This window comes from Amblyomma maculatum, chromosome 1 (assembly GCF_055883805.1).
Source record: "Amblyomma maculatum isolate TAMU_Amacu chromosome 1, ASM5588380v1, whole genome shotgun sequence".
NCBI classification, from domain to species: domain Eukaryota; kingdom Metazoa; phylum Arthropoda; class Arachnida; order Ixodida; family Ixodidae; genus Amblyomma; species Amblyomma maculatum.
The window spans coordinates 50121975-50364614 of record NC_139344.1 but is presented as its reverse complement, the minus strand read 5'-3'; the positions used below and the strand labels follow the sequence as shown (position 1 = coordinate 50364614).

Here is a 242640-nt window from a genome sequence, read left to right as displayed (position 1 = left end):
CGCATGCTAGCAAGCAGTAGTTGCTTTCACATTCTTTTTTTTTTTTCGAGCAAGAAAGCGCTCAGGATTGCGAGTATGTGTGTAAAAACGTTAACCAGCTGAACCTTCTAGCGCAAGAGCGTGCTGAACAAGAAATCGGGCCGACGCTCCATAGCCCGCCGTGTCTACGCTTGCCCCAACATGGCGCCGTCGACGGCGGTGTCTCCACCCTGTACGGCGGCGCGCTACATCGAGGCACCCTAGACCCTACCGTTGAGGGAACGAAATCACGCAGCTAGCACACCCAGGCCTAAAGTTCGTTTTTCCCTGCAACATCCTCGAGGACACGAGCTGCTTCTTCGTCGCCCGATGCACCCAACGAAAGCGCGAGCAAGAGCATTCGCGCCATAGTTAACGCTTTAGTTTAGTGCAATTTTGTTAGTCGCCCTCGGTTTCATGTCTTCTACTGCAAATGTAGCGGATACCATGGCGAATATATTCACTCAGTTTAGAAATTACTCGTCCGGCCGAGCGCAGCGTGCTTTGTTTAAAGGAGATAAATCCGTGTTCTTCCGGTGATCCAAAATTCCAATGGTCTGTTTTGGTTGCGGTATTTTTTTAATTTATATAAATTTTGCTGTCGTTGAGCACAAATTTAGTTTATATGGGACGTCTACTTAGAAATGGGCAAATCTGCTCACTTTAGTGAGCGGCTCAGAACGGCTCAAGTCACTGAAGTCAGCCGGCTCATTTGAACGGCTCACTGACTCACTTAAATAGACAGAACACTGAAATTTAGGTCTCAATTTTTTTACCGCAATAGAAAGATTGATGTCTAAATTTTCAATTCCATAGCGGCTTTGGTACAAACGCTGTAGAAAAGTTTTACTGAGAATTTTTCTATCAGTGCATGCGCCCGTTTTTATGTAGTCCGATGCTGGAAACCATGAGCAGCGACCACGATGGCGATTGGTGCAAAGTGAGCTAGAATGGTAGTTGACAAAAAAGACGTGGCAGTGCATGAAGGAAGGAAACAACTTTGGAGAGGTCCTTGCCATTCCCAATGCATTGGAGAAAGTGTGGCGGAAGTGACATCAAAATTTAGGGTTAGCCAAGTCGGGCCATTAGCAACGGCTACGCTGTTGCTATGAAAACTCGGGCCACTACCAACAGCGTTGCTAAGGGCCCGAGATACGTGAACGTCGCGGATATAGAAAATGCCGAGGGTGAAGGAGGAGGAGAGGCATTGCAGCGTCCGGTCGCGGCGCGGCCGCGCGGCCATGCCGGTTGGTTGGTTATTTGCACAACTTTTAATTCCGCCGGAAATGGGCATCCTCTTCTCCGCCCCCGACACGCGTGCCGGGGAAGACGGGGAGTCGTGCGCCCACGGATTAGACACTGGCAGGTAGCCCTTGGCTGTTGCGGCCTCTTCCGCCAGATGGAGGGTGCGGTGCTGGATCGCAGGGTCCGCGCTTCGCAGCAGGGTATCCCAGGCTACTCTACTTGTAATATTTTGTCCTACCCCTGGAGATTGTGGGTACTCCCAAATTATGTAGTCGAGCGTCCCTCTCGCCCCCCAGTGTTTGTACAGATCATTGTCCCTAAGGTCTGGTAGCACGTGGAATGCCCAGACCGGTTTCATGAACGTATTGTTTGTAGCCGCCTCCACGCGACAGCTTTTCTATTATTTAGTCTAACATCTGGCGGGGGTAACAGTCTACGTCCCAATTTTTAATGGTCAATAATGGCAGCGTTTGGGCGAGTTGGTTAGACATGTTAAAACTGGAAAGCGCATAAAAAACAACGGACAACTGCTGTTGTCCGTTGTTTTTTATGCGCTTTCCAGTTTTAACATTTTAATGGTCGATGATTTCCCAGTAATTTTGCAGACGCTCGTCGTATGCCCAGTGTTCGGGGGGCTCGACGTCTACCCGGAAGTATAGCTCCAGCTAGCTCGTGAGCCGCCTCGTTACCAGGGATGGCAGCGTGAGCGGGTGTCCAAATTAACTGAATTTTTTTATTCAGCGTTCTTTGGGTGAGAATTTTGGCCGCCTCCGGTGATATCCTCCCCTTTCCAAAATTTTGATTGGCAGTTTTGCATTCGCTAATTATGAACTTGGCTTCCATTCCTACGCAAGCTATCGCTATCGCAGCTTCCTCCGCAGTATCTATGTTGCGGCCTCTGATGGCTGCCGCCGATACCGGCGCCCCTCGGCCATCGACTACCGAAGCTACCGCCGCACCTGTTCTGCCACTTCCCGCATCAACATAGACTACTTCCTTCACTCCCATGTTTTTGAACCGTCGCTCTAGAGCTTCGGCTCGTTTTGCTCTTCTTTCGACACTAAATTCTGGATGCATATTTCAAGGGAAGGGGGGGGGGGGGGGGGGCTACCAAGGCGTTCCTGCTTTCTCTATTAATTGTGACTTTTTTTTTAACTCCTCTGTCTGAGTTGAGGCCCACTTTTGCAAGGATTACCCTGCCCGTCTCGGTCGTGCTTAGTCTCTCTAATTGGGAGACTCGCACTGCCTCCGCCAATTCTGCCCACGTGTTATGCACCCCGAGTTCGAGCAGTCGTTCGCTCGAGGTACCCATGGGCAGTCCTAGCGCCTTCTTAACGCATCTTCGAATTAGGCAGTCTAACTTCTCTTTCTCGCCAGCCTTGATGTCCAGGTAGGGCGTGGCGTAACTGATTCTACTTATTAGGTATGCCTGGATTAGTTTTAGTGAATTGCTCTCCTTGAAGCTTCTTCCTTTAGTGGCGACCCTCCTCAAGAGCCCGAGGGTTTGCATCACGTACCTTTCTAATTTTTTCAGGGCCTCTCCGTTATGGCCGTGGGATTGGATGACCATCCCCAAAATCCTGATCTGATGCACTTTTGGCACCGGTTTGCCCTCAACCTGAATATGAAACTCCCCGCTATTCTTGCAGCGGAGGTACTTTGGGTTATAAACGAACACCTCAGATTTAAACGGGGAGCACGAAAGTCCCCTTTTAGCCGCGTAATCGCCAATGATGTCGGTCGCTGCCTGCAGGCATTCCTCCGTACTCGCATCGCTCCCATGGTTAATCCTGAGGTTGATATCATTAGCATAGATGCTAAAATTTTTCCCCTTGATTTGGTTGTTTGCCCGGGAGGCCTCTCATCACCACATTGAATAGGAAAGGCGATAGCACTGAGCCCTGCGGCGTGCCTTTGCTTCCTAGTAGGAGATTCTAAATTTTGAAATATCATGCAGGCTGTCTGCCCGATAAGAAGTCTTCTATGTAGCTGTACGTTCTCTCCCCTACTCCGAGCACTTCGAGCCCTTCGAGGATAGCCTCGTGCCTGACATTGTCGAAGGCCTTGGTGAGGTTTAGGCCCAGAATCACTTTGGCGTCTCTCGATCGCGAGTCTATGATATCATGCTTTAGTCAGAGCATTACGTCCTGCGTGCACAAGTGTGGTCGGAAACCGACCATTTCGTGCGGCCACAGGTTGTTTTGCTTCATGAAGCACGTTAATCTCCTCTGTATTACGTGCTCCAGAAACTTCCCTACGCAGGAGGTTAGGGAAATTGGTCTCAAATTTTCCAATCGCGGAGATTTTCCCGGTTTGGGTATTAGTATTATGTTCGCCGTTTTCCATTGATCTGGCAACTGGCTCGTTTCCCAAACTTTTCTAATGAATTCCGTTAGAAGACTAATAATAGAGTCATCGTCGAGATTCCTCAGCATTATATTGGTGGTTCCATCGGGGCCCGGGGCTGATTCAGTTTTCAGTCTTACAATTTCAGCCTTTACCTCAGTCTCCGTGATGGGGGCGTCAAGCGCCTCGTTCAGCGTGCCACCGCAGCTCGGAAGGGGGGAACGCTGGTTGTCTACAACGTACGTTTTACTAACTTATTCATAAATGCCGCATCGTCTCCTTCAAAGGCGTGTCTGACTTTTGCCAATCTTATTCCCGATTGAGTTTTTGAATTTGTTGGGTCCAGCAGTAGCCGCAGCATGCCCCACGTTTTGGAGAGATTCATGCCTCCCTCCATTTCGTCACATCTGCTGAGCCAGTTTTGCTAGCACAATTTTATCGCGTAGCTTTCAATTTCCTCATTGTTATGCCTCGCGATTCGTCCTAAGATTCATGTTCCACTTTTGCTTTTTCAGCCTGTGTTCCATGCTGTTTAGCGTCCCACATGTGGGGCAGTCGGCTAGCTGCTATGCCAGGAGCATCGTCTCCTACCAGCGTCTTTGTCGCCTCACCAACGTGGCGTTTGAGTGCCTCCGTCCATTCCTCAATGTTCTCAATCCATTCTAACTGCGCGTTTGCCCTGATTTCAGTAAATTGATCCCATTCCGTAACGGCCGGTTGGCACGCCCTGTGCGTATTGACGCCCTCTTTGAGGACCGAAACGACAATGAAATGGTCACTGCCAAAATTTTGCTCCGAATTTTGCCAGTCTAAACCCTGTAAGTTTGTTGAAAATGTCAGGTCTGGTGATGTGTCTGCGCATACGCTGTTACCCGTCCTCGTTGGATGATCGGGATCCGTATGGAGGGTGAGGCCTAGCTCGTGCGTGTCCTCCTATAGCTGTCTACCTTTGGTGTCCCGTATAGCATAGCCCCATTCTTGATGTCAGGCGTTAAAGTCACCAACGATCAGCAAGGGATTATTTCCGGCCGTCTTGGTGGCTCTGCGCATAAGGGCCCTAAATCTAATTTTCTTTTGCTTGAGTTAACTATAAATGTTAAGAAGAAATAGACTGGGATCTTTCTTTCGTCCCGTTAGTATCTCGACAAATGCGTTCTCGATATCTCTCGAATTCAAATCGTGTTCTATCACCGCTACGTTGGGCTTGACAAAGGTCGCCACTGTCGATGTCGCGTCTCTATCGCTGTTGAACACCTGGTATCCCATTAGTTTTGCTCCCTTCCCTGTTTCCTGAAGGGCGATTGCGAGGGAGGTCTCAGTTATGAGTGGAAGGTATTGCTGAAGCAGCGCTCTCTTGCGCTGGAAGCCGCGACAGTTCCACTGCCAAATTTGGTTTTCATTTACACGCCTGGCCATTTTGCAGCTGGGCTAGGGTTTGCTCGACATTCTGCTGCCACGTGTTGACGGCTATGAGCTCGGTTCGAACTCTTTGCACTTCCCCTGCCAGTGCCTGTACCTGGCTCTGAATTTGGTTCATGAATTGGGTCATTTGGCTCATGAATGAATTCAATTTTTTGTCAAGCCTATTTTCGAGTGCTTGGAACGGGTCTGTTCCATTAATTTTGAGCTTCACCGGGGGCGGGCGAGACGCCTCAGTCACCATTTGCTCATCCCCTTTCGCCGGTGGCGCCGCTTGTGGCGGGGCAACCGGCTGAGCAGGTGGCAGCTGCTTCGCGGGAAAGGGAGGCCCTTGCTTTTCCGTCTGCTGTTTCGAATTTGATGTTGCGTTAGTTTTTTAATCACCACCTTAAGTTCATCAATTTCTTTTTTATGAATTTTCGACTTCCTCGTCTTTCTTGTCTTTCCTAGGTTTAGCCTCGGATGCCCCGAATTTGAAGCTTACATTTTTCCGGTCTCAGCTGGCGTTCCGCTTGGTCCATGGGATGGCCGCGTCCCTCGAACTCGAGCGTCTCCTGTACCCAGATCTTGAGCGTCCCGTGGTGCGAGAACTGGAACGCCCTCGCTGCTGCGATGGTGTCTCGTTGGCGGTAGATTCCAGCCTTAGGAAGGAGTCTTCTCTAACGCGGAAGTCTCCTCCTCCTTCTTGCTTGACTTTCGGTCGCCCTCTGTTGTCGTCGTGCGCTGGCTTCTTGACTTTTCGCTCCCATTGCTTCTTCTTCACCTCGTACGGAGTCCTGTATATTTCCTTACATTTTCGGTCACCAAGCAGGTGGCCCTTGCCGCTTAGCTGGCATTTTGCCTCGCACTGGTGACATTGCGGTGGCCTCTCCATTCCGCCGCTCCTGCACTTGAGGTTGCTCGGGTCCGCACAGATGTCCTCCCTGTGACCGTCTTCCGCAGGCATTGCATACTTCATATTTTTTGCGGTAAAGTTGACACCGCTGCGCAATCGGAGTCAGGCAAACCCATCGTGGTACTTCTCTCTTCAAAGAGAATTAGTACAGTTCTGGAATTTTTGCCGAGTCTCCGTACACCCAAAACTGGCGGGTTGCCGTGGATTCTCAGTATCTCCATGATGATCTCGTCGGTATAAGTAAGCGGCACGTCATGTACCACGCCCTTGCCGCGATCTTCAATTCAAACAGTCAATTCAATCTTCTCCCCCCCCCCCCCCGAACACGAGGTGGGTTAGGCTCGCGTAGCGTCTCTTCTTTTCGGGGGTTGTAGTTGCCACGAGGATCGAGTACTGCTTAATATTCGTCGAGATGACGTCTTCCCCGGCCTCGCCCGGGTGGATACCAGCTGCCACGATTATTGCTTCAGTCAAGATTGCGTTGCCAAACTTGAGCAGACGCACGAGGCCGCCACGTGGCCTCACAATGATCTTCTCGGCGCCATCGGGTAGGCGAGCATGCTGCTTTTCCACCAATTTCGCAGCCATTTTTCTTGCAGCATGATTTTTAGCAGCTCGCTGCTTCTCAACTTGGGGCACGGTCTTTTCGAGCGGCACATATCTCTTCTTCTTGCTAGTATACCATTGGCCAGGCACTTGAAATTCCTCCGGATCTACTGGCGTTCCTTCGACAATTTCCATTTTTTTTAAGCTTTAGTCGACTTCGCGAGGCCAGGGGTGGGTCCCCAACGGGGCGCCGCGATCCCAGGCTGCCACTAGATGCTAGGCCACGTTAGGCCTAGCTTCACCTCATAGTCCACCGAACCAAAGTCCGAAAAAAAAACGGAAACAAGAGCCCCACCTTGGAAAAACTGGTATTCCTGCGGTCTTCTTGATGCGTTCCGTCGATTCGACACAAAATTCAAAAACGCCGAGCCGATGAATTGCCCAAAGTAACCGAAATTTGCGGAGCCCATGGAAGGCACGTCCGCTCGATTCCCTGGTCTAGCGATAACTCTCGCGGCCATGCCGGCTTCAAAAAAGTGATGGCAGGGCCTCTCCCAAGTTCTTTCCATGCCCCATGTGGCAGTGGCTATTTCCACACACGGAGGGAGTAACGTCATAACCGGACGTGACGTCATAAAGCAGAAGTGATGTTTACACTAGAATGACGTCGTTGGTTTAATGGCGGTTTGTTGAAAATTTTTGTGCTCTGTCTATCTCCGTCTGTGCTCCGTTGTGCTGTGCTGCTTGGTTGGCCTGGTGCTGATGAGACCATCGACGCGATCGTGTTGCATCTTCTCTGTCTAGGCGTGTTCTCGTCTTCAGAGCGCATTTTACAGTTTTTAGCATTGTTTATAGTCACTGCAGCGCTTTATTTCAATCCCACTTGGCGGGTTTGTGATAGCGCCCTTTGTATTTATGGTGCCGTGGTGGGGCGTATGTCATCTAGTGAACTGTAGTAATAAGCATTGTCAAAGTTTTGCTTCTGTAGTGAACGATCCTTTGGATTTGTTTGTTACGCTCCCTAGTCATGATCAAGGCCCTCGTTCACGGGCCCATGCCTCTGCGGCCTCACTGGGCCTTTGTTGCGGCAGTTCCTAGCTCGATCGGGGCCGTCGCTGAGAGCAGACCTACTGGAGATGATACCCAAGTGCAGCTTCTCAGTTACGGTAGTACATTCTGTGTTCGACCCGCGCAGAAGGAGTGCAACGTACATACGGTTCGCCGCTCGGTTTGCTTCCATTGCAGTGTGAACTGTTCGCGACTGCAAGGACGTAGCCTGCGGGTCCAATCGCCGTTGGAAAGCTGATCATGTTTCTCCTTCCACCGTGCGTGACTCCCCTGCTGCGACGGAGTGCTGAGGATTGTGCGTGAGGAACTAACTTCAAAATGGGGATATCACGACAACAGGACAAACATAGACAAGCAAAGGGCGAATACCTTCATATTGGTCCGACGGCAGTCAGCTTCGGCCGTGTCACAATTATATATCTGGCAGTGCCCATGTCATTTGGCTGTATTTACGACGCTTGTTTATTACTCGGTAGGTTCTGAGTTTCAGCGACGTGCCATTTCCACATGTAAAATTAAGTTCCTCTGTCTTGCTGAATTGAGGTGCAGGCAAGTGAATGTTGCTTTTCTGTATTTCATTTATGACAGAGACCGTCAATGGGAGTACTGAAGCAGTCTGGTGCTTCAATACTCCCATTGCCAAGTTCTACTGCCTGGATCGTCATGTAATACACGATCCAGATGCCTTTGCAGGAAAAGGTATAATCTGAGCTGTCTAGCAATGAATTGCTGCCCAGAAGAAGGCTTCAGCTGGGCAACATAGTGGATGCGTATGTAGCAGCCAAACGTTTTTGTTGTTAAAATAAGCGAAAATAAATATACAAAGAGAAGGCTCATTCATCCAACCTTTCTTGACATGTTTGCTGCTGATGACAGTATCTTATTGTGATACTATACTATTTATTCCCTCACAAAAAATAAATTTGCATTTTAAATATTGGTTACTGAATTCATTTGTGTTGCACTCCCAGTCAGTGTGCTAACTGGTGCTTCCTAAAGAAGTTATCTCTTGCAGCAGAGGCACCTTGAGTCTCGAGAATAATAGTACTCGGCACCACCACTGACCCTAAGCCCAGATCAAGCTGAGTGGGAGTTGTTCCATAAGCCAGTTGCATCAGTTATGATTTTCACCCGGGGTGTAGGCTCCCCACCAAGTGGCCAGTGGCTGCACCAATCTTCAACATCCTAGAAGTCAACTCATAGGCCTCTGGTTCTAAAAAGAGAACCTGTGGGGACTCCGACTCCTTGTGACAAATCCATATTGGCCTCTTTCACAAAATGTCTCCACTGAAGGTGCTAGAGGTTACCACGGGCTCCACGTAGGTGATAACCAGGGACAAACCTAAAGTAGGTGTTGCCTTCTGGACTGCCACAAGCCTAAAAAGCAGCCTCCAGTAAAGCTGTTGCATAAAAGACAATGTCTAAAATAGAGCCGCTCATTCCCTCTTCCCCACTTACTATCATGCCTACTGCGAGTATCGTCCACTGGAACCACAAAGCGGATGAACATCATGGTTGATGTATAGGAAAATGTATATAGAGCACCAGCTCAATATACTTTGCCTACAAGAATCGCATAAATTTTATGATATTGTATTCCACAAGGATTAGCAAAGCAAAGTTCACCAAATAGGTGATGTAGTCATCGTAATCCAGAAATCCTTTTCATGTTGAAATTTGTATCTGAATGGAAGGAAAAAACAGCTCGAAACGGACCGGACGTGTAGAAAGGCAAGACATACTCATGAGCTGCTCATGTGTCTGGCTCGACTTTCTAGTCCCCTACGTTTGAGCTGTTTCTTCCTTCCGTTCGACATGAACCAACCAGACCGACAAAGCCCTTTTCCTAAATTTGTATCTAGATAGCAATCTGCAGAGGTGGTGGTAGTATGAGCCTTTTTTTTTGTTATAACAGTCTGTTGATTATATATAGGCTGTGCAGCAAAGAGTTTTAAAAAGTAATGTGCCAGCTCCCATAGCCATCCTTGTTAGTCGCAAGCTTCAATACACACTACATAATGTGGGGATGTCCAAAAACCGACTTGCGAGATGTACTAATAGAAAACCTGTTGTCCTCCGGATCTTGGTTATCAAGCAAGAGACAGCATACTACAACATATACCACTATATGTACACAGGTAATAAACCTTCTCATTGGCTGTCCACCGCTCTTTAATACCACTGATTGGACTATTATTAATTTCTACGGAAGTGGTCACTTTCCCATTTCGCTAAAACAAAAAACGTGAATCCAAGCATAAATAATCTTAGTAAGTTTCAAGAGCATACTGTTAACTAGAAATTTTGAAGCTCTTGGCATTGTCCTCTTCATAAACCAATCAAGTGCACATCATGACAACCCTTGTTTGCACTGCATGACAAAATGCGCACAGAAATACATTACACAGACATCAGGTAAAGTACAAAACAAATAATGATGTGCACTCAGGGTTTTGGTCTTAAATGGCTTCCACAAAAAGTGCAACTGCTTGGAAATGCACTGTTGTAACATATTCCTTGAGGTAAGAAAGTATGAGCAATCAATTGCTGTATGATATCACTTCAAATCCTTGCTAGCAGAATACAGGTGCTGTGAGTTTTACACAGATACCTCTCCAAATTTTCTGATCCTGTGTGCAGCATATGGGCCCTTGTTCTTGAAAAAAAAAACAATGAGCAGACAGACACGCATGTACTGCCAAATGCAGTGCCATCCTATTACTGCATGCAAGATGCATCATAGAAAAAAAAAATGCGCATATCTGTCATTTGCACAGAAGTTTGGCAACTGCCTTTATTCTCTGTGACATGCCATAAGAATTCGTAAACAAATTTTCTTTTAAATAACCTCATGTCATGCTTGCAAATCCAAGTCTGAAATAAGCTGGGTGTTGCATTACCATAACCATAAATGAGACAGCCATTACCATAAATGAGACAGCCAACAGACTGCCTGTGTCAGCCACTATCTGTAGTACTATGAACACTGAGAAAAAGTATCACACAGGCCTCAACCTATTTGCCCAGGCAAGGGCTGCCACTCATGTCACCTTAGAAATTTTACAGATCTCGTTATACACTGCAAATTAATATTTTAGGGCTATTGATACTTAATCACTTTCTAAAAGCCTCACACCCAGCACATTTTACTGACTTGAGTTAACCACTTTTCTTGTGCTTGGCGCTCTTTGGCTTCAGGTCTCCTGCACCGTAAAAATCCACCGCCGCAAGGAGTTGCCTGCTTTTGGTGGCTAATGGCAGCAGTTAAGCTAAGCCGCAAACACTGTCTCAGCTACCAGTTTCACCATGTTACTGCTGCAATCTAAACTACACGTGGTTTATTTGTTATTTCAGGATTATTTGTGCTCTATGCAGTGCATATTACAATATGAAATAAGACATTAATGTCAGGTGCAGTTTAAGTGAATGCATCAATCTGCACTGACCTGTACAGAATGGATGCTGTTTTACTGAGTGACCAATTTATGCAAAGCAGTCAGTTGTATCTCTGGACCAGGAGGATTATTAAATGCTGCAACAGTAGGCTCAGGTATGCACACCACATCAATATGATCCGATTTACTCTATCTTATCCTTTTAACATTGAGAATTGTTGTTCACACCACCACTTGTGGTACCATTTTGTGAATGGGCTGTTACAATAGTTTCACCAATAAAATTGTTGTCTTTGCTTTGGCCCTTAGAGCACTATATATAGATGCTGCCTCCTTTCGGTCACTTTTTCTGCACACTGCACATCGTCGTGCTCAGAATGACTTTCAAGGTGTTGTTGCAGCTTGACGCAGAAATGACGCAAACATTATGGTGATGGTTAATATATCTGCAAGTTCTAAGAAATTTATCTTATTTCTCAAAAAAGAAAAAAGGCAGCTGAGTAGTCGAATAAATGCACAGTGGTCAAACCAAAATGGTATTTTCATACCCAAAAACAAATCTATACAGCACTATACAGCACTATACAGTGTAGCAGTGGTGGAATATACGTCTTCTGCAAATTTTATTGCCCCAGTAGACAGGAGGAGAAAATGGTATAGGCATATATGTAGTGCACAAATATTCTGGAAGAAAGCGGCATTGTGCAGAGGTGCAAAGGGTAGGGAGCTCTTCTCAAAGGTACCTGGCAGAGGGATGTTGGGAGCTTGTTGGCATATTGGAAATGTAGTTGAAGTGGGCAATTTTAGAGAACGGGCCAGAAAAATATGAATTGCTAATCTAGTTAGTCTTAATTAGGATGCCAGTGTCCTGCTGGACGCACATCTCCCCCATCCCCACACATCCCGTATTTCTAGCAGGAGGTGCTTCTACACCCTACACCCTACTAATGCTTCTCAAATGCATGCCCCCCCCCCCCCCCCTTATTTAGACAGCTAATCCTAATTTAGGGTCCTAAAAAAAAGGGACGTAGAAGACAGATAGAATTGGTGAAAGGTGGAGTGATGCTTGGGACGCAAGCAGTTGCATTTTCACTAAACACTGCTTGCATACAATACAGATTTCTGGCAGTGATTCCGCGCGTCGCACTTCGCTCTGTGGCCGTTGGACAGCGTTTAGCACGCAGTACATTGACAGCATGCCGTCCTAATCGATATACTCTCCATCGGCGCATGGATGACGTGAAATAGAGCGCTTCAGTTCAATGCATGCTCTGTCTGTTTCACACATTACGTCCCGCACGCTCAGACGACGTGAATTTTGCTTCTGCTCACGAAGCAGCTTGATAACCGCTGCACTTAATGCCAGCGTGAACAGTCAAAATCTCACACACACGCGCGCGCGAAAGAAAGAAAGAAACGAAACTATGCCGTTGCAGATGGAGCATAATCAAGGTTTATGGTTTCATTTTTGGCATGGTTTTTTCTTCACCTGTGCAGCTTAAACGACGTAGGTTGTATACATCACCATCATCATCATCATCATCATCATCCTGACTATACCCACTGCAGAGCGAAGGCCTCTCCCATATTTCTCCACTTAACCCGGTTCTGTGCTAGTTGCATCCACTTGACCCCTGCGAACTTCTTAATTTCATCCGCCCACCTAACTTTCTGCCGCCCCCTGCTACGCAGTCCCTCCCTTGGAATCCAGTTTGTTACCCTCAGCGACCATCGGTTATCGTCTCTTCGCACCACATGTCCTGCCCATATCCATTTCTTCTTTTTGATTTCCACTAGAATGTCGGTAACTTGAGTTATTTCTGTGACCCACTGTGCACGCTTTCTATCTCTTAATGTTACCCCTACCATTTTTCGTTCCATAGCCCTCTGGGTTGTCCTCAACTTAAGCAGAACTCTCTTGGTTAACCTCCATGTTTCAGCCCCATATTTGAGTACAGGCAAGATGCAACTGTTGTATACTTTCCTCTTAAGCGATACCGGTAAGCTGCTAGTCATAACCTGCGAGTGCTTGCCAAATGCGCTCCATCCCAATCTTATTCTTCTTGTTATTTCCTTTTCATGGTCCGGATCTGCGGTTACTACCTGTCCTAAGCAGACATATTCGCCTACTACTTCCAGTACTTCGCTACCTAATGTAAACTGCTGTTCCTTCCCGAGGCTGTTGAACATTACCTTAGTCTTCTGCATATTGATTTTCAAGCCTACCTTTCTACTTTTCCTGTCTAGGTCATCAATCATTACTTGCAGTTCATCCCCCGAGTTGCTTAGCAAGGCAATGTCACCAGCAAATCGCAGATTACTGAGGTATTCTCCGTCTACCTTTATCCCTAACTGCTCCCAGTCCAAGTCTGTGAATCCTTCCTCTAAGCAAGCTGTGAATAGTACTGGGGAGATTGTGTCTCCTTGCCTAACACATTTCTTTATCGGAATTTTGTTACTTTCTTTATGCAGAACTATGGTTGCTGTGCAGCCACTATATATATATATATCTTCCAGCACTTTCACGTACGGTTCGTCTACCCCCTGATTACGCAATGCCTCCATCATCGCCGAGGTTTCAACTGAGTCAAATGCTTTTTCGTAATCAATGAATGCTATGTATAAGGGCTGGTTATATTCCGAGCATTTTTCTATCACCTGATTGATGGTATGGATATGATCGATAGTAAAGTACCGTTTCCGAAACCCTGCTTGATCCTTTGCTTGATTGCAGTATAAGGTTGTCCTGATTCTATTAGCGATTACCTTAGTAAATACCTTATACGTAAGAGACAGTAAGCCGATTGGTCTCCCCTTTCTTATGAATGAGGATGTTTGCATTCTTCCATGGTTCCGGTACCGTCGATGACACCAGGAACTGCCTATACAGGATGGCCAGTTTTTCTAGCACGATATCCCCCGTCCTTCAGCAAACCTGTAGTTATCTGATCCTCTCCAGCTAATTTCCCCCTTTTCATAGTTTCGAGTGCTTTCTTGACCTCGTCCTTCGTCACTGATGGAACGTCTGACTTCTTTCCCTACCGCCAATCTCATTACGGTCCTGACTACTTTGGCTACTGTAGAGATCTGTATAGAACTCCTCGGCTACTTTGACTATCTTGTCCATATTCGTGATGACGTTGCCCGCCTTGTCCCTTATCGCATACATCTGGTTTTTGCCTATGCCCAGTTTCTTCTTTACCGCTTTAAGGCTTCCCGCGTTCTTTACAGCATGCTCAATTTTCTCCAGGTTATACTTCCTTATATCGGCCACCTTGCGCTTATTGATTAGCTTTGATATCTCGGCCAATTCGATCTGGTCTATTGGATTGGAAACTTTCATACTCTGGCGTTTCTTAATCAAATCGTTCGTCACCGGTATCCTCTCTAACTATCCTACCGCCTACTTCTACCGCGCACCCAGTAATGATATCTCTGAAATTATTGTTCCTTGCTTCTAGGGTAATGTCGCCATCCTCGGTTAGAGCTGAATACCTATTCTGTAACGAGATCCTGAACTCTTCTGCCCTCCCCCTCACCGCTAATTCGTTGATGGGTTTCTTTCTTACTAATCTGTTGCGTTCCTTCTTCAGATTTAGGCTAATTCGGGACCTCACCATCCTGTGGTCATTGCATCGCACTTTCCCGATTACCTCTACATCTTGCATAATTGCGGGGGTTGAACGCATTATGAAGTCGATTTCATTTTTAGTCTCCCCGTTCGGACCTTTCCATGTCCATTTCCGGTCCTTCCGTTTGCTGAAGAAGGTATTCATGATTCGTAAGTTGTTGCGCTCTGCAAACTCAACTAGTAACTCCCCCCTGCTATTCCTAGAACCAATTCCATAGTCACCTACTGCCTTGTCTCCTGCCTGCTTTTTCCCTACCTTGGCATTGAAGTCGCCCTTTAGTACAGTATACTGCGTCTTTAGTTTTCGCATTGCCGATTCTACATCTTCGTAGAAGCTTTCAATTGCCTGGTCATCATAACTACATGTAGGTGTATAGGCCTGTACAACGTTCAGTTTATACCGCTTATTAAGCCTAATTACGATGCCGCCACCCTCTCATTAATACTATAGAATTCATCTATATTACCCGCTATATACTTATTGACAAGGAAACCTACTCCTAGTTGTCGCCTCTCTGGTAAACCTCGATAACACAGTATACATGCCCATCCTTCAGTACAGCATATACCTCATTCGGCCTTCTAACCTCACTAAGCCCTACATCCAATTTCATACCCTCTAGTTCCTGTAAGAGCACTGCTAAGCTAGATTCACTAGCTAGGGTTCTAGCATTAAACGTTGCCAAGGTCAATTTTCGCCCATTAGTACAGTATACTGCGTCTTTACTTTTCACATTACACAGATTAATTAAGAGTGCGCTAACTTGACAAAACCGTCAAACAAGATGCAAAAAATACAAGACATCAGAGACAAAGCGCAGACACTGTGCTTTGTGTCTCGTGTCGTGTTTTTTTTTTTTCATCCCGTTTGTCTGTTTTGTCAAGTTAATTAGCGCGCTCCTTTAATATATGAACAACCAACTAGCCCCCTTTAAAGCATTATTACACAGATGAGCGTTATGGCTTGCAGCCGCTACAGATATATATATATATATATATATATATATATATATATATATATATATATATATATATATATATATATATATATATATATAACGCAAATCGAGTGCACGCCCGCTCAAAGCGATCGACAGTGCTCGAGCTCGGAGCTAAGGCACGACTAGTGAGTTTAGGACGTTCTGGACATGCAGCACAGTGATGGTGCCAAGTCTTGCATACTTGCAGAGATTCATACATATGTATGATGGTACATTGCGCTTGTAGCAAAAAACAAAAAAGGGACAAGACAGATATTAGAGGTGTAGTAAAAATAATAAAAATTAGAAGGTCTCTTAGATGTCTCCTAAGAGGAGAATGGCGAAAGCCTACTCTTTCTATCCTATAATTTGCCTTCCATGGTTAGCCTCTTGCTGGCATTCGTTGCAGTGCTACTTTTAATTTAATTGGTTTACAGGAAAGGGAAGGCGCAGTATCTATCACACTTTCTCCTGCAAGTCTGAGTTTGGACAGTACACCATCGCTCCTGTTGCGTGGCGTTCCTTAGCGCGCGTTCAAGTGTGGCGCTGCAGATGGCAGGGACGCGTCTCACCTCGGACAATCAGAACGCTGCAAAAGCGGGGCACACTCTGTCCACCACAGCATGAGCCATTAAAGGCTTTCGCCTTAAAAGTAGTCGGTATCTGGCCCGTACGTGATTGTCTTAGCAGTCTGCAGAGCTCGTCACTCATGCGGGCGTGTGTACTGCATGGCTGCTTATAGTGCACACAATATAAGTTCGGGTATGCAGGCAGAAAGAAGTCCCCTCCCCCATTCTCCTTCCTGCTGAACAGACGGGACGCGTCCTGCCCTATAGCAGCAAATAGAAGAGGAAAGCATGCAGTGCTTACATGCTGTGGGAACTCACACAGGTCCATATGGGGGAATTCGCTTACTGCGCGCACTGCCTTGCATGCGGCCGATGAAACCAGCGCTGTTAGTTGATCGTTAGTGTCTTCCGACGCGGTTCGATCGGCGGAAACGGCACAGTGTATGCGAGAAAATAAGTCACCTCGCGTGTATTATACATATGTCCCTTGTTGATATAGTCCGTTACTTGTGCTCCCGTCGTTCTGAGCTACTCAGCAATTATACATATGCTTCTCCACCATCTATTTTTTGCCCTCCATCTAACCATGCAATGCGATATATACCGGGCGCTAGACTACTGTGCACCAAGGATGCGAGATCGAATTCCGGCCGCGGTGGTTGTTTTTCAATGGAGACGAAATGAAAGCGCCCTAATGTGCCCTGTTGTGCTGCTCATTATCAGTGCACGTAACCCCGAATGGTAGAAATTTCCGGAGACCTCCTTTACGGCGCGCTATCTTTCTAATCAATTCGTGTGGTGTATATATTTGAGAAGCAGTGCATTTATTCTGACAGTGCTACCTTCAAAATACGTATTCGTAATAAACCAACGTTCGTTGTAGCTGTGCAGCCTGTGTAAGTGGGCTCGACTAGCTGTATATATTGTCACGTGGGGGTGACAAGGTCGACGACACAAATGAAGGTCGATGATTGCACTGAAGAAACTCTTTATTGGGCTGACTTGCGCCCGCAAAAGAACTAAGCAACTCGGCGGCGGCGATAGCAACAAACGTGCTCGTCGGTCGTCGTACAAAGAATGCCCGTCACACTCGTCAACCCTCAATTTAACGGCTGCACAGAACAATTATAGATAACGCCGCAAACAGCTACCAGCACGGGCTGGAACATTGTGGAAAGACACCCGAGTGGCCGGAACCTTTGAGACAGATCTCGGTGCATCTTGCGCTACAACAAAACTGATAAAGGTGTGACTCACGACATCGAGCATTAACAAACAAAGATTACGGAACTGATACGCGGTCCAGAATCAGAGTGATAAGCCTGTATGCCGGCGGCTGTTAAAAAACAACAAATACTGTTTTGAAGGTTTCGCGGCATTACTCCCCCCTTAAAAAAACATCGCCTCGATGTTCCAAAACAAAGAAACTTAAACACTGCAAAGTTTAAACACCACAGATTCTTTAACGCGCGGAATATGGCTTCAGTCGTACAACATGTACAATTTCTGGGCGTGCGCGTCGCCGTTGTGATGCTGACGTTCCGTCGGGAATGACTTCATAGTCCAGTGGTCCGACGTGACGAAGGATTTTGTATGGTCCAAAGTATCGACGCAACAACTTTTCACTTAATCCGCGACGGCGAATTGGTGTCCAAACCCACACTTGGTCTCCTGGATTGTACTCTGCGTGGCGTCGTCGTAAATTGTATCGTCGACTGTCGGTGCGCTGTTGATCTTTAATACGCAGCCGTGAGAGTCGTCAGGCTTCCTCTGCACGCTGCAGGTAGGCGGCGACGTCAAGGCTGTCTTCGTTGGTTACGTGCGGCAGCATTGCGTCGAGCGTCGTCGTGGGCTCCCTGCCGTACACAAGCTTAAACGGGGTCGCTCTGGTCGTCTCCTGGACAGCCGTGTTATACGCGAAGATCACGTACGGCAAGATGCCGTCCCAGGTCTTGTGTTCAGCGTCGACGTACATAGCGAACATGTCCGCGATCGTTGTGTTCAGGCGCTCCATAAGGCTATTGGTCTGGGGATGGTACGCAGTTGTTCGTCGATGGCTTGTGTGACTGTATTCCAGGATGGCTTGCGTCAACTCTGCCGTAAACGCCGTTGCCCTGTCCGTGATGAGCACTTCTGGGGCGCCGTGTCGCAAGAGAATTTGTTTCGACAAAAAATTTGGCGACTTCTGCCGCGGTACCATTTGGTAGTGCTCTTGCTTCGGCGTAACGGGTAAGGTAGTCAGTGGCCACGATGATCCACTTGTTACCCATAGACGAAGATGGAAAGTGGCCGATGAGATCCATCCCAATTTGTTTAAAGGGCAGGATAGGGGGCGGAATCGGGTTTAGTAGTCCATGCTGGTATGATCGGCGGCGTCTTGCGTCGTTGGCACTGACGACACGTCTTCACGTAGTGGGCAATAACTTCGGCAGGCAGTCGCGGCCAGTAATACTTCTCCTGGATTCGACTCAACGTGCGCGCAAATCCGAGGTGGCCTGCTGTGGGCTCATCGTGCAACGCCTGCAGAATTTCTTGCCTAAGGGTTTTAGGCACTACGAGAAGCTTCGCGGTCTTGTTGGGTGCGAAGTTCTTCTTCACGAGGAGGCCATTGCTTAACGTAAAGGATGATAAATGTCGCCTGAACACACCCGGAGGGGAAGTGGTCTTTCCTTCCAAGTAATCGGCTAGCGCTTTCAGCTCAGGGTCTGATCGCTGTTGTTCTGCGAAACTGCTGGCGCTTACCGGTCCCAAAAAGGCGTCGTCGTCATCGTCCTTCGGGGGAGCATCGACGGGAGCGCGGGATAAGCAGTCTGCGTCGGAATGCTTCCGGCCCGACTTATATACTGCAGTCATGTAAAATTCTTGAAGTCGTAGGCTCCATCTGGCAAGGCGGCCGAAAGGATATTTTAGATTAGCCAGCCAGCAGAGCGCGTGATGGTCGCTTACCACCTTGAATGGTCGGCCGTATAGGTATGGACGAAACTTAGAAGTGGTCCAGATGATTGCAAGGCACTCCTTCTCGGTCGTCGAGTAATTGACTTCGGCTTTTGTGAGGGACCTGCTAGCGTAGGCGATTACTTTCTCCTGTCCGGCACTCTTCTGGACGAGAACGGCTCCTAGGCCCACACTGCTCGCGTCGGTGTGAATTTCGGACTCGGCGTTTTCATCAAAGTGGCCAAGTACAGGAGGGCATTGGAGGCGGCGCTTAAGTTCGTCGAAGGCATCTCCTTGCGGCGCTTCCCATTTAAAAGTTACATCAGCCTTTGTAAGCTGCGTCAATGGTTCGGCGATCCGCGAAAAGTTTCTGACAAATTGTCGATAATAAGCGCACAGCCCAAGGAATCGGCGCACAGCTTTCTTGTCGGCAGGCGGTGGGAATTGTGCGATTGCAGCTGTTTTCTCCGGGTCTGGGCGAATACCGTCCTTGCTAACGATGTGACCTAGGAACCGGAGGTCTTCGTAGGCGAAGTGGCACTTCTCTGCTTTTAGCGTAAGTCCCGATGACTTGATGGCTTCCAGCACTGTCTGTAGTCGTTTTAGGTGGTCTTTAAAGTTTGACGAGAAGACAACAACGTCGTCCAAATATACCAAACAAATTTGCCACTTCAAGCCTGCCAGGACTGTGTCCATTACTCGTTGAAACGTGGCTGGTGCGGAGCAGAGGCCAAGTGGCATCACCTTGAACTCATAAAGGCCGTCCGGTGTGATGAATGCGGTCTTCTCGCGATCTCTTTCGTCGGCCTCAATTTGCCAATATCCGCTCTTCAGGTCCATCGATGAGAAGTACCTTGCATTGCAGAGCCGGTCGAGAGTGTCGTCGATGCGGGTAGACATCCTTCTTCGTTATGCTATTCAAGCGGCGGTAATCAACGCAGAAGCGAAGTGTGCTGTCTTTCTTCTTTACCAAAACGACTGGTGCCGCCGAGGGGCTGTTCGATGGCTGGATTACGTCATCACGCAGCATTTCCTCAACTTGATCGCGAATGGCCTGCCGTTCTCGCGGTGATACACGATAAGGGCTTTGGCGCAGAGGTCGGTCGTGTTCGTCCGTTATAATGTGGTGCTTGGCCAGTGGTGTTCGTCGTACCTTCGATGATGACGAGAAGCACTCCCTGTAGTTTCGAAGAAGACTGCGAATCTGGTTTTTCCTGCTGTGGTACAATACTGGGTTGATGTCAAATGTGGGCTGACGGAATTGGTCCGGTGCGTCTTCCAGTGGTTGGTCGTGGAGGTCGAATACGTCTTTGAGGTCCGCTAATTCGTCGAGAAAAGCGATGGTCATGCCCTTGTTGAGATGCCGGTATTCTTCAGTGAAGTTTGTTACCAGCACCTGAGCTTGTCCTCTCCGGAATTTCGCGATGCCTCTTGCGATGCCGATACCTCGTTCCAAGAGCAATTGGATATTTCCTTCGACGATGCCTTCAGCGGTTTCGATGTCTGTGCTACCGACGCTTACGGCGACGCTTGATCGGGGCGGCACGGTCAATTCTCCGTCGAGGACGTTTAAAGCGACGTGTTGCGTCGAAGTCGTTGTAGCAGGTATGGCTTTGTCTGCAGAGAGCTTGATGAGCTTGGATCGGAGGCCGATGATAGCCCTATTTTCATTTAGGAAGTCCATGCCTAAAATCACGTCGCGGGAACACGGCTGCAAGACGACAATGCTGGTGGGGTAAGTACGCCCATTTACGGTTATTCTTGCAGTACATCGTCCCGATGGAGTAATCAGGTTGCCACCTGCGGTACGAATCAGCGGGCCATCCCAAGCGGTTGTAACTTTCCTGAGATTGGAGGCTAATGGTCCCCTGATGACTGAAGAGTCAGCTCCGGTGTCTACAAGGGCAGTGACTCTGCGACCTTCGATATCAACTTCAAGGTCACTTGTTCGCGTCCTCGCATTGCACGTGGGCCTTGGTGTCCGATCTCGGCTGCGTCGTTTCTTCAGGTCATGGCCGGGGAATACCGTTGTTACTTCGCTGGGCGGCGGTGTCGGCTTGCACTCTGGTCGTGTTGTCGTCGATGTCGTCGTGTGGAGCGGCGATGAAATGGTTGCGTCGTCGTTAGTGGTCGTCGGCGGCGGAGGATCTTCGTCTTTTCGCTGTTGAGCAACCTCACCTCCAAGGGTTGCTGCCTTTAGTTTCCCCTACAGGGGCTAGGAGACCCTCCTTGCACGTAACCGCGGCCCGGCGACGCAAATCGGGCATTGTACGGTGATGGGGAGCGTGACAGACGCCTTGGAGACGAGTGCTCTCCGCTGCGCAGGAAGTCGTTGATTTCCTGTGGTCGCTCGCCAGGACGGAGTCGTGGGGCGTCGACAGCGAAACCCCGGAGGCCGATCCGCCTGTACGGGCACTGACGGAGGATGTGTCCTGCCTCACCACAATGGAAGCAGAGCGGTCGGTTGTTTGTTGTCCTCCAGGTGTCGCACTTTCTGGGGCTTGGGGGTCGTTGGTAGGCTTGGCGGGCGGGGACCAAGGGGCGGCTTTCGGAAGCAGGATGGTAGCGACGAGGGCTTGGGAGGTCGCGTCGGGGTGCAGGATGACATAATGCAGCTGCATAGTCCATCGCTGCTGATTCATGTTCTGGAGCCGTCGGAGTCGTCGCTTTAGGAACGCCCAGCGCCTGCTGAACTTCTTCACGGACGACGTCCGCGAGCGTCGCCACCTGGGGTTGTTGCGATGATGGTAGCATTCGGCGGAGCTCCTCTCGCACGATCTCCCGGATGAGGTCCCGAAGGTTCTCTCCGCTTGCAGATGCGTTGGGGTAGTGGGGTGAGCAGTCCGGCTGAAGTGGTCGCTCGTAGTGGCGCATCCGGGTGGCCAACGTCTTCTCGATAGTAGACGCCTCCGTTTCAAATTCCGCCACGGTTTTTGGCGGATTTCGGACAAGACTTGCAAAAAGCGATTATTTGACGCCTCGCATTAAAAATTTGACGCTCTCACCTTCGGTCATGTTAGGGTCGGCGCGGCATAAGAGGCGCTTCATCTCCTCAACGTATGCCAGGACAGGCTCGTCAGTAAGTTGAAGTCTTGACTGAAGGAGGGCCTGGGCTCTTTCCTTTCGGACAATGCTTGAAAAGGCAGTCAAAAACGCTTCCTTGAAAATCTCCCAATCCTTCATAGCTGCCTCATGATTTTCGAACCAAACTCGGGCATGTCCATGAAGAGCAAAGTAGACCTGCCTGAGTTTCGCAGCGTCGTTCCAGCTGTTGAATTCTGCCACGCGATCGAAAAGGTCCATCCAGTCTCCAGCATCTTCATCCGGTCGTCCGTAGAAGCAGGGGGGCTCACGGGGTTGGACGAAAACAACCGGTACTGTAGGCTGGGCCATTGTCAGCGTCGATGCCTTCCGAGATCGAATGGGGTCAGGCAGCAGACCGTGTTCGGGTTGTAGGCCTTGAAGTCGGCGGCTGGCTCGGTGACCTGTAGGCTGGTCTTCCAGGGCGACAGAAACACGGCTTGGGTCTTCGCTTGAAGGATCAAAGGCAGCACCTCCGCCAGATGTCACGTAGGGGTGACAAGGTCGACGACACAAATGAAGGGTCGATGATTGCACTGAAGAAACTCTTTATTGGGCTGACTTGCGCCCGCAAAAGAACTAAGCAACTCGGCGGCGGCGATAGCAACAAACGTGCTCGTCGGTCGTCGGACAAAGAATGCCCGTCACACTCGTCAACGCTCAATTTAAAGGCTGCACAGAACAATTTAGATAACGTCGCAAACAGCTACCAGCACGGGCTGGAACATTGTGGAAAGACACCCGAGTGGCCGGAACCTCCGAGACAGATCTCGGTGCATCTTGCGCTACAACAAAACTGATAAAGGTGTGACTCGCGACATCATCATCATCATCATCATCATCATCATCAGCCTGATTATACCCACTGCAGGGCGAAGGCCTCTCCCATATTTCTCCACTTAACCCGGTTCTGTGCTAGCTGCATCCACTTGACCCCTGCGAACTTCTTAATCTCATCCGCCCACCTAACTTTCTGCCGCCCCCTGCTACGCTTTCCTTCCCTTGGAATCCAGTTTGTTACCCTCAGCGACCATCGGTTATCCTCTCTTCGCACTACATGTCCTGCCCATGTCCATTTCTTCGAGCATTAACAAACAAAGATTACGGAACTGATACGCGGTCCAGAATCAGAGTGATAAGCCTGTATGCCGGCGGCTGTTAAAAAACAACAAATACTGTTTTGAAGGTTTCGCGGCAATAGAAACTCCCTCGCCAAGGGTACCCCATAAAGGAAAGAAGCCAACAGTCGGCGAGGCCAAGGAAAGCGTTGGAGATGGTACTTTATGTCTTTTTTTTAATGTTTACTTGGATAATAACAAAAATTAGTAATGTAATCTGTTTAGGGGAACCGCACCGGACGCGTTATTCGGAGGTCGTGGGTTCGGATCCCACCATCGGCACGTTGTTCTTTCTTCTACTTTGTGTCTAATTATCTTTCCCCTGAACAGATTACATTACTAATTTCTGTTATTATCCAAGTAAACATTAAAAAAAAAAAGACATAAAGTACCATCCCCAACGCTTTCCTTGGCCTCGCCGACTGTTGGCTTCTTTCCTTCATGTATTATAACGAGCACCCTCATTTCCCCTTCATTTATCTGCTTGAAGGGTACCCCATAGCTATATACCGCGCGCATAGGTAATGAGCAAATTTTTCTCATCAAGTTTTTGGTACTTTTGTTATGCACGTTATAGTTGGCAGAATTATAAACATGTTTAGGCGAAATATTTTGTTGCTTAGTTGAAGAACATCGTTATGACACAAATTGCAGACGCTCGCCTAAGCATATGCAGCGAAAGCGTCCTCGGCTGGAATCAGTAGATCGCAGTTCACAGCCACAGGCCAGCAGATTCCTACCAAAAAGAAATTTGCTTCCCTACCGGGACCATACAACGCCAGATCCCGGCAGCCACAGCACAAAACCAGCTGGTGCTCCCTATATAGCTACCTAAACCAGAAGGCTTCCTTTCTTATTGAGACAATTCAACCCGCAGCAAACAAATTCCTAACCAACAGATATTTTCATAACGAAATGTTCGCATTGGCGTCCAAAGAAGCACTCCGTGACGCTTGTGTTCGGCGGCTGTCAGCGCACATGCCTCACACCGATTCTGTCTACGACAATTAAGCTAATAGAGATGTGAACTTTTTTGACGCTTTCGGTGCAGTTCCATAACCAATGTAACGCGATCGAGCGACCGAACGAGCTAAAACGGAACTATATATAAGCCTTAAAAAGCATGTTTAGCTTGTGGTGACTTAATTTCTTGATCTTTAATTTGCAGCATAGATTGTTAAATTCTAACCGATGATAACTAGTGTTGGATTAAATTTGCCGCGGAGAAACGAATGCACAATTTAAGCGCTTGCGTGTCCCCAACTTTGTCTGATCCGAGCTCGTTAAAATGCATGAACGTGTGATGGGAACTTGTAGCTTATCAAAGCAAAGTGGTAGGGCCCTCAGCGTTCCCCTCGTTCGTAAAAAAAAAATCGCGCGATGCTGTGCGCGTAATTACGTTCGAGAAGGAAGGACATGTGGACTGAGATTAAAGTGTGTCGTACGTGAACTCAAGGGCTCAAAGCCTTTGTGTAGACTGTGGTAACACCGTGGCGGCGGGTCTTCTTTCTGCCCGCGCACCCGAACTGACTGACTGACTGACTGATAATATGCAGCCATGCAGTACACACGCCCGCCTGTAGTGACGAGCTCTGCAGACTGCTAAGACAATCACGTACGGGCCAGATACCGACTGCTTAAATTTATTATTATTTTTACTACACCTCTAATATCTGTCCTGTCTCTCTACCGTTCGATCTCCTCACTTATTGCAGCTCTCCGCCTACACCACTCCAATACTAGCGAATGCCACGGCGCATATGCGCTGCCCCCGAGTCAGAACTGCCGGCACTAGCAGCCTGTCCTTGCCCTGTCGCCGAGTGTGACCCATGGGGCTGCGGACAGAGCGATCATAGGTGTGGGCATCTCCTAGCTGGCCTAGCCACCTAGCGGCGGTGGGATGGGCATGCACGCATGAATAAAGTTGCTTTTCTGTTATACAAGAAGCTAACGTTAAGAATATTATTTTAATTTACATGGTAGTTCTTCTCTTATTATTAATATGTACAAACGCATGCTAAAGAAAAACTTTTTTATAGCCATTGCCACTCCCAAACGCTGCGTTGCTGACACCTGTCGTTAGACACGACTATAGTGCTAATAGTGCCTAGAATAGACTGGCTAGTGTGACGAGCGCATAGGCTCCGCTATGGGAGAGGATGGCTGCATATCTGATGAAAGCCAATTGCGGACGACAGCGGGCGCTGCTTCGCCGGAGGGTGTTGCCACAGCAGACGACGCGGCTCTCTCGCATCGTAAAGCCACATGTTTGAAAGCTGTTGCTGCTGTGCGCCCGTTATTGCTTGCCTTGTGTCCGTATCCGCTCTTCACCGAGGCACAGCGTTGATGTTTGGTGCCACTTAGTGAAGTGCTATCGACACAACATGTCCAAACCAAAGAGACAGTGCAAGGAAAGAACGTGTTTTGTCCCGTTGTGTACAAGTGGGTATCGTTCGAATAAGGAGCATGTTTCTTTGTTTACTGCGCCCACCGACGCTGCGCGACTGCTTGAGTGGGAGAGACTGATAAAACGAGAGGACAGGCGGTTGACATCAGCATCCGCGGTGTGCGAGAAGCATTTTGAAGAGCAATACATTGAACGTTCTTCAAGGTGACTGTGAACAGCGTGGTGAACGAGATCGCCCGAGACAAACCCCGCCTAACGCCTGATGCCGTGACAACATTGTTTGAACAATATCCCAAGCATCTAGTGCCCAAAAAAGCACTGAAGAGAAAGGTGAGGAACCTTTGCTTGCAGGAGCCTACTACAAAAAGGCGGCGAAACAAATCCGAGCCGTTCGATGTTACCGATAGCAGTGCAACAGGTGACTTTGAATGTTCTGCCTGTTCTGACGATGCCGCTGCCGGTATGAACCCCGCCGAAAGAGTCAATTCAGAAAAAGAGTCACCGTCGCAAAGTGACAGCCAAGCTGTACAGCTGCCATCAGCCGAGAGTGGCCACCCATTTAGTAATATATTCATCTCGATTGCATGGATGAAAGTCCCGAGTGCGTCCGGTGCAAATTTTTCCTATGCTTTGTGCGAAGCCGAAGCAAACAATTTCGGAACTTTGTTCATTGAAAGAATGGTTACGTTTAACAAGGCCTTGCCTGAAGGGGGGACTGTTTTAGCCACTGTGTACTTACGAGGAAGGGAGCACAGCAAGGAGGTGCTTACATTGTGCAGCGAGGCAGAACTGCTGGTTCAGAAAGTTTCTGCGATAGTACTGTGCTGCGGGAGTGGAATAAAGCCAGTGTTAAGCAAATATGTCCAGTACAGGAAGATGTACTTTGCGGCAAGGTGCTTGTTAACACCGGAAGCTGAAGGAAGTTCTTGTGCTCAATGCAAATGCCAGCGAGTGCTTGCCCAAAACAAAATGCGCAGGTTGAAAAAGCAGGAAAGGACCAGCAGCGAGAAAAATAAACGCCAGAACGCCTCCCGCAAAATGAGAAGGACAAAAAAGAAACTGGCCAGCGTGCAGGAGCAAATGGCGCGAATGAAAGATGAAAATAAATCAATCACCGAAGAGGCTCTAGAAGCTAGTATTCGGGCTCTCCCTCAGAAACAACAACTTGCAGTGAAGAACTGCTTCGCTGCTGCTCAACGAAAATCACTCAGGGGAATGACTTACCCTGACGAATGGATTGTTGAGTGCATAATGATGCGGATGCGAAGTCCCCAGACTTTATGAACATTTACGGAAAGAAAAAGTCATGATGCTTCCAAGCCGAGCCTGCCTGAAGAAGTATCTGCAACGCTTCAAGGGTTGCTTTGGACTGAATCCTAAAGTGTATGCTGCACTGGGGGAAAAAACGAAGGACATGGACGCCTTCAGTCGTCGTGGTGGTCCCGTAATAGACGAACTGAAGTTGTCAGAGCACCTTGATGTGAAACCTAACGGTGAGTTTTACCCCCATGTCCAGAATGCATGAAATCGTTGGTTTAATTTTTCGACGTGTAGTTCCACAGGTACATTTGAATTTAGAAAATCAGTGCTCAGCCTGGATTGATGCATAGGCAAAAAATTGGAAATACTGTAAGGAAGAATAAAGGGCTCAGTATTATTCCACTTTTGCAATTCAGGTGGCTTTGAGGGATTCGTTGACCTTGGTGACCAATCATCAAGTGACCAAAAAGGCATTCTGGCAGACCATGGTATGATTGTACTGTTCCAACCGTTCACAGGTGAGCTGCTTGAAATTGCATTTTCTAGATGTACAATTTTAGGATTTGCCAGCAACATATCGATATTATTCCCACTTGTCCTTGTTTTAGAAGATTGGACACAGATACTTGGAATTTTCGCTTCGAGAGGGAATGTGAGGGCGCCAACTCTCGCAAAGATCATTGTAGAAACCACTATTCTTTCTGAAAAAGCTGGCTTATTTGTGGATACTATAACATGTGACGGCGCCAGCTGGAACCGGAGCATGTGGCGGAGCTTCGGTGTACAAGGTGAGATTGCCATGCAGATTTTTGTCACGTTAAGAAAACAATAGCCAGGATAGAACAATATACGAAATTTCTACTGTGCTCAATATATTAGGCCTTTGCTTGATAAGCTGATCCTGTAGCTTGTATCTTGAAGTATATTGGGCGAAACAATCTTCGCCCCACGGATAACTGAATGACTTAGGTAAAATTTAGGAGCGCAAAGCTATCACAGTACCTCTTCTTTAATAGACAGCTGTATGTTTTTTGTTCTGTCGGAGTTCAGGTGGTTGTTTTATTTCTGCAAGTATTTCCTATGTAGATTTCCTTGGGTACCTTGCCTATCCCCGATTTATTACTGTCGTTGCTTTATTAGTATTTCCTTGTTATATTTTTAGAGGTCACGTGAAAAACGTTCAGTTACTTTAGTGAAAGAAATCCAATTACCATGATTTTTTTAGTCTGTGCAGATGGTCGCATCCAGAACAGCACACGACATCCTGTGGACCCTACTAGGCGGCTCTTCTTCATTTCTGATTTTCCTCATTTAATTAAGAATATTAGAAATGGATTTGTTCATAAGGGCTATTTACCACAATCTGGCCCAGTTCACAGTGGAATAATACAGGCAGCCTGGGATGTGGATCGTGACAGCGTAACTCTACACTTGCACATATCAAGCCCAACTGCTTCGAGAAAATGCGAGTCAACCTCGCTTTTCGGGGATGAGGTTATCAAGGGGCTCTCTGTGCACAGAAAACATGCCGCCTCGCAGTTCAAAGTAGTGCAGCCAACTGAGGATTTCATTGAAGTGTTGAACAAACTCATCCGTATTATGACAGCAAGAGTGAGTACGAGAGCATTAAAGCCTGACAGTCCAAATGTAATGTTCATGCAGAAATTTTTAGACTACTTAGACCAGTGGGAGGCCCATGCTAAGCCAGCTGGAGGAGGCTTTTTGACAGGAAGTACAGCTTCAGGGCTGAGGGTAACAATTAAAAGTACTCTAGAGCTGTTATCCCACCTGACCACTGTTGCAGGCTTCAATACCTCTTAACTGCTCGATTGAGCCAAGACAAACTTGAAGATCTCTTTGGGATAATCAGACAGTCTTCAGGGTGCAACGACCACCCTACTGTATCACAGTTTCTGGTTTCTGTCAACCTTTTGTCTTTTTATAACCTTGCAAGGTCACCAAGAGGAGGCAGTTGCTCTCCTTCTGTTGTTAAATCGCTCTTAACTACTGCTGATGTGCCTGAGGTGAAAGACAAGTCCTTTTCGGAAACACTGGACAGCCTTCTCGACAGTGGAAACATTGATGAAGCAGAGAATGTTTTCCAGTCCGTTCAGCTTGAAGATGACCATGACGGATATTCTCAAAAAAAGAGCAACTCAGCTTTAATTTACTATGCTGCGGGCTATGTTGCTAGAAAAGCTGTTGCTAGAAATGCGTGTACCACCTGTGCAGCCCTGTTGTGTACCACCCGAAAAGATGCGCTGAACGATGCTGACTCCTGGTTTACAGCTCATTTTGATAATGGCGGGCTAATTTATCCCTCTGTTGACCTAGCAAAGGCTGTAAGGGTCATGGAGGATGCATTCACTGCGTTTTTCAGTAAAAATAAGCTGCACGAAGACAGCATGCAGGAGTTTGCGCAGTGTCTGCACTCTTTGACATTTCCTCAGCTAGGGTGTCCCGAACACGGAAAAAATACTTTAGCAACAGTGCTTAGGTTCTACATTCTTTTACAATTTCGATTCCTTGTGAAAGGTTTGAACAGAGAGCGTGAAGGACAAAGGCAGCGGCAGAAGTATTTGCCAATAGTTCAAGGTAAAGCTCAAAAGTCGAATGCAGGTTTGCATAACTTGTATTGAGCATGTGTATTTTGTATCGTGTATTTGTACTGTCTTGTATTGAGAAGCCGAAAAAAAGCTATTTCTCGGATGAAATAAAAGCTGAAATTGTCCCGAGTACCATTCTTTATTTCCAGATTATTGATATGTAAACACATTCGCATACTAAACTGTATGGCCTGTGATAACTGCTATCGGCAGGTGTGCCGTCTGCTTTTTCGCAGAAATGCGAAAGCAAAGAACAAAATACAGAACACAAATCGGAACATGGCACGCGCACAATGTTGCGTTTTCTCTTCTGTAAATATAAAAACAAAAGACCTACAACGTCTTCACTCAGCAGTGCTGGCAGAAAATGTTGATATTGCCTGCGAAGAACCGGCGGGGTAGATATCAGATATATTCTCCGCAACCTGTTAGCTCCCGGCGACGCTCATCGCACTGGCGTGCGGAAGCAGCACCCTCTTGCATAGCAGCGCCTCGGCACGGCCGCCGGCGGCTTTCATTGCTATCCGAGCCATCCCAGCCGGCGCGCTCGACACACTAGTCAGTATATTCTAGGCACTATAACTGCTATAACACGACATGCACTAGCCGCGTCGAGAGCGAAGCGCACATGGGCGCACACGCTACACATGAACGCCCATACACATACACAAACACGCTCACTGCCGGCTAGGAGTACACAGGGCACGGACATGTATGAACACGCATACACACGTATGCACATGCTAACGAATACATAGCCACTTCACGTACATGCACATCAGACCTCACAGCACATCACATACAGTTCGCCAATTCCAACCAACATTCCTTATTCCTCTGATTCCTGATTCCGCGTGATTCTAAAGACACTGGAACTCTGAAAGTACCGCAATCAGCGGGCGGCGCGCAGGCAACATTGGGTTGTTTACAGTGGCTAGAATACTGAAGTGTGAATACCGCCATGCGGCGCCTATGGTACCTATGGGGAGCGTTGAAGTAGGGTGCCTCGATACCAGCGTTGAAGCCGTCTGGTGATGCTTCTGCTAGATGGCGCGCCTTCTCGCTTACACGTAGGGTGCCTAAAAATGCGAGAGGAGGAGCTGCGCCGCCGGAGGAGGAGAGAAGAGATGGCGCTACTTTTAGTCTATTGAGGGGTTTTAGGTATAATCCCTTGATAACTTGAAAGTAGCGACTTTCTGTGAACTATGCCGCCGCGCATCCTCGCCGATCCTTCTCTCTCACCTCTCCCATCGGACGGTGATTGGCTCCGCGGACGGTCTTCGGGAAAAGCGCGCGTTAAGTTCGCTCTTTTTGTGTTTTCATTTTTCGTCGGCGACATTTTTTGGGCAGCCGCCGCTGCTACGACCAAGCTCCCTGACATTGCGCGCTTGCACTTCGCGTTATTGCGCTCCTTTAGTGCAGCACTATGGCTAGTTGCTGCGCATTTCAGTGCACAAGCCGGCATGAAAAAGGCTTTGTTCTTTTCGCGATTCCGAGCGGCAAGAAAGACACCGTTATAAGAAAAAAGTGGCTGCACAACATCGGCCGCAAGAACTTTATGCCGACGAAGACTGCCCATCTCTGCGAGGTACAAGCGACTGTTTATACTGAAACTGCATGCAAGCGCATCACTAATCTGGCAATCTCACCTAATTCACTGATCATTTTGTGTCGTTATGCGTGTTATTGTTTTCACTTCATGGTTCCGCTCAACGTGCTATAATAGCGATGGCTGATGCATACAATGCGCATACATTCGCATACAATGCTCGCTTTAATTTCTGAACCTAGGTCTCGTTTTTCAACGATAGCGCGTGCAATGAGGGAGATTATTAAGCATTAATAGGCTTATTTCGCAGGAAAGCGTGTAGAGAACTCGTCCACAGAACGTGTCCGCAAAACTATATATCCGCACATCAAAAATTTCTCTTTAAACTCTTAAAATTTGACCTTGTCCGAATCTGGCGAAAATTGGTGTCTAACCTAACTTTGGATATGGCGAATTCAGTAGTTACGTCAAATTTCGGGACCTCCCGCAAAATGCAACCCCAGGAACCCTCTGAATTTGACCTCATCCGAATGTGGTCAAAATTGATGTCTAACCTATAATTTGGGTATGGCGAATTCAGTGAAGTCGAATCCAAATTTCGGTGGTCGAGAGGGCCAAAGTTTGGGGTGCGGACACTTTCCTTGGATGACGGGAAATCGGTGCGCGGATCTTTGGCTCTCGATTTCGGCTCGACATCACCTCAAGGTCGCCGACAGCGGGACCTAAAGGTGTTTCATGCTTAATAGAAAAAAGTTCATATTCGTTTTCAAGCCGCCGCGAAAATTCTCAACTACAAAAACGATTAAGCCGTTGCATGTGCACTGCGCGGTGCCAAACTCAGACTGAACCTTAATGAAAAATTTTAGGACGGCCAAAGCAAATGTCCCAGCTTGTTTCCAGCAAACATCCCACTACTAAAACTCCACTCGTGAGAAACTTCATAAACTGTACTTCCGCGAAAATTAGTTCGATGTGAATCTAAATTTAACTAACAATTGGTGTGATGAAAATATTCTGGAATGCTCAAATATATTGTAAATATTAAGCTTCATATGCTATGCCTTGTTGAGACAGACGGTATGGAAAAGTCAAAAGGAATGTGAGATATGCAGCAAGTGGTTTTGTTCGTGCCGCAAGCGCTCTTAATTGGCACTTTCATTGCGCGTACGAGACGCTAATTTATGTGGCTCGTGGTAGTCAAGCATGTCGTATATCTTACTCGTGATTTTATTCAATAACAGAGTGGGGAAGAAGCACGAACTTAAGAGCGCGCGCATGTGCCAGCCAACTGCCCTGATGGCGAGCGAGCGATGCCCAAAAAAGCGTGCCGTGTGCAGCGCGCGCAGCCGGCGGGCGAGGATATTCGAGGAGGAAAACGCCGGAGTGGAGGAGAGTGTCGCTACTTTCAAATTATTGAGGGGTTTTAGCTAAAGCCCCTTGATGTTTTGAAAGTAGCGACACTCTCCTCCTTCGCGGCGCATTCCTCCTCGTTTCTCCTCGCCCGCCAGCCGCCCGCTCTGCACACGGCACTCTTTTTCACCCAAGCGCCCGCCGGCCAGCCGCGCCTTTGAACGCTGGCGTGCTTTTTAAGCACCGTTTACAGCTTCGGCAGTGAAAGTAATTCTCATAAACGGTTACCCAAGCGATTAGAATGCTGAGAAAAAAATTCTGTGGATTTTTTTCTTTTTTTAAGGCACTTAATTTCTAAATATTTCCCAGAAGAAAACATTCTTCTGCGGGTGTCATTTACGAAAACCGTCTCTGAAAGGAGATGTGATGTTTTGCGGCGTGTAATCAACTAAGTAGTGCTCCAGGCATAAGTTAATGCGTATTAAGCTTATCAGTGCAAGACATCTAACGGTTTGCTAGTGTTTATGGCGGCGTACAATAAATTAGTTGTAAGTGCTGTGCAAGACGATGTGTTTAGTTTCCTGATGTGAAAGCAGGTGCATGCAGTGAGATGTGCGGCGCAGAAGTGATGGACTTAAAAAAAACTTACAAAACTGACAGTTCAAAACATAACACAAAAAGCAAGCACAATTGTACAAAAGCAATATCACGCTATGAATGAATCGGTTTTAGTGCGGCTGAAAAATGACCAACACGGTACCAAGCATCAACTGCTTACGATTTCCAGACATGTAATGAAGCCGATGCTACGTGGTGCAAGTGCCAGCACATTATTTGGAGCCGAAACTCTCCAGGAAAAGGAAATTCAACGCACGGAACGCAGTTTTCTTTAACGTTTAGTGTCTCTCCTTCACCCTTTGTCGACGTTCTGAAGTTTTTTTTTTCTTGGTGCACTTTACCATTGAGCCCCTTCAGTTTTATGTTACAGTAAATTGAAAGCGGATTGAAATAAAAAAAAAAGTCTTTTCTGTTGTGAACAAAATTTATTTCGACATGAAAAGCGAAATCCTCACGTTAGATATTAACTACACAGTGGCTGTAAAATTTTAAAATTTATCCCAGGCAGTGGCTTGCTGCTTATGAAAGATATTTGTTTTAAAAGTATCACATAAAGGTCCTTTGCTTCGCAAGCAATGAAGCGTCTACACATCATTTAATGCTTGAAACAGCAACGCGCATGCCAATGCTTTTACTGGCACATTTGGAACTCTCAATAGAAGATATTTTAGCCGCTTCACATTTCACTAAAATTTCCATGCGCAGTTTGCCGAATATTTTAACAATGTCTTCAAGTAAGTTATGGCAAGAAGGAAAGCATGTCTGCGAAGTTAGGCTTTGGGTAATGGCTTTTTGCACCTCCGACTCATGTACAGAATTACGGATTAGCTTTTTCTTATTAGTGCGGAAGTAGTTCTCTGCTATTTTTATAACTTCAATCACCCCTTGCGATGGAGTGGTCAAAGACTGCAGGTGCTTTGAAAAGTTTTTGAGCTCTATCAGCGTCGTAGAGCTGTCTCGTTCAATCAGAGAATTATAGCAATTCTCACACTGTACTCGCTTAAGTTTTGAAGCAACGTAGCCTGCTAGGTACGTTAATGACTGCTCTATTTCAGGGCTCAGGTCAAGAATATCATCGGGCGCTTGAATAGCATCTGTGTCGCTTCTTGCTTCACTTGTGTCGCGTAAATGTAATAGTAAATAACCTTCCTCCTCGGAGTAGCTTCCTGATTTGCTAGGCTTCAAAAATTGACCTAGTGTTGCGTTCCTTAAGCTACATTTAAACACATATAGTCTCGGGATGGGGTTTTTGGCGCGTAATGTAGAGAAAGAAAGACAAGACGTAAAGAAAGACAACGGGCCGATGGCGGGATGGCGCCATCGGCCCGTTGTTTTTTCTTCCGCTTTACTTTTTTTTCTTTCTCATTCAAATCATTACAAGACTGATTCAGCTCAATGTAAACTACTATAAAAATTACAAACAAAACATCCCCATGCGTCCACCTTGGAATCGTAGACTGCTCCCTCCTTTCGTTGTACCTAATTAAGGTGATTATACAATACCCGAACGTAGTTCACTGTCTACTTCAGCTCATATCTCGTGATTCCAGATTAAGGAACACTCCTTCCGTAAATTTACTAAAAGAATATTTCTGCATGGATTACAACTCGTCTAGTAAACCTGGGAAAAGCGGGAAAGTGAGAGAGGTGCCTTACCTCGCACGCAACGCTGCTTCTTGTCGGCACGAAGTTTTTTCTCCCGAAATAATGAAGCCATTGCTTCGTCTTCAAGCGATCCCGCTTTCCTTGAGGTACCATGAAGACTGCATAGCCATCCTCAGGCCGGTTTGAACAGTTATATGCGCAACACTGTGGCATTTGGCGAGCGCGCCGCAAAGGAAAAACAACGTGCGCAAGGTCTCCTTTGCTTGAGTGGGTGAAAAATGGCGCGCGAAGAACGAAAAGCGTCACAAAGAATGCAAAAAGCGCGCGTGTAACCATGGCGACCCCGGGGACAGCCAGAGTGACCAATTAGCGCGAAGCGGAACGCGCCGCTGCGCGCGGCGTCGCGCAGAGGTGCCCGTCGCGCGGAGATCTGAATCCGAGTAGGTGGCGAGGAGGTGAGGAGAGGAGGTGATGCGGCGGCGGCAAAGTACAAAGCGTGGCGGTACTTTCTCTTTATCAAGGGACTTTAGTTTTAGCTTTATGTAAGGCTCCTTCATTTGTTTAAAGGTAGCGACAACTACACAGCGCCCTCTCGAGGGGTGCACGGGACAGCGCTAGCAGACGACGCGCCGCACTCTTTCGTGCATACCGCGTATTCATGAAGCCGTGCTCGGTGCACACATAAACTGTTTAATTCAACAGATTTGTGTCCTATCCTGCTCAAAAAGCTTCAAAGGACAGGAATAATAACTTAAACATGCGTGTGCAGCATAAACGCAAAAAAAAATTCGTGCGTTAAACGAGCCAGCTCATTCTTCTGAACCGTTCGCCTCAGTACAGCGGTTAGGAAACTGTTCATTAATTATGCTTTGAAATTAGTAGCGAACTTAAAGTAGAAACAATATTTCACTAAACGTATTGAGCTCGGTTCCTTACTAAAAAAATAAGTAGACTGCGAGTTTTCTGCAACTTTTGGGAACGTAGTTGCGCATAGAGCTCTAATGCAATATGGCCGTCATTGCGTTTGTAACCGTTCGGGTATACTCCATTTTACACACTTTTTTGGCTCGAGTTTATTTCATTTACACAGTATTTCAATAGCTTTATTTTGGAGAAAAAGTCAGTTTCTCTGCAGCTGTGCATTGCCAACGCATGTGTATCTTCAAACTACAACAAAAAACTCGGGTACGATGCGTTAAAAAGCTCACGGATGTTTTCTCACTTTTCTATTTTTTTATTTGCTTTATATTGGTTTCCTTATAGCCTACCGGGCAATAATGTAACCAGTAATCTTGGATGCCGCCTCTTGAAACTTGGAGTCCCTGTGCGCGTTCAGCGTTTGCATTCCGTGCAACGCCGCGAGACTCCTCCGTTAAAAGAATAGCTCAGTAGCGTTTCACACACACACGGGTGTTTTTACACTTTTTATTGTACACATTTTTTTTTTGTTGTTGTTTTTTTACTTTTATACACCGATATTTAGCATAAGCAAATATTAACTTTCCATTTCGAACAATTTGACACATTCGCACCCTCCTCTTTTTCCAATGTTTCATTTTCCATTTATATCAATTAACTGATCAATTGTTCGGAATACATTTTCATAATAAGAATTATCAAGCATTTCCTTTTCATTCTGAGCATTTTGACACCACTAATTCCGCGCGTTATATTGCAGTTCTGATCTGTTCGGAGAAAGTAAGGGGGCGCGAAACGGCAGTGAGTTTTCACTAGACATCCAGAATACAAGTAATGTCTGCATAGTCATAGCGTCCTTGATATTTTGCCAATAAAATAGCATACGCCCAAACAAAGGCCATCCCGGGCAAGCGAACGGCTTTTTAAGCAGACAGAAATCATTTCTCATAGTCGGGTGTTTTCTGTGGCCATGAAAATCTTACGCCCGATCTCATGAGGTCATAGCTTCCTTCTGTTGCTATTATCGTCACCGCGAGGAATGGAAAATGACTTTTTCGCGTCTTCTGCACGGTTCCGGCAGCCGAAAACACAGCAGCCCGGTGCAGCCGCATGTCACGCGTGCGCTTCAAGATTTGAGATCAGAGATGTAATTCTTGCGTTAGCTTAAGCATTAAGTACTGCATATACACTTCTAAAAATGCAATAGAGGTCTGTGAAGTACTTTTTGCTTAACTAATCGGCCAATATCACGCTGACAAGCGCAGATCGCAGTGCATTTCAGCGGCGCAGCGAGCACCGCTGGACTCTTTGGGCGGAGCTTGGTGGCGAAGAGGTCACGTGCAGCCAACCGGCCTATCGGAGGGAGGGGTGGCTGGATCAAGACCTATCTACCTTTAAAAAATAGAGGAGCCTTTGCTTTAGGTGTTAAAAAGCGCCCCCTAGGCGTCTGCTAGATAGTACAAATCCCCGGCGTCTGCATCCGAATGCATGGAGTCAGTATGGATCCACCGCTTTAATTTGTATTATGTATGAATTACAACGAGTTTAAGGCGCTTAAAATTCTTTTAGGGCTGTCACGACGTGAAATGGCAATAAATAACCCAACTTCAGCAGTTATACGACATGCAGCAATCGGAGGCGAAGTCTCGGCGCGCTGCCAGCCGATATAGCCAGGCGAGTGTCGTGCGAATTGGTGGAGCTCTACGAAAGTTTTACACTCAACTGAGCTGAAGCAAGTGAATACACGAAACCGCAGCACAGATAGGCGGCGTAAGCAACCCCTCTTAGGCACAAACAGGCCTTCCAATGGACACCGTGAGCCGGCCGTGCATGGGCCGCTGGGGCACATTTAAATGTATGCATGTGAGCTAAGTTGATCCTAAGCTGGTTTTTGCTTTTTACGCACCGTTTAACTGGAAAGTCACGCTCGTAATGTTTGGAAATACAAAGTCCACGTACTGTAGTCACACAGAAAGCTGAAGCTGGGACTGCAGAAACTTTCGAATTACACCACGGCAGGCGCTTCGGTGTTCGTCGTTATAGGTGCAGATATCAGTGAAGGCACGCTGACTTCGTTCCACTACTGCTCAACTGTCAGTTGCCTTTAACTTATATGCTTATCCAGCTCCAGATTCAAAGCGTTTGCCTGTTGCCTCAGTGGGGACTTAGCATATATTAGAAGCGCACTGTCAGATCAAGAACGCGCGGTGCATGCCCGAAATGCTATTGTCGGCTAGCTAGTTAGTAATTATAAATATGCGTCAAATGACGTCTATTGGTGTTTTCTCTTGAAAGTGAATGGCTATTTTCATTGCAGACGTTTTAAGTAAACTCTAGTTTGTCATCGTCCTCACCTTTCTTTGCTTGACGTACGCAGTTCTTATTTACGCAGCTGCCGAAAACAGTGTCATAACGGGCGGTTTCTCTCGCGATCACATATAAACGCGTGTACATAGCATGGTTGTACTTTACATATTCCAGCTCTGAGTCGGCGGAGCGGCCAGCTTATAGCGAATGGCGTCTCTCTTGAACCATGCATGCACCTGACCCCCCGCACCAATCGCACCGTAGCCCAGTTTCGTGCGGCTTGAAATAAAGCAGTAGAATTTAACAAGGAAATCGTTAACTTGTATATACGTGGCACCCTACGACGCAAGCGGAAACAGCGGCAATGACGATGTTTGGAGACGGATGGTACACGGCAAGATCAATGCCGCATGCTTTGAACATTTCGCCGGAAGACAGCCGCAGCACTTTTTTTTTATAATATACTACTATATATACACAATGATGTCCATGATATATGAAGACTCTTTGCACGCTCACGAAGGGGCAGAAAAAAGAACGAATTGACGCAGAAAGCCTGCGATATACGTGCTGCAGCAAAGTATCTAGTAACGTTGTGCTGCAGCATAGGCAGAGCCGCCGTTGTACTACCCAGTCAGGCTTTTCTTGGCCGCCACGAGGCGGCGCCACCCTACTCAAAACTCCAGCGCAAGGTCCCTATAAATAATTATTCTACTCGCAAAGCTTTAGCGCCTAGCGCGCAGCGCATATTACAAAAAACGCGATAGAAATCGGAATCGGGAAGCTCTTCTAACCGAGAGCGACCGCCATTTTGAAATACTCGTCTGATGCCACAGAGGGTACGCGGCGGAGCGTCGTCTGCAAGGCAGGCTGCAATATCAAATGATACGTCTTTTTTTTTTTTTTTTCGGTTCGACGATTGACGTAGAGGTCATCCCTCATGCAAAAGTGCTTGATGAAGATGTTACCGCACGAAAGGGATATAGAGTAAGGCATGTTTTTTTTTTGTTTTTTTTTTTTTCAGCATAAGGCACGGTCAAAGTCAGTGGGCTGCACAGTTACAGTTTCCTTAGCTTATCGACGCACTGACCTTTCGCATTACACCGGCGACGACGCCAGCACGGCCAACGGTCGCCTATCACCGTAGTCTGAAGTTTCCGGCCCCGCAACGCCGACGGAACTGATCAGCGAACGGTCATCGGATCTGTTTTGCTCGGATCGTAGGCAGAGCGAGAACTTTACAACTTGACACCCGATGAGTGAACGGCCATGGACAGCTGCGCTTGTCTGTAGCTTGTGTAAAAAAAAAATGAAAACAAAAAGCTACACATTATATATGTTCCTCCTTGCCATCAGCAATGACCTTGCCCAGAAATTTTAGTCGGCGCCGAACTGCCGGCTCAACTGCCGGCTCGCTCAGCGACGAGAGGCTAGCGCAAGTACCCGATTTTCGGGTCAAGTTTCGGCGATTACACAGCGCGCATTCACAAGCTTTAGCGGTTGCATGTGGCCATCGAGTGTAGTTCTGGCAGTATTGACCCCAAATCGACGATTGCTTACATCACAGAAACGAGTGATACAATTGCTTACATGCAAACGGGAAGCGTCAATATGTGACCCCGGTCTAGCGATTTTCTCGGCGCCATCGGGTAGGCGAGCATGCTGCTTTTCCACCGATTTCGCAGCCATTTTTCTTCCAGCATTCTTCTCAGCAGCTCGCTGCTTCTCAACTTGTTGCACGGTCTTCTCGAGCGGCACATATTTCTTCTTCTTGGTGGTATACCATTGGCCAGGCACTTGAAATTCCTCCGGATCTACCGGCGTTCCTTCGACAATTTCCATTTTTTTAAGCTTTAGTCAGCTTCACGAGGCTAGGGGTGGGTCCCCGACGGGGCCGCCGCGATCCCAGGGCGCCGCGAGACGCTAGGCCACGTTAGGCCTAGCTTCAGCACGTAGTCCACCGAACAAAGTCCTAAAAAATCGGAAACAAAGTCCCACCTCGGATAAACTGGTATTCCTGTGGTCCTCTTGATGCGTTCCGTCGATTCGACACAAAATTCAAAAACGCCGAGCCGATGAATTGCCCAAAATAACCGAAAATCATTTTGAGGCCACGTGGCGGCCTCGTGCGTCTGCTCAAGTTTGGTAACGCAATCTTGGCTGACGCAATAATCGTGGCAGCTGGTATCCACCCAGGCGAGGCCGGGGAGGACGTCATCTCGACGAATATTAAGCAGCACTCGATCCTCGTGGCAACTACAAGCGCCGAAAGGAAGAGACGCTACGCGAGCCTAACCCACCTCGTGTTCGAGGGGGAGAAGATTGAATTGACTGCCTACGTGGCGACGCCGGAAGATTGCGGCAAGGGCGTGGTACATGACGTGCCACTTACTTATACTGACGAGATCATCATGGAGAGGCTGAGAATCCACGGCAACCCGCCAGTTTTGGGTGTGCGGAGACTCGGCAAAAATTCCAGAACTGTACTAATTCTCTTTGAAGAGAGAGAAGTACCACGATGGGTTCGCCTGACTCCGATGGCGCAGCGGTGTCAACTTTACCGCAAAAAATATGAGGTTTGCAATGCCTGCGGAAGACTCGGTCACAGGGAGGACGTCTGTCCGGACCCGAGCAACCTCAAGTGCAGAAGCTGCGGAATGGAGAGGCCACCGCAAGGTCACCAATGCGAGACAAAATGCCAGCTATGCGGCAAGGGCCACCTGCTTGGTGACCGAAAATGTAAGGAAATGTTCAGGACTCCGTACGAGGTGAAGAAGAAGCAATGGGAGCGAAAAGTCAAGGATAAGCCAGCACACGACGACAACAGAGGGCGACCGAAAGCCAAGCAAGAAGGAGGAGGAGACTTCCGCGTTAGAGAAGACTCCTTCCCAAGGTTGGAATCCACCGCTAACGAGACGCCACCGCAGCAGCGAGGGCGTTCCAGTTCTCGCTCCATGGGACGCTCCAGGTCTGGGTCCAGGAGACGGTCGAGTTCGAGGGACGCGGCCAACCCATGGACCAAGCGGAACGCCAGCGGAGACCAGAAAAATGTAAGCTTCAACAGCGGGGCCTCCCAGGCTAAACCTAGGAAAGATAAGAAAGGCGAGGAAGTCGAAATTCTTAAAAAAGAAATTGAGGAGCTTAAGGGGGTGATTAAAAAGCTAACGCAAAATCAAAATTCGAAACAGCATGCGGAAAAGCAAGGGCCTCCCACTCCCGCGAAGCAGCTGCCACCTGCTCAGCCAGTCGCCCCGCCACAAGCGGCGCCACCGGCGAAAGGGGATGAGCAAATGGCGACTGAGGCGTCTCGCCCGCCCCCGGTGAAGCGCAAAATTAATGAAACCGACCCGTTCCAAGCCCTCGAAAATAGGCTTGACGAAAAATTGAATTCATTCATGAGCCAAATGACCCAATTCATGAACCAAATACAGAGCCAGGTACAGGCACTTGCAGGGGAAGTGCAAAGAGTTCGAACTGAACTCGTAGCCGTCAACACGTGGCAGCAGAATGTCGAGCAAACGCTAACCCAGCTACAAAATGGCCAGGCGCGTAAATGAAAACCAAATTTGGCAGTGGAACTGTCGCGGCTTCCAGCGCAAGAGAGCGCTACTGCAGCAATACCTTCCACTCATAACTGAGACCCCCCTCGCAATCGCCCTTCAGGAAACAGGGAAGGGAGCCAAACTAATGGGATACCAGGTGTTCAACAGCGATAGAGGCGTGAAATCGACGGTGGCGACCTTTGTCAAGCGCAATATAGCGGTGATAGAACACGATTTGAATTCGAGAGATATCGAGAACGTATTTCTCGAGATATTAACGGGACGAAAGAAGGATCCCAGTCTATTCCTTCTTAACCTTTATAGCTCACCCAAGCAAAAGAAAATTAGATTTAGGGCCCTTATGCGCAAAGCCATCAAGGCGGCCGGGAATAATCCCTTGCTGATTGTTGGTGACTTTAACGCCAGACATCAAGAATGGGGCTATGCTTTACAGGACACCAAAGGTAGGCAGCTATGGGAGGACACGCACGAGCTAGGTCTCACCCTCCATACGGATCCCGATCATCCAACGAGGACGGGTAACAGCGTATGTGCGGACACATCCCCAGACCTGACATTTTCAAAAAACTTACAGGGTTTAGACTGGCAAAATTCTGAGCAAAATTTTGGCAGTGACCATTTCATTATCGTTTCGGTCCTCAAAGAGGGTGTCAAGACGCACAGGGCGTGCCAACCGGCCGTTACAGAATGGGATCAATTTAGAGAAATCAGGGCAACCGCGCAATTAGAACGAATTGAGAACATTGAGGAATGGACGGAGGCACTCAAACGCCACGTTGGTGAGGCGACAAAGACGCTGGTAGGAGACGACGCTCCTGGTATAGCAGATAGCCGACTGCTCCACATGTGGGACGCTAAACAAAGCATGGAACGCAGGCTGAAGAAACAAAAGTGGAACAAGAATCTTAGAAGACGAATCGCGAGGCATAACAAGGAAATTGAAAGCTACGCGATCAAATTGTGCGAACAAAACTGGCTCAGCAGATGCGACGAAATGGAGGGAGGCATGAATCTCTCCAAAACGTGGGGCATGCTCCGGCATCTGCTGGACCCAACAAATTCAAAAACTCAATCGGGAATAAGATTGACAAAAGTCAGGCACACCTTTGAAGGTGACGATGCGGCGTTTATGAATAAGTTAGTAAAAACGTACGTTGCAGACAACCAGCGTTCCCCACTCCCGAGCTACGGTGGCACGCCCAATGAGGCTCTTGACGCCCCCATCACGGAGGCAGAGGTAAGGGCGGAAATTGTAAGACTAAAAACTAAATCAGCCCCGGGCCCCGATGGGATCACCAATAAAATGCTAAGGAATCTAGACGATGACTCTATTAGTCTACTAACGGAATTCATTGGAAAAGTTTGGGAAACGAGCCAGTTGCCAGATCAGTGGAAAACGGCAAACATAATACTAATACCCAAACCGGGAAAACCCCCGCAATTGGAAAATTTGAGACCAATTTCCCTAACCTCATGCGTAGGGAAGTTGCTGGAGCACGTAATACAGACGAGATTAACGTGCTTCATGGAGCAAAACAACCTGTGGCCGCATGAAATGGTCGGTTTCCGACCACACTTGTGCACGCAGGACGTAATGCTCCGACTAAAGCATGATATCATAGACTCGCGATCGAGAGACGCCAAAGTGATCCTGGGCCTAGACCTCACCAAGGCCTTCGACAATGTCACGCACGAGGCTATTCTCGAAGGGCTCGAAGTGCTCGGAGTAGGGGAGAGAACGTACAACTACATAAAAGACTTCTTATCGGGCAGAAAAGCCTGCATGATATTTCAAAATTTAGAATCTCCTACGATAGAGTTAGGAAGCAAAGGCACACCGCAGGGCTCAGTGCTATCGCCTTTTCTATTCAACGTGGCAATGAGAGGCCTCCCGGGTAAACTTAACCAAATCAAGGGGCTAAATTTTAGCATGTATGCGGACGATATTAACCTCTGGATTAACCAGGGGAGCGATGCGAGTACGGAGGAGCGCCTGCAAGCAGCGACCGACATCATTGTCGATTACGCGGCTAAAAGGGGACTTTCGTGCTCCCCGCATAAATCTGAGTTGTTCGTTTATAACCCAAAGTACCTCCGCTGCAAGAATAGCGGGGAGTTTCATATTCAGGTGGAGGGCAAACCGGTGCCAAAAGTAGATCAGATCAGGATTTTGGGGATGGTCATTCAATCCCACGGTCACAACGGAGAGGTCCTGAAAAAATTAGAAAGTTACGCGATGCAAACCCTCGGGCTCTTGAGGAGGGTCGCCACTAAAGGAAGAGGCCTCAAGGAGAGAAATTTACTAAAACTAATCCAGGCATACGTAATAAGCAGAATCAGTTACGCCACGCCCTACCTGGACATCAAGGCCGGCGAAAAAGAGAAGTTAGACTGCCTGATTCGAAGATGCGTTAAGAAGGCGCTAGGACTGCCCATGGGTACCTCGAGCGAACGACTGCTCGAACTCGGGGTGCATAACACGTGGGCAGAATTGGCGGAGGCAGTGCGAGTCTCCCAATTAGAGAGACTAAGCACGACCGAGACGGGCAGGGTAATCCTTGCAAAAGTAAGCCTCAACCCAGACAGGGGAGTTCAAAAAAAGTCACAATTAATAGTGAAATCAGGAATGCCTTGGTAGTCCCGCCCTTCCCTAGGAATATGCATCCAGAATTTAATGTCGAAAGAAGGGCCAAACGAGCTGAAGCTCTAGAGCGACGGTTCAAGAACATGGGAACAAAGGATGTAGTCTATGTTGATGCGGCAAGTGGCAGAACAGGTGCGGCGGTAGCTTCGGTAGTCGATGGCCGAGGGGCACCGGTATCCGCGGCAGCCATCAGAGGCCGCAACATAGAGACTGCGGAGGAAGTTGCGATAGCGCTAGCTTGCGTAGGAACAGAAGCCAAGTTCATAATTAGCGACAGCAAAACTGCCATTCAAAATTTTGGGAAGGGGAGGATATCGCCGGAGGCGGCCAAAATCCTCACCCAAAGAACAATAAATAGGAAAATTCAGTTAATTTGGACACCCGCTCACGCTGCCGTCCCTGGTAACGAGGCGGCTCACGAGCTAGCCCGAGCTCTCTACTTCCGGGTAGCCGTCGAGCCCCCCGAACACTGGGCATACGACGAGCGTCTGCAAAATTATGGGGAAATCATCGACCATTATAAATTGGGACGTAGACTGGTACCCCCGCCAGATGTTAGGCTAAATAATAGAGAAGCTGTCGCGTGGAGGCGGCTACAAACTAATACGTTCATGAACCCGGTCTGGGCGTTTCACGCGCTACCAGACTTTAGGGACAATGATGTCTGCAAACACTGTGGGGCGAGAGGGACCCTCGACCACATAATTTGGGAGTGCCCACAATCTCCAGGGATAGGGCAAAATATTACAAGTAGAGAAGCCTGGGATACCCTGCTGCGAAGCGCGGACCCTGCGATCCAGCACCGCACCGTCCATCTGGCGGAAGAGGCCGCAAGAAGCCAAGGGCTACCTGCCAGCCTCTAATCCGCGGGCGCACGACTCCCCGTTTCCGATGGAAATAAAAGTTGTACAACCAACCAACCGGTCTAGCGAGCGCAGCCGGCAGCTGTCGGCGCCGCATACCCAGCGCAGGAAGAGGACGTAGCATCCACGCGGTTCTTGCAACGCAGTTGTAGTTCGTGAACAAATAAAGGTGCAAACGGTGCGAAAAGAAGTGGATAGTTTTGGTATTGCTAGCTCAGCTTGCATTTTATGCCGTGCGAAGCATACATCCATTCATTGCAGATTAAGCTATGTAAACAACATAAAGCTAAACACGCTGGGGTCGCAGTCGTAATCCGCGAATCGGCGCATTCCTGTAGGAGTTTAGGGTTCACAAACTAAATATTAAATGGTTTATGCTTACGTTAAAGCACTCACGAGTCATTTGCTGGAGAAGCACTAGAAAAACGAAATGTGAGGCTCGTCGCAGTCGCGCGCGCGGCTGCGGGAGAGGCGAGACCCTGCGAGGCTCTTGTTCGGTGCGGGCATGCATTGACGCGCAGTCGAATCACGTTGGGTTTTCCGATGACGGTACTGAAGCGGCGGCGGCATATGCTTTCGTGTGCTGGCCGCGGCCAGACTGAACATAGTTTTGCAAAAGTGCTTTACCAGCCGAGAATAATTAAGTCTGACTAATGACTAACACGCGCATATCACAGCAGGTCAAGAGGTATCATTTCGTTCAAAAGTTTTGTCTGCTCCCCAGATGTCGCAAGGTATGCTCTCGCGTCAAGGTCTGCTTGTCTGAGATTTATTTACTCTTAGTTCTTAGACCAAAAGAGCGACGGCAATAGCTCAGCAATCAAGAACATAACGCTAACCCCTCCGTACTTTCGCGGCGCATGTACACGGCGGAAGGAAATGTTGGAAAAGTGGTTTTTTTATATGCGGGAGCACTTGTTGCTAAAACAAGCTAACTCTCATAACGTAAGAATAATATGCATCTGATTATATTCCTTTTATACAGCATGAGCCCGTCGATATCGGCCTCCTTGGCAATCTCTAGAAGAAACCTAAAACAAGTCCGAAGATCACTAAGGTCGCATATTATAGTGAAGGCTTCTAAAAGAAAAGAGAATAAGTGAATAAAATATTTTTGCTGAAGAAAAAAAAAAACTCAGTGACTACCATTCACGGCGTGCATGCAAGATTGCAGCCGACAGTGCGAATAGCAGATGACTTGGAGGTGATGTGATGTGATAACTTTATTTTTCCACCAGGTAAGGAGGCTCCCAATCCCCGCCCCCGGTACGCAGGCCTAAGGGACGGGAGCCGAGACCTCCACTAGGGTCCCTAGAAATATTGCTAGTCTCTCGTCCGCCGGTCGCGGCGGGGGCTGCCGCTGAATGATCGCCGCGGTGGCACTGCGGTGAACCGGAGTGCGCCACTGCTGACGGAGCAGACGACGCGCGCGCCCGTGCGCCTGCGTGCGCTTCGAAATGCATTCGCTGCATGCTCATTGTCAGGTGCCTTGTACATGCGATGCCGCTCTTTAGTCTTTGATTTCAGTTTAGTCGTAATATTGAATTCGGGAAGCGGCCAACCGGTTCCATAGGGAACCCCGCTCGGACGGCAGACTAGCAAATACTTCTAGGGACTCTATCCCTACGGAACCGGTTGGCCGCTTCCCGGATGAAAGCGCAGGGGGCGCTGCACGCATTCGGAGCGTGGTCGCGTTGTGTACGTCGTGCTGTGGCGGTTGTGCCGTACTGCGAGCCAGCGCCGCGCTGATCCGTTGGTGCTGTGGCAAGGCTCGTGCACCACGTGCACTTCTTTTCGCTCGCAAGCCAGAATGCGCGCAAATTAGCTAGCATGTGTGCAAGTGTGCCTTTTTTTATAGACGTGTGATCGCGTCATGTCCAGAAAACGGGGTAAGCGTGATAGCATGTGTTTCTTGCCCGGGTGCAAGAGCGGGTAGCGCTCGTGCAAGGTGAAATGCTCTCTCCTCAGGACACTGAAAGACGCAGAGAAGAGGCAAGAGTGGGAGCGCAACATCCAGCGCGGCGGCAAAGGCAATAACATTGTTTATTGTCTCAGCTAGGGCATAAAGGAATATGTAAAACGAAAATTAAAAGGCGTAATAAATGAAAGAAAATAGGTGGATGTGTTCTAATAAAATTCAAGAGAGAACGATGATAAGGCCCTTGCGTGCAAGCAATGTACGAAGATGGGTTGCTCGGCGAAAGGCCCACTGCCGTCAGGTGCCGATATTGTCGGCTTCAGTGGCGGGCAAACCCACAAGTGGTGCATATCTTCCTCATTATTTTGTGAATTGCAGACAGGAAATCCTGGGCGTTGATATAAATATAGGTATATATAAATATCGGAGGATCCGGAACGGGGTTGCCCTCACATTACGGTAACACGAACAAGCTAGTGTCGACGTTTGTGAGCGGCACTTCAAACCGCGCTTTATTGAGCAAAGTTTTAAGGCAGGTAAAGGTAATTGAGATTCCCCGGGATGTTACGCAGCTCACGAGGAATACCATCTCAACGCTGTTTCCTGACACTCCAAAATACTTGTCGAAACCCCTGCCCCTCAAGAGAAAGGAGCGCAACTTGTGCGAGCAAAAACAGTCAGCAGGAAGACCTGCAGAGGAAAAAAAGCGCCCTGATCCTGAAGCATCAGTGGAGCCTGTTGAAGATCTACAGCGGCGGTGGATCGTGTGACGTGAGCCTGCTCCAGGAATGCAGAAAGCTGCATGCCACTGGAGTCACAAATGTCGATCTTTCTGATGTTGAGCAATTAACATTTGCATAGTGCCACTCAAGCGAGGACGGATCTCCGGAGGCAATCTACGCAAATCGGCGAGTTCTGTTCCATCGCAGTGATACAGGTGAAGCTGCCATGAATGCTGCTGTGTGCATTCGCGAAAAGAAAGTCAAGGAGATAGCTGTAAAGCCGACAGAAGAGGTAACTAATCTTCTTCAAGACATTGCGAAACTCAGCTTGTGTCCAGGCAGCGGATTGAAGCCTATCACCAAGACCTTTCCCTCCTACAATGGGCCTACGAACTGTGCCATTATTTCTGATATAGCCTGCAAATACTTGCGAAAGTTAACTCAGAACACCCTGTCAAGAAGAAGAAGGAATCAAGAAACAGACTTCTAAGTCTCGAGCAGTTTGTCGTACGAAGGAAGGTGGCAAAGATGGTAAAAGCTCTAGGTGAAATGAAAATGAACACCTTTCAAGTACACAGTTTGAAAGAAGTCTTAGTGCCCTTCCTCTCAACTAACAGCTCATGGCTGTTAAAATATGTTTTAGAGGTTGCAAAACGCAAGTCAACAAAAGTGATAGCATACTCTTATGAGTGCCTACTAGGCTTCCTAAGCACCAAAGAATGCATATCAGCAGTTTGCCTGAAGCACGGTGCGATTTGAAGGGCTCGGGTTCCCATCTTGCGCGCTTTAATTGTGCATGCATCCGAAAGTTTCTAGTTCTACATACCTGTTATAACTTAGCTAAACGTCCGAAGGAGTTAAGATGACACTATAGCGTGAATGAAAACGCCGGCGACAGCGCTTTGTTGCTCGCACAATGGTCCTCGGAGCCTAGAATGTGCGTCTAGTATGGTCCTCCATGCAAGCGCAATTGTTTACACAAAATCCTCAGAAGTCTTCATTACAATACGGCACCGTGGTAGCTTCAGCAGGATAATAGGGTATAAAAAGCAGCTTCGTTTCTCCATCGGCTCAGGGGCATGCGCGCAAAACTTCGGTCACGAAAAAAAAATCGTATCCGTGGTTATGCCAACTCGGCTGCGAATTCAATATTACGACTAAACTGAAATCAAAGACTAAAGAGCGGCATCGCATGTACAAGGCACCTGACAATGAGCATGCAGCAAATGCATTTCGAAGTGCACGGGCGCGCGCGTCGTCTGCTCCGTTGGCAAGTGGCACGGACGGACGGACGGACGGACGGACGGATGGATGGATGGATGGATGGATGGATGGATGGATGGATGGATGGGTGGATGGATGGATGGATGGATGGATGGATGGATGGATGGATGGATGGATGGATGGATGGATGGATGGATGGATGGAGGGACAGACGGATGGATGGATGGAATATAGGAGCGTCCCCTTTGAAACGGGGTGGTAGCAGTAGCTATCATGCTCATTTTTCTCCATATATCTGAATTATTGATTTAGAATGGTTAACTAAACCATCATTCTATTTATTAAATTTTGCTCCTACATTACTAACATTATGTCACTTCTCTGCTTTTAAGCCACCAATCTTCCAGCCGTTTTTTGCTAGTTTCCACCGCCGGTTTATTCATCCAGCCATTGTTATCTCTAAACCCCAGAGCTTCAGGAACAGTCATTGCGCCTGCATCAACTTCCGGATGGATACCATTGCATTCGAGTATAATATGGTCAATTGTTTCACTGGAGTTTCCACATACAGCACATGCGTCATCTCCACTGTTAAATTTCTTTTTGTAGCTGCGTGTTCTAAGGCACCCTGATCTAGCTTCAAAAAGTAGGGCACTGCCTCTTGAGTTATAAAAAAAAATCTTCCTTCCTGATCTGCATTTTCCACTTTCGGTATAATTCCACACTGTTTTTCGAATTTATCCAATTTTTACCTTCTGTGTTTTTCACCTGTTGCTTAATGCTGTTTATATCTCTGTCCTTGTTACTAGCATACTTACTAGTTAGTTTCCTAGTTCTTTTCCTCCATTGTGAGTCAACGCTTTTTAGGTGCAGGTATTTAAATACCTTAGCTGCCCATCTGTTACTGTCCAATTTCCTCAGGTGTTCCTCATATAATATTTTACTCTGAGCTTCCCGTACTTCGAAAGATGCCCAGCCCATATCTCCCTGTACCGCCCATTTGTAGTTTTGCCGTGGGCACGTAGTGCTAATTGTCCAACGGATCTCCGATTTGTTTCTAATGTCGAGCATACCTCTGGTTTTAGGCACAAAACCGCATTTCCGAAAGTAAGTCCTGGTACCATAATTCCTTTCCAAATACCCCTCAATACCTCATACCTTTTGTATCCCCACAATGCCTTATGCTTCATTATCCCGGCATTCCTTCGCCCTTTGGCCTTAAGTGATTGCTCATGCTTTCCAATGTATGCCAATCCTTCGTTTACCCATACCCTCAAATATTTATATTCTGCTACTCTAGGTATTTCAAGGCCTTGTATTTTAAGACCCTGATCAGTTGAGCCGTTGAAAATCATCAAACCTGACTTAACTGCGCTGAAACTGAAGCCTAGAGCGCCCCCTTCGTCTCCGCAATACTTAACTAGAGTTTGCAATTCTTCCCAGTTCTAAGGTGCTTTGTATTCTGCTACCTTGTGTTGCTTCCTGATTTGCGGAGATTACCCTATCGTCGTTCTTAAATGACTCGGCTATAACTGATGTAATGTAGTTCACTGCGTTGTCTCCCTTTAAACAATTTCCCTCGTTATCTTGAATCCGATCTTGCTTTCTTTGATTCTTCTTCCCTAGCCAGCTTATATGGTTCCAGAATTTTCTTGCTCCGCCCCTACAGGCATCGTGTATATCAGCCATCCAGCGATCGGTGGACTGTCTTTTTACTTTGGACGAGGGCCTGCACTTGAAGTTTCTTTTGTCGATATGATTCCTATTTTTGGTTGATTTCCTCCCGAGATACCTAGCTTTCTTTGCCATTTGGTGTTCCCTTGAAGCAGCCCGTCGTTGTTCAATAGCTTCCCTGATTTCCTTATTCCACCAGCTCCGTGGCTTCCTCTTTCCATTCCAGCGGTTTGCTACTTTAACATCCTGAATTTTCCTCCTTACGAGTAGTTCTACCTGTTCATAATCCCAGTCTTCCATGGGGCTTTTCTCTATTGCTTCCTCTATGTCTGCTGCTATCTGCGCTATTTGATCGTCGTTTAATTTTGCGTTTACGTTTTGTCTAAGTTCCATTTCTCTTTTCATCAAGGGCCCCATCTGCAGACTAATACGTTTATGATCACTTCCCAGACTACACTCCCCGGAAAATTGCATTGCTGCGCCACCTGCCGCTATTGCTCCAGACGAGACTACCGCAAACTGCGTCTGAAGCACACTTTGCGCACGCCTGTCCTTCCTTCGCTATCAAGCATGCCTCGTCGCTTGCTTCCTTTAAATTTAATAAATGGGATTTGCAAAGCTGGGGAGGACCTTCTGAAACCCCCATTTCATTTATTCCCGATAAAGAAAACCTCGCGTGCATCGTTTTTCCCACCTCTATAGAAAGCCCGCGAAAAAAAAAAAATATCACGTGACTGATGCATGATGCAGTTCGAGCCGGCGCTTCGGCAACCGGAGCCTCGCAGTAAGAGGGGGGGGGGTACACTCAGCTGCGAACGATGGGGGCAGGAGTGCGCGCAGCAACCGGAGAACACGAGGAGAGGAGGGGGTCGTCGGAAGCAGAGCTAGCAGCGACTGACTAATGCCGCTGGCGATCATCATCATCAAAACGTTTTATTTCCACCGAAATGAGACTCCTTTTTGAACCCCCGGCACGCACGCAGGCCTAAGGGAGCCCTGCGAGTCAAGACAACGTGCTACATAGAACGCCATCGCCGCCATGTGCTGCTCCGGCACAGTAGTCGGGATTCTTAATCACTGTGGCGGGGCGCTGTCTCCGTTTATGTTAGATTTTGGGGAAGGCGCAGTATACTTTTGGGTGGGCACTACAGAATCATAGGCACTCACACTTAATTAGGTCAAGGTCACTTGCTGAAATTTAATGCCACACGAAAGCCGGCTCTATTAAGCGTAGTGAAGCTTTCGCTTCAAATCTAAATTTGTCTATAAGAAAGGAAAGGCACAATATCTGTCAAGGTCTCTTGAAGGTCAAATTATCAGACATGCAAAGCGCGGGTCTAGCTACTTACCGTAGTGAAGCTTTCGCTTCGAAATGCAGTTGAGCTGTGGTATGTGCGTTGTCAGCAGTCTGTAATTACTGCAATTTGCACCAAGTGTGGAAACCGGGCTAATAGCTTTATGGCACACAAATTATACTTCCTCTTCGGAATTCTCGATTCATAAAATCACTTTTGTGGTACCTATGAATATGCACCAGCCGCTGCTGGACATTTGATGTCCGTCGGTTGTTTACTGAATACCAGGGGGCAGGGGGGGCGGCCGCCCTGTCTAACGCTCTCAGGGGGGTGCAAAGTCTGCTCAACACCTTTACTCTATCGAAGTCAGTTGTAAAGGTGTCAGTTTATTTCCATGAAGGGTTTTTTTTCTGACGATAACGGCGGCTGAGGACTCATGATGCTACATTACAAGAACTGCTCATTCGCTATCTCTACCTGTGGGAAAACAGATCGAGGACTCAGGAACTGTTGTGACAGTGTATCATCATGTACTTTTTCATTGTGTCCAATTTTAAGCGCACACTACTCTTTTTAAGCTTCAATTACATCACGTCAAAAGAACATAACAAATCCTCATCTTTGCACTGCATTGTGGCCATAGAGACTTTGGAAGAAGGTTACATGTCGCTCCCTCTTAATGCAGAACCTCTGTGCATGCCTGATTCATTTTGAAAGCTCAGCCCCTCATGTATTTCTAGTTCTCTACAAGGTACTACTGTTGTTCCGTTCACAGGCAAGACATGTCAAGCTTCATTGACATTGATAGAACAATGCAGCTTCATGTATCACCTTGTCAGCCATGTGGCAGCAAATAACCCATTTCAACAAATGCAGTTACCGACTGTGTGCTCAATTTTGCAGTATTTACAGGGACAACAGGGACGGTTGTAGCTAGCCATAAGCAAACCAAAGGCTGCTAGCAACAGCCTGTCAGTTTAACGCCGCAGCATTCGATAATGGTGCAATGTAGCGCATGAAGTGCAGCCATAATACTGTAATACTCATTTTGATGTTTAAAAGCACACGCATTTCAAACGTACTAATACTGGTGCCAACACTGCTATGTGCATGATGTGAAAACAGCAGCAGTAAGAATGCGCACTGCTGATCAGAACTCATTTTGCTGTAAGCACAGCATGAAATCAGATGGCATAAAAACTTTCTCCACAAAAACTAGAAGGCTATAGTATAAGCATCTTCGTTCCTTTTATTCCTCACAACTGCAGCCATGTAAACAGTGTGCATTAGCAGAACAAGAAAAATGATAAAAATGGTCTACTGTAAAAAAAATAGCATCATTCTACTGGGTCACATATAGTAGTTCTTGTGAAAAGAAGCAAAAAGGCCCCGAACAAATGTTTTCACAGGGAAGGAACCATCACTTTGCATAATACTAACATGCATTCAATCACACATCGTGCTCAGGGCACAATGACATTTCATGAACACGGATATAGTGACTCGCAATATTACTTTAGAAAAAAGAATGAAAGCAGCTCACCCATGTCCATTATAGATATTTTCCCTTTTTGGACATATAACTGCTGATAATATGTGCCCAAAGAATGCATAGATATAAACAATTTATTCACAACAGATTGCTGCTCCTCATGACCTAGATGTTCCATCAACAATAACAAAGGTGATGTTTTTTCTGTGTAGAAGCACTCAATAAGTTGTTGCAACATGCGCACACCGGAGTAACAGTTTCTGACACTCACCCACTTTCTTGAAGTCATATATACGCCCGAACTTGGACGACCAATAGGCACGCAGAGAGCCCACTGAAGTACTAACAAATCAGAGTTGTTTTCTTGAAAGGTTGCCCCATAACACTCACACATTCATAAAAACATCCTTCAACTTTAGGCATGACGGGTCCTACGTTTTAGTGCATCTGCCCATTAAAGATAACTGCAGAAACAGATCAGCTCATCAGAGGAAAAGCGATGAACAGAGTCAGTCATGCATTGGTTCATTCTGCAAATCACTTCAATTAAATGAGCAAACCTTAACGAGTACTGAGCGTTTCTACAATTTGGTCCGCTAAATGCCACTATTGTGCCAAGAGCGTCGCAGATTACTGAGATATCATGAAAATTCAACGAAGGGCAGTCAATCTTGGTAAATATGCGAGTTCTGACTTCTGAATTAAAGTTATACCTTTGCACTATAACTACCTGAGCAAACCAAACATTTAAGAAGCCAGCACTATTTGCACAATATAAAACAAACCATAACTATTCAGCTCTCAGGATGTAACTACAGGAATTAAAAATAGCACAAGAAACAGCTATAGAAAATTCTTAAAAACATGGACATGATTGTTGCGCATGGCACACTTCCGAGTTCTGTAGAAGGAAGGTAATATAGTGGTACCAAACTGCCATTAAAGCCAGCATCCTTTAATAGTAAAAAGTGGGCTCTTTTGGTTTGTCATAAGCCAGGTAAGAATGAAAGAAAAACAAACAGAGTGGTAGAGCAAGGCATCAAACACATCAAACACGGTCAGGAACAAATAGGAATGGGCTACTGCAGGAAGACACCAAGCTGCTGGGCCACTTGAAGCAAAGCCTTCAGTCCCGGTAAAAAGCTGCTAGTTTCGGAGAAGTTGGACGAGGATACCAGATAGCTGTGGATGCTCAGGGCAGTGTTGTAGTCGTTCTGCTGGATGGCCTGTACAATCTGGTGGAGGCCGTGTGTTGTCGTCGATGCAACCTGCACAGATGTTTTATTTATTCATTTTACTAAATAATTTACTCATTAACTGGAAGATGTTTTACATTCTACAAGAACAGTGTCGACTATGAGGCATGCCGTAGTGAAGGGCTGCAGACTTATTTTGGCCGCCTGAAGTTCTTAATATGCACCAATATTTCAGTATTCAGTCATTTTTGCTATTACCGAAATGCAGATACTGGAGACCCTCATTGATCTGGCTACCACAAACCACTGAGCCATCATAGAATGCCTATCATTCAAGCAGAAAATTGCAACTTCTGAAAGGTGGCAAATTTCAGCTCATCAAGTCATCACGGAACAGTGCAACAACCAGATGATTATGCTGGCTGCTTATTTAAAAAATGGCCATTTAAGGGCAAGACACTCAGTGCAAAAGTGACACAGTCGTGAAACTGTTTCCTTAAAGCACATCGCACCACAGACTGCTAATTAAGCACCACAACCTAGCGACCAAAAAAAAAAAAAGAATGGCATTTTTTTAGAATAGTTAGAAGCTTACAAGTCAAACTTTGTTACAAAGAAAAAGAAATCCATGAGAAATGTTAGAAAGACTGTTCAGCAGAACCTTTCCCATTGCAAGGTCAGCCCAGAACAGTAATAGGTTAGACTGTATATTTTTGATGACCTCTGTTTATTCCCATTAAACAGTTGCTTTAGACACCTTTCAGCATGACAATATTAATGCTGGATGCAATTTTCACGACACACAGTTACTCAGTTGCAATGCAGTCCCCGCTCACAAATATCACTGATTTCTCTGAGCCTACCAGGATTTTTAAACTGCCTAAAAATAACCAAATATTTTAACATTTTTTTTTTATTGTCACATGGTTGGAAGATGCAGTCAATAGTTCTCTGTGCATTTTTTGACCTCCTTGAAGTCAGATCACTACATATACCAGCCAACGTCATGCCATCTCTGTGCATGACAAGTGCATATAGTCGAGCCAATCCCATACAGCCAAGCGAACATATCTGGGTGGAATGCAAGCAGAATTCACTATAATGAGGGCCCAAAATAGGAAGGTACAACTAGCAAAAATGACAAGAAGGCAGAGCAGCCAACATACCTACAGCAAGTACTTCAACTGATTTCATTTTTTTTTCAGGCTTTGGATTGCTGAGCTAGTAGTTAGCATCAGCAAATAGTGAGAAGAATGAATCATTTTGCTTCACGTGGGCAGCCTTCACTTCAAACAGCCACACCATATTTATTCGTTAATGGTATCAACATACCATCCCGCTTCCTTCTCTGCATGTTAGGAAGAATAACTTTGCTCAAACAAGACCCTTGAATCATAACTACTACGCAAGTTTACGCGGCACAGAATGTGTGACAGCATTCTGAGCATGCATTCACATGTGGTGCACATCATAGTGATCACTAATGTCTCAACCTGTGAGGCATTTATGCCACGCTTGAAGTGCATAGTACTGACGTTAGCAGCCGGTTTTAGTGAAATTAGCTAACTAGGTTATTGACTGCATTGTTAAAAAAGCATCAATGAAGGCAAACTGACAAAGAATTACAAGGACCAGCACTAGCTCGCAATTGAAATTTTTTTCGAGGCAGGAACATATATAAATAGAAAGCAACCCACACAAAACTAAGCAGCAGCCCTCGCAGGAATCATCAGGTGAACTGGTATCAAATTTCGGTAGGGTTGACTAATACAAAATTCGAATTTCTAGCCTCTTCTTTCAGGATTCAACAGTAAGTTCTTTTCTAACATCCAATGGTTGGTGGTTAATTTTAGTGACGACAGCAGATTTATTTTACTTAGGCTGTTTTCCCATTTATGCATGTTCGTCTCAAAGTTTCAGTTGCAGATTAGCACTGGTCCTAGCAATTCATCGTCCGTTTCTTTTCTAATACCCTTTTTCAACCATGCAGCACAACCAAAAAGCCCAACTTTCAGCTGTCCTTCGGCTATTACCCTCCGTCAGCAACTTCATAAAAACAAACGAAGTGATGGACTTATGCTTCCTGAATTACAAAAGAAAAAAAAAATTCACACTACTTCTTGACCTTCATAAGATCTTTGTTCAAGTTGCATTCTGTTTAAAAAAAAAAATTCTCTGTGGGTGGGTGGGGGGAATTCATCGCAATAATTCATATGGTTTGCTAATGGTAAATGAGAAGTATCTAATCAATAATTGCAGCAAAAATATTGTTGCACCAGAGTTTGTTGTGCGAACGACAAACAGTACACAACTAAATCATATGCATATCTATGCCTCCGTGACACAGTCTATAAGGACTGTGCTTTTTGACTTGCATTGAGTTTTCTTTTTTTTATGAAGTGAAAATAAACTACCGTATTTACTCGCATAATGCTAGCACTTTTTTCGCGGAAAATTGATGCCAAGCTGCTGGGTGCGATAATCATGCGGGGAAAATTTTGGAGCAAATGTTTTGGAGCGCTAAAAGCAAAGTTAAATAGGTGCGAATTGGGATTCTTAGGTCAGCTATTGTAAATATAACCAAAGCATTACTTTCAAGCAGAACTTACCCTTGTTATAAAAGTACAGGGTCACCAAAAGCACGAATTGCTAAAGCACTTTATTTACCGCACGCAGCCTCATCATTACTCCCCGCGTTCCGTGGTATTATGCTCACAGCAGACCATACAGTTCCACTCTTGATCAGAGACTTGATCTGAGTCCAGTAGCACACTACGCAGAACTCGTTGACGTCGAAGTGCATGCTGGCAGCACGGTTGCTATGCTGTAGCCTGTACTCGAAAGCTTTCAGCTTAAAAGCAGCTGTATAAATTGCTTACTGCCCAACCGCGATGCCGCACCAAGAACACGGTATATGGTGGAATAAAGCAAGCAGCACGGAAGGAACGAAGGAACAATGACGAGACGCGGAGATACCTTGCTAAAAGACGACGACTACGAGCATCATGGAGGTAAAAAAAAAAAGAGCATAACCGATGATGATGATCATCATATACCTGAGCACGCTATCACCGTCTGGCAGCGCGTGCACACAATAAGGCCAGCTAGGTTCAGTAGCGCTCCAAAGATGGTACTTGTTACTACTACCAGACAAGAGTCACTGGAAATCCCATCGATTGCGGACTAAAGTGATAAAGTTAGTGACCACATAATCACTGGTGGTACTATTCTGAATAAACATACCAAATGTTTCAGTTTTGCTATCTTCAAAACATGTTAGAAGTCTACGAATGCAGTCACTCGCCGTTCAGACGGCAGCTGTGTCCGGCGGTCTGGAAGGAAGATGGCGCCCACGGACACCTTTGCGGTACTCTGAAAATTTTCCAGTGACTCTACTAACAGACGACTCTCGCGGTGGTAATATCGGTGGTGCGATGATTATGCGGGGGAAAAAAAAAATTCCGATTTTTGACGCCCAATGTTGGGGGTGCAAGCATTATGCGAGTAAATACGGTATGTAAAAATTATTTACACTGTCCCTAGGATGTGCATTACATTTTAGGTGAGATAGTGAGAAGCCTTCAAGCAAAAATTACAGCTACGTGAGCTGTGAGGCATTGCTAGAAGCAGAGTATATAATTATGCCTTAAAGATGACTCATTAATTTTGTAAGCAGAATGTTCATTTGGCCTAGTTAACATATATAATTATAAAACAGCGCGAACAACGATGGACAAGATCCTGTGTCTTTCTTGTTCTTGTCCACCTTTGTTCGCGCTGTTTTACGATTATGACTAATTAATTTACTTCAAATTAACATCCATGTGCAATTTACGTCATTAAAATTCAACTGTACACACTGTGTAAGATATCACTACTCTTACCGCTGTTTAGCACTCCTCTATTCAAACCTGATCCGAGATGAAATTTTGCTATTCCCAAAACAAAACCCAAAGATCTTTATTTATATAGATATGCATTAAAGGGTGCCTTGCTTACCGCATTGTCTCGTAACCTGTCGTACAGGTTTTCAAGCTTCCGTGCAACATCGTCCAGCTTCCGCTTGATTTGCTGACAAGAGAAGCAGTATTTAGAATAAAAGTGTCACTGCTTTTGCACCTGTATAGTACTGGATTTTCTGATGTACAACTCACTTTTCCTGGACCTCTTTCTGGCACATCTTATACAACGGTGCAACTACTGAGGGTAACCCTAGAAGTAAGGCTTCCAAAAAATTGAGGCCGCAGGGAACCTATTCGCATGACTGTGTCTGCTGCTTCCTCCTTTCCCAAACAAGCCTTAATGCAACAAAGTTAAACTTTTTCCATGGTGCAATCACAATTCGAGCCATGGACTGACTCCATCCCATTGTGAAATCTTAAACTTACCACAGGCATAATGAAAAAGCACTTCATCTATGGAGTAGCCCGACAATGTATAGTGACAACTTGAGCATTGTAGCACTCATCTACTTGCTCATGCTTGCTGACCACGCTGCGTCGAAATTCCGTCTCTCAAAGTGTCACAAGCAGCAAAACGTAGTAAAACTTCTTTTAAATCACTCTCAGGTGAGTGCAGGCAACTTAAAATATGGTCACGTACCGTGACACCTAGTGAAAAGTTTTAAAGAGCATGCACTATGAGTACAGGTTGGATTCTGTATTTATTTTCTCAAAATTTGGTGTATTTGTTTTGGTGTCTGAAAACAAGTTGCATTTTTTTTTTCTTCACCAATTATTATTTTTGACAAATAAATTACAGACTCTTTTTGGTAATTTATTGTGGAAGTCTTGTGTTACCACAAGTCACTGTATCTTGGCATTTTGTCAACATGATTAAACTGCGCGAAAAAAACACGGACAGAGACAGAAAACATGTACACACACAGAGCGCAGATGCTGTGTGTGTACGTGTTTTCTGTCTCTGTCCGTGTTTTTTTCACGCAGTTTAACCATGAACGACAAGCACCAACTAGCCCACCAGAAAACCCTTTTTGTCAGCATGAACACCATTTACGAACAATTAGCAAGCAGGTGATAGCAGTTGGAGCTGTGCTTGCGGGACGAACTGCTGTCGTCCTTAAAGAAGTTAAGCAAGTGGAAGTTTACTACTAAGAGTGAAGTTAACATTGGGTTGCTGCAATGGGCTTAACAAGAGGACAACTGTTCTGTACGTCAATAGCAGTGATGGAACTGCCACTCAATCATCGCAATAACAGGAACGTGATACTTTTTCATGACACCTGTGCAAATTTTTGTGTGAGTGCCCTACATGCCGTTGGTAAACCCGCATAATCAACTAACCGCTCTAAGCAGGTGCCCATAGTGGGAAAACAATGTTTAGCTAGCAGGCGGCAAGGATCTGATGCTTCCAGGCCAGCAGAGGCTTTTAATTAAGCTAGCAACACAATACACAGCTTATCAAGCCACACTATCCTCTCATCATGCCCCTGGCTTCTCTACTCACCAAATTTTCAACTCTAAGGGCAACTCGTAACTCAACAACGAGCTCCTTGCCTTTCTTGGTTAAAACCGAATTTAGAACACCGAGTTCAAAATATTTTTATCTTCTTTCTTTTGTTTTCGGCTTAAACTGAAAAGTCCAACCTTTACACCTGCAAACAATACTTAACAAGTATGACGTGCCAAACTCACAGGGTTCGTTGCAGTTTGGGCACAGTTCAATCGCAGCTCCTCAAAAACTTCCTGCAAGACCTGGTTCTCCTTAGGGATGGGGCCCTTTTCCTTTGGTGGTGGCGGTAGTGGAGCTGGAGATGGAGACGCCGCCGCCTGATCCACCGGGGGAGAAAGTCATGGTGGGTCATTTCACCACAGTACGAGTAAAAACTACCACCAGAGAGCAAAAAAACATTTTTTAGAGACCTTTGGCTAAACTTGTAAGCTCCAGAGAGAACTATTTCTTTTCGTTGTAACAGGCACTTATGCAGAGTAGCACACAGAATTTCTCCAACATTTATTCGTATCTATGGCAGCTAATTTTTAAACATGAATTAGTATTCTTTCTTGTAGTTTGCATTCTATTTTACCCTTCTCTCTCTTCTTTTTCGTGTTATCATTTACCAGTGTATTTTTTATTTCTTTTTACGAAACTTAACTCACAGAAAAGGGCTGCAGAATGCATCTAAACAGAACAGCCCACATTAACAATTACTGCAGCAAGAGTAGCAACAGCAGAGACGTTGATTAGCGTAAGGCAGTATGAAAGCTTTGTACAAAAGACATTCAGCTTGAAAAGGTAACCTCTTAGCAGTTTTGGACAGGTCTATCTTATGCAGCCTGAACTGACACACACAAAATCCTTATTGACAAGGGTTTCTAATTGAATAACTTTTTTTTTGGCTCTCAAAGGCACTTCAGACAGGAAAGGCTTATGAACAGCTGGTTTTCAGGTTTTCTCAACCAACAGTAGCATTAGCTAAGATAATGGCAGAAAAATTAAGCCCGTATACAAACTATGGATGGGCAGATACAAAAGTGCCTAACCATAATAAATTTTCACAATGACGTTATTTACGATATAAGTATTGACAAGTAAAACTTTTGTGTATTGCTATGAAGAGAACTCAAAGGAACTGCTATTAACGATATCCAAGCACGGTTTCAGTTGCTAAAAATGGCATCTCACTGGTGACAGTTGTGTGCTTGACCCATCAGCAAGGGAAAGGTACACTTGTATCGGTAATTCAAAAACCAGCTAATAGCTTTGGTGACCCTTCAGAAGATGAAAGCAAGAATGAAATGGTGACAACTAGCGCTCTTAACACTTATGAAGGTGAAAATTAAGGATGCGCTGTTGCACAAACACATCAGAGATCCAGGATTACCATAAGAAGCATTCTATTACAGCAACTCAAGTAATGTAGCAATTCAAAATTAGCTCCCTTTACAGTTACATGCCTTGAAGTCTACAATAAAACCATGGTTCTTCTAAGTGCTCTACAATAATGTAGAATAAATTAAATATTCTTTTTTTCTTTTCTAATCAATCCCCTTCAAGGCAACACACAAAACCTTGAACGTGTTTTTAAATTAACCTGAGGAACAATACTAGGCAAAAGTTTATAATGTAAATAATAGAAGAATGAATGGCTAAAAACTTAACTTCTGCTGCCACATAAAAATTCCATCTGCAATCATACAAAAACTCTACAATGCCACTGTGTTCAGTTTCACAAGAAAGAAAATGTCAATGCAGCCTATGCACATAGTCCCGGTAACATGCTTACGCAATTTTAATAGATGTCATGCCTTCTCACATGTACTAACCAAACAACATCAAATGTGATTGAACACAGCAAGAAATGCTACTTATGTTAGTATGCATCTGATATATGAAAATGCCTAGATGCCTATAGTATTCATGCAGCATTTAAGTATCATCTCAATTTGGAGAATGCTGAACTGTTGCTAAGTGGACAACTAAATATTGCCCAACATTCCCATCTGGTTAGTACTAGTTTCAATTTCTTCTCACAGTACACAACAGCCTTTAGCTATGGGAGTACTACCGCTGTAGCAGCAGAAATGCAAGCACAACTGAGAAACATGGTCAGGACACGACGAGTGTTAGTACCAGCCATGCACATGCACACCAGGCAGAAAGTCCTTAACATGGCAGGTGTTTCAAGCCACTATGCATCACTGCAATCACGGCAGTTGCAAAAGGGAGTTTGGGCGGAGTAAGTGACCAGTCCAGAGCTTGACGGTTCTCAGTGACATCTTGACGGTTCTCAGTGACATAACAAAGAAGAACAAAACAATTTATTTTTTGCACTGACTTCGATCTAAAGCAGGCTATTCTTCAGGAAGAAGAGTAAAAATTAGGGGTGTGAGATTATTAGACACTTAAAAATAGTTTGCAATTAGTATTCGAACCTCCTAAACATAAAGAAATTGAGAATATTTCATTTCCTTAAAATTGTGGCAAAGTATCAAAACATTTTCACACGGTAGAAGCTGGCACTTGTCCCATGCATTAACTTCTCTACTTTGCACAACTACGCAGAAAAGCTCGCTCGTAATGCTAGGCCTCGTACGAAATCAATGCACTGACAGCCACCGTGAGGCTTGCTGCGTGCAAGTAGGCCGGAAAACTAAGTGAAGCACCACATGGCACGTCATCACGTCATGCCAGGATAGAACACCTGAGATTCTGTAGCGTACACTAACATCGCATATTTAACGAGTGCCTGACGTTTTAACTTCGTTAAAACGTGGCCAAGATTTGATACCGTGTCTTTGGGTTTCAGTAGTCAAGCACCCTATCATGGCACAGTCAAGCACATATCACGGCACACATTATGGGAGAAGAAATCCCATTGGTTGCACAAGCAAATGACGAAGTACTTCTATTCCACCGACCACCTATACTCCCATTCAGTTGGAGCTGAGTAACATTTTCAAGTCTGGACTTGTCACGCACTTTTGCAAACACCCTGTTGCAGCCACTAGCATTACACTCCTCAGTTATTGATGACGTTTACTTACAGTGGCGAGTGGATTGAGGATTGAAAGGTGAGGAGGAACATCCTTCACCGACAGAGAAACCCAGCAAACAAAAAAGAAAAACATAAGTAAGCCAGCCAACAAGCGATAAAAAAACCCACCAGAAAAGCAAAAGCACAACGCTTTCCCGCCAATGGTCTTCTACAGTCAACAAAACAGACAAAAAGAGACACCCACAAAAAGCAACACACACCCAGAAAAACAGAAAAAGGAATTGCTTGATTATTTTACCAGCTGAAACACTTAATATTTCTTTGACTCCACACCATGTAGCTGTTATGTGGCTTGAAAGAAAAGAATTTGAAAAAAGTGTTACAAATGTCAACAACGTATGTGCACTTGCATGTACGCACACACACACACACACACACACACACACACACACACACACACACACACACACACACACACACACACACACACACACACACACACACACACACACACACACACACAACACACACACGAAAAAAACAAAGCAGCTTCAATCTTTTTAAAGACTACTGTTTAACGAACTCCTCAAAAAAAAATAAAAAACTGAATTCTGGTTATTTTATTTAGCTCTGCTTGTGTTATTCCAACATAGTAACGCAACTATGTACTTCAGGTAGCTTTGCACGTGATAACTAAAGCGCATTTAGTCTTTCCAACAATATGATAATGTAGTCAAATATCGTTACAACGATCACCACATTAACAAATTTTTTAAATTAACGAATTTTGAACAAATCCCGAACAGATTTCCTATGTTTTCAATGCAGAACTATTTCAAAATTACGAATTTCAAAATAACTATATTTCAGAATAACGTATGTATCTTATTTTTGCTTCAATAATCTGGGAACATCAGTATTATGAATTCAGCAAAAATTAACAGCACCGCAGCTCGCAACTCTTGCATGAAACAGAAATCGCCATTTCTGTGTGTATGGTCCGTGAGCAGTAACTAACCACTGTCTATCATCATCTACATCTGCAGCTATCGTCATCAGCATATCTAGTGCCAGCTCCTAGCCCCATCATGAAGCTATGGATTGATATGCATTAGCCAGGAGGCCTAGCCTTTTTTCTTTGTGCTATGTGTCGTTACCCAGTCGGTCATTCGTGCCATTCGCGTGTGCAGGAAGGTATTTTTTCTTGTTGCGAAGTTTGCGAGAGATCACACGATTATTGCGATGATTATTGCTCAACACCGATGGGATGTTGCCTGTATATATATTCTGCTGTGGAAGAGGCGTTGCTTTGCTGAAGTCCGTAGACAACCAGCCAGGGCCATGTACCCAGCGCTGCAGCGACTGCGTCTTCTATTGTGGAAGTATCTCTCTGATCAACTGGACAGAGATGGAGAGGCGCGGTTTCGGCAGCGCTGGCACACCCGTTTCTTCGTCGTCCGGGACGGCAGGCTTGTTATGCCAGCTTTTCCATACTTCTCGTAAGCAGACTTAACACTAAGTGTATGATTAGAGTAACATATTCTACATATTCTCGTAAAGAGACTTGCGGAATTGGGTGAGAGCCCCTTTACTGCTGCGGAGTAAAATGCACGATCAGGTTTCAATAGGAGCTGCTTTGGCTACAGAGACCTATGACAAAACATGGGTGATTTTGAAAAATATCAGAGGGCCCAAGTACTCAACCGCAGCAGCTACGCTGGAGCTGTGGCGCTCGCTCTGTCTAGATAGCCTCCGCTGCTTTTGAATATAAAGATGAAGCGCCTCCTTGGCCAAAGCTATTGCGCGCTCGCGCATGGGCTCGGGCAGGTGCTTTAAGGCCGCTGTACGGTTGCTTTTTTGACCCGCTCCGCACGCATGCGGCCGCACCGAGACGACCGGTTCGGCGGGGCAGAGATCACACGATTATTGCGATGATTATTGCGCGACACCGATGAGATGTTGTACAATGTGTAAGGTGTATGTGCTGTGGTCGTGTGTGCTGCATGTTGCAGAAGAAAATAACTTATTTTTTCAAATAAATCAGTTTTGAAGTTAGTGCAACATTTTTATTTGAGATTTTGCTTACACATGCCTCCTGCCAAGGTATGTCATTTTATTACTTAGGATTGACCGCTGGCTAGTAACTGCCAGGAGATCAAATCAGTCGATATTGTCGACCATAAACCCTGACTGCTCATTGGAGGGTCAAATTCTGAAGTTAAAGCTCAGCTACTTTGGTCATCTGATGAGAAGAGAGGAGTCGTTGGAGAAAGATTTGATGTTGGGAAAGGTTGAGGGTCGCCGGAGAAGGGGTAGGCAGCGAACACGATGGTTAGATGGCATCCTCGAGGCGCTGCAGATGAAGTTATGTGATGTTAGGAAGATAGAGACCGGAAAGTGTGGCGTGACAAGGTCCATAGGGTCAAGAAGAGTCGAACACGACTAAACGACTGAACTGACTGACTGAGTAAACGCAGAATTTTCATTATGATAGTATTTCAAAATAACAAACGATGCCTTACGGCCTAGTGTGATTAGTTATATGACTGTAGTCAGTATTTAGGAAACACCGTGCAGATATCTTGTTACACGGTTGGCTAAATCTCACAACAGAATCGATGACTGAGTTTATTCTGTGGAATTTATGAAAAAGTTACTCCATATGCACAATTTGGCAAGTCAGCATAAGGTGACGAGCCAATAAATACCATTAATGTGGATGGCCTGGCCCCGGATCACGGTGCCAAAGGTTTGGTCTTTGGTCATACGAGGTTTAGTATCCCAAACTGACTCAGCCTATAATGCATGCCGTAGTGGAGGGCTCCGGATAATCCCTCCCTCCCCTCCCCCCAAATGGTCCCTAACACGCACAGGTGTCGCACATTACATGGGCGCCTTGTGTTTTACCTCTATCAAAACCTGGCTGCCATGGCTAGAATTGTCCTCCCAGCTCAGTAATAGAGCACCTTAACACCTTAACACGCACAAGTCCTCATCAGTCTTAAAAGGAATCCATATAATAACAATAATCATATCTAAAGAAAAAACACAATTGCCCACCAATTGAACAAATGAAAGCTAAACAATGTAATTATATTACAAACCAGATAACACTGCAGCTGCCCAGAGATCATGAGGTGTGTCCTAATGTACCTTTACAATCTCTCTTGGTTTCATAGGAGTCCTTAGCAGTGATATGATCAATGAAGAACTTATTTCCATAATGTTATGATATTAGTTTTAACAAGTAATAAGTAATTCTTTAACGTTTTAATAAGTATCCACTTTTATGTACCGCAGGCTTGATTGGGCTGCTGCAAGATTAAGGAACAGAAAGTGCACACCAGCACAGAACCTCTCTTCGCTTTAGCTCAATATCTTGGAGTTGTTTCCAGATTTCCGTTGGTACAAAATCTCAACATCCTAATTTTTACTTGTTTTAATACACTGCACCCTTTGCTAGGGTTGTTGCTGAAGCAGGACACATAACAAACAGATGGGACACAAAATAACTAACACGGCACATGCATAACAAAACAAAATGGACACATATAGACAACTTTACAGTTGGTGATGCAAAAAAAGTTCTGACCACTGCAAACCTAAGTCCCGCCCACTTACATACAAACACTTACTTGATACAAAAGCACAGATCTCAGCTACAGAAAACACGCAGCAGCTATACACCTGTTTGTATAAAGCCACAGCCACACACATTGCCTATGCCTATGGCCTTTGCTACAGAAGTAAATGACCTTCAGAAGTTCAGTAGCTTTCACTTCCAGTGTAAAAGGTGTGCAAAGGACATGAAAGGGATGTGGGTTGCATGGATCCAAGCAAAACACTGAAAATGTGTCCGTCCCTTGCTCCTGGAACATTTAACATTATACATGCAAACGACAACAGTAAAAGCAGCATTCTTTTTACCACTAGAAGGCTTCCTTGCATGCTAAAAAGGAGCCTGTGAAAGCTTCAATACTCTGTCCGCAATCTTGTTTATGGGCTCACTACTTATGAAGTGACAGCTGCAATGCATCATGGCCTGCTGCCAGGCTTTATTACGAATTTCTGTTTTGTCAAGAAATGAAAAAGATTCAATCATATTCTAAGACTTGGTTCTGTGTAAGAGTTTTTTTTTAATACAAGAATGCTACACCATTAATATGTACCCCAACTACAATAGTATGAATACTAAAAGAATACTATCCTTTTCAGTTACAACAGCATACATAGAAACTCCATGCAGTAAACTTAGGCAATAGATTTGCAAGAGGTGTTCAACGCAATTGCTGCAATATTTCTAGCTAACATTACTAACAACCATTACAGCCTTTTGAATGTAAGTTTCCAACAATTAATCTGTTTTAGGAACACAACATGAACCTGGACAACTTCACTGCATTATTGCATACAGTAACACACATGAGCGAATGGTATTGCATGCTCTCAAGATTAACTCTGGTGCTAGCCAGTACCATGACCTCTAGTGGTCTGTTGTTTCTGCGCTACTTAGTAGCTCCTTCACTGTCACTCCCATCTCTTGCCTTTGCCCATGAACCTGCCAATTTATGTTCAAAGGTTTACTTATTGATGTCTCACTTTGCCAGAGCCTCCGTAAGTCAGTCAGTTTGCTAGAACTGAAGGAGCAAGGGCAGTGCAAGGAGAATAAGAGTGGCAAGTCTCAGCAACACTGCAAAACCTAACAGCAAAGTCTGGCGTGCACTCGTGCATTGTAGGTCACAACAAGAATAACAGTGTAGAAACTTAAAAACTACAAATTGCCATCAACACTCAATGATGCCATCAACCAGCTAATAATGCACAATGAGGCAGAGCAATGAACACCATAGTGTATACCAGAACACAATGAACAAAAAACACTAAAAAATGCAGATTCAATCCCATCATCCATTTCAGGTTGGCAAGATTCCTGCCGTTAATCTGAAATGTTTCACCCCACACAACCAGCAATATATCCATAGGATCTTCACAAAAGGTCTCAATATCAAACGTCATTTTTGTACACCTATAAGATGTCCATGCGTCCATTATTAAAAGATCAACTTTTGGTGGATATCCTCATGACCTTACCTTTGTGTGGTCGTGAAGATATCACACTAGTGTACACAACTTCGATGTTATAATATGACTTTCAGTGGACATGCATAGTTCAGCAGATTATTGCTTTAAATTTTGATTTGGACTAAGTGGAAAGGCAGACAACGTCTTCAAGTAAAACCCCTCAATTTCATCTTCAAGACCCTGTTGTCCCTTCTCTGCCTCCTCTGCACAGCCGCCCCCCCCCCCCCCCCCCATACCCCCTCGAGCGAGAAGACGCGGTCCGCAGATGACTCATGCCGTAGTGCATGATAAAAATGTGGGCAGCTCGTTGCTCGTACCGGAGAGGTTGAGGAGGACTTGGAGAGACTCGCTGCCTACAATCGCGATCAAGAAATAGTGCATTCTTTGTGGCGAGCGAAAAATATTAAATGCTTTGCCTGCAGGCTTGTTGTATGATACATTTGTTATGAACATGAATAATGCGTTTATTGGGCGACGCGCTGTACTTTCATGAGATCTTCGGCAACTCTACCACAAAGTTAGCGCGGAGTAGCACGGCTTTTTTTTTTCTTTCATGGCATCCGCGGCGTTCGCCTCGTTCCCTTCCCTGCCTCCGCTGCGCAGCCACCATAACACAATAACGCAATGCACGTGCTGTCCCTGCGAGCGATAAGACGCGGTCAATTTAAGTGCAACGCGGACGTGTGTCCACAGATGACTCATGCTGTAGTACATGCCTATTTCAATACACTCAGCAGTCGAGTGGCGTCGTATTTTGGGAACGTCTGCTAATCTTGGCGCTTCCCAGTATTGCAGCTCGCGCTTGGTGTAATAGTTCTGCACCCTACCAGTACATTCCTGTACAACCGGAAGCGATCCCCGGAAGCTGGAAGTGTCATTGTGCTTGGCATGCATATGTTGCATAGCTGACACAAGCTCACATCGCCTCAACCACTCTCCGAGTTGCTGGCAGCCGCATATCGTCGCACGCGCGTCACATGGCCACATCTTCGCTGACGAAGTTGACAGCAGCAGTCATTTCAAGTTGTTAATCGCCCTGTGAATTGCCTTGTTTGTGGAGTATGTTTCTTCAAAGCTACGTACGTTTCAGCATCACCTAAGAGCATGACTTTATCTGCTATGCCTAAAGCAAGAGCGAAGACATGGGCAGCACGCGCAGCTGCGAGGAATACTCGTGCCACGTTTTCTGCTCTTGGTGAACCCGACGAGTGTGCAGAAGTGCATAAACCAGAAATGGTAGTTGGAGAGCTAGCCCGCAATAACAGCCGGGAGCCCACCTCTGTCATGTTTGACCTAGAGTTTATTCCCGCCGCGCAAGGATCACCTGCGTCGTCGGAACCTCTAGCTTTTTCTTTAAGCGGCGAGCCATTTTGCGCGCTTCCAACGCCTAGCAAATGTGCGAGCAACATTGCAGATATTGACATAAAGTGCATTTTGCGGGAGTGGATACTAGAAGAGAACATTACGCAGAAGGCCGCGATCTCCCTGCTATATAATTTTTTTTAACATCACTTTTTGCATGCCTTCATCGCAGAATGGGTTGCTGCTTTGCCATTTTTTTGTTCCAAGTTTGTGAAAAGCTAGGCTGGCTCTTATTAGCTCACTTCAGAGAATAAGATAGCTGTCTTGCCATGCGTGCGGTGCTAGCTAGCTTGTTCACACTGTACATTTTTCTGGATATTATGAAGAGTGTATGAAACTCTTTTCCTGTCTTGCTGTCATTACGCTCTACTTGCCCTTGTTTTCCTCTCCCTGTTCCTTTATTTCCGCTGGCTGCAGCTCAGTACTCAGGTGCTTAATTTATTAAATAGCAATTGCAGCGGCTGGCAACAATTTTTCCTTCTTTTTGGTATTTTAATAATGAACCACAGCTACTATACTGCTGTATTTGTTTCAGTGGCTGCAAAGCCAAGCATGCGGTATGTTGCAACAGTGGATGATGTGCAAGCAGTTATAAAGAAATGGCTCCAACATGGTCCATGTTATCTTAAACAGCAACAGGAAAGGCTTGCAAAACAAGGTATGAAAATTTAGCCACTATTTTGTACAAAACTGTGTGTGTACATACTCGTTAGATGCCTGTTTAAGCATGGCTTGAACAAATTTAAATGAGCGAAAGCTCAAGCGTGATTTTGCATGGTCTACCAAGGCTGTATACGGTCTGAATTAGGGGGGTGCTCAAGCTTCTCATTAAAAGTAGATGCGAGAATGCCTTAACACCACCTTTTCATTTCGCTATTGTTAAAAAACATTTTAGTTGGTTTTTGGGGAAAGGAAGGCACAGTATGTCTCACATTTTAGTCGACACCTATGCTTAATAAATATTAGGTTGAAGTCATTCAGTCCCAGAGAGGTGAAATCTGAAGTTGCAGCCTGAATAGTGCAGCTTACACTATGAAACAACTTCCAACCTTAACTGAAAAAGAAGTGAACACAAATTGCCAACTATCCTTGTTACAGAGACAACAGGTTGCGAAATGTTTACATTCCTCTAACTACGGGCATGTTAATAGGCTTTTCTTCGCACGTAAAAGTTTTACATCCATTTTTTTTTTTCACTTTTATATAGCTGTAAGTTCTGTTCCCAGCTTTCAGACAAGTTTGTTTTGTGCATGCAGCCTTTTTTTGTGACTATTTTCTGTTACCTGTCAATTTCTTAATGCCTCACTTTATTGTTCACTTCATCTTTCATATTTTCCAGGAGGCACAAGCACGGACGCAAACTGAAACCCATGAAGAGGGGAAGGTGTTTGAAAGCTTGCAGTCTTTTTGTGAATAAAACTATTATTCACGCTATGCGTTTTGCTCAACAGCTATCCCTAGCTCTGCTAAAAGTGCATGCTTGTACATCTTGGCAATGTCCATGCAATGTCCAGAGACTTGATTTGGCAACGTCCTCTAGACATCATAATGAATGTCCATGTGGACGTCCGCTGTGAGACAATAGGGACATCTCTGGAATATCCACTGGACCAATTGTGGGTATTTATGGAGATCCTCTGAATATTAAATATTTTGAGGGATGCATTTTATGGACATCTCCTGGATCTGATATGGTTGTCTGGGACCAGCCTCTACGTGCAGTAAATCCAACACTAACCTGCTGCGGCAGCACTTGAGTCCCTGAAGGCAGTGGCTGGGAGGCAAACTGTGGCACTGGGAGCGGAACATAGCCTCCCTGAAATGTCGATGCTGTTTCGGGCACAGCTGGCGCTGGAGCTCCCACGAGGGGTGTCGTAATTGGTGAAGCCAGGTCAAATGTCTGCACGGTCGTGCCTTGTGAATGCTGTCAATGAAAAGGCACTTTTGACAGCTTATCCCAAAAATGCCAGCAAGTTTCACACCAAAAAAAAAAAAAAAAACCACAAACTTAGTGCACAGAGGTTAACATACATCATTACTCAAATGACTTTACAGCTCCTTAGGAAGCTGAAGAGGTTTCAGGATTTGGCAAGACTAAATGGGTGAAATGTATAAAACTTGCGGTAAAAGAACGCGAAGCCTTCTTGTGCTAGCATTGGAATTGCCAATGTAATCATTGAATAAAGTGATGTGGGTGTTTGCACTTCTCCACACTGCACAGCACCAGGCTAAGGTAGCAACGATTACGTCATGTATAGTGGCGTTACGCTTAAAGCGATTAGAAAAGCTGCTGGAAGGGAGCAAACCACTACCTCCGAATATATAGCTCATCAGAAGTTGTTGACCATCATTGGACGACTCATGACAGCATGAGGGCAAAGTGAGCGGAAATCTGAATATTCGGCAACAATGACGTCATTAAGAGTTTCTCTGCACCACTCTGATGTACTGAGCAAAAGTGCAAACTTTTAGTATGGGATTACGTCATCCTTTTAAATGCTAGCGTTAAATTACGTTGCACACTTTCCCTGCATACTTCATATATTAGAATCACAGAATGACGTCCAAATGTCTGAAAACTACGAAACCTTCTCTTCAAAACATTCGTGGTAGAATGTGACATACGTTAAACCTTAAACTCCCAGTTTTTAAAATTTGCAATGCGTCTTTTGCATGCCATGTATGCCCATTTCTACATGAAGTTTGCATAAAAAGTATGATGCCAACATGTCCTCAGTAGCCAACACTTTTTGCCAGGAAGCTGTGTGAACAAAACTAGTCTGCAAATTTCCATCTTCCAGCCAGCATTTAAGAGCTCATTGAGTCTAAATTTCTGAGCCACTGCGGGAATAATAGGAGGACATTTTCGTTCAATAAAAAATTGCCTACTGTTTCTAGGCCTTTGAGTAGGTTCAAGGCCTTCAAACTGGTCTTTCACACAGCCCAGAATAATGGCACAAAATGCATATAATGCCCACTCTCTCCCCCCCCCCCCCCCCCAAAAAATAATATAGCGATTCGAAAATCTATTTCATTCCCTCGGCGATGATATTAAAATTGCGTATGAGATGACGACTATGTGAACTTACTTGTGACGTCCCGCAACGCAACCTTATTATGCACAGATTCAAATTTTAACCAGCCAATGGCAAAGAAGATGGAATGGAATAGTTTTCGGATGGAATAGAATCGTATGTATTATTCCAGACTTCTCAAATTGCAGTGGCGCTCAATTTTTATACTGGCTTTTGAGTGTGTATATATTACCTAGCATAATACTTTTTTGTTACCCTCAAAATTTGTGCACCAGGAGCAGGCCACACCTAATCATATATCTGTTGCAATTATATAAACTTTCTATCAGTCAAATCAAATTACAACCAAATATTTCAGAATGCATGTTTTAAAAAGCCCATTCATTTCACTTTACTTTGAAGTGCTGCATATTTGTGTAACTAAGGCAATATTTTTCAATAAAAAGTAAAGGCACCAACAAAAAAAATTTTCTCTTAGTTGACATCTACTATGCAGCAAAAGATGTACAGCACTGATGAGAAAACGAGTTAAAACTGGAATGGTTTTTCATGTCTTTGCAATCCGCCTTTTGCGCGAGTTTTCTGCGCATGCGCGAAGTCGTAGCGGCGACCGATGGAAACACATTGAGGTGCCGCCAGTGCACGGGGGCTGGCGACACCGGGCGGCACGGTGGCCGTCACAGGCTTGGCAAAGCGATGCCAACCACATCTGCCGCGTACAGTTGCCACTCTCTAAGCGCGCCAAGATGCAAGACGCGGTTTTTCAGGTTTCCTTCGCCGAGCCGCGGCCAAGAACGACGTGAAGCTACAATTAGGGCCACCAAGCGTCAAGATGTGAATGGCCGACCTTAGCTACCTACTGCGTACTCTCGACTGTGCGAAAAACACTTCGTTACAGGTATGTATGCATCTAAAGGAAATGTGCATAATGAAAAGTATCTACTGGAGTTTGCACCAAGCTTGTAACCCACCAGTGATAGCCGCAATGAGCATTTGTTCGGCGTGTCTGATGGCGATGTATTTTGTCATTTGTTTTCTTTATGTGCGAAGGGGCCGGGTAGCGCAGATATCACAGGTGGCTGTGTGCACTAGACCGTAATATTTAGCATGTTTTATCGCGACTGCCGCCTGACTAAAAAGAAAAGAAAAATTGGGCGTTTATTGTGATGCACCGCCGTTCGCGAGCCGAGTGGTTGAGCTGGTCATGAGGCTCGCGAACGGCAGTGCATTAAAACGCCGTATTTTTTTTCTTGTCAGGCAGTCACGATAAAACATGCTAACATTACGGCCTAGCGCACAGAGCCGCCTGTGATATCTAAGCTACCTAGCCCTTTCGCACATAAAGAAAAGAAAGGACAAAATACATTGCCTTCAGGCCCCGGCGCAACTAAAGCAATCACGCACCGAAAAAATCCTCATTGCAGCTATCCGTGGTGCGCTACAGCCTGGGTGAAAACTCCAGTAGGTACTTTTCATCATGCATATTTCGTTTAGATGCATACATACCTGTAGTATCTGTGTTTTTGCCGCTCGGAGCATATGACGCACTTGACACTTGCACAACGCACAGTATTTTTTTTAAATTAAAGGCTCGCCTTCGTGCACGGCAAAATATCCGGATTTTGTTTCTTTGGTGTACGCAATCAGATGCACTTCGTTAGGAAGCTTGATAATCGTCGTCTACGTCCAACCGTTTGCAATGGCAAGGAAACCGCCCGGCACAATAAATGAGTCTCCTGGAGGGTTCATGCTCGTTCACTTGCAGAGTGGATCGCTCTGGACGTAGAACAGGGTTGGTTCCTGACCGAGATGCGCATCCGATATGTAGGAGATTCACATGTGTCACCAAGTTGTTGATTCCGCAGAAATCGCGGCGGAGGCAGAAATGAACGTTGGAGATCCTTTCACAACAGAATGACCATTCTCTGCGCACCGAGAACCTTTTCACCACTGCGACCACATCCGTTCTGACTCCTAAGGCCAGAAACCGGCTACAGCTCTGAATCATCCATTGCCAGAAAAATGCAGTGCGTTTCCTGCAGCTGTGCATTCCGGCCGGGACAATGCCCTTTTCACGGGGTGTGTATATGTGCCTCTCTGCCGATCTTCGTGGATGAAATCCTATAGCTGCACGGTTGTAGATGACGCGAGGAGGAAGCGACGCCCATTGCACCATGCCGGCGCCGCGGTGACTGCATTGTGCTCGGTAACTCAAGACACCCCGCGCATATGCGCCGCTCAAAGTCACAGGGAGACGATTCCACCTAGCTCTGCAGCATCAACAAACCCCTGGCTGCTTTGCCCTTTGAGATCCCTCTCTCTCTGCCCCCACGCTCTCCTGTCTGCCGAAAACCTGCACGCTGAGAGCGTCTCATTCTGTCACGTCGAACACGGCCCGCGCTACAAGCTCTTACAATACGAAGATAGTATATGCGTACGTGCGTTATGAGTGGATTGTGAAAACGCTCTACCTTCCCCCATACTGCGTGAACATGATATGCTGCAATCACTGTCACTACTTTCCGCTCCGAGGCCAAAAAAGGGGGGAAGCTGTCGCTTTCTACCAGTGTTGGCGTGGCCATTTCGTATGGTGCGCTTTCGCATCGTCTGCTACACTGCCGCTCAATGTGTTTCCCGCCCGCTCCCGCATGATGGCGCCACATCCTCGCGCAAAAGGCAGATTCAAGCTTATAATGCAGATAATCAGTGTGATGGATTTAACTGAATTTGTACCTTCAGCTTGTTTTTTTAATGCGTAGCACTACTAGCCGCAATCACAGATTTTGCCAATGTCTGCCCGAAGCCGCTCACTCTCTCTCCAAAACGTGAACTTGAAGTGGAGGAAAAGAAATTGGCGACGCGTGCGTCGTATGGCTCGGTATTGAGGAGGCGGAGCGTCCGTGCAGCTGCAGAAGAATTCGCTCTCTCTATCTCTCTTTGTCCATGTCGCCGTAAATTTGAGAGGAAAGAGAAGGTGGCGACAGCCGCATTACGAGACTTAACTATGAGGGGGCGGAGCGGCTGCACAGATTCAACCGGTGAGAGAGTGGGGTGTGTCCCAGTTGGAGACGTTGCGGCCTTCACCAAGCAATGTTGTACAAGCGTGTGTTACTCCGAACTGAGCAGTCGTGTGTCACTCGCGCGTCCTCAACTTCGGCATTTCTCCTCTTGCATCAGTCTCTCCTCAGCCTTCATGGACAGCAGACGCGCACGCGCGGTGCTGCCTGGACCTCGGCTCCGAGACGTTCGCCGCTTCGTAAAGCAGTTTGTGCTTAACTCTTCGCCTTAAATGGCGCTCGCCTTCAAGCGAATTTCCCTACTCTTGGATTACCTTTCTTCATCCTGGAGACTTTCTTTCATGCTCGGAATGTGTTGATGAAGAAACTCTGGAGCATTTGTTTTGCTCATTCCCTACATTCTCCTCAAATCTCTCTTTCTCTCACTCTAATCCATTCCAAACAGGGATGCAATACATCATGGCTATTTTAGCTCATTTATACAGTCGAACCCGGATATATAGAACTCGAAGGGGATCGACATCGCACAGCACATGGGCGCCTTTGCTTTTCGCCTCCACCGTAAGCGGGATCACAAAATAGTTCGATATATAGATAATTCGATATACAGAAATCAGGTTGAGACGCGAGTTGCGATCATGAAAAATTATACTGTATTTGTCGTGTAATCAACCCACTCGCATAATGAACCCACACCCCCACTTTTGCCCCCGAGAATTTGAAATCCCTCCGTTTATTGGCATTTATTGGCAGCGCGCCAAAATGCTACGCAACGGTAACATCACGGCGTGTTTATCTTTTGACTATACAGTCAACGACCGATTTTTCGGACTCTCAACGGACCACGAAAATGTCCGAAAAATCAGGCAGTCCGAAAAAACAAATGTGCACCAAAAAAACTCCATTTATTGCCTATTCTTCACTTTGAGGCCGGAAAAAGTCATGAATGCCTTTCTGCACCACGCTCCGCTTCCGTGCTAAGAGGTCCGCCTGAATTACGCTTGCATCAGCACAGCTTGCGTCGGCTGCGCTGCTGCAGGTGAGTCATCGTCGTCGTCACTCTCAGACTCCACAAGCACTTGGCGAATAATTTCTGCATCTGTGAGCCCAGCGCACAGTTCCAACTCGTGGTCCAAGTCTGTGAACTCCGAAAACAAGAGGGCCGATGAAATTTCGACACCAGCAGTGCGAAGGTAGTGAATGAGCTGCTCGCTGCCTGACAGCTGCTCGACGACGCTCTCCTCATCCAAGGCAGCAGACTCGTCATTCAGCACAAATCCCGCATGACGGAAGCAATCGTGCAGCGTTGTGGGTGCCACCGACTTCCACACATCAGCGAGCATACTAAGTGCTCCAAGCAAATCGACAGAGTAGGTTTTCCCACTGTCGAGGCACACCACCACCGCTACCAACCACTGGATCACAACACCGACTGCGTTGAGTGCCTTCTCGCCGCCGCGTTGCAGGAAAAAAAAAAAAAAAAAAAAGAAAACTTTTTATAAAATCCAGAAAAAGCTTCTTGAAGATCTGAAGCCGATTCGATTAAATGCGGGCCACAGTAGCGACAGAACGTAGTTCTCGTATCAGCCTGACCGCGGCTAGGCCTACTCGCTACGCTCAGCAAACACAGAGAAACAGACCAGTCGAGGCGATCACGCTAAAAGAAAAAAAAAAACACTCCGGTGGCGAGCAGCAACGTCCCAAAAACGGAAGCTGCTAGGCAAATAATATAGCCTGGATCCAGCGTCAGTTTAGCTGAGGAGCGGCGCGCAAGAACGGCACCGGTTTCAAGGCTATCGAAGGAAAAAGTAAACAAACAAGATGGCGGCAACACCGCTCAAAATGTGTGGCAGTTGGCCCAGCTGATGCTTGGAATGTACGAAAAATCGAACAGCCCCTCCTTACAGTATCCGAAATTTTCAGCAGCGTAATACATTGACTTTATAAGGTATGTCCTGGGGCCGGGAAAATGTCTGAATAATCAAGCATGTCTGAAAAATTGGGTGTCTGAAAACTCAGTCGTCAACTATACTTCTGATAGATCCTACGATGGCAGGGAGCAAACTTGGCAGAGTGCCCGTGATGGCTTGAATGCACAAGCCTAGTTTGATTTATCACGCCGGGCTTGGGGCGGGCATAGTCCACTGCCATAAAATCATTGGAAGCGTGATAGCTGCAATTGCCGTTTGAAGCGAACAATGCTAAAAGTCGGTGTCATGATCGCTGCTGACCACGTGCTTTCATTGAATAATAGAGTAAGAATGGACGACTCTCGCGAAAAAGAAAAAAAATGCCTGCCGCTTCTTAACGTCCACAGCCGCCATGGCTTACGCTGCGTCGCACGTTCAGCACGACAAGTAAGGACGACTCTCGCAAAAGAAAAAAAAAAAAAGATTGCAGCTCCTTAACGTCCGCAGCCTTCACAGTGTACGCTACGCCGCCCGTTCAGCAGGACGGCAAGGATGAAAGACTAAAAAAAAAAAAAAAAAAAGGGAAAGGAAAGGAAAGGAAAAAAAAACAACTGCCGGTTCTTAGCGTCCGCAGCTGCCGTAGCTTACGCACGTGCAGCACTACGACATGAGATGTGCATCGCACATCAGCCGCCACGCGCAGAGCATTCACAACACACACTCAGGGTTGCCACTGAGGTTTGGGTCAATGTCACCAGATGGCGGGAAAAATGTCGCCATAAGTAGCCACTTTTCACTTAAATTTTGCCAAAAATATTGCCACACTATGAACACTATAAATGTAAGGTTATAGCAGTTGCTAACTATGGGAATTACTCTGCTGAACAGAAAATGCAATCATTTTTTGATATTTGACTATATACCGAACAAGCCAGATATATGAAATCTTGAACTTATATTTTGATCTGGTGCACAACTTGGTATTTAAGTAGCCAGAAAATGTTTTCTAGCGTCCTCCGCCGCGCCTCTGCCTCGGCTGAGGTGCCACTGCGGTTCCTTCCGCTGCCTCCAGGATTTACCCAAGAGACAGTGTCCCGTGGGCTCCCCGCTCACAGTCCTCGGTGTGCCATCTCCTCAGATGGCCCCTAAGCCCTAACCGCCACGCCGCTGCCAAGGCAGCGGTTTCCTAGCGGTCATCCCCAGCTGCCGCCCGGTCTCACTGACGTGACAGCGTACTGCGGTTTCCCCCCCGCAGTCCTCCCGGCGTTCTGGCTTTTTCACCGGACCAGGACACTTGTCGAGCAGCATGCTGCTCGCATCTAAGCCGACCCTGCAATGGGCTCGGACTTGCCGGACGTGGTTGCTCTTGTGATGTGTTATCCACGGGCACCCAGGATAGCAAATGTTTAACAGCGAACTATTTTTTGCCACGGGGAATTGTGTGTGGCGACTGCTACAGATTTTTCTTTTTTTATTCGAAGCCTTCCCATGTGGCATAGAATGAAGCTGTCTTTTAACTTAAAGGAAGTCATTCAGTCTATTTTCTTCAATGAACCAGAGCTTAATATTGTCCATTAGCCACAAGTGTTAATGCAGGCTTGATTTGTTTGTATCCGACTGTCGTAAGAACTATAGTGATAAAATCCAAATTGCGTACAAGGCCGTTCCTCATAATAACCTATTTCCTGAACCCACTACAGCGGCACCGCGTTAACCCTGTAACGCCGCCACCGAGACCGTTTTTGTCAAGTGATTTCTTCTGAATGTCAAGTTAATCCGCCTTTTGCGCGAGTTTTCTGCGCATGCGCGAAGTCGTAGCGGTGACCGATGGAAACACATTAGAAGGCGTTTCTCGGCGCCGCCAGTGCACGGGGGCTGGCGGCACCGGGCGGAACGGTGACCGTCACAGGCTTGGCAAAGCGATGCCAACCACATCTGCCGCGTACGGTTGCCACTCTCTAGGAATGCCGGGATGAAAGATGCAATTTTTCAGGTTTCCTTCACCGAGCCACAACCAACAACGATGTGAAGCTTGAATTAGGGCCACCAAGCGTCAAGATGTGAATGGCCGACCTCAGCAACCGACCTGCGTACTCTCGACTGTGCGAAAAAACACTTCGTTACAGGTATGTATGCATCTAAAGGAAATGTGCATGATGAAAAGTATCTACTGGAGTTTGCATCAAGCCTGTAACCCACCAGTGAAAACCGCAATGAGCATTTGTTCGGCACGTTTGCTTTATGTGCGACGGAGCCTGATGGCGATGTATTTTGTCGTTTGTTTTCTTTATGTGTGAAGGGGCCGGGTAGCGCAGATATCTCAGGTGGCTGTGTGCGCTAGACCGTAATATTTAGCATGTTTTATCGCGACTGCCGCCTGACTAAAAAGAAAAGAAAAATTAGGTGTTTGCTGTGATGCACCGCCGTTCGCAAGCAGAGTGGTTGAGCTGGTGATGAGTCTCGCGAACGGCAGTGCAATACAACAAACGCCATATTTTTTTTCTTGTTAGCCAGGTGGCAGCCACTATAAAACATGCTTAATATTATCAGGCCCTGGCACAACTAAAACAAACACGCACCGAAGAAATTCTCATTGCAGCTATCACTGGTGCGTTACAGGCTGGGTGCAAACTCCAGTAGGTACTTTTCATCATATGCATATTTCCTTTAGATGTATACACACCTGTAGTATCTGTGTTTTTGCCACTCGGAGCATATGACGCACTACACTCTTGCACGACGCACAGTATTTTTTTTTTACCTTACAGGCTCGCCTTCGCGCTCGCCAAAGCATTCGAATTTGGTTCCTTCGGTGTACGCAATAGATGCACTTCGTTAGGGAGCTTGATAATCATAGTCTTCGTCCAACCGTTTGAAACAACAAGGAAACCGCCCGGCGCAAATGAGTCTCCTGGAGGGTTCACACTACAGTCGAACCCGGTTATATCGAACCCGAATATATCGAATTTTGGTTATATCGAACTCACGGAATATCCCCTTGAAAATCCCATGTAAAAGTATAGGAAAGCAGCGTCATATATCTAACTTAATTTCACCGGTCGTTCGATATATCGAACTCCGCACCACGCACTGAAAGGTGTGCTTTTCCCAAAGGCGATCGCATCACCCTTGGCCGTTTGCCGCGTGCTGTTTTCAAGCCACCCGCGGAAGGAATGAGAGGAGCCAGTTCGGCGACGGCTGGTCTGGGCAGCGCTGCGCCCAATCCCCAAAGGCGCGCACATCTGCAGTTATCGTTTTTCGCGCGCCAACACATGACGTTTGCAAGCCATGTGCGTGGGTGTGCCCATCCTTTTGCCAAGCTCTCTCCTTCAGCACGCGCTACGCATGCGCCAAGCCAGCTCAGCCCGTTTTCAGACAGGCGTCAACGCTTTCTCCAGCGTGTGTTGCGAACCCTCTGCGCACGCGGCAGCTGAGGTGGCTATGGTGCCAGTGGACGTTAAAAATCGGCAGCTCTCTCTCTCTATTTTTTTTTTTTTTGCGAGTCATTCTTTTTTATCGTTGTGCTGTTCGGACGTTAAAAGCGGCAGTTATTTTTTTTTCTTTTTGCGGGAGTCGTTTATCCTTGCATGTATGAATCAACGAAAGCACGCGGTCAGCTGCTGCGATCATGACGCCCGCCCCAAGTGCGGCGTGATAAATCGAACCAGGCTTGTGCAATCAAGCCATCACGGGCACTCTGCCAGGTTCACTCCCCGCCTCCGCAGGAGCTATCAAAAGATAAACGCGACGTTATCGCTGCGCAGCATCTTGGCACGCTGCCAAGAAATGAGCTGTGGATGAGACGACCGAAACGGAGTGACGCGCGCCATCGATATGCAAGCAAAAACGCTCGCGATTGCGATTTCTGCCGCGGCAACTCAGAAACCTAGTTTAGAGCTGCCGCGGTGGCTCGAGCAGCGAGAGGGACGCAGTACGCAGTTCCAACAAGTTTGAAATTTTTCGCTCTGTCGCTGCCGCTCGTCCCTGAGATCGCTCAATCGCTTGCATGTGAGCGAGCTGGCCTTAACGCTTTTTTTTTTTTCCAAATTCTCCGTGCAAAAGAGCAGGGTGGGTTCATTATGCAAGTGGGTTGCTGACGCGACAAATACGGTATCGTTTTTTGGCATCGTAAGTGCCGTCACAAGCCGATTTTTGTATATCGAATTATCGATATATCGAACTATTTCGCGATCCCCTTTGAGTTCGATATATCTGGGTTCGACTGTAGTTCACTTGCAGAGTGGATCGCTCTGGACGTAGAACAGCATTGGTTCCTGACCGAGATGCACATCCGATATGTAGGAGATGTGCATGTGTCACCAAATCGATTGTTGATTCCACAGAAATCGCGGCGGAGGCAGAAAGGTTGTGGATCCTTTCACAACAGAATGATCATTCTCTGTGCACCGAGAACCTTTTCACCACTGCAACCACATCCGTTCTGAGGGCAAAAACCGGCTACAGCACTGAATCATCCGTTGCCAGAAAAATCCGTTGCCTGCAGGTGTGCATTCCGGCCGAAACAATGCCCTTTTCAGGGGGTATGTATAAGTGCCTCTCTGCCAAGCTTTGTAGATGAAATCCTATAGCTGCACGCATTTAGATGACGGCATGAGGAAGCGATGCCCATTGCACCATGCCGGTGGCGCGGTGACCGCATTGAGCTTGTAAACTCAAGACACCCAGCGCATATGCGCAGCTCGTAAGTCACAGAAGACGATTCCACCTAGCTCTGCAGCATCAACAAACACCTGGCTGCTTTGCCCTTTGAGATCCCCCTCTCTTTATCTCTCTGCCTCCACGCTCTCCTGTCTGTCGAGAACCTGCACACTGAGAGCGTCTCATTCTGTCCCGTCGAACACGGCCCGCGCTACATGCTCTTACAATACGAAGACAGCATGTACGTGCGTTACGAGTGGATTGTGAAAACGCTGTAACATTCCCCCATACTGCGTGAACATGACATACTGTCACTACTTTCCGCCCCGTACCAAAAAAGGGGGGAGCTTTCGCTTTCTACCTGCGTTGGCGTGGCCATTTCGTATGGTATGCTTTCGCGTCGTCTGCTACACTACCGTCCAATGTGTTTCTCGCCCGCTCCCACATGAAGGCGTCACATCCTTCCGCAAAAGGCGGAGTGTCATGTCCTGCATTTGTTTCCCTTTGTAGCCTTATTCTTGTCATCCAAGGCGATACTCTTTAATGTTTTAATGTATGTAAGCTGCAAACAGTCTTATGACAGCAACAGATTAAATGCAAAGAGAGCATTTGCTATGTCTTCAGCTGAGGAGTAATAAACACTAGCTGAGGCACAAGGCTCTGAGGCGCACTGTCCCACGTAGGTGCGCAGGAAGTAGTGTACGTGAGTTAGTCGAATGCGAGAAAAGAGTGCCGTTAATATTTCTGCTTTCTATCTCCGGAGCCTAGGAGAAGATATCTTTCCTACCTTCGTACAAATGGTGGATAACGAAGGACAACAGCGCATGCATGCTCGCGAAATGTTATGGTTATGGTGGTTCAGATTTGTCTGGCACCACACTCACCACATCACGGTTCTATGCTTGCCAGTTTCGATGTATAGACAAGCGTCATGTTTGTAAACAAAGGTGGCGCTGCGATCAGCAGGGTGTAGGCAAAAACGCAGCGTGCCTACACTGCGCCAAGCAACGCTGCCTTCGAAATCAGTTTGCGCGTGCGAATATTCTGAAGCGCAAGCTTCGCTTCTGCTTAGAAATAGTTTGGTGTATGCCTGGAGAGTATTTCAGCACGTTATCAGCCGATTACTGCTGGAATTACCTGACGAAGAGCGCTGCATTGGTTTCCTTATCCGTGGCCTCAACAGCGCGCGGCTACGGTGCGTAGACGACTACAGTGTTGATTAAGTTAAATTAAAACGAGAAAGCGCAATGTACAAGAAAGACTAATCGTCAACATTGCTCAACTCCCGGGCCTATAGCGCATGCAAGGAGTACGACGATGTGAATGACGAAGTGTGTTTTCAAATGCCGACTCTTGACTGCGCGCCTTTCTAGCTGCTTCAAGCACTTTCACTTAAGGAACAATATTATCGGCAACTATATATAGTGAACTAGAAATTACATTTCTAGCTCACTTTACCGAAAACTTAAGTTATAGAATTTCATATTTTAATAAGAACTCAATCTTTTAGTAATTGTAACATGTTCGCACGCATAGTGCGCTGGTAACCTATTTTCGCCTGCTCGATAAAAAAGACATTTGACGTCTGTCTCATCTTGCATGCGTAGCCAAGGTCATTCACAGTTTAATATATACATGAAGGGCTGCGAGAATGCTCTCATTTTTTTTTTCCTCTTTGCTCTCTAGGAGAGAAGCACGAGTGCAGATGCAAACTAACGTTCTTCACGATCGCTTGCAGCGAAATTTGCGCAACCTGCTGATGTTCTTGAATATACTTGGAAATTTTTTATTCGGACTCGCGTCATCTATTATGCTTATTTTACACCCCTTATAGTCGATTTCACTTTGGGACATTAAACTCCATGTACCATATATATACTTAAATATCCTGCTTGACCAGAGCTAGGTTGTACGTGGATATTTAATTCGTACGTTCGTCAGGATCATAATGACCTTCAAAAAGAAAATTTAAGACTATGAGAAATAATGCTGCGGGACTGCCTGGATCATAACGATGCTACTATAGAACCGGTGATGAAGAGTCACTCGAAACTCGCGAAAGTAAAAAAAAAAAAAAAGCGATTTTAGAATTAAGTCCGCGGGCCTGTAATATCGGCAGTATCGCCCTGGAGTGACCGCTCAAGGTAATTGCAGTTACCAATTCGCAGCAGGATTTGTGTCTTTTTCTGTGTGAATATATGCACCGGCAATACTGCAGGTGAATGGAACTAGTGCAGCTTCCCTGCGGGATCATACGCACACGGAATATCGCGTCTAAACTTTTTATGACTTGATAGTATATCAAAACGGGCACGAGCTGCAGGCGTTTACTGTTATTGCGCTCTTCGTCGTGCCGCCGAAATGTGATCATGACAATTAAGGGTTGCAAACGAACTCATCTAGTTGCAGTGCAGAAGTGCAACGCACGTTAGCCGCGAAGGTAATCCGTCACCGAAGTCTACTTGTCGCGCTCAAAGCGGCTGCCCTTCGCTCTCATCTTTATCCGACCGCAAGAAACATGTTCAAGCAAGTGCCATTTTGTTTTTTGTGCCTCTTGGCGCAATCAACCGCACCACAGCTTGCAGAAATATCGAGAATTATGCCCGAAAACGCAGCAAGCGCCGCGCATTCAATGCAGACGATTCGGGCTTTTGCCTACACCACGAAAGTCACTGCTGTCGCCAGCGCCGCCGCATCTCCACTGACGTCACGGGCTGACGCTTGTCTATACATTATAGAGAGTCAGCCAGATGCACGCGATGGCGGTCGGTGGCCGCACAATTACAGCACAAAAAATTTGAACTGCGATTGCTATCACATTTAACATTTCATTCAAATGTGGCAACTGACATGCTTCGAGTCAAAATACAGCTGAATTGACAGGTGCGTCTGTTAGGATGCGCTGCAAGACGGGATTTTGCCACGCTCGACTCTGCGGCAACCACGGTGGCACTCGTGTTGAACACGTCCCAGCCGAATTTGCGGCGTTGCAAGAGTGGCGGCGAGCCAAACACTTGGCAGCGCATAAGTGCACAGAAACTGCACCAGTGCCGCTGAGTCGGCTAAGTGCATGGGGCCGAAGCATTCATGAGACATATGTGGCCCCACAAGCGCATCCTACTGCCCTAGAAATGCGAAGAGAACGTTGTTTGTCTGTTGGGAAGTCACTGGGTTTAGAACCTACAACGCGAGACCTTATTCAGAAATTGCCAAAAATTCGCCATGTTGCCAATAATAATATTCGGTCGTCAAGGGCCTCTGAAATTCGCCAATTTGGCGAAAAGTAGCCACCAGTGGCGACACTGCACACACTGGAGAAAGCGTCTGCCACAGGCTGAACTGGCTTGTCTGTACATGCGTAGTGCATGCTGCTGCGAACGAAGATTGGGAAAGAGAGAGGAAGGGGAGAGATAAAGCTCGGCAGAAGAGTGGGCACACCCTAGCGCTTCGCTCTATCGCGTTTTTCCCCTCCCCCGAACACCATGGCTGCATTGGTTCCCTCTCGTTCCTTCACACACATGACTTGCAAACGTCACGTGACAGCGATCACCGCAGATGCGGGCCGGGCCGCCTTTGGGGAAAGGGCACGGCGGTGCCCTAGACCAGTCGTCGCCCAACTGCACCCTCTCATTCCTTATGCGCATGGCTTGAAAACGTCACGCGGCAAACGGTCGAGGGTGATACGATCGTCTTTGAGGAAGGCGCACCGTCCAATGCGTGGTGCAGAGTTCGATATATCGAACAACCGGTGAAATTGAGTTCGATATACGACGCAGCTTTTACATGGCATTTTCAAGGGGATATTCCGTGAATTCGATATAACCAAAATTTGAAATATCTGGGTTCGATTTATCCAGGTTTGACTGTAATAAGAACCAGCGAACATGGTGTAAGGAAAACTGAGGACGCGGCTGCGCCGCGCGTTTGCTTCGTGTCGCAATGGATGAAGCCAGGCCTTCTGGCACTGCGGCGCAGGTTTGCCGTGCTCAACATGCTGAAGTACAATGGCTACGAAGACAGCAGGAAAGCGACTCTGCTGATTCTGATATTGCAGCTAAACGGTGCAAGAACCTAAAAGCCCAAAGAATGGGGAAACATACCAAGAGTGTTCATGTAAAACGAATCATAACAAAGTGTAAAATGCATAAAAAATATAGCAGGGATAAGCTGTTGGGTGTTGTGTTTTATGGCGCATAAGCATCTAAGGCTAGTGCCAAACACATGATGAGATCTGCTGTCAATGCAGCAGATGGTAATATGGTAATTAAAACTCATAATTTGTTAAGAAGGTTGGCATCTTTTAAGAACATAAAAACGCATGATATATTAACAAGAGCATTTTCTCCTATGAGTAAGCTAGGGTGAAGAGGAATATATTCTGAATAAAATATTGGAAAATGCTTCTTTCTTAGTTCTTCTAGCTTTGTACAGGAATATAAAATGTGATTAATTGTGATAGTTTCTCCGCAAAGGTCGCATGTTGGTATTTCCTCTTTTCTAAGAATATAACCATGTGTAAGGTGTGTATGTCCAATACGGAGGCGACATAAAATGACTTCAGTGAATCGTTCTTGGTGTGTGCACGACTTCCATTCAGATATGACAGGTTTTACTAGGTGTAGCTTATTATTTTCTTCATTATTCCATTTAGACTGCCATCTATCTCTTAGCTTAGACTGCATCAACTTGACTGCTTCTTTGTAGGGAACGTGCACTTTCTTCATTTCTATATGTCGGGCTTGTGCAGCGCATATATCAGCGCTTTCATTTCCATCAATTCCTATGTGACTCGGAACCCAACAAAGCTTTACAGTATGTCCCTGGGTTGTGGCTGTTTTTATGCTGTGTATGATGTCACCAATAAGCGGTTTGCCTGCATTTTTATGATTGTATGCTGTTAGTATGCTCAAAGAATCAGTGTAAATGACACTATTCTCTATGTTTTCAATTTTAATTTTTTCTAGGGCCATGAGGACTGCATAACACTCGGCAGTGAAAATGGATGCACACTGTGGTAGCTGTACTGTTCTATTCCAATTGTTTTGGACCACTGCGCTTCCGATGTATTGTGCAGATTTTGAACCATCTGTATAGAATGCCACATATTCTCTGTACTTTTCACTTAGGGCTAAAAATTCCTGCAATATGTGTTTATGTGGTGTTTGGTTTTTCTGGAATTGGTTTAATGTGAAGTCACATACAGACGGCAGGCAGTACCATGGTGGAAGTGGATCAGGTTTTCGGGTAATATTAGGTAATGAGTTTATTAAGTCTAAAACTTGACATTTCTCTTCAAAGCGGAGCAGAAGTGGTTTTATTTTTTGAGGTTTGTTTATGAACAGTGTTCGAGACTGGCACTTTGTAACTATTGGGTAACAGATATGGTTTGGCAGTGAACGGATCTTTAAAATGTATGAGCATGTGAGCATGTTTCTTCGGCTTGTAAGAGATGGTTCATTGGTTTCTACATATAAGCTGTTTATGGGGGATGTCCTGTATGCACCAGTTGAAATACGCAAGCATGAATTGTGTACAGAGTCCAGTCGTTTTAAATATGACGGCCTTGCAGATCCATATATTATGCAGCCATAATCTAAACATGAGCGAACCACAGAGCGGTAAATTTTTAAAAGACATGTTCTGTCAGATCCCCAGTGTTTATGTGAAAGGACTTTCAATATATTGAGAGATTTCGAAGCTTTCTTTTTTAGGTTGTTTATGTGGGGAAGGAATGAAAGCTTTCTGTCAAAAGTTAGCCCTAGAAATTTATGTTCGTGCTTTACAGGTAGCTTAACATCATTAAGGTGGATGGTGGGATCAATGTGCAGTCCTCTTCTGAGAGAGAACAAAACAACTACCGACTTTTGAGTAGAAAACCTGAAGCCATTCCTATCTGCCCACGTTGCCAGTCTATTTACTGTGAGCTGTATTTGCCTCTCACATGTTGACACATTGGAGGATGTACATGCAATCTGAAGGTCGTCTACGTAGACAGAGTACATAACGGATTTTGGGATTATTTTTGCTATACTGTTAATTTTTACTATAAACAGTAGTACTTAAAATACATCCTTGAGGCACACCATTTTCTTGTATGAAGGTTTTAGAAAAGGTAGAACCGAGACGTACTTTAAATGAGCGTTGAGAGAGAAAGTCGCTTATACATTTTAGCATCCTGCCGCGAATGCCAAGCTCTCCCAAATCACGCAGGATCCCAAACCTCCACGTGGTGTCATAGGCTTTTTCGAGGTCAAAAAATACGGCAAGGCAATGCTGTTTATGGATAAAGGCTTCTCGGATAGTATTTTCCAGTCGGACAAGGTGATCAATAGTTGAACATGTTTTTTTGTAGCCGCACTGATGGGTGTCAAGAAGTTTCCGGGATTCAAGAACAAACAGGAGCCTTGTATTTACAATGCTTTCAAAAGCTTTTGCAAGGCAGCTCGTCAGGGCTATTGGCCTATAACTGCCTGGGGAGTCCGGGGGCTTCCCAGGCTTTAAGAGAGGTACTATAACGGCTGTCTTCCAGGCTTCTGGTATTGTTCCAGATATCCATATTTTATTAAAAAATTTCAATAATGCATCTACTGACAATGGAGTCAAATGAGCAAGCATTTCATAATGTATTTCATCTGGTCCTGGTGCAGTTTGTTTGCCGGCATTTAATACTCGTTATTTCTTCAAGTGTAATTAAACAGTTAAACGGTTCATTTGTGCCTCCAGCTATTGGGAGTCTTTGTTTTTCAGCTGCTGTTTTATACTTTATAAAGGAATGTGTATAGTGTGCCGAACTAGAGATTGTAGCGAAATGTTCCCCCAATATGTTTGCTTGTTCTTCTAGACTCGTTTGTGTACCAGGAGTTGTTAAAAGTGGAATCGTGAAAGGATAGTATTTGCCGTCTAGTTTATTAACCTGCTCCCACATTCTTTTAGATGTGGTTGAGCTATTTATTGATGACACATAATTTTGCCATGAGGCTTTTTCAGCTTCGCGGCGAATGCACCGTGCTTTAGCCCTGGCCTTTTTAAAAGTTATAAGGTGCTCATCTGTAGGATATCTCCGGAATATTCCCCAAGCTTTATTCTGTTTTCTTTTTGCCACTTTGCATTCTTGTGTATACCACACTTTATGGTTTTGCTGTACAGTTCCCGAGGACTGTGGAATAGCTAGGTGTGCTGCAGCAATAATACAAGCTGTAATCTCTTCATTCAGCTCATCTATGCTGAGATTTTCTGAAAATAATTTTATGAGGTCAGCTTTGGACTGGAAAAGTGTCCAATCTGCCAGGTGAAGTTTCCATCGCCGTGGTTTGGTTAGAGTGATGGATGGTGAGGATGTTAGACTTATTATGACAGGTAAATGATCACTTCCATATGGGTTGTCGAGAACGTCCCATTTAAAATCGGTGAAAATTGATGGTGAACAAAATGATAGATCTAAGCAGCTCATTTTTCCTGAGCTTGGGGAGCAATATGTTTGTTTACCTGTATTTAGGAGGCAGACGTTGTTGCACAGCAAAAAAGCTTCTAAAATACGTCCTCTACTGTCTGTTTGCTCATTCCCCCAAAAGGAGGAGTGTGCATTAAAATCTCCAACTAAAATATATGGTTCAGGTAACTGTTGTAAAAGTTCCTCTAAATCGTGAAGGGTAACAATGACATGAGGTTGAAGGTAGACAGAACATACTGTGATTGTTTTATAATGAACAACAGTAACTGTAACAGCTTCTAAATTAGTTTTGAGATGGACTTCTCGCGTTGCAGTACTGCTCTGCACAACAATAGCAACGCCTCCGGAGAGGCGACCTGCTTGTTCTCTGTCACATCGCAACACTTTGTGCTTTTTTAAAAAATTTTTTTGTTGAGGTCCCAGATTGGTCTCTTGTAGGCATAGGACCACAGGGGATAGTGAATTTAAAAGGTCTGTTATATCATTGTAGTTTCTTAAAAGTCCTCTACAGTTCCAATGGACTAAGAACGCCATTTTATATGAGGAAGGTAGAGAGACTAAGTTTTTTCTGGCCTGGTGATTCGGGCCTTTTCTTTTCTGGTTCGCTCCAAGGAGCTCCGTCGCCTGTCAGATGTTGACGGCCCCGGACGGTCGTCGTTTGTTGTGTCCATTGCGTCCTCGGACGTGCTGGACGATTGTGCAGACTGCACAGACACATTTGTGGTAGATCTCGCCGTTACTGGAGAGACCTTGGGGCCAGCTGACCTAGAGGCCCGTGCAGCCTGCTTTGGGGGTGGTGGAGCAGCCCCAGCTACTTCCACCGGGGACGTAGAGGTCCCTGCCTTAGGTGCGCCGTGTGTCACCTGGGCAGGTTCCAAGGACTGCTGTGACGCCGCCCCCTTTTGCGTCACAACAGAGTAAGTTGGGGTGTGAGTGGACGTGAGTTTCTTACGTGCTTCCCTGTAAGTGAGGTTTTCTTTGACTTTTAGTGTGATGATATCTTTCTCTTGTTTCCATGTTGGACAGGTTCGTGAGTAAGCAGCGTGGCTGCCCTCACAGTTGATGCAAAGATGCGTTTCGGATTCACAGTTCTCAGCGGGATGCTCGTGGGAGGCACACTTCGCACATGTAAGTTGGCCTCGGCAAGTCTGTGAGCCGTGGCCATACCTTTGGCATTTGAAACAGCGGCGCGGGTTAGGTATGTATGGTTTCAGTTTTATCTTCATGTACCCTACCTCCACAGCCTCGGGCAGTGTGCTCGATTCGAAGGTAAGGACTAAGTGCCTAGTCGGTATCTCTTTGTTATCCCGTCTGATTTTAATTCTGAACACATTGATGACATTTTGTTCTCTTAGTCCTTCAAGGAGTTCTTCTTCACTTAGGTACTTTAGGTCGTCATCTGAAATGACTCCCCTCACCATGTTTAGAGAGCGGTGTTTGGTGACATTAACTGGGCATTCTCCAAAGCTGGTTACTGTTGGGAGTTTTTCATTCTGATGATGGTACATAATTTCCAAGAGAAGGTCGCCATTTGGAAGTTTTTTGACATTGTATCCTTGGCCTATTGCTTCAGTCAATGTCTTGGTCACGACAAAAGGAGATATTTGCCTAGCTGTTTTTTGAGGGTCTTCACTGTGCACCACGTGGAAGCGTGGGAATCTGTTTGCATTCTTTAGAAAGAAGTTTGCAGTTTCATCGGTCCGTCCCCTTTTTCGGGAACGATCATTGGAGAGCAAAGAAGAAGCCATACAGTAAGTTTTTGTTCAGCCGGGGTGGCGGCCACCCACCATGGAGCCCAACGAGGGGACGGGACAGGAACTCGCAAAGCAGTCCATAGCAGGGATAAGCAGTGCTACGCACCTACTATGCAAATCGGCAGTAATTTTTTTTTCTTTTTGTGTGACATAAGTGCACTGGAGGCAGCAATACAACAGGCATGTTACAGTCGACGACAGATTTTTCGGACACCCAATTTTTCGGACATGCTTGATTCTTCGGACTTTTTCCCGGCCTCAGGACATACCTTATAAAGTCAATGTATTACGCTGCTCAATATTTCGGACACTCTAAGGAGGGCTATTCAATTTTTCAGACATTCCAAGCGTCAGCCAGGCCAACTGCCACACATTTTAAGCGGTGTTGCCGCCATCTTGTTTGTTTACTTTTTCCTTCGATAGCCTCGAAACTGGTGCCGGCCTTGTGTGACGCTCCTTAGCTAAGCACGCTGGATCGAGGCTATAATATTTGCCTAGCAGCTTCCGTTTCCGGGACGTCGCTGCCGGAGTGCTTTTTTTCTTTTAGCGTGATCGCTTCTACTGCCTGTTCCTCTGTGTGTTTGCCGTGTAGGCCCAGCCGTGGTCATGCTGATGCGAATAGTACAACGTTCTGTCGCTACTGTGGCTCGCATTTTATTGAATCGGCTTCAGTTCTGTTTCCGGATTTCATAAGATTTTTTTTTTTTTTTCTCGTGCACCACGACAGCGAGAAGGCACTCAACGGAGTCGGTGTTGTGATTCAGTGTTTGGTGGTTGTGGTGTGCCTCGACAGTGGGAAAACCTACTCTGTAGATTTGCTTGGAGCACTTAGTACACTCGCCGATGTGTGGAAGTCTGTAGCACCCACAACGCTGCACAATTGCTTCCGTGACGCGGGATTTGTGCTGAATGACGAGTCGGCTGCCTTGGACGAGGAGTGCGTCGTAGAGCAGTTGTCAGGCAGTGAGCAGTTCATTCACGACCTTCGCACTGCTGGTGTCGAAATTCCATCGGCCGTCTCGTTTTCAAAGTTTACAGAAGTGGACCCCCAGTTGGAACTGTGCTCTGGGCTCATAGATACAGGAATTATTCGCCAAGTGCTTGTGGAGTCTGAGAGCGAGGACGATGATGACTCACCTGCAGCAGCGCAGCCGACGCAAGCTGAGCTGATGCAAGCGAAATTCAGGTGGACCTGTTAGCACGGAAGCAGAGCGTGGTGGAGAAAAGCATTCATGACTTTTTCCGGCCTCAAAGTGAATAATAGGCAACAATTTGAGCTTTTTTGGTGCACATTTGTTTTTTCGGACTGTCCGATTTTTCGGACATTTTCGTGGTCCGTTGAGAGTCCGAAAAATCGGTCGTCGACTGTAATATATTCAGGTGCATGCTTCATTTCCTGTTCTACTTAGTCTCATTTGGTTTATAGGGTTTATGCCCCAAAGGAGCTCAGGCTATATAACCACAGGGAAGAGCTCTGGAAGTTCTGATCCCTTTGGGCTCTTTAACAAGCACTGGCATCACACAGCACAAGGGTGGCATACTTTCAACCTCAAACGAAAAGCAGCTTCCACGGCTGGGATCAAACACTCATCCTTGGTTTAGGCAGTTGAGCGCCCTAACCACCAAGTCACTGCAGTGAGACTTCCCCTTTAGTAAAAGCTAAGTGAAAGAGATAGGTACTTTTTGGAATCTCTCATCACTTACCAATGAAAGGCTAGGCGCAATACTCCTACCTTGGTCGATGGCTTCACAGGAGGTGGGTCATTCCAGCCTGGTGGTGGCGCATTGCCAAGTGAATTGGAAGTCGGCAGAGGAGCTATACTAGAGGCTGCAGGTAGCGGTGGAACTGGCTGAGCGGTCTGAATTGTTGAGTTAGATGAGACTGCACCGGTAAGGAAGTGGACAAAGAAACACAAGAACATAACGGCATTCCACTTTCACCAACTAATTGCACCTACATCCAATAATTTTGCCCATCTCAGGTTAAAGAACCCCAGAAAGCAGGAATTTATCTAATTCCTGATCAAGGGTGGAAGTAGGCTTCAGCATTTTGGAGAAGCTAAGGAAGCAGAAAAGCGTTTTGGAGCATGTTTTTAGGGCCAAATTCTTTTTGATAATTCTAATTCTCAATTCCCGGCATAAAATATTTGAGTTGATTCCTTTTAATTAACAATGTTCAATGCTTTGCTGACTACGCTCACATTATTGACAAGATAAGAAAAGCAGCCAAAACATATAGAGATGCTTAAAATAACACACCTGACCAAAGCAACCATCTGGCAGCTATTTGAACACTAGCTTCTACATTTCATTACTGAATGTAAAGTTTGAATAAAAGCTTTCAACTATTCTGACTTCATAGATTCAGACATGGATCTACCACTTCGATGAGCTCAAGCACTGCCACTAGATGAGAGTTCACATCAATGAGCAGTATAGTATTTGTGCTCTTTGTCACATACAAATCCTTTTTTTTTTTCTTTCAAAAATGGACGTAGCGCTAACAACACATTCACATGAAAGGAGACACGGACAAGCACTCTGTCCGTGTCTCGGATGAGCGTTTGTCTGTGTCTCCTTTCATGTGAATGTGTTGTTAGCGCTACGTCCATTTTTTAAAATGCTGCCCCAACTGGACCAGCAATAAGTCCTCCTTAAATCCTTTTTGATTCTGCACCTATGCTGATAAATTCCTGGGCACTGGCCAGTACTGCCTTCAGGGAGGATAAACAACACTGAAGGGTAGTGTTTCCCCCTCCAGATTCTTCTCTTCAAAGCCTCCTGCCAGTGACTCCTACTTCCACTTGAACGACCCTGGGTCTTCCTAATTTCAGCACACTGACGATAGGCCCTGTATGGCTTTCCAACACTTTTCGACGCCGGGGGTTCCTTAACTTCAGTACACTGGCCCTCTATGGCTTTCCAACACTTTTCGACGCTGGGGCTTCCTTAGCCCATTGGCTTCCAAGGCTGGTGATTCGCTGGCCGCACCGGCTGAGGCCAAAGTCGCTTTGGCCGGCGAAGCGCTGGCTGCTCAGAGTACGGTTACTTTTGCCGTTATTCAGTGTTTTCCACCAGATGGACATAATTGTCCACTTTCTGAGGTAAGTTTTGTTGTTTTCTATCGAAACAAAGTTTGCATTTAACTCTCTTCCAAATATAGCGTCGTGGAAGAAGTGCTGTTTGACGGCAGAAGAAATTCTGAATCTTGTATTCGAGAGTGATGCAGACAGTGACAGCTGCGATGCAGATGATTATGTGTTAGATGACAAGAGTGACCGGATTACGGACAGTGACAGCGACAATAAAGACAACTTGTGTTCTGCGCAAGAGCCGTGCGACTCTCCGCCACCATCTCCGAAGGCGCGAAAACTGGAAGACAGGCAGTGGGAAACGGACGACGCAGCGGAAAAGGTTGTTAAGCACACCCTTTTGTGGCCAACCAGGCATCAAACAGGCCATCCAGCTCCAAATAGGTGCAAATCTCAGTGCTCTGGCAATGTTCAATGCTCTCCTCGGAGAAGAGATTTGGAGCACCATCGCATTACACATAAATGTCTTTGCATGTGAATAACAGCGTTTGCATCCCGATCCCAATTGGCATGAAACAACACCGGATGAAATAAAACTCCAGCGGGCTAAAGCAGACGACGAAGAGTCGGCAACGCGGTTGCGGGAGGCGAGGCATGCGTCACGGCCAATCAGAGGGCTGCGCCTCGGAGAGCGCTCGCTTTACCCAATCAGTGGCTGTCTCGCGACGATTCACCCCTTGCGGACGGATGCTGAAAGCTCCGCTGTGCGAAAACCTACAGCGTGTTGAGAGACGCCAGGAGAGAGAGCGGGAAACGAGCTTTCAAACGAGACAAAGATGGCGCCTATCGGTTCGCGCCGCGCGGAGCTACGGCGCGTTTGGCGTTCGATTTCGGCTCACCGACGCTTCTAAATTGCCGTTTTTTTAATGTAGGAATTGAGCTAACTATTTTGTAGAGGCATAGTCGGGACATTGACGACTTCAAAACAGTAATTTTTGAAAATTGCCATTTTTGACCATCTTTCGCAATTTTAAGACCCGCGTCCCCCCTTAAGTTCTGCAAACTGTATGAGTCTTCAAGCGGCTACTGCCTAAAGTTCTCCATTTACACAGGAAAAAGTGAGAAGACTCCCATTATTGCTGGGTTGTTGTGCAGTGAGGTGGTTGTAATCAACCTTTAGAAAAAACGTCTGCCCGATGGCCACACAGTGTTTATGGACAACTGGTATTATTCGCAATTACTATTTCACCACCTAAAGGAAGCTGGTTCGAATGCCGTGGGGACAGTCCGTCTTCACTGAGAGAACATGCCGAAGGATATCAAGGTGAAGATACAAAAAGGCGAATGCAAGTCTCTCTTTTCGCGAGGCATCATGGCCCTCACTTGGTAAGACAAAAAGCAGGTCACAATGCTGTCAACCTGCCACAGTTCAACCGACCTTACTGATACCGGAAAAAAAGTTTGCCAGAATGGTTCGCCAGAATGGTTTGCCAGTTCTGAAGCCCCAAGTTGTAATCGATTACAACCGAGGCATGGGCGGAGTGGATCGCCATGGTCAACAATTGGCTTCCTTTCCAGTTATGAAAAGATATACGCGAAAGGCTACAAGAAAATCTTGTTTTACATTATGGACATCGCTATTTATAACACTATACATCTTACCGGCCAAAGCAACCGGCAAGCGGCTCCACTACACAGACTGGCAAGTCAACCTTGCAGAGGAGATTTTCAAAGCAGCCGTTTTGCCCCAGTAGCATGGTCAACAAAACCCGCCTGTCGTAGCTACATCAATGCGGCTGCAGGCCTCCGAGTGGGCTCATTTTCCTCGTCAGATCCCACTAAACAAAATAAAGCAGAATCCATCAAGGCTATGCTTAGTTTGCAAGACACAGGGGAAAAAGTCAGAGAGCCGGTGGGAGTATAAAAAAATATGAAGTTGCACTTCACATGCCTGTATGTTTCAAAGCTTTCCACACACGCAAGTCATATTAGACGCTGGGACGCAGAGAGCCCTTCCGAACAGAATAAAGCAAATTTTGTCCTTCTACAATAAGTGTAGTGGGATTTATCGCATTTTTTGTTGAGCGGCTCGTGCGCGTAGCGATTTCGGCGCGAAATACCAGGCAGGAAAAGTCGCGGAGGGCGAAGAAGCCAATGGGTTAATTTCAGTACACTGGCAATAGGCCCTGTATGGCTTTCCAACAGTTTTCTACACTGGGGCTTCCTTTATTTCAGTACACTGGCAATAGGCTCTGCACGCTTTTCGCTGCTGGGGCTTCCTTAATTTCAGTACACTGGCAATAGGCCTACAGTCGAGTCCACTTACAACGATACCGGTTTTAACAATTTATCTGTTACAACAATGAAAACCTGCTGTACTGTCCGCTTTTGTATGTTTTTTATGGTAAAACCAACCGCTTACCCCAATGCCCCCTTGCCACATTATCGGTTATAACAATGAAGTCTGGCTCCTGAGTTCTGGTGCCAAAAGGTAGTGGAATGCGAAAACCTTGAAAAGAAAAAAAAGAAAGAAAAATTCCAGCTGCTGCACCCTCCCCGCCGCGCGCTCATACAATAGAACCTGTTTGCTGGCATTCTCCGCATGGTAAGCCAAGCGTGCTTTTCTCCCACTGCCCTTCCACAAAAATAGACTGCGCCTATAGCTCTGCGCTGTGCCACCCTCCGAAACGCAAATTGACTTCGCCAACGCAACAACAGCGCTGATCCGCTGATCTGCTCACTCACCCGCTCGCCCCTCATTTTGCACAGTTCTGCAAATGCATTTGGTTGTTTGTGCAAGTTGATTGCGTCGAAGTCGTTCCTGGCCACGCGGTTTCTTCGTCCCGTTTGAATCGCCGCCGAAACGGAAGATGGCTGATCCATCCGCTGATTATCGGACGACGTTGCCAGTGAAAAAGCGCACGGCTATCGATTTGGAGACGAAGTGCAGTATCATGAAGGAGTACACACTATTGCAACCGACAGTGTCGACGATCATCCGCTCCACAGAGAAGTTCGACAAAGAAAAGTCCACGCTTGACAGTGGGCGCAAACGTGTTCGACAAGGCGCCTGACGACGACAGTGACGGCGACGACAGCAACGATGATGCAGTAGGGCAGGCTGCCTCAACGTTGTTCTTGCAATAGGCCCTGCAGTTGATTCAGTCCCTCTGGGGCTTTGTTTTCGCGAGGGGCCTTCCACTGCACTACGTGGTGTACCTAGATGTTATGCAGAAGGATGTCGACACGCTTCGCGTGAGGCAAGCAAGGTTAACGGACATCGGGTTCTCTCGTGCAAGCCAGTGAGATGCACGTGGAGAGATGCTTGTGGCGATTTCACCCCAGGAGCCTGCGTGCCCCAATCTCCACTGCTTTTAAATAAATGTTTCATCTCTTTCTCTTCACCCCAGCGTTACTTCGGGATTTCTCAAGCTGAGGAGCAGCTGCGGCAACCTTCTCGTATTCGGCATTTTTTCGTGCAAACCGTTTATAACAATTATCGGTTATAACAATGGAAATTTTATGGCACTTGAACATTGTTATAAGTGGATTCAACTGTATATGGCTTTCCAACACTTTTGAGAACACTTCTAATGATCCAGAGCCCTCCACTGCGGCGTCTCTCATAGCCAGAGTCGCTTTGGGACGTTAAGGGGACACACGGGTCTTTCAGACCAAAAAAATCGCGAAAAAAATCACTTTTTAGAAAATGGGATTTGCGAAATCAGTAGCTCTTTATCTACCTATCTGCTAAGTTTTTCATCTCCAGGATCGGTATTTGAGTAACAATGCCAATTCATATAATCGATGTAGCCCGAATTTGGGCCGAAAACGGCCCCCGAAACAATTATTTTCCACGAGGCGTAGCTCCCATTTTGTGCGCGGCACCGTAGCCATCTTGGTCTCATTCGAAAGAGCCGCCTTTCGTCTTCAAATTTCCGCCTCTGCTGTTTACATTCGCCCATTGGTCGCATAGTAAAAGAAAAAACGTGGCATTTGCAATCCCATTGGTTTTCGGGGTGCACGTGACGATAAGGCGTCACCGCATTGGTGGAGCTGGCTGACGGCGTCTGCTCGGCGTGCCCGAGCCGCAGGGAAACGGCGGAGACGTGATGCCGGCCGCGGTTGGTTCCAAACCGCGAGGTGTGTTCACGGCAAGAATTTGTGAAAAAAGTGAAAAAAAATAGTTGATTAATCATCTCAAGTGATGCCCTGCCCCGGCTGTGCGCGCTCAGGCCGACGAAAGTCGTGTGCAGAATGATCGTGTGTACGAGCCTGAAGTAGGCCTAGCATGTTCCCCAGCACGGGAGACTGCTATTGCCAGCGGTCGCACCCGCCGCGACAGTGATATCGCAGGCCACAGATGAGCAGAAAGATAAGCTCAAAACAGAAAAAGGTTGAACTCGCGCCAACTCCAGCAACGAAGCGGTAGTCAGATTGTTATCGTGACGACGACGGCAGCACGGCAGGCAGTCAGCCTGGCGAGGCGCAGTTCACGATCATCAGATCTAAACAGTTTGCCGAGATTGGCGAAGTGTAAAACATACGGCGGCGATATTGGCATTTAAAAAAGTGAACACGGATAAGAAATCGCCGTCAAACTTATTCTCCAATGCGTAAACTGCAGGACACGTCTTCGTAGGGCTCGCCGCGCGTTTGCGCCAATCGGACCTCGTTCATAGTCCTTAGTGAATGCACTTGCTTCCCGTGCAATGCAGAGCACTGGAAAGCAGCAAACAGCTCCAAATTACATTTCTTTTCCGTTACTATATCGCAGATATTTTCACTTCTCAGACACATTAACTTCTAAATACAGTAAAAGCTCGTTAATTCAAACTCGAAGGGGCCGAGAAAATTGTTCGAATTAAGCGGAGTTCGAATTAACAGTCGGGCACTGGAATGAGCGCCATCGTGGCCCACCGTACTGGCCGAACCCACATGTTGACTCTTACCATGAGTAAAGAGGGCTAGGCGCTACTGCACGTTTACGGAGAGCGATTCCGATAATTTTTGCAATCGAGCCGCAACGGTGAATCAACGGGACTAATCGGTCAGTCATGCGCTGCAAACAAGAACCGGAATGCATTCGTGTGAGTAGCGAGCTTCAAAACATGTTTATTTACACGGAAAAATAATCGGCAATGTGCACTTGCTTGCGTTTCTTGTGCCGCGACTCCACAAGCATCGACTGCAGCTTGCCCAAGAGTTCCAGCGCAGGATCCGAATTCACATCGGCGGAGAAGTGTCGTGCAGCGAGATCGAGCGCCAACACTACTTCACATGCACTAGGGGTGGCACCGGATCGGCGCCTTCGTCGGACTCATCGCTTTCAGCCGGGTTCGCCACCCGTAAGCCCTGTGGAGCACATGCAGCCGCGATTATATCCTCATCACTCAAGGGCCCAGACGTCTCCACACCGTTGTCCCCATCAACGTAGGCTTCAAAGGCGACACCCCCCGACAAAGCCGCGTAGCCACGGTTGAGCACGACGGAGTCATCATCAGACGAAGCCTCCGCTACATCCGCGCTGCTTGCTTCTGGGGCGTCACCGAAGCCACACTTGCGGAAACAATTTTTGATGGTTTCCGGCTTGACGGTATTCCACGATGATGCCAGCATGTGGACAGCTCCAAGCAAATCGATGTCGTACGACTTGCCACTGTCCAAACAAAGAAGAAGTCTCTCTAGGAGGTGGCGCCTGTAAAGCGTTTTTAAGTTCTGAATAACTCCAAGATCCATAGGCTGGAGCACAGAAGTCGTGCTTTTAGGCAAAAATGCCAAGCGGATTGCTGTCAGTCCACTCACGTCACAATGAGCTGTACAGTTGTCCACGAACATGAGAACATTCCTGTTCTGTGCAGCGAATTTCCTGTCTAGCTTGCGCAGCCAGTCGGTGAAAATTTCCCGTGTCATCCACGACTTTTTGTTTGCGGTGTAATCAACAGGAAGCGTCTTGATGCCTTTAAAACAGCGAGGCTTCTCTGCCTTGCCGATCACCAGCAAGCGGCACCGTTCCGTGCCCGCTGCATTTGCGCACATCATGACGGTGATTCTTTCTTTGCTTCTCTTTCCGCCAGCACACGTGTCGCCTTTGTAAGTGACGGTCTTGTTGGGGAGCAATTTGAAATACAGCGCCGTCTCGTCAGCATTAAATACATCGCTGAGAGCATAATCGGCGAGGAGTTCCTTCAGTTCACTGGAGACCCACTTTTCACACGTTTCCTTGTTGACTTCAGCTGACTCCCCACAAACATTTCTAAATGTCAGCCCGTGACGTGCCTTGAAACGCGACAGCCAGCCTTCCAAGGCGCCGAACTCGCTGATGCTCATTTGGCTGGCAATGACTGCAGCCTTCGCAGCAATTATGGGCCTGCTTAAAGGGCCACTGTCCAGGGAAGGCCCTTTTAAGAAAAGAAGCCCAGTGTTTCGATCAGGTACCGGAGATAGTCTGTGCAAAATTCTACAGCGACACGCACGCCGCAAAGTATCGAAAATACAATTCAAAGCTCCCTCATGCTCTCCTTTGAGAAGCCAGCTTCACCGCTTCCTGCGCTGGCCCGACGGGCCCCGATAATGACGTACGTACCGGGAACGACGTCCATTGGTCCGTCTCGCTGACTGACGGGAGAAGGATGGGTGTCTACCGCTCGCAGCACGCTTTTCCCTCGCCACGGCCAGACTGAATCCAGCGGCGCGCACTCCCTCGACCGTTTTTTTTTTTTTTTTCGCGCTCGCGGAGAGCCACGCCCCACCTCCCGCCAAACGCGGAGGAGAAAGGGGAATTTGTATTGCGGAGGCTAGACGACCTCGGGCAGGAGAGTGAAAAACCTTTGCGAGGGAACGGAAGGAGAGAGGCAGGATAGAATCGGGTGATTGCGGTGGCTGCAACTGCGTTATTAGTTACTCTTTTCAAAAACATTTTGCGGCCTTGCGTTCCAGGGGCAAAGTCTCACAGTCACCGGGGAAGAAAATATTTTCGACCGGAGGGTGGACAGTGGGCCTTTAACGGAATGTTCCGGCTGCGAACTTCTTTTATCCATGCCATTACAGCACTCTTCACCTCGGGATGGGCCGACGTCCGTAGCCTTCTGCGAAAGGGCTCCATAACGTCTTTACGAAAGGCAGCACTGATCGATTGCTTGTTCCTGAGATACGTTGACAGCATGCTCTTCTTGATGTCGTACTTTTTGGCTATATCGGTCTTGGATAGGGCACCATGTTCCACCTCACTCAAAATCTCCATTTCGTCTTGAGGTCCTTTGCCGTGTATTTACCGCGGTTTGCCATGGCTGTCACAATCGATGAGTCGTCGCTGGCAAAGCGGTGAGGCAACGAAAACGGTAAAACTTGGACCACCGCGGCACGAACAAATGCACGACACCGACAACTGCGTTGTGCACACAACGTGACCGCAGGACAAAAAAGAAAAAAGGCTTGTCAAAAGCGCACCCAGCAACCGCAGTGCAGCCAAAACCTGCAACAGCTTGCGCCGGACCGTTGGTGTGATGGAGCCTGGCGGCACCCAGCAGCGAAAACCTGCTACGGCATGCACCGGAATGCTCGCTGTGGCGGCTGTCAAGGGCGCATCGCGTCTCGTGCGCGCGCGGGGGCAGATTTGAAAGATTTTGTTTTTTGCATCTTTAGTAATCTTTCTGCGCACTGTACACGGTATGGGCCGACTTCTGTCTGCAAGGAGCTGTGTGAGTCACGGGCTCCTAGTTCGAATTAACCGTTGTGGATACTGGCATGTTCGAATTATTGGGCGTTTTCTCCTATTGAAATACATAGGGCCATGCCGGGACCCGAGCGTCAGTTCGAATTAACGAGGTTTTACTGTACTAGCAATCCCAATTTGAACTGCTTAATTAAGCTCTTACAGGTTGGTGTTTTAGTGCTAGCGTTAGTTATTCCGTTCGTTTGTTTTTTGTTCTTTGACACTGATATGTACTTTGTTTGTTAGCAAGATCTTTTACCCTTTTATAATCTCACCACGTCTCGTTTAGAGACCTACGCTCAGGTCATTTTGTTATCACGAGGATTTCATGAAGACCGTGACGAATAAGCGGTGGTCGCTTTCCTACACTTCAAGATTTGCATTGTCGTGAAGTGTCTATGTAAGTAATCGTGAATTAATAAAGCCCTGCTTTCTATGCAGTACAGCTTCACTCATTTATGCCCTTAGTGAAATCCCTCAAGCCATGCGATTCTGTCCACGTGCTTGCCGAATTCACTTGAAGACCCTTGTTCACAAACGTGCCCGAAGAAATAAGCCCCAGAATGCGTTTACATGACGCGTGACAAAAGACTAGGCTAACGACGACGGAGGTAGAGCGATGCTATGATAAGGTGGTTAAAGATGCCGTAACATTTCAGTTAACATAAAACTTGACAGTAGAAATCCATGTCAAGTAAAGTTGGCTAAACAGTTACGGTGTCCATTTTTCTGCCTTATCCGAGCATTGTTCTGCCTCCGTCGTTGTTGGCCTTGTTTTTCGTTCATAAGTAAAATGACAATCAAATTCCCCGCCAAAAGTACGTCACTGTGACGTCACAAGCAACGTCACGTGTTTGTTTTGCCTCACAGTTCGCAGGGGCGCCGGGAAACTAAAGCCTCGCTCAGAGTTGACACGCAGGCTTCTGTGGGAGTTACGCTACCATACTAATTCTACCATGGTAGAGACCTGAAAACTGAACATACTACCTAAATAGTAGTGTTTCTCAAAAAATTATGGTCCTGGAGGCATACAATGACAATGATTCTGACGTAGAAATGTTCAAATTAAAAGCGTGTCTGAATTTTTGGTGTACACACACAAGAAAAATCTACTGGCAACTGTATACACTATGTTATTACGCGATTCAAATTCAAAGCTTGGATACCTATATGCACAGGCCTGCTAAGCACAGACAGCTACTCAGAGTGCGTAAGTTGGAGCAGCACTTCATATTGCTTTTAGCATAAACAAGCAACCTTGTGATCCAATTCAACATGCAAGACAAGAAACTGCTTAAAGCACTCTGCGCAGTGCTTACTCTTACCTGCTGATGCTCCATAGACATTTGTATACTGCGGTGCGGTTGAGTTTGCTAATGTGTACGTGGAACCTTGGTCTCCATAACTGAAAAAACAGAGGGAAAAGAAAGCGATATATATATATGAAAAACAATAAGCATGTTGAACCCCATTATAAGAGACTTGGATGTAAGAGACAATTGGGAATAAGAAATATTTTCCACTCAGTTGACCACCCTGTCTCTCCCATCATGTGTACCACTCTTGTAAAAGACATGAAGTATAGAAGAATTTCTACAGGTAGTGAAGGTCAAATTATCCTAGATACAAAATACACTAAACTGCACTGCGGGGTTTCTTCCCCTCCATTCCGCAGATGTGGCGCCATCACTTGCAAACCGCAGTCACATCCGTGAGCCAGAGAGAAGGCAAGAATTGATCGCTCACGTCACTTTGGTTTGCGAGGTTTAACATACCAACGCAATTCAGGCTTAGAGACGCCGTAATGAAGGGCAAAGTGAAAGTATAACAATCTAAAGACTTCTCATATAGAAAAGAAAAACTCCTCTCCAGAGGCAATCTACAGACCTCTCATATAGCAAACAAAAACTCCTCTCCAGAGCACAAATCCACTTCGAAAACCGCTGCCTTTTGCTTGATCATGGCGGTCACGTGATTCAGAGGCCACAACAGCAGCACACTATAGGTGTTGCAGGCAGCCTTCTTTGAAAGGCAGTTATTTTTTGCAAAAAAAAAAAAAAAAAAGAGAGAACAAATTGGAACTTGGATTCGAGGAAAAATGAGTGCATGAGGGAGCAGATGACGCTGCTTTGCATGCGGCAACATATCGTCATGAGCCGATAAAATAGCATTGCAGTTGTTAACTGCAAGTTCTCACCCATATTACAGTTATTATCCACTCCTTTGCGTTACTGCATAATTGTTAGGTTTAGTTTGTACCAAACACCACTTGTACACACGTATATGGGCCCCGAAAAAACCACATGTTCACGTACACATCTGTTATTTGGCCGCTGACTGGTTGCTGTATTTGCCATATACCTCCCGAGGTTTCAACTGTACTAGCACTGATATCAAATTGATGTCCCCACAAAGAGAGCAATTCCCGAAAAGAACTACTGCTCGATCTGGCTCCAGTAATTATCTTTTATAAAGCGGTTAGCTTGACAAAATATCTGGGGGAGAGTTAAGCTCTGTCAATACTCACTGATTCCTAAGCTGCCACATTAGAGAAAAACTGCCTGTTACAGATCTAAAATCCCGCTTTAGCCAAGCCGCGTGAACCGTGGTTGCGTAGCCCAGGGGTAGCATATCTGACTTGGGATCTAAGCGTCGTGGGTTCAATTCTCATCTCAAGGGAGCTGCCCAATTGGCAGCTCCTGCCATGTCATCTGGTCTCGTGGCGTCACACAACCGACTGAGCAGCCAGCGCCTGGCCACATCACCTCACAAATACCACCTGCCAGATCCACGCTCGCAATTTTTCACTCGCAACGCCAATGCCGACATCCGATTTTCTACAGAACAGGGCCTTTGATGTTTTCGCATTAAAAAAAAACATCGGGTCAGGGTCATTCCAACTGGCTCCAACGAAAAACAAATACAGTCGAACCCGGATAATTCGAATTTAGGTTATATCAAACTCACGGGATATCCCCTTGAAAGTCCCATGTAAAAGTATAGGAAAGCTGCGTCGTATATCGAACTCAATTTCACCGGTCGTTCAATATATCGAACTCTGTGCCACGCATTGTACTGTGCACCTTCCCCAAAGACGATCGCATCACCTTAGGCCGTTTGCCGCGTGGCTTGGAAACGCCACGCGCGGAAGGAATGAGAGGGCACAGTTCGGCGACGACCAATCTAGGGCAGCACAGCGTCCTTTTCCCGAAAGCACGCGCATATACGGTGATCGTTTGCCTCGCGCTAGTACTTGGCGTTTGCAAGCCATGTGCGTGAAGGAACGAGAGGGAACCAATGCAGCCGTGGTGTTCGAGAGAGGGAGAAAACGCAACACAGCGAAGCACAAGGATGTACCCATTCTTCTGCCAAGCTTTATCTCTCCTTCCTCTCTCTTTCCCGCTCTTCGTTTGCAGCAGCACGCACTACGCAAGCGTGGACAAGCCAGCTCAGCCCATGGCAGACGCTTTCTCCAGTGTATGTTGTGAAAGCTCTGCACGCGGCGGCTGACATGTGATGCAAGTCTTGTGTGGTCCTGCTGATTATGCGTAAGCTATGATGGCAGCTGCAGACGCCAAGAAGCGGCAGATTTTTAATTTTTTCTTTTTTTTGCGACAGTCGTTCATCCTTGCCGTAGTGCTGAACGTGCGGCGTAGCGTATGCTATGGCGCCTGCAGACATTAAGCAGTGGCATTTTTTTTTTTCCGCGGGAGTCGTCTATTCTTACATCAATGAATAAACGAAAGCACGCGGTCAGCTGCGATCATGACAATGGCTTTTAGTATTGTCCGATTCAAATGGCATTTGCAGCTATCACGTCTTCCAATGATTTTGTGGCAGTGGACTACGCCCAGCCCAAACGCGCCATGATAAACGGAGCCAGGCTTGTGCAATCAAGCCATCACGGGCACTCTGCCAAGTTCGCACCCTGCCACCGCACTTTTCCTGCACCGCACTTTTCCTGTGGTTCAAGCATGCTCGAAGTTACAATCTTCCAGTGACCGGGTCTATTTTGGAGGAGAAGGCGAGAGACATTGCATTACAGATCAAAATTGAAGACTTTAAATTCAGCCATGGCTGGTTAAGCCGTTTCAAAAAGCACCACGGCCTTGTTTTTCGCACAATAGCAGGTGAAAGTGCCATGGTAGATAATGATGTTAGCTCTGACTGGCAGCAGCAGAAACTTCAAGACGTCCTTGCAAATTACGAGCCGAGCTACGTCTTCAACATGGACGAAATGGCGCTTTTTAACAAGCTTTCAAGGGTCATAACTCTTAAACAAAACTGCCAATAAACGAAACAGATTTCCTTGTCCCTGCCGAGTTTTGATTAAAGGGAGTCAAGTCCACTGTATAGTCAAAAGATAAACATGCAGTGACGTTATCGCTGCGCAGCATCTTGGCGCGTAGACAATAAATGAGCTGTGGATGCGGCGCCCGAAACAAAGGGACATGCCACCGACCACTTTTTTTCTTTTTTCTTTTTCAAATTCTTGGGGCAAACGTGGCCGGGCGTTGGGTTTATTATGCGAGCGGGTTGATTACGCAACAGATACAGTATCATTTTTTACAATCGCAAGTGGCGTCTCAAGCCGATTTCTATATATCAAATTATCAATACAGTCGAACCCGGATATATCAAACTCGAAGGGGATCGCGAAATAGTTAGATTTATCGATAATTTGATATACAGAAATCGGCTTGGGACGGCACTTAAGACGCGAAAAAACGATACCGTATTTGTCGCGTAATCAACTCACTCGCATAATGAACCCACCTTCCACTTTTGCACTCGAGAATTTGGAAAAAAATAAAAGCGTCAAGGCCAGCTCGCTCACATGAAAGCGATTAAGCGACCTCAGCGACGAGCGGCAGCGACAGAGCAAAAAATTTCCAACTTGTTGGAACTGCGTCCCTCTGCCGTTCCAGCCACCCCGGCAGCTCAAAACAAGGTTTCTGTATCGCCGCAGCAGGGCAGAAATCGCCAGCGTTACGGCTTGCATGTCGCACTCTGTTTGGGTCGTCCCATCTGCAGCTCATTTCTTGGAAGCGTGCCAAGATGCTGCGCAGTAATAATGTGGCTGCGTGTTTATCTTTTGATAGCTCCTGCGGCGGTGGGGAGCGAACTTGGCAGACTGCCCGTGATGGCTTGACTGCACAAGCCTGGTTCGATTTATCACGCTGCGCTTGGGGCGGGTGTGGTCCACTGCCATAAAATCACTGAAAAGCGTGGTACAGTAGCTGCAAATGCTGTTTGAAGCGAAAAATGCTAAAAGCCGGTGTCATGATTGCAGCTGACCGCGTGCTTTTGTTGATTCATACATGCAAGGATAAACGACTCCCGAAAAAAAAAAAAAAAAAAAAAAAAAAGAAAGAAAGAAGACGAAAAAGAAAAACGCTTCGTAACACCATATCTTACGCTACGCCGCGCGTACAGCACAACGATAAGAATAGACGACTCGGAAAAAAAAAAGAACATATATATATATATATATATATATATATATATATATATATATATATATATATATAGATCTGCCGCGCTTCTTAACTTCCGCAGGCGCCATAGCCACGTCAGCCGCCGCCGCGCGCAGAGGGTTCGCAACACATGCTGGAGAAAGCGTCCGACGTTCTGTCTGAAAACGGGCCGAGTTAGCTTGGCGCATGCGTAGCGCGTGCTACTGCGAGCGAAGGCTGGGAAAGACGAAGGAGAGAGATAGCTCGGCAAAAGAATGGGCACAACCTTGTGCTTCGCTCCATCGCGTTTTCCCCCCTCTCCTTCCCACCGGTTCTCTCTGGTTCATTCACGCATCTGGCTTGCAAACGTCATGTGCTGGCGCGCGGGAAACGATAACCGCAGATGTGCGAGCCTTTGGGGAATGGGCGGGGGCGCTGCCCTAGCCGAACTGTCCCCTCTCATTCCTTCCGCGCGTGGCTTGAAAACGTCACGCGGCAAACGGCCGAGGGTGATGCGATCATCTTTGGGAAAGGCACACTTTCTAGTGCGTGGTGCGGAGTTCGATATATCGAACGACCGGTGAAATTGAGTTCGATATATGACGCGGCTTTCCTATACTTTTATATGGGATTTTCAAGGGGATATTCCGCGAGTTCGATATAACCAAAATTCTATATATCCGGGTTCAATATATCCGGGTTCGACTGTATATCTAATTATTTCGAGATCCCCTTCAAGTTCGATATATCCGGGTTCGACTGTATATTCAATGGGTCAGCTAATTAGACTCGCGAATCAAACAGGACAGCCCAATGATTTCCTTACTTCTGATTGGGCAGTCCAAATGGCTCTATAGTTCCAATGGACCATCCGATTGGGAGGCCCAATCAGATATATAGCTTCTAATTTTTTCCGCAGTTCAAATTTTGAGGCACTGTCCTTTCTGTTGACCACTGCCATATAAAGCCTTCCTTGCGCCATGTTCATAAATCAAAGGACACCTCAGTGTCTCCTATGTCGCAGGGTAGGGAAGCTGCAACTCTCTAGGCCTTAACTGACAACAAGCATCATGCCCAAAGCATCACAATTAGGGTGTGCTGCGAAATGAATATGTTTTCAGGTACTTTTATATAGCACATCGGAAACAAGATAACACTCACCACCCTACACAAAAATCGATACATAAGGCCCATAAAGGTTCAAGATGCAATTTTTTTTATTCAGGCTCTAATACCCTGGCTTAAGGTGTCAAAGAATTATGCAATGTGCTTAGACACACACATCTGGCCCCACAAAAACAAAAAAGTCTGCTTACCCGTGGTCCTGTGCGTAGTAGCCTGGTGGTGACTGCGAGTACGGCTGGGGCATGTAGCTCTGTGTCTGGGAGGAAGGGTAGGACAGCTGTGACTGTGGCTGGTAGTATGCCTGTCCATAGCCCTGTTGCTGTTGCTCATTGTACACGCACGGGTCATGCACACTAGGGTATCGAGACCGGGGACCTGCAGAACAGACACCAGTTCAGATGCTGGCCATACAAGAGCCCTGGAACCACCCTGTTAGTCATGTGTGCCACAGCTTGTTTCTCCCTACAAAGTGGGCTGTGAAAATACAGGGATGGGAATGTCATTTAGCTTTGCCAGGGGGGAGAAAATTTCAGTTAGTTTTGGCTTCAATTACTTCAGTGCAGTTGGTGACTAGAGAACAGATGTTAAAAAAATTTAAATCCTGCAAGTGCACACTGAATTGTCTAGGGCTCAGGAAAGCAAAGCTGCATTCTTTTTGCCAGCTGTAGTTCAAATCCCACTCTAAGGTGTGGATTCATTTCGCTGTATACCGTCGCCAAAAATATGACACTCCAGTTGAGCCCATTGTCGAAGTATCGGATGCCATTGCTTGGTGACTGTTAATGAATAGTTTGCCATAACTATGTAGTGATGCTACCATAGCTCTAAAGAATATACTCGGGAACAGCTTCTTGTGGCTATGCAGCTAAAGCTATGAAGGTGGTACACATTGGGACAGTGCAAAGGACACGAACATAGAAAACTGTCCCTCTTCATTCCTGTGCTAGGGTCCTTCATGCTGTTCCAATGTACAGCATCAACTAACTAGCCCTACAGCAAGTACTTCTATATATGGCAGTGGGGCTTTCCCCACTGTGTTACTAGGTAGTTCAGGCATATCTGGCCTCAATTATGGTTCTCAGTTTCACTTTTGCCTTGATGTTGAGAAGACAAAACTTTCTACGAGATATGCCACAAAGGGGGACATTTGCGTCCACTATCTGCCCAGTGACACATTCTTTTCTCAGCATGGCATTGCCTGGCAACTATTTCATGCCTACCAATTTTTTCGTTTAATATCTCAAAACAAAAATGCCTGCTCTTGGGTGAGGTGTCATCCTGGCCCACAACATACCGTATTTACTCGCATAATGATGGCACTTTTTTTTTTAAATACTGACGCAAATTTCGGGGTGCGATCATTACGCGAGGTAAATTTTCTACAAAAAATTTTTGAGTACCGAAAACGCAAACAAGTTGCAGGTCAGACGTCTTAGAACATATATCTCGATTACAACCAAAAATAAAAGCTGAGTAAGGCTTACCTTCGCAATAAACACGCACATTAAGCATCACATGGAGTGCACAATGCCCATTTATTTTTTTTCGTCAGTACTCTAATCAAAGTCTGAATCCTCGCCATCCTCGCTTTCACTGCTGCACGACTCATCGGAAACGGCAGTGTCGTCGCTGGGAGCATCTTCACAATCCCACAGGAAGTCATCTTCCGTTCCACAGGGTTCGTACAGGTGGCAAAGAAAAAAATTCAAAGATATTCAAGGAATTTCAAGCCCCCATAAGAGGATTTTCAAGGCCCCCTTCGAGGGCTTAATTTTTTTTTCCATGTCAAAGATCTTCAAACAGTGCTCTCAAAACGTCTGAAATATTTATTCCACAAAGAAAAAAACATCACTACGCAGATTTGCTTCTATTGCACAGAAAAAAATTAAATATAGCTTCATAAAATATCACAGTGAAAGTTTGGTCATATCCCGCAGAAAAGTAAAAAAGTAGTTTTATAAAATTGTTGGTTATTTCCTATACCCTCACAAAATATTGTCCACTGCTTCAACTGCACAAAACAAAAAAATCCTGAGGAAGCAGCTCCTCAGGGCTACTTCAGGGGAGCTCCAGCAGCTTTTGTTGAATTTGGAGTTTGATGGCGTGTAGCTCCTCACTCGTGTCTTTGGCCGTCTTTCTGAGGCTATTGGATTTTACAATGTGTGTCACATTGTTTTCTGCCTCTGCTTTATCAGCATAGGCATTTGCAGATGCCATGAGATCATCAATAGTCAATTCCAGCTTCTTTTTCTTTCTTTTCATTGCATCAAGCTCTTCCTCAATGCAGTGCTTTTTTCTCTGCTTTGAAGCTTCAAGGTCCTGCTTTTTCTGGGCTTCCAAGTATGCTCCATACTTTTGCCTTGCAGCTGACACAGCGATCCTCAGTTCCTTGGTGATTGGAATGTTTAGAACACCAACTGCTTTCTCAATCGCATCACACATGATCCATTGTGAAACATATGAAAGGTCCATCAGATTCTCAACGCACACCTGTCGGTTTACACTGAATCCACGCTCGACAGTTGCCTGGCCATGACTGAGGACAAGCAGAAGTTTCACAATGCTCCACAACTTCGAGTAGGTTGAACTGAACTTCCAACAGATCAGGGTAAAATTCATCCAGTCTGTCAGTGCACTTGTCAAATTGTCTAAGCTGATGTTTCTGCTCGTGCATGTACTCGGCCAGCACCGTGTCTCGAAGGTGATCAGCCATTCTACCTGCAGTGATGAGGGTGTCCAACACTTTTCTGAAACCTGCAAGGCATTCCTCTGGCTTCGAGCACATCTGTCGTGGGTCTAGTGAAGAAAGGCCCCTAACAAATGCAAACTTCAAGGGGCTTCTGTCTAGAACTTTCTTTGTGGCACTGATCAAAAACTGTTTACATTCCATTCGGAATTGAAACACGTCCTTTGAGCTCACTTTAGAATTCTTGAGAACTTGCTCTGCTTTGTAGCCTATATCCACCTTTTCAAGTGGAACATGGTTCTCGGCATTATCAATGTCGATCTTCAGCAGACCCACTATCCCTTTGGCAGACAGGATCAAACATTTCAAAAACTTCGTCAGCAGCTTTCCGAGAACAGTTTCTAAATCCCTTGCAAGGAAAAAAACCATTGGTTTGTCTGTCTGGCACTCTACCAGAAAAGGGTTCAGCGCCATCGCCACACATAAGGCAAAATTCAACTTTGCTGGCAGCAAAGCATCACAGCAGAATTCCCACAAGTTATTGAACGATGCACATTTTGGCAGGTTGACTTCTTTTTTTCTAGCAGCCTCAATGTACCTTTTCATGTCACACCACAACAGCAACGCTCTCTCAATTACAGGAACATTCTCCATTCTCCACCCACCGGTGGGCGACAAACTTAAGAGGAAAGGTATCTTGGCCTGTAACTGCCGAAAGGTCCTGTCTCCATGCTGGAGCACCTTCAAAAATTGCACTCAGACTAGACAACAAGCAGTCAAGTCCCCATTTAGTCGCTGAAACTCCAGTCCTATAAGCATTGTGCACTGTGTGTAGCCCACAAGTGCCTAAGTCCACACACAGAACTTGGTGGTTTTGTTGCAAGTGCTCTTGAAGACCTCTGAAGAACTTCAGATTGACATTGGGCCCATCCATCGATATCTGAAGAATCTTGGCAAGAGGCAAAGGCTCGAGGGCGCTTAGCAACTTTTCTTGAATGTCATCGGCTGTGGAATGCCCCATAAAAACGGAGGTGTAATACCTGGTCGTCACTTGGTGAGCAGAGTCCCAACACCTCACGTGCACATCCATTTGCTTACTTTGCAGAAAGTTATTTGCCGACTCGTCAAACAGTACGACATAGAATTCACACTGTTCTATTTCTCGCTGCAATGCTGAAAGAAAGAAAGGCCTGAGACCGTGACACGTCATATAGGCGCATTTCTTCTCACCACAAGAAAACGCCTTTGCCACTTCACTGTCCGGAAACATGCGCTGAAATAGCTCCCCTGCTTGGGATGACGACCGGTACGAATAGTGGGATGTCACAACTTACAGAGTCCAAAGAATTTCAGCGTCAGTGACAAGCTCGTGCGCTTTGCAAGCATCGTTTAGGCTTGGCGACTGCGAGGAACACGCTCTAGTAGACTACTCTACTGCGACCGGCGTCAGGTACCTTTTCAACGCGCTCCCTTGCGCTACCTTCATTGCGCCAATATGCTTGCCGCTTTTCATGTGACTTTTTAAAGCGGATTCACCCATGGCAGTCACATCGACAGTTTTACCGCAAAGCCTGCACTTAGCCCGATGCGGACTCGTTGTATCAGGCGCAATCCACTGCTTGTATTCGTCATGATGGAGCCACGTAGCCTGAAACTTGCTCTTTCCGGGCATTGTGTCACATATGAAAATATCACGTGCGCTGACAGGCAGAAGCCACGCTCATTCCAAAAATGCAAGCACTAGGGCAACGCCAGCGTAGACACGGCTCGGTAAACCTATCTAAAAACGTTGGATGGATGGATGGATGGATGGATGGATGGATGGATGGATGGATGGATGATAGTGGCTCTGCCCTTTGTATCGGACGGCAGCTTGCGCCGCCTAGCCAAAAAAATTAAAAGAAATATATTTATCTCTTCCCCCTTTTTAGCTTCTAATCCGCCCGTATCCGCCCCCCTCCCTTTTTTTCCTCTCTTTATTCTCTTGACTTTTTCCACCAATCCTCTAACCTCTCTTTTGTTATCAGAACGCGTTCCTCATCCATTCGTCCATCTTCCCCAGCAAATCCCAGCGCTCTCTCCAGATCTGCCGCTTTTTCCGCGGGAAGGGCAGGACGAAGTTTTTGGCACCTTAGAACAACATGTTCCGTTGTTTCCTCCTCAGTTCCGCACGCCGCGCATAATATATCTACTTCCTGAAATTTTTTCCTGTACGTTTTTGTTCTGAGGGCCCCTGTCCTAGCCTCAAACAGCAATGAGCTCCCTCGTGAGTTGTCGAATAAACTTTCTTTCTTTATATCCTGTTTTCGAGTTCTATACATAACCAATGCTGATTTTCCTTGCATTCTTTCCTCCCACATTTTCCTTTCTGCCTCCTTTACCTGCTTTTCAATGCTGCTGTTTTGCTGCGGTGTATCTCCAAACTCTAGGTACTTAAATCTGAGCTTTCGGGTTCTGTTAGTCCATTTCGTATTCAGGCTTTTCATGAAGAGGTGCTTGTACATTTTTCGTGCCCACCTTGATTCCTCCATTTCGGTTAGTCTCTGATCATATTTTAGTTTGCTAATTGCCTCTCTAACCTCAAATGATGCCCAGCCCATATCTCCCTGGACTCCTTCATTAGGTGTGTTGCCATGTGCTCCCAATGCCAATCTACCTACCTTTCTCTGTCTGATTTCAAGGCCTGACTGTACTTCTGATTTCATGCACAGGACTGCATTTCCAAAAGTGAGTCCTGGTACCATAACACCCTTCCATACCCCTCTAACAACCTCATAGCTGTTATAATTCCAGAGGGCCCTGTGTTTCATAATATCCGAACTCCTTTTCCCTTTGTCTATCGTAATTCTTTCATGCTTTTCTAGGTAATTTTTTCCTTCATTGATCCATATGCCCAGGTATTTATAGCTCTCCACATGTTCAACCTTGGTGCCTTGTATTTCAAGCACGTCCCCCCTTTCATCATTAAATACCATTATTCCTGATTTTTCGCTGCTAAATTGCAGTCCCAGCTTTTCGCCCTCTTCTCCACAGATCTTAAGCAGCTCCTGCAACCCATCCCTCTTATCTGCCAGCAGTACAATGTCATCCACGTACATCAATCCTGGTAGAACTTGTGTTACTTTCTGTCCTCCCTGCATATAGCTTGCATCGAATCCCATATTACTTTCCTCCAGGCGCCTTTCCATTTGGCTCATGTATATCATGAAAAGCAGCGGTGAGAGTGGGCACCCTTGCCTAAGCCCCCTTTTTATTTTTGCTGGTTTTGTTGTTTCCGTCTCCCATACTATCACTGCCTCATTATCTGCATACACTTCTTGTATGAACTGAATCAGGCTTTTATTCAGGCCATATTCCTTCAACTGGTCCCACAGTTTTTTCTGATCTACACTGTCGTATGCCCCTTTAATATCTAAAAACGCTATCCATAATGGTCTCTGACTTGCAGCTGCTGTTTCTATACACTGGGTAACCACAAATAAATTATCCTCTAGTCTTCTGTCCTTGCGGAAACCATTTTGTAGTTCTCCGAGGATATTCCCTCCTTCTGCCCATTCCTCCATCATTACTTTTACTAACTGCATTGCTACCCTGTATATAACTGATGTAACTGTGATTGGCCGATAGGACCTTATGTTATCTCTGCTTCCCCTGCCTTTGTATATTAGTTTCATCCTGCTCATTTTCCAATCTTTTGGTACTTGACCGCCCTTTATTGTTTGTTCAATCAACTGTCGCAATTTTACTTTGCTTTTTTGTCCTAATCTGGTAATTAATCCCATGGGTATGCTATCTGGTCCTATCGCTGTTCCCAAGGGGACCTTCCGTTCTATTCTTTCCCATTCTCTTGCTGTCATCTCCTTGTATTCTTGCTCCTCGTCCCTGTGGTCCTCATTATTCTCCATTTCTTCTGCGGCATTCACTTCCAGACTGGCAAAGGCTGTTTCTATTGTGCGCCTAACATATTCCTGTGCTTCCTCTCCCTCCACTCTTTTTCCTTCCTGTGTGGTCAGTGAGTGTTGGACCCCTTCCGTCTTTTTTGCTTGTAGCCTTATGTGGTTCCAAAACCTCTTTGCAGCATTTTTATCTTTTTTACTTATGTCCATCATCCACTGGACCCCAGCTTTTCCTATTTTGATTTGGATTAAGGTTGACGCCTCCCTTTTTCTCTCAAGGTACTCCTCCCATTTGGCTTCTACTTCCCTTGGTGTGGCTCCCCTCTTCTTTGCTAATCTGTGCTCTCTGGATGCCTCTTGACGCCTCGTTATGGCTGCTTTAACTTCAGCATCCCACCAGCTTTTTGGTTTATATTTTCTCTTTCCTCTTCTAATCTTGCCCTTTTTTAGCTCTCTTTTAAATACTTCTACTAGGTCACCGTATGTCCATTCTCTATTTGGTTGTTGGTTTACTATGTCCTCAATGCGCTTTGACCCTTTTTCCAACTGCATATCATTGAGTTTCTGGTTGCTTTCACATACCTGCATTTTTGCTGCGGCCGCTGTCCCGCCAAATTGGAGTTTAATTCTTTTGTGATCGCTTCCTAAGCTCTTCGCCCCTTCTTCATCAATTTCCATACCTACTAACCTGTCATACAGCTTGTGGGACATCCGACAATAGTCGATTGTGGAATGAGAGTTATTTCTTTCCCATGTTATTTTTCCCTCACACTTTATCTCTGAATTAACTATTGTGAGATCCTGGGTTTCACAAAATGTTCCTAACATTTTGCCTGTCGTATCGGTAGCTCCATCAAAAAATTCCATATGGGCATTCATATCCCCTAAGATTATCACTTCCTTATTCTGGCCAAATTCCTCTATGTCTTTAGCTAAACATCTGAAATGTTCTGAATTTTCCTCATTCGAGTCATTTCCTGTTTTTAGGTAAACAAACCCTAGTACTGTATCTAGGTTTCCCACTCTACCCTGGAGCCATATATGTTCTCTGCAGCTTTCTGTTATCCTTTTCCAATCTTGGCCTTTGATTAGCGCCCCCAGGCCACCTCCTTTTCGGTCCTTCCCTTTTCTATTGCACCCCAGCCATGAGTATCCTTCAATGTGTGGAGGTTCTTCACTGTCTCTAAGGTGGGTTTCTGCTACACCATATACTACAAAATTTCCAGTTTGCAGCTGCTCCTGAATTTCATCCCATTTAATTCTACTTCTACCCCCTTGCATATTAATGAAGGCCAAATTTACGGGTTGTTTCTTTTTCCTCCTCCGTGCCTTCGTCCTGCCCTTCCTCCCTCCATCTTTGTCTCCTACTTCTCGGTATGCAGGGGCAATCTGCTCGCCTGTAAAAAAGCTAGCGCCCTTCGCCCCATCCGCAGCCCAAGCTGCCATCCCGCTGGTGCGGTGTAATGGATGCCATCAGGCGTGAAGGGGAGGTAGTTCCTATCCCCATGTATCACCCTGTTCACATCCATGACATCGCACCTGAGGGCCTTCCCTACCTCCCAGATCATCTCATTAGCCCTCAGTACTTGGTGTGCTACATACGGGCCCTGTCCCTTGACTGCCGGCACTGTGCACAGCACTATGTGCACATTCTCAGCTGTAGCCCGTAGCTTCACCACCCCTGTTCTTATCTGCCTGCCTAGGTTTTGTCCCCTGTTCTTCAGCACGTCGTTTACTCCGGCATGGATGACTACCAGATTGTCTCCTTTTCTATTTTCCCACAGCATATCCCTTGTCCTCTCCACTACCTGCCCAAAACACTCGCCCGGCCTGCTTTCCACTTGTACTTTCTCAGTAAACTTCACTGTCTTTAAGACTGCCTTTTTAATTCTCGTGACATTAGAGCTCCCTACCACCCATACCCTCTTGCTGCCGGCTCCTGTCTCTTCCCTGTCAGTGGTATCCAGTCCCTGCTGTCTCGACCCCTGTGTCCCCTCTTCCCTCCGGTTACCATCGGGGCTCGTGTCCCCCATAATCGCTACATTCTCCCTGCGCGCCCCCTGTGACGCGTCCGCCCCCCCGTCGTCCAGGGTGGCATTACTGCCTGCATTCTTGTGGAGTGCTTTCCGTCCCTCTGCCTGTCTCTTTGTCCACTCTTCCACCTGATCTTCCCATCTGCTTGCCTTATCGCGCACCTCTCTCAACTCGCGCTGTAGGCTCTCCACCCTGACGCCCCACTCCTTCTCGACTCTTGTCTCAAACTCCGCCCTTCTCTTCCTTTCCTCCTGAAGCTCCTTCCTCATCCGTTCTACCTCCTTGGTCAGCTCCCCCTCTACTTTCTCCACCACCGTGCATATTTTGCATTTCAAGCTGGCCTCCTCAGCTTCCATCATGCTCTCAAACCGTCTCGTCCAGGAAGCACCAGCGCTCACACGTTCCGCACTGGACGAGATCCCCAGGATCCCCACCCTTTGCTTTCCTGGTCGGCCGCCCCATAGCCTCAACTCTGCGACAGAATTCGCGTTGCTCAGAAAATTTTTCCGAACTAGGCCTAAATACTTTTTCCTAGCGCTGTTCTATGTTATTTAAGTCCTATATGTTTTCACTTCCATGTCTCTGATCTTAAGCTAAATTATAATCTAAATTTGCCGCCACTATACGATTACATATAAAAACTGGTAAAAGAAAAGTACTCAGCTTCGGCTTCGGTCGTCCTTCGGCATGGCTGCTGTCATGGCTGCCATGCTGCCATGCCATGCTGCCAGTGATGGCGATGCGATAGCGATGGGACGACGCAGCCGCGCGTCCACTGCAGTGTTGCCAGCCGCCTAATGAGAATGCGCTAAATAGGCTAAAAATCGATACGTTTCCTTCCCCGCAGTTCATTCAGAACTCAGTCAAGAATAAAAGTTTAGCAACAAAAACGTTTTCATGACGAAAAACACCAGTTCAAATTTAGTATTCAAGGAATTCAAAAATCTTCAAGGACCAGTCATAAATTCAAGGTTTTTAAGGGCCTTGAAAACAGACTTCCGTAATTCAATGGTATTCAAGGTTTTCAAGCACCTGTGCGCACCCTGCATCCAAAGCGTTAGATATGCCTGTCTTCTTAAAACTCTTAGCCACTACCTCGTCGGGGATACTGCTCCACGCTTCTGTGATCCACGAGCACAGCATCTCCACGGATGGCCTTCTAATCTTTCCGCTCGGCGTCAAATCATGCTGGCCCATCGCCATCCACTCAGCATAAAGTCGTCGAACGTTGTCCTTGAACGGTTTGTTCAAAGACACGTCGAGAGGCTGCAGCAGTGAAGTCAGGCCGCCAGGAATGACTGCAATGTCCGTGCGCAGCTCTTTCAGCTTGGCACGCACGCTGTCCACAAGGTGACCCCTAAAACTGTCCAAAACCAGAAGCGAGGGAAGCAGAAATGCTCCTGGTCTTCTTCCCCAAACAGTCTTGATCCAGTCGACCATCAGGTCTGCAGTCATCCACTCTTTCATCTGTGCACGTATATGGATGCCACGGGGAAAGTTTCCCTTCGGAATAGTCTTCCGTTTTAAGATCACGTATGGTGGCAGCTTCCGCCCGTCGGCCGTCACAGCAAGCATGACTGTGCATCGCTGTTTTTCTGCGCCAGACGTCTTCACGAGGACGCTCCGAGCACCCTTCTCGTTCACAGTTGTATTCCGGGGCATGTCGAACGTCAGTGGAGTTTGATCGGCGTTTCCAATTTGCGACATGAGGTAACCGCATTTTTCGCGAAGCCTAGTGACGAAGTGATGGAAGTCTATCACTTTGCTTTCATACGCGGCTGGGAGCCGCTGGCACGACTACGTCCGCCGCCTCAGGGAAAGTCCATTCCGTCGCATAAAGCGAGTCGTCCAACCGGAGCTAGCGCGGAAATCCTTTGCGGCGATTCCCAGCTTCCTGGCAGTTGTGCGCGCCTGCGTCTGTATCATTTCTAATGACACTGCACAACCATCCTTGCGCAGGTCCCTCACGTATTCTAGGACCGTCTCCTCAACACGAGGGAACTTGACCGTTTTGGGTCCACGGAAAGCCCGCCGTGTCTTGTTCATAGCCATCAGCTTCTCGCGCTGCTTCTTCCAATAGCGTATCCTCATTTCGTCCACGCCGAAATGCCTACCAGCAGCGCGGCTGCCATGCTCCAGTGCATAGTCGACAGCCTTGAGCTTGAACGCGGCGGTGTAACTGGCATACCGCCCCATGGTGAAATGGCGTAAACTCGCACAAAAACACAAAGCACGCTACGACGCTGCCGAATTGCAAAATGGCGAACGCCACAAAGCATGGAATCATGGGAACTCCAACGTTACTAGACTAGGTTGGGAACTCGTCGGAATGCATTCGCTGCGGGATGACTACAGATCAACCACCAGGCGGCTCCATGTTCGGGGTGCGATCATTACGCGGGGAATTTAAAAAATGGAATTTTGACTTCAAAATTCAGGGGTGCGATCATTACGCGAGTGCGATCATTATGCGAGTAAAAGCACCAAGGACCAGTAAGACTAAAACAAATTGTGCTTAGCTATTCAAGTGGGTTTAAACAAAGATTCTTTCGTATTTCCGTTTTGACGTATACATATTGCTGCATGTAACAAATGCTATGCTGACCAGATATAAAATTTTAAAAGAAGAACCAAACTACCAGCATGCTCACTAAGCCAGAGTGCACAGGCATCAAAACTGCCATGCACATCACAGGTGCACAGCGCCTGCTGCTTTCACTTGCTTGGGGATTGCCCACTAAGCTATGGAGTGAACAAGAGTGGTTGTCATCATGTCGCCTCGTTGCACTGCTCTCTTTGTAGTGCACGTGACATTCTCTCGTCATGAGCGAAGGCACAGTGTGGTCAAAGAAATGCATTTTGGGGACTTCTAATAGTTTTCAAGCTGCCAACACTGTACTCCTTTATGTCACTAGTTATGAAAATAGTACCTCGTTGCGAAGGTAGACCATGGCAAACGTGCTCCGCCTATGAATTGCAGGATCGCTGACAGACGGCGTAGCCATTGGCATGTACCGTCTATTGCAGAAGTTTGCAGCCCAACGCGCCGGGCGGAGCAGCAGTATCGCTCCCGAGAGGCGGCGCTGCGCCCGCCGGCGCGGCCTGGTGACGCAGCTATAAAGAGTGAGAAGGTTTGTCCTCTTCCCCTCATCCCGCAGTTGATACCGCACATTTTTGCTCTCAGCCGCGCGATGAGGGGAAGAGAACACGCATCCTCACTCTTTATAGCTGCGTCACCAGGCAGCATCGGCGGGCGCAGCGCCGCCTCTCGGGAGCGATACTGCTCCTCCGCCCGGCGCGTTGGGCTGCAAACTTCTGCAACAGACGGTACATGGTGCATTATACTCATGCTGTATTAATTAGTATAATAGTTTATTCTCGATGTAACATTAATGCCTAATAATTCCACAATGGTATAATATTCTGAAGCAGGATCAGCAAAATTTCTGTAGGGAGTATATTCTGCCGCAGAAATGGCACCCACCGGCTCTGCAGCTTTTGCTCCACAGCCACAGAAAGTTGTTCCCAGATACAGTGCATTCACTTCCCAAGTGATTTGTAAAGGCTCACAAAAACTGTTGAGGAATGACACTGTTACATACAGTAGACCCCGTTAAGATCATCTCCGTTAAGATGAACTCTTTGGATAAAATGAACAATATCAGAACTCCTGGTTGGTTTCCCACAGACTCAATGCAAAAAATGTTGCTTAGGATAAACTGTTCATGTGTTTCTTGGCTATGGCGAACTTTCACAGTGGCCGTGACCCACAGCAACTCCCAGCAACAGTACGCGTTGAGTATCTCGAGACAAGCTAAAGGAAAAAAAAAAGTAATGATAAAACGCTTCCTCCTCAAAACACGGACTCTGCAAAAGGGCTTCCCCACGTCTTTAGCGCATCGGTGCATGACAGTTTTCTTACCCTTTTGCACAAAGTTACGGGGAAGCATTCTTGTAGGTGCAATGGAACAATAAGACATGACCAAGATTCATCATCACGCAAGCATCACATGCTACGTGTGGCTTCCAATAGACGTAAAGGCACGTAGACAGAGTGTACCTTGCTGATCAACTTGACAAGTCGCAGACTACAGGTATTTCACTTTTACTTCAACTTTGCATAGTTTCTTAAGCTCCTTTCTTCGTAAAAGTGGTGCAGTATCCGACATCTTGGGAGACTAAATCTTTCAAATTAGACGTAGTATTGCCCTTATGTATCCCTGTAAACAACATTATTTGCTACGCCTGACAGGTTACATATCCAACATATAATTAAAAAGTCTGACTCTAGTTTCATGCACACCTAATTCACTCAAATATTTCACCTTGTGGTATCTGCAACTTCCTCTTCACAGCTTCACTAACAGGAAAGTTACTCTACCTAACCATAAGCAAACAAGGGTAATCTGCAGGTTTCAATTCGAATGCGAGTCTTCCCATCCTGCCCACTCTCATGACTAAATGATCCAAGTTAAAAGGAGAAAGTACATAAACAAACAATGCACAGGCCAAGAAAATAAAGCACAGGCAAAGTGGAGTACACAGCTCCTTTCTGAGACATAGCCAAACCAAAAGTAGGTCTGTTAATTTGATCACTATGTCAAGGGCGTGCCCATTCAACCCTTTGTTGTACCAGCAGTTGTGCTGCTGACCTCTTGAGAGAGCTTCAAGAGAAAATGGGGGGGGGGGCTCTGACATCATGCTGGCCATTTGGTCTACCTTTGCTGTGTGGAACAGACGTCACAGGGTCCACAGGAGGTGGTGGCGTGGGTGCCACTGGAGGCTGGAAGACAGGTTCAGAATGCTGAGACACGGGTGCCCCAAAGCCAGCGTATGCCCCCGAATCTCGGCGGCCAAACTGGTTAACCTGAGGTTTGATGTACGGAAGAAAATAACCAGAACACTCAGCTCGGCAAATAAAAAATGCATTCAATATTCGCATGAGGCTGTGTGTACAAGTCTGTCCATGATGTGAATCTGAACAATGGACATCATCGTCGTCATCAGCCTGACTATACACTGCTGGACAAATGTTTTTCCCTTACCTCTATAATAAACCCGCTCCTGTGCCAGCTGTGGGCCCCCTTATCCTTGTAAGCTCTCTGATCTCATCCACCTAACGTTTTGCCGTGCCTGCTTTGCTTGCCTTCCCTTGGAATCTGGCCAGTTACAGGAACATGGCTCTTAAAGCTATTTTTATTTTACCAAACTTGACGAAACTTGGTATACTGATTCAGTTTCTTGCACAGATTTCAAACATGTAATCATTTTCCAATTGGCCAATTAGCTCAAAAGATAAATCAATTGTTCATAATTTGCAGACACAATAAAAAAATAACCATATTATGAAACATTCACATGCACACATTGCTAGGTACTAGAAAGCATAAGGAATACAATGTTAGGAGCACTTTTTTGATATAACAAATATTAGCGATTTTATAGCAGTTCAAAGTTCACTGTTCCAAATGTGGGTGCCCTACAGTCTGATCTAGAGCAAAACACTGAAGAACTAACTTTTGAAATGTATATTGCAAAATCTGTTCCTAACATTCTGTGCTTCGCACTTCTAGTTACTACATGCCACAACAAAAATTATGGTTCTACCTCCATTAAAGCAGAGATATCGCTTCCGCAAATGAGCAAGAAGTCAAGAATGAGAGTTTTGAGAAAACGAGAAAAAAAACACTTTTTTAATTTATGGTTTTAATTTATGATCTAGAATCACAAAGGATTGCAATAAAGCATAAATGAGCATTTTAGGCTTATTTGGAAGAAGGTTATGGCTTGTGATACTTGCCAAAGAAAAACTTCATTTTGGCGACTGGAACAAAAGGTTTACTTTGATAATTTTGGCAGAAAAGAAGTGGTTAAAAAGCAGTGTTGCTACAGAACTTATGAGTTTATCTTTCTGGCAAAAAAATAAACAGTCATAGCAATAGCTGCTATAGAAGCCGACATATCGCTCCTCCAAAATGGTGACTGTGTCCAAAATGCAATTTTGAGAAATCGGCGAAAAATGTTTTTGGCATATTTTTGAATTACCAAGGCTAACAGCAAGTCGATAAAATGAGTTATGACTGGATTTTGGTGTGAATATACAGTTTCCCATCAAGATAATTGCGCCCACAACACAAAAAGAAATTTATTTCGGCAAAGTTTCCGACTCTGCATGCCGCGCGTGATGCCGTTTCTTGACCGCCGCTGTCGCCGTGCCGCTAACTTTTCTGAGTGTTCGACCTGTCACGTCCATAAAAACTGCTTGGGCGTAACATTTTCATCTGCATCGTCATGATTACAAAGCTCATACGTGGATGGAATCGCCTCGAGGAAATCGTTCACTCTCCTGTCTATGGTGCCGAGCGCCACCAGCTACGTCCTTATCGGCCCATCGCGGAGCGTCGGTGCTTCGTCACCAATTGCTAATAAAATGATGGCGCGTCGTCGAGTCACCGACATTGCCTTTTAAGCCAGTATGAAGCTCGAACCTAAATTTTCCGCATTCTACGCCGTGGTCGTGATGACAGAACGCCACTAAACCAGCTAGGCCTAACTGCGCAACCTTTTCAAAATGGCGCCAGGCCCCAAGCAGTCAACGTCAACAGCCAACCAAAAGTGGTCCGTTGGGCCACATGCTTTTGGAGCCCAACAGCAGTGCGCGTTTCGCGCAATTCACCCCTTTGTTTCCAGTTTCAGGCGTTCGTTCACGAACGCGGTTTTGACTCAATATTTTGATTAAGGGGAGGTGGGCAACGACTCAGGATATTAGGCTATATATTTAGTGCACAGAGCAGAGTTTACAGTATTTCGATGTTCCGGCATCCATAAATGTTAATTTTGACAGTCTTGGCCTGCACTGCGGAGTTATGGAATTCAAAATCTGGCTGCTGCACGTTTCCCGACATGCCAATGCCAATGGTTCAGCGTACTCAGAGTGGAGGAAGCACGTGAATGCCAGAAAGGAAAATACGAGTAGGCGTTAGAACGGCGTAACGCCATCTCAAAAGAAAAATAAAAGGCCAGTGACGAACGCTAGAGTGTCTGAAACGTCGCGACTGGCTATATCACGGTCGCAGAAAGTTGTCCCTAAGCATGGCAAACATTTGCGGCTGTGCGGAGCAGTGTGGCGCAAATTCAACAAATTTTGCGCTTATGGCGCAGAAACATGCCGTTGTATAAAAATGGCGCAATTGGCGCAGCTGTTGCACCACTGTACCGTTTATGATATGACTGGACATAAAGCCATCAAATGAGGACAAGTCCAGTACACTGTACCTGATTGTCTTGGGTTATTCATGCCCCAGTCTCTTGATGTGTAAGCCAACATTCTTTTATTCTGTTGTAAAACTCGCCCTCTTATTTCAACAGAGAGTGAAGAAAGTATTTCCGTTTGAAGCCAGGAAAGCAATGCTCTAGGTAGAGCACACATTGCACACCAAGGCTGGATTTCAAGTTACATAAAATGAGCCCTCGACCTTTCAAGACGTTCATGCAAAACAGCATGTGCATGTACTTTTTATTGCATGTGCAAACTGGAAACAAGACGAACAAGACCCCGAGGGTGGAGGAGACCCCAAGGGCGCGGGAGACCCCAAGGGCGCGGGAGACCCCAAGGGCGCGGGAGACCCCAAGGGCGCGGGAGACCCCAAGGGCGCGGGAGACCCCAAGGGCGCGGGAGACCCCAAGGGCGCGGGAGACCCCAAGGGCGCGGGAGACCCCAAGGGCGCGCGAGACCCCAAGGGCGCGGGAGACCCCAAGGGCGCGGGAGACACCAAGGGCGGGGGAGACACCAAGGGCGGGGGAGACCTCGAGGGCGGAGGAGACCCCGAGGGCGGAGGAGACCCCGAGGGCGGAGGAGACCCCGAAGGCAGAGGAGACATTACAACTGGAATGGTTCAATGCTCTGGAAACTTCAGAGGTTATGAGAACAGGTACACCGCATCTTCTTCTGTTACTGCTGTACTGCTCCTAACAATTGTGTCTGCAGTGACGTGCAAATGCCTAACTGTGGCACGCGTTTGCAATGCTAGCATCTCGTATTCAGCAGCTATGATGAAGAGTGGTACTCACAGTGGCTGCAGCTGGTGGGACCTGCTGGCCACCTTGGTAGAAGGACTGCGATTGAGACGAGGACACTGTGGAAGCCATGCGTGCCTGTGGCACAGGTGCAGTGCTTCCCTGGAAGCAGCCTCCAGCCCCAAGAGACGACATTCCAGTTCTTGTCAAGCGCCTATCGTGCTGTATGCTGGCATTTACTGGTGCTGCTGATGCTGGAGCCGAGAATTGACCCCGAACGTCCACCCTTGCAAAGGGAAAGTGTGGTGACGGCATGCCCAGGTGCTGGCAGATACGATCCCGGAGAATAGCCAGCGATGGCTGCACATCCACCAGAGAAATCTGTCAGCATGTGATAAGTTCCGACCTATGCAAAACACTCAGGTAGGGTAAAAACCGCGTAAATGCGAAGTCACTGAGAGAGGGAAAAATAATATTTGGATTAACCGAACACAGCTAAAAACTGGACCCAGGCCAAAAACTTCCGTTGCAAGAACATGTGCATCACTACGGCCAATTTGTCACTCCCTAGTTTCCCATGGGATGGTAAAGCGGTGTGCACAACTTAGAGCGATATATTATAAACGCACTCCGCCTTTTCTTCCACGCTCCAGTGCAACCTGAATAGCTTGCGACAAACCTGCTAGGCCGTGTAGTTGTGAATTCGGGTGCACATACTAGTGAGATCGCCATCGCAAGCTCCTCTCACAGTGCCTACCACTTGTTCGATGGAGTGCCCATCAGTGCGAACAAGCCTGGCAAACGGTGCAATTCGAAATTCCTATATAGTATAGTTCTAACCTTTGTTTGGCGCATCATAGTCACAGTTGGTTATGTGCCACAAAACACCACATAACCAACTAATTATACAGTATAGCTGATCTGCATAATAATTAACCACTCTTTTTGATGCACGGAGGCCCACGCGCCCTGCTAGAAATGGGCACCGGCACGGGGCACATACTACTGCCCATCGAAAGCTAGCTTACAGCCAGCAAACAGGTCGTTTACATCACGACGGCCAGCTTAACATGAAAGTACTCAAAAATATTGTGATATCGGTAACCTAACTCCTAACTCACAGCAAGTCTTAAGAGATAGTGAAGGTTGGTGCCGTGATGCCACTGATGCAGAGCAAGGATATTTGATGTTGTGGGACACACACACTGCCACTGGTGCTTTGATGCCAGTGCCTCCACCAGACGCTTGCCTTGATCACAGTAGGGTCGGAGAGCAGCGACAAGGGCGCACACCACTGCCTCTAGTGCGGCCATGCCTTGTCGAGGCGGCAAGAGCATGCACCCCAGTAAAGCACGTCTTCTCCTCTGCAGGCACATACTTCGGTAGTCCGTAAGCCATACTAGAGGGAATGTTGCTTTCTAAAATGCTAGTTCTGTTAGTAGGGTGCTAAGGCATACCAAGCATAGGAATCACTTTGTGGCAAAACTCAGAGCGGGCATTTCTGCCACTCCAGTCTCAGCTACGGCGACAGATAACAACGCCGTCTGCCGGCCACTGCCACACCGTCGGCTGCAGCCTTCGAAAATTTTAGTGAACGAATATTGCTATTCAGCATAATTACGGCTACAGTGAGCTGTTGTGCTGACCATGTGTTAGAACTGTTAGAACACTACGGGTGAAAAACAGCCGAAACGAGCTGACCAGCAGTATCGTCTCTTACACCAAAAAACTGTGCAATGATGTCACAAGTACTTGATTATGTTTTTTTTTTTCAGTGAACCTACGTCACAGTCAATGCGCTAGCGATAGGCTCGAAATGCAAGAGCGAGCCTTACCACAAAAAAAAAAAAAGAAAGAAAAGGAATTAAAATATTTTCTACGCTTCCCTTGAGTCTAACACTTGACTGTGATGGCCTTCAAACACAAAGGAAGCGCATGACAAGCTTTGCACAACCTTGTAATATGGTGTCTCTACCCCTTAACTGGACTGGCACAGGCCAACACTTTGATTTATCCTGTCAAATTTACATTAGAAATAATGGGATCACGGAACTTCCTTGAATTTACTGGAAATTTTGAATTAACAAAGTTAAAGTTATTGAACCCCACCGGGGTGGTGCAGTGGTTACGGCGCTCGACTACTGTTCCCAAGGACACGGGATCGAGTCCCGGCCTCGACGGCCGCTTTTCCATGGAGGCAAAAAGCAAGGCGCCCGTGTGCTGTACGATGTCAGTGCACGTAAAAGAACCCCAGGTGGTCGAAATTTCCGGAGTCCTCCACTACACCATCTCTCATAGCCCGAGTTTCTTTGGGACGTTAAACCTCACAAACCACAGTTAAAGTTATTGAGGTTGTCCTGCGCTAATTGTAGCAATAATAGTTCTCAGTGCAAGGCTGAAGGTACAACCGACCAGAATAGCTGAAGATCAAACTGAACATGCATCTGTACTATACAAACAGTGGCCAGAGTGCACTCTAAGATTTACAGCAGCTCACTGACTCAATTCAGATTTCCTGCCATTCCGAAATTCACACTAGACTTATTGTGTAAATTGTTTGTCTAATCCCAAATTCAGCGTACAGTAAAACCCTTTTATAGTAAAGTCACTGGGACCAGCAAAAATCTTTACTATATCAGTTGTTGGTGATGACATGGTCCTGAAGATGCTATCTGGTAATTAACCCTTTCGCTGTCACGAACGTATCGGTACGTTTTCACGCTTCCCGCCCACAGTATCACCGACGTAACGGTATGTTCTCTATCGTGCATTCAAAACTTCGCGCTCAGGCGTGAAGTTTTCTACAAGTTCGTATTTTTGCCCCGCGTTGTGTTGGTACGTATATACTGAAGAGTATAGAGTGACCACGCCCACCCCCTTCTTTGCTGGGGGGGGGGGGGGGGGGGGGGGGGGCGTGGTCGCTCCGGCCGCGCTACTCTATCGCGCTGAGCGATCATGCGGCGCACGCGTTTCGTGCAGCGTGCATGCGGTTACGGGCTCAAAAGTTGTTCTGCCATCTGCAGCAGGTTTGCAGGTTTTTATTTTTATTCCATTGGCGTCTTTGCTATGACGCGTCACATTCTAGGGCTCGTGCCATTGCCTGTCCAAAAGGTCGACGCATGACTCGATCACTGCTTTCGCTCTCTCTTTCGACGCGCTTGCTTGCAGCTAGTAGCAGCAAAGGAGGTTGTTTTAGCCTCTTTCCATCTCCCTCTGTCATCTTGATTTCACAACGTGCCATTTATCTCCGTTGTGCAGGCCACCGAAAGTGCGCCCTCCATGCGCGCGGTTACTTTTGGATGGCTGACAGCGCGGGACCTTCGACTGCGGACTGGGGCGATGGCTCTTTTGATTATAAATACCAGTCGAGCTCAAATTCGGTCTCTCAAGAAGTATTGAGCAATTTTTTTTTCTTATTTTATCCTCATTTAAGTAATTTATAATCAGGCTGATAATGATGATCATGTTAATTAACACCTGCAGAACACCGAAATGTGCATATTCCGTCGACAATTTTTTAGCATAGCAATCATAATCAAAAATAAATCCCTACGCTCGTTCTCTGATATGCTCGCTCCCGAAACCAAGCCGACACTGGGGGTGCGTCACGGCCAGAAATGCCCGACAGCGAAAGGGTTAAATGCCTACTTACTGAACATGTCTTGTTCCTTAATGAAAAAAAAACAAAAAACACTGAAATATCTTCCATCTTTCGCTTATCATCTCTTCGTGCAATTTTTTTCAGTTATAAACATTGTTTTACATCTTGTGGAAGTACCTCTTAAGCATGAGAACACTGTGGCTACAAATACAACCAAGTTTGATTTCATGTGAAAACCAAAGCCTTACATGAACACGGTGATTTTTTTTTTCTTTTAAAAGGCAATAAATGATAAATGTGCATGGCAGTCAAGTGCTGCAAGACCGCACACGCTGCACCTCCACTCCTTGCCTCGGCTGCCTCATGCTTCGTGCTGCACAGTGCTGTGAATGTTCTCTCGTCTCTTCCCCTTTCCTATTTCTTGCTGCACTTTCACTCCCCCTTACTTTCTGAACGGACCACACCACCTATTTTCATTGCTTGTAGACAGCTTTACTTTTTTTTTTCCCTACGCGCTGCATGCTTTCCCTCACGGCTCCAAGGCCTCCATAAAGTAGGCGTCTCCTGAATGCTGCTAAGCCTAGTGGTAAAACCACTCAAAAGGGCACTCGATGTTATTTTTCTGTTTTCAAATACAAAAATCTCAGTGCGCGGGCGGCGATGTCATATCGTGGGAGTCGTCGCCGCGGCCAGGTGCACTTTACTATAACCGATTTTTACCGAAAATATCTTTACTATAAAGGGGGGAAAAAATGTACAGTTGTCCATAGAAGATGAACTGGTACTTCAGTTTCACTTTACTATATCCGAGTTTACTATAGCGAGGTTTTACTAATAGATGTACAGAAGAATGCGTGTACAACCTGTGGGGGATTCACAATCCCCTGCTCCCATTATAACGGCAGCGCATAATTATAATGCGAGTTATGCGCACTGCTAGGGAGGTTGGCAGAGGAGAGGGCACACTGGCCACCCCCCACTGCCCCCTTGTCTCCCATGGCAACGCTGCCACGGACTTTCCTCTTTTTTCCCGGCCTAACTGGGACACCTCCTCTCCCCGATCAGAGTCTAGAAGCACGTGTCTCGCAACTCGCTTGGGGCTCTTCAGCGGGTGAGCGCGCACGTGCACGGTTCGCGATTTCCGCCAGAGAGACCGCCGGTGTCACAGAGTCGCCTGGCCGCCATACGCACCTACCACAATGGGCCTTGAGCGCAAAGCCACGCCAGGTGAGCAGAACACTCCTCTCACCTCCTTGCGTGTGTTTCCCTTTTTTGGTGGGTTTTTATTTTACCCCTGTACGTGAGCGGGACGTTCGCTCGCTACGGCGGTTGTATTTGTGTGCTGTTGATTTGTCGTGCATAATTGCTCGGGCAAATTAAGGCTTGTTCGAGCAACTCGTGTTTGTCGCCTCTGGCCTGAACCCACACCAGTGGCGACTTTTTGCACCACAGGTTGGGGGTCTCAGCGTCTGTTAGGGCTGGTACGCTGGGGCTAGACAGCGACTGTAAGGATACACGTCAGCCCTTTGAGGTTGGTCACGCCATGCTGAGACGAGCTGTATCACACTACGTGTGCATCGATGAGCATGCGAGCGGCCCTAAGACTTGCTTCAAGTTGTGTCATTTCGCTGCCTAGTATTGCGCACGGTGACGTTGTCGAACGGGTAGAACTTGCTCTATAAGTTCGCAACAACACCACGGTTGCTGCGTTAGGCACAAACTGAATGGCAGAGCTAGGCTTTACACAAAGCGCACCGCAATCCCAGCCGAGTGTTGTGTCTTTTCCCTGTACTCGAGCATAATAAACTCTGTTCGAGTACGTAACTCTGTGTTTGTCCCCTCTGGCCCGAACCCACCGCAGTAGCAACTTCACACCACGGGTTGGGGGTGACAGCTCTGTCTGCTAGGGCTGGCACGCCAGGGCTACTAGAAGGCGACTGTAGCGTCTAGCCCCTCAGTGGCGCATTCTTGTGAAAATAACCCACATAAAGCATACAAGCACTGCAAGTAATCCAGGAATCAGGTGAAGAAATGTAAAGGAGATTGCAAAATTTGTTACCGCTCTGAAATAAATAAAACTTCCAAGAAATCCAATGCGAGGACCACAGTCAACTGCTCAGTCTGAGATTTTTTTTTTTCTGTCACAATGGGTTCTATGTTAAATGGAAAGAGCACGCCCAAAGTTTACCCAAGCCTCTTCACAGGCATTATGCTTCCAAAATAGACTGCAGTGTTTAAAGAGCAGAATGTGCTTAAATAGTACATATGTTACATGCAAGCAACCTGCAATTAAGTACTACTTAACGAATTTAGATAAAAAGCCTTTATGCACAAGCTCCTTCATTACTGTTCCTTGGATACTGCAAGAGTTTTTCATGTTTATCAATGTGTACAAGAAATGCTCACATTAAAAAATAATTAAGAAAAAAGAAACACCTCTAAAGTTGTAAAAGAAGTGAATGCCAAAATAAAGCCTGAAATAAAAATTATTCAGACGATACACTAGTACACTTTATCTATCCTTAAATGTAAAAATATCGCAGGCCTATCTGCCGACTTCATTTCTTAGTGCTGTTCATAAGTAGTGGTCACCATTCAGTTCCTTGGGCGGTTGTTTAGAGTCTGATGTACCCATTCTCCCAACTACACAAACAACATACAGTGAAGACAAATTACGAAGGAATTATTGCATCGTGTGGTAAGTCCATTTGGGAGGCGTGCAGTTACCATAAAGGGATTGCTAAATAGTTAACCACTTAGTTTCAGCATGATCTTCTTCACCTCACAGCACAGATTCAATTTTTTTTTTTTTTCACTTTCAAACTTTTGTGGTTTATGCCTGGCACAATTTGCAGCACATTTTGTAGAAGGTGGCGGAGTACAATCTACTTTGTCATGAAAATTGAAAATCTTCCCTAGAAATTGTTCTCCGGAAGTTAGGTATTCAAACCGTACTCTTAGTTGTTGAATGAGCTTCGCACTTGTTGACATTCGGGAGAAGCCACCTCACATGCCTCAGCTTTTCTCGTTTTTCAAACCCTATCATAGATTACAGACACCGTAGTGAATAGAAATAAAGCAGCGGGTACGCAAAGTGAGGACACGCAGCAGCTCAAGGATGACCTAAAGTTGAAAGTATGTTTTCCACGGTCCTGTAGTTTAAGTTCCAGGCAGATATTTACTTTATTCATTATCTGAGCTAAAGTAGAGCTTGCGAAGTCATCTTCAGACTTTTTGCTACTGCCGTAAAAGAAAAAAAATGCGGAGTAGAATTAAGAGAGTCACGCGAATGGTGCTGAATTTGGAGTGTGTCCTGACACCGGCTCGTCATTTTTATTTACACTTGAGATCACCTCTCTCCAAATAAATATTTCTATGTCGCCGCCTACTGAAAAAAAAAAAAAAAAGTGCACTAAATGGAAACCAAAACTACAGTCGTCATACTACCTGCCTAGATTGAGCTACGTATTTCATCGCAACAAAATTTGCACTGAGCAGCACATCGAAAACCGTTTGTTCATATATGAATGGTGGTCTATGGGGCAGTCCGAAAATGGTTAACACAGCTCTCATGTTCTGCAAGCTTTCAAAGTGAGTGGCGCACTCTTGCACCAGGTGAAACTTAGCTGCACTAAACTGCTATCAAGTTCACTAATGGCGAATTCGAGTGGGAGAGCAGGCGCACTAGAGAGCACTTCGAAAGTGCTCTCAGACATGCGGGTGCCCTCCAGTGGGAGAGCAGAAGGGCTTTTCCTCCGCTGAGAGCACTCAAGTGCACTCCCGGCTGCTCCCTCGTCTAGAGCGAGTGTAGAGGAAGTCACATGGCATAAAGCATTATATCCATGCCATTTTTTTTTTCTCTTGAGTCAGCGATGCTCAAAATGGCGGCTTCAAAGCATCGGCGCTCGGCGAGCAGAAACCATTGCTCAGGTGCTGTATGCATGTTTGAGAGTCGCTGCTGGCATGATCGCCGCGCTGTGAGAACAAAGGCATACAAAACGAGCAGTTCTACACAGAGTGTTGGCCTCTCCTCGGGTTGCAACTGCCGCCACTGTGGGCACGCGGAGAATGCTGGGGAGAGAAGTGCGGTCACATGGTCGTGGCGCGCTGCTCTTGACACGCAGAGAGCGTTTCCGTGGGAGGACAGTTACATCCTCGCTCGGCATGCTCCTGTACTGCTCTGTACTGCTCAGCGCCTCTGCTCTCATTCCCCTAACCAAATGCGCCATAAAAGTACACGAAACCGGGACACTCTCAACTGCAAACCTCGCAGGAGCGCAAGCAAGAATTGCAAGAAAAGACCTCCCCATGCCCTTACACACACTCTGACTCACCGCCGCAGTGTCAACCAGGTAGTTAATGGCACTGTTGAGGCTACCCTGAGCAGCCAGTAGGCCTGCGTAGTGGCTCAGCAGGCTCGCTAGCACTCCTGGTTCAATGGGCGGCGGCTGTGTTCCCAGCTGGCCAAGTGCCGCTCGCAGCATCATCACTTGTTCTACCAGTTCCTGCACAGTCCAACACTGAAACGCTTAGCAATTTGTCAATATATACCACAAAAACCTGGCTACAATACGAGGTCTTTTTTCCCAGATTTCAGCATGCCAAATTGCTGCTTTGTATTACATGCGGATCAAAACAATTGTCAGTCTAAAATCACACAATTCCAATCTCAATGTTGTTCAGTACTAATAACTAACAGGCTTTCAGCAACAGGAGGTGTTGGCTAGCAATTGCGTCGGCCAGCCTGACCATTTTGATTTTGACGCCATTTAACCAAGCTGACCTCCCAATTCCCCCGTTGGAATGGCAAGAGCAGCACTTGGCTGCTTTTAAAGGGAAAGCAATCGTAGATGCTGAAAGCAGTGGCACCACGTCAAGCACGGCTGCATAGGTATCTTTGATAAGGGATATGGTACAGCCAACAAATGATTATCACTACACCCTCTCGACAGCCTAGACTTCAAGAAAACTTACTGGGTGCTCAAGCTCTGTGCCTGCACCAATGCGCATTCGTGGTGCTAGACGCAATCGGGCAAAATGCTGTTGGTGCCTCCTGCACTGCCTTTCCTTAAACATGCCAGGTGCAGTACTACAAAAATCACAGGACCATGCCGAGCCTACAAGTGCTGCAGCGAGTGTGAAACCGCTCTTTTCTTCACGGCGTGAAATTCTTCGATCAAGTCTGTCTGCACGCGAATTGGAGGGAGCCAGTACCAGGCACACAGACTGCTACTAGCTCCCTAAGATATAGTGCTAATAAATGCTTTCAGTCAGCTTTCCTCACTCGAATTGTGCGCGGTAAAAACTTCTTAGCCCTTCTTGCTATTCTCAAATTAAACCCTGTATCATATGCAGATCTGTATTTATACACAGGTGTTTACATCAATTCATGGAACAAATATTCAATAGAATTAGCATCAACAATCCCTGCATAGCCCATTTTACATTAGGATGTCCATTAATGCTTTACTTTTTGAGTATACTACTGCCACACCATTATAGTAATCATGCACTCATACAATATACTTATTATTAGGGATGAGGAAATGTCTGAAATTTCAAATATGAATTGAATATGCTTGTTATTCGATTAGTACTCACAGTCGAAATGTTCTTATTTCAGAACTTCCCGAATATTTGAATATTACCCAATAAACCTTAACTTTTCTAATTCACTGCGGTAATTCACAACCAACGTGCAGGCGTTCATCAGACAAAATTATTGTGACGCAAACGGTTTTCGGCAGTTTTTTAAGGCCTATTCAATAATTCGAGCTTTCGATAATTTCGGACATTTTGTCTGGTCCCTTGAAGGCCAAATTCATAAAACTTTATGTATTAAGTAGCAATACAGCAGCTCCACCCGGTTTCATGCAGGTCCTTCCACTACAAAAAAGAAAACAAAGGTGTAAGGAATCCTGTATTATATATTTATACACAGTTTTTCAGTAAGGTAGTAGAACCCCGCTGTTACGTTCCTCACTGCTGCGTTTTCCTGGCTGTTACGTCGTTTTCATCCAGTCCCGGCATAGCTCCCATGGGATGCAAAGTAGTATTAGGAACCCCGCTGTTACATTGTAGCAGTGAAAACATTCCTGCATGACACCTCGCAACCTGGTTCCCCCATGAAGGAAGAAAAAAACTAGGAGGGAGCGCCGAGGCAGAAAAGTGAAGCCTAGTCATAAAAAAATATAATGGAAAGCATCATGGGAAATTAGCCATCATGTGACATGGCAACAGTAGCTGGTAGCTGGTTTCGGTTGCAGCTTCGCACGTTGAGTTTCTTCTATGGTTTCGCACACTCCACTCTGAAGGAATGCCTTCGCTACACGACACCTGCACTAGAAACCAGAGGCGCGCGCTGTGAGCAGACGATGGATGGAACTTTGGACTTTTAGATGGGCCAATGCCGTAGGGGCTGCCCAAAGACTGGTCAAGATGGGCGAGACGCTGGGAGTGGTATCGCGTCATCTCTGGCCTCGTCAAACAAGATGAAGCAACACAGATTCACATGCTACTTTACACGATGGACGAGGAAGCGCAGGACGTGCTGATCTCACTGAAGCTCACAGACGACCAGATGACATCGTACCGCCAAGTGGTGAGCGCTTTCGAAAAACACTTCATCCCAAAAGAATGTGATTTACCAGAGAGCAATGTTCAACTCGCGCAAGCAAGAGCCACACGGAACTGTAAACGCTTTCGTGACCGACCTCTTTAAAATCAACTATGGAGCGCTGAAGGACGAACTAATCCGCGACAGGCTGGTAGTGGGCTTACAAGATGTCACGGTAAGTGAAAAGCTTCAACTGGATGCCAAACTCGCACTGGCGAAGGCCGTTGCAGCAGCACGCAACTCCGAAGTAGTGAAGCAGCAGCAAACAGAAATTCGTTGCAAAGAGCATCTGACCGTTCCTGTCGACGAAATCAGAAAGCCAGGTCACAGAAAGAGCAGCCATAAAGAAATGAAAGCACAGTGTCAAGCGCCTCGGAGTCAGCACACCGTGAAAAGCGTAGATGCAGGACGCTGTCGGTGGTGTGGTGGAGCCCGCAATCACATGAAAGCCCAGTGCCTAGCCATGGGCAAGGTATGCAACAGCTGCGGAAAGAAAGACCCCTACGCAGTAGTCTGCCTGTCGAGAGCACGAAAAGGTGACATGCTGAACTGTTCCTTTGAGCGAAGACAGTGCATGGAAGAAGTGCACCTCGGTGAGGTACGAAGCATGACGGCTAAAGAGCCATGGAGAGTGAAAGCAAAGCTGAATGGCACACCTATCATGTTCAAAGTCTACACAGGCACTGACGTCACAGCAATGTCGCTTAAGGACTACAACAGGGACACCATGGGACCCCTGGAGACAACAAGTCAAACACTGACTGGCCCAGGTCAAGTGCCAATTGCCACAGCAGGCTTCTTCAGAGCAACAATAGAATGGCGACACACATGAGTGTAAGAGAAGGTCTTCGTCATCGAAAGGCTGAGAGAAGCCCTTCTAAGTCGCAGTAGAATCACTAGGCATTGTGCAGCGGCCACTGGAGCTTGCCGAAGCACAAGAGAGCAACATCTCTGACATCGTAGCCCAGTACCCCAAGCTGACGTCGAGACTTGGACTAATGGAGAACGAGCACCGCATCAAAGTGATCAGTGACGCTAAGCCCTACGCAGTCACTTACCCATGGTGAGTGCCCCTGTCTCTTATTCCACTCGTAGAGACAGAACTGAAAAGGATGGAGGACCTTGGTGTAATACAAAGAGCGGAACAAGCAACTGAGTGGTGCTTGCCAATGGTGGTAGCTAGGAAGAGGAATGACGAACTGAGGATATGTGTTGACTATGGCCAGTTGAACCAGCCGATTGTTCGTGAACGCCTGCTCATGCCCACAGTCGATGAATGCCTTGCTAAAATAGCCAATACAAAAGTCCTCAGCCGCTTAGATGCAAGAGCAAGCTACTGGCAAGTTCCCCTCTCCAAAGAGTCACGTCAGTTTACAACGTTCATCACTCAGTTTGGACGGTTCCAGTTCATCAGACTACCCTTTGGCATTTCTACATCGCTGGAGTTCTAGCAACGTAAGATGCTTCGAGCCCTGGAGGGACTAGACGGACTGGCATGTCTACAAGATGACATCATTGTGTCTGGGAGAACAGTCAACGAGCACGACGCAAATCTCCACAAAGTGCTGAGCCGGCATGTGAGGGCAGGTGTCACGCTCAACGTCAACAAATGCTCATTTAAACAGAAAGAGGTCAAGTTTCTGGGACACATCGTTTCCGCAAAAGGTGTCTGGGCCGACCCAGACAAAGTGAAGGCCATTATGCAGATAGATGCACCAAGGGACGTGTCTGAAGTATGCTAGAACTACATGGATATATCGCCAGGGGCTGTCACTCTAACGGTGAGTATTCTGTTAAGCGCACTCCTCGAGAAATGAAACATATTGTTTGTGAGGGCATTTAAACAGAAAGAGGTCAAGTTTCTGGGACACATTGTTTCCGCAAAAGGTGTCAGGGCCGACCCAGACAAAGTGAAGGCCATTATGCAGATAGATGCACCAAGGGACGTGTCTGAAGTATGCTAGAACTACATGGATATATCGCCCGGGGCTGTCGCTCTAACGGTGAGTATTCTGTTAAGCGCGCTCCTCGAGAAATGAAACATATTGTTTGTGAGGGCATATGCATGTATTGTTCGAGACGAAAATCATATGTTTCATTTTGGAAATGCAGACCTCAATACACATTATGCTGAAGCCAGTTCCCCAGGCATGCAACATTATGTCGAATTCGTAGTCTCCCTTACGAACCTGAGGATGAAAAGGCCACCTGCAGTTCTCACCAGAGTGCCTATAAATGCGGAGTGCAATGCAACATCTGTAAACAAAGTAACTTATGTGTTATGACAAAACGCACAACTTTCAGTAATCCACTCCGGTAGGCTTTCCACTGGGGCATCCAATGTCACTAAAATATACCATGTACCCTGCTCTGCTGCTTTTGAGTCTGGCAACTATGTTGGCTGAATTCCCAAGAATCATTGCGCACAAGAGAGAAGTGAGCGGTGTCAGAGGAGGTTGGCTTGCAAAGGCTGTGCGCGTCCCTAGTTTTTTTTTTTTTCCGCCATGGGCTCCCCGAATCCACCCGAGCAACGCGTACCAGCTGCCATTTTGGCTTTTGACAAGCCTTGGCCAGGCTTGGCTACGGAACTTGCCGGCAAAAAGCTGCACGCAAGTTGAAGAGGCTGGCACTAGATGGCCATACCATCAACTTGTTATGCCACCATAGCCTCGAACCCACATTCTTTTCCCTCCACAATCGAACCAAGGTCAATGCAACAGGTCACGCTACTTGGGAGAAAACAAGTGCAGCTGCCTATTGCCAGCGGCATGAACTCGATGATGATGATGAAAGGTGGAAAGGGCCACTGCAAACTGTGTGGCAAAATATTAAAGCTTAAAAAATAAGGTTATTGCAAAGATCTAGAAAGTAAATATAATATTGATACAAACTATAGTCGACGACGAAGCGGCGACAATCAGTGGCTAGTTGACGTAGACGATGAAGTGGTTGCTAGTTGGCGTAGACGACGAAGTTGGTTGCCTGGAACCGCGCTCAGACCGCTGCTCGGACCTCTCTCGGACTTCGGCAGTTTTCTAAGCTCAGGGCGCTGCCTGAACGTTTGGCTCAATACCCGTTACAGTCTGGTGGAGGTGCTGGGTACGCTTTCCCACGTTTACACGCTTCACGACGGATCTGACTCCGGTCCACCAGCGACTCAGTCGCCACCTCCGCGGACAGTCGCCTGAGGTTGGGCCCCTTTCCACCCCTACGAGGATCACGCAGCCGCAACTCTCGAGCCACCTCGACATGGCCACTGATCCCAGGCTCTCAGATCCGATCCTTCGCCACCCGCCGCGAACAGCACCATCTTTTCACGGCGACGTCTTCGAAGACGCTGAGGATTGGCTGGCGACCTTCGAGCGAGTGGCTCGGTACAACGGTTGGAGTGACGAGCAAAAGCTCAATAATGCTTATTTCGCCCTAGAAGAGGCTGCGCGTATGTGGTTCGAAAACCACGAGGGCGCCCTTACCACCTGGCAAGCATTTTGCCGTGAACTTCTGACCACCTTCCCAAACGCCGACCGCCGCGAGAAAGCTGAAGCTGCACTTCAGTCCAGAAACCAGCGGCCAAATGAAAGTGTACGCATGTTCTGTGAAGACATGACCCGTCTTTTCCAGCGCGCAGACCCCAATATGAAAGAGGAGACGAAGCTTCGCCACCTCATGCGTGGAGTTAGGCAGGAGCTGCTTGCAGGCCTCGTTCGCAGCCCACCCCGTACCGTTGCTGAATTCCTCACGGCAGCAACGACCATGAAAACGACGCTCCAACAACGGGCCCGGCAGTACAACCGAGATGTCAGCAGCCTGGCCCCAGATGTTTTTTCGTCATGCCATGGAGGCGGTGTGGACGCCTTACGTAACCTCATTCGGTCGGTTGTTCGAGAGGAACTCCAACGTTTCCGTCTGCCTCAGAGTGCGCCAGTGACATCACTGATCGAAGTCGTCAGAGATGAAGTACGCCAGGCTGCTCGTGAATTCCCGGTCACCAACGTACTGCAGCGCGTCAATGAAATACCCACGCACACATCCGTTGTTCGCCAGGCAGCTACCTAGGATCCTGTCGCTACCATGCCTCCACGGGTCGACGACAAACGAACGTACGCGTTCGTTGCACGTCAAGCAGCTGCCTGTGGTCCTATTGACCCGACACCGGTGGTTAGCCACATCAGACCGTATGAAGCATCGGCTCAAGCTGTGGTGCCTGTCACACGCCCTCGCAAGTCGGACGTGTGGCGTACGCGGGACCGCAGGCCAATCTGCTACCACTGCGGGGAGGCCGGCCACCTTTACCATGCATGCCCGTATCGCCGAGTGGGACTTCGCGGCTTCGCACCCGATGCGCCCTGTCCACGGAACGGCGAACGGCCGCTCGAAATAGAAGCTCATCTGTCGGCCAGTCAGAGGCCTGGGAGATACAGGCGCTATGACTCAGGATCGTCATCTCCGCTGCGGTACCGTTCCCCAAGCCCTCGCAGAGACGCCAGCAATACTGAGCGGCGTTCTCAAAGTCCACACCGGGAAAACTAATTCCAGCGGTCTCCGGAGGCAGGGCTGCTGCTGTCGGAAACATTGAAGATCCTCCGGCGCCGGTACACCGATACGCTGATTTCTCACAGGGGCAGGGTAGCGACAGCATCCGACGCGCTACTTCTGATTTGTGCGTGACACTTGACGGAACTGACACGATCGCTCTACTTGACACCGGTGCAGACTATTCAGAGATGAGCCACACCCTCGCCCAGGAATTGAGCAGTTGTGACGCCATGGTTGGGCCCCAGCATTCGCACGGCTGGAGGTCACCTCATTAGCCCGGCCGGAAGGTGCACAGCCCGAATTGGCGTCCGCGGTTTCGTCTACGTCGGGGAATTCGTTGTCTTGCGCGAATGTTCGAGAGATTTGATTCTGGGGCTCGACTTTCTGCAGGCAAACGGTGCTGTGATCGACCTGCACGAGGCACGAGTCACATTCTCGACTAAACGGGCAGTGGCACGCCTCGACACCCGCGATCCCTGTAGCCATGCTCTGCATATTGTGGAGGATGATGTCACGGTGCCACCACGGTGCAGTGTCGTAATGCGCGTGCAGAATGACCTATTTCATGACTTTGAGGGCATGGCGGAGGGTCATATTCCGCTGCTGCTGGAGAAGGGTCTCATTGTTGCCCGAGGTCTCGTCCACCTACGGGATGGCTGCACTACCGTTCTGCTCACCAACTTTTCGAACGAATTTCAGCACCTCGTCAAAGGCATGGTGATCTCCTTCCTCCAAGACGTCGCGGAGTGTCCACATTTGTGCACCGTGAAAGAAGCCCTTCAAGATGACACTGGACCTCGCCATGTTCTGCCACCCGTCAAAATAAACACCGAGTTATCACCGGCTCAGAAGGATCTGCTTTCGGCTGTCTTGGCAGATTTTGCAGACTGCTTCGCAACGTCTTCCAAAGTGGGCCGAACTCCGGTCACCAAGCACCGTATAATAACAGACGAGACCACGCGCCCCGTATGCCAACACCCATACCGCGTTTCTCCAACGAAACGAGCAGCGATTCAGAGACAGGTCACCGAAATGCTTTCCGACGATGTCATTCAGCTGTCTACAAGCCCGTGGGCTTCGCCGGTTGTTCTCGTCAGAAAGAAGGACAATACTCTGCGGTTCTGTGTCGATTATAGACAACTTAATCTTGTCACTAAAAAGGACGTTTACCCACTTCCCCGCATAGACGAAGCACTCGATCGACTGCGAGATGCACGATACTTCTCGTCGCTAGACCTAAAAAGTGGGTACTGGCAAATAGAAGTGGATGAGAGAGACCCGGAGAAGACGGCTTTCGTGGCACCCGATGGCTTGTATGAGTTTAAGGTGCTACCGTTCAGCCTATGTTCGGCACCGGCCACGTTCCAACGCATGATGGACACCGTTCTGTCCGGTTTGAAGTGGCAGTCGTGTTTGGTTTACCTGGACGATGTCGTCATATTTTCGACCACCTTCGACCAACACCTAGAAAGGTTACGCCTTGTGTTAAAAGCTCTACGAGACGCCAATCTGACAATCAAACCGGAGAAATGTTACTTCTGCTTTGAGGAACTTCGCTTCCTTGGTCACGTGGTCAGCGCAGAAGGTGTTCGCCCGGACCCTGAAGAGACAGCTGCCGTTTCTGGTTTTCCGCACCCTACTGACAAGAAAGCGGTTCGACGGTTCTTAGGTTTGTGCTCCTATTACAGATGCTTTGTACGAGATTTTTCGCACATTGCAGAACCGCTAACCACACTGACTCGAGATGACACGCCGTTCCTGTAGGGAGGTGAACAAGAGGCCGCTTTCCTTGAGCTTAGCAGCCGCCTACAGAATCATCCGATACTAGGCCATTTGGACCAAAACGCCGCAACTGACGTTCACACTGATGCCAGCAACGTTGGGGTTAGTGCAGTACTAATTCAGTGGCAAGACGGTGCAGAACGGGTCATCGCTTACGCGAGCCGAACACTTACCCGCTCCGAAACCAACTATTCAACAACTGAGAAAGAATGTCTGGCGGTAATATGGGCCCTCACCAAGTTCCGACCATACCTCTACGGCCGACCTTTCCGCGTTATAAGCGACCACCATTCATTATGCTGGCTTGCGAGCCTCAGAGACCCCTCAGGACGATTGGCTAGATGGAGCCTTAGATTACAAGAGTATGACGTAACAGTCGTATACAAATCAGGACGGAAGCATCAGGATGCTGACTGTGTCGCGCTCGCCCATCGCCATATGTCCAGAAGAAACGGCCGATGATTTTCCCTTTCTGGGGGCTATTAGTACAGCCCAAATGACGCAGCTGCAGAGAATGGACCCAGAGTTAGCGTCACTCGTCGACTATCTGCAGGGCGTCGACGCCCGTATTCCCTGTGTTTTTCATCGTGGGCTTCAAACGTTCACTCTGCGTGGTAACGTGCTCTACAAGCGAAATTTCGCTAACAGTGAAGAGACGTTTCTCCTTGTTGTGCCCTCCGAGTTGCGCCGAGATATATTGAGTGCCTGTCATGATGAACCCACCACCGGCCACCTGGGGGTGAGCCGTACACTTGCACGAATTCGTCAAAAGTATTATTGGCCCAGGTTACTCCCATCGGTGCGGGCTTATGTACGCTCATGTCGTGACTGCCAACGTTGCAAGTCTCCGCCATTTAAACCCGCTGGATTTCTTCAGCCTATTGCTCCGCCGAAGACCCCTTTCCATCAAGTGGGCATGGATCTTCTCGGTCCTTTTCCGAAGTCCTCGTCTGGCAACCGTTGGGTAGTCGTCGCGACAGACTACCTAACACGGTACGCAGAGACCGCGTCCCTTGTTAAAGGTACTGCAGCCGAAGTTGCTCAATTTTTCGTTCATAACATTGTCCTACGTCATGCCGCCCCCGCCGTGGTAATCACTGACCGTGGAACAGCTTTTACGGCTCGCCTAATCCGGTTGGTCATGACTCTGACTCACACTAGCCATCGACGTGCGACGGCGTATCACCCTCAGACCAACGGGCTGGTGGAGCGCCTCAATCGCACCCTCACCGACATGATTTCTATGTATGTGGACGCAGAACATCGCACCTGGGATGCGATTTTGCCCTATACAACTTTCGCGTACAATACCGCCACTCAAGAGACGACGCGACTGACCCCGTTCCAACTTGTCTTCGGTCGCCAAGTGAGCACGCCGTTGGATGCCATGATGCCAGTTAGTCCTTCTTGCGGCTCTGACGCCGAACTTGACGCCAACATCTTTGTTCAGCGTGCTGAGGAAGCGCGGCAACTAGCACGCCTTAGAATCCACCGACAACAGGCGAATGACGCTGCTCGGTATAACCTCAGCCGAAGAATCGTCACCTACGAACCGGGCGACCTCGTCTGGGTTTGGACACCTGTTCCGTCATCGCGGCCTATCTGAAAAATTACTGCGCCGATACTTCGGCCCTTAGGAGATTGTTCGCCGTATCAGTGAAGTCACCTACGCTGTTGTTCCCGTAGCTTCAGCTCCATCCCGAAGGCCACAGCGTCCTGAAGTCGTGCACGTGGTTCGGCTGAAGCCCTATCATGATCGTACATGACTGAACTTTTCGTCAACGCCGCTGGGTCCTTGTGACACTTTAGTGCACCCTTTCGCTGACTTCTTCCTAGTAGCACCGCGTCGCATCGAGTCGATGCTACAGAGGAGGGGGCAGTGATACAAACTATAGTCGACGACGAAGCGGAGACAATCAGTGGCTAGTTGATGTAGACGATGAAGTGGTTGCTAGTTGGCGTAGACGACGAAGTTGGTTGCCTGGTACCGCGCTCAGACCGCTGCTCGTACCGCTCGACTTCGGCAGTGTTCTAAGCTCAGGGCGCTGCCTGAACGTTTGGCTCAATACTCGTTACAATATTCAGGAGCAGAAAACATGCAGTTTTCGTTTCTTGCATAAGAAAAAAACGTGTCGTATTTATAATATTTTAACTTGTTTTTATTGACCTCTCTCGGCCATTTAGTATCCACTGCGTAGTTGCCCAAAGCTCAGATATGGCTCAGACCGAAGCTTTTTCATCCACGGGGTGGGTGCGTCATTGGCCTCGGTTCAACATTCAACGTTGCATGCTGCGTGCAAAGTGGGTTATCTGTGTCAAACAGTCAGTATTACATTCTGCTGGCTGTGGCAGAGCTTTACAACAAGGCGAAGTTGTGCGCGCTCGATGAGAAACTGATTGCCGCTGCATGTTCGCATTTTCGGACGATGGCACAATGCTGCGTCACAGTTCGGCGGCTTGGCCAGCTCGGCCTCCCAGGGACGTCGCAAAAGTGGTGACGGATACACATCTGCACGAGCGGCGTCTCGCTGCATCTATTTTAATTAACGGTGAAGGTGAGATTTTATGACCCCCAAGACGTGTGTCGCATTGCGCAAAGCCATCCGTTCAGCTCCCTTTGCTGCGTGTTTTGCTTACTGCGTCGCATTAACGCACCAACGTTCGCTGAATGTGCTTTAACTGGTATCACAGGGGTGTCCCTATTGTCAGTGCAGAGTAGCGTCACACTGACTATTTTAAGCGACAAATGAAGCACGAGTAAAACTTAAATCGCGAACAGGATGAGATTTTAGTTGTAGGGAGCGAAGCTGTATCGCAGTTATTTTCACTTCTCAGATGCATTACCGTATTTACTCGCATAATGCTCGCACTTTTTTCGCGGGCAATTGGTGCTAAGTTGGGGGGTGCGATAATTATGCGGGGAAAATTTTCGAGCAAATGTTTTGGAGCGCTAAAAGCAAATTTAAATAGGTGCGAATCGGGATTCTTAGGTCAGCTATTGAAACCAAAGCATTACTTTCAAGAAGAACTTACCCTTATTATAAAAGTACAGGGTCGCTAAAAGCACAAATTGATAAAGCACTTTATTTACCGCACGCAGCCTCCTCATCACTCCCCGTGTTTCGTGGTATAATGCTCACAGCAGACCATACAGTTCTACTCTACACAGAACTTGTTGACGCTGAAGTGCCTGCTGGCAGCGCGGTTGCTATGCTGTAGCCCGTACTCAAAAGCTTTCAGCTTAAAAGCAGCTGTATAACGCGTACCGCCCCACCGCGATGCGGCACCAAGAACACGGTAGACGGTGGAACAAAGCAAGTAACACGGATGAAACGAAGGAACAATGACAACGAGACGCGGACACCTCGCAAAATGGCGACGACTACGAGCGTGACGAGCATCATGGAGGTGAAAAAAAAAAAAACACGAGCATAACCGATGATGATCTACCCAAGCACGCTATCGCCGCCTGGCAGCACATGCACACAACGAGGCCAGCTAGGTTCAGTAGCCCTTCAAAGATGGCGCTTGTTACTACTGGCAGACGACTCTTGTGGTGGTAATATTGATGGTGCGATGATTATGAAAGGAAAAAAAAAACTCAGATTTTTGACGCCCAATGTTGGGGGTGCGAGCATCATGCGAGTAAATACGGCAACTTTTAAATAGTAACGATTCCCATTTAAATATTTTATCTAAGCTCTTACAGCTGGGTGCTCTACGCTAGCGTTACAATTATCCCGCTCGGTTTTCTTTGTTCTTTGACACTAATATGTAGATTGCTTGTTCACAAAATCCCTCACCGTTTTATAATCTCACCGCATCTCATTTGGAGACCTACACTCAGGTCATACTGTTATCACGAGGATTTCATGAAGACCATGACAGACGGATGAACAATGGTCATTTTCCTACAGTTCAATTTGCATTGTTGTGACGCATCTATGGAAGTAATTGTGAAGCCTGGCTTTCGATGCAGCATAGCTTCACTCATTTATGCCCTCAGTAAAATCCCTCAAGCCATGTGATTCTTATCTATATGCTTGCCGAATTCACTTGAAGGCTGTTTAGAAACGTTCAGAAAACCCCAGAATGCGTTTACATGATGCGCGACGTATGACTAGGCTAACGACGACGGAGCCAGAATGATGCTATGATAGGGTAGTTGAAGATCCCGCAATATTTCAGTTAACGTAAAACTTGACAGTAAAAATCCATGTCAAGTAATGTTGACTGAACAGTTACAGTGTCCATTTTCCGCCTTATCTGAGCATCGTTCTGCCTCCATCGTCCTTGGCCCTGTTTTTCATCCAACAGTAAAAAAAAAAAAATCAAATTTCCCGCCAATGATATGTCCCTGTGACGTCACAACGTCACGTGTTTGCTTTGCACACTGTTCGCAGGGGGCGCCACGAAACTAAAGCCTTGCCAGAGTCTACATGTAGGCTTCTATAGGAGGTCGAACTGTCAAAGTACCATCTTTGTCGTGCTTTGATGGCATCAATAGCGTCGCACAAGCGGAAAAGCTAGCCATACTGAACGCAGTCGACAGGTAGACAGCGCGGAAGAGAGCGGATACTGCAAAAGACCTTGGTCTGCCACCCTCTACACTTAACAGCTTCATCTTGAAGCGTGCCGAAATAGAAGGGAATGCCGCGCTTTTCGGCCCGAAGGGTAAGCAGGCTCGTGGCGCTAAGTATGCAAACCTCGACCAGCTTCTTCACACCTGGTTTAGGCAAGCTCACGCTGTCGGAGTCAACTTCGACGAGAGCATTCTGTGTGAGAAGGCGATGGACATAGCCAACAGATTGGGCATCACAGACTTCGCGGCGTCGAATGCCTGGATCAATCATTTTCGAAAGAGGTACGGCATCGCTTATAAGATGGTAAGCGGAGAAGCAGCAAGCGTCAACTTAGAAACAGTCGACAATAGGAAGGCTACACTATCAGCTACAATTAAAGGGTATGTCGACAATAGGAAGGCTACACTATCAGCTACAATTAAGGGGTATGAGCCCTGTGACAATTATAACGTGACATTATAACGCTCAGAGTGCCAAAGCACTGCCGAAATTGTTGCGAATTCGGTCATGAGTGAAGGCGCTGACTGCGATGACGAGAAGCACGAGCGTCGATTCCGAAGAGCTGACAGAACTGAAGCGGAGCAGCAGCAAGTGTCAACTTAGAAACAGTCATCGACTGGAAGGCCACACTATAGGCTACAATTGAGGAGTATGAGCCTCGTGACATTAATAATGCTCAGAGTGCCAGAGCATTGCCGAGATTGTTGCGAATTCAGTCACGAGTGAAAGCGCTGACTGCGATGATGAGCACGAGCTGCACGATTCCGAGGAGTTGACAGAACCGAGCGTTGGAGAAGCCGTCGCGGCTCTGGACCTCCTCCACAGGTACGTCGCACCTCAAAGCGACAGTGACACCAATGCCGCCTTCCGGGCAATTGAGAAACGTGTGGTGCTTTCCAGCGAGCGAAAGAAATGGCAATCCACCATTCTAGATTTTTTTATCTTTTTTACGCTCAATAAACAGTTTCCAGTCAAAGCTGCACTGTTTTCGTTAATTTCCAGAACTTTCCTCACTGTTGCGTTTTCCCGGCTGTTATTATTTTTTTGTTTTCCCGGTCTCGTGAAAAACATACGAACGGGGTTCCACGGTATATACTTCGAAATTTTAGGTAAACTGTTTTCAAATACCATGTGAATCCTTAAATAAACAAGACAAATCATGTTTGCTACTTTTTAATCCCCCCCCCCCCCCTTCCACTGATCAGGCATTCAATATTCGATTTGATGTCTGAAGCATTTTTTTTTTCATATTCGTATTCAATTCGTATAAAAAAATTTCAACATTCGCACACTCCTACTTTATTATACTTGGGCAAGGATACCATCTGGAGCTTTACCAGTACACAGTAGGGCTCAGCGAGAAGATTACGTGCTCATGAGACAGCTGGTTGGTGCAAGGCATGACAGCAATCACAACAGTTTTTGCACATGCCACCAACCACTGCTTCACACACACAAGTTTACATCATTGCCACCACTGATGTTCTGGTTGTCCCACGTACATGCCATGTAATTTCCTGTGGAAAGAAATGAGAGGCACACACACCTCACAAAGCGTTCATGTTCATGCATGCACAGAGACCCAAGAATATCATTATACTTCCCATAAAGAGTCAGCAGGGTGAACCATCCCACAATTCATTTCACCCATTTCAGCTGAAAACAAATAACAGGGCAACTTGCCTGCAGTGACTGATGGCTGTTGGACTTGTGCACACACATCCAGCATGATGCTAACTTCTCCAGGTTGCCGGCACATATATAGCACAGCATCGCATATGGTAATAGTGCCACGTCCTTCTCTTCCTCCAAGCGGCCTCCTATGCACTCTGAAATCACACATCCATGATGCAAAAAACCATTACAAAACATTGCTCTTCTTCAATGAACCAGTGGATAAAGTGCAAATTTCTTATCAGACCTTGATAGCAAACAACTCTCTTATATGCATATTCATTCCTTTTCGGTGCAATTAAAACCTGTCAAAGTAAGAAGCACTGATGATAGCAGACACTAACACCTAGTGTTCATCATTGAAAAAGTGCAAAACAACACAACTACACAAACATGGAAAACACAACACAGTCAAACCTCAATATAGCGAAAACAATGCAGTAAAAGCCAAAAATTTTTTATATAACATTTTGTCAAAAATACGCACAAAAGCAACGCAGTCTGGTCAAAGAATGGGCAGAAACTCAGGCAATGCATATTAAGCAAAAGACAAACTTTTAGCTCCATTTAAATATCGCATGCAACAATTCCGGAGGCCGAAAAAAAAATAAAAAAATAAGTGCCAGTTAGGCTGACTAAATCGCATATCACAATAGGTCAAGCATCAGCTATGGTGGTTTCCCACACCATAGCTGTGTAGCGTGAAAAGAGATACTACTATAGAGCAAAATGCATCACCATTCTTAGTACATCTTTGAATGCAGACATGAGTGCAGGGTGGTTACTGCAGTGCTAGAACCACTCTTCATACTATTCTGCCTTCAGTAGTGCTGTTAAGGACTGCAAGGTGAGAACAATGGAATCTTGGTGTGAACGCTTGCAGCAAAACCTGCCACCTGCCATACAAAGGGTGCCACCTGCCATCCAAAGGGTGCCACCTGAAGCTGGGGAGTTCAATACGCATATCTGTTTAAGGGCCCCCCAACTGTAACCAACATATAACGGAAAATTACAAGCTTTCACCAAGAATTATTAGGAGGAGTTTCATAGAGCCAAGAATTCATGATATCCGTGTTCTCTATATTCAGGCTTGATTTGCTCTTGCCTGTGTAGTGCCTTCCCTTTTCTACAATTATGTTCCATGCTTTTTCAGCATGCCTAACACTGCACCTTAACAGTTCCTTGTTCTTTTGAACATGTGTGGTCAAGGCTTACCACAAAGCCCTGAAAAGTCCTCAGGCTTAGCGTAGGTAAGTACAGCAGCCAAAGCCTCTCTCCAGCAGTTGATGTCACAGTGTTCCACCACATACGCCCAGTTGGAGTATACAACAGCCGAGATGAGCTGCAAGTATAGAGTCAGACATGCACATTATTTTGACCCAAGTGCCGTGACGAATGCCCGCTTTATTACGTCTGCTCTTCACTGTACATGCACACAGCAAAGCATTTTCAAAATAGCACATCAGTAGCTCAGTCACCATGACCCCCCTCCCCCTGCCTGGCCAAAATCAATCAATTCACAACCCTCCACTATGTCACATCTTCAAGAAGGACTTTTTGTTGGGCCAGTTGGTGCAGCATTTTTCAAAAATGGACGAAGCGCTAACAACACATTCACATGACAACACATTCACAACACATTCACAATCACAGTCCCTGTCTTCCTTCATGTGAATGTGTTGTTGTTAGCGCTTCGTCCATTTTTGAAAAATGTCACACCTTATAGCCTTCAGTATTGCCATGGCATGTAATGTATAAACGAGAAATTCAAATACATAGCAAATAGCTATTCAGCATGCAGCCAATAGCACTTTAGAAAATTTAGCACCATTTAGCACGTGCTACGACTACTAGTATGTTGTATATCCGTCATCACTTGATCAGATGCTTGCCAAACTTCACATGTGATGGGCTCTAGCACTGTATCCTGTTGACACTATTTTTGCTTCCATCTTACATCTCCAACACTGCTTGCTCGCATCAAGATACATTATGCCGCCAACACGCTGATATGTGCCTTCCTTTCTACAGCTGGCAAAGTGTCAGAGATGCGCACAAGAACAAGGTACTAGATTGCAAGCACTACTTACACCACGGTGCACTAAGCACATAAAATTGTAATAGAATGTTTACTTCAGTAAAATGAAAACAATCGCACTAAGCACATAAAATTGTAATAGCATGTTTACTTCAGTAAAATGAAAACAATCGCTGCATCACTTCCAGTTGCGCAAAACAAGATGTGAACACACGCTCTGCATTTGACACGAAGTACAATGTTTACACATTACGTAGATGCCATTTTTAGTGGGCCACACGAAAATGTTTCCGGTGCGACTATGTGGTAGCAGCCACCACTGTCGCTGCGTCTCATACGACGCATTTACGAGGGAGCAGGAAAGGATGGTGGAGGAAGAGGAATCAGTCTGGGGGAAAGTGCGTGCGTTCGCGCCACCGCCGAGCAAGGAGGCGCCTGCGTCTTCAAGCATGTTCCCACTCGCTCACCACCATTGCCCAGGAAGCTGAAAGCTCGACCCGCGTCGTCGCCGCGCTGCGCTGTTCCCGCTTCCGACATGCGCCCGCCAGCAACTGCGTGGCAGCAATGGATGCACACTGCTCTCCCTGTGTCTTTTTTTTCTTTGCCCAGTCTTTTTTCGCTTCTTTTAAGCATGAATTATTGTAGTGCCACGTTCCAAAAGCGGAGACTGCTACGTTTGCCACATAGATGTGCCGTCGGCGCTGAAACATTGCACGTTGTATCAACTGCGATCGCTCGTTGCCATTGCAGATGTTTATCTCACGCCAGTTCGTGTTTTATCGTCTTGAAACTTGCACCGTCTTTGCAAACTTGCAGGGCTCTGCCAAATTTCCAGTACTTCAGCACTAACTAAGAGATAGTAGGTGCCACGAGTTCGTTATATCAAGGTCAATTGCCGCAATATGTTCGTTACAAGGAGTTTTCAAATACATGGACTTCAATGGGGGCGGCGTTGGGGAACTGAAAAACTTCGTAATATCGAGGAATTCGCTTCGTGGAGGTTGGTAACATAGAGGTTTAACTGTATACGTACAAGCTGGCCTCTAAATTCACAGCCCTCACCGGCCAAACAGAAAAATAAGGCTTCAAATGTAAGCAGACGTAAACATCCCTTGCTAACTTCTGTGAGATGGCGTCGCAGCGTGCACGCAACTCAAAGAAAAAAAACGCATGATGGTACAATCGCAAAGCCACAGTCCGAGGTAAATGGAGATCAAAGGCGACGATAATGGCGCCCCACCCTGCTTTCCAAAATTGCACACAGCCAGCTGACTGACGGCAAACTGTACTGCCAACAATCCTGCAGTTTTGGATTTCAGCGTGACATGAGCTCCAGTTTTTGCCAGAATTTCCACTTACGCGGTCCACCCCTTACTGGAGAAAGCAATTGCCAGCATAAGTGAGCCAGGTAAACGGTCCGCATTCTTGCAGCAAAGCGAATTTGCCAAAAAATTAACTGCTTTTTGAAACATGGAGCTCCATGCATCCTGCCTAGAATGGGCATGGGCGCATATACTAATCTACTGCCCAATCAGAACTACTTAGACCTCACAAGTTTGTTAATTCCGCATGTAGGTCACCCCCAATTACAGATGGCAGTTACTGAAAAAAAAAAAAAAAATGTTGACTTATATACATCAATATAGAGTAAATTATGTCAAGCTGCAAGTAGATTCGTTTTTGCTAGAAAGCAGCCAAGCTGTAGATTAAGAGTTGGTCCATTGTCAGCACTACTGCCTGTAATGAGAGCTTGGGCATGAACAAGCACATTTAGAGCTATGCCAAGTCACACTGGTGTAACTAGGTAAATTTTTGAAAAAAAGGAAAAAAAAAAAAAAAAACGAAAAAAACATAGGTGACTAGCATGACAGAAGCAATGGACAGATGCAAGAAATACCTCATTCTCATCTGTTATTCCTCTTACAGTGCGCACTTTAAATATATTTCGCAAGCTAGCCAGAGCTACAACATTAGGAAACTATTATCATTTACGTGCAGTCACATACATACGACACTTTAACCATGTAATGCCCTTACAACCATAAGGCCTTACAATATGTATTTACAGTACAGTAAAACCTCGTTAATACATACTTTGCGGGAACGCGGCAAAAGTATGTACTACAGTCCAACCCACTTATAACAGCCGCAGATATAACGAATGCTCGCTTAGTACGAACGAGGGCGGTGCTACCATCAAAATATATATTGGGGCAATGGCACAGTGTCTCACATAGAACGAACTGCTGTGGCCTCAACACTCGGTTAGAGCGAACACGAAGCTGTAAGGCCCCCGTAGTTGACCGAGCCGGCGGTGTTTGGCGCGGTTTCACTCGACTGCGAACCCGCGGCAGGCGAATTTCGCGCACTTTGTGTGCCCCTGGCACGGCGCGAACACAGAGCGCACAAAGCGTCCCCTGGCGCTCCTTTGCGGGTAAAATAAAGTAAAAAAAGAAAAAGCGCGCGTTGAAAAATAAAAACAAAAAAGCGCGTGCGGTGACGAAAGAGAAAGTGGCGCCACTCGTGTCGCTGTGATGCATCCATGTGATCTGAGTCGGCCAATCCGGAAAGTCAGGCGCCTGCTCTACCGGCTCAAACCGGTTCTCCATTTGTTGCTCCGTTGCCACTCCGCGCTGAGGGCATTGCGCCGTCGATTCTTTCTGTGCGATGACACTGCGTTGACATCATTGCCGCATCCATGCCTTTCCCAGATTGGGGAGTTGAAGGCTGCCTCAATGTGCGAGCCCAACGGCTTGACTTGCGCCTGGTGCAATAGAGGACTGTACGCCGACCTCTTCAGGTGCTAAAAGGAAAGCTGTCGACATCGCAACGAAGATGGCCATTGTTAATGAACTTGCTCAAGGTGCAAAAAACTGTGAACTGGTCAAGAAGTATGGACTGTCGAAATCGACCATTTCAACCATTTCTAAGGGCAAGGAAAAGATTCTTGGTGCTACCGTGAATGCCGAGCCGACGACTAGAAAGCGCTTTCGGAAGGCGACCTATGCGGACGTTGAGGACGCACTGCTGAAGTAGTTCGCTGACGTCCGGTCTCGCAACGTTCTCGCAACGCAACGGTCTCCAAGGCTAAAGACTTCGCCTTCATTTTGGACTTTCCTGATTTCAGCCCAGGCATTGGATGGCTCCACCGGTTTAAGGCTCGCCACGGAATTGTTTTCAAGGCGGTTGTCGGCGAGGCCGCGTCTGTGAACAACGAGGGCGTCGATGCGTGGCTTTTCGATACCCTCCCAACAATCACGAGCTATGCTCCACGGGATGTTTACAATGCCGACGAGACTGCGTTGTTTTATCAGATGTTGCCATCTAAAATGCATGCCTTGAAAGGCGACAAGTGCGCAGGAGAGAAGAACAGCAAATTGCGCATAACCGTTCTTCTGTGTGTCAATATGGACGGCAGTGACCGGCAGCTGCCTTTTGTCATTGGCAAGTCACTAAGCCGCGATGCTTTGGAAGCTACGTGCCCGTACGCTACAGGAACAATACAAAAGCCTGGATGAGTCGTGACTTATTTGCCGGGTGGCTTGTCGAGTTCGACCACGACATAGCACGAAAAAAACAGGACGGTCCTGCTCGTGCTGGATAACTGTGCGGCGCACCATGTGCAGCCTTTCTTTAGTGCGGTGACAGTGCTCTTCTTGCTTCCCAATGCAACCTGCAAAATTCAGCCACTGGATATGGGCATCATTCATGCGTTCAAGGTGTGCTACCGGCGGCGCGTCATCGAATGCTTGTTGATCGCGATTGATGCTGCCATGCCAGTTCGCATCAGCTTGCTTGCCGCCGTGGAATGTTGAAAGCGGCGTGAATGGAACTCACCGCGGAGTGCATAGCAAATTGCTTCCGCATGGCGGGTTTTATAGGCCCAGGCACCGAGGACGCCATAGATCACCCAACGGAAGGCCGGTCACACGAGGACTTGAGGCAACACGTTGACGCGCAGCTGGCTGGACCCGACGTTGCCTGGGACGATTTCGTTTCTGCTGACGACGCCGACATTGCGGAGCCATGCACTGACGAAGCTATTGCGCGTGAAGTGCGAGCCCTTCCTGACTGCCCAGAGACCAACGAGGACGATGACGAGGATGCTGCTCTACCGCCGGTTGCTGTGAACGCTTCAACCGCGATCGGTTACATCACGTCGCTTAAGGAACTCGTGTGCAGCAGAGGCCTTGGCGATGAACATATTACCACGCTGAAAAAATTAGAAACGGCAGTGATGCGATCAGCTTTGAAGAAGCAGACATGCATCACGGACTTTTTTCAAAAATAAAGTTAACTTTTGTCTCGCTTGCTCTTTTTGCCCGTATTATAGGTGGTCCACTTACTATGAACTTTGGATACAACGAACAAATGCCGCGTGACGATCAAGTTCGTTAGAAGTGGGCTGGACTGTATCTGGCAGTACACATTACAACAAATTTGCCATTACTCACCCTCCAAAAGTGAAGAAAAACCAGGCACTGTAAATTTCCCGTGAATACACGTACGCCCGTCCTGCCGACCAGACGTCGTCATTTTCAGTTGCCGCCGTGGCAGTCGCGCGGCGACAACAGCAGTCTCAAAATCAGCGAGACTGTGAGCAAGCTTGTCCATAAGGCCCATCTTCTCAGCAAACGCTCTCATAACAGTTAACGCCTGAGCGGCTTCCGTCACAGTAGGGCCTGAATCAGCTCTTTCCAAGTCACTGACGCTGTCCTCATTCTCTATATCCTCATCGCTTTGGGGAGGAGGCATAGTGCCACCCATTCACACACACACTCATGCAACAACCGCTTCGCAAAGCACCACAGCTCAATACAGACGATACAATCACCTGTTGCACACCACATCTACAAAGCAAAGAAAGAAAGGAAGATGGGCTACGTCGCAACTGCGTGCGTAGCGCGAAGTCACGTGGGCGGGTTGGGGTGACTGTGATAGTTACTGCAATAGAGCTGTCAACGATATCGAAGCGGCCAACGATTCCCGGGCTGCCTATTGACATGGACATCACCACGGCGAACAGCGTTCTTTGGAACATGGTCAAAATAACCGCATACTTTCTCTAGAATACTTTCTAGTACACTGTAGTTATATCACCGGCAGTCCACACGTTCATAACGCTTTTTGGAAAGGTGAAAACATTTTGCTTCGCAGCACGGCGTCAGCCGAACTGCAACGAAAAGTGCGTATTAACAGGTAAGCACTTCAGGAGCCACTACCTAGACTAACTAAGGCCTCTCCATATCCTCCTCCTCCTCCTCGCGCCTACGTTATCACACTACGACGGAGCCCTTTCGTCGTCTCCCGTCTCGGCGCTTATCTGGGAGGCGGGTGTGTGGGGTGCGAGAGATACCCCACTCCCGCAAAAACCAGTTAAAACCGGTTGTCGCGACTGTGGCGTGGCCGCGCATGCACGAATTTGAGCAAGCAAAAGTACGGAATTTTCGTAGACACGAGTTAATGCTTTTATTGCTGTCTGACTAGTAAAATAAATATGTTTTGCAAAAGGGGTTACTTTTGTGCTAAATGGAAATTTTGAAACGTTTAAACTGCCTTGTGGATGAGATTTCTCCCATTTAAGTAATTTCTGATGCATTGCTCGATTGCCAAATACATCCGCAGTGCAGTAAACACCAGTTGCTTGTTCGACTTTTTCGCGGTTCATGCTCCAACTGCAGTGCGAGATTTTGCCCTTGTGCAACGTGTGTCTCAAAAGTTTTGCCGATTTCTTTCAGAAATAAGCACTGGTTGAGTGGCGGTGACAGGTCTGTGCTGATGCTGCAGTGTTTTCATCAAGTGTGCACGTTTTGAGAATGCCTGGGCTTCTTGCGTACCGCGGAAACTATAATGGTCGGGATTCAGTGAGAGTCTTCACGTTCCTATCGGACCCAGTGAGAAGGGCTCAATGGATAAAAGCCATCCATCATGCCGATTTCACACCAGGAAAGCGATCGATGGTAAGGCAAATATTCCTCTTTACTAATTGTCGACAGCTTCTTTGCATCATTAACGATACATATTACCTAGATACTCCGAGATTATATGTACTCGATACTCACCTTAAAAAGAAAGTTTGCATAGCTATGGTGCGAACCTTATTTTACACTACGTGAATGCAGCTTAGAAACATGGTCTTACTGATATTTAGTGCGCGCGGACTTTAAACTAAATTGCGATCATTAGAACCTTAAAACGTAGGGCTGCTGTTTTAAGGCGAAAGCCTTTAAAGGCTCATACTGTTGTGGACAAAGTGTGTACCGCTTTTGCGGCGGTTGTCGCATAGTGTTTCTTGGCGCGTTCAACTGTGGGATTGCAGATGGCAGGAACGCTAGACAAGATGAGACTTCTGGAGGAAAGGCGCAGTATCTGTCACACTTTCTCCGACAAGTGTGCGTTTAGATGGTAAAAAAGCACAATAAAACCAGTGCTTCTGGTTTTTCATAAACTCATTTAGATTATTGCTGTTTCCTGAAACTTTAATCTTCTGTAGAAAATCTGCTGCACGAATATCCAGACGTTTACTTTCGATATTAGAGGAAACTGAGAAGTTTTGTATTAACTTCCTCCCTTCCCTTACGGCGCGGTTCAGGTGTCCACAGAAACAAGTGCGACAGATACTGCACCTTTCCCTTCCTATGAAGCAATTATTATTATTATTAAACAACGGGGCTTAAAACACCAAGGAATGTTTTCGCATGTGGCAAAACCACAATTCTAGTGAAACAAGAATAAGAGCGCAGCAACGCACAGCTTCCGCGTACGTTGTAGAGTGACGACGTCACGGAGGAGCGGAGAGGCCTTGAGTAGTTTAGGTGGTGTTGTTGCGGTCAACCAATACATGGGTTTCAATAGCGGATCAGCCGGGGAATCTTCACAACTACGTTTTAACCGCAACTACTTGGTAAGAGAGTACATATTAACGAGATTTCGCTGTACAATGTTAGGGTTGGCTTGGTTTGGTCATTAGGCCAAAGCAACTCGGGTCACGAGGAACACCGTAGAAGAGGGCTCCGGAAATTTAGACCACCTGGGGGTTCTTTAATGTGCATTGACATCGCACAATACACAGGCACCTGGCTTGTTGCCTCCTCCAAAAAACGGCCACTGTGGCACAACCACTGAGCCACTGTGACAGGACTAACCGCACAATGCCCACTTGAAAATTCTCAAGCTATGTGAAACACCGATAAGCAATCAGCTCAGGCAAAAATAAATAAATAAATAAAGCATGCCTTAGCTGAATCTGAGGAAGACTGTTTGAAGAAGCGGCACTGAGTTCTCTGCAAAAGCGCCATGCCCCCAGCCTGGGCCAAGATAAGAGCTTCAGCCCAGCGACCTTCCTGCAGGCACAAGTTCACTGCTGCCTCCACATTGCCTGTCAGCAGTGCCTTGTTCAACAGGCCGTCCACATTTCCTGAAAGGACACAGGCAACGCACATCACGTCTTGCCATGAAGTATCCAAATATTTGCTTCCGATCTGCCTCAAACCAAGAAAGCAGTATTTGCCCAGTGTTCCCCCCCTACAGGGCTGCTTTCACGCCACAGCAGGACAAATGTTGCAAGTTGCAGTCACCCTTCGAGTTACTGAACGTCACCCACCTGCGTCTGTAGAGATGATGAAGGTATCCAACTCGCTCTCCCTCTCCCTCTGCTTGATAGCAATGGCATCAAAGGCACTGGAACTGTCGTCCAAGAGCTCACCATTCTGGGGAACAACGGCACAGAAGAAAACGTTATAGACCCAACTTTCAAAAACTTCAAAGCAGACTTAGGTTTCAGAATCATGCGTTGCAAAAAAAAAAAGAAAAGAAGAATTGACAGAAAACATACAGCATGGTGAAATGTGGCAGTAAGCTAAAAGAAATTTAATATGCTATTCAGATGACTGTATTACTAAAATGTAGTTGCAAACAATCCAAGCAAATGGACTAGAAAACAGACTAGTTTTCAAAATTAACAGCCAAAATTTTCAAAACTAGAGATAGAACTCACTACGATACGCCGATACAAAACATACTATAGTCGAACCTCGATATAATGAACTTCAATGAAATTCGCGATGTAATAATTTTTTTTTAATTTCCCAATCTCTCCCCATTGAAAACCATGAAATATTTTTCAGGATTTAACGAAGTAATTTTATGCCGCACTTTCGATTTAACGAAGTCCTCGCGCATCAGATGCATGTATGAGCAGCTACACTGACAACTGGATGAGAACTAAAATTTCAGCCCTGACACAGCACATTTTAAATATGCCCTTTTACGTGCCAATTATGCCGGCAGTCTGGAATATGTGAGATAAACAAAATGATGATGACAGCAGCGTACCGGCGCGCCATCATAAAAAACCCGCGGTGCGGAAGCTTTAGGACGCGTCATGTCATGACGTCACTGGCCAGTCAGTCGGAATGACAAAGCGCTAAACGGAAATACCGCATTTACTCGCGTGATGAACCCACTTTTGTTTTTTTCAAGAAAAATCCACGTGAGTTTAAGTGGGGGGGGGGGGGGTTCAACACGCAGAAAAATATTTTTTTTTTTTTTTTTTAATGAGTCGTCCATCCCAACCATCAGTCATCAAAGAAAGCACGCGGTCAGCTGCGATTATGAAGTTGGCTTGTAGCATCGTTTGCTTCAAAAGGCGCTTGCTGCTATCACACGTTCCAATGAGTTTGTGATAGCGAACAGCGCCCACCCCAATCGCTCCGTGATAAAGCAAATGTACTGAAAACCAGGCTTGCGCAACAAGACAAGCCAAACAAGCCACCGCAGGTACTCCTCTCAAGCCCGCTGGCACTCTGCTAACGCCAAGAGACACACTGTGATGTTCTTGCCACTTAGCACCTTGGCGCGCTGCCAAGAGATGCTCCGGACTGCAACGGCGCGAAACAAAGGGAAGCGCTAACGACAAGCTTTTTTGTTTATTGCGATAGCAATACTGCGCCAGGTTTCGAGCCGTCGCGTGATCCCAGCGGAGGCCACGCTTGACCTTGAACAGCCGAGGAGGAGCAAAAGAAGTCTGGTAACTTACGGTGTCGCATCATACTCTTAAAGAATGAGCTTAAGTGTCCCCAATAATGTAGCACCTTACACTGATAGGGCTTGATAGGGGGAGTGTTGTAGTAGGCAAAAGAATTCAACCACAACTAAATTTTTTTTTTCAAGTTCGTAGTGGCAAAAGTGGAAGATGGGATCTTATGCAAGTAAATATGGTACGCGTACATGAAGCCTGACCAAAAGATTGCCACAGCCCCAAGGTAGCCGTGCCGGCGTGGGCAATGCAGACATACGACTAATCTAGTTCACTATAATAGACAGCGTCCCCGTCCCTAGATCAGCTGATCTAGAGACTCGTATTAACTCTATTGGCTCTAGTCTCCGTTTGCAAACATTGGATGATGATGATACCAGTGACATCTGGCGGCAGCTTTGAGTACTAGGCACTGCGCTTGCTCTTTGAGCACGCGGAGAAAAATTATGCATTCGCGTCCGTTTGCTGTCACTCATTATGTGCTTCTGATACACGAAATAACATCCGGTGGCCTTGTTATACTCTGGGACACGTTTTCTCGGCAATGAAGCCAAAGCTACAGAGCCAAAACGCGCCATCTTCCTACTCAGCTGAATATAGTCCCTAGTTACATGAGTAGTTTCTGCAAAAACAAATTGAAATCATAGCGCTAGTTATTTACGATATCTTTTTTATAACAGAACTGATTTTCCAAAATGAAGCTGCTATGCCTAAAACACTTGTCTTGGTTCCACCAGGTTTTCTTCTCTAATGTCTGTCGCAGGTTTTAGAGACTCCCCGACTTTGCAGACAAGATGGTGACAGGCGGCAGTCACCATCTTGTCTGCAAAGTCAGGGAGTCACCGCAGTCTGCAAAGTCGCCGCCTGTCCGGGTCGTTCCGGTTCTGGTTCGTTCACTCCGCAACGACTTGAAGTGTTTTCACCAGACAAGATTCGAGTCAAGTTCAAGAGACGCTGGCTGTCGAAGCAAACGAAAGAAATGATCTACAACGTCTATGCAGGCTGAAAGCCACGCGGTCGAACTACATGGCGGACTGACACGTTTAAAGGCCCCGCCTCCCTACCTTTGCGCCCATTGCCAAGAAAAAGTGTCCCCGAGTATAGCGCCATTATTGCTAGAATTCCTTGCTTATTTCCTGAATTCATAATTTACAAGTTCCCAGCAGTGTTCCACGAACCTGTCACTTCCTTTGGGCAGCTAAAACAGAGCAACACTGGCGTAACAAAATTCGTGATTTAACGAAATTTTCGGCTGCAAGTAGGACTTCGTTATATTGAGGTTTGACTGTATTATGAACGTAATTTCTACAACCTACACGTCTTATGGAGTGAAACAAGGAAAAGAAAGGATATCTGTACTTAAAGAAGTTACACTACCATTTGCAAGGAGCAAAAGAAAAAAAAAAAAGACGCAGACCTACCTACACCAGTGACCACATCTGCTAGGACATCTTCAGAAAACAGGTATTACTTCTTTTCATTTTTAAAACATGTTCTAACTGCAGGACAATAAATCTTCAGGCACGCTTTCATAAATAATTAGAAATGTTCACATGAGCAGGAGCCCATGTGCTCGTAAGCACCAGCAAAGTGGGCCAGGCTTTGACACAATCCATTTTTAATCCCATTTCTGCCCACCATCAACTACCTCCTAAAAAAAAAAAGCCGCAACTAAGTGGCTAAATGTCAGCAATAAAATAATAACTATTATTAGGTGCTACATTTAAATGAAGTACAAATAAAAAGCACCAACAATAAACATGCTTTGCGTTTTTTTTTTTTTATCGGACTTAAGCAGCTAAGGCTATCATGAGCCAAACACAAGATTAAGAAAGTCTGCGGCATTAAATGAGCTGTAATATATTAAATCTACAGGTTGTTTAAGACATTCGCATGTAGTTAAGCTAACATTGAGCAAAGCTGCAGATTACAAAGTAAAACTTTAATTACACAACACTCATGCTAAAAGTACTTGCACAGAAAAATACTCTTAATTAAAACAAGGAAACGTTAACTATACAAGAAAACTCATAGCATTACTCAGCAAGCTTTGTTTTCTAAACTAGAAAATCTTACAAGACAGCTACTGGTTCAACAAAGTAAAATTCATCCAAATGAAATCCCATTACAGTTTAATGCTGCTTCTGCTGTTGCTCGTACCATCCCATGCAGTAGAGCAAGCAGTGCACAAATGATAGAGAAGGCAGCACTTTGGTATAAACCAATGAAAAGCAAAAAAAGAAGAAATGATGAAAGAAAGCTATGAAACAGCATGAATGCATAAGTCAACATTCTTTGAGAAAAAGCAGGGTGCAGAACGTAAAATACAGCACAACAGTGCACACAGAGGGGACAGAAGCGGCTAGAAGCTATTCGTTTCCAACCTCTTTCATGCCCTCCCAGCTAACCAACAACATTTTAGATTTCTCATTTCTGTATCTATAAAGTAACAATAAAATCAGCGTTGCCCGTTGCCAAACCTTTTTCAAGATTGAAAGTATGGTACAACTGGGATGAAAAAAAAAGAGCCAATGATTTCATAATTCTTGCTTTCATCATTTCCCTTTGTTATGTGCAGAAAAGATGCAGTTGCATACCCTCCTAGGCATACACCAGGGGCCGAATCCACGAAAGTTCGCTTTGGAACGCGTTCGCTTTGCCGTGACGCCAATTTGACGTAGGCGTCAGGGGGAGAAGGGTGGGATGAACGCTGGGGGCACAAAACAGCTTATCGGCTTTGCTGGGCAGTCTCATTTCGGTTGTTCTGCCTTGGCACGGGCCTTCTCCTCGGGAGTCGAAGGAAACGACACCCAGTTTTTCTCCGTGCCGACACGCACGATTGCCTGAGCGACGGCCAAAATCGTCCAGCTCACCGACGACTGCGGGAGCCGTATAGTTGCCTCGCTGCCGACTGCCGCCTGGAAGCCTCCGGTAGCGAAGAACCACAGCGCGCAGAGTACTTTCCTCTTTGTTGTGAGCACGCTTTTCCTCGTTGGGCCAAGGTGAGGTTTTAGCTCTTCGCATAGCCGGCGTACAAGCCCCTTCGACAGTCTAAGTGCCTTCGGAAGGCATCGTCAGGCATGTCGAAAGGATCGTCATGTGCGCACAGCCACCGAAGCCGCCTATCACATTCGCTGAGCACTGCGAACAACAGCGGGGCGACGGGGGGCACGTATGGCATGATTCTTGCGCTGAAGCGAACGCCACTTACCAAGTTCCACACACAGCAACCGAAAGCATTCGCTTTCATTTGATTGACATGTCTCGTGACGTCAACAAAATCCGTGGTTCTGCCTTCGCGAAATGACATCATCGCCAGCGGAGGCGACACGCGACCAATGGAGCGAGGCGGCGAGAGAGAAAGCGAATGCGTTCCAAAGCGAACTCTTTCGTGGATTCGGCCCCAGGTCTAGCAAAGTGCAAAGCATCAAAGCAGAATACAACCAAAGCGCATGCCTGTCACGAGTGCAGTTTAGTCCAGCATTAAGTGGCAAGTGCTCTATTAACAGGCTTCCAGAGAAGCAGAAAGCATAAGAGAAAGAAAAAGAAGCCCAGTCACTTACTTCGCTGTACTCTGAGCAAGGAGTACTCGACCGCTCTGAGTACTCCTCCGAGTAATCATCCTCATCCTCATCACTCTAGCCACAACATAAGAACATGCAAAAGGAAGAAGACATGGGAAAGAAAGCAGAGAAAAACAAACAAAGCAGGATGGCACCAGTAGTATACCAAGCAATGAGTCAGTTAACTCCTTAATGGTTGTTAAGTTCACGAGTATTGTCTGGCGATGATGGTACAGACTACGATGTGAGCTCATTCGATAGGTTCACACCTGCCTGCCAGTGACACAGATTGCATTCAAAGTTAGCTCTCGGAATGGGAGGCAGCACAGTAGGCAGCACACTGGGTGCACTGCGACCCAGGCTGTATGACACGAGGTGCCGAAGGAGTTGCGTCCTCCCTTAGCACAACTCGGGTACACAGGCAAGTGCCCCCCCAAAATGAAAACAAATTATGAAATTAAGGGTAAGTGGTAAGCATTGTAAGTAAGAGTAAGTACTGAATTTACCTCAACTTCCAACCAGTTTGCTCCTGAGGGTTTAGCCGAATTTCGCTTAATATTAGGAGTGCCACCTTCTAAAAGCAAATGCTCTTCAAGGCCTTTTATATTTTGTGACAACATAGCTGATGCAGCTTCCACTTAGGTAAACTACTACAGTGCATCTTGGCAGTCCAATTCCGGAAAGTTGAAAACATGCCGATCACTTGGCGCTCCCTTAGGAGAAGAATGCCAACCGTTAAGGGGCTAACGCAAGCAAAATGAAAGGTGCAAAGTATACATGCTTTGAAAGGGATGTGCGGTAGGTGAAAAAGCTTGGTCCTTGAAGCATCCCAACCTTTTTATTCAAGGTAAACAGACGGGGTTTTATGCTAAATTCAATAAAAACGTTATGCAGAAAACTGAAACAAATAAAATTCACCAATTTTGCCTTTGTACCTCGTTTGCAAATGCCAGCTACCAGTATTCATGTTCAAACTAGCCTGAAAACACTAAATTCACGAGCAATCTTTATTAGTACCTACACTAACTTGGCAATTAAAACTCCACGTTGACATGCCCTTAGCTTTTTGTCACAAGCAACTTTCCCACAAGTGATTAATTAAAGCCCGTACTGCAGCAACACAGGTGTCATTTTAGCAACACTAAAACATTTCTCAGTGCACTTTTATCCCTTGCTCTGAGTGATCATCTGTGGCAGCTTACAGCACCTAATGACTAATCTCACGACAAAAGCACCTGTGAGGAATGTGCAGGGAACATAATAATAAACCAACTAATATCCTTCATAATGTCGCGGCCATTTCCAGTAATGCTTCTTTCCTACCACCCTCAAGCTCACTGCACAAACAAAGCACTCAGCAAATGCTGTTCATAGACGCCCGTTCTTTAAGCCTTAGGCAATTATTGCTGCAAAGCAGTCTCCACTGAGTCTTACTAACAACAGCATAGCACTAATGCAACAAACAAAACTATTAGCATAGCCTATATTTCGCATACAGTTTGTCTGATAATAGAACATCTCACACTGAGTGAATATGCATTGTGGCATAACTTCTGTAGGAACGCAGACTCAAGTCCGGATCGTGTAATGCAATGAGTCGCAGGGTGCACTACCATGCACACAATGACAAGGAAGATCATGAAAGGCCATGCTACCGTTGCATTGAGCGACACACTGGCAAGGTCATTAGAGAGGTCCTGGTCATCGGTATCTTCCGACTCTTGGCCAGCCAGGGAAAGCTAGTGAAAAAAAACAAAAACAAAAAAAGAGCATCCGCTAAGGACACTACGCAGGATTTGACGAAGGAGCGTCGCACGAAAAATGAAGACACAGGCTTCATTTTCTAAGCAAAGCTGCATAAGCAGCATGTCAAAAATTGAGTTCTTTCAAGTAGGTGTCCTTTTTACCGGGTTAACCCGCGATACCTGAAGTTGCATTAAAATGGGAAAATGTGACCCGGCGATTCTTCCTGAAGTGACAAGAATGCACCCTTGGAGTCCTGGCTAAATCAGTCCCTGTTGGTGGGTCAAGTGCGAGAGCCCTCTACCACAGAGTAAGTTGCTCTGAAACGATCAGTGCAACTCACGAACCCAATCGAGATTGAACCTACCAAACCTGCAGCTATTGCCACTGCGGAGCTGTAAAGCTGCTCTGGATTGACCAGTGAAATTCATCATTACATTCATTGTTATTTTCCTACAGAAATTTTTGAAATGCAAAAGGTCTTAATTGAGTGCCTGATGAAAAAAAACAGTATAGCAGTCCAATAAGTTCAGAGGTACTATGAAGCCCTATGAGTTGACATGCTATCAACTCCCTCATGGTAAAGATTTCTAACGAGGGACTAATTATTAATTCTCCCTGCAATCAGAGAACAATAAGTAACAACCTCTCTGACCTTACGGAACAGCATAATCAAAGAATGTAAGTCTACTTATCCAGAAAGCAGAGATGGGCACTTTTGATATGCACAGTGCAACCTTCAAGATTCTTGACACATCATAACACTAACATTGCAGGCTGTCTCAAATATCTAACAGTCTTAAAAGAGCTCATATATCTAAAGGCAGAAGTGTGATAGTCAGTGAATTAGAAAGTGAAATTTATTTATACAGTAGAACCTCATTGATATGTTCCCGGTTCATACGATTACCCGTTTCATGCGCTTAAAATCGGGGGCATTAAAATATCGTCCATAAAGTTACACTATTTTACTCTAGGTTAATACGCTCCCAGTTACTATGTTTGAAATCTCAACAAAATGTCATCGCATAATATGTTTTGCGATCAACCGGACAGGTGTTAACGAGCGCTCGCGACATGAAAATTAATCAGCAGCGCTCACCCGCCGCAACTGCTTTCCTGCGGTGCTTAGGTACAAAAGGGGCGAAGCATCAAAGAAAGCCAACGAGCCAGCATATAAAGCGCCCGTTCCTGAAGAAACTTGACTTCACGAGGAGCAACACGGTGGCTTCTTTGGGGTGCCTTAGGGTCATATGAACGATCCATTTGATAACTACAACTGTTCACTTGAATGCAAGCGGGCAGGGTCTGGGGGATGCAGCATGAGCAAAAACGCGGCTACTGTAAACCATCATGATGGCTTCTCCACAAGTCACTGGTGTGGGGGCAAAGAATCTGGATACAACCACGAAAGTGACCTTCGAACCGGATTTGTTACCAAATCTCTTATGCACTTAGCACAATGCAAATACGGACTGAATACTGTGAGAGCTAAAAAGGAGCTGTGCACACTGAATGTTTATACATGTTAATTTATACTTCTGTACAATGAAACTATAAATTCTAAAGGCCTTTGTACCTCGTTCAGCAGTTAAATTTTTCAAAATAAGCCAGTTCAGCTTATACACTTTCCCTGACAATACATTTTTTTCCCCGCATTCTTAAAAAAAAAACGTATCGAGGCCTTACTGTATTTGAATTGCGAACACCAACACAAAAAGAAGTTAACAAGTCAAGCTCGAAGTATAAAAGACAAATCGTACCTGGCTTGTCACATCGTCAGGGTCGTACCCCAGCAGTGAAAGCATCCTTGCTCTCGGTGATGACTCAAAGTTTGCCTACAAAGAAAATTAAACAAAACTTTAGCATTGAGGTCATCTATACCCAATGTCAATTATGATCACAGAAGTGAAGTCCTTAAAAACACACACACACACACACACACACAAAAGCAGCGCAAGGCATGATGGTGACCACTGCTACAGCCCAATCTTGGTGATACGAACATAGCTTATACGAATTACGGGACGAAAGGAAATCTGGGACCTTAGCCAGAGGGAATTGTGCGCGCAACTCACACGTCGCCAACATCCCGATCAGCATAATTTACAGTCACCTTGAAGCATTGGCAGTGTCGTGATCAACAGTCACACTGTATGAAAAACTTCAGCGCAAATGAAATAGCCCGAAGGCGAAAAGAAGAAGGGACAGGAAAGAGCGCTGACTGACAACTAATCTTTATTGAGCAAAAATGTGCGCAATAAATATGAGAGCGGCGAGAATAGTCAGGTGCAGTCAAACGTCACATAGTGTAAAGGGCCTTCAAAGCGATAAAACACAAAACAGGTGATAAGGCTAAAAGATTTTGGAACTCAAATATAATGTTAAGATATTCAGTTGGTCTGAACGAAGCATTTAACAACAAACAAACACGGACAAAAAATGAATCAGGCATGCGTGGAATCATTGTCAGAAAAATCAGATGAGTCAACGCGACATAGTATAAAGGTCATAAGAGCGATAAAACGAAAACACGGTGAAAAGCTAAAAAAGATGGCAACTAAATAGATCCCGTTCCTGACAAAATATACAACTAATAAGTACATGAGCAATAAATGAGTCAGGCATACGCGGTAAATAATTAAAATTTAAAAAAGGGCTTCTAAGAAGGCAAGTTCACTCTCAGAGAGCATTTTAGACGCTTCACTCACACACGCCGAGCCTTTTTGAGTTATAAAAAAAGCTTCCTTTAATTCACAGCCTACGCTGTCTTGACTTGTGTCCAGAATCACGGTTTCAAGTAATTGAGGAATGCATTTACGTTTGCTGCAATGAACCGCAAGATTGGACCCAGTTCCTTTTCCCAGCAGGCATTCGTGTTCCCTCAAACGTTCATTCAGGCATCTTCCCGTTTGTCCTATATACACCTTGCCACCTGTTAAAGGAATCTGGTAGATAACCGCTTCTCTACAACCGAAAAACATATGAGTATGCTTTACACCACAGGTTAACTCTTTTGGGCATTCCTTGTTGATCCTGGAACACAATACAGCCAGCTTACGAGGGGCGAAAAACACAACAGGCACCTTAAACTTGTTAGCGACTTTCTTCAAATTATGTGCTGCACGGTGGGTGTACGGAATAACAACTGGTCTCATCCTCCTGTTCTCCGATTTATCATTTATTTTCTTGCCCTTGACCTTCTGAAGCAGGGATTCAGCCACTGCTGAAATTACTACAGTCAAACCCGGATATATCTAACTCGAACGGGATCGCGAAATAGTTCAATATATCGGTAATTCGATATACAGAAATCAGCTTGTGATGGCACTTACGATGCGAAAGAACGATACCGTATTTGTTGCATAATCAACCCACTCGTATAATGAACCCACCCTCCACTTTTGCACCGAGAATCTAAAAAAAAAAAAATGCGTTAAAGCTAGCTCGCTCACATGCAAGCGATCTCAGCGACGAGCGAAAAATTTCAAACTTGTTGGAACTGCGTCCCTCTCGTTGCTCGAGCCACCGCAGCAGCTCAAAACAAGGTTTCCGTGTCGCCGCGGCAAAAATCGCGAGCGTTTTCGCTTGCATCTCCATGGCGCGCGTCACTCCGTTTCGGTCGTCTCATCCACAGCTCATTTCTTGGCAGTGTGCCATGATGCTGTGCAGCAATAACGTCGGGGCGCGTTTATCTTTTGATAGCTCCTGCGGTGGCGGGGAGCGAACTTGGCAGAGTGCCCCTGATGGCTTGATTGCACAAGCCTGGTTCGATTTATCACGCCGCACTTGGAGCAGGCGTCATGATCGCAGCAGCTGACCGCATGCTTTCGTTGATTCATACATGCAAGAATAAACGACTCCCGAAAAAAAAAAAAAAAAAGAGAAAAAGCCGGTTCTTAACGTCTGAACAGCACAACGATAAGAAAGGATGACTCGCAAAAAGAAAAACAAAGAGAGAGCTGCCGCTTTGTAACGTTCGCAGGCGCCATAGAGGGTTCGCAACACACGCTGAAGAGAGCGTCCGACGCCTGTCTGAATACGGGCTGAGCTGGCTTGGCGCATGCGTAGCGCGTGCTGAAGGAGAGATATAGCTCGGCAAAAGGAGGGCACACCCACGCACATGGCTTGCAAACGTCATGTGTTGGCGCACGGGAAACGATAACTGCAGATGCGCGCCTTCGGGGAATGGGCGCGGCGTTGCCCAGACCAGACGTCGCCGAACTGACCCCTCTCATTCCTTCCGCACTTGGCTTGAAAACGGCACGCGGCAAACGGCCAAAGGTGATGCGATCGTCTTTGGGGAAGGCACACTTTCCAGTGCGTGGTGCGGAGTTCGATATATCGAACGACCGGTGAAATTAAGTTCGATATATGACGCGGCTTTCCTATACTTTAACATGGGATTTTCAAGGGGATATTCCGTGAGTTCGATATAACCAAAATTCGATATATCCGGGTTCGATATAACCGGGTTCGACTGTATCTGCGGAAACCCTTGTTGCAATCATGCAACCTGCAACTGAAAACTTTCCTGCATGCAGTGCAGACAGGATTGCTTTATTGCTGAATCTAATCTCAATGTCGCTATGGCCCGTTTAACTGTTTTGGAATGGAACGTTTCATAGGACAGAAGTTCTTTCTGGCTGCGAGGTTTGTACATCCAACAGATCCTCCCTTGTTCCAAGAGGAGTTCCAGGTCTAGAAACTGTAGCTTATTATCTTGTGGCAATTCATAGGTGTATTCCAAACCTTAACTAAGGTCTTTAAAACCAGCTAAAAGTTCCTTTACAATAGACTGGTAGGTAGTATGGCCTTGTTTGCTTAACAGTGCTAAAAATGATGCCTGAATGAAGATGCCTGAATGAATGTTTGAGGGAACACGAACGCCTTCTCGGAAAAGGAACTGGGTTCAATCTTGCGGTTCATTGCTGAAAATATAAATGCATGCCTCGGTTACTTGAAACTGTGATTCTGGACAGAAGTCGAGACAGCGTAGGCCGTGAATTAAAGGAAGCTTTCTTTAAAACCCAAAAAGGCTCAGCGTGTGTGAGTGAAGCATCTAAAATACTCTATGAGAGCGAACTTGCCTTCTTAGAAGCCCGTTGTTAAATCTTAGTTATTGAACACGCATGCCTGACTCATTCATTGCCCATGTACTGTATAATTTGTCAGGAACGGAATCTATTTAGGTGCTATCTTCTTTTACCTTTCCAACCTGTTTTCATTTCATCGCTCTTATGACCTTTATACTATGTTGCGTTGACTCATCTGATTTTTCTGACAATGATTCCGCGGTTGCTCGATTCATTTTTCGTCAATGTTTGTTTGTTGTTAAATGCTTCATCCAGATCAACTGAATAACATTATATTTGAGTTCCATCATCTTTTAGCCTTATCACCTGTTTTGTGTTTTATCGCTTTTAAGTCCCTTTACACCATGTGACGTTTGACTGCATCATACTGTTCTGCCACCGCTCTCTTATTTATTGCGCATGTTTTTGCTCGATAAAGATTAGTTGTCAGTCAGCGCTCTTTCCTGTCCCTTCTTTTCACCTTTGGGCTATTTCATTTGCGCTGAAGTTTTTTCACATCGTCAACAAAAAGTTTTACTTCTGTCACACTGTACTCGCCCCGAGTAGTGAGCCGTGGCCAACGTGGCTCTAAATAAATCCTCACAACGATAAACAGGTCCGCATGAATGCATTTCCCCCGTTTCTCTGAGTACAGATTCTGTTCACGGGATGAAAGTTTGGATGATACGAATTTGTTCGCAGCTCCGGTGACATTCGTACCACTGAGATTTTACTATACACCCATAATTTGATGCTGACAACAGGAAATGAAAGGAAACGTTAGGCACAACATTCAGTGGATGTCACGAAATAAGCACGATAACAGCATCAGTGAAGTGAATAAAGAAAGCATAATAAAATAAGAGACATGCAGTACATCAGACCAGCATAACTTCAAGCCCACCTCACATGCAAAAAAAAAAAAAAAAAAAAAAGCACTTCCAAAATTTTGCTACGTAGGTTGCTTACGATAAAAGTTACACAAGGCCTTTTGTACTTATTTTTAGACACACAAATACAGTCGAACCTCGTTATAACGAAGTAGCATCGGAACAGTAAATTAGTTCGTTATATCCGATATTCGTTGTAACAGTAGACATAAATATCGGCTGACAAATCCACAATTTCGATCGCGCGATCACTCAAGATATACTGAAATGTATTATTCTTGGCTTCGAACCTACTATAAACGAAGTAATCCTTACCTGTCTCCTTGTGGCATTTCAAACAAAATAGACCGGAATATGGGACCAGAAATACAACAGGACAACGTTTGTTTGGCAAAACAGATCTGCGTCATTTATTTGAAGAATGATGTTATCTTCGTCTGGTGGCTTTTCACAGCATTCCGCAGAATGAAGTTTTTCACAATGTCCACGCACGTGAGGGCCTTTTCTATTTCAGCAGTTTTGGCCGTAGAGAGCTTTTCCAAATAGCCTCTCAGCTTCCTGGCCATGTCCGCGGCATCCGCACTGTTTATCGCTGGTTCATCCCGTTTGCCTTCATCACTTTCGCTATCGCTGCTGCTGTCATGCTCAGGCAACAGGGCGCGATCCACAATTTCCTGATCCGTCAGCTCCGGCACCACGGCAAAGTTCTCATCGGCCGAAACGAAGTCTTCAAATGCAATGCCTGGGAGCGCCAGTCGATCCCAAGTTCTGTCCAGCTCTACCAGGTTTTCGTGCTGGACTTCGTCTTCAACGGTAAGCAAAACAAAACCGGCATCCGCGAAACAGTTCCTTATTGTGGACTGCGTCACCTCATTCCATGATCCATACAACATTTCGAGCGTCGTCTTGATGCTTATGGTTGTTGACTTGCGTCGATCAATATCGAAAACCAGACGCATCACCAAACGGTTCCGGTAATTGCACTTGAGCGAACGGATAATGCCCTTGTCCAACGGCTGCAAAGCTGAAGTTGCGTTTGCTGGCAGAAACACCAAATGAACTGCCTTCAGCACGATAGAGACTTTGTGTGCAGAACAGTTGTCCAAGAGCAAAAGGACCTTCCCCTGCTGCCTCTCCATGTCCTCGTCGAAAGCTCTCAGCCAGTCTCCGAAAAGTTTGGATGTCATCCAGGCTTTTTTGTTGGAAACATACCCAACTTGCACATTCCGGATGCCTTTCAGGCACCTCGGACGTGCAGACTTGCCGATGACAGTGAGCAGTCTTTTGTCAGAGCCTTCCATGTTCACGGCAACGACAATCGTCACCCGGTCTTTGTTCTTTTTGCCTCCATGGCAGGTTTCGTTCTTGACTGCCAGCGACCGCTCTGGCAACAACTTGAAGAATATGTCGGTTTCGTCCACGTTGTATACGTTGCGCTCGTCGTATTGCTGGAACAGAGGTCGAAAGTTCTCCAGCCACTTATCACACGACTCCGCATCAACAGCAGAACCTTCGCCAGACAAAGTGTGGCATGCGATCTCGTGCCTATCTTTGAAACGTTGCAGCCAACCGCTGCTTGCACGGAAATCATCATGTCCCAGTATGCAGGCCAGGCTGTTGGCCTTCGCTTGAAGGAGTGATCCGGATACTGGCAAGTTTCGTGCCCTTACATCTTTAAACCACGAGAACAAAGCCGCTTCCACATCCGGGTAATGGCAAGGCCTAACTCTCTTACGGTCAGCTTTTATGGCGTCCTCGGTGTTGACCTCAATCGTCTTTCTTGCAGCCAAAATGGTGGACAACGTACTTAGTGGAACGTTGAATTCCGATGCAGCATCCTTTTTCTTGCGGCCACAATCCACAACTCTCAATATCTGAAGCTTCGTCTCGAGCGAGATCGCCTTTCTCTTCGTTGCCATTTCGGCCGCTGATCGATGAAAGAGTGCGGTATGCGGGGGGAAGACTCGCCACGCAGTCACCCTCTCGCAGTTGCCGTGGTTGCCAGTGTTGCTGCACTTGCTTTCACCGCTGGGCAAGTGGCGCCACCCTTCGGCCTTTTGTCGTCACGCGAGCTTGCATAGTTTCTGCCCTCAGTTCATAGGTAGCGCGACCAGCCAAACGCGCAATTTTTGTTCTAGACTGCTGAACTTTCTACAACTTTTCAAACGTTAAAAAAAAAAAAAAGAAAAGTGCAGTTGGGAATTGACTTTCAGTATTTATTTTGATTCTTTTATGCTACATTTATAGTTTTGAGCCTTGAGTCGACCAAATATTTCTTCGTTACAGCCGATATCGCGGCGGATCTCACGTTTTCGGTTTCGTTATAGAAGAATAAATGTCGTAAAAATAAAGTTAGTTAGTTATATGGAGTTTTATGGCGCATAAGAAACTGTGGCTATCATGCGCCAACCGCAAGGTTAGACGATCAGTAATGGCTACAGTAATGATGCTCAGATTTGGTTTAAAACATTGGCTTCCTTTAAAAATCCGTAAACAAGTGAAAAATCAACAAGTGCTTCTTGGCCTAAAAGCAATGCGGGATGAAATGGGATGTGTTCTTTGTAAAATACAGTAAAATATTTTTTCCTGTGCTCCTCGAGTTGTGAGCATGAGATTAAAATATGATTTACTGTTAGCTCATGTCCACACATTTCACATACAGGTTTGCCTTTTTTCGTTAGTAGGAAGTTATGTGTTATGTGCGTATGGCCTATGCGCAGACGACATAAAATTACCTCAATGAAACGTTTCTGATGTTCACATGATTGCCATTCTCCTAATATGGGCTTTATGGAGTGAAGCTTGTTCTCTGCTTCGCTTTCCCAATCAGCCTGCCATTTAGCTCGTAATTTCGTACGTACTAACTTCATTCCGTCTCTGTGTGGCATGTTGATTTGCTTTATTTGTAAATTTTTCGCACTTGCTGCGCATATATCTGCTCGTTCATTACCCTTTATCCCAACATGACTGGGTACCCAGCAGAATTTGATAGTATGTTTTCTTCTTGTGATATTTACTATGTTGTGTATAATGTTTCCTATCAGTGGTTGAACAGCATTTTTGGAGTTTATTGCACTGATGACGCTTAATGAATCTGTGTAGATGATGCTGTTTTTGATGTTCTTATAAAATATTTTCTCCACAGCAACACAGACAGCGTAGCATTCGGCTGTAAAAACTGATGCACACTGGGGTAGTCGTGTTATTTTCTCTGTGTTATTTTGTACTATTGCACTGCCAACATAGTCTTTAGTTTTTGAGCCGTCTGTAAAAAATGCAATGCAATTTTTATATTTTTCTTTTAATGCAAGGTATTCTTGTGATATATGCTCATGTGGTGTGCGTATTTTTTGAAACTGCGTTAGTGTGAGGTCGAAGACTGCTGGGAGGGTGTACCATGGTGGGAGTGGTTTATTTCTTGGGGCAATACTTGGCAATTCACTAATGTCTAAATCTTGGCACATTTGTTCAAAGCGCATGAGAAGCGGCTTAATCAACCGGGGTTTGTTGTTGAAGACTGTCCTAGAGGGACATTCCGTGACTACTGAATGACATAGATGTTTTGGTTGAGAAGTTTCAGGATGTATGCACATGTTAGGGCGCATCGTCTGTCCTTTAATGCAGGTTCATCTGTTTCTACATAGAGGCTGGTTATTGGGGATGTTCTGTACGTGCCAACTGCTAACCGTAATCCAAGGTTGTGTATCGGGTCTAGTCGTTTTAAATAGGATGTCCTAGCTGAACCATATACTATACAACCGTAATCTAACTTACAGTGCACCACGGAGCGGTAGATTTGCAGAAGGCATGCTCGGTCGGACCCCCACCGTTTTCGCGACAGCACCTTTAGGTCGTTAAGTGGTTAGGCTGCTTTCTTTTTCAGATTGTTTATATGGGGAAGAAATGAAAGTTTCTTGTCGAATGTGATACCCAAAAATTTATGTTCATGTTTCACTGGTAGTATGGTTTGGTTGAGGTATAACGTGGGATAATTCTGTAAGCCTCGTCTCAATGAAACGGCCACTGTCTTTTGAGGAGAGAACTTAAATCCATTGCTGTCTGCCCAGGTAGCTAGTTTATTTAGTGTCAGTTGTAGTTGTCTCTCACAGGTGGATATGTTGGAGGAAGTGCATGCTACTTGCAGGTCATCTACGTAGACGAAGTACATTATGGACTTTGGGATTATTGCAGGTAACGAGTTCATTTTCACTATAAAGAGAGTTGTGCTTAGAATACACCCCTGCGGCACGCCGTTTTCTTGTGCAAAAGTCGTGGAGAATACTGCGCCTAAACGGACTTGAAATGTACGGTTCGTCAGGAAGTCATTCAGGCAGCTCAGCATCCTGCCACGGATACCTAGATCTGCTAGGCCGCGGAGGATACCGAACCTCCACGTGGTGTCGTAGGCCTTCTCCAGGTCGAAGAAGACCCCGACACAGTGCCGCCTGTGGCTGAACGCCTCCCGGATTGTGTTCTCGAGGCGGACAAGGTGATCGGTTGTTGATGATGCCTTTTTGAAGCCGCATTGATGTATATCGAGAAGATGCCGGGATTCAAGAAAAAAGGTTAGTCTGATGTTTACGATGCTTTCAAAAGATTTTGCAATGCAGCTGGTTAGGGCTATTGGTCTGTAACTGCCAGGACATGTGGGGAGTTTGCCTGATTTCAAAAATGGTACTATTATGGCTTTTTTCCAAGCTTCTGGTATCTTGCCAGTCGTCCATATTTTATTAAAAAAATTCAGCAATGCTTCTACAGCGGCTTGTGAGAGATGGGCGAGCATTTGATAGTGTACATTGTCAAGTCCCGGTGCTCTTTTTTTTCCAGAAGATAAGACTCTGTTTAATTCATGTATTGTTATAAGTGCATTGTAGTCGTCATTTACACCTGTCCGAAGGGGAAGCTTTTGCTTTTCTGCTGTTGTTTTATGCTTTTGAAAAGTGCGAGTGTAGTTAGATGAGCTTGACACATTGGCAAAGTGTTCGGCTAAAATGTTCGCTTGTTCTTCTAATGTTGTTTGTGTTCCGGGTGGTGTCAGCATAGGATATGTATAAGGGGTGAAATCTCCTGCAAATTTTCGGACCTGTTCCCACATTTTTTTGGAGGGCAACGAGCTTTTTATCGAGGACACATATTTTTGCCACGAAGTTTTCTCCGCGTTTCTCCGGACATACCGCGTTCTGGCTTTGGCTTTCTTGTAGTTAATCAGGTTCTCCTGTGTCGGATATCTGCGGAGGATGCCCCATGCTTTGTTTTGTTCTTTTTTGGCTAATTTGCATGCCTCCGTCCACCGTACTTTGTGTTTTTTTCTTGCGTATTGTGACGTTTGTGGAATGGATAATAGTGCTGCTGAAATTATGCACGCGATAAACCTTTCATTTATTTCTTCTACGCTCAAATCTTCAGAATATACTTTTTCTAGCGCAGCGTTCGTTCTAAAAACCGACCAATCGGCGAGGTGGAGTTTCCAGCGCCGTGGCCTCGATGGGATGATGGGTGTGGATGATAATAACTTTAAAACTGTCGGTAAGTGATCGCTTCCCAGAGAGTCATTTAAAACATCCCAATTAAAATCATTAAAAAGTGATGGAGATGTGAAGGCTAAATCAATGCAGCTCATTTTTCCAGAGCTGGGCCAACAATACGTCGGCTTCCCGGTGTTTAAAAGGCATATATTATTTGAAAGTATAAAGTCTTCTAAGATCTGTCCTCTGGTATCAGTATGGTCACTCCCCCAGAAGTGAGAGTGCCCATTTAAATCCCCAACAATCAAGAATGGTTCTGTCAACTGCTCAGTCAAGTCTTCTAATTCATGTAGTGTAATTGAGAGTTGTGGTGGTATGTAGAGGGAACATATTGTTATCGTTTTGTGGCTTATGATGGTTACGGCCACTGCTTCAAGGTTTGTTTTGAGTGGTATTTGTCTGGCAGGGACATCAGGTTGTATTATTATGGCGACACCTCCTGACAGCCTACCAGCATGCGTTCGATCTTTTCGGAAAGTTTTGAACTTTTTAAAGATATTTGTGTGCTGAGGCCCAAGGTTTGTTTCTTGAAGACACACAGCTGTGGGTGTCATGGTTGTGAGGATATTTGTAATGTCTGCGTAATTTCTCAATAAACCTCTACAATTCCACTGTACTATGTAAGCCATTATGATATGTTGGGGATTAAGAAAAGTTACTTTACTTCAGGAGGGGTTATAAGTGGTTTTCCCTTTTTTTTCAAGTGAGTGCCTCCTCCCCTGCAGCCCAGAAGTGCTGGGGGAAAAGTCCATCGCCTCACCCGAGGCGCTGGAGGTCCGTGGTGAAGGTACGGACGACCGATTCTTAGGTCTCCCCCTGGTAGGGGAAACCTTGCGGGCTCCCGACTCCATGGTCGGCAAGCCCTCTTTTGAAACTGGCAGAGCAGCCTTTGCTGCTTCTGCCTGGGGCGAGCAGGATGGCCCTGCCTCAGGTTCCGAAGACACCTTGGCAGACGCCTGATTGCGGTGTAGTGCCTCGCCCTTGGACGCTACAACCGCATAGTCTGGTTTTCCAGTGAATAGAAAAAGATTAGTTTGTGCAAGTCGTTTTCTGGCCTCTGTAAATGAAATGTTCTCTTTTGTTTTGATAGTGATGATCTCTTTTTCTTTCTTCCAACTTGGGCATGATCTAGAATAGGCAGGATGATCCCCCTCGCAGTTCACGCAGTGTGGCGATGAGGCATCACAGTTTTCAGACTGGTGTTCTTTCGAAGCACATTTTGCGCATGTTTTGCGACTGCGACAACTTTGTGATCCGTGGCCGTATCGTTGGCAGTTAAAACATCTTCGGGGGTTCGGTATATAATGTCGGACTTCAACTTTCAGGTATCTTACTTCGATCTTTTCTGGCAGTACGCTTGAGCTGAATGTGAGAATGAGATGTTTAGTAGGTATCTCTTTATCCTCTCTTCGGATTGTTATCCTGTGCACATTTACAACATTTTCTTCTGCAAGACCTTCTAGCATTTCTTGCTCGCTTATGTGGAGGAAGTCATTATCGGAGATTACACCACGCACGGTGTTCAAAGATCTATGGGCGGTGATGGTCACATTGACATCCCCAATGCAGTGGAGGTTTGGAAGCTTCGCATACTGTGTTTCGTCGTTTAATTCAAGCAGTAGGTCTCCGTTTGCTATTTTTGTGACTTTGTATTTCGGACCAAGGACAGCTGAGAAACATTTTGGCACTAGAAATGGGGACAAAGTTCGGGCCGGCTTTCCTTAAACTTCGGAGTGCACGACGTTATATTTGGGGAAGCTTTTCTTAGGTTTTTGCAGGAATTCTGCAATTTCTTCGGTGCGCCTTTTTTTGTTTAGGCGATCAGTTTTTACAGTAAAAGAAGCCATGTAATATGTGTGTTGTTCGGCCAAGGTGCCAGCCGCCCACCATGGAGCCCAACAAGGGGGCAGGACAGGAACTTGCAACCAAGTCCAGTCCATGCCAGCTGTACACCCCAGCTATAACCAAATATGGCGGTACTCAGGGTGGTACGCCACACAAGGTTAACCCTAGCCTAGAAAACCCTAGAAAAAGAAAAACCAAGAAGAGAGGAGAGGACAGGACAGTTGTAGGAAAGGAGATAGGAAAGTGAAAGATGGAGGGGAGGACAGGAAAAGACGACTGCCGATTTCCCCTGGGTGGGTCAGCCCGGAGGTGCCGTCTACGTGAAGCTGGGGCCAAAGTGGTGTGTTGCCTCCGCCGAGGGGCCTTAAAGGTCCGAACACTCGGCATCGGCTCAACCACCAGGATCCCCTTTTCCCCGGACACAGCGATGCCACGCACGGCTAAGCGTGGGTGCTGGGGTCCGTGGTGTCGCACAGTACACGCAAACAGCTGCTTTAACAGGTGCCCCCTGCGGGGTAAAAATAAAACATGGCCAACCAAAGTTCATATTTAGTTCGCTATAACCAATATTTCGCTATATCCGTGTTCGTTATAATGAGGTTCGACTGTAACACAGCATTTAAGCCATTCACGAGACTGGACCTAATAACCTCGGAAAAAACCCGAGAAGAAAATAAAGAGCTCATGTGAAAGTAGCTAGCACAGGCTGTGTTTTGGTACTGAGTAGGTAAATTATCAAAACAAAAACCAACAGGAACAGCTGCAGATATCCACAGCATGTCACGGATGATGCACGCACCTGAATGAAGGACCAGACTAGCTTGAGATTACTGTCTTCATGGCAGTCTTGAACCTTGCGCTGGCAAAAATCGGCAAAGGCACCTGTGCTGAGTGCAGCCTCTAGTTCAGAGGACTGAGCCATCAAGGCATGTTCGGTTACTACTTGACTGATGTGGATCAACTGAGCGGGAGGAGCACCCCCAGATGACTGCTGCTGCTGCTGCTGCTTGGTAAATGAAATCAGCTTGCCTCCGAACTGTAAAAACAAGCCAAAAGTAGCATATGTCACGTGCTGACCACCCATGAGAAAAGAAAACAACCAAATTACCGGACAACCGTACCAGAATTAAAATGTTCACTGACTTGAACTGCTGCTTCTGCAAATTTATTTTTTTACCCTCATTAAAAACATAATTCAAAGACACGATAGGATACAACACCTCTACAACACACAGCAAAGTGCTTGAAAACTGTCATATATTAAATATTAAGGCTGCAGCAATCTTAGTTAATCAGGTATCTTTATGATACCATTCTTCTGAATGTTTGAAGCATGACATTGAACCACTATTTTTTTTTTTCATTGACTTGAGGGTAAGGATTCACGTTTCTTGGGAACCAAGACGAAGCCACTTAACTATAGCAAAGCAGGGTATTACACGGAGAGACACCGTCGATCTGGATATATCGAGCTCAATGGGGTTGCAAAATTGTTCAACATTACTGATAATTCAATATACAAAAAAAAGGTAAATAACACTGTAGCAGCATGCCGCCCAATGATGCACTGGCAGCCCGCCGCTCCCCGAGATTGTTTAGCCTAGCCTGCTTCACATCAAAGCAGATGGTGCTTCGTAACTAGCTGCGTAAGAGACCTACTCGCATTACCGATACTAGCACATTAAATCCAATCTTTCATAAAAATTAAGGTACCATTGGTACGTGCAAAGCCATCAGCAGCAAAACAGGCGAAACAAGCCTGGTGAGAGCCATCGGTAGCCTTTGATCAGCTAGGTTAGCTTCACTGCATGGCCAGTATTATACATAAAGTTTGCATGGAGGCTGAGTCACAAAAATGATGGTGCCGCTTGACCGAAGGCTGTCAAAATGCTACATTTCTCATGTCACCCAGTTTCACAGTGCCTTATATGACTAGGGTGGCCACAGGTGCACAAGGCCACGCCAAACACTGCTCTGCACGCCAAAAGTGACCACGTGAGCTCCATTAGGCGAAGCGCCATTTACGGGTGCCGTGCTCGACCTATCGACATATCAAATCTTTCATTTATGAGAATTCGATAAACAAGTTAAGCAAGGCTATACTTCTGCAAGGAATCTTTGAGGAGATTCTTCAACTGTTTGATATTGAAAATATTGACACATGCCATTCATAGACGAAGGTTTGAACGGGCGATTCAGAAAAGACGACGAAGCAATACGGTGCTCCACTTTTGTGCTGCCTTGACTGGCTGTTGGTGTTCTTCGGTGCCAGAGTGCCAGAGCGCCTTCTTATTTTACAGAAATCATTGCTTTCGCAATATTTAAAGTGCAAGTGGCAATGTTACGACATTATTAATTATTAGCAATCAGAGATGCCATAAGTAGGCAATGCCTCTCAAAATCGGTGCCATGTTTCGACTCTACTGCGAACTATATATATATATATTGTATAGTTCCCCGAGCCCGATCAAAGGAATCTTCTCTCAGCTCCTCTGTGCGATTTCGCAGACTGCTTCACCACAGGCTCTAAGGTCAGTCGTACTCCTGTCGCCAAGCACCACATCATCACCGATGAGACCACGTTACCGGTATGCCAGCGCCCGTACCGGGTTTCTCCTAAGGAATGTGACGCCATTAAAACGCAAGTGGATGAAATGCTTGCGGACGATGTGATCCAGCCTTCGACGAGCCCATGGGCGTCGCCAGTGGTCCTTGTCAAAAAGAAAGATGGCACCTTGAGATTCTGTGTCGATTACCAAAAGTTAAATAACGTGACCAAAAAGGACGTCTATCCGCTGCCCAGGATTGATGATGCCCTCGACCGACTACGCGATGCCAGGTACTTCTCCTCATTAGACCTCAAAAGCGGATACTGGCAAATCGAAGTGGATCAGCGAGACAGAGAGAAGACTGCATTTGTGACGCCCGACAGCCTATACGAGTTTAAGGTGCTTCCGTTTGGTCTTTGCTCTGCACCGGCCACGTTCCAACGTATGATGGACACGGTTTTATCAGGTCTCAAGTGGCAGTAGTGCTTGGTGTACTTAGATGATGTTGTTATTTTCTCGCCTACTTTTGAGCAACACTTGGACAGGTTGCGCATCGTGCTTCAAGCACTCAAAGGCGCGCAACTAACGATCAAGCCTGAGAAATGCCACTTTGCTTTCAAGGAACTACGCTTCCTCGGCCATGTTGTCAGTGCACAGGGCGTTCTTCCTGATCCCGAGAAGACTACCGCAGTGTCAAATTTTCCACGTCCCACCGACAAAAAGGCACTTCGACGATTTCTAGGTTTTTGTTTGTACTATTGACGCTTCGTCCAAGATTTTTCTAGAATAGCTGAACCACTGACAGCACTAACCAGAGATGACATACCCTTCCTGTGGGGAGACGATCAAGAACAAGCCTTCCAGGAGCTTAGAAGCCGCCTACACAAACCCCCCAACACTCGCCCATTTCGATGAAGACGCCGCAACCGACGTACATACTGATGCCAGCAACGTTGGCCTCGGCGCGGTACTCATTCAGTGGCAAGGCGGAGTAGAACGGTTATCGCCTACGCGAGCCGAACACTCTCACGATCGGAGGCGAACTATTCGACAACGGAGAAGGAGTGCCTTGCGATAATCTGGGGCATCAGCAAGTTTCGACCATATTTGTATGGACGACCCTTGCGTATTGTCAGCGACCATCATTCCTTGTGCTGGCTGGCAAGCCTTAAAGACCCTTCTGGGCGCTTAGCACGTTGGAGCCTCCGTCGAGTATGACGTTACTGTTGTCTATAAGTCGCGACATAAACACCAAGATGCGGATTGCTTGTCACGCGCGCCATTGGACTCCGCCGCAGTAGAAAACGCCGACGAGTTTCCCTTTATTGGGGCCATTACTCAATCCCATATGGCTGACCTTCAACGCAAGGACCCGGAGCTGGCGTCGCTCATCGATTATCTGGAAGGACGCGGTGGTAGAGTACCGCTTGTTTTTCGTCGTGGCTTGCAGTCATACGCTTTAAGAAGTGGAGTTCTCTACAAGTGCAATTTTGAAAGATCAAGAGAGACATTTCTACTCTTAGTACCTACGCACCTACGGCCTGACATCTTGAGCGCTTGTCACGATGAACCGTCCGCCGGCCACTTGGGAGTTAGTCGTACGCTTGCAAGAATTCGGGAGAAATACTATTGGCTGAAATTATTACCTTCAGTATGATCTTCCGTTAAAACCTGCTGTGACTGTCAACGCCGAAAGACTCCACCCGTGAAACCAGCTGGATTTCTTCAGCCGATCGCTCCACCGCAAACTCCTTTCCAACAAGTGGGAATGGATCTTCTTGGTCCTTTTCCGAAGTCAACTAATGGAAAGCGTTGGATTGTTGTCGCGACAGACTACTTGACCCGATATGCTGAAACCGCTTCGCTCACAAATGGAACTGCCACCGAAGTAGCAGAGTTTTTTGTCCACGACATCGTGTTGCGTCATGGTGCTCCGGCTGTTATCATTACCGACCGCGGGGCAGCTTTTACGGCCCGCCTGACTAAGGCTGTACTGAACCTTACACATACTAGCCATAGACGGGCCACGGCATACCGTCCGCAAACTAATGGCTTGGTGGAACGGCTAAACAGAACTCTGGCCGACATGCTGTCTATGTACGTGGATATAGAGCATAAGACCTGGGATCAAATTCTCCCATATGCTACGTTCGCATATAATACGGCACTTCAGGAGACTACGCGGCTCACACCCTTCGAGCTTGTCTTCGGCCGTCGAGTGACCACTCCACTGGATACAATGCTGCCCGTATACATCGATGACGAACATGAGCTTGACCTGGACATTGCTAGTTTTACTCAGCGTGCGGAAGAAGCGCGGCAGCTGGCAAGACAGCGCATATACCTACAACAGCAACTAGACGCTGACCGTTACAACAAGGGACGGCGCTTCGCTGCCTACGAGCCTGGAGACTATGTCTGGATTTGGACGCCCATTCGTCACCGTGGGCTCTCTGAAAAATTGCTGCTTCGGTACTTCGGCCCATACCGAGTCCTCCGCCGCCTCAGCGACGTTACTTATGAAGTTGAATCCGCGACCCAAGATCCCTCGAGCCGCAGACGATGCAAGTTCACTGATGTTATACACGTCGTCCGGATGAAACCCTACCACGATCGCCCCGCTGACTAATCTTGAGACTGATGGCGCCCCGTTTTGTGCTGTGGTATTCCATACCAACCTAGCATACTATCTGTCAGCTCATCGCATCAAGCAGCATTTGCAGCATTGAGGCGATGCTGCCAAGAAGGGGGGCAATGACACATGTCACTCATAGACGACGAAGATTTGAACGGGCGATTCGGAAAAGACGACGAAGCAATACGGTGCTCCGCTTTTGTGCTGCCCTGACTGGCTGTTGGTGTTCTTCGGTGCCAGAGTGCCAGAACGCCTTCTGTGTAACGTTACATTACAATATTTTGATATACCAGAGTTCAATATAGCTGGAATCAATACATATGTGATCGACTTTATCATATAGACCTTATCGCGACCTTTGGAGAAACCGGTTTGACGGAGCTGTTAAGGTGGGCAGTTGTAAACTCTTTCCTGTGCTACGAGTGCCACCCAGGGCCAAATATGACAGCGCCCTTCACCTCTTTGTGAAATTGTGCACACCCTTTCCTTATTGTTCCTATTCAGTACCGATTTATCTTACTCAACTATTTTTCTAGCAACACCCTCCACAAAGGGTTCTCAATTTTTTTTTGCTTTGGGGAACCCTACAGCTTTCAAATCGTGCAGAAAAACACCATGCGCCGTCACTTTTGTCTCTTTCTGCGTTTTGTACATGCAAAATATAAAGTGCGAACACAAGGCTCTACAAAAATTTTCAAATTCAATCATGATCACCTCTGCAGTGAAGCATGCTATTACAGTCGAACCTCGTTATAACGAACCCGGATACAGCGAATTATCGGATATACCGAAGTAAGAGCAAAGTTTGGTTGGCTGTGCTTTATTTCTATGGGAGTTCTATCTGTATAACGAAATGAAAGACTGAAAATTTGACACTAAATCGGTTATAACGAAGCATATTTCGTATTCACACGACTCAAAATCCGCAAAGAATAAAAAAAAAACAAAAAATTTCAAAACGCTAAATTTCGGTTTTATCAATCGCCTCCGCCTAAAATATGTTTGAATCACCCGCGCTTTCGCACACCATGCCATCTAGGGACCACGAATGAATCTAGCATCAACGGCTGCCTGGCATGTGACCGGCATTTGATCGAACCCCCGCCCGTGTCGCCTCCACCTAAAGCGTGTTTGAATCACCCGCGCTTTCGCACGGCACGCCATCTAGGGACCGCAAGTGAATCTAGCATCAACGGCTGCCTGGCATGTGACCTGCACGTGATCGAACCACCGCCCGCGTGCCCCTGCCCCTACTTTTTGCCGACCCGCGCGTGTGCTCACTTTCCTCGAGGTCGTGCCGTCGTCTTGCAGCATGGCGGCGCCCAAACGCAAAGCAGTTTCTCTTGAAACAAAGATAAAAATATTCAGGGCGGTCGACAGCGGGCGCAAGAAGAAAGAGATTGCCGCAGACTTCGGCGTTGCGCCTAGCACTCTGTAAACCATACTGAGCGCAAGGCAGAAGATAGAAAACGTGCACTCTGCAGGTGCCGTGAAGAACGACAGGAAGCGCGTCAGGTATTGTCACCACCAGGATGTTGAAGATGCCTTGTTCGCGTGGTTCAAGGACGTTAGAGCGCGCAACCTGCCTGTGTCTGGTGCCGTGCTTCAAATGAAGGCAAGAAGTCTCGCTTGCGTCTTAGGCCACGATGACTTCTATGCAAGCAGTGGCTGGCTGCAGCGATTTAAAGACCGCCACTAGATTGTTTGCCACACCTTGTCGGGCGAAGAAGCAGCCGTCGATGTAGAGAACTGCGAGAAGTGGGCAGAAAGCTTCCGCATGCAACTGGATGGCTACGAGATGCGCGATGTCTACAACGTGGACGAGACTGTGCTTTTTTTTTAAGCTGCTCCCGGAAAGGTCACTCGTTGCGAAGAACGAACTGTGCCGCAGAGGCAAGAAAAGCAAAGACCGCGTCACCGTTGTTTGTGTCAACATGGATGGGTCAGATAAAAGGCGGCTAACTGTTATTGGTAAATCTGCTCGCCCCAGGTGCCTGCGCAACGCCCGGAATGTCCAAGCGGACTATCGCTCGAACAAAAAGGCGTGGACGACGTCGTCACTCTTTGAAGCATGGCTGAAGGCCTTCGACAAAGACATGGCAGAGCAGCGCAGGAAAGTGCTCCTTATATTGGACAACTGCTCTGCCCATAAGGTGTCTGTACCACTTGAAGCGGTCCGCCTAGTTTTTTTGCCGCCAAACTCGACCTCAGTGCTGCAGCCATTAGACAGGGGCATCATTCGCTCACTAAAATGCTGCTACCGAAAGCGATTGGTTACGCAGCTCGTATTTGACATAGACAGGGGCATATCAACGGCCATAAACCTCAAAACTACGCTGGACATGCTGTACGGTGAATGGAACGAAGTGGCACAGTCGACAATAAGAAATTGCTTTGTTGATGCTGGCCTAGCCCCATCCACCAGCGAGACTGAGCCCAACGACGCCCACGATTCTGAAGGTGAAGCGGACAATTTCGACGAGACGACATGGCGTCAACAGGCGGTTCCGAATGTTACGTTCGAGGACTTTATTGCTGCCAATGACAACTTGGCTGTGGCGCTCGAATTGACAGACCAAGAAATTGTCGATCAGCTGCTTCCTATAGATGATGCTACGAGCAGCGATGAGAGTGAAGAAGAAGGCGAAGAGCGAGCTCTCAGCAGCACCGAGGCCGCCGATATGGCGAGGAAATTGAGAAGGTACCTTCAGAACCTACCTGTGGCCAAATCAGCTGACATTGGGAAAGCGCTGCACAGTGTCGATTTCGTTGAGAAATTTATTCTATCGAATAGTGTGAAGTGCCGCCAAATGAAGATTACATTGTTTTTTAAATAAATCAGTTCTGCGTGGCCTAAATCCCAATTTGTGTGCTCATCTTTGCTTGGCAGTGCAAAATGAAAGGTAAGGTTTCGCGTGCTTATACCACGCTTTAAAGAAAAAAAAAATGTTTTTTTTTCAGCTCTGTGCTTTCCATTTTAGGGTAGCCTTTACTTGGGTTTATGAACAGAATTTTTTTTTTGTAGGAATTTGTGTGTACTTTTACAACGAATGTCGCATATAACGAACGAATTTCCGCGCAAAATGAGGCTTCGTTATAACGAGGTTTGACTGTACTACAACCTGATATGTACCGAGTAAAAAGAGTTTAGTTGCTTGAGGAATCCAAGTTCCCTGCGGAATCTACTTCTGCGAGCACCCATCTAACACAGTGACTATCAAATGGCCAAGAGTGCAAAGGAGCAATTCCAAAAAGGTCACAAAATGCACTAACCCCGAAAGAAGCACCGACAGGCTTGCGCAGCCATTTGGGTGGCTTGAGGAGCGAGATGGTACTACGTTGTTGAAGCTGCTGCTGCTGCTGCTGGTACGCTGGTGGCAGTTGGGCCATCGTGTCAGCTCCAGGAAAGGATTCAGCAAGCCGAGGGCTCGCTTGAGCCTGCTGCTGACCTCCAAGCAGCGAGTAGATGCCAACATGGCCATCAAAGGAGGCACTCGAGATGACTGCTGGGTTACGCGGGCACCACGCCACATCAAAGTGCCACTGGTTGCCAGTTGGAATTTCGCACACCACCTGCATACCATTGAAAAAAAATGCCACCAATGTCTCCCCTTGCAGACTACTATATCGTAGTAAATTCAGTGTGCTGCCTCAGCCATGAGCTCATCCTAGGCGTTCCAGTTAAACTCATAAACGCAACCACCAATATTTTAATCCCCTCCCTTACAATTACACTTTATTTCCCCATGCCCCCACAGGGTTTCACTGCAGAAAGGATCTGCAACGTAAATTATACGACAGTGTGAGAACATCTGCAAACTGAGTTGGCAGAAAAAGTTTACAGGAGATGAGCGCAACGAATAAAATTTTTTTCAGCACAGTGTTGCGAGTTGACTGTGATGAAAGATGCCGTGCGCCTTTAACACACTCATATCAATGCCAAATGACTGGGTGGCAAGTCAATGCAGCAACAAATTTGCCTCCAAGCACATGCATTCTGTACACATTTGCTGCCCACTGTGTGCCCCACTGTAGTGGTACAGTGGTAAGGCGCCCGACTACTGTGCCGGTGTACCCGGGTTCGATCCCAACCGCAGTGGCTGCGTTTCGATGGAGGTGAAAAGAGGCGTCCGTGTGTGTGCGATGTCAGTGCACGTTAAAGATCTCCAGGTAATCAAAATTACTCTGTAGCCGTCCACTACGGCTCCTCTTTCTCTCCTTCCACTTTTTCTCCCACTTTTCTCCCACCCCTTACGGTAGGGTTCAGGTGTCCATAGAAACAAGTGTGACAGATATTGCGCCTTTCCCTTCCTGTCAACCAATTATTATTATTATTTTTATGCCCATTGTATGCATGATGCATTACTCTCAAAGACTAACTCATTTAGGACTGCCCCACAGGCCACTGGCGTTGCTCAATAAGTATGGCTGCGAGCGCCGGATTTCCGAAGGCCGTTTATGGTCTCCAATTGGCTGTCACGCGGCGCGCTTTATAAGCGCGCCGTTCCATGTCTCCTATTGGCTGGCGTGACCAGCGCGTCATTCTTTTCTTCCTGTTTTGCGTTCGCCGCCGTGGCTGCCTCCTCGCGTGCGTCTGCGTTTGCACTCGCGTTTCTCGACGCACCGTTCTGTGCCGATTGTTTTTTCTTTTTTTCCCCTTGCGATCAAGATGCCGGAAAACGGTAGATTGCAACCGTGCACGCAACGAGCCTTTGGAAGCCGTAAAAAGCAGGCATGGAACAAAAGCCAGAAGGCGCTGGTCGCAAGCGTGCTGTCAGAACTTGCGTTACGACGACACCGCGGGTTCAAATTACAGTGCGAACTGCATCCCCGATCACGATACATTGATGCCACTGCCGCATACTACTCTACGGCGAAGCCGACGCACTGTGTTGAGCGGTCGGCGCAAAGTCCGTTTTGTCGGGAAAGTCACCGACCCAACGCGAGTTTCACCGCGGCCTCAGCGCAGAATATGATGCCAGTATAGAGTTCGCAATTGTGGACATGAAAGCGTTAACAACATTACTGCGCACACGAAGCGCGGAACCTGCGGCGAGATAGCACAAGCGTCACAACGGAGCTTTTCAGGGCCACCCAACTGTTTGCCACAGGCCCCCTTGGCACGAGACCGCTAGTTCCCTCAAGAAACCATTTGCAGGGCTCAAGATATTATCCTTGGAGCTGGACATCCTAGCCCCGTGCTCTCGTCAGCTTTTTTTTTTTTAAAAAAAAAAAAGAAGTAAGCCCATAACTTTGTTTTCTTTTTTTTTTTTCTTTTTTTTACAATTTCGTCATGTACACATCTTCAAAATTTTTAGGAAGTGTTTCATTGGATGGAATAAGACACCTTTTGTTTTGTTTTGCAGGGGGACAGATAGGGAACACTGAAATAAAATCTGCACTTGAAGACTCCTCCCAAAATTTTCTGCAGTCAGAGTCAAAACTTCAAGTGCGATTTTCTCAACTTCATAATTTTTTGCCAATATGACTAGCCTTACGGAGCTTTTCATTATGTTCTTGTGGTACAATTTTAATAAGTCTTACACCGTTGCATTCAGGAAGAACTTAACTGTGAAGCTATGCTATTTTTATGTTGCTAGGTTGAACATATCAAATTTGGGGGAGAGGAATGTCAGCTATTATATTTAAAAATTATGAGGCATTGGCATAATTGGACATTTTTATATGACAACGCACCTCAGTGATAATATGAATAGCACAGCTCCACATGGCAGGTATTTGGCTACAGCTACATTCTAATCAGAGCCTAATAATATTGAGGGAAAGTGTCTTAATCACCCGTAAGAAATGACCTAATTGGGCATCAGTTATGTTTCCATAGTATGAGAACTAATTGAGATATAGTAAAACAAATGATATTTTTGAAAACAGCAGGAAGAAATACATATACACACCGAATTCCCCCCCCCATTGTGATATCTCTAATAATAAAAACATTTGTTTTAAGACCAGTGTCCCCCTTTAATTTTTGAAGCTATTAATAGGCCCTGGGTACACAGTAAAGACGGATACAGTGCACCCTCGTTAAAACGGTGCCTCAGAGGATCGGGAAAATATGTTCAGTTTATCAGGAGTTCCATGTACCGAGAGAATGGGTTCAGCATTGTGCAATCAACTTCTACAGTCCCAATACGACAGACAGGCGCACAGTTTGCGGTCTCTGCAGAAGCGGATCCCGAAAAGAGAAATTTGGGTAATAAGGAGAACAGTATACACAATGGGTACAAACGTTACTGCACAAAGTATACAGTGAACATGTTTTTTTCTCATTGTACAGGAATATTAAAACAAAAAGTCAGAAGACCGCTTACTCTTCTGCCGGTAGGATAGTGGGAACTGCGATTTAACTGAAAAATGACTTTATGCTTGCTTGCTTTAGCTCTCGCAGCCGCTTTTTTTTATTGGAATCAACCATGCTGGACAGGCTGCGAAGAAACAGTTCGGAGCCACCTTCTCGCTAGAAGAAACTCTTAAGCATTTCGACGGCTGACTCCGCCTGCAGTGGTGTCACCAGGGGGTCATCATCCTCGTTCTCGAGCTCTCCCTCCTAGTCTTCGGATTCATCGCGAGAGGGGGACGGGGGCAGACATCAGCTATAGTACTCTGCACGGTATTTTGTGGGCATGTTGCCCCGTCACTGTCAATCCTGACGTACTTGTCAAATTGCATGCCCATTGCAGCACAATTCTCCACCAGCAGATCTTCCTCGGCTGCATTGCAGACATCAATAAAATCTCGATATAACGAATCCCGCGGGACCGCAAACAATCATTTGTTATTTTGAAACATTACTGTAATGAAAAATCTGTGATTATAAGCTAGTGGCCAAACCTATGTATGCAAACGATGTACCTTGGCAGTGGGCCCGTGTGTAGACAAGCAAAACCTCAAATGAAAATGTTTCACTAAATCCAAAGCTGATTTATTTGAAGGAATCAATTATTTTCTTCTGCCGCATGCAGCAAACACGACTGTGCACTACATTACACCACTACAGCACATACACCTTCCACTTTGCGGAACACCTCGTCGCATGTGCGATTGCACCGAGCAATGAAAGTACGGACTTTGTCCATGTGCAAAAAATAACAAACAAAAGAAACATAAGAGTTCGACATGACCTCATCTTCAATACCCCCTGAAGTTTGAAAACCTTTTCTCGGTCTTTCACAATGATTGCGGCGGTCGATGGGGCAATGCTACCTGTCTGTAGAGGCCAAATCGCTTTTTCCCTGCGTCGATTTCTTGCAGTGAAAGCGGCTGCATTCATATCTACTTGGCACTTTGCTGGCTAATATCATCGCTCTCGCACAAACTTCGAAATAAGATAATCCGCGGCATAAAAAAAAAAGAAAAACTTCCAGCACGCTCGAACGCACAAACGACTGACCCGCGTACAACACACACGAAACAACCGCAGGTGGCTAGGCCTGCTGGCTACTGCGTAATAAACCATAGCTTCGTGGTGGCGCTAGGAGCTGGTACTAGATGTTCTGATGATGATAGCTACAGCCCACGGACCATACACATAGAAACAGCGGTTTCTGTTTCACGCAAGAGTTGCAAGCTGCGGCGCTGTTAATTTTAGCCGAATTCGTAATACTGATGTTCCAGAATTACAGAAGAAGAAATAAAATATGTTCGTTATTCTGAAATATACGCTATATTGAAATTTGTAATTCTGAAATAGTTTTACATTGAAAACATAGCAAATCTGCCGGGGATTCTTAAAAAATTCGTTAATGTGGTGTTCATAGTAAACGACATTTCACTGTATCAGGCTCATCCTGTGTACAGGGTTTTTCTGCCGCTGAGGCAAACCCAGTGTGTCTGAAGCAGCTGGCAATGGTCGTTGCACTAACCTGCCACCAAGCGTCATCAAGAAGGTAAACGGCACGCAGGACATCTACTTTGCAGTCCTTCTCTTGGTCCTTACATAACACCATCGTCCGAAGCAGGTTTTTGAGGAAGCGCCACTTCAGTGCTTGGATTACACCCTGATCCAAGTGCTGTGGTGTTCGTTGGTAGGAATTCCAATGTGATGGAATTCGGCCCCACCAAAATATTTTGTCCTTTCACCTCAGCACGAAAGATTCACATCTCGTTTCCCCAACTTCCAACTGCACACGCTATGAAATGAGTAATCGCCACAATACAATCCATCATCACAGCTAATCCTGTGGGGGATGCTATAAACATGGGGACGCTTAATTAAGCATAGCCTAATAAGACCAGAACGCGATTGCGTTGTTGGACACCGTTCGCATCCTGAATTCAGTACGTCTACCTTTATTCTGCTTGAACCAGCTAGCCTTTGTGGTCTATGAGCGGGTAGTCCGTAACACATCACTGAAGTCCTGGCTTTGACTTCCCCCCAAACTCAAAGTTCACTCAGCTTTTATTTCCACTTAACTATATCCCTTTCGTTATGAAACTTTGAGAAATTTAGCATCAGCCCGAAAACTTCAAACTACTCCTGAATTTTCAATCGAGACTTTTTCGTTCAGGCTCAACAACAACGAGATGCCAAATTTTCTGCAACATGGGACCTTTAGCAACATTGCATTAAATTCCTATGAATTCGACCGATGAAGCGATATACCTATACGAGAGTGGTGCTGGCACGATGTAATGGTGGGTGGTGCAGAATGTCCCATATACTATTGGATAGAGGCACGTTACCGTGAACACATATTAAGGGGAGACCCGGGTCTTAGCCGCCGAAAATCGGTCAGAAAATCAGATTTTCAATCTTCTCGTTCTCGCGATTCTGAGATCTTTCCGCAGCTATCTCCGAAGTTTTGTTGAAAAATATCGCCTAATTTGCACGTTACAGCATTTCAAAGAGAAAAATCCGCGTGCGTGGCCCTTTAAACTGAGGTATCTCCCGCAGTTCGAGAAATACGCGATCTGCGGGCATAATCTAAGTGTCGTTCGAAAGATCGCGATTCAGGCCATTCCTATATTTCGGTTGGCGACCATGAGCGAGCCCACCGAAGCGGAAAACAAAGGAACAAAATCGCATCAAACATGCCCTGCTATTGGACTCCCACCGCACGTGAGCAAAATGGCGAGCTTTAAATGGCTGGCGGCATCGACTGCTCGCGGTCCGGCGCCATTTTGAAAAGGTCTCATTTAGGCCTAGTCAGCCTAGCACCATTCCCTCATCGTAACCGCAACGCGAAATGCGCAATATTAAGATTCACGCTTCGTTATTAGCCTAAAAAAAAAGTAGTGAGAGGAGATAAATGCGCCGGGGATACTGCACTGCCGCATCTGGTTATTTGCAATTAATTACGAAGCGTCGACGCTCCGCGTCGAGTCCATGATGGCCTGATAACGGCATAGCATAGCCGGTCGTGCTCAGTGCGACAGCGAGGAGCGGCACGATCTGCCACATACGGAATCGTGATGGCGCAGATGAGCAAGTGCAGCTTTCAACGCCAGGATAGATCGCCCTGTGAGGCAGTGCCGCGACCAGCCGCAGTGGCAGTCGCGAAGCAGCGTCCCACGACACGTGGAACATAGAGAAGATTGCGCGGAATCCCAAATCTTGTCGAAATAAACTTTCTTCTGATTGCTACGTGGAGCAAGACGAGCAACGGTCGCTTATCACTAGTTGCAGGCCGACTGCGTTTACAGCATGAACGTGAGAATAGCGATCGCGCGCCAGAATTTGGCACCAACTTTTGCAGAGGTCACGATGCAAACGCACTGGTCTTGGTGGCAGCCTCCGGACCATGCGTTCCGTTCGCCGGAAATTTCATTCTTTGAGGGCGAATTATATCGATAGTAAATGATGCATTGACATCAGAAGCTAGTCAGAACCCCCTTTAATGAGTTATTGTTAGCTTTGGTGTTTCAAAAATATATCAACACGTTTTTCATCAATTTCTCAAAATCAAAATATTGAGGACGGCACATGTTTGGAGGTGCGATATCTCTGGTTCTACTTATGATATTGCTATAATTCCTTTTGCACCAGAAAGGTAAATTCATGTAAAGTGCAAAAACATTGTTAAGGGGATGTACTTAATGTAAAGGCACTGCGATGGGCTGAATTCGACGCTAAGACTTCAGTAGCCGTGCAGTATCCACTCTGTCAGCGTCGTCCTCTTTTTCAACGCTTCGTTGTGCCCGCGTTCCTCGGTCGTAGTCTTTGTCACTGAGCACATCACTTTGGTCCCACGTTTCCCGGTAACATTACCCCCCTCGGCAAAAGGCAACGTCCCGGAGCGTATTAGGCGTGTGGTGTGGAGGGGGAGTAATATGGCTTGAGGCGGGTGACATGTACGATTTCGGAAGTGGGTGTAGCAGTCGGTGACTTTGGGTGGAGCGGTGCAATCTCATAGGTCACGTCAGTCACTGTGCGTAGTACACGGTAAGGACCTGCGTAGTGGGGCAGAAGTTTTTGACGCAACCCCAGACGACGGCACGGAAGCCAGAACAACACCAGAGATCCGGGAGGATAGTGCACATCGCGGTGGTGAGCATCGCAGCGGCTGAACTTCTTGAGAGATGGTGAGATTGTGACGAGCAATCTGGCGAGCAGCGTCGGCTCAGGCGGTGGTATCGCGGGCATAGGTTGTGACGGGGCCAGCGGCGGGAAGCAAAGTGTCGAAGGGCAGTAAGGGGTCTCTTCCAAAGAGAAGATAGAATGGAGAGTACCCAGCAGTGTCATGACGCAAATAGTTATATGCAAAGGTGACAAATGGCGGACTGATGTCTCAGTCGCGATGACTGTCGGATACGTACATTGCGAGCATGTCGGTGAGTGTGCGGTTAATACGCTCCGTAAGGCCGTTCATCTGAGGGTGATACGCAGTGGTGAACTTGTGCCGAACGCAGCAAGAACGAAGTATTTCCTCAACAACTCGGGAAAGGAAACAGCGGCCACGGTCGGTAAGTAGTTGACGGGGAGCACGATGGTGAAGTATGACGTCGTACAAAAGGAAGTCAGCAACGTCTGTGGCGCAACTGGTTGGAATGGCGCGAGTGATCACGTACCGCGTGGCATAATCGGTGGCCACAGCGATCCATTTGTTTCCTGACAAGGACTCGGGGAAGGGCCCTAGGAGGTCAAGGCCAACACGAGAAAATGGCTCAGTCAGGATAGCAATCAGCTGCAGGTGTCCAGGTGGTAGCACAGGGGGTTTCTTCTGGCGCTGACAGTGGTCGCAAGCAGCTATATAACGTTGGACAGAGCGGTAGAGTCCAGGCCAGAAGTAACGCCGGAGCACGCGGTCATATGTGCGTGAGAGGCCAAGATAACCAGCTGTAGGGGCGTCGTGCATTTGTTCGAGAACGGCAGAGCGTAGGTGTTGGGGAACGACCAGCAAGTGCTCAGCGCCATCAGGTCGCATGTTGCGACGGTATAGCGTATTCCCATGAAGGAAGAACAGGGTGAGGGAAGAGTCACGGCTGTGTGTGCGGAGGTGGTCGATAAGAGAACTGAGGGTTGGGTCCAAGCGCTGTTCATCGGCTATGTGGGAAACGTCCGATATAGAGAAGACACAGGGGTCCGACTCATGGTCAGTAGAGGAAGGGGGATCGACGGGATAACGGGACAGACAGTCTGAATCCTGGTGGAGCCGACCGGATTTGTATACAACGGAAAAGGTATACTCCTGAAGCGCAGTGCCCAGAGGCCGAAGCGGCCAGCAGGATCCTTGAGGGAAGAGAGCCAACATAAGGCGTGGTGATCGGTAATTACAGTGAAGGGTCGGCCAAACAAGTAGGGTCTGAATTTTCCAACGGCCCAAACGAGAGCCAGGCACTCCCGTTCCGTAATAGAATAGTTCTGTTCCGCTGATGACAGGAGACGACTGGCGTAGGCAATCACGCAGTGTTGGCCGCGTTGTCGCTGTGCAAGAATGGCACCAATCCCGTGGCCACTGGCGTCGGGTGCGAAGTTCCGTCGGGGCAGACGGGTTGAAATGAGCCAACACAGGAGGATTGGTGAGAACAGCGATGAGGGTGGAGAATGCGTTAGCCTACTCTGGTCCCCATGAGAAAGGAACGCCTTTCTTCAGCAGATTGGCGAGAGGGCGAGCAACAGCAGCAAAGTTTGGGACGAACCGGCGAAAATAAGAGCACAGTCCTATAAAGCTGCGGACATCACGGGGTGAATGGGGAGATGAAAAAGCACTCACAGCGCGAACTTTGTCGGGATTGGGTTCCACGCCGGTGGCATTCACTAAATGGCCAAGCACTTTAAGTTCGCGGCGACCAAAACTGCACTTCTTTGAGTTCAGTTGAAGTCCGGCACGGCGGAAAAGTGCCAAGATGGAAGAAAGGCGACGAAGATGGCTTTCGAACGAGGGCGAGAAGACAATCACGTCATCCAAGTAACATAGACAAGTCGTCCAATTTGAAGCCGCGGAGTAAGGAGTCCGTCATTCGTTCAAATGTAGCAGGGGCGTTGCAAAGTTCAAAAGGCATAACCTTAAATTGGTAAAGTCCATCGGGTGTGACAAAAGCTGTCTTCTCGCGGTCTTGTTCGTCAACAGAGATCTGCCAGTAGCCGCTACAAAGGTCGATGGAGGAAAAGTAGCGGTCTCCATGTAAACAGTCCAAGGCATAGTCTATTCGCGGCAACGCGTAAATATCTTTCCTTGCAAACTTGTTCAGATATCGATAGTCGACGCAAAAACGCCAACTGTTGTCTTTCTTTCTAACGAGCACGACAGGAGATGGCCAGGGGCTGTTCGAAGGTTCGAAGATATCGTAGCCCAACATCTTGTCGACCTCCTGCTGGATGACTTAGCGCTCAGAAAGGGACACACGATAAGGCCTCCGATGTACAGGTTTTGCATCGCCGGTGTCAATGCAGTGAGTCACAACTGATGTTTGGCCCAGAGAACCGGCAGCAAAGTAAAAAATGTCGGAGAAGGATAACAAAAGGCTGTGCAGGTCCTGAGCGTCTTCGGGGCTGAGGTTAGAGGCAATCATTGTGGAAATAGGGTCGGTAATTGTGGTGGGGAGTACGGGTGTTGGAAGGACGCTTGAATGTGGGCCAGGAGTGAGTGCACAAATGGTGCAGTCTGTGAGAGGGCACAAGGTTGCAAGGGATATTCCTTCAGGGAGAACTTGGGGTAACAGACTGAAGTTCAGGATAGGAAGGTAGGTGCTGTTCTGTGTAATGCGTACGATGAGATGAACGACGTTGCGGTCAAGAAAGGCCTCGGTGATAGGGCAAGCAACATAGTCACCGTAAGGCACAGGCGGGAAAAGTGACAGAGGTAGGTAAACAGCAGTCAGGCAGCAGGCGAGCGAACTCGGTGGAGCGAAAGCGGGGTGTAGATGGAGGATGTTCTGAACAGACAGGTAGGTCCAAACGAAGGCCGCTGGAGCAGTCGATAAGGGCAGAGTGGGCCGTTAAAAAGTCAAGGCCGAGGATCACATTGTGAGGGCACTGGTTGAGGACAGTGAACAAAACAGGGATGTGATGACCGGCAAGGGTGACTCGGGCAGTGCGCAGCCCAGTGACGGCAGCAGCACTGCCATCGGCAACACGAACGGTGGGCGAAGCGGCGGGGATCTGTACTTTCTTGAGGCGGCGGCAAAATGATGAGCTCATGATCAAGACTTGGGCCCCAGTGTCAATGAGGGCAGAGACGGGAACACCATCCACGAACAGGGAGAGGTTACAGGGCGAAGAAATGGGCAGTAGAGGATTTTCAGGTCGGGGTACCAATGCAGCGTCACCTCCGGGAGCTGCATTGGCTAGTTTCCCGTGAAGCGGCCGGCAGAGGACAGCGAGGAACTGCGGCTAGGAAGAGGTGAACGGGAACGGCGGGCTAGCGGGGAGGGAGAGCGACTGGACACAGGAGGAGGCGGAGTGGTATCGGTGCGGGGCGGCTCATAATGAGGCGTGAAACGGCGGTGACCGTAATCGGAGTAGCGGTCAACGTAAGGAAAACGTCGAGGTGGTGATGTCCAGCGGCTGTGGCAATGGCGAGAGATGTGGCCAATACGCGAGCACGTGAAACAGATCGGCCTGTCGTCAGGGGTGCGCCCCTCATCAGAATTGCGGTATCGGTAGAGTGGCGTGTAGGTGTTGCGGGGCGTAGCGGTGGCAACCATGGGAGGGACGGGGCTCGAACTGTGGTGTTCCACGGTGTGGCTATAGGGGACGCCCAAGTTGGCAACCTCTTGACGAACGACGGCTTGAATGAGGGATATCGTCGCTAGGTTGCTGTCCGAGCAGGAGCGAGCGCTTCCAGTTCACGACGCACAATGCGGGTCACATTTTCTGTGTTGGAAGGTTGCCTTAGGGTCGGCAGATCCTCGCACGTGGAGCTAGGAGCAGTGTTGGGGAGCCGATCGAAGTGATGTGCAATTCGTCTGTGTTTGGCCTGCTCGAAATGTCGACAAACCTGCAGAACAGAGTCAACCGTAGAACAGTCCCGACAGAGTAGAAGATTGAAGGCATCGTCGGCTATGCCTTTGAGGATGTGCCCCACCTTATCAGGTTCTGTCAAGTCTTTATCAACTTTTCGGTAGAGGGCCAGAACGTCTTGTATATGCATAAAATAAGGCTCGGTAGATGTCTGGGCACATGTGGCGAGATCCCTCTTGGCGGCGAGTTGACGGCCAACCAGTTTTCCGAACAGGTCACGGAGTTTTGTTTGCAAATATCCCAGGAGGGTATATCTGCTTCATATGTTTCGAACCACACGCGTGCCGTGCCAGTAAGGTAGAAGATGACATTGGCCAGCCTCAGCGTGGCGTCCCACCTGCTGTGCTGGCTAACACGCTCATAAAGCGAAAGCCAGTCCTCGACATTGAGCTCATCTGTACCACAGAATGGGCCAGGGTCACGGGGGTGGGCTACGACGACAGTTGGAGTTGCGGAGGTAGTTTTTCCCAAATGGCTGCAGCATCTATCAATGTTTTCGCATCTACACAAAGGGGTACCTTAATTTTATGGTCTAGGCCACAGTGGAAAAAAATCGGCAGGAGCTAAAAAACAAAACAAAAACCGTCACTGCGAGTATCGGCGATTCTCGCAGCGATGCATGAGCAGCTGCATGCAACTCGTATCCCGGAAGGACTTTTGAAAACGACCTCTAGGCGGCTTTCAGTGGCACGTCGAGATGCTGCAAAAATTTCCCAATATAAACCATGTCTGAAAAATCAGGGGTCTCAATGTTCAGTCATCGACGACAGTTCATATTACCAGGTGCCAGTGAAGGAAAAACAGAGCGCCCCAATCACTCAACAAGGCACACAGTCCAGCTTTTGCTGTACGTGCTTCATCATAAAGACAGTCTACTTAGGACAACATGAAGAATGTGTGAACAGTTCAAAAAGTCGCTACGTCATCGGAGCACCTGCTCATGATATTTGACATGAGGAAGCTCTTGCCCAGTTGTGGTGACATTATGAGCAAACCTAATAATAGATGAGCAACACATTACAACAAGAGAGAAAGGCAGCATCTGAAATGGAATGTGCAGTACAGTGGAACTATTCTGACAAGCAGTTCTCTCAACAGCAAGTGCTGACCACAGTCACGACCTAGAGAACCTTTGCTCCAGATAGTGCACATCTCTAAACAAAGGGTCAAGAGAAACAGTGCAGAGAAAAGCTGTCGGCATACAAAAGTTCTGCTTACAATTAGCAACTCAAAAAGGAATTGTCTCAAATGAAGTCTGATGGAAGACACCTTATCTACTTAAAGGCACTTTTATGCCCATGCATAGAATGACAGTAACTTGAAACAAGCAAAAAAAAGGATGCTGTCGGCTTACCTCTCCACCTGGTACATTAGAATTCGGGTTCCAACAGAGTATTCTGTTGTCCTTGCCACATGACAGCAACAAGTCTGGGTCTTGTGGGCACCAAGCAATAGACAGGACACCCCTACAAACAAGATGAGCAAATCTTATGAACCGAACTAGCAATTCACAAGTGTCAGCTACAATCTCAAAATATGCATGCTCAGCAAAAAACTTTTTTATCGAAATGTCTTCAAAAACTAAAATCTGGAATTCCTTTCATCTCCATTTTTTTCAGCCAGGTTAGCATAAACAGCATCAGCTTTACCAAGCTCAAAATATGCTCTATTAAACACTAATAAAATATACTGAAGATAGCTCAGATGTGCTTTTGTGGTTTTATTCAGCAGTAATGACAGTAGACCATTTGAGTCAGCAGTCACCATAGGATGCATGTGCACCGATGAAAACCCAACCCCTATCCCTATGCACATTAAAAGAAGGGGAAGAAGCGGCATTGGTCTCTTGAACATTTTCACTCTTTTAGAAACCATTTTTGGCAGCAGTGCCACAGACTCTTGCTGCCACCAAGTAAACCTACTCTTTAAACAACATCAGTACAATATGTGCAGTTACTGTTTGCAAAAGACCAATTAGCCCGAAAAAAATCCAGAAGACAATTTGTAATTGTCTGTAGATAAAAAAAAAAAAATCTGCCTTAGAAAGTGATAGCAATACATGGCCATACTATGAAAGATCAAGAAACAAAACGAGTGCTTTTTCAAATCAATGTCCCAAATTATTTTTAATTATGAAACTATAAAAATTGAGCATTGCAACTTGCATCCATACAAGTGACCAGCTGCATGTGCCCAGCCAGAGGTGCATAACTTAAGCGGGCCACTTGCAAACTGTTACAGCATCGCGTATGGTCAAACGTCTTTAACGACCTGCTGCTCTTCCTTTGCTCTGCTGCTTTTTAAAATCGCGTTGTGTGCTTGCGTTCTCAAAGACTGAGCCCAAAACCCAACAACCTCCCACTGACTGACCGGCTGCACGCTAGACAAAGCACTTCCTTGCCAATCAGTTACAGCCACAGGTATTCAGCTTGTGAAACTTTAGCTTCCTATTCTCCATTACAAAAGTACAAAGAAAAAGGCACTAGTCAATGGAAATGGACACAGGAAATTGCTTTCCTCGATTTCTTTGTATAAGTGCGTCTTCCACAGGAAGTGTTGCTCTTTCCGCGAGTGACAAAAAAAAAAAGAAACAGAAGGCACAGCACACAGTGCTTTATGAAGTGACAGTAACTATATTACTAGATAATCAAGATTTCAAGGGGTTTTTTTCTTCATATCCGCACTGAATTCATAATGATAAATTATTTTTAAAATGTCTGCATTTGCTGGATTAATCTATAAACTTTTTGTGTTTCAAACAACTGCTGACAAAACTGGTATACTGCAAGGATGACAATTAGAAAAATTTAGACGTCTGTACAGTCATGAGCAATATGAGCTAGAACAAAGGTTGAGCATTCATTTGTTGATTACTCTATAATTTTGTTTGACAAGAATAGATATTTTAGTTTTTTGAAGAGGTTTCCTTTGGATGCATAATATCCGTAGGTTGCCATCATATTTAATAGAGAAATGCCGAGAATGTTCACAATTTTCTGAAAAAAGTTTGTTCTTTCTCATATTGCTCATGACTGTACATTTGACTGAAATATTTTTGCACTGATGTACCAAGTGAACCTCCGTGGACAACCTCTGTGAAAGAAATTTTCCAAAACAGCGAATTTTTTTAATTCTTTTTTTTTAATGAGTGCAATGCTCTAAAGGTGAACTTGCTAAATAGCAAATACCTTCTAATACACCCCAAAACAGCATACACGGGGTTTTCAGTCATTTCATAAATGATGCTATGAAGACAGTTCTGCAATGACTCTGGTTCTCTTGAAGCGATGCGGTGACTTTGCCTCCTTAAATTTTGGCACATACAGCTAAACCTGGACGTACCAAACCTCTATGTATCGAATTCATTGGTGTGATGAAGTTTATCGATTCCCCTACATCGCCTCCATTGAACCATGTGTACCCGAGAACCCCATGTAATGGCGTTTTGGCTGTTGACCTCGTAACAAACTCGCTACACCATCTGTCAGCTAGCGCCGAGTTACCTGAAGCTTTGCAGAACCTTGCGAAAGTTTCATGACAATAAAATGTGAATTCACATAAGCAGAATGTCTACAATTGTGACAAGGGACCACAGGTGACAATGCCCCATGCTTCAGCGCCAATGTCACATTTACAGCTTTCGCTTTTGGAATGTCACAACATGTAGCACTGCATCGCAATGAAAAGCAGAAAAAAAAAAAAAAACTCACATCGGCTGGGTGAACAGTGGAAACCACCGGCGACACGAGGTGAAAAATCCATTTCTTTGGACAACAGCGGTTGGCAGACTGAATGGGAACACGCGTGAAGTAGTGGGTGCCTACGCGGCTGGCCCATGTTCTATCAATGGCAATGCAACCGTGCGCATTCTCATCTAGCCCAATCATGGTGCCCCCCGCCTCCTCCACTCGTAGCCACATTGCGCCGGCCGCAACAAAAGTGATCATGGCTGCTGCCACGGTGGCACTGTCACCATAACTGCAGGATGTTTCTCAGTGTTTATGACTTCACACAGGGGATTTCATCAACATTCATTTCTTATTCTGGTTTCTAGTATTATTCTATGCAGGAAGCACTCACTTTTGGTGGTGTTCTAGTGTCTTAAGCGGTGAGGTAGCAAATCGCAAGTCCCACAGCTGGACGACTGGCGCGTGGTCATCTTCAGAGGCCAGACACAGTTGGGTGGCCACCTCAGGGTGCCACGCCACAGCCTTGCAGTGCACCTACATGCATACAACACGAACATGCAACATATCATCTGGCTCAAGTGAACCCCAGCACACCATTGCAAGTTTCTGCTATCTCGAGCATGTTACATCCTGCAGTGGAGGAAGAGTGAATTGCCTGCAATTCAAGAAACCTTGAGCGTGCACCTTTTCATGGAAAAAAAAAAAAAAAAAAAGGAGAGAGAGAGCAAGCTTAATACAATGAGAACTTATTCTCTGCAGTAACAGGTTTTCTCATTTCCTTGTCCACAACACACTCAGGGGTCCACCAGTCAGCAGCTGCACAATCCAGAAACGTCACCCCAATCCTTGTCATCAAAGGCATTTCTACACACTGCAGACAGGCTGCCCTCCACTTGTGCCAGCGTAAAGCTCCCCAGTAGCAAAATGGACTTTGTAGAGGAACATTTTTTTTGTTTTATGTGCAAGTCCATTACGTGTCATTTCCAACTATGACACTGCCAATGATAAACTGTCAACTGCTACAGTAAACTCTCATTAAAATGAACTAGGTTCACCCCTGAATGCACGAACAATGTGAGGGCATTTGGTCGGTTTTCTATAGAATCAATGCAAAAAAAAATTTAAACTACACCACTATGAACAGTTTTGCATGAGATTCAAGGTGAAAAGCACTTCTTCAGTGACCAAGAATCAAAGCAATGCTGTGCAGCTAGACTAGGAGCACCTGTGCGTCCTTTTTGAAGCAAGAAGGCAAAAAATAAAAATAAATAAATAACCGTGCCCTGCCCCTGCAGGGGGGCACTTCTAGATGGCGCACCCATAATAACTTGTTGTGCATAGAGCCAGGTCAAGTGAGCATCCTTCAGCCCCTGCCAGTAGCACTAACGCCGTAAAACCACACAACGAAGTCAATGTCGAGTCTGCTTGAAAATGACCTTTGTTTCTGACATGTTGTTCTTAACTCGACGCTGTTCTCGATGCACCAGTGCTGAAGACGACACAGAAATTAACTGTACCAATTTTTAATTCAGTTCTTGTTGCACTTGAACTGTACAAATAGCAGAATTAGACCTCTTATTATCGCCGATGGCTTTTCTTCAATCACTGCCCACTGCAGCTTTGTTGCAAGCACCAACTCCAACAGCACTTGTGTCGCGGAGCGTTAGACACGAGCAGCGCAAGCTCCAGCAATCCGATCTGGCCCACACAGCGGCACGTGACTGTGCACCCCTTTTCAACGCCTAACGCGGGATGCTGCTTGACGCATGGTAGCGCGCGTTAGCCTCGTCGGGTCAGCGCATTCGCAATGAGCATCGTGCTGCCTGTTATGCGCTTAAGTGGCCCAAAGTTGCAGGAAGTATGTTGCCAGCACGGGTGCATCATATTCACGCTTCTGGTTTCACAGAAAAGCTATCTGTTGGCATATTTTATATATCGAATTATCAACATATCAAACTATTTCACAATCCCCTTCAAGTTCGACGAATCCGGGTTTAACCGGATTTAATTGCATAAGCACTAGTGCAGTCTGACATAGTGCATTATGTTTATGTCCCAAAACGACATTGGCAATAAGGGGGGGGGGGGGAGCACCATAGTGGAAGGCTCTGGTAATGTTGACCATCAAGGGACGTCATACAGTACGCAAACATGGGTGCCTTTAGTATCGATAAAGGCGTTTCGCCTCCACCGAAAAACAGCCCCAGCAGCCAGGAACTTACATTTTGAGTATACTTGCCAGCATGTAAATCTCAATCCTGCTTCACAGTTTTCATGCCTGGCACACAAGGAAACCTGTACTACATGCATACATAGGCAGACAGTGAATGCTGTCTCAGCAGCTATATAGCAGACAAAGAGTAACAAATTACAAAATAAATATATGTGAAAGCCAAATGAACAACGGCACTTGCCATGAGACAAGTGAGGCTGGTGGCTCTTGGCAAGTGTTTGCACATGGCAATTAAAACAATCCTATCTCACCTTGTGACCAGTTATATACTTAAGCAATACAGTTGAACCTGGATGTAACGAACCTCTATGTAACGAATTCCTGAATTTAACGAAGTTTTTAAATTCCCCAATGCCACACCCATTGAAGCTAATGTATTTTCAACCTCTATGTAACGAAGGCGTTGCGGCGGTCAACCATGATGTAACAAACTCACGAAGCTGATCAGTCATTATTTTTTTAGCTTTTACTAAAAATTTGGCCAAAGAAATGCATTAATTTCGTGAATATTAAAACTCTAAGAAGCCAGCAGCTACGTGAACGCCTGTAATTGCAGAAATCAAGCAAAGTTGGCGATGATGATGATAGTATTACCTTCTAGCGCCGCTCTGTGGCTAATGCAGCCGCCTCCTCAGGCGTTAGTAGTGTAGTGCAACACCAGGTGGCCTTAGTGGCTGCAGTTGATTAAAGTCCCTTGATAATTTGAAAGTAGCGACACTCTCCTCCGCGCCGCGCTTTCCTCCTCGATTCTCCTCACGCAGCACACGACACGCTTTTTCTCCTTGGCGCCCACCGGCCGGCCGCAGCAGTGAGTGAAGCGCGAGCTTTTGGGCTAGGTCTGCGCTCCAGGAGTGCACAAAATTTTTGAAAAATTGCGAGAAAAGCATTGAGAATGCCGAAAGTAATGTTCATTGATTGGTTTCTTCTTGGAACTGTTTGAATTGGGAATACTGATAAACAAAGCTTTCAGGCGAGTTCTGTGCTGCAGACACTTTTTAAGTCACATGATAAGGTGTTTTACTTTGTGCACCTAATCTAGTACTGCCTCTGACTTTGTGTTTGTTTTTTTAGAGCGTGAAATCTGTCACCGCGGTAAAACGTCGGAAAACGATCCAGGCTGGTGCTTTGAACTTCAAGATCAGAGAAGGTCAAAGCAGAACTTAGTCTATTTCGCTACTGTCAAGCTATCTGTCTAAGCATAGTATATGTCACGTGATCAACCATGAGATTGGATTATTGGTTAATTGTACATGTATTTTGATCAATTACTGGGCCAAATTAATTAATATTTAGTAAATTGCAATTCAAATCTAAATTTTAGCTGCAGCATCGAACCATATACCGTTGGAAAGCTTAGGCCAAGTGTAATGGCACTGTGCTAGTTAGCGATCCGCAATAATCTGCGTTAATTAGTTAAATTTATATAAAACCAAACTTTGAGCTATTCCTTGCCGCTTCGGGGCAATGAAAAGGTTTGCCACAGCAGTCTTGATGCTGATGGAGGAATTAAATACTTTTATGAGTACGCGGCCACTCACTGACTTCACGTGTGGTTAAAAGACAGCAGGGTACACTGGGAGAAGTGGTGGGCCTTATTGCCGACACACTGAAGTTCTGGGGCAAGCATGCTGTGGCCTCATGCGCTATGTAAAAGAGCATAATTTCATTGAACGCAACAATCAAATAAAAAAACAAGGGGCACATAAGTCTTCAATGTGCGGAAATGAGAAAGCATATAACTGCCAATTCATTAACTATCGCTATCCTATCTATCACTATATCTACTAATGCCGTCAAGTGACCTATCATAACTGTCACTATTCGCAATGAACACTATCACCTCACTATCCGGGCCTATTACTATCATTTACTATTAATATCCGTAACAGTCACCATCATTAGCTATCACTATTCATAACCATCACTATTTAATCTGATGCCGTCCCATGACCCATTGATATTCTTCAATTTTCATTGCCTTACGTTGTCTGTCATATCTCTATTACCTCATAATATCTGACGAGACAACTATACATTGACTTTTAATTCTTATACTTTCTTATTTTCTCATAAATGGAGGTGGGAAAAGAGCAAGCCACAGAAATAACTGACTACTATCAGCGCGAGGTTCATGTCTCTATCGAGGAGGCTTCCTTTGCTTCAGGACAGGTCGGTAAGAGACAATTGATGGAACTGCGTTGGGGCCTGTTTTTTTTTTTTGTTGTTTTTTTTTTTTTTGAGTTCGGGTAATATTGGCGGCTCAAACCGGACTACAGTGAAATGTAGCTAGAACATAGAGCGATGAGTTAATCACTCATGCTAGGTGAAAAAAAAAAAAAATCTTGAATACAATTGAAATGAGTACTATGTTACAGTGCTAAGAATTGTTGCTCGCAAAATGTTCCCCTATTTTTACATCACAACTATAATCATTATTGATTGTTTAGGTTTCGTAAATACAGAAAATTGATGCAATGGTTCCGGCTGATTTGACATCGATGGGAAAACGTTTCTCGCAGTAAATGAATACGCGGAATCGCGGTTTTAGAGCTCTAGCTTTCAAAGCGAAGGTAACCTGCCAACGCCTAGTAGTCACGGTCAAAGCATGTGTGATCATGTGAACACCCCCTGCACATTGGCCGTATCCCTGATAAAACGAACGCATACTTTTTAACCCACGCGTGCGTCGAAGCATGGCAAGACACATTCAAGAATTGAAAAAAAAAAATGCCATACGACCTAATTAGTGCAGATTACCCTCAATACCTCGGGTTTACTTGCCAAAGAGTATTTCAGGGCCAGCATTCATTGCTCCTGAGTAACCGACGCACACTATAAGTACAAGCTGGAAAAACTAGCTCCTCTACAAGCCCCAATTTTGATTTTTAGTGAACGAGGCCAGGGATCCTAGCATAATCGCGACAAATGCAATCGAGAGACTGTACTTTTCCTGTTATCACTGACAGCAAAAGGCAGATTATAGTGCTGTATATCTGACTACAGAAGTCGACAGCGTGTGAAATGATGGAGGCCTGGAGCCTCGCAGAATATTCAGCATGCTGCAGAGGACAACCTTATTTTTATACAATGAACATGTTGCCGCCGCAAAAATATTGAGGAGCAAGCAGGAATAGAAAACGCAGCGTCAGGTGACGCGTTATTACGGGGATTGAGAAAGGCGCATTACGTCGCAAACAACCCTGTTCGTTCTAGGAATAAACTTCTTTCGATTAATCTTGTGAATCCATTGACTCTTGCGCAAGCCGTCACGCTTGCCTTGAGGTATCATGAATACCGCATAACCATCTTCAGGCCGCTTGCTGCAGTTGTACGCGCAACAGCACGGCATAGAGCTTGCACGCTGCAATAAAAGCACAGCGCGCAATATTCGCTCGCTGAGAATAGGAGAAAAATGGCGCGAAGGATAAAGAAAACACAAGAAAAACGTCGGACGCGCGTTGGTTTCCAAGGGCAACGGCAGGGAGACCAATCGTCGCTCAGGAAATCGGGCGGAGAGCCGGCCTTCAGCGAAGAGGCGCGCAAAGGGCGAGGAGGAGGCAAGGAGGTAGCGCGGCGGCGGCAAAGTTCAATCGTTGGCGTAACTTTCAAAGTATCAAGGGGCTTTACAGTTGATTTCTTTGCTGGTACTGTATGTGCGTGTAGCACATGCAATTTTTGTGCACGTTGTGCATTCGCCATCTTGTCTGTTCTGTGTCTCGTGCACGTCTTGTGTGTCTGCGGATTTGCGGTGTTGGTTCGCCCGACGTGTTTGCTAGGCCAGCCTTTCTGCCTGTATTCGTGGGGCTCCATTTGTATCTGCGCCGTCAGTCTGTCGTGATGTGTGCAACAGCCAGGAAACGAAAAGTTTTGTAATTTTAAGACAAACTTGCCATTTTAAATGCAGTCTCGGCAGGCGAGAAGAAGAAAGACGTCGCCGCTCATTTCAACATCCCAGCGAGCACCCTATCGACAATTTTGAGTGCGGAAGAGAAGATTAGAAGTGCTGCGGAGTCTGGAACAAAGGCTAAGCAAAGACTGAAACTGTCAACATATGATGATGCAGACAAGGCAGTGTTCACGTGGTTTTTGGACACGCGAGCCAGGAATGTGCCCATAAGCGGAGTGATATTACAACAGAAGGCGAAGGATTTTGCGTGCATCTTGGGCCATGATGACTTCAAAGCAATTAACGGGTGGCTACAAGGTTTCAAAAACCGACACAATGTCATCGGGAAAGTCATCTGCGGCGAATCTGCCCCTGTAGACATTGATGCTGCTGCTTCGTGGGTGGCTGAAACGCTTCCTGCAATACTGAGTCGCTTGGAAGCGGCTGAAATCTATAATGCTGAGACGGCTCTCTTTTATCAGATGCTTCCAGGCCACACGCTAGCACTTAAAGGTCCACAGAAACGGTCACCAAGAAGCCACTGATAAACGTGTTCAGTGTGTAGAACAAATCCTTTTGAGCATTAACCCAAAGTATAACGCCTTGGAACAAAGCCAGCGATTTATTATTAATTTTAAAAACAGCTGACTGGCAAGGCTTGCTAGAAGCTGCCATTTGCTGCAGCCACTGCAGCCATAATGTCACGGACACACTTCCGGTAGCTGCGAAAGTCATCTGCTCGTGTGCTGCGTGAGCTCCTCAGGCCCCTCCTCAGGCGGTTAAGCACCGCATGATGGCAGCACCTCCTCGACCGCCGTAAACACCGCCGCTGTGGCCCCTCCTCCCGCATACCGTACGCGAACGACACGGCAGATAGTTATCGCCGATGTCCGAAATAAAGCGTGCTAAAATTTTTTGCCGTCTGGAATACTGAGTCGAATATAATGTATGAAGCCCTCGTGAGGATCGCTGACCAGCAGCAAATTGCTGATAAGAACGACAGGCGTGATACAAGCAAGCTACTGCTCAAGCCAGCTGCCGCTGGTGCATTTCGGCTCATCCCATCTGCTCGTACTAGCTCTGCGATTAATGCGTCGCCACAGTTAATCCTATGATTCTTTTACTATGGCAGGATAGGATTCACAATAAGGCAGTTTCATAAGAAGACGATTTACGACAGCGTTGATCAGTTCCAAAGCGCCGACCGCCGCGGCTTCGAAGCGAAACAATTTAGGCCTAGCGACAACTAGGGACGGTCATGCACTGCGCCGTTGTCTGCCGCGCTCGCGCGCTCCACCCCCGCGATAAAGTGTAACGTATCTCAGCCTGCTTGCGGCATCCTGTGATGCAAGCGTTGCAAACTCGCGTACTTTCATCACAACTAAGGCCGCACATTTTTTGACGTTCTGATCAGCAACAAGCCGTTAACGATACTGCAGGCAGGACAAGGCTTCAGTACGCAGTCGCTGCGCTGTCGGCCGTAATCGAAGACGTCGGGCGGCACTATAGACACCGCATATTCTATACATCGCTCTTTAAACGTGATACAGTGGGCAAATGAATAACTTTGTGAAGCAGACCCGCTTGTACGTTTCGCGCACTCTGGCGCCGACGAGTAGCCTCCGTCAACAGACTCAGGCTATAATCTCGGCTAACGGCGCAAACCGAGGTCGCCAAGCTCGGTTTGCGATAACCGCGGTTAGTGGTGTAAACATGGTTTGGTCCGCCGTGTAACAGGGGTAACCACAGTTTCGCGTAACCGCGGTTATGCTGCGCAAACTGGCAAACTCTTCAGGCGTGTGCGAGCGAGGACGGGTTGACTCGAGACCCGAGTACGCCAGCGTGCGAGCGCGCGGCAACCGGAAGTTCGTCGAAGTGACGTATTTCTGGGCGGAGCTTTCAACTTGCTTCTTTTTTTTTTTTTATGACTCCCTTCGGCGTATGAGTTGAAAGAAAAAATTGGAAGAGTCATTTTTAATCGCTAATTCTCTGGTGTTCCAGAAGCTAGACCGAAAATTTTTGCGGGAGAATGATGAGTGGTTCAATATCTATCACTGTTATGGCATAGTTTACCCTTCTTGGTGACCGTTTCTGTGGTCCTTTGGACCTTTAAAGGAGATGACTGCTGCGGCGGAAAGCAGAGCAAACTCCGCATAACAATTCTACTGTGCACCAACCTCTATGGCACTGACAAGCGAGTCCTGCTAGTTGTGGGAAGAAGTGCCTGTCCCAGGTGCTTTAAGGGGGAACACGGCTTTTTGAGACAAAAAAGTTGCGAAAAAAATCAATTTTTTGAAAGTGACATTTTCAGAATCTGTAGCTATTATTCTTTAATTCGCCAGGTTTTATATCTCGCGGTGCAGTATTTGGGCCACAGAATCAATTTATAGCGTCACTGTTAGCTGAAATCCGCAAAAAAACGTGTGTTTTTTCCGAGGCGCGTAGGTCGTTTTCTACACGCGCGATCGCAGCCATCTTGGTCTTGTTGGAAAGAGCGGCTCTTCTTTTCCCATTTCCTGCCACAAGTGCCTCCGCCGGCTTACTGGTGACGTCGAAATCCAAGCATAAAAAAAGTCCAAACGCACGGTTCTATTCATCGAGCTAGCACACGTGATTGAAAAGCACGCTGTGATTGGCCGCACAAAGTTCCCGTCATCTGCTCCTCCGCAGGCGACGCGTCTCTCCCTGTTCAGTCGTAGAGTTGTGACGAGTGCGGCACGATATTGGAAGAAACGCCGAAGTTTGCGAGTCAAAAGTTTGGCAAAAAGAAGAAGCGATCGGCCTACAACTTCAAGAAGCACTCAGTTTCTTTGGCCAGCGTCGAGAATAGTCCGCCGCCAACAGCAAGTGATGCCGAAGCCGCAGACAGTACCAAAGTGGACTTAGGCCTAATCGGATCGCCGACGAGTGAATGCATTCCGGACATCAGCCACATTCGGCGCGACACCGAAATATTGCAACGTACGGAGTTGTTGCAGAGAGAAATGGAAGTCCAAGAAAAGCTACAAGTTCTTTCTTCAACACTGGCCACCAAGCGGAAGATGGATTTTTTCACTCGCGCTGACGATGTTGCGGCCGCGCCATCGGACATCGAGAAGGGCTTCGTTGTCAGTTTGGACTCAACGAACGCGTTGATGTCTTTTGTGAAGTGCAAGGTGTGCGGCGGTAGTGTCACGGTAGGGAAAGGTGAACGTGAATATGGCCTCGACATAAAGATTATTATCGAGTGCGCGTGCTGCGGTGACGTTGCATCAGCGTGGAGCTCGCCCCGTGTGAACGAAAAAGAGAAGTGCAACCCGTTCGTTGTGAACGTCCTTGCTGCGCGCGCGATGCAAGCCACCGGGAATCGACAAACAGCACTGTCATGAGATTTAATGCAGGTTGCCAAAACTCCTCTGCAGCAATATTGAAAGAGCTGCACCTCAACCCTGGGACACCAAGCATGAAGCGCATGGCAGAGAAAGACCACCGCCGAGCAGTGGCATCTGCAAACAAGTGCAAGACCACTGCGGACAAGCAGCACGCTTTCAAAAAACGCCATTTGGGTGGCCATAGTCAGTCTGACTACATCCCTGGTGCCTTCTAGTCACTTACATTGCAAAATATTGCAATATTTTCTCGGCATTTTTGGTTAAAAGAGAGCCAATCTCTTTTTTCTCGTTTTCTCAAAACACCGATTCTTGGCTTCTTGCTTATTTGCAGAAGCGATATCTCTGCCTTCAATGGAGGTAGAACCGTAATTTTTGTTGTGGCATGTAGCTAAAAGTGCAAAGCACACACTGTTAGGAGCAGATTTTGCAATTTACGATTTAAAAATTTTACAACTTTCTCTAGGTCAGACAGTAGGGCACCCACATTTGAATGATGGACTTTGAAATGCTATAACATCGCTAATATTTGTTTTATCAAAAAAGTTCTCCTAACAGTGTATACATTATGCTTTCTAGTACTTAGCAAAGTTTCAATATGAACTTTTTTTAATGTGGTTACTTTTTCATTGTTTCTGCAAATTGTGAACAATTAATTTCATCTATCTTTTGAACTAATTGGACAATTGGAAAAATAGTTACATATTAGAAAACAGTGCAAGAAACTGAGACTACCTAGTTTTATCAAGTTTGGTCGAAAATTAAGAAAAATAGCTTTAAGAGCTATGTCCCCCCTTAAGGGGGGACGCGGGTCTTAAACTGGTCAAAAATGGGCGAAAAATTGATTTTGAGAAAAACGCATTTTCGGAAAGTTTGTACCTTTGAGCACTAGCCTTCAAAATATCAACACTGAATTCGGTCGAAAAATACGGTAAAATCGACTTTTAAAATGCCACGGGAGCCTCGAAATGGCCTAAAAGGGATGAAAATTGTTCGAACTTCCCGCACGTGCCGCAGGTAAAGCAGCCGGCTGGCCGCCGCCATCTTGGACTTGTTTTGAAGCGTGTTTCTTTGTGCGCATTTTGCGGCATCTCCAAATGACGTCGCTCAAACAGAACGACCACCGTCGCGGGTTTTCCGAAAGCCGTTTCCGGTCCGCTGATTGGCTGGAGCGCGCGCTCGCGAAGAGAGCCCCTCATCTCGCACTTCCCATTGGCCAGCGCGACTGACTTGCCATTTTTCTTCTTTTTTTTAACGTTCTTCGTCGCGGCTGCTGCTTTGCTCGTTTATGATGCGCTTTCGCGATCGTTATCAGTCGTTCCCGCAGCCGGTGCTGGTCCTTAGATGTAGATCGGTAGACATAGATATCAGGAGTGTATTGAAAACGGAAGCGCCTAGCGAGTGCGCGTCGAAGAACGAGTGCGGCGGCGCGCTGCCAGGGTCGCGCGGAGTGCTCTCGACCTAGCTGCAGCACGTCCAGCGGCATATAATCGTTTGCGAGCGGTTCAGAGGCATCAAAGATAGCATCGATAGATTTAACTGTTCAGCTGATACTCATGGTCCCCACCGACGCTACAACTTCGTTGCTTTTTTATCGCGTCGCTTCAGACCAACGACAGACGAGCCTGACATCGCGCCGTTGCCCGCGTTCCTCTTCCGCGGACGGTTTCGTTTCGTGGTTTTTTTTTTTTGTTGCAGATTGTCTAAGTAATCGCGTCGCTGCGCTCAAGGGGTGTGAAAGTTCGAGCTTTAGCTCTAGCAAAGGACCCCGCGTGCGGCCCCGCGTGCGGCTCTGCATGCGCTGTACAGCAAAGTAGCAAAGTTTCATTCTTGAACATTAGCCAATTTATTAGGTCATTCCAGTATGCTGCTGTGCTTTAGCCTTAAACTTTGTGCAGGTTTATTAATATTGCAGGACCGCTTTATCGTTATTTTGAGTATTTGTTTGCATTGAAGGGCACTGCCACAGGCATATGAAGTGGTAAATGAAGCTTCTCACGCTGGTTCTCGTGGCGGTATAAGACTTTGTGGCAAGCTTTTACCAGTATTTGGGGAGGGTACTGTTATATGTTTAGTATACAGTCAAACCCGGATATACCGAACTCGAAGGGGATCGCGAAATAGTTTGATATATCGATAATTCGATATACAGAAATCTGCTTGTGGCGGCACTTACGATGCGAAAAAAGATACCGTATTTGTCGCGTAATCAACCCACTCGCATAATGAACCCATCCTCCACTTTTGCACCCGAGAATTTGAAAAAAAAAATGCGTTAAGGCCAGCTCGTTCACATGCAAGCGACTGAGCGATCTCAGCGACGAGCGGCAGCGACAGAGCGAAAATTTTCAAACTTGCTGGAACTGCGTCCCTCTCGCCGTTCGAGCCACCGCGGCAGCTCAAAACGTGGTTCCTGTATCGCCGCGGCGCCAGAAATCCCAAGCATTTTCGCTTGCATGTTGATGGCGCGCGTCAGTCCATTTCAGTCTCATCCACAGCTCATTGGCAGCGTGCCAAGATGCTGCGCAGCGATAACGTCAGGGCGCGTTTATCTTTTGATAGCTCCTGCGGTGGCGGGGAGCGAACTTGGCAGAGTGCCCGTGATGGCTTGGAACAAGCCTCGATTTATCACGCCGCGCTTGGGGCGGGCGTCATGATCGCAGCAGCTGACCGTGTGCTTTCGACGATTCATAAATGCAAGGATAAACGGTAAAAAAATGATAATAAACACCCCCGCAAAAAAAAAAAAAAAAAACTGCCGCTTCTTAACGTCCGCAGCCGCCACATCTTACGCTACGCCACGCGTACAGCACAACGATAAGAAAGGATGACTCTCGAAAAAAAAAAAAGAAAAGAAAAAAAGAAAGAAAAAGAAAGAAGAAGAAAAAAAAAAAGCTGCCGCTTCTCCGCCATAGCCACGTCAGCCGCCGCGCCGCCGCACGCAGAGGGTTCGCAACACCCGCTGGAGAAAGCGTCCGACGTCTGTCTAAAAACGGGCTGAGCTGGCTTGGCGCATGCGTTGCGCGTGCTGAAGGAGAGAGATAGCTCGGCAAAAGAATGGGCACACCCATGCACATTGCTTGCAAACGTCATGTGTTGGCGCACGGGAAATGACAACTGCAGATGCGCGCGCCTTTGGGGAATGGGCGCGGCGCTGCCCAGACTAGCCGTCGCCGAACTGTCCCCTCTCTTTCCTTCCGCGCGTGGCTTGAAAACGTCACGCGGCAAACGGCCAAGGGTGATGCGATCGTCTTTGGGGAAGGCACACTTTCCAGTGCGTGGTGCGGAGTTCGATATATCGAACGACCGGTGAAATTGAGTTCGATATATGACGCGGCTTTCCTATACTTTTACATGGGATTTTCAAGGGGATATTTCGCGAGTTCAATATAACCAAAATTCTATATATCCGGGTTCGATATAACCGGGTTCGACTGTATAGCCTTTCTCATAAAGAACAAAGCCTCACAACGATTCCATTTATATTACCATAGCTGCAGTGTAGCAAAAGTTAAAGGTCTCAAAATGCAAATACGTTTTTCTCAGTGCTGTTTCTGGACACTGCACTCAGCCTTACTGAGCTTTTTCTCTACATTGTCGCCGAGTGATAATGACAAATTTAGCATCACTGCAGTCACACTGACAAGATCAGGGGGTGATCCAACACTTGCATCACTCTATCAAGATTTTTTCAAATTGCCATTAAAATAATATTGCATGTCAAAAAATTTTGCTGATTTCCTAATGGCATACACTACCTTGGCCATGGGTAATGGTGATAGCTTCAGTTTTAGTTGACATATTAAAAATCCAAAGACAGTTTTGGAAATAGGAAGAGCATGACATTTTTGGTGAGAAATATCACAGTGAGGCTACTGATAATATGTGGTCAAACTTCAAATGCCGTTTTCTCAGTTTCATATTTTTGGTCGATTTCTACAGTCTTACGCAGGGTTTTGATAACTTCTTTTTAGTTCACATAAATAACTTTGGTACCATTTTCTTCAGAGAGAAATAAAGCACCCGATGAGATTTTTAATATTTTAGTTCAGGCAATGGATAAATGTCAATTTGAGATTAGCTTAATGAGTTCGTGTAAAATAATACAGCCTTTTACTCTCACCATAATATGTGAGGATGACGTGCCTTTTTGAGAAAAACGAAGGATGTCATCGGGTATGGGAAGACTTTGGCTATCAATCTATGTGATTAAAAGCAACGAAATGCAATGAGAAAGTTCATTAAAGCTGCGTAAGAAATTCACTAATTATGCTCTGGACTTTGTTAGATAACTTTTGATCTAAGACCACCAGCTCAATTATAATTACATTTTTGAAATCAGGAGAGAAAACCACATCTGTGTGCAAAGTTTCGCGAGATTCTAGCCATAACTAAAAAGTTAGTTTTAAGACCCTCGTCCCCCCTTAAAGGGACGAAGCGTATGCATGTGAAATACACGGCGAACACTAAAGCGTGGATGACTTGGGCAATATTTTCTGAATAGCTGAAAGACTTCAACCAGGATGTCAAGCGGCAAGGCCGTCAAGTTTGCCTACTTTTGGACAATTGCGCTGAGCACCATGTTGAAGGCCTGCAGCTGCCTCACATTGAACTGCACTACTTCCCGGCTAATTGCACATCAATAATACCGCCACTGGACAAAGGAATCAAGTTTTGAATGCTGTTACCGGCGCCGATTGATACAGAAGCTTCTTCTGAACATCCGTCTGGAACGGGAGCTGAAGATCGATATTTATCAGTCAGTTGAAATGCTTGCTGCGTCCTGGCAAGAAGTCAGGGCAGAAGTTAAGAAGTGCTTTATGAAGGCAGGAATTACAAAAAACGCACAGGCTGGTGCCGACGACAAGGAAGAAGAGACTTCAGCTTCATTCGATGTGGCCGATGCGTGGTATAAGCTACGCAACAAAGGTGGTGTCCTGACGACGTCGACCTGAGCGACTTTTTGTTTGTCAACAACGCAGCCGTAGCTACGGAAGAAATAAATGATGAGGCACTTGCCGAAAGCGTGCAAACTCCCGATGTCTGTGATGATGGTTCCTGTGAGCCAGATCCGTGTGACATGCCCACCGCAAAGGAGGTGATGAATGCTATCGACGTATTGCGCCGTTTCGTCGGCTCGCACGACGACGAAGGAGCATTACATGATTTAGCTTCATTGGAGTGCAGTGTTGTGCCTTCGCTCGCGCGGATACAAGCAGAGATCACACAGTTTTTTACAGTAAAATAAATGCCTGAAGGATGAGTTCACCTTCACTGATATCTGAAGCCTTTCGGTTTCGTTTCTGCATCATTCATGCGAGCCTTCATACAAAACCTGCATGTAACGAAAAATTGCGAACTTTTGTCAACTTCGTTATATCCAGGTTCAACTGTACTACATAAGGATTTCACTAGCCTTTCTGGAGACCCATCATGCAAGAACTAAACCAGCATGAAAGCATCTAAAAAAAGGGTTAAGCATAATGGCTGGTTAAGGGGGGACACCCCTCTTAAAACTTTTTTCCTTATTTATGGGTGGATCTGACTGAAACTTGCACCATTAATGTACTTTTGCATGCTGATTTCAAATATCTGATTAGTTTTCTTGTAGATGAAATAGCTTTCAAAATATTACCTAATTCATGTTCTTCGTTTGGAGGTGAGTTAATTACTAAACACTTTATGGCATGAGGAGAATAGCCCTGCCAGAGTGATCTAGAAGGATCATAGAGTGCCGCTAGTCATGAATTAACGTGGTAGAAGAATTTGAACCAAAGTTACAATAAGTCAAACTTTTATGAATAAAAGCCCAGGTTGGCACCTAAGATTGATAATTAATTCTGTAAATGTTGCCGCATAATAACTGTACATATTTTTGTCCTACGGCACTGTCGAAGGTTTTCTCTTTCTAAAAAGACAAGAATGAGAGCTATAGCACAAATAGACTAAGAGATATCTCTCCTCCAAAATTGCAGCACCCTCAAAATTGCAGTTTTGAGAAAACGAGGAAAAACACTTCACAGCATGTAAGTGTAAATTATGTCAATGATTGATATGTCAACAAGATCAGAAACAGGTGGAAAGTGATCTGAAGCGAAAATTAATGGCCTATGCCAATTTGAGCCAAAGTTACGCAATAGGAAACGCTTGAAAGGAAAATTCCATTTGGGTACCGAAGACAACATAACCTTCTCAGCAAATTTTCTTTTGTCGTCACTGCATTTACCTTGGTTTCATGAGACTCGCAGGATTCCCTTTCTAGAAAAAAATTTTTTAAAGCAATAGCAAGAACAGGACCAGAGATATTGATCTTTAAAAAATGCAACACTACCAAAATTGGGGGATTGTCGGAAGCACTCAAGCCTCACGGCATTTAATCAGGAAGGGCAACCTCAAAGACCTCATGCTATTAAAATGCACCAGGAGCATAGTCGGGGTGCATGCTGTCGCGGTGTTTTCTTTTTTCTGTTTTAGCAACGCCAAGCGAAGCCGCCCGCTTCTTTGCAGAACGTACGCTACGGTGCAAGTCCTTTTCTTCAGCTCTCCTGGACCCAGTTGCTGTCACATTTGTACTGCATTCTTGCAGAATTGCTGCTGCTGTATGCTTGCAGCCGGCATTGAAGCGCAGCACAGCTTCTGCTGTGGCTGCTTCCACAGCAAACAGTGATGAGTGCCGCTCTTTGTGGATCAAGGTCCAGATGACCGAGTGGAAGCTTTCGTTCGAGTTCTGGGTCTTCCCCCGAATGCACCTCTGCAGCAGGCTCTTCTCTGATAAACGACTATAAACAGGCAAAAGAGCATTAGCCACATCTCTTGGCAGACTGTAATTGTGCTTTGGTGCAGGCTCCTCTTTTGCCTTTGCAGCGTTGTGGCGGCACCATGACTTCTCACCAGTAGGACACAAACTGTGTTTGGGGCAGTCATCAGTAGATGTGATGTGGTAATATGTCGCCATCACAGCTCGCTGCATGGCATCCACATCACCTACATTTGATCGAAGCGCTCGGCCATAATATATTGCCAGCTTGTCAACTAGATCAGCTGTCAGCCTTCCTCTGCCGCCAAGACTTTGCTTCCCTGCACCCTTGTGTCTCTGCAAGAGGTTGCGCAAAGCTGCTCCCATACGCTTGTGCACGTGATTTATGCAGTCCTCTTTGACTATTTCAATGTAGCCATAGATTGCAGCATCTTTAAGAGCACTGAACGTGCGACTGTCCCCATCGCATCGCATGGTTGTGTAGCGCATGTTGTGGCGCTGCAGAGATCTTTCAAACAGAATTTTGCCAGCCTCTACTTCCATTTGACCAGCCTTGGAGTTGGTGTTTTTTTGGCACTGGTGGCGTGATTTCCAAAGTTCGTAGCCGTCAGTGTTTGGCTTGGGACCAATTTCGCAGCCCAGACAAAAGTTTGACAACACCACATAATCAAGCACGTAACCAGTGAAGAGTTCCACCACGGCACCGACGCCTATATGTGATGAGTGTCCGCGCGTCATCCATGTGCCGTCGTAGCACACGGCAATGTTCCCCCTATGCCCAAAACACAAGTCATCGTAGACCTTCGCCACTGCCTGCGCGGCTTGTGCCATAGCGGTCGTGGCGGCTCGGGTAGCAGCGGGTTGCAGTGTGTTCTTCAGATGCCGTTGAAACGTCTTGTTGTGCATCCCGCGCCGCGACAACCCCATCGCCGAAAAGATATCGTTCATTGCTGTCTGGCCGTTACCGGTCGACAGCATTGCTCGACTAGCCAGAATATTCAGCTCAAAAGGATTGCACCTTTTCTCGCCGTCAACCCTCCGCGAGTTCCACTCGGCCGCAATCTCACCGCAGTTGTCGCACAGCACGATCAGTTTTACGGCGAGGCCATAGCTCCGGTCGCTGGTAATTAAACGCACGCATCCACGACACGTTTTGCACCGCACGGCATCCAGAAAGATATTCACAATGCTGAGGTCAATTACCGCATAGGAGGCTGTTCCGTCCGCATCTGACTCTGCGGACGCACCACTTGCATCGGCGAACAGCGCGGTCTTTCGTGCCGTCGCCGGCGTCGATACCAGTCTATCAAGCGTAGCCTGCTCACGGGCACTCACTTGAGTTATGTCACTGTTAGTGACAGGCGCGGTATCAATACGTACACGACTGCAGTCGGCACGAAGAACGGCGCCGTTGTCCAGCGGAATCGGAGAAGCGTCGCCGCCCGCAACGTGATCGTCACACAATCCCGCAGCACTGGCACTTGCTTCTTGCACAGTATGCAACGAAGTCGCATTCTTAACGCGTTTCTTTGGTTGCTTTCGCCCGAACTTGTGCAAAGAGCGGTACTTCTTCGCGCCTGGCATGACTCTCGCGTTGCACTAGCGTGGTCGGCAGAAAGACAAAATGGCGTCACTGGGAGTCCGCATTTCAGGGCTAGCTTGCCGGAACCAACCAAACGACGCCATTTTGATCACGTGCCTTAACCGGCCAATAGTAGCGCGCGCTGCATGCTATCTTTTTGTTTGTTTTTTATGGGGAAGGCGGAGCGCACAGGGTTGCTTTCCGAAAGAAAAAATAAGCCGAAAGCGCGCGCTTTCGAACGAGACCAAAATCGCCGCGGTGGAGCGCGTAGTTCTCATGCGCCGGGCGATCGAAATTGGGTGTCGTTTGTCCACAATTTAAAGGGCAGTGGGTGTGGTACTGCATTTTTTAATCGCTATAACTTCATAAATACGCGGGGTATAAGGATGAAAATTTGCGTGCAGATGCGGAATGGTGCGAGGAATACGAAAATGAAAAAATTGAAAATCCGATTTTCAGGCCGATTTTCGGTGCCAAAGAGCCGTGTCCCCCCTTAAAAGGTCAGGTCAGCAACATGTCAGAGCAACAGTTTGTTATATGTAAGTACATACAATTATATGCAGCAAACTCCCTTGAGGATGAATGTGATGGGACGAAGAAAATTTGTTTCACCTTACCAGACGTGCCCCCAATATTGTACTTGTCAAAATATCTGTTACACAAGAAGAATGAATAAGATTATACACAGCAGTGATGAGATAATGGCAAAAGCTGATGGCATCCCACATGAATCAGTACCACTTTAGTTTCCTATTTTGCTTCTCCTTCTCTTGCTTCTACAGTGGCCACGATTTGTAGCCCCAAGGACCCTGTTCTTCAGAACAGGTCGACAGGTTGTGTAACATCACAAGACAACATGGCACGGCTGAGCAGAGAGGAGCTACCAATTCGGACAGCTCCTCCAGAGATGGAAGGGTGAGATGAAAAACGAACCCTCCTTGGATACCAAGTGAAATCAAACATGCTACCCCTAGACTACGCACGCACGTTTGTACAGCTTGGTTAAAGCGGAAATTTATATTTGTGTCAGGGGGTCTTGCACATAACGTAACAGCTTACGACAAAATGCTAATAAATATGTATATGTGAGGTAATAAAGGCGCAGATCAAGGGATTAGTGATTATGTGAGTAGAAAAAGAGCATGTACATGAACAAGCATCTGCAGGGGCTGCATTGTACAGGAGCCATCAACCCTGTCGCAATTTTGTTTTGTTTTCCTGCTTTTGGCATTCTCCCCGGTTTCAATGACACCAGAAACACCCAGCTAGCTAGCTGTACAATACAGGCTCTGGCTGTGTCAGATCCCTGTGCCAAGCCGGCACAAAGGAGGCCAGGCCACGCTCACACCCACAAGAACCCCTTCCGTACCTTTGTGCAAAGGCACAGAAAAGCTACCTTGCAAGAATGAGCTAAATATGCAAAAAAAAAACTCTCTTGCAAAGTAAGTTTTCTGGTGAGGCATTCTCTCAAATTTTTTTTTTTCTCTAGCTTACCTTAAAAGTACCGTTTCGAACAGCCACCTTGGGACACGGCTGCTGTGACAGTCCGTCTAAATCAAAGCACACACGATCAGCTTACCAGAGTTTAGAGAAAACTAACCAAATGTTCTCACCCCAATAAATAATATTAACAGAGTTCGTCTTAACACGAGTCCATTCTACAACAATAGCACTCCTCAGCAATTTTCGCAAGCCTTTGAAATGGTTTCAAATGGCTTGGGAAGAAAATGCACTGGCGTTTTCCACTAGGCTACACCAAGCTTCCTTTAGAATATGCTACCGTTATTAGGTAGTTATGGCTAATTGTTTATTAACACTCACCCTGGCAGTGGTGTCGGACACTTTGATAATGGGCTCATTCTTGCGCAAATCCCATACAATGCAGCGTGCTGGAAAGGTTGAGGCCAGGATGTGCTGCACTTGCCGGTTCCATGCCAAGCAGCTGATGTCCTCATGAGGCTGTTAATAAAATGACAAGAACACTTTAGTCGTAAAAAACCACGAGACAAAGTGCTTTCTGGCACAAAAAGAGCACACAAGGGAAGCCTTATTCCTTTACTGTAGGGGTGTGCGAATATTCGATAATTTCGAATATTCGATCGAATAGCACAGCATTCGATATTCGCTTCGAACCGAATTCTCGGTATTCGAAATTTCGAAGTATTCGTCTCGCGCGAATTGTGTTTCTGGGACGCTCGCCCGCTTGCTTTGTGTGGTTTCGGTTTCGAGTAATGCCGCATAGATGGCTTTTTACGCGAAAGCGTATACAGGTCGTTCGCCCGAAAATTCGTCGGCCCCCTTCCTTTTTTTCTTTTTCAAGAGTTGCGGAAAAGATTATCCGACAGGACAGATGCAAAGATAAACACGCAGCCCTAGCACGCTATCGCTTCATTCAGTCAGGTGACGAATCATGCGTACCGAACATGGGCGACCGTTCTCGGAGTGGCGAAAAATTCAGCAGCAGCCCGGAGACTCGATGCCGCCGAAGTGTATACTTACGTCAATGGGAAGGGCGCCTTTAGCGTGTGATAACGCCAAGCTTATTGCGCACCCGTGGAGCGTTATACTGCCGTGAACGCTCGGCATAGGGGAGGCTGCGGACTTAAAACGTGACTGCCGAACTTTAGTAGAACGAAATGATCGCATCCATCTGTGACAGGCGTCTTTTCTTGCGATTTTGACTGCTTGCGTGTTGATGGGAATGGAACGCCATCGTGATCAGGGCATTGAGCCGTCTTCGGTGGTGTGCCGCACTTCGTCGCCGCAACTCAGGCACTCCGGTGCGCTGAAGGCTCAGAGCAATCTTGGAAGCGCGATGCTAAGTGCTGCTCGGAGGTACTATCGGGGATAATTTTGTCAGAACGCGCGATCGGTGCGAAAAACGTTTTGCTTGCGGTGCTAGAGTTTCGTACAGCCATTTCCATTCTTGCTCGAGGGGGTAGTAGTCTGGGAATGTAACCGGAACGATGTTACAATGCTTCGGCTTAATAAGGGAAGCAACGCTCCGGCAAACAGCAGCCGCGAGCTGCTAGTGAAATGCAAAAAAAAAATGCATCGTGCGACACGCCTTGTCAGAGTGACGGCATAGGCCGGGAAGAGCGCCAGTTTTCCGCACCCAGGAGACGCACAGCAGAGCCGACGTTTCCATACGAGCACCCCTCGGATAGCGAAATAGACGCGCCAACCTTCGGCCGCTAGGTGATGGCGATGCATTTGAGCCACGCGCGGCGCGTCCTGAACACTTCTGTCCCCGATAGTACGGCCAACGTATCGGTGGTGTGGGAGCCTTGGAGACGCGATGGTGCGATGCTGCCAGTGCTGCTAGGAGGTCTGGTCAACCTATGTGCCATTTTAACTTCTTTGGACGCAGCAGTCTCATCGACGCAACTGAAAAGAAGACGCAACCCAAGCCCAAGAAGCGAGGATCCTAAACTATAGAAACGCAAGCAACGTATGTGGCAAGTGATTGTCTAGTTCACTGTTGGACATTCTACCCGTTCGACCACTGGTTCGATCGTTGGCACTATGGCCAGTGCGTCTACGAAAGGTAATCCAATATTGAACTACTTCATGAAAGTTGCCCCCGGCAATGAGGCTCGCTGCTTGAAATGCAAGGCCGTTTTGAAGACGCCAACGGGGACGACGACGACATTACAGACGCACTTGAAAAGACACCCCGATTTCTTTAAGGCCTACCAGGACGACTGTCAGGCACGCAAACACGCTGCCACCTTGAAAAAGGCGAGCCAGCCGAGTGTTCAGCAACCGTCAGTTGCTGAATGTTTCGCGCCAAAAATGAAGGCGACAGCACCGAAAGCGCAACAGATGAAAGATGGTCGGCCGATTCATTGCACACGGTATGCACCCGTACTCCATCTTTGAGGAGCCTGGCTTTCGTGATATGATGAAACTCGCCATGCCCGATTACGCAGTGCCGTCATGAACGACTTTCTCGAGGGTCATCATTCCCGACCTTTATGCATCGAAAAAAGAAGAGGTGCGAACGAAGCTTGCAGAGGTCTTCTCAAGCGGAGTGGAGTCCTTCTCTATCACAATGGATGGTTGGACATCGCGAGCGAACGACAGCTATGTAAGTTTCACTTGCCATGTGATGGATAAGGCGTTTGTGCAACATGTACACGCACTGGCCTGTACCGAATTGGCGGGTGCTCACACTGCCGAGAACTTGGCAGAGTTCATCGGAACTGTAATAGAGGAGTGGGAACTTCCATCTGAAGGAACGGTGCCGACCTTTGTGGTCACTGACAACGGGAGAAACTTTGTTTCGGCGGTTGCGGGATCGTCGTGGCAGGGCGTGCTGGGTTTCGGCCACACGCTTCAGTTATGCATCAATGATGTCAAAAAAGATGTGGCGGGGCTTGCGCAGCTTTGTGCAAAAGCAAGGCCAATAGTAGGTCGGTATAAGCGAAGTGCCAAGGCTCGAGCACGCCTTAATGAAATTCAGAAAAGCATGCTTTTGGATTGTCTTGAAGTAGTGCAGGACGTACCGACACGTTGGAACAGCGAGCATGCCATGATGGCCAGACTTCTAAGACTTCGTGCCCCTATTACTGTGGAACTTTCAGAATGTGACGTGGTTGAAAATCTCACCGCACAAGAGTGGAAGCTACTAGCAGCATCATTAAAGGTCCTGCAGCCGCTTGATCAGGCCACAGCTGAACTCTCTGGGGATAGCTACCCAACTCTCTCACAAGTTATCCCGCTGCTTGAATGCACAAGGATCGTTCTTGCACAGCATTTGAATGATTATGATGCAGCATCAATTGCATCCAGCCTACTAAAGAGCATCAAGTCTAGATTTCCTGACATCAAGATGTCTCAGCTTCCAGCATTAGCCATGTTGGCTGACCCTAGGTACAAAGATGCATGCTACACTACCGAAGCTGAAAAGAAATGGGCGCTTGATCTCCTTGTGAAGGCAGCAGAAGAGACGGTGCTAGTGCATCAGCATGCTGAGGTTCCAAGCGGAGTCTGCGCATCTCCAAGACCTTCCACTTCGGGTGACTCTGTGTGGTGCGCCTTTGACAAATTTAGTTCCGATAAGAGCCGCCGACCACACCATACAGTGAAGAATGAAGTCGCCGAGTACTTGAAAAGCCCTCTTCTTCCGCAGTCTGAAGACCCTTTGGCATGGTGGAGAACCAACGGCAGCCATCAGTACCCATCCATAGCACCACTTGCACGCAAATATCTTTCAATCCCAGCAACACCGACTACCAGCGAAAGGCTGTTTTCAGCTGCAGGAAACATTGTGCGCTGTCAGAGAGAGAACCTGCTCACCCGTCATGTGGAACAGCTTGTGTTTCTGCACGATAACATTTAAATTGGAGTATGCTGGGCTGTAAATGGCAGCTGTCACCGGAAGTGCAGAATGTCTTTTTTTTTCTTCACTGTTCTTAGCGCTCTTGCTGCAGTGTAGTGCAGTTACTACTATAGTTTCAGTTATTGGTTGTACTACTGGCACCATTCTGTTATACTCTCATTTTTTTAAATTTTATCTCGAGTTTCTTATTAGAAATCCAGCAGTATCTTTATGTGTTATAACTTTTTATTACCAAGCCAGCAAAAATTGTTCATCACTCACTTTAGGTGCTTTCAAAAAATTTTGAAGTGTGGTTTTAAATAAAGCCTCAGTGCAGTATGTAATGGCATCGTGTATTGGGAAAATAAATGGTTTTGGAAATGCCTACTGTGATTCAGCCTCTTTTTAGTGCCAGAAGTACTATTCGAACTATTCGCTTCGAAATTATTCGAAGAAAATCACTATTCGCTTCGAATAAAAAAAACACTATTCGCACACCTCTACTTTACTGCCTTTTCCAAACAACAAATTTTGTCATCTTCATCCAGTAAAGCACACACCAATAATATAGTTTCATTTGGCCTATGAAATGGTTACACATATAATGCTTACTGTCTTCGAGGACTAGTGTTGCCAATCAATGTAACTCAATTAGCACCCACTGAACCAAGTAACATATTTAATGAGCCAAAAAGGCTTGCAATAGCCATAATTTTGTAGAAGCATACATTTTGCACATATGAACGGTTTCTATGGGGGATGATTCTGTTAGCTACAATGGTGCAGTGGTTCTGACCTCCTACTAGCAAAATCAAACTTCAAGGCTCAATTTATAGCTGTGCTGAATAAAGGTGGAATGCACTCATGTACTGATAATTTAGTATAGACCAGAGCACGTTACTCTCAAACCACAGACTGGTTCGGTCGAACCTCGTTATAAAGAAGTAGTATGGGGCACGAAAATTTGTTCGTTATATCCGTATTCGTTATAAAAGTGTGCACCCAAATTCCTGTAAGTATTGATAATAATACGAAACAAATTGTGCACTATAATATGGACAACAAAAAGGTAGGAAAACGGACAATTTTTAATTAAAAACTGGGTATAAGCACGAAATCTCGGGAGCAAAAAGAATACTAATTTGGGATGTTGCCTCCGAGCACAATTTGCGCGACGGAGCCAAAGGACTCTGGGAGCATGGCGCGCGCGCACACGGACCAGCCCCACTGGCAGAGGCGCGGCAGGGCAGCGGCGCCGCTCTAGTCCGGCCATTGCACCTTGGCGTTCATGACCTCCGTGATCATCGCTCGCGGGGGTGTGATCTCGAAGGCAATAAGCCGTTGGCGGTAGCTTTTATTGCCGCCGCTGAATGACGCGGCACGCAAACGCGCAGGCGATTTAAACAAACTTCTGCGGCGGGCGATTCGATTGAAAAACTGCGTTATTGATGTTGTTTTTCTTTGGCTCCTATACCAGTTTTTTGCCGTTTCAATGCAAGAAACTGCTTCGTTGTAACTGATCTAGCGTCAAATATTTTAATTTTTCTTTCGTTATACAAAAAGAACTCCCATAGAAATAAACCATAGACCAACCAAACTGATTTTATTTTGTTTTATCCAGTAATTCGCTATATGCGTGTTCGTTATAGCGAGGTTAGACTGTACTCTCAAACCCAGGCATGGGGTGCCATCTCCCTCTGGGTTAACCAAAGGCTATGAAGTTCCTATCCACCATGCACAATATTGAGACATTGTAAACTTCCATGAGTGTTTAAACATGTCCATGTTGTGGTCCTGAAAGTCCCCCCCATTTGGGTACCGCTCTAGAAAAAAAGCAGCACAAAGTCTCGTCTCTTTCTCTCTCGCGTTCTGTGCTGCTGCGCTGCTTTTTTGCTAGAATGTAGCACACTACCAACTCGCCCATCAGTCTACGCTACTGGGCACCGCTGTGTTGTCTACAGATGCAGTTACAACAAGAGGAAAAGTGTTTGGATTGCTGAGCACTACGTGTGAGGCGTTAAACACTTGTGGAGAGTTCTACCACTGCTGAGCGTTCCGCCAACGTCGTTGCCAATCAAGCATTAAAAATTACGGTGTCAATCAAAAATAGATTTCAGTGGTGCACAGTAAAAATTTTGAACATAGTAGCAACGCACTAGTCAGTAATGTGTTTGAAACAGTTTTAGTTTCACTTTCTAGCAGCAGGACTAAAAACACCATAAATACAGTCGAACCCAGATATATCGAACTCGAAGGGGATCGCGAAATAGTTCGATATATAGATAATTCGATATACAGAAATCGGCTTTTGACGACACTTATGATGCGAAAAATCGATACCGTATTTGTTGCATAATCAACCCACTCACATAATGAACCCACCCTTCACTTTTGAACCCGAGAATTTGGAAAAAGAAAAAAAAAAGCAGCCCGCTCACATGCAAGCGATTGAGCGATCACAGCCACGAGCGGCAGCGATAGAGCGAAAAATTTCCAACTTGCTGGAACTGCGTCCCTCTCGCCGCTCGAGCCACCGCGGCAGCTCGGAACAAGGTTTCTGTGTAGCCGCGGCAGAAATCGCGAGCGTTTTCGCTGCATGTCGATGGCGCGCGCCACTCCGTTTTGGTCGTCTCATCCACAGCTCATTTCTTGGCAGCTTGCCAAGATGCTGCGCAGTGATAACGTCACGGCGCAGGGTGGCGCATTTATCTGTTTATCTTTTGATAGCTCCTGCGGTGGCGGGGAGCGAACTTGGCAGAGTGCCCGTGATGGCTTGATTGCACAAGCCTGGTTCCCTTTAACACGCCGCATTTGGGGCGGGCGTCATGATCGCAGCTGACCACGTGCTTTCGTTGATTCATACGTGCAAGGATAAACGGCTCCCCCCCCCCCCCCCAAAAAGAACCTGCCGCTTTTTAACGTCCGCAGCAGGCCATATCTTACGCTACGCCCCGCGTACAGCACAGCGATAATAGACGACTCTCGCAAGAAAAAAAAAACACAGAGAGAGGGAGAGACCTGCCGCTTCTTAACGTCCGCAGGCGCCGTAGCCACATCAGCCTCCGCGCGCAGAGTGTTCGCAACACACGCTGGAGAAAGCGTCCGACGCCTGTCTGAAAACGGGCGCGATTAGCTGGCTTGACGCATGCGTAAGCGCGTGCTGAAGGAAAGAGATAGCTCGGCAAAAGAATGGGCACACCCACGAACATGTCTTGCAAACGTCATGTACTGGCGCGTGGGAAAGGATAACTGCAGATGCGCGCGCGCCTTTGGGCGCGGCGCTGCCCAGACCAGCCGTCACCGAACTGTCCCCTCATTCCTTCCGCGTGTGGCTTGAAAACGTCACGTGGCAAACGGCCAAGGGTGATGCTATCGTCTTTAAGGAAGGCACACTTTCCAGTGCGTGGTGCGGAGTTCGATATATCGAACGACCGGAGAAATTGAGTTCGATATATGACGCGGCTTTCCTATACTTTTACATGGGATTTTCAAGGGGATATTCCGCGAGTTCGATATAACCAAAATTCGATATATCCGGGTTCGATATAACCGGGTTCGACTGTATTACCACCTAGCATTGCCAGGTGGCGCATGGCTCTCCGGAAAAGACGACGTCAGACTCGTGCTAGCGTTCTGTGGCTGTGCTTGCTGACTGCGCTTGCCTGGATCAAGGTATTGGACCGTTCCTCTCTGAGGACTGTGTGACTTTCTTTTAGAACTATGTGACAATATCATATGTACTAGGAATGAATGAGAATAAATGTGTAACTCACCTGAGACTTTGCTCCTGGAGTCATTGGTGCATTAGGGCTGTTGAGATCCCAGATGAATATTTCTGAATCAGTTGATCCTGATGCCAGTAGGTTTGCCTGAAAAGCAGTAACTCAATGTTAGCCTTCACTGCAGCTCCAAAGAGCAAGTCACCGGAAACTACTACAACAGCTGTGAAAGCGACAACTTCACATTCATAGTGTCAATAACAACGCTAAATATGATACACTGGGCTCGAAAATGAATTAATTTTTGCATCCTCCCATACTCTTCAACAGAACAGAACATAATTCTTTGATATCATACACAAAATAAAGATGACTTTCTGCCATCAGAAGGTCCCCATCATTCCTATTCAGATCTTGAGCGATGAACAAAAAAGAATGTAAAGATATATTGGGGCTCGATGCTGTACTTCAGGGGTTCTCAAACTGGGTTCCGCGGAACCCCTGTGATCCGCGGGCTGTCTTGTGTTCCGCGAGAACCCTCACCGGCCGATCCCCGTTTCAGGTTCATTTTTAGTGTACGCGTGCGAACCAAACAGTGCTTGGTTCGTTAAAGCTAATTTTTACTTTTCGTAGCCTCAAAAAAACAATCTTGCGTGTCACGCCCACGTTAGCAGGCGTCGACAGTGGACGTCTTTTTGCATACGATCGAATTCACGCGCCTACCCGTTTTCTGTGGCCTCCGAGATCACGTCTGCGTGCGTTTTTGAAACACGCGCGCGGAAGTAATCTCGGAGGCCATTAGTTTTTATAAGCACTTCTGTTTGTCGTCATATGGCACTACCCATGCCGCCGTCGCGAAGCCAAGCCAAGCCTAGACAAGCAAAAAGAAGCTCGTTATGTAGCAGAGGTAGCCGGTGGATCTCAACACGCAGTACTTTCGCCCTATTATCATGAGCCAGAAAGCAAAAGGGAGATTGTACGATAGCAGCTATCTTGCATATGGCTTTACGCAAAGTGGAGGAAATCCGCAATGTGTTATATGCTGCGAGGTTTTGGCTAACAGCTCGATGAATCCGGCCAAGTTGTCGCGTCACCTAGCTACAAAGCACCCGGCCTTCAAGGACAGGCCAGTCGAGTATTTCGAAAGAAAAAAGCAACTTCTCGATGCGCAAAAACTGGACTCTCACCACCAGGTAAAAAAACTTGTTAACTACGATAGAGAAGTTGCGTTTCCGACATTAGCGCATCTTGTTGCAGAAATCGGCACCATCTCTCGGCAAAACAAAGGCATTTTACCTCCTCAGCTACAGAATCGCCAAGCAACTGAAACCGCACACTATCGGCGAAGACCTCATCATGCCTTGTATTCAGGATGTGGTGAAGACTGTGCTTGGAGAAGAACAATTGAAAAAAGTAGTGCAAATTCCATGCTCAAACGGCACCGTTGGCCGGAGGATCCACGAAATGGCATCGGATGCAAAAGAGCAAGTAATTAATATTGCCAAAAGGTCTTCAAAATTTGCAATCACCGTGGACGAGAGTTGCGACGTTTCTGGGCACCCGCAGCTTGTGGCATTTTCAAGGTTTATTTCCAACGGCGCCATTGTGCAGGAGTTTCTGTGTTGCCTTGAATTGAAGACAACTACCACAGGAAAGGACTTATTTGACGCGCTAAATGAATTTTTTGGTAAAACGGGGCTCCTATGGGGCAAATGCATAGCCGTGTGCACCGATGGTGCGAAGTCGATGACGGGGCACGTAAGAGGGCTAATAGCTTTAATTAAGCAAGTAAATGCCAACACTGTTTTCACACACTGTATGATTCACAGAGAAGCCCTTGCCTCGAAGGAACTGAGCCCCGATCTCATGGCTGTCATGAGCCATGTTGTGAAAACTGTGAACTGCATCAAAGCAAAGCCGAAAGCCATTCGTCTTTTCAAGGCACTTTGTGATGAAATGGGCGCAGTTCATGAACACCTGCTACTACACACAGAAGTGCGTTGGCTGTCGCGTGGCAATGTGTTGAGCCTAGTGTTCAACCTGCAAGGTGAGCTGGCCACATTTCTCTCAGAAAATGCACTAGTTGAGCCGTTCATGCAGAGCTCTTTTATGGCAAGGTTGGCCTATCTTGCAGACATGTTCGAGCATCTCAACACACTGAACCAGAGCTTGCAAGGCCAACAAACCACCTTAGTGCTTCTGAGCAAATCAAAGGATTTTGCAGCAAACTGCAGGGCTGGATGAGCCGCGTGAGCAGAGGTGACTTTAGTCCGTTCAAAAGGCTTAGTGGCTGTGAAGTCTCATCTGCTGATATGTCTGTGTTCACAGCACACTTGAGCACTCTCAGGGCTCACCTAGCTGGGTACTTCCCAGAAGTTGAAACAGTCAAATGGCTGGTATCTCCTCTCCATGTTGATGTGACAATTCTCAATACTGACAGTGTTGAAATTGAGAATGAGTTTCTAGAGCTCAGGGCAAGCACTGCTCTCAAAGAGAAATTTAATGGTGAAGGCTTAGTGACATTTTGGATGGGGACTGCTCCACTGTTTCCATGCCTCTTTGAAAGGGCAGTGGACATTTTGCTTCCCTTTGCCACTACTTACGCATGTGAACAGGCATTTTCAGCCCTCGCTTATCTGAAGAACAAGCACAGGAGCAGTCTTGACCCGGCAGCTGATATGAGACTGGCTCTGAGTGCTACTGAGCCACGCTTTGACTTGCTGTTAAAAGGGAAGCAGTACCACCCATCACATTAGTATTTGTATTAATCTGTGCAATAAACATTTAACCTTTGCAACTCTCTCTTTGCAAAAATGCACTCGACAACATTACTGGTGTGGTAAGTGAAAACGAGGGGGGGTGTTCCCTGAAACTTATTGAAGGCTTTTGGGGTTCCTCCAAGCAAAAAAGTTTGAGAACCCCTGCTGTACTTCATGCTTTGCTCAGAGCTTTCTTTATATGGCACTGTCACACCCGTAAGGCACAGCAAACGGGACTTTCCCAGTGCTCTCCAGTTGATGTCATCAGGGAAATGGGGCAGTCTATGGTATTATGAATGTACCCTTTTGCACACCTATTAGAGAGGCAGGGAGAATTTTCCACTCCTCCCCTCCTTTTTTGTAGTGTCTTTTAGGCCAGGAGCTGCCCTTTGTTTGAGCTTTTAGTTTCAATAGTATGGAGGCTGATGGGGTACAGGGTTGCCAAGCTGGAGCCTTTTGGTGGCAATGAAGTTAAAATGGTTTGGTTCGGTTTATAGAGTTTTAACATCCCAAAGCAACAAAGTCTAAGAATGAATAGTGTCGACAGGCATGGTGTGGTTGCTGTAATCCAAGAACCCCAAATGTCACGTATATAAAAAAAATACAAATCAAGGATGGGATACTACAATTCTAAAACCAATTCTGTTTCACATTTGTATCCTTCCATATTCCTTCAGTTGAAGCAATGCCAAACCTTATTTACTGGCTCGATCTCAGAAGTAGCAACAGTGTGGTGCTTCTTCAGCCACTGAATAAAGGCAGGGAATACAACTACGAAAAAGAATAATTCCCAGGCTTCATATGAACCTTTTCAATTAAACGATTATGCATGCTTTATTTGCAATGCTAGAAAAATTCTTGTGGCCCCTCAGTGCAGAAAATGACCTTTTTAACGAGTCACTATGTCACTCAGCATGTGGATATGCCACATTCAAGCCGCACTTGGCATCAGCAGAAGTGTGCAAGTATAACAGATGCACAGGTTTAGATCTTGCACATAAACAACAAGTTATTTATTAGCGTGTGATCCCTTGTGCATTGTTTTATACCGTTAGAAGCAAAAGAAGTGGTAGATGGCAAAATAAAATTCCCGTTCAGATTCCTCCACGTGTTGAGTAAATAAATTGAAAATTACACACAAATAATTAGTAATTAAGAATACAAAATATATGTTCTTTGCATGAATTCCATTTTCTAAATTTCTATGTGCTACGCCAGATACAAAGTTGTCAAAGTACAGCTATGTCAACATACAACATAGCATGATGCATCTTCCTCATTCAACAATGAACAATTTTTCATTTATAATGAGCACAAGTTTCTCTAAATTAAATATGGCAAGCACATTAAGTGTGGATCCAGCAGTTAGTGCTAGAGAAGAAAGGCCACTAGTCACAACCATTAAACTGTGAGATCAGTTCCCTCCCCTTGCCAAGAAATGCTCAAAGGAATGCAATTACACAATGAAGAAAATGGCTGCTGGCATTCTATAAAATGCAACTTCAGCCAATTGTACAGCCAGCGGCTAGGTGATGATACATGCCCAATATTGTGGCAATATCAGGTAAGGATAGACAGTAGGCAATACTGTGAACAAAAACAAGGCCAACTCCCGTCTTTCTAAACAAGGGAAAAACAAAAAAGAAATGTGCACGAGTGCTCGTGTGCACTTCTTTTTTGGTCCTTGTCTGTTAATACATTCCAATTACGAATTCTGGTCTACGTAATGAGCATGGTGAGCAGCATAATCATACAACCATGCGGCGTGACATACACCCAGAAAATAAATATAATTCACAATCTCAAAAGATTCACAATTACACAAGATGGAAAGAATTGCCTGCGACGTGTTTTTAAGAAGTTCAGGTTCAAGCACTGGTACGTGAAATAAGACTAACTGTATTTGGGCTCACGTTTAACTGAAAGTACTCACCAGTGGCTATTTCACAACACACCTGGAAGAACGTACCTGAAACGTGTTGAAGTCCAAAGCATACACAGGGCCGGTGTGCTTGTCCTTCTGGCATATTAGTGCATCCTCTCCCTTGATGAGCTTTGCAGGGTCGTAGATGAACAAGTTACCTGCATCCGCACCACCAACTACGACTCCACTAGGCATGTCACCATCCGATATCCCGTGACAGCCCCAGGTAATCTTGTGAAACCTGAACATGTTAAGCATCACCATTTAGGCACACAGTTAACAATGAAACAAGTTTCAGCTTACTAACATCAAGTTATGCTAATTATTTGTATGAGGCACAAAAAGCACTCCACTATAGCACCGAAGCACGCTTCGCCACAGAGCAAACTGACAGGGTGAGACAAGTTTAATACAAAGCATTTATCCTCGACAGCTCCATGCAACTTATCATTAATATGACACACCAAACCTAGAGGCCCTGCTCAGTGATCTGTGCCTTCCATATCTTTCATATTGTACCCATAAAAAAGACATTCTTGCCAGTCTATAGGAACATCAGTGTCCAAAAAAAGGACTAATTTATGAAATTTGCCGAGAGTGCAGCATGAATGAAAAAAAAAAGCACTAAAATTAAATATTAAAAGCACTAGGAATTAAATGGTTAATGATATTTTAACTAACGCAACATAAGCATGCTAGAGATTTTTTATTTTTTTTGTTAGGCAAACGTCTCTTACACCTCTTTACATCTTTAAGGCATTTTAGTGTGTGCCTATCCCAACATCAAAACTGAATATGCTCTCTGATTTAAACAGATATACCATGGCAGTAGCTTCAGTACACAAAGCATTTGGATAGTTTAATGGTGTAATATATTTTCCTAATAAATCTGGCCCAGTAAAAATGATTAAATAAAGCCTTTGAAGTGGCAATAGCACTAAGCTTGCGATGCATCACATTATTACTTTTTTTTTTTTTTTTTTCAGATCCTAAGTACTCATTGGACCACGACGGATATCATGCTCCTTCTAGGATTCAGAGAGCCACTCAAGATCGCCGAATGGAATATGTCATTAATAAATGCATATGTATTACAAAGCTCCCACCTTACTTCTAGCAAAGCAAAAGTTTACATGCCACTGTAGAGCGCACATGATGCTCTCTTGGCTCAGAGAATATATTTTAGAGACTGAGTGACCCAAATATTGCAGAGCTTAAAAATTTAGGAAAAAAAAAAGTGTGTGTGTGTGTGTGGGGGGGGGGGGGGGGGGCGGGAGGGGGGGTCCTTTCACTGGTCACACTCAAACAAAGAATTTTATCAAACTCAACAACAAAATATGTGACTAGATCACATGAGGTAGCCCTTATGCAATCATGGTCAACTATTGGTGACAGCTCAATGAACCACACAGAGGATCTTTTCATGAGCCACAGTTAAAGAAGTAGGGGAGCCAGAATGATCAGACATGAGCAGACACAGTACGCATGTGTAGCAGTGTAAATTGACAGCAGCGCTGTAAACAAACATACGCCATACACACCAAGCAAAAACTGCCATATTTTAATTCCCTATGGTAATTGTTAAACCACCGAACAATATTTCTGTGCCAGTCACACAATGAAACACACACACACTATACTAGGCTTCCCCCAATTGTGGACCACTGTAATAGTTAAATGAGCACAAGAACCTCAATATGCAGACATATTTGAATTTGGCCTCAGCCAAAATTTTATATCTGCTTCCACAACCTACTTAAACATGCTGCAAATATTGGCAGAGTCATCCATAATGAACAACAAATAACAAGAAAAAGAAATACCAAACAGCCATACGCACATTCTTGTAATTTATATCCTTCCTTATGATTTAAAGAAACTGTGCAGTTTAAGGAGCACAAATACAAATGCTTGCAGACCTATCCTGCAGGTTAACCCAGGTTAGGTCTGCAAATGAGTGCCTTAATAGGCTAAATTATAAGAAAAGACAATGATAATAATACTCACTCAAGCAAGCATCTTAGAAATATATGCAACATGACTTAACTATTCAGTATTGCAGCATACACGTATAGCACCTGCAAGCTTTTAGTATTTTCCATCAAACAAACCCCTGCCATGGTCATGCCATGAGCCGATTACGGGCAAAAGGTTACTGGAACACACATGATGCTCACCTGTGATCCGAATCCAGTGATGCCACAAGCCCCATATCCAATCCGGGTTCCGTAAGGTTGAGTGCATATATCTCCACGGCAGCAGTAGTGCTGGAACGATGTGCAAATGAATGAACGGGCAAATAAATCAATGCAGCGAACAGTGCAGCAGCCGGAAAACAACGTGAAGGCATATCACGAGCACCGTTGTAAGTGACCAGGAGTAGGAATCTCACTGGCGACAGTACCTGAATGTCGAATCCAGCTGCTGGGCTGCTGTGCCAGCTGCGATGTAAATCGGGTGGTGCACCGCCGGTGACCATGCGACGTTAGCCGTTCTATCTATCTCTTTCACCTTCATTTTTGCCTGAAATCGAGAGACAAACACAAAACTAAACGCTGGTACGAGGAAGTCTTGGGGCGGCTCGCATGAACAGCCGAGCGGCTCAATGAGTTAAATTGACGCTCACTGAACGACGCTCAGACTGCAAAAAGTTCGGACGCGACGTCACTAGTGTGGTGACTCGACATGTTTTAGAGCAAGCAAAAGCTATATAGAATTACTGTTGAACCTAATCACTCATAGTGCACTTCATCGGCTAGAGCATGAAACATAAAAGGAAGAAGCGATGGACAGCGATTGCATTTTCACAAGCTACCATCAAGCACAGCTGAGCTTACTGGAGAGCAAACTGGTCGTTTTACACAAACTGTCGCCGACGCGCTTGGATGTTGGATGTGCGGCAGTTCTAAATGGTCCTGTGATTAGACTCAAAGTTCGAAATAACGGAGAAGAAAATTAGGAACAGTACCGGCAATCAAATCCAACGTGGCAATAAGATGCGTGTCGCTATTTCGGCGCCCCCTGGAGGAAGTTTTTCTTTTGACAGCCATCCCGAAAAATCCGCTAGCCTCGGTTTGGCTGGTTATGGCTTCATGCCGGAGGATCTACCTTGTATGAAACAGTAACTGACATTTGTATAAAAAATTGTGGACGACATTAACTGATAACAGACCCACTTAGTACTAACGCCGATGCTGCAACCGTGAAGGGCTTCCCAGTTGAGAATCGCTCTAGCTCCCCGTTACAGCGCACCAACGCCAACGCTGCCAATCCTCTTTTCCCCCTAGATCTAGGGAAATTAAACATTGTTTAAAGAAAAAGGAATTTTTGTTATAATCTAGGGAAATTTCGTTCCCTCGATGGGTCATTTTTATTTCGCGTTGTGAAGCAGGGCTCGTTGCTCTCCGGTTCTTCACCACGCTTGGTGCGATTTATCGGCGTCACTACGGCCAGTACGCGAGCGGCGTCGGGCTGGTCGGGCGCTCTTCCCCGCTGGCAGAACACCGCCCGGCCGCGCCGCACAGACGCTACATTCATACTTGCGTCTGCAAAGCTGCCCGCGCGTGGGTCACACTCCTCCTCCGTTTTTTGTATTCGCGGCATTCTTTGGTCACAGCAGTCACACATAGATTGGTGCGTTGCAGTCTGCTATAGCAGTTAATGTATTCTTTAAATTATTAGGTAAAGGCACAGTCTAGGCTTTATCCTGTATACCGTCATTTAAAAGCTCTTCTTTCTGTTTGTATGTACTGTTTTGTTGCAATATTCAATTATTATTTGATGACCATCACGTATACCCAGTGTACAATAAAGAGTTCTCTTGAAAAATGGATCGTATAAAATTTACAGCTTTCAAAGTTTCTATAACGTGTGGCAAAAGGGTCTCTGGGAAATAACAGAGCTTGCGATTCGCATCTTTTTTTCCACGCCAGAACAATTTTAACCGTATCTAGAGAAATCTAGGCAATTTTTAGTTACATTTTGGGGGAGAGGTGGCCTTCCAGGTTGGCAGCACTGCAGCGCACAGAGCAACGTCCGAAAGTATACATGCAGTTTATGAAATCTCAGGCAACGTAGAAAATTTGACGAGCATCATATGGGGCACTTTTCCACTCCTACAAAGCTTCTCTGGCGCGCAGTTCGCCAACTGTTCTGTTACGGGCCTCCGCATACAGCCATCGTTCCCGTCTTTCTTATCTTGTGAGCACCTTGACCAGCGGCGTGATCTCCAGCCAAGCTATGCTATGGTAAAACAACTAGAGTGGCGGACCCCCAAGCACCGCCGCCGAGTGGCTCGCTTCGGGATCCTCTGCTCAGCCCTCGATCGGCTCGCTCGATGGAAGCTACCTTCATTCCGCATCAGGTGCAACAAGCGCCGCCCGATCTGTCCGCACCATAACGGCCTAGTGTGCCTAGGGGACGCCTCTCCCCGTTGACCGTGCTGAGTCACGGGTCATGAGACGTGCCCTAGCCAGATACTCGGATTGGTGTGTGTGTGTGTGTAGGGGGGGGGGGGGGGGGGTAACGTCCCAAAGCAACTCAGGCTATGAGAGACGCCGAAGTGGGGGACTTCGGAAATTTCGACCACCTGGGGTACTCTTCAACGTGCACTGACATCGCGTAGCACACGGGCGCCTTGCTTTTCGCCTCCAGCGAAAAGCGGCCGCTGTTCGATCCCGCGTCGTGTGTGTGTGTGTGTGTGTGTGTGTGTGTGTGTGTGTGTGTGTGTGTGTGTGTGTGTGTGTGTGTGTGTGTGTGTGTGTGTGTGTGTGTGTGTGTGTGTGTGTGTGTGTGTGTGTGTGTGTGTGTGTGTGTGTGTGTGTGTGTGTGTGTGTGTGTGTGTGTGTGTGTGTGTGTGTGTGTGTGTGTGTGTGTGTGTGTGTGTGTGTGTGTGTGTGTGAGAGAGAGAGATACCCGTCCCATTAGTCCCTATCCCCCCCCCCCTTTCCGCGTCGGTTATCGGCTGACCGGCGCGCAACGTATAGGGTTTTCACCTTTTGGTTCAGCCTCGCACGTTGCTCTACACCCTTCTCTTTCATTTTCTTTTTCTTCTTTTCCACCCCCTTTCCTTTTCTCCTTCTCAATGCAAATAAATATTATTATTAACTCTGAACTTGATCATGGGTGGAAGAACGGGCATAGGCCATTGGCTGAAGGAGATCCTTTGGCGGGCGGGAAATCTGCCGTCATTTTCTTGAGTTGTGTCCGACTACATAGAAGTACAGCTACCTTTCGCACAGGTTCTAACACAGCCAGTCCCTCACTTGTGCACATTTTTGGGGACGCATAATCCTTGAACAGAAGCCGCCTCACCGGGTTGGGTCCTTCTTTTCACTGGCTTTCCGCCTCGTAGCAATATATATATATATATATATATATATATATATATATATATATATATATATATATATATATATATATATATATATATATATATATATATATATATGCAGAACAATTAAGGGGAAATGAGGGTGCTCGTTATAATACATGAAGGAAAGAAGCCAACAGTCGGCGAGGCCAAGGAAAGCATGGGGATGGTACTTTATGACTATTTTTTTTAAATGTTTACTTGGATAATCAGAGAAATTAATGTAATTCTGTTTCGGTTCGGTTCCCACCATCGGCACGTTGTTTTTTCTTCTACTTTGCGTTTAATTATCTTTCCCCTAACAGATTAAATTACTAATTTCTCTGATTATCCAAGTAAACATTTAAAAAAAAATAGTCATAAAGTACCATCCCCAATGCTTTCCTTGGCCTCGCCGACTGTTGGCTTCTTTCCTTCACACACACACACACACACACACACACACACACACACACACACACACACACACACACACACACACACACACACACACATATATATATATATATATATATATATATATATATATATATATATATATAGTTGTGACCGGAGTTCCGCCCAGACTTCAGCAGCTGACAATGCATGGCCTACTGTTGTAACCGGAGTTCCAGGCCAGACTTCAGCAGCGGATAATGGAGGCGTACTTAGCGGACGCCGGCGAGCGACCGCGAACAAAAGCAGCGAAGCGGCGGCGACGGCATGTGTTTCCGGCTGCGACGACCAACCCTTCCCGCCCCCACTCCTTCACGATAGAGATCAGCTGCCCTTAGAGCCTTAATCCCCGTGGCGCCACGACGGCGACAACAGGGCACTTATTCTTGTGCTTAAAGGGAAGCTGCACCGGTTTTAGAATTTGATGCGCTTCAGAGGGTCGAATCTGCAGGGTTTGTATGTTAAGTATACGAAATATTTTGGCTTTAGCTTTTGAAATAGTGACGGAATCATCGATTAAAGTTGCTACCGCGTTCAGGCTTCTCCGCAGTGCACAGCGCTGGAGGTGGGATGTCAGTAGCAGACGACAGGAGTCGGACAGGCGGTAGTGACGTCAAGGACGGCGTCTACCTCTCGTCTGCTTCTATTGCCCGAGCAGGCCTTGCATCCCCTGTCGCTTGCAGGCTACGCACTGCAACCTTTTAATAGGGACCCTAGAAATATTGCTAGTCTGCCGTCCGCCGGCCGCGGCGGGGGCTGCCGCTGAATGATCGCCGCGGTGGCGCTGCGGTGAACCGGAGTGCGCTACTGCTGACGGAGCAGACGACGCGCGCGCCCGTGCGCTTCGAAATGCATTCGCTGCATGCTCATTGTCAGGTGCCTTGTACATGCGATGCCGCTCTTTAGTCTTTGATTTCAGTTTAGTCGTAATATTGAATTCGCAGCCGAGTTGTTAGCATAACCACGGATGCGACTTTTTCTTTTCGTGAGCGAAGTTTTGTGCGCATGCCCCTGAGCCGATGTAGAAACGAAGCTGCTTTTTATACCCTATTATCCTGCTGAAGCTACCGCCGTGCCGTATTGTAATGAAGACTTCTGAGGATTTTGTGCAAACAATTGCGCTTGCATGGAGAACTATACTAGACGCACATTCTAGGCTCCAAGGACCATGTGTGCGAGCAACAGAGCGCTGTCGCCGGCGTTTTCATTCACGCTATAGTTTCATCTTAACTTCTTCGGACGTTTAGCTAAGTTGTAACACGTATGTAGAACTAGAAACTTTCGGATGCATGCACAATTAAAGCACGCAAGATGGGAACCCGAACCCTTCAAATCGCACCGCGCTTCAGGCAAACTGCTGATAGGCATTCTTTGGTACTTAGGAAGCCTAGTAGCCACTCATCAGAATATGCCATCACTTTTGTTGACTTCCGTTTTGCAACCTCTAAAATATATTTTAACAGCCAGCTGTTAGTTGAGAGGAAGGGCACTAACACTTCTTTCAAACTCTGTCCTTGAAGGTGTTCATTTTCATTTTTCATTTCACCGAGAGCTTTTACCAGCTTTGCCACCTTGTCCTTCGTACGACAAACTGCTCGAGACATAGAAGTCTGTTTCTTAATTTTTTCTTCTTCTTGACAGGGTGTTCTGAGTAAACTTTCGCAAGTACTTGCAGGCTATATGCATGTTGCATCAGAAATAATGGTACAGTTCGTCGCAAATTAAGCAACGCCCATTGTAGGTGGGAAAGGTCTTGGTAATAGCTAGCTTCAATCCGCTGCCAGGACACAAGCTGAGTTTCGCAATGTCCTGAATAAGATTAATTACCTCTTCTGTCGACTTTACAGCTATCTCCTTGACTTTGTTTCCTCGAATGCACATAGCATTCATGGCAGCTTCACCACTGCGATGGAACAGAACTCGCCCATGGCAATTGCCTCCGGAGATTCGTCCTCGCTTGAGTGGCACTATGCGAATGTTCATTGTTCAACATCAGAAAGATCGGCATTTGTCCCCAGTGGCGGTGGCATGCAGCTTTCTGCATTCCTGGAGCAGACTCATGTCACACGATCCACCACCGCTGTATTCTTCAACTGGCTCCACTGATGCTTCAGGATCAGTGCGCTTTTTTTTCTCTGCAGGTTTCCCTGCTGACTGTTTTTGCTCGTACAAGTTGCGCTCCTTTCTCTTGAGAGGCAGGGGTTTCAACAAGTATTTTGGAGTGTCAGGAAACAGCGTTGAGATGGCATCTTTCGTGAGTTGCGTAACATTCCGTGGAATCTCAATTACCTTTACCTGTCTTAAAACTTCGCTCAATAAAGCAGGGTTTGAAGTGTGGCTCACAAACGTCGACACTAGCTTATTCGTGTTACAGTAATGTGAGGGCAACCCCGATCCGGATCATCCGATATTTATATATACCGATATTTATATCAACGTCCAGGATTTCCTGTCTGCAATTCACAAAATAATGAGGAAGATATTCACCACTTGTGGGTTTGCCCGCCACTGAAGCCGGCCTTTCACCGAGCAACCCATCTTCGTACATATTGCTTGCACGCAAGGGCCTTATCATCGTTCTCTCTTGAATTTTATTAGAACACAGCCAGTCTATTTTCTTTCATTTATTACGCCTTTTAATTTTCGTTTTGCATATTCCTTTATGCCCTAGCTGAGACAATAAACAATGTTATTGCCTTTGCAGCCGCGCTTGATGTTGCGCTCCCACTCTTGCCCCTTCCCTGCGTCTTTCGGTGTCCTGAAGAGAAAACATTTCACCTTGCACGAGCGCTACCCGGTCTTGCACCCGGGCAAGAAACACGTGCTATCACGCTTACCCCGTTTTCTGGACATGACGCGATCACATATCCATAAAAAAGGCACACTTGCACACATGCTAGCTAATTTGCGCGCATTCCGGCTCGCGAGCGAAAAAAAAGTGCACGTGGTGCACGAGCCTTGTCACGGCACCAACGGATCAGCGCGGCGCAGATTCGCAGTACGGTACAACCGCCACAGCACCACGTACACAACGCGACCACGCTCCGAATGCGTACAGCGCCCCCTGCGCTTTCATCCGGGAAGCGGCCAACCGGTTCCATAGGGAACCCCGCTCGGACGGCAGACTAGCAAATACTTCTAGGGACTCTACTTTTAAACTGATTTATTTGTAGGAAGGGAAAGGCACGGTAACTGTCTCCCTTGTTTTCTGTGGACACCGCAACCGCGCCGTAAGGGAAGGGAGGAAGGTGGGAGTGAAAGTGGAAAGAGAGAAAGAGGAGCAGTAGTGGAGGGCTACGGAGTAATTTCGACCACCTGGGGATCTTTAACGTGCGTTGACATAGCACAGCACACGGACGCCTCTTCGTTTCGCCTCCATCGAAACGCAGCCGCCGAGGTCGGGTTCGAACCCGGGTACTCCGGCGGGGCTCTTTTTTTTTTTTTTAACGCGGGAGCGTTAAGGAGCTCGTGTCGCAGAAAAGCCGGTGTCGTCGGCGGCGTTGGCCGTGAGCGATAAATCCCGGCATGCACTTCATAAATAAAAAGCAACTTCCATGTGCGGCGCTGCCCGACACGTGGCGCGCCACTCGCCCCTGACGTTTCGCCGTGCACCCTCACGGGTTGTAAAATCAAGCGTCTTTCCTTTCTTTAGATCACTATCTTCGCTCACCCGCTTCTCCCCTTCGGGCCGCGCGGGTACCGGTGCGAGGATGCCCCAATACCCTTGTGTTTAATAACTTTTCTCGCTCTCTCCCCTTCCAACATCCAGCGTGCGTCACTCGACCAGTGGTGTTTAGGCGACGCGGTTCCTCTTTCCGCTCACAGCGCGATTGCTAGGTGCAGCGTCTGATGCCAGACGCCTCTGACGTGATCGCTGCGCCGTAGCGCTTCTGCTGGGAAAGCGTCCCCTGCGATGTAATAACGCTATCGCGTTCCACTCTTGAAGGCGAAGCTTAAGCGTCCTCCAATTTTTTCTTGTCTCGCGCTTGTTTTCTTCTTGCGAACGTTGCCGCAAGCTTTTTCAGTGCATCTTGCACCGTTCTTCACGAAAAGAATGACCCTGCCGTGGTTCTGCGCAGCCTATGGCTGCACGAACACTGGCGGCCGAGAGGATGTCGCGTTTCATAAATTCCCAAAGGAGCGCAAGCTATCGGCGCAGTGGGTTGCCGCGGTCAAGAGGAAGGATTTCACGCCTACAAAATCGTCGGTGATCTGCTCAGATCATTTTCGCGACAGTGACTATCACCAAAGCTTGTCGTTGATGCGATCCTTTGGGATGCCGATCAAATCTGCGCGATTGAAAACCGGTGCTGTGCCTTCTGTCTTCGCACACAAGAG

The 242640-nt window shown here is 46.6% G+C and overlaps 3 protein-coding genes and 2 pseudogenes across 6 annotated transcripts; 3 read left to right on the top strand and 2 right to left on the bottom strand.

Moving 5' to 3' along the window:
* The first annotated feature begins 25576 nt into the window (after window positions 1-25576).
* On the top strand, window positions 25577-29551 carry LOC146202346 (uncharacterized; annotated as a pseudogene).
* Window positions 29552-52992: 23441 nt separating this feature from the next.
* On the bottom strand, window positions 52993-235658 carry Sec31 (COPII coat complex component secretory 31). 4 transcript variants are annotated; one of them, XM_084588117.1, is made up of 26 exons: window positions 235465-235650; window positions 234901-235019; window positions 234674-234763; window positions 232542-232737; window positions 227868-227963; window positions 220593-220730; window positions 201337-201479; window positions 198611-198722; window positions 186108-186407; window positions 178450-178686; window positions 166079-166153; window positions 164228-164311; window positions 157576-157681; window positions 157208-157389; window positions 149150-149276; window positions 147944-148089; window positions 133078-133248; window positions 125197-125502; window positions 121846-121993; window positions 108702-108885; window positions 103255-103334; window positions 92917-93065; window positions 71097-71282; window positions 60111-60245; window positions 58456-58527; window positions 52993-54528 (listed from the first exon to the last, which is right to left on the bottom strand). In XM_084588117.1, exons 2-26 carry the CDS (start codon window positions 235011-235013, stop codon window positions 54340-54342), a joined length of 3765 nt encoding a protein of 1254 aa, XP_084444243.1. In that variant the 5' UTR covers window positions 235014-235019; window positions 235465-235650; the 3' UTR covers window positions 52993-54339. The 4 variants fall into 4 exon arrangements, with proteins under 4 accessions (XP_084444243.1, XP_084444244.1, XP_084444245.1 ...); XM_084588118.1 differs by having other exon boundaries at window positions 235334-235472; XM_084588119.1 differs by lacking the exons at window positions 52993-54528; window positions 58456-58527; window positions 60111-60245 and adding an exon at window positions 62928-63005 and having other exon boundaries at window positions 235465-235658.
* On the bottom strand, window positions 108908-113030 carry LOC146202345 (uncharacterized; annotated as a pseudogene).
* LOC146202344 (uncharacterized) lies at window positions 138482-139905 on the top strand. The gene is made up of 2 exons (XM_084588122.1): window positions 138482-139343; window positions 139416-139905. The coding sequence occupies exons 1-2, from the start codon at window positions 138609-138611 to the stop codon at window positions 139887-139889; spliced, it is 1209 nt and encodes a 402-aa protein (XP_084444248.1). The 5' UTR covers window positions 138482-138608; the 3' UTR covers window positions 139890-139905.
* Window positions 222826-224115, top strand: LOC146202343 (zinc finger BED domain-containing protein 4-like). Its single transcript, XM_084587506.1, has one exon. It carries the CDS (start codon window positions 222826-222828, stop codon window positions 224113-224115), a length of 1290 nt encoding a protein of 429 aa, XP_084443632.1.
* Window positions 235659-242640: the final 6982 nt, after the last annotated feature.

Coding starts and splice junctions, on each gene's coding strand:
- LOC146202344 (XM_084588122.1), top strand. CDS start 138,609: ATGGCCACTGATCCCAGGCTCTCAGATCCGATCCTTCGCCACCCGCCG. Junction 139,344..139,415: donor AGGCTGCTCGTGAATTCCCG/GTCACCAACGTA, acceptor GCAGCTACCTAG/GATCCTGTCGCTACCATGCC.
- LOC146202343 (XM_084587506.1), top strand. CDS start 222,826: ATGGATGGTTGGACATCGCGAGCGAACGACAGCTATGTAAGTTTCACT.
- Sec31 (XM_084588117.1), bottom strand. CDS start 235,013: ATGAAGGTGAAAGAGATAGATAGAACGGCTAACGTCGCATGGTCACCG. Junction 232,738..234,673: donor TCACTGGATTCGGATCACAG/GTGAGCATCATG, acceptor TAACATGTTCAG/GTTTCACAAGATTACCTGGG. Junction 220,731..227,867: donor CTCCAGGAGCAAAGTCTCAG/GTGAGTTACACA, acceptor TTTTATTAACAG/CCTCATGAGGACATCAGCTG.